This window comes from Pseudogymnoascus destructans (genome assembly GCF_001641265.1).
Source record: "Pseudogymnoascus destructans isolate 20631-21 unplaced genomic scaffold scaffold_1, whole genome shotgun sequence".
NCBI classification, from domain to species: Eukaryota; Fungi; Ascomycota; class Leotiomycetes; order Thelebolales; family Thelebolaceae; genus Pseudogymnoascus; species Pseudogymnoascus destructans.
Window position 1 is genome coordinate 1,062,129 of NW_020167520.1, and position 264,434 is coordinate 1,326,562.

The following is a 264,434-nucleotide window of genomic DNA, read 5'->3' on the forward strand; positions in this document are numbered from 1 at the left end:
CACTTATAGGGTCCATAGCAAGTCCGAAAGGTCGTGTACTCTTCCGAGTCAGGGTGCATCCATATATGATGGAAGGCTTGTCTGATACCTAGCTTCATGAAGATTTTTGCTTTCGACACCCGTCCTAGTAGTTCGTCAATACGCGGGATGGGGTAGGGATCGTTCCGGATGAGAACATTTAACTTCCGGTAATCGATGCAAAATCTTAATTTGCGATCCGCTTTCTTTACGAATAGTATTGGGGATGCGGAGGGGCTATTACTGTTTACAATGAATCCTTTTTCCAAGTTTTCCAGTAGGTATTGCTTGGTAGCCTTAAGCTCTTCAGTGCCTTGTCGATACAGCGGGGAGAAAGTGTTTGGTAAAGGGGCTTCGAGCTGTATCTTGTGGTCGTATATGCGGTGCTAGACAAGTTGAAACTACACCCTAATAAGCTCAGGATCTTCGCACAAGGCTCTTTAGAAGTCATAAATGCGATTAAAATGTGTCTTTAGCTCTAGGCGACATTATATAAACCAATATGCCCATCATGTCCTAACACGTTTTCCCCCCTACGAATTAAGTATATAATTTTCCACATCTTCTACACTAGAAGGCTAAGATGCAAACCCTCTTGCGTCTATATCTAATATATTCCGAACAACCACTTCTTCTTCTTCTAGTTTAGTTAATTATGACAATTGGCTTGGGTTTTAGCACGACGTTTTTCGCTGGCCATTCTATTAGATAGTGCCATGTACGGGACTTTGTAGATTTTAGCAGCAGAGCGACAACTAAGTTTTTTTAATAAACGAATAGCTTTGATAGCTAAAATGATTCAAGCTTCTTAAGTTTTAAATCCATTTGTAGTTGTAGAGAAAACACATGTTAAAGTCAAAAGGTAGTAGGGTGAAGAAAAGTGATTGACTTAGTGTCATGATTGACTTGGTGTACAACCATGTTAATATATTAAGAAGTCATTACTAATATATTAGGTGTAATATTGTAAAACACTTGTATATCCTAATAAATAATCCTTCTATGCATTTTTAAATACAGACTATATTTAGTTAACATTCAATTGTTTAGGTGTGAAGTATTATGAATATCTAGATCCTAGTATTTAGAGTATGAATCATACTTAGTTATTAGAGTCTGATTTCTAAAGATAATTAATCTATAGAAGCTAAGAATTACTGTATCTAGTGGTAACTAAGGGAGAGTCGTGGTTAGGGCAGAAGTGAGTTTAGCATCATGTCATTAAAATTAAGTAACTAGTACGACTGGATTTCTTCAGCTATTTCCTTTAACAACTAATGCCATAGAGAATAACCACTAATCAGGGGGGGAAGCAGTTTGCGCCACCTCGAAGCGAGAGGAAGCGGTTTGTGCCACCTCAAAATTGTGACCACAAGTACCTAGCCATAGTAATTTGTATGTAAAGGTACTTAAAAATTCAATTCTATGAAATTATCACTTCTTCATTCCCACTCTCACTCCCACTCCAACGCCCACTCCCACGCCCACCCTCACTCGCACTCTCATATTCGCTCCCAGAATCAGCTTCTGGGTCAGTAATTGGGTCCTGCAACTCCGGAGGAATTGGGAAGCCCGATTGGGTGAGCTGAGCCACTCTTTTCTTCCGGAGGCGCTCCTGTTTCTGGGCTTCAATTCCTGCCCGGCGGAGCTGCTTCTGGGCTCGCTTTGCAGCCTGGCTCAGCTTCCAGGCTTCGGCTGTAGCGAGCTTCTGGGCTCGGTTTGCGGCCTGGCTTAGCTTCCGGGCTTCGGCCGCAGCGAACTTCTGGGCCTGAAGCTCGGCTTTCTGCTTCTGAAGCTCGTGGGCTTCAGAAGCCCGGAGCTCACCTCCACACTGGAGTCGGCCCCGAGCCCGCTTCGTCTTCGAGCTCTTAACCTGCTGGCGAATAGCCCGTAGGTCGAGCTCCTGGAGCTGGCCGGCAGCTAGAACCTGGGAGGCCCCAGTAACCCAGTTACTGTAGCTCTGCCGCGAGGGGCTACTGAAGGCCTCTGGAAGCCGGTCTTTCCAGTGTTGTAGGCCCTGTTCTACGCCCTGGAACGTAGTGGGTATAGGGGTAATAGGGCGTGGTAGGGTAGGTGTTGTAGGCTCTATAGGTGTAGGCGTAGGCTGCGAGTACGTACGCAGCTTCTCAAGGGCTGTATTACAGCTTATGGGCCAGATTCCAGCTTTCCGGAATGCTGATTGTATGGTGGCCTCCTTAAAAGTCTGCTCCCGCATATGTGGGAGATCCCTCATAAATAGGGGTAGGTTGTAGGTAATATCCACCTCTCGTATGGCACGGAGCACGGATTTCCTATGCCAGTGCTTATAAGGCTGGAATATTCTCACATCTAATGGCTGTAAAACGTGTGTAAGGTGGCTGGGAAACGCCCATACGATGATGTGATATTTAGTAGCCATAATGATAAAATCAGGGCTCGTATGGCTCACATGAGAATCGAGTAGTAGAACCTTCGGATTTCCCGGGTCGTGTGGAGCTGTAAGCTCTACAAAGTGCTGTAGCCACCGTATAGCAAGCTGGCTATTAGAATAGCCAGTCTCCGAGAGTAGTATCAGCTCATTCCCATCAAGGTTTTGAGGGTACCACGCCTCCATATGAATTTTACCCGGTACAACAAGTACAGGTGCAATCTTCTGTCCAACTGCAGATACTGCCTCTATAATCGTAATAGATATACGATTCTCAGGGCTTGGAGTGTAGAGCTGCTTTACAGCTCGGGGGACCATAACTCTCTCACCTCCTGGAATTCCGATCCTAAAACCAGTTTCGTCCATATTCCAGATTGACTCTGGTTTTATACCAGGCTGTAGTACTAATGCTGTGTACTTTTGAAACCACTTAATAACAGTAGGCTTCTGTTGAGCTTTCGTACGCTGTTGTGCAATAGGCTTTGTAGTAACAAAGTGAAACTCTATAAGCTCATTCCGTATATATTTAGTGAGCCAGCTCTGTGACGGTAGAGGCAGTGGGCTCCGTAGGTGGCATACTGCCCCATAAACCATATGCCTATTAGCCCCTAATCCTAGGTGTTACTGCTCTAGAATCCAGGCCTTTAGGGCTTCTGTTTGAGCTGTAGAAAGCACCCTATTCTGACCCCCATTTTGGGTAGTTCTGGTGGTTCTAGTGGTTCTTGTGCGGCTGATTTTTGACCGTATAGTCAACCTTGGGATCTTAAAAATCCGACTTGCAACAGCTACAGATTCAGAGGGATTTGCTGCAAGCCATTCACAGGCATATGATAGAGAAGTCCCTTCCATTAAATGAATTGCATTTAATTACTATATAAATTACTATGGGGGGGAATGCCGAAGGTTTTGGTAAGGAGTAGCGGTGAACGTATGCAAGTTGAGGTGGCGCAAACCGCTTCCTCTCGCTTCGAGGTGCGCAAACTGCTTCCCCCCCCAATTAATTGTTAGGTTCTTAATCCACTTTAGAAGTATCACCTCTTATGCGCCTAACAAACTCTTCTGTTGCTAGCGAGCTTAAGAGCATGTTAAACCTCCGTTAGCATAATGTGTTATAGAACTCTTAGGTAACCCTAGCACTTTCTTAGCATGATATATGCCTTGGACTTCCTAGATTTAACGTCTAATACTGCTTAGGCTATTAAGGTTTCACGTTTAGCAATACCTAGATATTCGCAACAATCTATTGTTAAGTTATTTACAATTATCTGAAGTTGGTAGGGTAAATCCACTGCATTACCTAGTCCCCTGCATTACACTGCCACTTACGTTATTTAGTAGTAAACTATAAAAATGTATATTTAGCTACAAAATTCATTATATTGGGTGTAAAATGGGGTGCGTCACTCGCTTGCGTGCGTTACTCGCATGTGAAATACGTTATTCGTAATGTATTAACAAAGCCATAATAATGAAGTGATTTTGTGACCAAACGTACAGAAAAGGTTGGACTATTTTGAGGCGTGCACCCAGAGCCAAGTAAGCCTTGTAAATAGCCTATAGCAAAAGTTAGGAATCAATTATCAATATATTAGGAATGTATTACAATATCCTTCAACTTTTCGGCCATCTTTGCGTCTTTGCTGGAGGTTATGCAAGGTTGTAGAGCTCAGAGAGAATGGGCAAAGGTGAAGCCGAGTCGGATGAGGTTGTGGTGGTAAATGCCGTTTAAGCGAGCCTTGGCAGTTCATTTTGAGTTTATCCTAGCGTTGACCCTGACCTGTATCCTTCGCCGATGGTGGGGTATTTGCCACTAATGATTTCGCTTCAGTTGGTCGGCATCGCTGGGGGAGGAGGGAGCTTAAGTATTTAAGTTCCTTGGGGTATCTCCAAAGTTCCATTTCACTTATTGCTCCGATCGTGGTATATTTGGACGAGGAAGACGGCAATAGGTAACCTTACGTTTTGAAGCTCGTTGCTCCTACGTATTTGATACCATTCAACTCGACCAGCCACCATGTCGAATTCAACGACAATGCCTAAATTCTCCACCAGCAACATCCAGCCAGCGTGGCAAGCCACTGTGGAAGCCTATTCCCCGCAGTTCCTCGAAATATGCGGCACGCTCATCGTCCAGCTCGCCTTTTTCTGGATCCCCTGCGCCTTCTACCAATCCATCGATATCCTCTTTCCCACCTTCTCGCACCATCATAAAATCCAGCCCGCCCCCAAGGCCACCCCGCCAGAGCTATGGTACTGCTTCTACATAGTCGTGCGCAACCAGGTCATGGCCACAGTCCTCCACGCCGCTCTCCTCTTCGGAATCTCCTACCTCGGAGAAACTTCGTCCTATCGCATCGACACCTCGCTGCCCGGGGCCATTGAAATCATCCGCGATCTAGTCGTCTGCATCGCCATCCGCGAGGTCATGTTCTACTACTCCCACCGTCTGCTGCACCAGCCGCGCTTTTACGTGCCGATTCACAAGTTCCACCACCGCTTCGTTGCGCCAGTCGCAATGGCAGCCGAGTTTGCTCACCCCTTTGAGCACATCGTGTCTAACATGCTGCCCGTGTCGCTGCCACCGCAGCTAATTAACGCGCATATCATCACGGCGTGGCTGTTCATCGCGTATGTGCTCCTCGAGACGGTTACGGTGCACAGCGGTTACGATTTTGGTGGAAATATGGCCTCGATGCATGATCTGCACCATGAGAAGTTTATGGTCAACTTCGGAACGGTGGGGTGGTTGGACCGCTTCCACGGGACTTACAAGTCTGAGGCAACGAAGGTGGATAAGAAGAATTAAACGAGAAAGAAAGATACACTGGAATTGTCGCTGAGGATTAAACGACGAAATGGTCACTGTAGGGTTGTATGTCAGAAGGTGACTACTGTAAAAGATATTTCCAAAGATGGGGAAATATTAGGACTCAGCGCAGGCGGCTCAGATGGAGCTATGATATAATGATATGCAGCGGCGAAGGGGATGGATGGTATTGGAGAACAGACATACACAGGCGGTGTACGTGCACCCAATTTGAATAAATCATCGATATATTATCCCACCCCACAGTCCAGTTCTCCCACCCTTGCTCCAACCAAGTGGAAAATCCACACAACCCGTCCAACCAGTGTTCGGCACGGATACCAATATACCCGTGGTATCCGGGTATATCCTCGAGTATATACCTACCCGGCGATATTTTAGGAGTATCCGGCGTATCCGGATACTCTCGAGTATATATCCGGATACATGCCAAGAATAGCCAAGCGCAGCCAAGACCTCTTTTTTCCAACGTCGTGAGATCTATATTGATGCTGTATAAAGTGATAATTATCCTCAGAATGAGCGACTCGTCGTTATCAGATATACCAACGGAGCCTGAGGGCTATAATAGCTATGATACTCATAATGAGCCAAGTCTGCCAACGCTGCCGCCCCCTATTCATATTCAACAGGATATTAATCCTACACCGCTCCGGCTTCAGCCTCCAGGACGAATGCTGCCACCAACGTCGTCGGTACTATTTACGAAGCTATTATATTCGCGATTGATACTTGATAGTAACCCACCTACAGTCAAAGTAACTTGCTTACAACCAGGCTGCGGATATTCACCTACTCCGCAGCTATTAAGTCAGACTTCAACCGGTAATCTTTGGAAGCACTATACGCAGAAGCATCCAACAGTAGCATATACAATGAAAGGTCATACAATTACGCCGTCAAGCCCATCAAGTAGTGCATCGTCATTTTTTGAGCCACGGCCGCGGAACCCGCAAGTCCAGCCCGCTCAAGCTCAAGCATCAAATAGTAGAGCGAAATACCGAGAGTTATTACTCTCATTCGTTGTATCAAATAACCTCTCCTTACGACTTATTGAGAGCTATTCGTTCCATCAATTAGTACAGTTCTTAAGCCCAAGTACTCTATCGATATCGTCGCGAACACTACACCGAGAGCTACAGCGGCAATTCTCATATCACCGAGGATTGCTACAATTAGAACTCCAGGCTCATATTACCTATGGCGGCCGGATATCTATTACAACAGATGCATGGACTGCACGGAACTATACAGAGTACGCTGCTGTCACAGGCCATTGGATTAATGAGAAGTGGCAGCACCGGTGCGTATTACTTGATGTAATCCACCTTCAAGAGCCAATTCATAGCGGCGAATATCTCGCTCAAGAGTTAGCTGCAGTAACAGATAGCTTCAAAATTACAGGTGCTATATTTACTTGTACGCGGGATAATGCCTCAGCGAATACTGTGATGCTTTCAGAATATGAGAAAATAGCCAGTAAGCAGCAGACGACTATTCAACAGCCATGGACGTTTACTGTAAAGGAAGGGGACGTTCGGTGTATTGCTCATATTATCAATCTTGCAGTTCAAGCTACTCTAAAGAGCTTGAAAGCTAGCCCGGATACAGAAACAGAAGCGTACTGGCGTCAGCAAGGGCTTGCCCGGATTCCGCAGCGTATTGATAACTCTTCTACTGAAGTATCAGCTACGCTTGAGAAGCTCCAAAGGCATATTTATGTCTTTCGAAACCGAAGAGCATGGAAGGATGCTTTACAGAAGCAGATACAAGCTGCAGGCCAGAAGCCACGCCAGCTATCACTTGATATGCCTATACGCTGGAATTCAACGTACTATATGCTTGAAACAGCTATAAAGCTTCGAATACCAATTACTGCAGTATGCTCTACGCAGAAGCTTGATATCAGTATGAAGGATATTGCGTTAACAAGCAACGATTGGGCTATTATCGAAGCTCTTGAACGATTATTCTTAGTATTCTTAAAGCCGTCAAGACGGCTACAAAGCGATTCATATCCAACGCTCAACTTTACAATTCCTCTTTACTTAAAGATGATAAATAAGGTCACATTACTACAAGAAGAGCTTGGTAGAAGCTCTACGATCGGAGTAGCTTGTGGAGCTGCGCTTCAAAAGCTTAATGAGTATTATACTCTTACAACGAATCGGCAATGTAAGCACTCAGCTGTTGCTACAATTTGCGACCCACGAATGAATCATACAGTATTTAAGAAGATATATCCAAATGCTATAGACGATACACGAAGATTACGAGCAAGAGCGCAGTTCGAAGACGTTTGTAGAACGTACCAAAAGCGAGAGTATCACCTTGATACGGAGCGAATTACTCACGAAACAGCTCTTGCAGAAGCAATAGGTGCTACTGCTACAATAGATCAAGAACCTGATTCTGACGAAGATCTATTTGCGTCAGAAGGCTTGGCTTTTCAAGAGCCAGAATGGAGGCGCTGGATGCTTGAACCACGGCCCGGTGAGCATACTGATATTCTCAAATATTGGTGCGCAAAGCAATACCAATATCCAGTTATTGCCCGTATTGCTCGTGATCATCTAGCTATTCCAGCAACATCTGCAGCATCGGAACGAGTATTTAGTAATGGTAGTGATATTATTACAAAGAAGCGGAATAGGTTATCACCGCCAACTATTAGATATTTACTTTGCTTACGGAATTGGGGTAAAATACGGGAGGCTGATAGCGACGGCGATGATGCTGACGATGAAGCACCTGAATAGGGACTCGCAGAAAGGGGGGGTCTCACGGAAAGGGGGCTCGCGGAAAGGGGTTTACTACTATTATCAAAAGCTTCATTCTTTTTTATATACGCTATTCTATTTTTATATACAATATTCAGCCTCATGTATCCGGATATATACCCTACCCTACCCGTCAGATCGTCGCCGGGTATATACCCTACCCGTGAGCTTCACGGATACTACCCGGATATGTATCCGCCGAACACTGCGTCCAACAGCGCCATAATCACGAAAGAAATGCCTTAAAAAAATCCAACACGAACACCAGCCTTGCCACAGGATCCACTCACACCCCTACTCCTCGAACCCATTCGCCAGCGCATCCGGATCCTCCAGCTTCTTGATGACCCTTGCGGGCACCCCAGCCTCAACACAGAAATCGGGGATATTCCCCGACACCACGGCACATGACCCGATCGTGCAGCCCTTCCAATCGTTACACCAGGCAGGATGACAACGTTGGTGCCGATCCAACAGTCGTCGCCAATAGAGACGGGGCGCGCGTAGAGAGCCCCGCACGCCGTGGCGCGACGTCAACGCCGTGGCTTTCTGTAATGATGGTGACGTTGGGGGCGATGTGACAGCGGTCACCGATTGTGACGGGCGCTCAGTCGTGGATGGCGAGGCTGGACTGTGTTAGCTTTGTCCTGTTGGATGTCTCGGCCTTGTTGGTGGTGGTTGCGCGAGAGGCTGCGCCGGGGTTTGTGTTGGGGAGGGGGACGGGAACGAACATACCCATGGTTTGCATAGACGGTTGAGCCGATGAAAGTGTTGCAGCCGAAAATGGCGTACAAGGGCGTCTCGACGACAGAGTTCTCCCCGATTTTCCCAAGTGCTTGCTTGAGTATCTCAGTGCTGCTGCTTCGGAGCTTTGCAAGACTGATGCCGGACTCGTCGAGGCGCGCTGGGTCGTTGAACTTGCACAGGAGCCGCATGATTTTGAATTTGTGCTCCATCATTGCTGGGGCATTGCGGGCGTCGAAACTGGTTCTCGTCAGCTGTGCGTCCGAGGTACAGAGCGAGGGACTCGACATACTCCATGCCTGATATCATATTCTCAAATTCGTCACACCAGGGTGCAGGGCTGTTGCTGGTCTTGACGAGGGCGATGTGAGAGTCATTCTTGGAAGAGGCGGGGCCCGGGCAGCTTGAAGTTCCTTTGATACCTGCGCTCTCCATGATGGCGTTTTGGAATTCTTCGTCGGAATCGAACTTTGGCGAGGAGGCAGCCATTGCGATGAAGAGGGTTAAATATATATCGAGTGCGAGGAAGTGAATAAAGAGGAATCCTCGCTAGGATTGTTATGGCAAGGATTAAAGTGAATAAAAATCTTTGTTGGTGCTTGCTAGCCTTAAAAGTTCATGAAGAGTCAGGATATGATTCTAAATGAGGATTCTCAGCGCTCTGAAAGGATGAGTGAACTCTACGCGACATCGGAGATCTTTACAGTTGTAAAATGCACGGAGAAAAACGAAGGTGATATATGACCGGAGCCTTCACGTCTCGAGCCTTCCTGTCACAATTCGAGGCTGTCGGGATGGTTGGACTGCATACAGGGCCAACGATCATCTGGCGTCTAGAGGTCTACGGGGCGACGGGAACTGCTCCCCGGACCAGGAACAGGGGTCCTTTTGGTGTCGGGGCACAAGAGATCTTCCCCCGCAACATCGCCGTGCAGGGGCTTATGCCAATCATCAAACGCACAGTCCCGTTAGATTTCACGTCATCGACGCTTCCACGGCCGCATTTATCGTATCATTGGTGGTACAACACGGCTTTCACATAAGAAATGATTTTTAAACTACCCGACCTTAAAAATACGATTCCGGGTCTTGCGGTTTTTGTTTAGGCCGGGAATCTTCTCCACTGAGAAATGCCTAACTTGTACGAGTCATTTCCAGTCCGGAGCCCATTCTTATGATGTGTGTATTCCGCATTAGCGTGGTACTTGGACAGAAAATTGTAAGGGTTGTAAACCTAAGGGTCTCATAGGAGTCTAGGGAACCAGGTTAGGAGGCAGGAAGGTGTCATATTCTGGAAGCACAATAGGCCTACGTAGATACAGCGACTATTGACTAGAGTCCTTCTTCCGAGGCCTCTAGTCCCTTTTATCTAGGCGCCCTATGCCCTAGTTTACCAAGCCCTACGGGCCCTGCTAATAGGGGCCTCACATAGTGGCACGTGATGGCCTCCCTTACAATTACCTCCCCCCTAGGGGAATTGCCCTCAATTCCAAGGCTCATTAATAGGGCTTGATTGCCCTTCTGTTTTCGTTCGGACTGTTTGTTAGGCCTAGGTGGTGGGGTATTAAAGATCGCGCTTAGTAGCTGGTCCTGTGACCCCCCTTGTTGTTGGTTGCTGTGGCCACCCCCCTTTGTTATAGGTGCCGCGCCTAACTCCTACTTCCTACTTCCTACTAAGCTTCTCTCTACCTTTACCTTCAACCCCACACCGCTTAACCACACCTTCTAGGCCTCGCCCTTCTAAGCCTGAACCTATGCAGCCTACTAAGCTTAGGAACCTGTTTGGCTAGAAGGTGGCTCCTTGCTGCCCTGTCCCTAAGAGTGTAGGTGATCCTGTTGCTAGTGTTCGCGATTGTTGCACTAAGTGTGCGGATTCCTACCACACCTTCCCCTGTTACGATGGTCACGGAGGTCATGGTGCCAGTCCGGGTAAAGTAAGCTAGATTGAATCTAAAGAGAGAAGAAGAAGAAGAAGAAAGGAAGGTGAGGCTATTCCTTGTAATATACAGTTGTCCGCTTAGCGGTTGTAGCCTTGGTGGCTAAGGCTGCACCCGTAATCCCCTATATACTGTCATACTGACATTCGTTGCACTCAGTTTGCTATCAAGAGCAAACTTAGAAATCTCCTCCTCAAACCTACAAGTCACTATACATATTTTGGCTTATCACACCAACAACAAGAGCAATACTACTCAACGATTGCTACAACCCTCTATAATTCATTACACGTCATCGCTCCTTAGTTACTGGGCCGATATTACCACATAGCATATCTCTACAACCCTCTATGATTCATTACACGTCATCACTCCTTAGTTACTGGGCTAATACTACCACATGACATATCTCTACCAACTAGAGGCCTAGGAACATGAACGATAGCTCCAAAATCTTCTACAGCCCTCTATGATTCATTACACGTCATCGCTCCTTAGTTACCCACAAGATTGGTTAAGTTATGACATAATTTGTCTATAGGGGTACTCTGACCTTGGACCTCCTTTCACTTCCTATAGGCTAGAAACCTAGGAGATGGTTCTATGGGATTCTCTTATGTTACCAAGCCTGGTTAGTCATGGAAAGTCTTAGAAAATGAGAGAACTACACTCCTTTAGCATAAATAGGATTGCCCTTTCCTTAAGAAAGGGCAAGCAGACAATACAGTAAATCGACTATCACATACTTCTACATCTTTTCCAAGCTTCCAAGCATTGATCTTGTTATTCCTTGTTTCTGAAAAGTCAGTGAGGTGCTAACCTCTGACTTATCCCTGAGTTCTCAGACTCAACATTTGTTACAACTTATCTAAACCACTCCACTACATCATACACCTGATTGCTGCATTGTGGAATAGTCTAAGCTACAACCCTTTGGCTCTGTTTCCTAAGACAGTGTGTTGTCTTGGTAAAATCATCCCTTCGCCTGGGTGTCTCACATCTGGTGCACCCACCATTACAAATATGACTAGAATGGCACTATAATTAACATCTATAGGTGATTTCTAGACTTTTTGCATGACTTGGGCTCAAATACCTTCCGCAACCACTCAAATCCATGACTATTTGAAGTCTAGCCACTACTACTAGTTGAAAGTGCCAGTTTGTAGATGTGTCCTTTAGAATCTAACTTGAATTGGTATTCTTCACCTTGAATATAATCATAGGTAGTAAAGCACCACTGTCTGCATCAATGCATTCCAAGCACAGTTATCCACTCCTGCTTCCTAGCTGTCACCTTCTAATTAGATTTCAAGGTTGAATCAACAATTATACGCGTAGATTGAGTCTCTACAAAACCTATCTCATCCATATTGTAGATGTTACATAGCTTGTACTTTCACTCCTTAATTCGTGCCTTAAACGCATTAAACCAAGCTGAAATCTTTATAGGAGTAGCTTCTTTATATCGTGTAGACTCTAGTTGTCTTAAGTAGATGCCTTTAAAGTTTAGTGTAACGCTGACTTCTAAACGATAGAAGACACAGAGGTTTCTTGCGTAAGGTTGACTTGACAGAGGAGGCAGGGGATTAGACACAAAGGCTTTCCAAGTAACACGTTACAGTATTGTAAAGAATACTATATTGAGTTGAGCACGAAGCTCCTATCTAAGGAAATACTATCTACTTATATAGTGGCGTCATGCCAAAGGGATATCCGTGGATAACATGGATAACATAATATCCATGATATCCAATGTTATCCATCACCTGATATTCCATGGATCCCTGTGGATAACATGGATAACATAATATCCAAGATATCCAATGTTATCCATCACATGACATTCTGTGGATTGCTGTGGATAACATGGATAACATAATATCCATGATATCCAATGTTATCCATCACGTGAGGTTGTAGCTGTAAGCGCTAGCCATAGCACTAGCACTTAGCCGTAACATTTAGATATCGTTTTAGGAATCTGTAGATCCATCTGTGGCCTATTAGGTAGGATTGGTCTAAAGGGTCATTTAAGAAGATGTGATTTAGACACGTTATACACGAACTTCTTTAGCGATTTCCTTAATCAACATAGGAGTTGCAGGAAAACCTATGGTAATAAGACGTGTACTCTACTGTGTAAGTGTATTTTCTTTGGCGTTCAAAAGAGCTTGTTTAATTTCGTGAGCTATAGCATGCATTTTCTTCCTAGACTTCCTATTAGCAAGAGTTGACTTAGGAACTTCAAAGTACTCTATAGCAAGTCTCATTGATTTGAATTCCTTTAACTAAAGTGCAACAATGGCTTTTTAGATGTTGCCTTTAATTTGAGCATGGCTGTAAGGTTGTAGATGTTCATAGTAGACAGTGTGAAGATTCTAAGCTGGTAGTAGGGCATTTTTGTCCAACTACACCATATGTCTGACTTCCCTATATGTTATGTTACTAGTTACTTAATTTTAATGACATGATGCTAATCTTTTTTTTCTGCTCTAACCACGATTCTCCCTTAGTTACCACTAGGTATAGTGATTTATAAAACAGCATCCCTATCTATAGGTTGTCATTAGACAACAGATCAAAACTATATGCATGGATGGTGTTACAAAACCAGTGCTTATAGCATGGTTTGACATGTACACTAGGGTCGTTTAATGTTAGGAATTAGGAATTAGGCAAGAAAATACATATAACATAACGTAGTTCACAAGCGACCTGTCATCTTAAGCAACCTGTCATATTTTTCTTAGCATTGTACAAAATTATAAAAATTTCTTAATAATTAACTAATTAAATTATTCTAACTCTTCAGCATTTAAATCATTAGATGTATCTACAGTATTTGGACAAGTACGTACGTTATGACTAGTTTGTTTGCAACATCTATAACAACGTTTTTGCAGCTTAGTTTACTTCATACAACTCCTACTTTCTCACAAATCAGCTTGTAGTTGTATATTAGCCTCTCTTTGAGCCTCTAAGACTTAGACAGCTTTGACAGTAATTGCTCCTCCTTCTTGTAATCAATGTTTTTTAATACGACGACGTCAACTAAGCAAATGATTTGCTTTGCGAATGTAATGGTGGATGCACCAGATGTGAGAATCTAGCCACCCAAGGAAAGGGATGATTTTACTAAGACAACACACTGTCTTAGGAAACAGAGCCAAAGGGTTGTAGCTTAGACTATTCCACAATGCACCAATCAGGTGTATGATGTAGTGGAGTGGTTTAGACAAGTTGTAACAAATGTTGAGTCTGAGAACTCAGGGATAAGTCAGAGGTTAGCACCTCACTGACTTTTCAGAAACAAGGAATAACAAGATCAATGCTTGGAAGCTTGGAAAAGACGTGGAAGTATGTGATAGTCAATTTACTGTATTGTCTGCTTGCCCTTTCTTAAGGAAAGGGCAATCCTATTTATGCTAAAGGAGTGTAGTTCTCTCATTTTCCAAGACTTTCCATGACTAACCAGGCTTGGTAACTGTAGTCGACGTAAGAGAATCCCATAGAACCATCTCCTAGGTTCCTAGCCTATAGGAAGTGAAAGGAGATCCAAGGTCAGAGTACCCCTATAGACAAATTATGTCATAACTTAACCAATCTTGTGGGTAACTAAGGAGCGATGATGTGTAATGAATCATAGAGGGTTGTAGAAGCTTTTAGAGCTATCGTTCATGTTCCTAGGCCTCTAGTTGATAGAGATATGTCATGTGTAGTATTAGCCCAGTAACTAAGGAGTGATGACGTGTAATGAATCATAGAGGGTTGTAGAGATATGCTATGTGGTAGTATTGGTCTTGTTGTTGGTGTGATAAGCCAAAATATGTATAGTGACTTGTAGGTTTGAGGAGGAGATTTCTAAGTTTGCTCTTGAGTTGATAGCAAACTGAGTGCAACGAATATCAGTATGACAGCGAAGTGTAACATTTTCTTCTTGCAATAACGTCAATTTGTGTATTGCACTTACTGCACCCTTTGCAACCTAATTAATGCTTTGTAAAAGCGAAGTTGGCGAACTATTCCGATGTCGTACAATCCGCTCCTTAAGGTATGCTGATTAAGATTGTGTCTCAAGTACATTACGTAGAGTTTTAGGTTCCTAGATCACAGGTAGAGTTGGCATAGGCGTTGGCGTATGAAGTCGAACGACAAGCTTTGAAATCACATAGTTCGGATCATACAGAACAAGCCCTATAGCACGAAATCCTGCTCGAATGTTTGATTCAATCATTGTCATAGGAAACGCTGTATAAAAGGCAGGGAAGAAATCTTTTTTTAAGATGTGTGTAATATGCATGCGCATTAACTTCTCGATCTCAGTTCCATACGAATGCTTACTCACCTTACAAGATGAGTGGTGACAGGACACTCCCTAGTCTAGCCGCCTAACAAAACAAACAGCTGAAGCGACAGAGGGAGTTGTCTGTGAACTGACTGTTATAGAAGGGAGAAAACTTGTGCTGATATTGCAGGAGAACTTAGCTTGCAAGGTATCGACATCTCCTCTATGATGATATAGAGGGTTTTAAGGACTGCTAGCTTCTAGAAAACGAAACTGACGAGGAAGCCTAGTTGACAAAGAAGATAAGGGTGGAGAGATTAAAATGGTACCTCAACCATTAGCACTAGACACTTAAGGATTAGAAAAATGTAATATAGTTAGACAAGACATCTATGGTACTAATCATAGACAGGGAGGTACAGATATAGAGAAAGGCAGATGAGGCATTTTTACAGAGTTGCATAGGGAACGGTAGAAAGGATACTCAGAATTTATGTTTTGGGGATGTTTTACTTACGACAAGAAAGGGCCCTGTCATTGTTAGATCCTAGAGACAGAAAAAGAACGAGACGCTATAGAAGTTGAAATACATGCAATGAATAAAGAGTTAGAACCAATTTTATGAAGAATGGGAATTATCAAATGGGATATGCTGAATATCTTTATGCAATCTTCCTAGTACAAAGCCGCTATAGAGATGGAAAAAAAAAGAATGGGAAGTTAAGACCATCTAGATACTGTTATACAAGAAGGCAACGCTCCATTACACAATCATTATATTTAGTAGCGAGTATTTGAATTACATGGCATTGATCGCCTCTTCTAGTGCGCTAATTTTCATCCATAGCTAACACGGCTCGATGACATTTAAATCTAGAGAGTTAGCACTACAAGGGGCGGCACTAAAAAGTCGACTAGATGCAATACAAGCTTAGGAGACCTGTTAGGAAGATCTTCCTTAGTCGCAAATCCAAGCCTAGGTCGAGAGGATTCCTCGACATATCTAGAAAGTCATCGAGCTAGAAGGCGGAAATGAGTACAAGGAGGGGCGAGAAGAACACTGATTTCATAACTATGCACAGAACTAAATTGTGAGCTCTGGCGTTTCCTAGCGTGGGACAAAACTTTTGAACGCTTCCTCCGTACAAATACATGTCATCCTAATTGGGTCGTTTATTACGCTTGCGGTTTTATTGTTGCCTTTATGCTCCAGTTGACCGACACATGGTCAAGCACGGGATTTGATAGCATCACGTATGAAACGCAAATTTCATTGTCGGTTTCTCTCCTAAACGCCACATACATTCCGAACGCGAATAAATATGATAATATCCCTTATTCTTTTGAACAGTCGGCGTTGTTTAGGCTTTAAGCCAATGAGAAGCTTTCCATGGTCGAATGAATAAACTACCATTGTTGAAACCAACAAGGAGACAACGTGTGAAAGGAACCAATGGACCTCAGACATTTCGCTCCCCTCTGAAACGGATACAATGTGTTTATGTTCTCTTTATTTTAAGGTTGCATATATAGTCCTGAAAAAATCGAGGACTTCTCTCAAAATAACAAGCTACACCTCCAGCACACACCAGCACACAAGGGCCAAATTACCTGACGTAAAAGCAAGCCGGACTTGCAACTAGCACATCAAGTACAGGTACTTTTGTTCCATCCCAAGAATGACGACTCCACTAACCTTCGGCGTAGAGCTGGAGTTTGCTGTCGCCAGCACCCATCTTAACAACAACGACCCCCACCCCGCCCACCCAGGCCGCATCCATTTTGCGCGGCCCGAGCAGCGCCGTCTCACTCCTGACTCGGAACAGCGTGCCAGAGTCCATGAAGCTATTTATGTCGCTTTGCACACTGCCGGTCTTCCGATGGGCCCCCAGCCAATCTTCGATTACATGACCTGGTTCGTAACCGATGACCTGACCATCGATCCTCCGCACAGAAATGCGCCCTGTAACAGCGCAGTCTACCGCTGGCACTCTGCTGAAGTTATCTCGCCGGCATTATACTTCCGCCCCGAGTCACTAACCCAAATCCGCGCCGCCTGCGCAACTATCTCCACCGAGTTCCGTGTGGCAGCCACAAGAACTACAGGATTACATGTCCACGTCGGAGATGGCGCGGACAGCTGCAGACACTATTTCCTCCTCACCGCCACAGCCAAACTTGGTGTATGCCCCTGCGCGTCGACTCGATGTACGCATGGCTTCATCCTAAATGGACCATTAGCACCCTTCTTGAGGACCTATTCAGCTCTAAATTTGGTACCGTTGAAGCTCTCGTGCGCGAATTTCAAGTCTGCGGTGGAGATCGGTGTGCTGTTGAATTTTCTAACCTAGATGACCCTATGGTCGCCATCAAGCAGACGATCGAGTTCAGGGCTCATCCTGGGACGCTGGATGGGGATGATGTGGTTATGTGGGTGAAAACTGTGGTAGGGCTTGTGCAGTGGGCTCGAGAAGCTCATTCGAACCAGCTTATGTCCCTTATGGCGTACGTCGAGGCGGGAAATGATGAGTTTAGTATTACAAGCTTACTGGAGATGTTGGGTTTACCTGAGCAGGCGGAGTTTTACAAGGGAAAATTGCATCCGCTTAAAGTGGCGGAAGAGAATGCTGGCAGAGAATATGAGATCCAAGATCTCGCAAGGCCAAGAACGGACATCTTGGAAGCGTTTGGAATTGGTGCTGATGGGGTAGCGACGAGGGATAATTGGGGGAAGGATCTAATTTTTGACCCATATTACTGAATCCTGGCGCTTCAAGAGAGTATGGACAGAGGTAGGTTAGCAAGTGAGTCAGCATCAGGCAAGTTATTTTATACTGTTTTCCCCCATTTCACATTTTCCGCAGTTTCTAAATAAAATAATTGCGTATTGAGTAAAAACAAACAAAATCGAGGAGATTCCCATACATATTAAAAATGCATTATTCTATTCAATAAGGTCACTAATAGGCGATTTTTTAAGATTACTAGACATAATGTAACGGGGTGCCGCCGTTATAGGACATGTGGTATATAAAGCGTGTTACGCGTATTCCGGGCGAGCCGGAACACTGTAGTCTTTTTGGCTCAGTGGGATGTAGCGCGAGCGTAACCGTACATCATTACACATAAACACCGATCAAATACTTTACTACCGCATCTAGACCAAGCAATTTTTTAAATAGGCGTGTTAAATGTTGTACATGGCCATAACTTGGGCAACTTTGTCGAGGGTTGTCTGGTGGTGTTTTGGGGCAGCAATAGTTACGGCTGCTACGGCAGAGAAGACTGCGAATACTTTTCTCTTCATCTTTAGAGACGAAACTGTTGAGATGTGGTTTTTTGGCAGTCTTATGGGCTTGTATCCTTGCTTATTTTAGAAGTTCAGATAGTAGACCGTGGGGGGAAGGATTGGTAATTATAGTTCTGGGGAACCAAAATACGGGAGAGTCCGATAATGATTTCTGGAAGCCCTCAACGGCTCCACTACAGACTGCAATGATGTGATGGAATTGCAGTAAAATAAGCGCTGGTAGGACGGGGTAGAAGGACAGACATTGCATGCCACAAACAGCCTGCGTCTTCCTGCAATTGGAACATCAATCAATCGTTTTACTAACCGGTTTCAGCTACTGGTAAGAGGGGGTCTTCAGCAGCACTGTCTACGAGACAGGCCCCTATGAAGGGTCTTCTTTTGTCTTCTCTGCTTCTTGCTTATTGTTCACTGTAATACATAATAGTTATCCTTATTGGAAGCTGTGGTTGCTGTTGAGTAAAACAGGAGACGTAAGGCCACCGAGCACAGTGACAGTGTGGTGGACCGTATTGGAGCGGGGAAGAGAGGTTCGTGCTTTCCAGTGCCATATCCGTGGTTCCTACGAATCGAATACGCATACTCAGGATGAAGTCTCAAAATAAAACAGGCCTGTATCCAAACGAGGTTGTGATATGGTGAACGGCTCTCTACATTATGCATGCAGTTCGACTGTGAGATACAACGGCCTCTGTAAGCCTGTCGGAAATATTCGTGTTACAGTGTTTGTGATAGCTGAAGCTGTGGGGAAGGAGGTCTATGCAGACCGCTACTATCGGAAGTCCAAGTTCTCGACGGGCTCTTAATCCTTCAAGATGTACGAGGGTGCAAGTTACCGATATAGTCTTCACCTACTCGGGCGTCGATTTATCTTCTAGCACTGAGTGAGACATAGTCATACTGGGTAATCATTTGGCTCTTTGTGAATTCAGGTATTGTTGCTGCTGTTGTCGTTGTTGTTGTTGTCGTTGTCTGAGACAATTGCATTTTGATTCATTTCAAAGTGGTGGTTAAGGTCAGGGTCTCAAAGCGTTGCCCTTTATCGTGATGCTTTATGACTGGGGAATTTGCAGAGAGGTGGGCTCAGGTTGGTGGGACATAACAGCCTCTGAGCCGTGAGGAATGATCGTGGGGCATGATTGTGGGAAGTGGATTCGCGCGGGGTGCATGTTCCCTATTCCGCAGGCAGATTCTCTACTCTCTGTGTCCTCTCCTTGATTACTGAAGACGAGTTTTGCCCGGTCAGCCACCTTTCGCAACCGGCAGCAGTCTCTTCCCTTCTCGCGCCAACTGCCAGACGGCTCAACCAGAGGTAGCCATGAATCACTTGACCATTGTCTGAGCTCAGCAAGTGGGTTGGTTAGCAGGTGCATCTTCAACCGATCGCACGGGATCCTGTACAACAGCCCGAATGTTACACACATCCGCATCTGAAACCAACCCCAAGGTCGGCAGGGAACCTGGGAATCCTTTCGACGTTGGTATGTCGTGGAGCTTGGGGTTGCCGTACACGCATAGTCAAGGAGCCATAGTGGGGCAAGATCGGCAAGTTCGAAGTGATGGGATAAGGATAAGGTCCAGTGAGGACAGAAGGCGTTTTCCGAATCGATTATGTACCAACAGAATCTAAAAACATCTTCATGATGAGGCTTCGTGCATATTCCGAGAGACTTCTCTATTTGAAGCGGGGGCCGCTGGTGTGTACAGGGAGAAACGAATAAAAGGCATTCGCGCAAAGAGAAACGGTGTAAAACCAAGAAAGTTGCAGACAAAATGGAACCAGTGTATAGTGTATGGGTTTTTCAGCTGGATAAAACTTACCGTAACTCTCAAGTCATATCGCATCACATAATCCACATATTTTCGCATCATAACTGCAATTGTGAAGCCCTTTGCATTCATGAAAGTACACCTAAGTAATCCTTGAATGCAATAATCTGATGCAGATCCACAACCAGACTTGCAAAAACACCATGCCCATACCCTCACATTTATTTCTTAGACGCAGCAGCCTCGTCAGCCTTGTCCTTCGCCCGCTTCTCACGCGCACCGGCGTATCTTTGCTCGCTCCTCGAGTCTCTGAGCTTTCTGTAAGCACCACCCTCAACGGCAGCTGGGACGTCGCTCTTCTTAATCTCGGTAACGGCAACAGCGGCAGCGTGGGGGAATGCGGCCTTGGTGCTCTTGGTGTACTCCTTCTGGGCGGCGGAGACCTCCTCCTTGGAGGCGTCTCCGGACTTGGCCTGGCCAGCCTTTCTTGGGAAAAGGATGAGGCGGGCACGGTAAGCCTTGAGGCGCTCGACGTTCAGGGTGACGGACTCGACGGAAAGGTTCTGGCGGCGGGTGTCGACGGAGATACCGATGGTGCGTGCAAGCTTGCGTGGGATGGCGGCCTCCTAAAAAACAGTCAGATATCCGGTCTTCTTCACCTCGCGCGTCTGCGCTGCAAATTACCTTCAGCTCCTCAAGGGAAAAACCACGTCCGGCTCGGACACGGCGGTTGTACTTGACAGTTGGGCAGCGGACAATTGGTCTCAGCTTGTCCACTGGGCGAGGGGCAACAGCGGCGGCCTTGGAGAGACGTGCATTGCGGCGTCTGAGCTTACGACCTGGCTATTGTGGGTGTTAGAACTTTTCCTGGTTTCGTCTTCCTTCGCCCCGATCTTGTTTCGGGCATCGCAGAGGGTGTGAATGTACCTGGTCGAAGTGAACGCGAACCCGACGCTGCCAATCCTTGCGGAAATCTATCCATCAACAGTCAGTACCTGGGTCATTCGAAGCGCGCAATATTGCTGATGATGTTCTTACGGTTGTGCGGGATCTGCTGGTTGTGCTTGATGGCCATTTTGGTATCAAGTCGTTGCCGTTGTCGTTGGTCGTTGTCTTCGTGGGAGTTCCAAGTCGGAGGAAGAGGGAGCCACAAATTCGTGAAATCTCGACTGTGTGCGCCCTAAGCGAGAAATTGCCCAAGCACAATTGTGATGTGGGTAGCGGGCAAGAATTCACGTGCCGCTTTTAGAGCACGGGCCACCGAACTTTTTTTTCGAATTTATTTTGGCAGATCACGTGCAAATTGAAATGGTAGATGGAACTGTTTGTTGGTTCCTCAGGCTGCAAAACATCTTTCAGGCGCTAGCTAAAGTTTGCAGTGTTTGCACTTGCCACATTTCCCGATTGAGACTCGCTTAGTTCCTACCAGTTCAGTATAAATATCTGGCCTCCCCCCTTCGATAAACCTCTTCTTTTCTTCTTCATACTTACCTTGTGATGGCCAGGATGCTCATGAATATCCTCGGCCCTAATGCGAGAGCTCCATTGCACATCGGGGACTCAAGCATCGGCCAATATCCTTCGGGGTCTTGGATCGCGGAATTTTTGATTGCACTCCCTTTGGGAACCCTTTTCATTGAGATCATGGCCTGATGCCTTGGCTTGAAGAAGAGCACCACAATCTTTTTCCGACGTGCAAAATAAGAGAATTGAAACAAATTGTGCTTTTTATTCTAGTATAATGTATAATCGTGGTGGTAAGCGATATGCGTTCGCGATAAATGTGGATGCGTTCACGACATTTTACATAGTAAATTAACTAAAATCGCAACTTCTTCATTTTCTATAGCTACTATTTTACGTCCTTTTTAGTAATTAACAACTTTATAACTCTACAAAAGTTAAATGCTTCTAGTATAAGTAGCATTATATACATATATATTATCTATTAAATTTAGGAACGCTAAAGAACATTTAAGGTAACGTATTTCATAGGCGAAGCGATCACTGAACTTCCCACCTACAATTGAGAAATTTACAAGATAATAACTCAACAACAACTTCATAATATATATTAAAAATGTATTTCTAGCCTTTCCTATTTAGTTGAATTTGTACCTAATCATTTAGGAATAATCTATTCAGTAGTTCTTAAGATATCACGTTTAGGCACTGAAATTTAGACTAGGTCTTTATATTTCCTAGTCTAATTGCTTTAAAGCTTAAAATAAAAAAATCTACGTGTATGTATAAGGATACACACACATTTTTAGAATATATTATGAAGTTGTTAAGTTCTTATCTTGTAAATTTCTCAATTTTAGGTGGGAAGTTCAGTGATCGCTTCGCCCAGGTGATCGCTTCGCCTGTGAAATACGTAGTTTATATACGTTTTTATTAAAAAAAATTCCACTACATTTCTATCTTTTATTACCTTTAGTCATTTTACATATAATTTACTATATAAAAGTACCTGTAAATTTTGGTAATCGCGAACGCACAGCGCTTACCACCACGATTATATATATAGCTTCGTAATATCAGGCTGGTGCAATTTGGATGATCATAGTAGATCTGTGATGTTGGCACGTACTCTCTGGTGAGGAAAATGCTATCGTATTCATGGTTTCTGCAAAGAACTATAACAGTAGTCGTGTTTGAGAGACCTTCATATGTCATATCCAGGCATGTCAGGGCCTCCCATCTGAATAAATTTGGGTCGTTCCTGGCCCAATCAACAAGGTTCCATCCCATCAATCGCCTGTGTCGTTGGAATACGCGGCGGCAAGGGGCAAGCGACATCTGAAGTATCCTCACTGCTATACCATGACGTTGCCGTGGTACCCCGCAACGCAATTCCTCTCTGGAGCGAGCTCGCACGACCAGATTGTCCATATCCAATTCCATAGCCTTTCAATACCTATTATTATTTTATGTATAGATTTAATATTATACCATCTATCAAGCAATTGGGCTTTCTACATTTTGAGATTAAACCTAGGTACCATAGCTCAGTCTTCGTTTCGTGATCTCTGTTCTGCGAGGCTGAAAAGAGGGGTATTGCATGCACAAACAACAGATCTCGGTGGCATGCTAAAGAAATACCACAGAGAGTTCAGAATAGCATAGATATTGTATATTGGTGTTTAAAATAATGGACGAAGCTCTGTTTAAATAAACTAGGGTTCTCTGTTCTGGAATATAAAATGTATATATGGAAATTTAATATTATTTGTAAAGAAATTAAATCCCTTTTTTTTCCCACATGTAAACCACATTGTAAGATTCACCCAACGGTAGGTACCAAACCACTTGAGTATGAATAGATACGTAATCAGAAGCAAATAAAGCCTACTATTCAGCCTGTAGCCGTGGGATTGAATGGGTACAAGCCCCAAAATGAAGCCCATGCGTTGTCATGATTCCCCACACGTGATGGGATAATATCGTCACCCCGCACACCGCCGCACTTAACACAGTACTCCCATATCCCAACATCAAACACCCTCACACCTAAACAGCTCCTGCACTACCGCAAAAATGCCCGTCGGAATCAAGACCGTGAGATCCGCTGTCCCTGCTACACATCTGGACACTGCCTAACTGTTTCCAGCCGTCGAACCAAATCAAACTCACAAACGTTTCGTTGGTGCGACTCAAGAAAGGCAAGAAGCGCTTCGAAATCGCATGCTACAAGAACAAAGTGCTCGAATGGCGCAACGGCATCGAAAAGAACCTCGATGAGGTCTTACAAATCCCGAACGTCTTCGTGAACGTGTCGAAGGGCGAGACGGCGAAGAAGGAAGACCTGGCGAAGGCGTTCGGGAAGGACGTGAAGCAGGATGACATTATCTTGGAGATATTGAACAAGGGCGAGCTGCAGGTTGGCGAGAAGGAGCGCGCAGCGCAACTGGAGCGTGTCCACAACGAGATTGTTGATATTGTGGCGGGAAAGCTGGTTGACCCGAAGACAAAGAAGGTGTATACTACTGGGATGATCGAAAAGGCGCTGGATATGGTCAGCGCCGCTGGATCGCAGGAGAGGCAAGAGAAGAATGCTGCCGGAGCAGAGGCCCCTGCTGAAGGGGAAGAGAAGAAGCATCTGCCAACGTGGACTGGAGTCAATGCTACGAAGAACGCAAAGAGTCAGGCCCTGGAGGCTATTAAGGCCCTGGTGGCAAGGCAGCCCATACCAGTTGAGAGAGCCAGGATGAGCCTACGGATTACATGCCCGATGAAGGAGCTTAAGAATACGTTGAAGGGCCAGAAGGTCGGTGGAGAGGACGGAGAGAGGAAGATGACGGTTAAGGAAAAGATTCTGGAACTGGTCGAGCAGATCGAGAGACAAGAAGTTACCGGGAGTGAGTGGGAGCTTGTCGGTTTCGTGGAGCCAGGAGCATACAAGCTCCTGAGTGATCTTATTGGAAGCGAGACAAAGGGTGCTGGCAGGATCGAGGTTTTGGATATGGCAGTTAAACATGAAGATTGAAGGGTTGGTGAAGCGAGTGACCAAGAGGAAGGTACGGGATACGGTTCAACCGCCCCATGGCTTCGATTCGATATATTCACGGAGGCTGAGCAACTGTCATATTCTGAAAGTGGCCACTGATGGGAGACCCAGGCAGGAGAGTCTGGGCAAGCCCCAGGAATCCCTCCCGAAACAACTCGTATGGAGGGAGAGGTCTTAATAGTTAAGCGGAAGACAGAATCCGAACAAGATATCCCCCATACTCTATTTCGTTCAGCATGGCTGCAAACATCATTGTACTCGTGCCGGCCAAATGTCTGAAGAGCGACTGGGTGACATCAGTGATTACAACAACTGTAGTTAAAATAAAGGCTTGCAACTACTCGGGCTATGATTGTCATATTCCTTACTCAAGAGATACAGATAAAGAGGGAGATACTATCTGCTTAAATTGCTGGCACCGATCCTCAGCTATGTACATACAGTAACTTACAGGACTCGCTGGGAGATGCCCGAAATATCGACACGTGACATACTTCCTAGGCAAAAACATACAGCTTACGTCATTTCCCGGATAAGGCCTCTGAGATGGTGCAACCTGGCGGATCCGAAGTGAACAGTCCCCAAATATAACTGCAGCAACTGTAATGGAAAAGAAAGGGAATAAAGAAAGACCTTTAATAACTGGCTATAATTGTTGTATAAGATCCTCAAATAATAGAGCACAAAAGGGATATACTATTAGCTCAAATTGCTGGTATTCCTTCTTAGGTACATAGAGACAGTTCAACCGGTTCCCGCCACCAAGGCGTTAGCGTAGCGATAGCAACGACGCTAGCCATCACACAGTCATTCAGGCACCGCCCACCGCCCACTTGCCCCATCGACCATCGTCGCCACTACCAAGTGCGTATACCTTCCACACCATCTCCCCTCACCATTCCCAACAACATCAATCGTCAACCAAATATTGATACAGACGATGAAATTCCTTGCCACTACCGCCCTCATCGGCGCTGCGACCGCTGCTGTTGCTCCTCAGCAGCATGTCTTCAAGAACCCGCTCCACCAAGAGCCGATCGTTGGTGACTCCAAGGCAACGCCTTCCTGGAGCTCATTGCTCGGTCCGCTGGCGGAGAGCATGAATAACATGGGCGCTGAGGCGAAGGCCGTCTGGGACGAGGTGACGATGATGTTCCCCGAGCAGATGAGCAAGGCAAACCTCCTGTCGTCTCCGAAGCCAAGCAAGAAGAGACCGGATAGCACATGGGACTACATCGTGAAGGGTGCCGATGTACAAGGTGTTAAGATTATGAATGCGAATGGCGAGGAGGAGAGGGCTATCGATGGCAACCTTGAATCGTACAACCTGAGAGCTAAGCACGTTGACCCAAAGAAACTGGGCGTTGATACTGTGAAACAGTACAGCGGTTATTTGGATGACGAGGAGAACGATAAGCATCTCTTCTACTGTAAGCACCTGACAACCCATGTCCACGAGTCTTGATTAACAGTATTAGGGTTCTTTGAGTCTCGCAATGATCCGGTCAACGACCCCGTCGTTCTCTGGCTCAACGGCGGCCCAGGCTGCTCATCCCTCACTGGCCTCTTCCTTGAGCTTGGCCCATCATCCATCGATAAGGACCTTAAGCTTCACAATAACCCATACTCTTGGAACGCCAATGCATCTGTCATCTTCCTCGACCAGCCCGTTAACGTCGGTTACTCCTACAGCGGTGGCTCTGTCAGCAACACCGTTGCCGCAGGAAAGGACGTATATGCACTACTCACCCTCTTCTTCCAGCAATTCCCGCAGTATGCGAAGCAGGACTTCCACATCGCTGGAGAGTCATATGCCGGCCACTACATCCCAGTTTTTACCTCCGAGATTCTCTCGCACAAGAAGCGCAACATCAACCTGAAGTCGGTTCTCATCGGCAATGGCTTGACTGATGGTTTGACCCAGTACGAGTACTACAGGCCTATGGCCTGCGGTGATGGTGGCTGGCCAGCTGTTCTCAAGGAGAGCGAGTGCCAGTCTATGGACAACTCCCTTGCACGCTGCCAGTCTTTGATTGAAAGCTGCTACCAAAGCGAGAGCGTCTGGTCTTGCGTCCCTGCCAGCATCTACTGTAACAACGCGATGATGGGTCCTTACCAGCGCACTGGACAGAACGTGTACGACGTGCGCAGCAAGTGTGAGGACAGCTCCAACCTGTGCTACTCTGCCCTTGGGTGGATCTCTGAATTCCTCAACAAGAAGGAGGTACAGGCTGAGCTTGGTGTCGAGGTCTCCTCGTACGACTCGTGCAACTTTGACATCAACCGCAACTTCCTGTTCCAGGGTGACTGGATGAAGCCCTTCCACCGCCTGGTCCCGAGCATCCTCGAGCAGATTCCAGTGCTTATCTATGCTGGTGACACCGACTTCATCTGCAACTGGCTCGGTAACCGCGCCTGGACTGATAAGCTCGAGTGGAACGGACACAAGGACTACAAGTCTGCTGAGACGAAGGATCTAAAGATGGGCGAGGAGAAGACAGGGACTGTTAAGTCGAGCGGGAACCTCACATTCATGAGGATCTTCGCCGCTGGACACATGGTGCCAATGAACCAACCCGAGCCCAGCTTGGATTTCTTCAACAGGTGGATCGGTGGTGAGTGGTTCAACAACTAAATTGTTGTGGACCATATATAGTCGATTGATTTGGGTTTGGAAGGTGTTGGTGATTTAGGATACTTTGGACATAACATGATTTGCATTATTTTTAAATTACATCGTCTGCTGCCATTATTTGAGTATAGTTGAACTGTATTGTGAGTGCTACCTCCGTCAATATTTAGCGCTTGTGGAACGGATAATCACGTGGCTACACAATATACTGTCAAAAATATATTTACAGCATGATTACCATAGTATAACACTGTAGTTAATCCGGATACCGTTTTCAAGTAAACTTTGGTTTCTGACCTCGCCGGAACTGGTCTACTTGTCATCCCCAATGCCATTTCATCGAGTTATTGCCAATAGTCAGCGCTTACCTCTCGGGCATATTTTACGTGGTGCTTGAAAGAATAGAGAATGTAAGAAGAGTTACTACGAGCGATTGAAGGTGCACAAAACGTTACGGAGGAACCGAGCGGTGTTGCACACGGCGGCAGGTCAGCTAATCCCGCGGAGTTTTGGACAATTGATCCGTAGCCCACAATTCCGTCTGGAGAGACAGAACCACAATCACATAGAACATAAGGAACCGATTGTTTTTAATTGTTTTCAGATTGACACAGCGAGGTAGAGGACACCCATATCCCAGCGTCTGCTGAGGAGCGATACACCAGCATAAAAATGCGTGCAAGCCCTTGCTATGCTATACTCCGCCCTCCCAATCCATCCCAAACCCAGAACGATGCGCTTAACCTCCCTTCTTCTTGGAGACACCGACGGTGCGGCCCCTGCGTCCGGTGGTCTTGGAGTGCTGTCCGCGGACACGCAGGCCCCAGTAGTGACGGAGACCACGGTGAGCGCGGATCTTCTTCAGGCGCTCGAGATCGTCACGGAGCTTGGAGTCGACGTTGTTGGCCAGGACCTGGTAGTCCTTGCCGTCCACGATATCGCGTTGTCTGTTGAGGAACCAGGCGGGGATCTTGTATTGCGTGGGGTTCTGGATGATGGTCACGATGCGCTCGAGCTCTTCCGAGGTGAGTTCTCCGGCACTGTTGATTCAATTAGTTTCTGTGTTGTTTGACCCATCTAGTCCATTGCGCTCTTCAGACAGTGGACTGCATTGGGGATGCATACCGCTTGTTGAGGTCAACATCAGCCTTCTTGCAGACCAAGTTGGAGTAACGGCGTCCGACACCCTTGATCTTGGTCAAGGCGTACATGACCTTTTGCTTTCCCTCGACATTGGTGTTTAGAAGTCGCAGGATGAACTGGAAGTTCGACTTCTCGGCCGATACGAGAGACATGATGGCGACTGTTGTGGTGAAGTCGCTGTCGCTATCGAATCTTGCCAGAGGAAATGTCGTAAAAGCTCTGGACGTGAAGAAGTGTGCGGACTAACCCTTAGCGTGGAATTTACAAGCGAGGTCATGTGACGACCACCTGGATATTCAATCATCATTCGAGGCGGCGCCAAGTGGGAGAACATCGACGACCAGCCATCAAGATCACGATTTAAAATAATAAAATATTTCCGGGAGTATCCGGTTCTTGTTTCCTGGTTTGATCCGATTCGTGTACGATGATGCTATTACCAATTTCTGGTCCTGATACATCGTGGACCTGCCTGTTATATCCATATCAATCAACCCTGCCTGCCTTTCATCTGGAGTCTGATATGACAGTTTTGGGTTCTTGCTTCCGGATCCGAATGAATCCGGCATGAGTTACTACCTTACCGGGATTTCACGTAATTGAATAAGGGTAGCACGACGGTAACGGGGACCGTCACCAAAATGGGCTGGTGTTCCCACGGTTTTTGGTGCGTGCTCCGGTGGCACCACCCGTTTCTCATGCCAACGGTGATTCCTCTCAAACGGTCAACGCCAAGCACCAGTAAATAGAAAAGAAGCCGTAGTAGAATAGTAAAATTGACTCACCGTTTTCGATCCTTCTTCGGTGGCCCGGATTGGGCTGTAATTGCTCGTAAAACCGAGATATATTGGCCACGGTGATTATGAATATCCACTGAAGTCGCCTTTGCCTCGGTGATAGCACCATTTTCGAGGCCGTAAACGGTGATGGCGCCATCTTCAAGGTATTACGGATGCCAGAAGTCGGCAGTATACTCGGAATGAACCATCGCCGGCGTGGCCAGCAGTTGAAAAAAGTGAGAATCGCACCCAAAAAGCAAAGCGCGGTGATAAAAGCAGTGCGGTGATAGGAAAACCATACGGCAGCAAGAAAAGCATACGGTAATAAGAAAAAACCTTATTCTAACGTAGCTTCAAAAGGCCGAACAGAAAACAAGTGAGGGAAGCAGAAAGTGAGACCTACCGCGGCAGCCCGTATGCTGCAGTCGACAGGAAGTGTCGGTTCGTTCTAGTTGACAGGGTAAACAGACAAGCGGGCCTCAATATATACCCAAAAACCTGGGAAGAGGCTTTGGGAGTAGGGAAGCCGGGGCAAAAGCCGCCGTGATCATTTTGATTGTGGCGATGGGAGAGGTGGAACATATGGAAGCTAGCGGCACCAAGATGATTACGGCGAAGGAGCATGGGACACAGGGAAGCAAAGGAAAAGAAGGCATCAGGAACAATCTTATATTCTATATAGCTTCAATAATATAGCCATCATCCATGCAAATGCCAGCCGGATTGCCTCAATGTGATCATCTATTCCGCCCAGCCCGACAGCGACACGACAAGCAGCCCATGACATTCCAGCCATTCCATCACTCCGAAACCAGCAAGTCCAGCAATGCCCAAGCCCACACGCCGAAAGCACCAAGTCCAGCTGAGATGTGCACCAAGTCCAGCGGAGATGTGCACCAAGCTAAGCTCATACTCCCAAGCCAAGCCAGTATCCATGCAGCAAAGTGCCGCTGCCTAAAAGACCCCATCCATACTTCGAGTTTCACTCCGGCTCAAGCGGCGTTCATTCGAGACCTCCTAGTAACATAAGGGAAACTGGGAGGATGGCAGCGCTTTTACAAGTTAAAAGTGAAGCTGTAGATATAATAAATGAACTCAATTTCTATATCTATCTACCTATTCATATTTGTTGAAGGAGGAGGTTGCTCAGACTGATTGGTTAGGCGTGTGGCTCGCCAACCGAATCGGGTTGCGGACCACCCACAAATAGTTCCGTAGATAGCTTCACTCAGAACAACAATACAAAACATATATTCAAGTGAACTGTTGTTCAACTCAACGTGATAACTATGCCGCTGCAGATACAGATACACCACTGATCTCAACAATATTGCTCTATGTGATGTCGATTTCGATGCTTTGAATACGGCTTTATGAAAATAGGTGATACGTGCCTTCCGTATTTGGTGGTTTCTTCGCCCACCGTAAATTTCACTCTAAATTTCGAATTCTGTCTCCAAATCGACCTTTACCTATGTAAAGGTAGGATATGCCATCAGAATTGGCACTGTGAAGGTAAGTTCAATCTCATTTGAACGAGTATTCAAACTCTCACTTGTCATGTCAACCGCTCGCTCTCGAGCTTCATTCTGAGCTGTCGCGCTCTATTCTTCTTGGCTCTCCAAGGCCGCCAAAACATTGGCTGACCTCGCCACAACTTGCCCAATGTGGTTGGAGCTCTGTTTGGCATTGTCGAGGCCCTTTGAGCCTCTCTGAACCTTCCTCGATCATTTTCGAAGCTCGCATTCAATGCTGTCCAGAGTACTGTTGTCATACTGACATTCGTTGCACTCAGTTTGCTATCAAACTCAAGAGCAAACTTAGAAATCTCCTCCTCAAACCTACAAGTCACTATACATATTTTGGCTTGTCACACCAACAACAAGAGCAATACTACTCAACGATTGCTACAACCCTCTATGATTCATTACACGTCATTGCTCCTTAGTTACTGGGCCGATATGACCACATAGCATATCTCTACAACCCTCTATGATTCATTACATGACATCACTCCTTAGTTACTGGGCTAATACTACACATGACATATCTCTATCAACTAGAGGTCTAGGAACATGAACAATAGCTCCAAAAGCTTCTACAACCGTCTATGATTCATTACACACCATCGCTCCTTAGTTACCCACAAGATTGGTTAAGTTATGACATAATTTGTCTATAGGGGTACTCTGACCTTGGACCTCCTTTCACTTTCTATATGCTAGGAACCTAGGAGATGGTTCTATGGGATTCTCTTACGTCGACTACAGTTACCAAGCCTGGTTAGTCATGGAAAGTCTTGGAAAATGAGAGAACTACACTCCTTTAGCATAAATAGGATTGCTCTTTCCTTAAGAAAGGGCAAGCAGACAATACAGTAAATCGACTATCACATACTTCCACGTCTTTTCCAAGCTTCCAAGCATTGATCTTGTTACTCCTTGTTTCTGAAAAGTCAGTGAGGTGTTAACCTCTGACTTACCCCTGAGTTCCCAGACTCAACATTTGTTGCAACTTGTTTGAACCACTTCACTACATCACACACCTGATTGCTGCGTTGTGGAATAGTCTAAGCTACAACCCTTTGGCTCTTTTTCTAAGACAGTGTGTTGTCTTAGTAAAATCATCCCTTCCTTGGGTGGCTAGATTCTCACATCTGGTGCACCCACCATTACACCGGGCATGAGCGCTCCCTAGCCATTCCCAGGATGTCTGCAATGCACACCATCTTGCGCACCTCAATTTGAGGTATGTCAAATCGTGCACAGACTCTGGATTTGTATGGGGTTTTCAGAGTCCAAAGGGGGGGCCTTTGGATTTTTGAAAAAACAAAACGTGCATTTCCCCAGCCTGATTTTGGCCCTGTTTTGGGTACTTTGCTATGAGCACTCTGTGGAGTGTCTTCGGGCGACTATCATAGGTGGCACATACTTATGTATCGCATTACCAGTAAGTTTGACTATGTTTCCATTCTACAAGCTAGTGTGTCATGACACTCCTTCGATATTTGTGTCACGACCCTTCGATTCGCTTTAGTCTCTAGTACTTATTTCACTATGTCATTCACTTCACCTGCTTCGCTCACTTCGCTCACTTCGCTCACTTCGCTTCACTTGCTGACCTAGATCAGCCCAAATGTTGACTACTGGCTTAGGCTCTCTTGTTATTGGCTTGCTGCACTAGGGCTCGCTTAGCTAGGGTTCGGTTAATTAGTGCCTTCGCTTATTTGTGTAAGGATGCCTCCGTACCTAGATACTCAAAGAACCTGTCTCAGAACTGTTACAGTCACTACAAGCATGGAATCCGACTCGGTGGGGTTTCGAACCAGTAGAGGAGCATATAGCGAGTTACACTATAGTGGGGGACGGTAAATGTATAGGGTTCAGGGCCGATGCAGACCTGTTGCGGTGGAAGGCTCAGGGCTAGGGTTGGGATAACCGAGTCGGGCCCGTTTCGGGAGTTAAGGAAACAGACTCAACGGGGTTCCCCCTTCATCTTTTTTGTATCCTTCATAGTAGACCTATAGGATAGCATCCGTTTAGCCTCCGACTCGCACTCTCATATGCTATTACTGTGAGCTGGGTGCCCTGTGTCCTTACAATTTGGCACTAGGGATTTTTACTGTTATATAAGCACTTATTGCTCATGTCTCTTATTGATCTTTAGCTAGCAAATTATATACTATTTGGCCTTCTTGCAATTCCTCCTGCTTCGACTTACTTTGCATTCCCTTACTTCGAGTCGAACCACTTGGCCAACCTGTTAGTCTCACCACTTGACCCCTGTGGTATAAAGTATATGCTTTGGAGCCTGAACTACTATACCTTGTCCTACTGCTTCGAGTATCGAAGTCTTCACATTATACTTCAGATACTTCTGCAGACTTGAAGGTCAGCCTTGGTTCGAACTGTCCTTACACAGTGTCCCTGGTCATGGCCACTTGTGGCCGACTACACACATCAGTAGGTTAAAACTTCATGTTTGGAATGCCTCAATTCTTTTCCTTTTTATTTCCTTTTTATTCGTTTAGTGGATTGATATGTTTAGAGGTATGTTGAAGCTGATTTCCTCCAGCTTGGGCATGTGTTTCTACATGTCTATACTCAGTTAAGTCAGGTAAGTGTTTTTATTTTTATTTTCTTTATGTCCTTTCAGTTTTGGGTATATTCTAGCCTGGTAAGTGTCTATATTCTCTATCTCTGTTCGTTTTTGGGTATATTACAGCCAGTAAGTATTTTTATTTCTCTATGTCCTTTCGCTTTACCCCTCTTCTTTCCTTTCCTTTTCTTTCGTTGATACTGTCTGGACAACCGCCGACTGAGCTAGCTCCAGCGAGCCCAGTTTTTAAATCGGCCAAGTCCAGCGCCTTTCTCTTTCTTTTTGCTTTGCTCAGTTCAACCGTTAAAGCAGATCTGCCCGGTCCAACCTGCACCAAACTGTGAGTCTCCCAACCCCCCCTCATCTATTACATGACTACCAGCTATCTAATTTGATATAGATACTCAAGAACCACATGTCGACGTGGCAGAGTGCTACCACAAAGCCCGACATCGACCTACGAACTCGACACTTGGTAGCTGGCTACCCATTTCGACATATAAACGACACTTGGTGGCTGGCCGATGCACGGAAGGAAGGATAGGAAAGGATAAGACCTGGCGATGGTCTGAACGAACTTGAAATAAACAGCCTGGGGTAGGTGCGGGGTCTGGGGGTTGGTGCGCGAGAGCTATGATGCGAGCTTTCGGTGGCCGCTTGATGCCACAGCTCAAATGTGGCATCAGAACTTGGGTAAGGAGTGGCAGAAGGGTGGAGGATACTGGCTAGATATATCTATGTAGTAAATATAATGTTTCTGTGCTTATTAACTGTTTCCTGGCCGGTGAACAGTGATCTTGCTGTCACCGATACCACCCAACTACCATTATGCCACCGCTATGGCCGGTTTTGCCGTACCTGGGCCAAATTAAGGTGGTGATACCGGCGAATCCTCATTCACTGGCCATATATATCTACAGTAAATCACCAGTTTCACCGAATCCATATATTTACTGTAACGTGGTTTATCAGTACGTCGGACATATCAGTACCTCGGACACTTTTCATTGGCATTCTACTTTGAATATCAATAAATCAACCATAACATATTAAATTAACTATAACTAAGCGGAATCAGATGAACTAGACATATCTATAGCTTCTTGACAAGTTCGCGCATTATGACCAGCTTTTCCACAGATCCCACAGCATCGCCTAGACGGTTGCCCCTCCTTGTGACTACCCCCAACAGCACGTACGTCGCGTCGTACCTGCTCATCCACATCCTTCTGTGCGATAATAGCCTGTGCATCCTCTACTATAAGTGCACCTCCTTCACGGACACGAGCCTTTTTAGCCCTGCGGCGTTTGCTAAGGGCTTCGTTGGCTGCTCGAAGGGTACGTACCTCAGCAGACAGAAGGGTGTTCTCATGTGCTAGTCACTCCGTACCCTTTGCCAATGCAATAACTGTCCCGAAGAGTGGAGTTGGCGAGCTTCCTTGGTGATGGGCAATTCGATTTCGAACGAGGGTTGTTTGTGAAAGAGCTTCAGTTGGGTTGGAAGGGGTCTGGGAGACCCAAGGGTTGGTGTTGGCAGTAGAGGGTCTAGAGGGAGTTGGAGTCCGTAACCTCACGTCAAGCTTTGAAAGCACTGCTTGCGGGTCGAAAGGCACTAAGCCAGCTCCGCGGAACCCGGACTGGGCGTTTTGGGCTGTCATGGATTCCAGATATGCTGCTCTAAAGGCGAGAAAGAACTCGACCTTGGTAATGTGGTTGATATGAGCCTTAATGAAGGTCTCAATCTGCCGACCATATGCCCGCTTCAACACACTAAAGCACCCGACATCAAGTGGCTGAGTTAAATGAGACGAGTGGGGAGGTGTCATACTGACATTCGTTGCACTCAGTTTGCTATCAAACTCAAGAGCAAACTTAGAAATCTCCTCCTCAAACCTACAAGTCACCATACATATCTTGGCTTATCACACCAACAACAGAAGCAATACTACTCAACGATTGCTGCAAACTCTTCTACTACATCTGTTTATGCTACATACATCACGGCATATCATTTGGACACTCATTGAACAAGTTATTAAGAAAATCTCCTCCTTAAGGGGGTGGGCCAATACTACCACATGGCATATCTCTACCAACTAGAGGCCTAGGAACATGAACGATAGCTCTAGAAGCTTCTACAACCCTCTATGATTTATTACACGTCATCGCTCCTTAGTTACCCACAAGATTGGTTAAGTTATGACATAATTTGTCTATAGGTACTCTGACCTTGGACCTCCTTTTCACTTCCTATAGGCTAGGAACCCAAGAGATGGTTCTATGGGATTCTCTTACGTTCACTACATGATTAGCAAGCTAGTTGTGGGTCGCACTTGATTTCTAATACATTTACCAAGCCTGGTTAGTCATGGAAAGTCATGGAAAATGAGAGAACTACACTCCTTTGGCATAAATAGGATTGCCCTTTCCTTAAGAAAGGGCAAGCAGACAATACAGTAAATCGACTAGCACATACTTCCACGTCTCTTACAAGCTTCCAAGCATTGATCTTGTTACTCCTTGTTTCTGAAAAGTCAGTGAGGTGTTAACCTCTGACTTACCCCTGAGTTCCCAGACTCAACATTTGTTGCAACTTGTTTGAACCACTTCACTACATCACACACCTGATTGCTGCGTTGTGGAATAGTCTAAGCTACAACCCTTTGGCTCTTTTTCTAAGACAGTGTGTTGTCTTAGTAAAATCATCCCTTCCTTGGGTGGCTAGATTCTCATATCTGGTGCACCCACCATTACAGGAGGTAGTCCAAGAGTTATAATGTTGTGTGCCTTGCAGTACTCTTGGAACTCGGCCGATTCATGACTCTCGTGCCCGTCTAACACCAGCATTCGATATGGACCCCTTGCACGAACAGCAGTATGTTTGTCGAAGTGTTTCAACCATTCTAGACCCGTCTCATTGTTTGTCCATCCATTGCTTGTCAGTTTAACAACCCAGTTGTGTGGAAGGCCGCCGTCTGTATACCAATTTGCAAGATGATTCTTGCCTTTAACTACCAAAAATGGAGGAATACTCCAGCCGTCACTGTTGATACAAGCAATCGCTGTAGCCCATTCCCGATTCCCTGGCTGAACTGCCTTACCTCTGCCAAGTCGATCTGCACAGGTAACAACCATTGCAGGGCAAATCACACCCATCATAAACCCAGTTTCGTCAAAGTTATAGAAGTCGCAGTCCAAAACACCATATTTTGCCCTCATATTTTCCACTAGTCGAAACCATGCGCCAATTAGTTCAGGATCTTCGCACAAGGCCCTTTGGAAGTCGTAAACGCGATTAAAACGCGTCTTTAATTCTGGACGTCGTTGTACAAATCGGTGGGCCCAGAGCTTCCCGACGCGCCTCCCTCCACGCGATTCGAGTATAAAATTTGCCATATCTTCTACACCAGCAAGCCGGGGTGCAAATCCTCTTGAATCCATATCAAGTATATTCCGAATAACCACCTCCTCTTCTAGTATAGTTAATTTCATCATTGCAGGCCGGCGTTCGTAGACAGTAGTTCGGCCGTTCATTCTGTCGCAGAGTGTAGAATGAGGTACTTCATAGAGCTTAGCAGCCTTCCGACGACTTAGATTTTTTGATGTTCGGATAGCCTCGATAGCTAGAATGATTTTTGCTTCTTGGGTAATCACTGACATAATAAAAGGTGGAAAAAACGCGTTGTGAAGTTAGAGGGTAGGAAATTCGGGAAAAGTGTCCGAGGTACTGATATGTCCGACGTACTGATAAACCACGTTATATGACTACGTAACCGCTATTATAACGTATCCGTACAAGGCGCATAAACCGTTCACTTTAAATACGGTTGGCTCTGGGCACCCGTAGCTCACCGATCGCCCACCCCTACTTTCGCCGTAACTGTTAAGTCCAAAAAGCGATGGGAAAACCGTTCTGCTACCCTTATTTAATTACGTGGATCCCCGGTAAGGTATACCATCTCATAACCCAACCCATCGCAACCCCCCCTTGCTTGCGCCTTGCATTATCCCTCCCCACCCTATCTCCCCATACCTCTCCTCGCTTCTCATGTCTCACCTCTCACAAACAACCTCTCACCCCATACCCATACCCTCCCAGCACCCCCGTCGCGGGACGACCACGACCCGGCGCGCCGCCCCGCGGACCATCCATGGAACGTAGGTAGTGGCATGATGGGATGGAGGCTGAAGCTCGTATGGGCGTTCATGTGATGCGACACCTGCGCACCATCGCTGTGGTGGTGTTTGTTACGATGGTCATAGAGGTCATGATGCCAGTCCATCTGGTGTGGGATCGAAGGGGGGACCGTGCGGGGGGGGGTGTTCGAGGAGGGGGGAGGTCATGTGATTGTGGTGGTCTGGGGTTGAGGGGGGCGAGGATCAATAGCGTACAGTACAGTACAGTACAGTACAGTGCAGTACAGTGCAGTATGGTACAGTACAGTGCAGTACAGTACAGTACGGTACAGTACAGTACAGTACAGTGCAGTACAGTACAGTACGGTACAGTACAGTACAGTACGTATTCCCACGTACCTGTGGAAAGGGATGTGCTCCGGGGATGTGACCAATTGGATGGGAAGGTGCGACGGGGGGTGGGGGGGGGGGTGGGGGAGCGGTTGAGTTTTCTGGAATGGAAGGTTTTGGGAGTTCTGGAAGGTGGAGGGGGGGTACGGGGGCTACTTTGGGCCAGTGGGTGGTACTTGGGTTGGGAGACAGGAGGGTGAAGTTGGGATGGGAGGCTGTGAGTGGTTGGACTCGGGGGATGGGTGGGCAACACGTGTGGTGATGGTGGGCGGCCGGTGTTTTAGCATATTAAGGCGGTGGTGGTAATGGTTCAGCAGCCAGCGATTGACTCGCGAGGGAGGCGAAGCGGAGGCGTGGTGAGGGGATATTGGGATATTGGGATATTGGGATATTGGGAGCGTGGTTGTTTGGGTTTTTGTTGGGTGAGGGGGAGATGACGGGGACTGATGAGGGGGAGATGGCCGGGGGAGATGGTCGGGGGAGGTGGCCGGGGGTGATGACGGGGGTGATGACGGGGAATGATGGCACCGGGGGGTGCTGGTAATGTGACGACGCATCATCCAAGGGTACTTCTGTAGACCATACTCTATTATGTACCTTCCATGCAGGCCACATGTACCTTCCAATGCAGAGACACTCCCCTCCGCTTTCTTCCCTATACCATACCACGCCGTATTTGCAATGGTGTCTCGCCTCCTATTGGCTGGAATTGTGGCTTGCATTGGTCGCCGAGGACAAGACAAGAAGAAAACAAAAGGGAAAAAAAAGGGTCATCCTATTGTGGTCTAGTCTGGGCTGTTTCGGTCTTAGCGCCTCTCTTTTCTTCTTAGTCGCTTCTTAGTGGTTGGTTAGTTCGTCCTTCCGTCCTTCTTCCCTCCTAGCACTCTGTCATCTACTATCCACCGCCTCTAACCCTCTACCCTCTACCCTCTATCCTCTATCCTCTACCCTCTACCCTCTACCCTCTACCCTCTACCCTCTATCCTCTATCCTCTACCCTCTACCCTCTACCCTCTACCCTCTATCCTCTACCCTCTACCCTCTACCCTCTACCCTCTACCCTCTACCCTCTACCCTCTACCCTCTACCCTCTACCCTTTACTCTACCCTCTACCCTCTACCCTCTAACCCGCTATCCACCCCGCTATCCACCGCCTCTAACCCTCTAACCCCCCCTGCCTCTAACCACCCCTGCCTCTAACCCTCTAACCCTCTAACCCTCTAACCCCCCCTGCCTCTAACCCTCTAACCCTCTAACCCCCCCTGCCTCTAACCCTCTAACCCTCTAACCCCCCCTGCCTCTAACCCTCTAACCCCCCCTGCCTCTAACCCTCTAACCCTCTAACCCTCTAACCCTCTAACCCTCCTCCCTCATCCCCTTACTTCCCCATTTCTATCACAAGTCCAACAAGCATGATGCTGTTACTTTACCACGAAGGCTGCTACTTGCTACTTGGACTACTTCTCTACTTCCCTCTACTTATCGCTGTCTTAACCTCTTGTACCACCCACTGCAACATTTGTACTGTAATATACCTTCGACGCCTGTTAGACTCTCTCTAGTCCACGTATCCCCCTTGTACCACTCCATTACACCCCGATGTACTCTGACTTACTCTAGACTCGGTACTGTGGCCCGCACACGGTTGCGGGTCCAGTGCTATGTTTCCTTTTGTAACCCAATTCGCAAATTCGCCATCCTACTACAGAGAAACAGAGAAACAGAGATAGAATCGTCCGCCCTCGCCGCCGCCTTCCCGCCTTCCTGCCGGGCGCACTTTCCTACTTTTGTTCCACCTCCCAACCCTCGCACCTGCCGCCTCTCTCTCCCCTAAACTCCGGCATGCTGTTGTCTTGTTGTCTATCTGTCTTGCTGTCACCCATTACGCACTCTACCACCTTCCCTCCACATACACCCTTACTCACTCTACCCGCCATAACTTCTCTTCTCGCGCCCATTGACAGACAAGACGCTGAGAGAGACACACCAAGAGATTGCCACGCACTCCGAACACCATCTACCATCCACTACACCGCGCGCCCGCGCCCAAACCGACAGGCTCATCGCCATCCACCACCAGAGACACACCCACCACCTCCCACGACTCTCCCACAACCCCACAACCCCACGCCCTCCCAACCCCCACAGCCAGCCCATCGCCCACCTCGACCCGCCACGTCGGCCAGCACACACCTCCGAGCCAACCTCGCTGCGCCGCGCGCGCGAGACTGAGGATCGAGGAGCTGAGCCGCCGCGGCGACGGCAGCCATGGCCATGGACGCCGCGTGCAATGTGTTGTATTTGGACCGCTCGGCGCGCCAGGAGCGGATGGTGCGGAGGGGCGAGGCGATAGCGGAGGAGGCGAGGGCAGGGGATGATGCGGAGGCGAATGAGGGCGCCAGGAGGCTGCAGGTTAATGTGCTGACGCTGTTGGAGACGTTTAGTAAAGGTGCGTGGTGGCCCCCCGATTATGTGTGGTGAGAGTTGATGGCTAACTTTTTTTGGTGGGTTGTAGTTTATGTGTGTCCGACTGGATTGAGTTGCCTGGCGCGAATTGCGAGACTGAATAATGTGCCCACGGCGGGATTGGTGCCTACGCTGGTGCTGATTGATATACCCGAGGACGACGACGAGAATGAGCGCAGGAGGTCACTACCATGGCACGATGCCGGTATACTTCCCGAGTCTAGCCCTCCGAGCATATATGGCTCGCAACTACTACGGCAAATAGTTGCGGACGTGAAGGAGATAGGGGTGGCAAGCATGGTGCTTCCAGTTGCTGTGATACGGAGGCGCATAGAAACACCCACCAGCACGCCCAGGCCCAGCACACCTATACGAACTATACAAAATACACAAGCAAGCCACCCGCGGCCGCTTCCGATGGAAGTTTCATCGATGGAGCTACCGCCGGATCAAGCATCCTTCATGAAGTACATCGACCTTGGGGCTGTAGATGTCCTGGAAAACCCGATTCGCCGGGAGTCGCTTCCCAGCCTCGCCATCCACGTCTACCGCGTGCACAAGCAGTTCCTACAGCGTGGGGAGCATTTCACGGCTCCTACCCAAAAGCATCAAAGCTCTTGGCCTGGCGTTGCGACACCAGAGCCATTCGCCTACATGCGCGAGGTGATGGTTTGTGACCTCGCGGGTCAGATTTGTGGCACGATTGTGGATCATCCCCTCGATCCGGTGGTAATGAATGTTAGCAATGCGCGGAAACGAGCTGTGGTCAAAGGTATATCGGAATGGGGTTTCTCAGCCCACGAACTTTCAGAGGATGAATTGCTGTTCGCCACCGTGACGATGCTGGAGCATTCGTTGCAGATAGACGGAATGGATGAGTTGCGGTTACCCAGAGGTATGTTTAGATGCTTCGCCTTGGCTTAAGGCGGGCTCCGGGCCGATGATGCTCCCTCCCGTGCAACCCGCATGCTGACATCCGTTTGTAGATAAGCTGATCAACTTCGTCGCCACCAGCCGTAACGGATACAATGCCTTTGTGCCATATCATAACTTTAAGCATGTTGTCGACGTTCTGCAAGCCGTCTTCCATCTCCTTGTGCGAATCGGTACTTTGCCACCATTCCCTCGGGGCGCGCAAGTAGAGACGGAGCCCACAACGAGGTTGGTGGGCATGCTAAGGCCGTTTGAGGCGCTAACTCTCCTGATTGCTGCAATTGGTCACGATATTGGGCATCTAGGCGTCAACAATATGTTCCTTGTCAAGATCAACTCCCCTCTTGCGCGTTTGTTCAATGACAAATCGGTCCTTGAATCATACCATGCGGCGGTTTACTGCCATATGCTGAAGAGGCTTTGGCCCGCTGTTGTCGAGAATGAGGAAATGAAGGGGCTGCTGATCAGCTGCATCCTGTCAACGGATATGGGGATCCATAGCGTGTATATGGAGAAGTTGACGTTTCTGCAAAAGGCCATGGAAAACCTGAGCGATGCTGAGCCGGTGGGCGAGAAGGAACTCAAAATATACCGCGATATAGCGTGTAATATGCTGATCAAATGTGCTGACATCTCGAATGTGGTGAGTCTTAACCTGCCTACCTTCTCTTTACAGCGACTAACAAGCATAGGCACGCCCCTACGACTGCGCTGCCGTATGGACCGACATCCTGACGACGGAGTTCCAGCGCCAAGCCGACATGGAGGACCAGATCAATCTCCCCTCGACCCTCTTCTCCCCGCCTGCCCGTGAGATGATCGGCCTCGCTAAAAGCCAAACCAGCTTTATGTCATTCTATGCGCTCCCGCTCTTCAGGGGCCTCGAAGAGCTCATGCCCACGTTGGACTTTTGCGCCTTGGGGATAGACCGCAACTTCGCAGAGTGGACGTCGAAGTCGGAGAAGGCGAAGCAGCAGCTTGCCCTAGAGTCTGGTAGGAACAGGGAGGGCAGCAATGATAGCGTCGACAGCAACAACCCACCAGTCTCAGAGAGCAGCGCTGCGGGGGCGGCGAGAGGTTCGCGTCGTTCGGGCGGGTTACGGGGAGGCAGTGGGGCCGCTTTGGGTGATCTGTCGAGGGGCAGTGCGAGTACCCACCCCAGTGATATAGACGGTATCGACGCGCCGCCGCCGCTGTCTCGAGGCCAGCCACCGCAATACAGCAGCAGACCCAACTCGCGTCCCGTGACCTGGGACGAAGCCAGCGCCAGCTCCCGCCCCGCGACGAGCTCGAGCGCACGCCGCGCCCTCGGGATGCCCGACGCTGTTGGCGGCCAGGTGATGACGCACCGCCGCAGCGAGACGACGGACGGGAGCGCCAGCGTGCCGGATAGCGGGGGGTGGGAGGGCAGCGCGCGGACGGCCGATAGCGGGAAGTCGGAGGAGAAGGCGGAGTGTATGAGCACGGCGCGGACGAGCGTTGAGAGCTCCTCCGGGATGCGGGGGTTGAATGGGGTGAACGGCGCTGGCGCGAAGAGGAAGAGCCTCGTGGGTAGCATGTCGACGCCGGATCTGCGCTCGGATTCGAAGGGGAGGATGAGGCGCGTTGATGATGCGGGGAGGAGGGAGCGCGGCCAACGCAGGAAGGGGGAGAAGGGCGGCGACAACAACGGCGTGTTTGCGTCTATGCGAGAGCTGACGAGGCGGCCGAGCCTGGGGAAGTTTAAGTTCTGGAAGAAGAGGGGGGAGGTGGTGGGGGGGTTTGGGGGGAGGGAGATGCAGGTGCAGCCGCAGATGCCGAATGTGATGGGGAGGAGGGGGAGAGAGGGGGGGGTGTCGGTTGGCTGAGTTGGATGTCCCAAAGAAGGTTGTTCCTGCGTGTGTACTGTATGTACGTGGTCGCGGGGTTGTGGGGGGACCGGACCGAATGGTGGGGAGGGGTGTTTATATGGTGTGGTGTGGTGTGGTCCGCAGTGACCGAGAGTGTCTGGATGCGGGCGTTTTCTGGGCGCGCGAACGCACAGACGGCGTTTTATTTTTGAACGTGTGTTGTTGAGCCCACAACCACGACCAACGTCTCCCGACGTCGAGATTATTTTTTATACCTTTTTGTTTTTGGGAGAGAGAGAGATGGATGGGGTACAAAAGGAGAAATGGGGGAAAGGGGGAAAGGGTATATATGATTAACGGACGGGTGTGGATATGGCTTTTATGGCGAAAACCCCGAATTCTACCTACTCGATTGATGACGACGGGGACCTTTTTACACAACAATGAGATGAAGGTTTTTTACAAAGGGAATGGTGTGGATATGGATTATGGACATGACCTGACCGGAAGGAAGGGGGGGACCGACAGTTGGCGGGGATAAGAGGTGGAGGTTGTATATAGGTTTTCTACGCCCCGCTGCTGTGGTTTTCTTCCCCCATCATTTTTTTTATTCGGGTCGGGTGGTTTCAACTTTTTTTGTTCTTGTTTTTCTGTCGATATTCTTTTTTAGAGGGGGGTTAGGGAAGGAGGGGGTATTCATAATTGTGTTAATGGATTTTGGGTTGGGTTTGAAGGATTGGGAGGGGTATGGGTGGGGGGCATGGATTAGGGGTTGGGGGGGGGTATTGATACCAGACTATGAATGAATAGCAATCACATCATCACATCACATTAATTGGTAGGCACGCGTGCATGTATTATGGTGAGGGGGTTTGTGTCGTGTGTTGTGAGGGGAGGATATGAGACTACCTACCTTCGCAGAGTAGCAGGAGTAGTCTCGTCCTAGGATACCTGCGTATCTATTATCTACCAGCCATACTCTCCTCCCTGAAGACGTTAACCGTGTACGCACAGCTTTCGCCGTTAATGCGCGACATATCTCTCTCTCATCCCTGCGATGGGAGGGAGTTGCGCGCGGGGGGATCCATCCATGGGGCTCATCGTTTTTTTGTGAAAAGGGGGGGGGGGGGGGGGGAGATGGGGATGGGGATGGGGATGGGGATGGGGATGGCGGGGGTTATTCGGGGGGGTTGATCTCCTGGCCCTAGGGTTGTTGGGCTACAATACATCACATAACGTCGATTTGGTAGGCGTGTGTGTATGAGTTGTGAAGGGGGTTGTGTGATGGGTTGGGGATGTGAGATTAGGTTGAGGGTGGAGGTTCGGAGGGGAGTGTGTGTTAGGGGGGTGTTTGCGTGGTGTCGTGTGCTGTCTATGGTGATGTGGTGATGTTGATGGGTTTGGGGAGGGTGAGGACGGATCTATCGGCACTGGGGGAAGTCTGCGTGGCTTCCTCATCTATGGTGAAGTCGCTCTTTGGTGTTTCTTTTCTTCTCCAAATTGCAAGGGCGGATCAAACGGCATTAGTTCAGGTTTCTACGTGCCCCTTGCGATTCCTGGGTGTCTGTAACGATTACAGGCGGCTCACATCGAGTATCAGGATCGTCAAGGGGATGGGGTTTCTAGGGCACGGAGCGGGGTATGGTAAGGGATATGATGGTTTTCCATTTGCTCTAGCACGAACTTGTGCTGTCTATGGTGATGTGGTGATGTTGATGGGTTTGGGGAGGGTGAGGACGGATCTATCGGCACTGGGGGAAGTCTGCGTGGCTTCCTCATCTATGGTGAAGTCGCTCTTTGGTGTTTCTTTTCTTCTCCAAATTGCAAGGGCGGATCAAACGGCATTAGTTCTAGTTAGTAGAATATGGAGATAGCCATAACGTAGTTCACAAGCGAGTCGCCTACACAAGCTCACCGCCGATTATTCCTTGGCATCGTACGAAATCATAAAATATCTCAACAATTAATTAATTAAACTATTCTAACTTTTCGGCATTTGAATCATCAGATATATCTACAATATTTGGACAAGTTCGTACGTTGTAACCAATTTGTCCGCAACATCTACAACAACGTTTTTGCGGCTCAGTTTGCTTCATACGACCCCTACTTTCTCGCAAATCAGCTTGTAATTGTATATTAGCCTCTCTTTGAGCCTCTGAGTCTTGGACAGCTTCGACAGTAAGTACTCCTCCTTCTTGCAATCGACGTTTCTTCGTACAACGACGTCGACTAAGTAAGTCATTTGCTTTGCGAAGTGCAGCGTTTTCTTCTCGTAATAACGTCAATTCGTGTATTGCACTCGCTGCACCTTTCGCAACCTGATCAATGCTTCGTAAAAGCAAAGTTGGTGAACTATTCTGATGTCGTATAATCCGGTCTTTAAGGTATGTTGATTGAGATTGTGTCTCAAGTACATTGTGCAGAGTTTTAGGTTCCCAAATCACAGGTAGAGTTGGCGTAGGCGTTGGTGTTGGCGTACGAAGTCGAACATTAAGCTTTGAGATTACATAGTCTGGATCGTACTCTCAGTTCCGTACGAACGCTTTAATGGTCGAAAACAACCAACGTCAAGTGGCTCAAGGTTATGAGACGAATGTGCTGGCATGCAAAGAATAATAATATTCCAGTCCTTGCAATACATCTCAAATTCGATTGAGTGATGACTTTCGTGCCCGTCAAGAATCAAAAGTCAATATCTACCCTTCGTACGACTCTGTGTATGTCGATTAAAATGCTTAATCCAATCAAGCCCTCGCTCATTTGTTGTCCAGCCATTTGACGTAACAGCAACAACCCAATTTGACGGCAAAGAAGCGTTTTCATACCAAGACGAAAGGTGATTTTTCCCTGCAACAATAATAAATGGCGGTAGCGCATATCCATACGATCCAATGCCTTGAATTACTGTAATCCATTCCCTATTACCTTGCTGTGTCGTACGAGGTCTGCTCTTTCATTCAGCATTCGTTACAACCATCTCAGATGATATTTGGCCCATTAAAAATCCTGTCTCGTCAAAGTTGTATATGTCCTCCTCGTGAATCCCATATTTAGTTATCATGTTTCGTACAAGTCGAAACCACGCGTTATACGCGTCAGGATCTTCGCATTAAACTCGCTGATAGTTGATCTTTCGATTAAAACGCGTACAGAGTTGTGGTTGTCGTCGTACGAAGTTTGAAGTCCAGTTCTTTCCGACACGTCCGCTGTCACGTTCAGCAAGCAATCGATTCGCCATATCTTCAACAGCACTGTGTCGAGGAGGAAATGCTCGCGAATCTAGGTCAAGAATATGTCGTACGACAACTTCTTCTTCTAATATTGTCAATTTTCGAGACTTAACTGAAGTTGTATATCGTGCAGGTTTTCCAGAGTGTCGATCTCTCAATGTCGTACGAGGAAGATTGTAGATTCGCGCAACGTGAGTTACACTTAGTTTTGGGTTTGATTTAAGCACTTGAAGTGCAAGAATCATACTTCTTTCTTCGTACGAAGTTGTCATGTTTAAAAAAAAAGTTATGTAAGTTTAAAGTCAAAAGTATGATGCCAAGAAAAAATCGGCGGTGAGCTTGTGTAGGCGACTCGCTTGTGAACTACGTTATGTAGTTAGTAGAATGTCACAAATCAACGACGGCGGTAGCACGATCTTTGTGAGAATACTGTATATTACAGTGCTCTTTCTAAGCCTATCGCGCAGTCCATCGAGGACACCACCAGCCCCGAGCCCTTCACTGCCAGTCCCGACCCCTTTACCGACGAAACCCTTTTCACCCATAGCCCCTCTATGCAGAAGCCTATGCGTTGGCTAACTACCGACGACGAGAATACTGACAGCAGCGATACGCCAGTAGGCCAGAGGCTTGTCCGCCTCACAGACGACGATGTCTTGGTCGTCTTTCGGCTTTGCCTCCAAGAGCAAGCTGCCTTCGGTCACCAGACCGACAAGATGTTATGGCGGCTAATAAGCCGCCGCCTCTTCAAATCCCGAGGCAAAGAGCATAAGACGCTCCAACGGGTGGTAGCCAAGGCGGTCCGTGATAGGCGAGAGTTCCTAGCTCTCCTTCCAAGCGGAGAGCATGACAACCAGTCTTCGATGACAGACGCCTTAGACAGCTGGATCGCTGTCCAAGACGCCCGTCTCGAAGTCCAGAAGGCTCGACTCGATGCCCAAGGGACTGCGAACGCTGAGACTACAGCATCTTCAGCATGGCGGCAGTCTTCTCTCGCACTTTGGACAGACAAGACGCAGCTCTTACGAGTAGCGTCTCGTGCTTTCCAAAGAGAGGAAGATGGCGAGGCTAGCAGCCCCCCCCTAACAACCCCAGACCCCAGAACGTCCGACTCCACAACCCCGCCCCCTACAACCCATCATCCTCACGTCTCACAACGCCGACGAAGGCACGCTACATCCACCGCCCCTAGCATGCCTTTAGACGTAGGGGACCCTATTGCTATAGGGCTTGAACGCCTTATAAGCGTTGTCGAAACTGTCGCTAGTCGGATAGGCGGACCACAAAGGGAGGAAGGGAGGGAGGAGTTACATGCGGTCGTTAAGAGGCGGCTTGAGGACCTAGAGTCTAAGATTAGCGCTATCGACCAAAATGTAGCAACAATGCTTGTGTAAGGCGGCCCTCACGTGAGGGCACGTGAGGTGTCACGCTCTTACAGTGGACCTGGCGGGCTCGGTAAATTAGGGCCTACGGGTTCCTGTATATAAGGGGCTGGAGGCTCGGAGTGAGGCCTCCAGTCAATAGTTGCTGTATATACGTAGACCTATTGTTACGCATTGAATCCTACTTCCTACCTACTGATCTGGTTCCCTGAGCTCCCGTGTGACCCTGGGTCCTATGCCTTTACAATTCTATTGACTCAACCCATACTCAGCCTACCAGATCAGGATGGCGAGCCAGGAAAAGAGGATTACCCGAGCGACCTCCGGAGGAGCGACTCCAGCGGCAGAAACCATCGAGGCCAGCCCACCGACTCTGGGCCCTGAAGCCAGCAGCTCCGCGACGAGCAAAGCGGACAGGATGCCGTCAAAGCTGGCCGCCCTCAAGAATAGGATCGAAGAAGAGAGGGCCTACTACAATACCATGGAAGAAGCCCTCCAAGTATTCCAACGATCGCACGGCGACGACTATAGCGCCTACCCGGAGGAAGTAAGGGTCTTCGCAGAAAGACAGGCCCGAATACAAGAAGAAGGACGCCGGAAAAGGCGACACCAAGACACTGAGGAAGAATGGGAGGGGACCCCAAACGAGGAGGAACAAGAGACTGCCTCCGTAGTATCGCGAGAAGCAACCCCGTCGTATAGGCCTTTCGGCAAGGTCAAGGACCCTAAGGTCTACAAAGGCGAGTCGACACGAGAGCTCAACGAGTTTATGGCCTCAATCCGCGCTTCCTTCCGATACCAGCCAAGAATGTTCCCAACCGAGCAATCCAAGGTGGCCTTCGCCGCCCAATACCTTGAGAGCGACCCCATGAAGGAGTGGGACAACCGCTGCGCCTCGCAAGAGGAAGGGCTCGAGGACCCTTTAGATATCGCAGGGTTTGAAGAGTTCCTTCGCGACCTCCATATCGACCCAGCCAACCGGCAACGCATTGCAGCCCTCAAATACAACGGCGCCCACCAGCGTAAGGGGCAGGGTATCCGCAAATTCGTTGCGTACCTCGAGGAATTGGAGCGGGAAATGGAGCCCTACACCGAGTCCCAGAGGACCACCCACCTCCTGACGAAGTTACACCCAGAACCGACAGGGAGGCTGTTGTCAATATCCTAGCCATGCTGGAAATGAACAACCGGTGGGTAACCGAGAAGAATCCTTCTACGGATAGGCCCAACACAAGGGAGAATAAGGGAACCCTGCAGGGTGGCTTTCCAGCTCGGAAGGGCCACTTCAATAGCCACAAGTCGGGCAATCACCGGGAGCGAACGCCCTTCCAGGATCGCCGTCGATCGGACCAACAACCTGCGCGCAAGCCAGCTGACACCCAAGGCGCAAGGCCTACCCAAGTAGGGAACGCCTGTTACAACTGTGGCAGACCAGGCCACTTTGCAAAGGACTGCCGTAGCCAGCACACTGGGCCGGGAGTCCGGAAGCTGGATACCCAGCTCCTCAAGCGGGAGTGACTCCCTACCGAAGCCCTACGCCCTACGCAGGCGAAGAGGATGGAGATCGACATTGAAATCAAAGTAGGGCCTACCTGGCACAAGGCCAAGGCTCTACTCGATTCGGGGTCGGACGCGTCAACTATCCACCCCCTCTTCGCAAAAGATAAGGGCCTAGAGTGCCGAGACAAGGGCCCACCTCGAGCGAGGGCTGTGGACGGCAAGGAGATTGCCATATACGGAGCGGCGACCATACAGATCAAGGCCCAGGACCACTTTCGAAGGGAGATGACCGTAGACCAGACGTTCCTTTCCATGGATACCCCTGGTGTGGATGTTATCCTTGGAATGGACTGGATCGTACAGGTCAACCCCCAGATCGATTGGCAGACCCAGATATGGCGCTACCCCTTCGATATATCAAAGGCGATGGAGGTGGGTATTGAAGAGCTAGACAAAGGCGATACTGCCTTTGTCCTGGCGTTGACCTCGGAAGGAGCGTTGGAACCCCAATGCCCAAGGGAGTACGCTGAATTCGCCGACGTCTTCTCTAAGGAGCGGGCAGAAGACCTACCCGAGCTGGGTAGGAAGACCCACGGTATCGATACCAGCACGCAAGAGCCGCCTTACGGCCCGGTATACAACCTATCTGAGACGGAGTTGGCCACACTCCGGGAATACCTTCAATCAAGCGAAAGGAAGGGTTGGATCCAGAGGAGCATAAGCCCAGCGGGCGCGCCCATACTGTTCGTACAGAAGAAGGATGGCAGTCTACGCCTCTGCGTGGATTATAGGGGTCTGAATAAGATCACCGTAAAGAATAGGCACCCCTTGCCGCTGATCACAGAGACCTTGGATCGGCTCCAAGGAGCGAAGGTCTTCACAAAGCTGGATATTAGGAACGCCTACCACAGGATCCGGATCCGCCCAGGCGATGAGTGGAAGACCGCCTTCCGCACTCGTTACGGCCACTTTGAGTACAAAGTGATGCCTTTTGGCTTGGCCAACGCGCCAGCCACGTTTCAGGCCTATATGAACGAGACCCTCGAAGGGCTCGTTGATACGATATGCGTTGTATACCTCGACGATATCCTTATTTATTCCTCTAAAGAGGAGGAACATACCCACCACGTACAGGAGGTCCTAGGTCGCCTACGAGAGGCGAACCTATATGTGAAGCTCTCAAAGTGCGAGTTCAATACCAAACAGGTAGGCTTCCTTGGATATACCGTCACAACAGAAGGAGTGGCTATGGAAGGCAACCGGGTTGCTGCGATAGCTGAGTGGCCTACACCCAAGACCTACCGAGAGGTCCAGGTGTTCCTCGGCTTCGCCAACTTTTACCGGCGCTTCATAGAGCAGTACTCCTCTGTTGTGGCACCCTTGACTGGCCTTATGAAGGGGGCCAAGGCCGGTAAACAGACCGGGCCCTTTGTGTGGGGAGCAATGCAGCAGGGCGCGTTCGATCGCCTCAAGGAGGCCTTCACCACAGCTCCCACATTAGTCCATTTCGATCCAAGCCGTAAGATTAGGCTTGAGACAGACTCCTCCGGCTTCGGGTTGGCAGGGAACCTTTCCCAATACGTAGAAGAAACCCCAGAACGAAGGGGCGGGTGGCACCCAGTCGCCTTCTTCAGCAAAAAGCTGGAGCCAGCAGAGCTGAACTATGAGGTCCACGACCAAGAGCTCTTGGCGATCGTGAGATCTTTCGAACAGTGGAGGCATTACCTAGAGGGTAGCCAACACCCAATCGAGGTCCTGACGGATCACAACAACCTGAAATACTTCATGGAAACCACCGCCCTCACAAGAAGGCAGGCGCGGTGGGCGCAGGCGTTGTCAGCCTACGACTTCCAAATATCCTATCGATCTGGCAAGACCAACCCCGCAGATGGGCCGTCTAGGAGACCAGACTATGAGGAAGAGAAGGGTAGCCAGAACGTGATGCTTCCTACCCTTCGAAACAAGCTCCAGAAAGCCATACAGGCAGGAGAAGAAGCCCTGCAGATGAGGCGGGTAGTGGCTGACTTACAAGAAGTAGGCACCACACTGGGCGAAGACCAGAGTAAGGACACCAAGAGTCCAGGTCTCGTTGTCCCTCGAGTTATGGTGGCAGCCATGGCTCAGGGAGAGAGCGCCTACAGTGCCACGGCCGAACCCTTAGCGGATCTGATCAAAACCCTTCAAGCGGCTGACGAGCTCGCTGTTCACAGGGCCAGAGAAGCAGGGTCGGCGTGGGTGAAGGGCTCTTCAGGTTGGAGAGTAGACGATGCAGGCATCATACGCTTCAAGGGAGCGGCCTACGTGCCTCCCAATCAGGCAGTACGTATGGAAATCTTCAAGATTTGCCACGACGACCCTTTGGCTGGGCACTTCGGATATAAGAAGACCCAGGAACTGATCCGACGGAAATACTACTGGCCTGGATTAGACCAGGAAGCCAGGGAGTACGTACGTGGCTGCGATCGGTGCCAGCGGATCAAGCCGGTACGGCACAGACCCTACGGCGAAATGCAAGGCCTTAAAATGCCTACTAAGCCCTTTGAGTCCATAAGTATGGACTTCATCACAGATCTGCCGCCTAGTATAGGAGCAGACCAAGCTAAGGCTTCAGACTCCATTTTGGTAATCGTAGACCGATACACCAAGGTATCCAAATATATACCCTGCTGGAAGACCATTACTGCCACCGAGTTGGGGCGGGTCTTCCTTGAGTATTGGGTTAAGGACTTTGGAATTCCTGCTGAAATAATCACAGACCGCGGCAGCGTATTTACGTGCCACTTCTGGTCGGCCTTCTGTTTCCACCTCAAAGTACGGCGGAACCTATCGACTGCCTTCCACCCTCAATCTGACAGCCAGACGGAAAGGCAGAACCAGAATATTGAGGCCTACCTACGCCTACACTGCAATCAGCACCAGGACAATTGGGTAGAACTTCTTCACTTCGCGGAGCTTACCTACAATAATGCCTTCCACGATTCCATCCAGATGTCGCCAAATCAGGCTCGATACGGTATCAACATCGACCTGCGGCAAGGGATCGAGGACGACCCCATGAGAAGGGAGGTGCCGGTTGCAAGAGACCGAGTCCAGAAGATCCTCGACCTACGAAAGGAGCTTGAAGAGGCCTGGGCGAGATCGAAGGAAGCCCAAGTCCGAGGATATAACAAGATCCACAAGCCAATGCAGTTCATGGTCGGCGAACGGGTGTGGCTTTCTGCCAAGAATATCAGAACCACCCAGCCAAGTAGGAAGCTAGGTCACCGGTGGCTCGGACCGTATGAGATCACCGGGCGGATAGGTAAACAGGCGTATCGATTGAGGCTTCCCCCATGGTATAAGGCGATTCACGACGTGTTCCACGTCTCCCTACTCGAGAGGTATCGGGAAGGCGTTGAGAAGGCCGATCCTCCACCAGATCCAGAGATCGTGGATGGGGAAGAAGAATACAAGGTCGAGGCAGTCCTAGACCACAGGACTGTGCGGAGGGGTAGGGGAATTCGAGAGGAATACCTGATTAGGTGGGCAGGCTACACTGCAGCTGACGATCAGTGGGTTCCAAAGCTTGACGTAGGACTACCGTTAATCAAGGCATATCACAAGGAACAGACGCAGAAGGCAATGTAGTGTATTGTCCTAAACTAAGGGAAAAAACAACGCGTCAAGTTCCGAAGGAGAAGGGCTCACAGACCCAGAAGCAGACCCCGACCCAGACCTAGAAGAAACGCGCGCGTCAGACAAGGGGGCGACAACGGGGGCAGGGCGTGGATTGAAGCGCCACTGGTCTGGACGCACAAACAAACGCTCAAAAAGAGCACGATCGTGATCCGCAGGCGTAGGCAGGAGAATAGGTCCTACTGACAAGGGCGCGGAGGGCAGGACAGGCCTCACCCGAGCTACCCACAGGGTCAGCAAAACGTCCAGGAAGGATGGGAATCACAAACCTACGACAAACTTCACGGCGACGTGGGTGTTGAGGCCAACCTGGTAGGCGTCTAGAGCCGCATCAGTAGCGGCGTGGAATGTAGCAGCAGCAGCCTTGAGAGCCTTGGTCTTGGCCTGATCCAGCTCAGCAAGGGTCTCAGCATGGGAAGAAGGGATTGGTGCGGGTCGTTGAGGTTGCAGACGACGGGGCCCCCAGCCTCAGGGAGAGGCGCAACAGGTTCCTCGTGGAAGGACGTAGCAGCTCTCTTACCCTTATTCTTGACCTTCGGGGTGCGAGGCTCCTTGCCCTGATCAGCGGTAGTGAACTCGCATTGGGCAAAGAGGAGGGAGGCCAGAGCCTCACGGGTGGCGACTGAATCATCTTCCAGCCCAGCGTCCTCGTCGTCAGCGCAACAGTTCAAATAGGCGTCGGCCTTGAGCTGCAGGGCAGTGAGGGCATCCTTCTGATCAGGACCGACCTGCCTGGTTGTCAGCATATCCCACTAAGAAGGAAAAGGAGGCCTACCGGAACGCAGCGGTGGTTTCCTTGGAGACAGTCGCCGCACTTGTCCAAGCCAACAGGGACCCAGCAGATCTGTCCAGGATAGTTGTAATAGGTGACCGAACACTTGACGCAGCAGTCGCGGGAGCCTGCGCGAAGGGGACCAACAGACTCTGGAACTGGGCGGCGCGCAGAAAGCTTCCACCCCAGCGCCGTACGCATCTCCTTGGCGGCCAACTGAGCAGCGACCTCCTCCTCCTCCTCTGGAGCGTCCTCAACCGAAGGTGATCGGTAGGGACGCACGGTGCGAGGGCGAGAGGTGGACACAACGGAAGCAGGACCGAAGGGAGTAGGGGTGGCAGGTGACTCCAACTCGGGAGACCCAGACATCTGGGCGGAAGAGCGCTTGAGAGGGGTGGCGACAGGCGCCACTGTCTTCTTGGGCTGCTTGCGCGGAGCCATGATTGACGGAACTAATCCACAGATCAGTCCCTGAAGACGAAGGACGGAAGGGAGGTAAATACCTTGCGAAGAGGGAGTAAGCCTTGAAGCAAACCTTGGAAGAGGATCAAAAGGAAGAAGCCAAGAACCCAGAAGAGCGGGCACTTGGTGTGAGGTTGTGTGAGGAAAGTAGGAAGTTGGGTAGGAAGTGGGAGTTAAGCGCGATGCCCACAACAACTGGGGGTGGCCTTGGCACAACAACAAGGGGGGTCACGGGACCCCCCTGACAGGCGCGAGTTCGATAACAACAACCCACCCTACGCGCGAGCAAACAAGCCAAACAAGCCCAAACAAGGGCGCAATCAGCCCTGATCTCTATGCCTGGAATTGGGGGCAATTCCCTAGAAGGGGGAGGTAATTGTAAGGCGGCCCTCACGTGAGGGCACGTGAGCTGTCATGCTCTTACAGTGGACCTGGCGGGCTCGGTAAATTAGGGCCTACGGGTTCCTGTATATAAGGGGCTGGAGGCTCGGAGTGAGGCCTCCAGTCAATAGTTGCTGTATATACGTAGACCTATTGTTACGCATTGAATCCTACTTCCTACCTACTGATCTGGTTCCCTGAGCTCCCGTGTGACCCTGGGTCCTACGCCTTTACAGCTTGCTATGCTGGTCGACCAAAGGCATAGCCATTAAAGGGTAGGGGAGGATGAGGCGATGGAGATAAGGGAAGGATGAGGCGATGGAGATAAGGGGAGGAGGGGTGATATACATACCTTATAATTGAAGATATGACTCCACTGTAGGTGGAGTCAAACCAAACTGATTCCTCTGTGTCTGCCCTCGGATGCATGTTTGTATGTTTGTAAGAAGAACAGCCACAAAGTAAGGTGCAACTGGCTGTATCCTAGCGCATAGTCCCTTCCCAAATGCTGTATATGTCTATGTCGTTTGGACACGTCCAAACGACCTCTCAACTTCGATTCGAACGAAGGACAAAGCGGCATTCCATTGCCGCTCGTCCTGCCGAAGCGCAAATCGCCCAAGCGCAGTGTGGCTAATAGTAGGATGAGATCTTGTCTACTAGCGCAAGATATCTTATATATTGCCTGTACAATACAGAAAGGTTAAATCTTTGCACCGTACAATATTAATGTGAAATCTCATAAGAATCTCACAAGACACGTCATTAATCCTATGACTTTCTTGCATAAGGTTGACTTGACAGAGGAGGCGGATGTAACGCTGACTTCTAAACGATAGAAGACACAGAGGTTCTCTTGCGTAAGGGTTTACTTATCAGAGGAGGCAGGGGATCAGACACAAAGGCTTCAAGTAACACGTTACTAGTATATAACAAATACTGTATTGAGTTGAGCACGAAGCTCCTATCTAAGGAAATACTATCTACTTATATAGTGGCGTCGTGCCTAGTGGACTCTTGGGAACTCACTCGAGTCCTCAGAGTCCTGGACTCTTAGGACTCTTCTCATCATCCTGCGAGTCCATCACGTGCCTAGTGGACTCCTGGGAACTCACTCGAGTCCTCGGAGTCCTGGACTCTTAGGACTCTTCTCATCATCCTGCGAGTCCGTCACGTGATACTTTCGGAACTACTATTCCCCGCTGCCTCTCCAGGTACCAGGGCCGGTCTCATGCGACCTCCCTCCTTCCTGTCCTGTAGTTGGCCAGCCTTCTTGTTCCGTCGTAACACTCGCTCCCTTCCCCTGGGCATTCGTCTCGAATCCTATAAGTACGTCCATGTCCCTGGGACTCTGCTGCTCCTCAGCGAGTCCTTCAACATGCAACATGCCTACTGACACTGCCCGCAAACTCCAGGAACGCAACGATCTTGTCCGTCGAATAAAGAACCACGGATACGAACTACCCGAAATGGATTCTTGCTCGAACTGCGTGAGGCGAAACGTTACTTGCGTGTCGTCTCCAAATGATTCACGGCGGTGCGCTGAGTGCGTTCGTCGCAACTTGAAAGAAAAATGTGACTGTATGGGTCCTGAGCATCCCGACTGGGTGAAGCTCGAACGGGAGGAGGATCGCCTGGATCGCGAAGAGGAAGAAACCCTTTCGAAGTTACTTCGTCTGCGGAAGCAGAAACGCCTCATCCGAACCCGTGGTAAAGATATGCTCCGGCGAGGTTTGAAAACCCTCGACGAGCTTGATGCGGCAGAGGAGGCCGAACGTGTGGCTGCTGAGAAGCGTGACGCTGTTGAGGCCAAGGAACAGGCAGTTAGCGCTGCCTCCTCATCTGTGACCGGGACCCCCGCTTCCTCCGATCCACTGGCCTACTCCCCTGCATCTTGGGATCAATGGCTGGCGGATGGCGGCGTCGATATTCCTCCAGCAGTTCTTTGCTGATGTTCCTTGTTGGTTCCCATGAATTATCCGTAGGTTCGTAATTTTCCCATTTTATCAAAAACTCTTCTCGACGTCCTACTAACCTTCTGTCTAGGATCGCTTCGACCTCATATTCGATTATCTCATTCTCGGGTTGGAGTTCGGTGTCGGTCGCAACTGGGGTATTTCCTCTTGCTGGTTCCAGTAGTGAGACATGAAATACCGGGTGTAGTCTAGACTTCCTGGGTAGCTGCAGTCTGTAATTAACTGAGCTGACTTTGTTCAATATTTTGAATGGTCCCAATTTCTTGAAGTCCAACTTTGTGCTTGGTCGTTTCGTTTTGATATGTTTCCGGAGTAGGTATACTTTATCCCCCTCCTTGAAGGCAGGTTCCATACTGCGCTTCTTGTTTGCGTATGCGGCGGATCGTTCATTTAAGAATTGGATGTCCGTCGCAAGTTGTTCGTGGAACGATCTCAGTTGTTCCACCACGATCAGGGCTTGTTCAGCTCGTGATTCATCCGGTCTTGGTTGCCTATATGCTTCTGGCTGGTAGCCATAATTGGCAAAGAACGGTGAGACTTTCGTTGCTTCTGTCATCGCGCTGTTATATGCAAACTGTGCGATGGGTAAGATCTGAACCCAGTTATCCTGTTGATGATTGACATAGCTTCGCAGGTACTGTTCAAGGGTCTGATTTAATCTTTCTGTTTGGCCATCTGTCTGGGGATGAAAAGCTGTTGATAGCTTATGATTTGTTCCCAGTAGCGCCATCAATGATTTCCAGAATTTCGAAGTAAAGAGCTTGTCTCTATCTGAGATGATTTCTTCTGGCATCCCATGATCGGCTAATATGACTCGAATGAAGGTATATGCGAGCGCCTCGGCGTCGCTAGCTTCTAGATATGGTATAAACTTCCCATATTTCGTGAGTCTTTCCGTGATGACGAGGATAGAGTCGTATTCTATTCCTGTTAACGGGTCCTTGGAGGGTGGAAGCTTGACGATGAAGTCCAAAGCTATTGATTTCCACGCTCCTTTTGGTACTGGTGTCGACTTGAGTTGTCCGTATGGCAGATGCCTATTGGATTTTGACTTGCTGCAAATGTCGCACTCTCTTACCACTGTCTCTACCTGCTTCCTCATACCTGGGAAGTAGTAGTGTCGAGTGATTCGTTCGAAGGTTCGTGTTACTCCCTGATGACCGTGTGCTGGTAACGAGTGTTGTTCTTGCACCAGCGGGCGTCTCATTTGACTTGGGACATACACTAACCCTTTGTATCGAATCAATCCTTGTTCGTCGATGGCGAAGTCGCCTTCGACTTTGGACAAGACTCGCTTGGCGCATTCGTCTGTTGCGTAAGCTTTCTTGAGTCTTTCCTCGAGTTCTGTATCTTCGATGACTGAGATCGTCGCTAGTAACTCGTTGTACTGTATTCCTGCATCTGTTTTCTTCAGAATTGCTCTAGGTCTTTCTTCCTTTGGGCCGGCGTAGTCGGTCCGTCTGCTGAGAGCATCTGCTCTTGCATTCTCAGAGCCCTTGCGATAGGTTATCGTGAAGTTGTAGGCTGCGAGGGTTTCTGCCCAGCGGACTTGTCTGTGGTTTAAAACCTTGGTCGTGGTGAAATATATGAGGTTCTTGTGATCCGTCCATACCTGCACAGGGTAGGTGGATCCCTCAAGATATACTCGCCACTGCTCAAAGGCAACGACAATAGCCAGTAGCTCCTTGTCGTGGATGTCGTAATTGAGTTCCGCGGGTGACAGTTTCCTAGAGTAGTACGCGATTGGTTTGAACTTACCGTTCTCGTCTGGTTGATTCAGACATGCTCCAATTGCGAAGTCAGAAGAGTCCGTTTCGAGGATGATCTTCTTTGCAGGGTCAAATGTAGCAAGGATAGGTGCTTCCGTGAACTTCGTCTTAAGTTCCTGGAAAGCAGCCTCTGCCTTGTCCGTCCATTTGAATTCGAGATCCTTTCTGGTAAGCTCCGTGAGTGGTTGAGCTACCTTGGAATATCCCGAGATGAATCTTCGGTAGAAGTTGGCGAAGCCTAGGAAGGCTTGCACTTCCTTGACCGTGGTCGGTGTTGGCCATTCCAACACTGCCGTTACTTTTGCTTGGTCCATCTTGATGCCATGCATTCCAATAATGTAACCCAAGAATTCGACTTGGTTTTTATGGAACTCGCACTTCTCTGGTTTGAGGAGTAAGCTGTACTCCTTTAGTTTCTTCAGGACGAGTTTGACATGCTTGACATGCTCCTCCTTGGTTGCTGAATACACCAGGACATCGTCTAGGTAGACAATGGTAAAGATGTCTAAGTATTCGTGCAAAGCATCATTCATCAGTCGTTGCATGGATGCGGGTGCGTTTGTTAGCCCAAAGGGCATGACTTGATACTCGAATAGGCCATAGCGGGTGCGGAATGCTGTTTTCCACTCTTCCCCAGCCTTGATTCGGATCAGGTTGTATGCTCCTCGCAGATCTAGCTTACTGAAGATCTTTGCTCCTTGAAATCTATCGTGTAGTTCGTTGATTAACGGCAGGGCATACCTGTCCTTGATTGTGATGTTGTTCAACGCTCGATAGTCCACACATAACCGTAGGGAGCCGTCTTTCTTTGGTACGAAAAGCACCGGACTTCCTGCGGGTGATGTGGATGGTTTGATGAATCCTTTTGCTAGGTTATCATCAATGTACTCCTTGAGTACCTTTAGCTCTTTTTCTGATAGCTGATATATTGGTCCGAACGGTGGACTCTTGTCTTTCTCCAAAGGTATCTCGTGATCCCATGGTTGGTGCTTAGGAAGCGCCTCGTTCTTAGGGCCTTCCTGGAATAATCGCTCGTATTCCTTGTACTCCACCGGTATACTCGTCGGTGAGGATGCCTGGGCTAGGTCATCGAGCTCGGAGGTTGCACATAACTCCTTCCGGCCCTGGGAGGGTTTCTCCCGTTGTCGCGTGTCCGTCCGTTGTTCACACGCGCACTGGCTCATCACAACTTTCTCGTTCCACCAGTCGATCTGGGGGTTGTGTTTCTTGAGCCATGGCATACCAAGGATGCACGCATGGTTGTCCATGTGCACGATGTCAAACTGAATCGTTTCCTTGTGCCCGTGTAGCATGACCATTTCCAATGGGACCGTTTCGTGGGTCACCATTCCTTCATTAGTCGAGATGGGCTCTCCATCTACGACCATTAACGGGTATGGTTCGGTTTTCAATTGCGTCTTGAAACCTTGCGTGTCTGCTACTTTCTTTGTCATAAAGTTGCCCGTCGCTCCTGAGTCAATCATTGCTCGGAGGTGTCGCTGTTGTATCTTAGCGACCACATATAGTTGCATGCTGCCCGTCGTGGCGCATAGCTGGTCTGTACTAGGCCTCTTCGTGTCGCTCACCGGTGGCCTACCGTCGAGGACTCCTAGTTTTTTGACTCGTCCGAGGAAGGATAGTATTCATCCGCTTCCAATGGTGGTCCTTGGGGAGATCGTTTCCCTCGCTCTTCTGCTTCGTCTAGCAGATGTGGGTATTTCTCGTATACCTGTTCGCTTTTGATAGGCAAGTCCCCTTCAGACTGGCTTCGCCTGAGGGCGTGAACTTGCTCTGCGTCTCTGAAGTGTATCCTGGGCGAGGATCGGGGAAACAACTGATTCTGGTGTTTCTTTTTCCAGTGGAGCTTGCAGTCATCTTCGCTGCAATACTCCCAGTAGACATACGCGTGCCAGGGATGATCAGTCTCTGTTGCGTCTGTCATTGATAGTTCCCGCTGTCCTCTCACCCATGCACTATCTTCCCTCGGAGGCTCCTTTCGATGCGTGGAGTGGGTCTCGCATTTTCCCGTCGGAGCATATCTCTGGCTTTCTCGTCGTACTTCTTCAGGGCTCTCCTGCGGTCCTGGTAGTAAAGTTCGACGCTTTTCATATACTTCAGTTTAGCCATATGCTCGACATCCTTCTCCAGTTCTTCCGCTTCTTGGGCTTCCAACTTAGCTACGTCTTGGGACGTGCCAAGCAGCCTGCGGGTATTCGTTAGTTGGTCGTAGTATCTCCAGAGGTCATCCTTGCAGTCGTCCACCTTGCACTTTAACGGAAGTTCCTGTAACAGGTTCCCGTAGAGGTCTTTAAGCATGGGGATTCTCCTCTGGCCATTGGGCTTGTCTCGTTCGGCCCTAATCTTCACGTGGGCGTGTTTTGCCATGCGTCTTACTACGCTCTTGCACCGTGGACTCATTGGTTCCGTAGGTGCGAGTTCATCGAAGGTCTCTTGTTCCGAGACGGTGAACGATTCCGCCTCCGACCCTTCATCTGAGCTCTCGTCTTCTGGGGTGCTTTCGCCGTTTATTCCCCAGTCCTGTTTGCTCACAAACGTTGCGTTCAACTGTCCTGTCCAGGTGGCATTGAGTTGTTTGCCGACTTTGCGTCCGCCGTTCCCTTTCTTTGGCTGTCTGCAGTCTCGGGCCATGTGGCCTGGCTTGTCGCAGTTAAAACAGAGTCGTTCCTTGAATTGTCTGTCTTTCTTAGGGTCACGGGGTCGTCCAGGTTTGAACGTGGCATCGAGTTCCATTGGGTCCGACCAACGGTTGTCTCGCGGGTGTTGATCCCGTCGTCTGCCCTCGTTTCCCCGGTAGGGGTAACTTTTCTTGGGCTTGTCATAGGTCCGACGTTCCTTCTGGAATTCGTATAGTCGATTGTCGATTCGGACCGTATGTTCGATTAGCGCTACCATGTCCATTGGTTGTTGTTCCAAACGGGCAAGTTCCATACGTATATGGCTCTTCAGCCCACGTCGGTAGTGGCTGATGAGTGCGCTGGCGTCCCATCCTGTCTGATTGCCGTATCTCTGGAATTCTGTGGAGTACGTGAGGGCGCTGCCAGTCTGCTTAAGTGCAAACAGATGGTCTTCGGCGGTCTTAATCTCATCGATGTCTCCGAACATGCGTCGGATTTCCTTACAGAATCCATTCCAGCTGCCAAACATAGTCTGCGTAGTTGTCATGCTTCCATTGGTACTTTCATATTTGAAATAGTCCTTGAGGAATGGTTCGATCCATCGCAGGGCTTCCCCCCTAAGGTAGGACGCAGTCCACAGGGCATAGCTCTCCTGGGTGGGAAACTTCTCATCATTGAAGTGCTGGTACAGTTCGACCTGTAGCAAAAACACCTCAAGTTCCTTTCGGTTGCCGGAGTAAGTGTCGGGCAACTTGACGCGTAGAGTTTCCTTGAGTTCGTTGACGGTGGGTGCATCGGGCATCTCTTCATTCTCAGGCTTAGACCTCTGAGACGAAGTTGGCGTGGTGGTGGTTTTCCCCTTCGAACTGACGACAGACATGTTGCTTTGTGTGTAAGCCGGTACCTCGTAGAAGTGGTGCTCAAAGTGTAACGCTGACTTCTAAACGATAGAAGACACAGAGGTTCTCTTGCGTAAGGGTTTACTTATCAGAGGAGGCAGGGGATCAGACACAAAGGCTTCAAGTAACACGTTACTAGTATATAACAAATACTGTATTGAGTTGAGCACGAAGCTCCTATCTAAGGAAATACTATCTACTTATATAGTGGCGTCGTGTGTCATACTGACATTCGTTGCACTCAGTTTGCTATCAAACTCAAGAGCAAACTTAGAAATCTCCTCCTCAAACCTACAAGTCACCATACATATCTGGGCTTATCACACCAACAACAGAAGCAATACTACTCAACGATTGCTGAAAACTCTTCTACTACATCTGTTTATGCTACATACATCACGGCATATCATTTGGACACTCATTGAACAAGTTATTAAGAAAATCTCCTCCTTAAGGGGGTGGGCCAATACTACCACATGGCATATCTCTACCAACTAGAGGCCTAGGAACATGAACGATAGCTCTAGAAGCTTCTACAACCCTCTATGATTCATTACACGTCATCGCTCCTTAGTTACCCACAAGATTGGTTAAGTTATGACATAATTTGTCTATAGGTACTCTGACCTTGGACCTCCTTTTCACTTCCTATAGGCTAGGAACCCAAGAGATGGTTCTATGGGATTCTCTTACGTTCACTACATGATTAGCAAGCTAGTTGTGGGTCGCACTTGATTTCTAATACATTTACCAAGCCTGGTTAGTCATGGAAAGTCATGGAAAATAAGAGAACTACACTCCTTTGGCATAAATAGGATTGCCCTTTCCTTAAGAAAGGGCAAGCAGGCAATACAGTAAATCGACTAGCACATACTTCTACGTCTTTTCCAAGCTTCCACGCATTGATCTTGTTATTCTCTGTTTTTGAAAAGTCAGTGAGGTGCTAACCTCTGACTTACCCCTGAGTTCTCAGACTCAACATTTGTTGCAACTTGTCTAAACCACTTCACCACATCATACACCTGATTGCTGCGTTGTGGAATAGTCTAAGCTACAACCCTTTGGCTCTGTTTCCTAAGACAGTGTGTTGTCTTAGTAAATTCATCCCTTCCTTGGGTGGCTAGATTCTCATATCTGGTGCACCCACCATTACATCGTGCCTAGTGGACTCTTGGGAACTCACTCGAGTCCTCAGAGTCCTGGACTCTTAGGACTCTTCTCATCATCCTGCGAGTCCATCACGTGCCTAGTGGACTCCTGGGAACTCACTCGAGTCCTCGGAGTCCTGGACTCTTAGGACTCTTCTCATCATCCTGCGAGTCCGTCACGTGATACTTTCGGAACTACTATTCCCCGCTGCCTCTCCAGGTACCAGGGCCGGTCTCATGCGACCTCCCTCCTTCCTGTCCTGTAGTTGGCCAGCCTTCTTGTTCCGTCGTAACAGCGGAGGATTAGACACAAAGGCTTTCCAAGTAACACGTTACAGTATTGTAAGGATAACATATTGAGTTGAGCACGAAGCTCCTATCTAAGGAAATACTATCTACTTATATAGTGGCGTTGTGCCTCATGGGTAATCTGGATAGTTGGTGGATAGCTAGATATTCAGGATAGTTCGTGGATAGCTCAACTATCCAATATCCACTAGTTTCTGCAACTATCCATTAGCCCAGTCACATGGCAGCCTACCCTGCTTGCCCCCTGTGACTCACACGTCACGTTACTAGGCCCTGGTCCTGTAACCATGATGTCACGTTACCGTAGCCGTAACATCATACTGACATTCGTTGCACTCAGTTTGCTATCAAACTCAAGAGCAAACTTAGAAATCTCCTCCTCAAACCTACAAGTCACTATACATATTTTGGCTTGTCACACCAACAACAAGACCAATACTACTCAACGATTGCTGCAACACTCAATGATTTATTACACATCATTGCTCCTTAGTTACTGGGCCGATATGACCACATAGCATATCTCTACAACCCTCTATGATTCATTACATGACATCACTCCTTAGTTACTGGGCTAATACTACACATGACATATCTCTATCAACTAGAGGCCTAGTAACATGAACGATAACTCCAAAAGCTTCTACAACCCTCTATGATTCATTACACGTCATCGCTCCTTAGTTACCCACAAGATTGGTTAAGTTATGACATAATTTGTCTATGACATAATTTGTCTATAGGGGTACTCTGACCTTGGACCTCCTTTTACTTCCTATAGGCTACGAACCTAAGAGATGGTTCTATGGGATTCTCTTACGTCGACTACAGTTACCAAGCCTGGTAAGTCATGGAAAGTCTTGGAAAATGAGAGAACTACACTCCTTTAGCATAAATAGGATTGCCCTTTCCTTTAAGAAAGGCCAAGCAGACAATACAGTAAATCGACTATCACATACTTCCACGTCTTTTCCAAGCTTCCAAGCATTCATCTTGTTACTCCTTGTTTCTGAAAAGTCAGTGAGGTGTTAACCTCTGACTTACCCCTGAGTTCCCAGACTCAACATTTGTTGCAACTTGTCTGAACCACTTCACTACATCACACACCTGATTGCTGCATTGTGGAATAGTCTAAGCTGCGACCCTTTGGCTCTGTTTTCTAAGACAGTGTGTTGTCTTAGTAAATCATCCCTTCCTTGGGTGGCTAGATTCTCACATCTGGTGCACCCACCATTACGCCAACATTGATCATTTTCCAACACAGACTTTACAAATGAGCTACATTCAGAGTCGACTGGGAGGACTGGCAGTTCGACATGTCAATCCAAGGCTTCGACCAAACTCTACAAACAAATTGCAGACAGCAGAAGAAATTCTCGAACTTTTGGAAAAAGTCTTCAGTGATCCCGATCGAAGGCACACAGCTCAAACTGAGTATCGAAAGCTGTATCAGAGAAACAACACCTTTGCAGTGTTCTGGGCTGAGTTCCAAAGACTCACGACAGAGCTTGATTACTCTGAAGAAACTTTGCTGGATGACTTGCGCTTCAAAGTCAACCAACAGATGCAGAAAGCCTTAGTGGCTGAAGTTGGAGCTACTACACTTCCCGAGTTTGCAAAGAAATGCATGCTCATCGACCAGAACATCCAGCGGATCAAGGAACAAGAAGACAAAAGGAAGCCAAAGTCATTTTCGAACAACATGGGCCAAACTCAAAATCAGGGCCAGGCACTTCGAACTTCAATCCCTCAACCTACAATGGATTCGAACATGCAAAACAAGATGCAGAAGCTGTATCGACCACCGCATCAAGATTCAGCAAAAGAAATGCTCATGAAACTTGGGAAATGTGTAATGGTGGGTGCACCAGATGTGAGAATCTAGCCACCAAGGAAGGGATGATTTTACTAAGACAACACACTGTCTTAGGAAACAGAGCCAAAGGGTTGTAGCTTAGACTATTCCACAATGCAGCAATCAGGTGTATGATGTAGTGGAGTGGTTTAGACAAGTTGTAACAAATGTTGAGTCTGAGAACTCAGGAATAAGTCAGAGGTTAGCACCTCACTGACTTTTCAGAAACAAGGAGTAACAAGATGAATGCTTGGAAGCTTGGAAAAGACGTGGAAGTATGTGATAGTCGATTTACTGTATTGTCTGCTTGGCCTTTCTTAAGGAAAGGGCAATCCTATTTATGCTAAAGGAGTGTAGTTCTCTCATTTTCCAAGACTTTCCATGACTTACCAGGCTTGGTAACTGTAGTCGACGTAAGAGAATCCCATAGAACCATCTCTTAGGTTCGTAGCCTATAGGAAGTAAAAGGAGGTCCAAGGTCAGAGTACCCCTATAGACAAATTATGTCATAGACAAATTATGTCATAACTTAACCAATCTTGTGGGTAACTAAGGAGCGATGACGTGTAATGAATCATAGAGGGTTGTAGAAGCTTTTGGAGTTATCGTTCATGTTACTAGGCCTCTAGTTGATAGAGATATGTCATGTGTAGTATTAGCCCAGTAACTAAGGAGTGATGTCATGTAATGAATCATAGAGGGTTGTAGAGATATGCTATGTGGTCATATCGGCCCAGTAACTAAGGAGCAATGATGTGTAATAAATCATTGAGTGTTGTAGCAATCGTTGAGTAGTATTGGTCTTGTTGTTGGTGTGACAAGCCAAAATATGTATAGTGACTTGTAGGTTTGAGGAGGAGATTTCTAAGTTTGCTCTTGAGTTTGATAGCAAACTGAGTGCAACGAATGTCAGTATGACATAGCTCAGCTTCTTACTTTATCGATGTGAGACTTTAGAATCAATTCTTTGTAGTCTAAAACACGAATCTCCCTAAGCGTCGCTAGGCTCATAACCTATTGTAGGAAGGACCAAAATATTACAACCCTATGTAAATTGTGTGGTGTGTCTAGTGACTGACCTTCGGGCTTTTGCACAACAGGCAGGAAAACTCAACAGTAGACTACAGTATATAGAATGAATTGAATTACTACACTACCTGCAGAGCCTACGTATTATTTATGTCGTTTAGAGGGCCTACTTAAACGCCCTAAGTAACAGAAGAGTTTGGGCCTAAAACCTAATGCGTTAGAGTTCTGAGGCAATCTGCTCATGCTAAGCGCCAATTAGGGAGCCTGACGATTACACAAAGGAAAGCTGCCATTCTCTTTCCCTTAACAGCTACGGCCTAGCACTAGTAGCCTCGTGACTTATGAGTTATGTTACTAGAGCCTAGCCCTGCTAGTGTTAGAACTGTGTTCCTAGTAGTACGCTACACATGCGTAGCCTATATACCAATTGTGGATATATAGGGGCTTTGCCCCCAATAGTTTCTCAATCAAGTTGTTAAACTCTAAATATGTGCTTAACAGCTAGCCCCGTACCATGACATCAAGTTACTGTAGCCGTAACATTGTTCTGCACAATCTAGACTATGTAATCTTAAAGCTTGATGTTCGACTTCGTACACTAACGCCTACACTAACTCTACCTGTGATTTAGGAACCTAAAACTCCACATAATGTACTTAAGACACAATCTTAATCAACGTACGTTAAAGACCGAATTATGCAACATTAGAATAGTACTAACTTCGCTTTTACAAAGCATTAATTAGGTTGCGAAAGGTGTAGCAAATGCAATACACAAATTGACGTTATTACAAGGAGAAAACGCTACACTTCGTAAAGCAAATGACTTTAGTCGATGTCGTCGTACAAAGAAATGTCAATTATAAGAAGGAGGAGTACTACTGTCGAAGAGGCTTAAAGAGAGGCTAATATACAATTACAAGCTATTTGCAAGAAAGTCGAAGCAAACCGAGCTGCAAAAACGTTGTTGTAGATGTTGCGGACAAACTAGTCACAACATACGAACTTATCCAAATAAAGTAGATACATCTGATGATTTAAATGCCGAAGAGTTAGAATTGATGATTTAAATGCCGAGGAGTTAGAATAGTTCAATTAATTAATTGTACGATGCAAAACAATCGGCGGTGAGCTTGTGTAGGCGACTCACTTGTGAACTACATTAGTGATTATAAACTCTTATTTTTCTTATAGCTACTGTGCACTCTCCCTCACTGTAGTTTAGCAACGTCACTCTGTCGAACAGGATTACTAACGGGAGCTAACATAAAGATGAACAGCTCTGAGCGACTAAGGACCAGACCTATGATTTATTTATAGTGATTATAAAAAAGCCTCTATTTTATTTATAGCTACAGTGATATTTAAAACCAATCTCCCATTCTACGCATATTTCTAGCGGGACTTAGAAATATTGTCTTTGAAATCGATTTACAAAGCCCAAGGTCGTTTACTGTGCCATTACGCATTATGACCTACAAATGCAAGCATTTGCGCAACATCGCAGGTTTCTAGCGGGCCTTAGAAATATTGTCTTGAAAATCGATTTGTAGAGCCCAAGTCCATTCACTGTGCCATTGAGCATCACTGTCCCGCGAAAGATATTTTTTGTCTTGTCGCCGAGACTTCCACTACAGACGTCGATTGGGAATGTTCTCCCTGGAAGCTTGCCTGTGATGATCGGGTCTCCCAGTGAGATATAATATATACATAACAGGGTCTTGCCGAACGAGCTGCTGGATGATGCGTCATCACTGTCACTTCAATCACAATCACAAGCACAGAGTGTCACAGAGCAATTCAAAACTTGGAAGTAAACTTCATTCAACTAACAACATAGTCCATTCTCAACCCCCCACACCTCTCTACAAACGGCTCTCCTTCTGCAGCGCCGCATTCTTCTCCGTCACAGTCTTGATAGCATCGCCCAACGCCTTATCCACACGCGAAAACATCTCATAAGTGCGCTGCCTGGTATCCTCCCTCGCCGCAGACAAATGTCCCGAGACATTCCCAATAAAGTTAGCCTGCTGCCCCTCAGTGCGTCCAAGGACGTCCCACAGACCCTTAGCCTGCACGTAATCATCAGCCACAACCTCGTTGAGGTGCATGACAGCCTGCGCGGACCACTTCTGGTGGGGGTCGTTGGTGATGGGCGAGTGTTGCTTGTAGGTCAGTGTGCGGTAAGAAGATGGGTAGTTGGGGTTAGCGCCGTAGTTACCGTTGACCGCCATGGCGCCGTCGCGCTGGAAGGGGTTGAAAGCGCGGAGGGGCGCATTGACGGGGATCTGCTGGTAGTTGACACCGAGGCGGTGGCGGTGGGTGTCCGGGTATGAGAAGAGGCGGGATTGGAGGACGGGGTCGGCGGAGGGCTCGACGCCGGGGACGAGGTGGGAGGGGGAGAAGGCGACCTGCTCGATCTCGGCGAAGTAGTTCTCGGGGTTCTTGTTGAGGGTGAACTTGCCGAAGGGGCGGAGGGGGACGTCCTTCTGCGGCCAGACCTTGGTCAGGTCGAAGACGTTCCAGCGGAATTTCTCGGCCTGCTCGGGCGAGAGGACTTGCACGTAGACGGTCCAGCTGGGGTATTCGCCCTTCTCGATCGACTCGAAGAGGTCCTGGGTGTGCCAGTCTGGGTTCTCGCTGGCGAGCTTGCCGGCCTCCTCCTTGTTGAAGGTCTTGTTGCCTTGGTCGGTCTTGAGGTGGACCTGCACGTAGTTGAAGGTCCCGTCAGCCTTGTGCCACTTATGGGTGTGACCGGAGTAGCCATTCATGTGGCGGTAGGAGTATGGGGTGCCGCGGTCAGAGAAGAGGTGCATGACCTGGTGGATGGCCTCTTGGTGGGTGGAGAGGTAGTCCCAGAACATGGTGGCGTCCTTGAGGTTGGTCTGCGGGTTGCGCTTCTGGGTGTGGATGAAGAGAGGGAACTTTCCTGGGTCGCGCAGGAAGAAGATGGGTGTGTTGTTGTAGACCCAGTCCCAGTTGCCCTCCTCGGTGTAGAACTTGATGGAGAAGCCGCGTGGATCGCGGGCAGAATCTGCAGAGCCCTTCTCACCACCGACGGTCGAGAAACGGGTGACAGCCTTGGTCTTCTTGCCAACAGTCTTCAACATGTTGACGACGGTGATATCGGAAACTGGGAAGTAGGTCAGTTATTTGTCAAACTCATTTAAAGCCTGCATGCAACTTACTGTCATGTGTAACCTCGAACTCGCCATAGGCACCGGCACCCTTGGCGTGGACAACGCGCTCTGGGATACGCTCGCGGTCGAAGTGAGCGAGCTGGTCGATTAAGTGGAAGTCCTGGAGAAGGAGCGGGCCATTTGGACCTCCTGCTCTTTGGTAGGCCTCGGCATGGTGAACTGGAGCACCGTTGGATGTGGTATAGGTAGGCTGTTGGTCGTACTTGAAGGTGGAGGCGGGCGACTCGTCAGAACCCATGGTTGCTGTGGTTGTTGCTGTGAAGCGGATATATGAGAGTAGGTTATAGCTTCTTATACAGGCCTGAGGTCCAGTGAATAATAGACTTATTCAGATATGAGAGAAGAGACGAATAAACGGTGAGAGAGATGATTATTCTAGGTCAAACAGAGATGGGAGAGGGGGAAAAGAGAAAGGAGACGGTGAACGACGCAACTGTCTATATATACTCGTATATGGGAAGGATGGCGGAACTCGAGCGGTACGTAATTGAGTGTACCTACACTCATACTGGTGGTATGGGGGGGGGGGGCGGGGCTAGGTCCCAGGGCGGGGTACCACAGTGGCCCACCAATCAGAGCCGTCGATTTGCAAGCAACCCTCCGTTACCGTCTCGGACTTTGGCCAGGGACTTTAGCCAATGTAGCCAAGAAGGAAGAAGGCCTTAAGGCCACAAGGCCACCACATCTGCCCCCTCCATAAGCCCGTTCGGGACGTTCAGACGTTCAGACACACCTCTTACAAGTTCTAAGAGTACTATGATTGGTTGGTTTCTTTATGTTCCTCGGTCCTTGGCTGTTATAGTATTCAAAGATGCATCCAGTAACCAGAGCTGTATGTTAGTGCGAGTCGTACTCGACAGAATATTAACCCGTACAGTAGTCAGTTGTCCCTATATCCCTTCTGCCAAAGATATACCAGCTACCAGTCAGTACTAAACGTATGGAGTACGTAACTTAGAGTAGTATCCCTATACTGGTATGAGGGTAGAGACACGACCTCAGTCCGTCCTGTTCTAGCCTACAGCTCTTACCAAAGCAAGTTATATTAACTTACCTGTTAAGGAAAGAGACCCCCCGCACGTACGTTATTCCCGCCGGCCGGATGACGCCAGACTCCGCCTTTATCAAGCAATCCAGCAACTGTGCACTAACGGTGTCCCGCCTATCAAGCAATCCAGCAACCGAGAGCTTTATGTAATTAATAGAAGCTGCGCTGAGTAATATGGGCTTATTCTAGAATAGGGGATTTGGCGCAGATTCCGGATTTTATAGCCCGTTTTGCGCAAATATACGCCAGCGTTACTAGTAACGCTGGTTTGGTTCGGCTCAGGTTTCCCTTTTTATAGCCCATCCTGCACAAATTGCTAATGGTAACGAACGGTTCACAGTAACGTTCGACAGTAACGCAAATCCCCGTTTTTATAGCCCATCCTGTGCATATTGCCAACAGTAACGCTTCACAGTAACGCTGGCAGTAACGCTCGCAGCTTCCGTATTTATAGTCCCTCCTACGCATATTGCTAGCGCTACTAGTAACGCTAGCATTGAGCGCAGATTCTCACTTTTATAGGCTACACCATCATATATGGTCTCACAAGATCAGTGGCTGCATCATTGGCTAATAAATGGTTCCATGCGGCATCCAGCAGCGTCCGGACAGTAGTATACATCTCTCCAGCATCCACCCTACTGGTCCACCCACTGCGGCTTCGCCTTCTCCGCAAACGCCTTCATCCCGATCTTCTGATCCTCACTGCCGAACAGGCTGTGAAACACACGCCTCTCGTAGTCAATACCATCCCTCAGCGTCAAATCCTGGCTCTTGTTCACCACCTCCTTAGCCGCCTGCACAGCCACCTTGCTGTACCCAGCAATCGTCTCGGCCGTGTCCAGCGCCGCCGTGATGAGCGCCTCGTAGTCCTTGAAGCTCCTCGCCGCCACGCCCCACTTCTCAGCCTCCACCCCGCTGAAGCTCTTTCCAGTGAGGATCAGCTCCATAGCCCTCGCCTTGCCCACCGCAGCAGTGAGGCGCTGGCTACCGCCGGCTCCAGGAATCGTGCCGAGCTTGATTTCGGGTTGTCCGAAGTTCGCGGTCTCAGTGCAGTAGAGGATATCTCCCATGAGAGCGAGCTCGCAGCCGCCGCCGAGGGCGTGGCCGGAGACGGCGGTGATGAGGGGCTTGGTGAGGAAGGTGGTCAGGTCGGACCAGGACTCGATGAACTTCTCGGTGTAGGCTTTGGAGAAGGTGAGGGGGGCCATCTCTTTGATGTCTGCGCCGGCGGCGAAGGCGCGCTCGGAGCCGGTGAGGACGATGGCGCGGACGGAGGGGGAGGCTTGGAACTCGCGCAGGGCGTGGTTGAGTTCGGTTATGATGGGGGTGGAGAGGGCATTGAGTGCCTTGGGGCGGTTGAGGGTAACTGCGCTGGGGTGTCAGTTATATTTGGTTTTTCAGGTAGCTAATGTCTGCATCATGGAGTCCATCTGATTGAATTGAAAAGCTTACTTTGTGCAACGCCCGGGCGTGGCTCAGATGTGAGGATAAGCTCATACTGCTGTTTCGCTGATGCTGAGAAAGGACGTGTTACTCTTGGCAGCGACGACGGTCTGAATTGGGAGACTCTGGGCCTCATACATTTGACAGTATTCATCATGATAGCAACTTTATATCTGACAACCTGGCAAAATAATGTATAAATGAGCACTCTCGTGGAGAAAGTTGGAGTTTTGGAAGCTGTCTTAGCTTCTTCCCCACCCGAGGATAGACGGGCCCCCCACGTCATGAGTACCCTTGTCAGCCATCTTGAGCCGAAAACACGTGCTAATAACCATAAGCTACTGTGATTCTGGCCCTAAGAATCAGGCAGATGAGGCACCAACATCCTGAAACCCGTCCTGTACATCGATGGTGTATCTCGCCTCATATTTTTATATGTGATCGATACATGAGTTTATGCTGTTGTGCACAAATTCCGGGGTCCCATGCTCGATCCACTCAACAAAACTTTTGAACATTACTCCGTACTGTACCTCCGTATTATAGTAGTTTTGTACGGGTAGCTTACGGGCCACGGCATAAGTAAAGGCCGTAGCCCCATAGAATTCTACAAGTTTGGTTCGTGCTCGGAAATCACACTACGTACACTGTACAGCCTGGCCAAGCCACGTGACTGAGAATGTGCCAAGAATAGCGTAGCAAGTTCGCTACACGCCGCGTTGTCCTGTCCGGATCTGGGCGAGGGCAAGTGAATAATTTTGATCGAGTCTCTTCTTGCGCCAACCACATTCACTTGACGACCACGACGATTGAGCGCCCGCGATACCTGCAGACTTTTAAGACTTTTAATAAACGATTGTTAGCCAGAATACGATACTCGAGATGGATTCGATGGAGCCGCAGCAGACCCCTTTTTGGGCAGTGTCGAAGCAGACGTCACGGCTCCAGCGCGTATGTGATCGCTGAATGAAAGACTGTGGTGTCGGAGCTGACACTTTTTGTTTTAGATATATCAAACATACCTCGACAAATCGACCCCATTTACGGCGTACAGATGGCTTGGGACAGGATCTCTCCTCGTCATCTTCTTCCTCAGGATATTCCTCGAGCAAGGATGGTACATTGGTTCGTCGCATACATACTATGATATCTACTTGGCCACGAGCTAACTCTCTATATAGTTGCGTACTCTCTAGGAATCTACCTCCTCAACCTCTTCCTCGCCTTCCTCCAGCCCAAATTCGACCCAGCGAACGAGGCCATAGACAATGAGATGGAGGACGGAGAGGCAGGTGGCCTACCGACCAAGCAAGGAGACGAGTTCAAGCCATTCATCAGACGGCTGCCCGAGTTCAAGTTCTGGCACTCCGCCACCAGGGCTATCGCCATTGGCTTCTTCTGCACCTGGTTCTCGATCTTCGACGTGCCAGTGTTCTGGCCAGTGTTGGTGATCTACTGGTTCATTCTATTCACATTGACGAGTATGTCTTCACAGAAACCCCATGTTCGAGTGGAATGCTAACGGTGAGCAAATAGTGAGGAGACAGATCCAGCATATGGTCAAGTATCGCTATGTGCCATTCTCGTTCGGCAAGGCCAAGTACAGCAAGAACAGCTCTTAGATCATCATGGAAGCGGTTGGTGGATGGTCTCTGCACGGATCGACAAGAGTTATGAGCTTCGCTGCTCGTGTATCATGTATTGGGGGACTTGGTTGGAGTGGACGGTCGGACAGAGGACGTTTGTGTTGAACGGTATTACCGTTAATGACAGTTTACATTGACTTTATGGGTCAGATAGGGTTGGAGAACTGGCATAGAAGGCATGGGATTGTTCCAGCCGGTAGAGTGTTATTATTAATGGGATTAATGAAAAAGTCAAACTCACGTACTTGTGCCGCCCAAATTCTACAGAGGGACAACCCTCTACGTATGAACGGCTAGCTTATTGATTGCAGCCCGAAGTGATTGAATGCCTTTTCTTAATGATAGTTAGTTGCTATAGTCGCCGTGGTTTTGCATATAGTCCCTCGTTGGACTTTTCGGCGGCGCGAGTGAATGGGCTACACAGTCGAATTAGATGTTGTAGTGTCCGTCGTCGTTCTTTGTGGTCCCTTTCCAGCCTTGCCAACCACAACCAACGCTAACCTAATTGGCACCGATTCGACCAGAGCGCCTCAAATTACTTCCACCTCAGCCTTGACTGAACCAGAGCAAGAACCGACAACACGACAATCGCTCCATCAATATCGCTGTGATGGCTACCTCAAGTTCGCGCGGGACAGATAGGTCAATTCATCAGGATTACATTGCACGCATACGATACTCAAACACCCTTCCACCTCCACCAAATCCCCCCAAGCTTCTCGAGATCCCAAATACGGGTCTATCAAGTGGACAATACACAACTCCCGGTTTCGCGTCGAGGTTGGCTCGGGAGCAGCCCTTGAATGTAGAGGCAGATGCTGAGCTTGGGATGCATATCGACCTGGTGGGAATGCCAGGAGTCTTCGACGGCGACGAGAGTTGTAAGTGCGCCCAATTCGTAGGATCCAGACTTCTTGGCTAACCGCATCGAAACAGCCATCCAAGCAGCCGTCCACGCGCCTGCACCGCACCCACACGATCGCGCGCTTCTTCGGCCCCTGAATTCGATAGGGAAGCCAAAGGTTGTAGACTCGGGCTCGTCCTTCCTCCGCCGCACGGAGTATATCTCCAGCACGAAAGGGCGTATGGACGACCATACGCCACAGAAGTCAGTTGTCAAGCGCGCGAAACCAGCCGGCAGATTTCAACCGCTTCCCAAAGACTTGGACAAGGAGTCGCCAGAGTACATCCTCGCAGCTGTCCAGCGCTCTTTCGAAATTGCGGCAGCCAACGTCGCGAACCCTCTACGTCTTCGTCACCCTTCGAAGCGCAATGTCAAGCTCGTCTCGTCGCATCCTATGGTCCCAGACCTCGATGCTTTCAACGACGCCGGTGGATATATCACCATCAAATTCCAGAACAACCCCGTCCCACCATCCACCACCTACGACACACGTCTCGAATCAGGCATGCTCCGACCCTTCGTCAGCTCCGCGGCCGCAACCGCCGTGCACGAAAAGGCAGTCGCAGCTCACGAGCATGACCCCAGCCGTAACCCGCACCCCGGCCCGAACCAAGACTACGAGTTTTTCCTGCCAGAGACCACTGTGGACGCCGTGAAATTCAAGCGCAAGTCTGATGTGTACGACGCCGACGCCAAGAACGACGACGGCCTGTACACCTACACCAACCAGTCCGGCGACAAGTGCTTCCGCTTCAAGCGCATTCGTGCGTACGAGACCAGCGAGGAGGTGCAGATCCAGGGCGTGGATCGCTGGAACTCAGAGGTGGTTATCGCGGTCAACGATGGCAACGATGGTGTGCACCAGCGCGCGGCATATATGTACCCGCTGGTTCTGCGCACAAAGATCCGCCCGCAGCGGAGCAAGAATATTGATCGCCAACGGTTTGGTGGCGAGGGGGAGGAAGAAGATACGGTGGATTTCTTGGATGTGATGGTTAGGGAGCCGGATGAGGGCGAGGTCGCTTCCAGGAAGAAGTGGGCTGAGTTCCCGAACGGAGATGGGGAGGAGAGCGAGGAAGAGGTTGTGGAGGACGTGAAGGCTGTGAATGGAAATGGGAATGGGGGTGCGTCTCATAATGAGCATGAGGTAGATGAGGATGCGGAGGCGGAAAGCGAATAGTTGGTGGGATAATTTGGTCCTCTATTTCGGACTATTCTTGTGATACTACAGAAGAGTGAGAGCATAGCATTAGGCGTCAGGTCGAAAACAAATAGGAATGCAAATAGGAATGATATAAAGGCGAAAAGGCAAAAAATATACTCTATTTTCAACACGTATCTCTATTTTCAACACGTATCTCTATTTTCAACACGTATCAAAGATACGCGTGCCTCCCAAAAGTGTGAAGTGGTACTCTCGGCGGCACACATGAAATATCCGATCTAAACGTAGATTATTATTATTTCGTCATCTGATTCAAACAGTAGCTGTTGCTACTTGAGCGCAGTGTGGTATATATATGCCCATGCCCCTGTAATAGCCCTCATCTATCCTTTCATCATACATTTCCACCCCCCCACCAACGCCTCGCCCATCCTACCCCATCACGACTCCGCCTGCACAGTCTGAACCAACCAATCCATGCCCTCGCTGACACCGCTCCCATCCACAGCACTGCACGCCACAATACTCCAGTTGCGGTCCCTCAGCTCGCCCAGCTTCAGCGCCTCGCTGATATCCCCCGCGCCCTTCGCACCCGGCTGGTCCTGCTTATTCGCAAACACGAGCAGCGCCGCGTCCTTGAGCTCGTCCTCGTTCAGCATCGCGGCGAGCTCCTCGGCTGCCGTGCCCAGTCGCTCGATGTCCGTGCTGTCGATGACGAAGATGACCGCCGCTGTGTTGGCGTAGTAGCAGCGCCAGTACGGCCGGATCGAGGTCTGTCCGCCCAGATCCCACACGTTGAAATTTAGATTCTTGTAGGTCACTGACTCGACGTTGAAGCCAATTGTGGGGATTGTTGTTACGACTTCGCCGATCTTGAGACGGTAGAGGAGTGTTGTTTTGCCGGCGTTGTCCTGCGCGAGCATGTGTTAGTCGTTGAGGGGTCAGGGGTGGGAGATGCGGAAGCGCGGAGTTGAGGGGGTTTAGGGGTAGCGTACAAGACCAAGGATTAAGATTCTGATTTCTTTCTTTGAGAAGAGGAGGCCGGAAAACCATGACATTGAGTTCCCCATCTTGTTCGTCCCCGTGCCTGGTCCCCTTTTAAGCCGACGTAGCCTGTTTCCTGCGCTGTTTTTCGAGGTGCGATCGCGTCGGCTCTGTTGAAAAGCTGGTGAAGACCTACATTACTAACAAGGTCGTCAGGCACCAAGGCATGCCGCTTGTATGGATCGGGAATGGCCCCAAATACGCCCGACACAGGGCGCTAGGCGCGTATCCCACCAGCGCGCTTAAGTGCCAAAGTGGACGACAATGATGGCGAGAGGACAGGGTCGTCGAATAAAGAACTAGAAGGTGAATTGGACGTGACGAAACATATTCTATATCCTATCATTCATAATTTAGCCGTCGCGTCTCTTTTTTATCGCCAACAGCCTCGTACAGCAGCATCCTGAGATAAAAGCATACTGTAATAAAACGCTTCACCAAAGACACGATACCACGGATTTAGGTCTGAGCCTATTGTCAGGCCAATTCACTTTGGGGCTCATCAGCACAGTCGCACATTATGGTGGGAAAGAAATCAGCCAAGGCCCTTCAGGTCGAAGAAGGTATGCATATGTGCTCACGGACACGGTCACGGGACAGGGCCATACTGACGCGCTGCAGGCCTTGAAAGGACGGACAATGGCATGAAACTAACAAGTTTCCCTGAGGTCTCACAAATAAACCAAAAGAATTATTATACGTAAGTGAAAGACATTCGTCAGCTTCCATATTTACGCTTTATACCATAATTGGCTGGGCTGGCTCGGGGGAACCGTGGACTAAACGTCCACGGTTCCCCCGAGTCAGCCCAGCCAATATAGAGACATCCGTAACCCTTTTACCACGCGGGCTTATCCGATATCAATCCATGTTTTTCTCTTACTGATAAATATTCCAGGGAGTATATGAAGCGAGATGACCAGATTCTCCCCCTGCGCCTTCAAGCTGAGGCGAGTAGGGACAAGATGATCCGTACTGCCAAAGACAAGGATAGGGCTTTGGCGAGGACGGGTGACACAGACGTCCCCAATCCCAATCCTGATGAAACCGAGTTTGGTGAGGAGGATACCAGTACAGGGGCGGACGGATTTGACGCGTCGAAGATCATTGCCATCCATCTCGGAAGCCAGAATATGCGTATCGGTCTTGCCAGCGACGCACTACCGAGGACTGTGCCGATGTGTACCGCGTGGAAGATGCCAAAATGTGAATCGGACATCAAGCCGCCTTTGCCGAAACGACAGAAAATGACAGGCACTCCTGAAGACCAGCTTGGTGACGAGTGGGCGAAGAAGTATACGAAAATGTGCGACGATCTAAAGAAAGATATGCGGACAAATAAGCGCAAGGTCCTTCCCAACTCCAAGGAACTGGTGGTCAACTACAACAGGCGGACCCCTTCAGAGAAAATCCCCGAGCACAATGACCCCGCAAGGATAGAATGGACGGATATTGGCCTATCTAGTACATTTAACGGACTTGAGGCACAAAGGATTCCGGACAATTCAGATCCCTCATATCGTCTTTTTTGGCCAATCCAGCACGGAAGGCTGAATGAAGAAGATTTCCCGAGCAAGGAACAGTTGAAGATGGCTATTGATTCCATTATCACTGGGGCGTTAAAGACGGAACTGAAGATTACGAAGACTGGGCAATGGAAGGACTACAGTTGCGTCCTCGTAATTCCAGATCTGTACGATAAGAAATTTGTCGAGATGATGCTCGAGATGTTCATGAACGATTATTCCTTCGCAAAAGTGGCCTTCATCCAGGAGTCTCTCGCCGCAAGCTTCGGAGCTGGATACACTTCGGCGTGCATCGTTGACATTGGCGCACAAAAAACTTCCATCTGCTGCGTCGAAGATGGTCTCTGTATCGAAGACTCCCGCATCAACTTGAAGTACGGCGGCTACGATGTGACCGAGACATTCGTCAAGATGATGCTCTTCGACCATTTTCCCTATTCGGATATCAACCTTGTACGACGCTACGACTTCCTCCTCGCCGAGGAGCTAAAGATCAAATTCTGCACCATGAACCAAGCCGAAATCTCCGTCCAGTTGTACAACTTCCATCTTCGTGCTCCGTCCGAGTACACCCGCAAGTACAACTTTAAGACGTACGACGAAGTAATCCTCGCGCCAATGGGCTTCTGCGACCCATCAATATTCGATAACTCGGCGAAGCTAAACGGTCGCCGCAAGCTCATCGACCGCTCCTATAACATCTACGACCCTGAAATCCCCGACGATCCCGTCTCGGCCGCACAGATTTCTATCCTCGCAGCCATCAAGCCCTCCGCCGCAGCTGGCCCCAAGGCCCTAGCTAGCGCTGCCACTAACGGAGACGGGACGGCCGCTGTTTCGACCCCAATGAAAGAGAAGCCCAACCCCTTCAGCTTCCTCGGCGTCGACGCACATGGAACGCCCGGGACTTCGCACGCCGGCTCCCCTGCCCCAGAGGGCTCGAATACACCCGCCGCGAACGGTGGCAGCCCGGCTCCTTTCCAGTTTGGCGGTAGTGGTAGTGGCGCTCCTCAAGGCATATTCGTGCTCGACCCAGCGCATTGCTCGCAACGTGCTCTCGCTGCCGAGCGTGACTCTGTTCTCCCGATCGCGCCACTGGACACGGCTATTCTGACATCGATCACAACGGCAGCAAGAGGCGATGAGAAGAAGCTGCGCGACTTGCTTGGCGGTATCATGATGATCGGAGGCGGGGCAAAGACGCCTGGGTTTGGGCCATTCCTCGAGGAGCGGTTGAAGAGGTTGCGGCCGGATCTTGGGGATAGGATACTGGTTGGGACGAGCCCCAGGGAAATGGACGGGCAGGTTGTGACTTGGAAGGGAGCGAGCGTTTTCGCGAAGCTGGTAGGGACGAATGATACGTGGATTGGAGGAACGGAATGGGAAAGGTTGGGAAGCAGAGTTTTGCATCACAAGTTGGCGTTTTATTACTAAAATTTGCAAAAGTGGGTAGCACAATTTAGAAGGAAAGGCGTAATGTATCATAAATGACATCGTGTGTTTTTTTATACGTGCCTGGAGAGAATGACTTCATTTGAAAGAACGCAGAAACGTGAAGTTATGCGCAGGTAGGAAACATGAACCTGGCCTTATGCCTCAGCAAAAAACACAAAACTCCATAACTTCTCAATGCACTGATACTTCTCAAAAAAATGACACAACTGGGTATAATGCCTGAAAAAAGACGCCAACCCATGTAGACCCTTGGCAGACTTCCCCAAACCGCTCACGCAGATGCTCAAATCGTAATTCCTCCCAATGCACTCAGTACTCGTCAATTGGCGACCATGGCTCAGCAGGCTTCAAGGACATATAATACTCGAATTCCCACTCGTCATCGTCCTTCTCTGGAAGATAGGGCTTCCACTCATCGTCCACGTCCACGTATTCGTTGGCGTTTTCTTGCTGGGAAAGTGGCTTTGTCTTGCTGCTGGTCGCACCGAAGGGGATATCGGCACAGCCGTCTTCGCCAGCCAGGCCAGCTTTCTGTCGGTGAGCGAGTGCTTTCTTCTTGTAGTACGCCTGACGAAATGCTCTCTTGGCCCTCTCTTCTTCGTCATCGTTGTCAACTAGCAAGGCGCGTGCTTTCTTGTACTCAATATCAAGGGCTTTCTTGTAGTCCTCCCGGTCCAGAGTTGTAGTAAAATCGTCCTCAGGGGCAGAAGGGGCCAAATGGCGGTCATCTTCGTCCTCGCCGTCATCGGATCCAAGGGCGGTATATGCTTCGTGCGATCTGGCGTCTTTGCCACCTTTGTCGCCGAGGCGGAGGCGATCCAGGAATGAGTCCAGGTCGGTACTCTTGTTGGATTCCCCCCGCTTGGGGAGGTCGGGGTTCTCGTGGTATAACTCGGGATCGCTGGCCTTGCGCAAGTTCACTGGTTTAGTTAGTTATTGTTGCATCCCCGTGCTCCGATATTTGCAAAACATGAGATCGAACGCCAAGATTGAAAATGAACAGTAACAACTGAAGATCGGGGCATTGGAATATAATATGTACATGCAAGATCGTGGCGGCCAAACTTTCAAAGTTAAAACGCGCAGGTTAGAAACTCAAGGTAATAATATGAAGATCAAGGTGTATGGACAAGAATACGAATGTCAGGGCGCCAAAATTTGAACGGGCAGGTCAACAACTGTATATTAAAACATGATAGATATATAAGTAAGAATATGAAGATCAAAGCCTCAAAATGGAAACACGCAAACCAAAACTTGAAGCTCAAAAAATGAAGATTCACAACTCACCGCCCAGAAACGCCTTCTTGGCGTTCATCATCAGCACACCAACCACCCCGTCTCTGTCCCTTGTGCCCACTTCTCCGCCTCCCATAACCTCCAGATGGAGGCCTGCCTTCTTCGCCTCGACACCGTGCTCGTCAGAAGGTGTCATCTTGCTCTCGCGAGCAGAGTGTCCAACCCAGACACCTTCAGCCACAGAGATTCGTGGCGAACTGACGGTTTTGGGTGCCGGGCAAAGAGGCAAACCAAGATCCAGGCTTGAAACCGACGAAGAAGTGAGCACAAAGATCAAAGGCAGGATGGTTGGTGTGGCTGGTCTCGGCTTTGCTTCCGACAGTTCGTCGGAGTCGGCTTTGGTGGGGGGTGGTGTAAGTTTGGATTGCCTGTCGAGAGTGGTGTTGTAAGAAACTCTGTCTCGCAAAAAGCAGTTGTTGAAGACCTACCGCTTGTTTGAGATACCTCGGGGGCCTGAGGATGCTTCTCCAGTGTCCTTGAGGAGAGAGGCGTAACTCTCCGCGTCAGAGGCCTTGCGAGCACCGAAGCGAGACAGAACTGGACAAAGCGGTTAATGGTGTCGATAACCGGAAGACCAAAGACAGCACAAGAGTGGCCAACTCAGGTTTGGGCACGGTAAGTTTTCCAAGATCGGCTTGCAGAATATGAAGCCCTTTCACGAAAAACGTGCGGAGAGTGAACCACTGGGTTCAGCTGCCCCAGAAACGCTGTGGGCAGACAGTGAAAGGATGAGGTCTGTACGACCCTTTCTTTCTTTGAATAACCCATAAAAAGCTTTTAAAGTATAGAAAGTAGGATACTTACAAGAAAGGGGAGCCATGATTGTATAAATGGTTGTTGTATCAGCGAATTCAGTCACGTGCGCAGTCACGTGTGTCAAAATCATCAAGGCGGACAGAAATATGAAGCATACGGGAATTGGTTTTGGAAAAGTTACCATAGCACTAGCTAGGTGTCCACGTGATAAACAATTATTCCTTCATCCTTCCCTCGCGCAGCGTAGGAACTACGCGGCACCCTGGTTACCCCTCCTCCTATTCTCCCTCTGCCTCACCTCCTTCTTCACCTCCTTTTGCCTCTTCTTCCACGCCCGATTTGTCTCGCCCCTATTTTCATAGAACCACTTCTGAAAGTCCTGGTTTGGATCTGTCTCTTCTTGCGCACTTGGATCCACTTCCCCTGATCCTCCAGCTTTCCTCGTAGGGCTGTCTGATGTATTAAAGTCTCCCTCGTCCTCTTCCTCGGCAGGCCAACTGAAGTGCTTCCTCATAGGGTGTGCTGTATCCGGCGTCGGTGCAGCACTGCGCTGTCCTCTCGATGAGAATTCTTGTGTGGTAAATGGTGTCATAGGAGCAACAAAGTCGTCCACTTCGTCATCCTCGTCGACATCGGAGTTATTGCCGTCTCCGAAAAATGTGAATGACGAGCTAGCTGGCGCTTCAGAAGCGTTTGCGCCCTGGTCGCGACGCCCGTAGAGTGCTTCAAGTGGGTGGATGGAAGCGGTTTCCTTGGATTTTAGCCCTGGTGGTGGCGGGATTGATATTGTGAGCCCATGAGATTGCGGTATTGAAGGGGCGGCTGGTTTGGCGGGTTGGTCTGGCGCGTTTGAAGATTGTGCTTCAGCTTCATTTTCGGATTCCGGCTCTGAGGCATCATTTTCCTCATCTTCGGAAGAGGAGCCAGAGCTGGAAGTATCGGAAACTTCTGCCACGGCATCTTGCATGCTGGTGTCTGCGTCCTCCTCGGCACTCCCTTCCTCGGACTCCGACTTTTCCACAGGCTTGGCACGCGGCAACCTGACCTTGTTCTCCTTCGCAATCTTTTTTAACACATCATCGTTATGATTTGACTTCTTTGACTCTCCCTCTACCACTTCTCCATTCTCATCCACCCAACCCTTCCCTTCGACAAACTCCACAGCTACTTTCACATTCCCTCCTGCGCTCTTCTGCCTCAAAAACGTTGCAAACTTTTCCGTCTTGGCAAACTCATGAAGAGTTACGTCTTTCTCAGCATTTCTTTTTCTCCTCTCTTTATCCACCACCACTCCCTCGATTCCCTTTGCAGGCAAGGCCGCTGCAATGGTCGGTGGTAGCGTTGTTCGGAAAAGGCACTCTGCTTCAGTCGTGTATTTGCTCTTTTCCCTCTCTTTCTTCTTATCCTTGCCCTCCTTCATCCTATTCTCTTTCGCCGCCTTCTTAGTGGCCTTCGGATCCGTCCAGCCGCGTTTGATCTGTCGGTCCAGCACCTCGGCGCCCTTCATGGGTTCCTCATGTCGCTTCCTCTTCTTGCTAGATTTCTCCTTCTTTTTCCTTCCTTCTTCCTGCGCGCCCTTCCCTCCATCAATCACCTCCCCCCAGGCCTTCTCACCTCTTGCCTCTTCAATTGCAATCTTCTTCCCACGAAGCAAAGCTCCCATCAACTTCCTCTTTATCTTCCCCGCTTCCTCCGTGGGCAAATCCACAAATCCATACTCCTTTTCCGGGAACGCCTGCAGGGTATGGAAAGAGATGTTCCGTGCCTTCGGTGCCAGTGATGGCGGCACAATTGCCGCCATTAGCGAGGCATTGAACGGCGTAATGTGAAGGCGTGAGTATCCTTCGTCCACGCCCGCCTCTGGGCCGGCCTTCTTATCGCTGATGGGCGCCATGTTTTGGTTGGTTGCAGGAAACGGATAGGTTCCTTCGTCCCTCTTTGTAGGCAATCACAGCGGCACTCCGGAAATCGCAAGCAGGGCAGTGGCGCGTAGAGATTTGGTCGGCGTTTGGAGGAGCTTGGGGCAGCACAGACGAAAAATATCACGATAAGATAAAGTGTCAGTGCACGGGCCAAAGGTACCAGGAACCAATCAGATTTTAGCTTTGCTTTGGACAATATGTTTTGATAAAACAAACTATTTTTGGCTCGAAAGCATCATGTCTGTTTGATGTGGCCTGTTATTTAAGTTCGATATTCAAGTTTATTTCTGTTTCCTTTGTTATTGTTAGTTATAATTTAATTTGCAGTGAAGATTCTGTGACCCCACTTCGAACAAATTATTACGGATACAATTAAAATTACAACCAAAAAATTAACATTTCCAAAGCCGTAACTTAACTTCATTTAATATATATATATAAAGTCCATATAATAAAATCCTCGAGGGGAGATTTGGATATTAATAAACTGCCCGACCTAATATACACGACTACAAGTCCCACCCCCATCATCATTACCCACTGCTCTATCAAGCCAGGAACGGCTGAGCACCCGTACTCCAAATCAATTACAAAATTACAAAAATAGGTGTTTATATCAGTTGCTGTCCGTTGCTTCCTTAGCAGCATCACGAACCTCCTTTCCGCTTGCTCTGTAGTAAATATCTCCACCCCAGCGCATTGCACGTGCTATGGCGAGAGTTGGACTGTCGATCGCTGGTCTGACGTCGAGATAGAACACTGGCTCGCCTGCCTCATCATCCGGCGCCTCGTAGTAGTCAATCACGTATCTGACTTCGCTGGTTTTGTCGCCAATCTTCCGCTCCACATACCAGTCATGGCGATCGAAGGGAGGCGCGGTCCTAATTTTGTTGTCAGCACAGTGATGAGCCAAATCTTCACCTGGGTCAACATACTTGAACCTGGAAGGATATATGCCACCCAGAAACTGGACCATCGCCGCCTTCGGTGTCATCTCCTTTGGCCGCCCTTGGAACCTCATCAACTTCGGATCTGCCTCGTCCATCACGCCGCTCTCCATAATGCCCTGCTCTCCCTTCATGCAATTCCTCCAGCCATCGCCTAGGCCCTTGGCAAACAGGCCCTCCCAGACGCGGATCTCGTTCCATGCGCCCTCATTCAAAAAGTTATGAACAGATACCATGCTTGTCACATGCTCTGGATCCGTATCATGGTATCCCTTTCGCAGGAGCGCATTGTACATTTGTTGTGGTGAGGGGTACTCCCAGTTCCCACCGGTACCCTTCGGGATGGTCGATGGCTCGCGCTCAATGTCTAGCGCCACGGTCTGCTTCTCGGCCCGCTCCTGCGAGAGGTCGGAGAACATGAAGTTGAGAGGATTGTACTTGGAGAGTTTTTCTGTGGTGGTGGGCTTTCGTGGCTCGGAGGGGACGGCTGCGCTACCGCTCGGAGGAGTGTAGGGGCACGCGGATTCTTGGCTGATGGGTGCTGGCGCGGGTTTGAGAGCATCGACTGACTTTTGATGCATGGGACATTCTGGCTGCGATGATATTAGAAAGGAAGAATCGGAGTATGGAGTTCGCGACACTTACCGGAGGGCTGCGGCTTTTATCGATGTAGGAGGCGTTATGGTGTGTTGGGGGCGTCGCAGGCGCTTGGTCTGCCCAAAACCATCCCATGTTTACGATATGACGAGTAGGTAAAGATTCGTCCAAATTCAAGAAGGACGAACTGCGGGATAATGGGAGTATGCGGATGGGTTATGGGCGTGGAATGAAGGCAAAATAGAGGAGGAGATAAAAGTTTGTCGACTCTGGGGATTTAAATTCTGCCATTTTGAACGCCAATTGCGGCATAGATTGGTTAATCAACGCCCCTAACAAGGCTATGCGACGAAAGTGTCGAATGCTGTATACAATACATACATGTAGACGTTGGAAATAATATTGAATTTATATTTAAATATTGTATTGTTAAACACATAGTATTCATTTTTGCGCCATGTTTAAAAGTTATTTTCGCTGATCAAGGGCCTTGCCACTATGGAACATCGGCCTGGTACCTGCCTGACGTCACGGCTTGAAGTCGGTACTCCACTCCCGATGACAGCACTTCCATCGAGAATTCTACCACGGCGCATTCATGGAGAGCGGTTGTTTCTTTGTTTAGGCCAGCCCATGGCCATCATCTTTTCGCGGTGATGAGGCATATTCTTTCGTTCAGCCGACTGTGTCTCCGGAAAGGCCTGTCACAAATTCGACCCTCAATCGCCTGGCAAGCCCGCACCGCGAACCGCTTTGCGGCAGCAAGAGCCCAATTCCGTCGGCCGCCGAACAATGGGGGCAAACTGCTGCTGGCCTCGGTGGCGGCCTTGACGCCCGCGTTTTTTGTTCAACTCTCCGAGCAGCATAACGATGGCACCGACAATACTGGGGAGGAACGGATGTTGGAGGCTTCGCGGGAGGAGATAGAGAAGAAGCTGTCTGACGACGACGAGGGACTTTTCCGGATATTCAAAGGCATAATTATTTTTCTCGACCTGAATATATGGGAGCCGCTGTGCACTGGGTTCAGATTCCTGCACTTGGTTATCATATTCGTCCCCGTGATCGCTGCCGTGCCTTTGATTTGGATTGGACGGAGACAGGCTGGGCAAGACCACGAGAGGTCTGGAACGCTATTATGGTATCGATTCCTCGTCAACTCGATGGAGCGCGCCGGTCCAGCTTTTATTAAGGTACTATCTCTATCCGTCCTTCCTCCAGGCTATGCTAACAATTGGCAGCTAGGCCAATGGGCCGCATCCCGATCCGACATATTCCCAACCCAGATGTGCGAGATGATGTCCCAACTACACTCCAACGCACCCGCACACTCTTTACACGACACAAAGCGCATCATTCGGCGCGCTTTCGACCACCGCCCGTTTGAAGATATCTTTGAGGAGTTCGAGGAACAGCCCCTCGGTGTCGGCGCAATCGCACAAGTCTACAAAGCAAAGCTAAAGCCCGACCTCGCCGTGCCAGGCGACCCAGATCTCGCTGATCACATCGAGTTCCGCAAGACCGTGCGCCATAATGTGGACACCCTGATCAAGAATACCCCGCAGCGCGTGCCGTCCAACTACGTCGCGATCAAGGTGCTACATCCAGGCGTCGAGCGTCTCGTGCGTCGCGACCTGTGGATTATGGGATTCTTCGCCAGCGTACTCAATGCGATCCCTACGATCGAGTGGCTCTCTCTACCCGACGAAGTATCGCAGTTCGCGTCCATGATGCGCCTCCAACTGGATCTGCGCATCGAAGCAACCAATCTCCTCCTATTCCGTCGCCACTTCGCCGACCGCACCACCGCGTGGTTCCCGTACCCTCACACGGCCTTCACAACTCGCCAGGTCCTCGTCGAAGAGTTCGCCCAGGGTATCCCCCTCGCGGACTTTATGGAGAACGGCGGCGGTGTCTTCCAAGAGGCCATCGCGAACGAAGGCCTCGACGCCTTCCTGCGCATGCTCCTCATCGACAACTTCGTGCACGCCGATCTGCACCCCGGCAACATCATGGTGCGCTTCTACCAGTCCTCGAAACCTCACCTCCCCTTCTCAGGCAACCCCCCCGACCCCGCCACCGCCACGGACGTCACAGAGACAGTCCTAGAGCGCCTCCGCCCCTACCGTAAACGCCGTGACAAGGCTGGCTGGGAGGACGAGCTCGCGCGCATCGACGCCGCCGGTTTCCGGCCACAGTTGATCTTCATCGACACAGGCCTAGTGACGGAACTCAACGCCACGAACAGGCGCAACTTCCTCGACCTCTTCAAGGCGGTCGCCGAGTTCGACGGTTACCGCGCTGGGCACCTCATGTGCTCGCGCTCGCGGCAGCCCGAGGCCGTCTTAGACCAGGAAGTCTTCGCGCTGAAGATGCAGCACCTCGTGCTATCTGTGAAATCGCGCACGCTGGCGCTGGGGAGCATGCGTATCGGAGATATCCTGCATGAGGTTCTCCAGATGGTACGCGCGCATCACGTGCGCATGGAGGGGGACTTTATAAATGTCGTCCTCAGCATCCTGCTCTTGGAGGGCAGCGGTAGACAACTCAACCCGGATATCGATTTGTTGTCTAGTGCGTTGCCGATCTTGAGACAGCTTGGGGCGCAGAGTGGTGGTGGGATGCTCAGACAGGGGGATTTCAGTATGTTGAAGGTCTGGGCTGGATTGGAGGCGAGGAAGTTCATGCAAGCCAGTGTTGAGGATGTGAGTTTTCTTCCCTTTTCTGTGTGGGTTTGATAGGGTGAGTGGTTGCTAATATTCGACAGGTTGAGCGTGCGGTGAAATATGACCAGCTCTCACCAAATGTATGAGTGGCTACATTATGGATATTTAATTGGTAGGTAGGAATAACCGCGCGATGCCGACAATACGGCAGGGGCTATGTATATAGGCGTTTTGGTATAGGAATTGGCGAGAGGAAGGATGATAAGAGGAATAGTAATGTGAATACTCCACTATATATAGACGAGATAGACAGGCAAATATACCAATGAGCGACGTACGAACAACAGGCACCCACCCCGTAATCTTCACAACACATAATTACGCAGAAGAGCTGTCTTTACGATGCCATCTATCAATTTACGACAACCCCCTTTCCGAATCTGGTGATATACAGAAAAAACAAAACACGATTCTATCCACATACCCAGCGCCAACGCCACCATAACCCACACCTAATTACCCTACCTCCATCACCCCACCACCACTAAGACAAGAAGACAAACTTTACACCCTCCCCTCCACCTCCCCCACCACCTCTCCAAACACATTCGCGACCTCCACCCCAACACGGCTGCGATTCCACTCCCCCCTCCCCTTCCACAGACACTCCATCATCTCCCGATACGCCATCTCCAGATCCTCGACGCCCCATCCGTCTGTCCTGCTGACAAACATCTCGAGCAGCTGGGCTAGGTACACCTCGTCGATGATAACCTCCTTCTGGCTACTCGCCGCCACGCTGACTACTTGACTTGGTTCCCCAGCCGTGCTAGCTAGATCCTGGTCCGAACCCGCGTGAATGCTCGGGTAAGCGGGTGTAGGCGCGCTAGCACCACCAGGCTGCGATGGCGTGGATGTGGAGTGCGATACCGACGCCGACGAGGCGGTGGGTGGGCGTCCGTGAACTTGGCTGTGCACCCAGTCCTGGCTCTGCGTATCAGGGAGCTGGCTATCCCCCTCACCATGGCCATGGAGATGCGAGCTGTACTGCTGGCTCCCACCATGGCCGTTCGTGAGCTGCGTGCTCTTGTCACCAGAGGACTGTTCCGTTTTGCGGCCCGAAGTGGTGGTGGAGGCGTCGTTGAAGAGGGCGGTAGGCGAGACGTCGTGGGGGAGGGATTGGAATGCTGAGCGTTGGCTGAATTGGCTTCCTTGCGTGTTCAGTGCCGAGGGCATGGAGGTGCGAGAGCGGAAGAGTGAGCCACCGGTTGTAGCGGGTGGTGGGGGCATGTTTTGCGAGTCGATCTGGGATGCCTCGTCTGTGCCGCCCATTGCTACGTCGTCGCCGCCGCTGTGGCGTGTGCTTGGGAGCGATGAGCCATTGCTGAGACGCTGCTCGCTTGATAGGGAAGAGTGCGTAGCCGTCCCGTTCGAGAGGGAGGTCGGCGTGCTGAACAACCCTGGGGCGCGGGACTTCGGCGTTGGCATCCCGAGGACGATGGGCTCCTCTCTAGATCCTTCGGCGGGGATATCCGAGCCGACGAGGATGGCCTCCTCCTCAGCGCGCTTGCGATACTTCTCTGCCTTCTCCTTGACGCGCTGGAGCTGTCGCTGGTACACGTTCTCACAGTCCGCGACGACAGGGTTGGCCTCGATGAGCGCGAGATCAACCTCGACGTTCGCGAGCAGCTCCTTCCCTCTGAGAGCACGCTCCTGGTCGCCGGTGTTCTTCATATCCTTCGCCAGCCTACGGATATCGGCCACAAAGTCCTTGGGGCGCGCGTAGAACCCGTTCGACAATCTCTCCTCAATCGTCGTCGTCTCGAGGTTATAGAAGAACTTCCCTGTCGCGCTGTCCCTCAGGCCAGATACGCCATCCTTATCCGTATCCAGCTCGTACGGGCGGAATTGCACAACGTCCGGACGCACGTAGTTGGGGTCTTGCTCATCGTAGAGGTACTGGATGACGGACTGCGGGACGGCAGGGTTGCGGAACTTGCGGTACTTCTTCTGGATCTGGTCCATGATGGGCTGGATCATCACCTTGAGTGTATTGAGGGTCTGACGGTCGCGCTGCTTGAGGGCCTTCGTCTCCTCCTTTGTAGGGATGCGGGGAGGTGGCGGAGGCGCGATAGCGAGTGTATCAAGCTTGCGGAGCTTGCGGTTCACGGGGTCGGGGAAATCAGTTGGTTGTTTCTTGATATACTCGATGATATTCTTGAAGAAGTCTTCGCGATTGCGCTGTATACTGTTAGCAAACCTGACCCCAAGAAAACCATTCTCCCCAAGAAATAGGACGATAAACTTACCCTCGACGGCCTCGCGATCAAAAAGCGGTTCTTCTTCGTGAACCCAAACAAATCCCGAATCATCTCCGGACTCGCCTGATCAGGCTCCGCATCGCATATCCCAAGCACCAGCACCGGATCCGTGGGCGGGATTCCCCTCAGTAGCCCAAGGAAAGTGGTGATCGCCGAGTCGCTGAGGGTGTGATACCACGTATCCACGCCAGGCAAAAAGATCACACTCGGCTTATGCCTCTTCACCTCCGCAAACAGCTGCACGATGGCCGTCTCCGCCGACCTCGCTGAATCGCTATAGATAGTCGGCAGATCGAAACTCTGGACGTGCAGCCCCTCAAAGTGGTTAAGCAGCGCAGACCCAAGGTACCCCTGCCCCATCCCAGGGCCTCCACCGATCAGCAGCCTTGGACGGAAAACGCGCGCCTTCTCAAAGTCCTGCGCCAGCGTCTCTCGGCCAAAACCCGAGTCCGCGTCCTCGTACTGCTCGTATAGCGCCTCCTGAAGGGCCGTCGTCTTCTTCTTAATCGGAATAAGCCCATCCAACAGCACCTCAATAGACTTCAGCTGGTCGCGCAGGAGCGGCTCTACAGCCTTGGGCAAGGGCGCTGCGCCAGATGACGTCGCACGCTCCGAGGAGGGCACCATCTTCTTGATCGACAGCATGAAGTCCTTGGCCGTGATCTTGATCTTATCCGGGTCAACGATCAACTTATCATTCGACGAGTAGATCTGCGGGTACGTGCGCTGAATCGCATTCAGCGCCGCCTCCGTGCACAGCGCGCGCAGATCAGCACCTCCATACCCCTTCGTGACGTGCGAGAGGCTGTCCTTGAACTTATCATCCACGCCCCAGTCGCGGGTGTGGATGTCGATAATGGAGCGTCTGCCCTCAATATCCGGTAGGGGGAAGTAGAACTCGCGATCGAAACGACCCGGCCTTCGCAGAGCGGGATCGATGTTATCAGGTCTGTTCGTCGCACCAATCACAATAACTTGTCCACGGCCATCCATACCGTCCATAAGCGCGAGCAGGGTGGACACGATGGAAGCGTGGATCTGCTCCTGCTTGCTTGAACGCACAGGCGCCAGACCATCAATCTCATCGAAGAAGATGATACTAGGCTGCGTCTTCCGCGCCTCCTCGAACAGCAACCTAAGCTGGCGTTCCGCCTCTCCGACCCACTTACTCAGCGCATCAGCACCCTTGCGCATGTAAAAGGTGATCTTGCGACCCCCTGACCCAACACTCGCCGCCAATGCTCGAGCAAGAAGCGTCTTTCCCGTACCGGGTGGACCGTGGAACAGTACACCTCGAGGAGGGGTGACGTGGAACTTAAGGAACAACTCCGGGTACAGCAGCGGCATCTGCACCATCTCCTTCAGCTGGTCGATGTGACCCGCCAACCCGCCGACCTTGCTGAAATCCACATTCTGGTCCACACCTAGTGGATCCGCATCAGCAAGCGCCTTCTGGCTCTTGATCTTGCCGAGATTGTTTGGCGTCCCCCCAACAGCCGCCATGGGTTCGGTAGGATTCGCTTGTCCGAGACCAGGGAGCAGACCAGCAGGCATGCCGGTCGTAGGCGTCATACCAACATTACCCGCCACGCCGGTCGGCCGCGCCAAATTCTCATCGTCACTACTATCCGAGTCGGCTCCTCCCGCAGCGCCCGTACCCCACGGTCCAGGGCCCGTAACAGGCGTCGGGCCGCCACCACCACCAAATGGTCCATACGTCGTATGCAGCGTGCGCTCCCACTTCGCCTGACTCCCCGCATTACGCTTAGTCCTCCCCGACGCAACTGGCGCCGCATCCTCGAGGTCCTCGTCTGCAGCATAGATCTGGTCCATAGGTTTGATAGTGTAGTCGACGCGTTTGCGCTCGCGGCGGCCCATAGACTCGTACAGGATCTCCGGGTCACGACGCGGTCTTGGCCGACGCCGACCATTCGCCTTCAACTCCGCCGCCTCCTCAAGAAGCTCATCGGCATCAAGGGCCTCGGAGTCGCCGTCGGAGTCGTCGCGTCTGCGCGAGCGTGAGCTCTTCGATTTACCGTGGGCGCCACGGCCGCGGCGTGGGGTAGAATCAGTGTCATTGTCACTTCCCTTGCGTTTGCGGGGCGAGACGTCGGAGGCAGAAATATCTTCTTCCGATTCTTCGTTGGGCTCGAAGTCGCTGGTTTGTTCGAGGCCGGCCTTTTGGGGTTGTGTGCGCTTCCGAAGACGTCTGCCTCCGGGTGGTGTACTGGGTTCGCCCTCGACGGTCTCCTTAACGGTCTGCCCGATGTTCGTGAGTGTCTGGGATACGCTCGTCCGGTTAACACGCGTACGTGAGACCGGTAATTCATCGTCTTCATCGTCGTCCTCCTCATCGTTAGCCCCATCACCAGCAGCAGCAGCAGTTGTAAGTTCCGCGACGAGATCTCCCGTGCCTTCGTCCTTCTCAGAAAATGCCTGCGTATCATCCTTCGTAGCATGACTATCACCAATCTCAATATCCCCCTTCGTCTCCTCATCAACCTCGATCGCCTCCCCATCTCCACCCCACCCCTCCTCCTCCTCAGGAAGGGTAGACTCATGCGAGGCCTCCAAAATCGTCTCCCCTGCCGGCATCTTGAGTCCCTTCCCGCCCCTCATCGGCCTCAACGCCTTCGAATTCTCCGGCGTAGGCGACGACCCCTGCACCACAGCATGTCTCCCCGAATTCGACAGCGCCACAAGCCCCTCATCCACCTCCTCAGTATGCGCCCTCGTATTCCTCCTCGGCCGATTCGCCGCCGTCGTCGGCTCCGCGCTCGCGCGAACGCTTCCCGCGCGAGTCGTCCGCTTCGAGCTGGGCACGGGAGTCTTGACTTTGAGTGTGATCACCATCTTCTTCGGGCTTCTGGTATTTGGCCGGGATATGTCTTCGTCGTCATCATTGTTATCAGTAGCCGCATCCTCTGCATCGCTCTCGCTCTCCTCATACTTGACGCTCTTCTTCACAGCTCCTCGCAGCGGCCTCCCCGTCTCCGTCCGCTCCGGCTCCTCCGCCTCCTCATCGAAGCTCTGGTCGAGCAGACTGTCATCTGTCAAGTCATCGTCATCGTCATCGACGTCCGAGCCGCGGTATTTCGCGCGCTTCTTCTTCTTCGCGCTCGCGCCGCCCTTGGACTTGGAGCGGCCGACGGACTTGCGGCTTGTGCGGCGCTCGGGGCCGGACTCGTAGTCGTCGTCGTTGGAGTCGGATTTGTTGGGGTCGAAGTGTTCGAGTTTGCGCTTGACGGGCATCGTGGCGGTGGGTGATACTGTGGTGTGGTGTGGCGGAGAATAGAGTGTGTCAGACTTGGTTCGATGGATGGAGTTCAGCTGTGCTGCATCGCAGGAGCGACTCTGATGGGAGCAAGTAGTTAGCACAGTGTATCTCCGTATCAAGATCAATGACGGCAACGAAAGTAAACCCACATGTTTCGTTCGTAGTCTCCAACCTTCGTGGCGCGTACCTCTCTCTCCGTTTGTCCCCTCTCAATCCTCCCCAACCGCGATTCCAAACCCGAAACCGCGTATGCGCCGAATCGCCAATGTCCCCCCTAGCTCACTAGCATCCAACGCGCCTCGAGAATAATATCAACACAAACTGACGCAAAAAAACCTCACAAGAAAATCAAAATCCGGGCTCCTATTCCTTGGACAATTGGACGCTTGGTAATTCGATGGTCGCTCTTCTGGCTATTCCCCCATCCCTCAGTCGCGTTTGTCGCTTGGGCCTTTCTCGCTTAAGGCACCAAGGCAGGAATTTTGAAAGGGGGGTGGCGCTAGTGATTCGCTAGTGGCGATTTGAGGCGGAGAGTTTTTGCGCGAAGGTGTCTGGGACGATTGAAGGACGAGGATGCGATGGAGATGGTTCTCATCCAAATTCCTCCCCATAGCTTCATATAATCTCGGAATTCCTCCAATTTTCGCCGGGAGGCATGCGACGGGTATTAGGCTCTGAATTTTGGGCACTTTCGCCGCGGTGAAGGGGGATATTTACACCATACAGGACTCTCTAGTTCTATTTATTCCTTTGTCCGTCTCTCCCATATGCCATCCCCAGGTTCAATCGACCTAGTGCGGCTCGAAAGCTTAAATCGTCGTGCATGGCGCGTTGGTTCCTGACCGCGTCAACGGCCTCATGTCACGTGGTAATATGCACCCTTTCATACATCAGATTAACCCCCTGATCCCTAATCGTGCCGCCTAAAGGTCTAGAGAGAGGGACCGAGTTAGCTGAGGATTAATACTAACTATTTGTGCTGATAGAGCTTATTTCTCTTGTTCCATCTGTTAGTAGCTGGCTTACTTATTGTAGCCGTGAGTGATTGAATGCCTTTAGTTAAAATATAGTTGCTGTAATCGCTGTTATGTGGAGGTCCTCTTTAGACTTGCTACGCAGTTCATACACACAAATCACGTGATATAACCCCATTTCAGCAATGCTCAAAAAATGTGCAATCCGGATGCTTAAGATTCCTAGCTCCGGCACTTCTCTCTAAAATCTCTCTGTGCCATCCGCCACGATCTGACTGTTGTTTAAATGCTCAAATCAACCCGCATTCATTAGCCACATATTATTCTCCACCCGTCTTCACCTCACAAACCATCCATTCAACCCCCCCCAAAATGACTGCATGTGCCCTTCCACTCCCCGCCTTCCCATCGTCATCCTCGTCCCCCATCTCGCTCCCAAGCTGCCCAATCAAGCAAGCAACGAGAGTCGAGAAAGCTAATCCTGAAAAACAACGAAACAACGGAACCCGCAGGACTGGGGAAAACGGATACTCAGCAAGACAGGTAAAAAACAAAAAATCAACGACGCTCAGAATGTTGGATGATCAGACACGGTTCCCGGCGCACACGGGATGAGTTTGTTGGTGACTAAAAAAACGCGAACTGTGAAAGTAGGTGGTGGTTGTGTGGAGATGCGAGTGAGTTGGTGTTATGCTGGTGTGTCGAACGTAATGCCGCACAAAGAGCTGAGGAGAGATGAGAAAGTCATCATGTCGCTGTATCGAGTTTTCCGCGAGGACGAAAATGAAATCAAGTATAGCCAGTTTCCTCCCAACCAACACGTATTTCTTTCGATCGAAAAAAGCGACCAATTTCAAATCTCCCCCTATTTCATGATCTTTCTCGCTAGCCGGCCACCAAATAGAAAAACAGGCGAACGCAAAACGAACCATAATGAGAAAACAAAGTGTGGAGGAGGTAGGAAAGTCACCCAAATGCACGCAAGAAAAAAAAAAAAAAAAAAAAAAAAAAAAAAATCGCTCAAAAGGTGCTGTTTCTCTCTGTGCGCCCATTACACCCCGCAAATGCCATGGAAATAAAAACAACGTTCGATAACGAAAGATGGACGCCTGACCTGAGAAAAGAAAAAAAGCGCGGGGACGTTAAAACGTTGCCGGCTTTGGTAGAGCAGAGAACACCGCCAATTTTTGTGTAGTCGTGATGATCGTTAGAAAAAGTGCGTATATATTTTAGACGTCTCGTGGACTTCCATTTCCTGGAGTTAAAGTTAGTAAAGCATTCAATGGAAGTGGAGGTGTTGGGTTCTTACCATCTTGAACGTATTGAGCTCCTCCTTGATCTGCTGTGCGAGCATCGGCGTAAGACGATTGCATGTGGCAATCTCTCCACGGCGATCATACTCTGTGCTTGCCCACGTATCATGATAGTTCGCTGCGTTCTTCCATGAGATATTGCGTTTCGCAGCAGGAGTTGCAGGCGAGCTCTTGGACACGGTGCCCGTGAAGCGTAGCGCGGACATGAAGTAGTCCTCGCCGTTGAGTGTAATTGACTCGGTGCGGCGGTGTCCGTGAACATCTGAGTTCGGGGTGCTGGGCGCGGAAGATGGTGGCGAGTCGTCGACGCTGGGGATCTGTGGGAGTCCAAAGCTCGGTGTCTTGTGGTCGACTGGAAGGATGATAGGGGATGAGCTTGTGGAGTCGGTACCGGAGCGCTTGAGGATGCCCTTCTTGACTGCGGCAAGGACCTCCGCACGCTCTTTGTCACATCCTCGGATGCTGCGTCTGTGTGCGGAGTCGGATCCGATGGAGACGTTGTCGGTGCTTCCAGAGGCTCTGCCGAGATTGATTGGGGCCTCGAGAGAGTTGGTGTCTGGTTCTTGGCGACTAGTGACGCCGCTTTGGTCCCAAACAGAGATATTGCCGTTGGATTGTGGACGCTCGGCTTCGACGTTCACCATGGACACCTCTGCCGTGCTTACTTGTGGCACCGCGGAGTCCGCAGCTGGGACACCAATCACCGACTTTGGCCTGAAGAGACCGACAAGCGAGCGTGTGGATTTCTTCATTCCCTTGCCCATCTTTCGAATCATTATCGAAGCGGAAGAAGCGGTGGACGAGATGGACAGATTGTCGGTCGATCCCGAGAAGAAGTTGCCCTGACCAGAGTATATGCCTGACCCGAGGCCACCCTCCTCTTGCTTCCGGGCAATTCTTGCCTGCTCAGCCTCTTGGTCATCTTGGTATGTCTGAAGACGTGCGGCGTCTTCAGTGTGGTTCGGGTTCGTCTCTGCCGAGGCTTTTCCCAGTTCGGCGGCGCTGCCAAACGAGAAAGCTCGTCTTAATCGCGATGGCTTCTTCCCTCCCTTCACATTAAGCGCAGCCAACTGCTTCGTAGCAGGGCTTTGCGGTCGCGATACATTTGTCTTCTCCGGTGTATTGAGAGCAGCAGTGACTGCGGAGGCAAATGTATCCTTGGTGACCGCCGACTCGGTACTCATCGTCGGCTTAGAGAGCGGGGAGGGGTTCGCTGTGCGCTTTGTGGCATCGGATGAGGAACCACGGGCAGGAATATTCACGACCTGAGGTTGGTCATGTTTCAATGACCCAGATCCTGCGACGGTTGACGAGGCGGGGTTTATTCCCACGGTTATCACGCTTGAACCTCGCTTCGGTCCCTGCCAACATATATGTTAGCGTATATACACTAGCAGGGGCAGCCCCATCACGATTGGTGGGGATAAATCTAGTCGCTCATGTATGGAAGAAGAGGCCTGCCATATATGGGTAAACTTACGGGTGCTCTTGGCTCTGAATAACGAGTCGTTGGGATCGCCTCATATTGCTGTGTCCTCCCAGGCGAAGATGACGGCCGAATGGTTGGGTAACTTGGCTTCTGGTATGGATCGTTCCGAAGTTGACCTTGTTGCCCAAAATTTTCCAGTTTTTGCGCCTCGTTGTTGAATCCCTCAACTATGTGGATGCTGCGGCGGCGTGAGCGGTCTTCTTTCGCGTGTCTCCGGAGATACATGTCGTCTATAGCACCACGGGATCCGTTGAGTAGCGTATTTCCGGAACTGAAATTCGGCGCTAATATCTGGGGTGCTTGGCCTTGTTGGTGAACTGGTGCTGCATTTGAGTTGGCTAGCAATGATGCACCTAAGGGTGGTTGAGAAGGCAGAGTGGGCAGTGTATCGGCACCACGATGGGCAGGGCGGCGGTAGCGGTCGGGTGCGGCCTTTGTGGGAGTTGATGGGCCGGTGCTAGTAGGGCTGAACGGAGGCGTGGATGTAATAACTGTAGGCAGAGGACGAGTGAGAGTAGTTTCCCATGCTTGAGTAGCCACTGCTCCACCACTGTTATAAGTTCCATCACTTGCCGAAGAACCCGAGAGGTTGGACGACGACGAGGATGTCGTTGTAGACACAGAGGCGGGCGCCGGGTATCGCGAAGGACGAGCACCTGTAGGGACAGTCGGGGTAGAGGCGGTCCTGTATTGTTGCCTGGGGTTGGTCAAAGCTGGCGTGCTAGTAAAAGCATACGGAGCTATTGGTGCCGTCGAGGTATGTCCACGATATGTATTCGATCCAGCAGTGCCTCCTCCTAAGTTGTGGTAGCTATTGCGGTGGACGTTCGCAGAGCCTTGGCCATATTGGTGGACGTGACTCTGAGCAGTGCTCTGGAGGATGCCAGAAGCCGAAGCCGGGCGAGATTGCAGCATAATGGCAGGAGCTGACTGTTGGGGAAACGATTGAACCATGGCAGCCATATTGAGATCGGTATACTAGGGGTGTGTGCTGGCCAGTGAAGGCTTTCAGCTTGATGTTTGTGGTCTATTGGGGTCGCATTCGTGTACGGGGGATATGCTGGAGTATCGAAAGAGAAGGCAAGAATAGCAAGCCTGGATCGGAGATTGTCAGTAAGGTTGTGCTGTATAGGTCTGTGGCACGATGACGAATAAAACAGCGTTCAATGTGGTACAGTGCACCTCGGGGACAGCTTCTGGAACGAAAACGCGTCAACGGGGAGATAAGGGACATGAGCGAACGAACCTTCTGGTCAAATGATGCCACGCCAAAGATATTATAACGAAGTAGGCTATCAGAAGCACAGTGAATGTATAGTAGTGAGTGTTGGGAAGATTTGCCGGAGAGATTCCTGCTCGTTTCCAGGCAGAACACACTGTTACCGTGAGTCTTCTCTTCGGGGGGGGGAGTGCCTCCTCCGATGCTTGCCGAGCACGATGATCGAGCAACAGGTTCAATGGAATCCAGTCGAGGCCTTCAAGAGAAGGAAATGATTGACCTCGATGCCTTTTCGAGATGAAGGCTGTTACGGAGGGTCGAGATCGATAGAGAATTCGGAAGAGGAACCGGGGTAGAAGAGGGCGAAACGAGGGAGTTGGTGGAATGGTGAGGGACAGAAACGGGTACAATCCGGTAAATAAAACAGGGGTGGGGGAGGAGGGGGATAAAAGAGTGAGAGGTTATAGTAGAGAATAGAATTAGGGCAGCACGAAGGGGATATTTGGGGGGGGGGAAGGGGAAGGGGAAAGAGGGTAGAGAAGGGGATGAGGTCGAGAGGAGGATAGATAGGTTGGAGAGAGAAAGCTGTCGACGACGACGATGAGGGTGAGGATGAAAGAATTGAGGAGAGAGGCACACCAAAGTAGAAAGTCCAAACAAACACGCACAGCGGCGTATTTTACCAACGACGACACCCAGCGGCCAGCGACCACCCAGCGGCCAGCGACCACCCAGCGGCCAGCGACCACCCAGCGGCCAGCGATCACCCAGCGGCCAGCGACCACCCAGCGGCCAGCGACCACCCAGCGGCGACCACCCAGCGGCGACCACCCACCACCATCACCCACCACCCACCACCAACCACCACCCACACAGATATATAAGTACCTTTCGTATGAAGTACAGGCACTAAACTACTCTACTGTACGGAGTACACGAGCAGAAGGAGCAGGAGAGAAAGTAACAGGTTTGGATGTCTGGCCGTACTCTTAGGCAGGGGTTTAGTGCAAGTTACAGAGTGGTACTCGAGTACATGCGGCTACGTACTGTCGCCGCCCCCCTGACTTCCCACCAGCTGTACCGAGTATGTACCGAGTATGTACCAAGTACATACTCCGTACATACAACTCCGTACATACAACTCCGTACATACCAAACTATCGGCCCACACCGTCGCCATCCTGGGCCGTTCATTCGTTGCTTTCGGCATGGGCTCCGTAACAAAAATCCCCACATTCCGAGGCTACGACGGTGGCTTGTCTTCTCCTCCTATGGCCGTATGGCGGGCCCTCATAGGAGTAATAGAGTATACGGCTGGCGGATACGGCGATGCTATATATGGCCATGGACGGAAATTTAGAACGGGGGGATGGGTGGAAGAACTGAGACCAATTGATCATCAGCCACTCCTGCTGCTGATCTCAGGGGTTCGCGACGTTCGCGATGTTCGCGACGGTTCGGCAGCGGCGGCGGTGATGATGCGCAGCGCGGCGGCCGACCGACTGAGACATAAGCTGGGCCCTATTCCCAACCCATCCCTCACGGGCGGCCTACTATAGTAAATTGTCAGCACCAAAGCCTTAGTCCCTCCGCATCATTGCCGAGCGGACCATAGTAGTATTTTCGGGTGTTTCACCATACTACTATGGTCCGCTCGGCAATGATGGCTGGAATCGCTAGGAGAGCTCAGAGTGGATCTATCTCATCTCGATCGTCGGAGAACGAGGCGTTTTTACTCCGTATGGTTTCCTTCACGCCCCTGCTGCTGGTGTTCTGCCTCTATAGAGATGGGAGATGGGACTGGCTTCTGCCTCTATACTGTATAGGAGATGGGAGATGGGAGGGAATAAGAACACACTCGAGTTTTGACCTCCCTCGGCCATGCTATACAGTAGCATCGCCGTCTCTGTCGTGGTGACATCCTAACACAAAAATGTATTGCCCTGAAACAGAGCACCTTAATATCGAGTCTGAGCAAAGCCCTGTAAAAACACGTCTCTCCAGTTGATACCAAGGGCTCACGTGATTCAGCCTTGCCATGACTAGGGATTTAAGCTTTAGCGCCTCTAGCGCTGGTCAGCCTTGCGAGCCTTCATGGGGACGCGAGGTACTCTAGGGGGACGCGAGGTAGAGGCCAGCCGAGGTATTGCGATGAGCATCATTTGCATACATAGCACGGTCACAATGGCGCCTTCTATAATCGACGAAATCGTCGAAGACGAGAACTACGCCTCCTCAGAAGACGACGACTTCGTCCCCGACGAGGCCGCCGCCGCGGTCGCCTCAGCATCCGAGTCTGAGTCCGAAGCCGAAGGCGAGGGCGAGGGCGAAGCACCTGCAGCTACGAAAGGGAAACCTGCAGCGAAACGGAAACGCGGGAAGCCTGCTGCCGGTGAGGATGCGGAGGATATTGGGTTTGAGAATTCGGGGGATGAGGCGATTATTGGGAAGGGGTTGAAGAAGCAGAGGAGGCGGAGGAGGGGGGAGGAGGAGGAGGAGGATGAGGGGGGGGAGGGGGGGTTTGTGAAGACGAGAAGGATGGCGGCTGCTGCGTAGGTGCTTCTCTTGGGGGTAACCGGTGATTGGGGAAATGGATGATGCTAACTAGATATAGAGAGGAAGAGCGTGCGCCGCTTGTGGATACGAAGAATGCGACTGTCGATGTCGACGCGCTGTGGGCATCTATGGTATCCGGACCACCCAAGCAACCCGCCGAACACACCCCCCTACCTCCCTCCGACACCCAAGCCCTCGACGCCGTAGGCCCGGTATCCAAAACCGCCGCGGCGGCAGCGTCGGCCCTAACGACACTCCCAGGCCCGAATGGGGACGACACAGTGACCATCCAGCGCACCTATAACTTCGCCGGCAAAGTGCACACGGAAACCAAAGTCGTCCCCCGCGACTCCGCCGAAGCACGCCTCTACCTCGCCTCCAACCCCTCCCCTTCCACAGCCGCCGCGCCCACCTCGACCTCCCCCCCCCGCCGCCCCACCAAACTTGCGCGGCGCTCTGTGTTCGAACCCGTCATCGATACTGCACCGCCACGGCCGGACTTGAAGCTGGGGGTTGGGATGATAAGGGAGAGACTTGTAGCGCAGCAGGAGGTGGAGAAGGGGAGGAAGCTGAATACGGTTGAGAAGAGTAAGATGGACTGGGCTGGGTTTGTGGATAAGGAGGGGATTAGGGAGGAGTTGGAGGTGGCGGAGAGGGGGAAGGGGAGTTATTTGCAGAGGAAGGAGTTTTTGGAGAGGGTGGAGGGGAAGAGGGAGGAGGTGAGGAGGGGGGCGGTTGGGAGGGGGTAGGGGGGTTCTGGGGGAGAGGGGTGGGTTTGGAGTTGGAGTTGGAGTTTGGGGGGTTGCATTGGGGGGGGGGATTGAATGTGGGATTATGTGTAGAATGTATATTTATAATACAAATAGATGGCTGCATCTTAGAACAGCTGCAAAATTTGAATGGAGGAATTATAATGTGTTCAGAGATGCCGCCCACCAGGGCGCCATTTTCAGCCTCGCCACAAGGCTCATGCACGGACCATATCTCACAAAAATTAATTACTCACCTCAGCGCCTCCAACAAAAATCCTCAAGGTCTCCAAATCCACACCCCTCCACCCGACTCTCTCCCCCGTTCCAACAGTGGCGTCCATTCCAAGAATCCTCAGCGCCTGTGCAAGGCGCACCCTCTCCCCCAGCATCCCACGATCCACCCGAACAATGGCAACTGCACCGCCGGAGGAGTCAATACAAACACCCACCGCTCCCACCACCGCCGCTGCAGACTCCCCAAACCTGACGAAACTCCATGGCCGAGCCTTCTACGAGAGTATTGGCAGTCCCAAATTTGTCCTCGCTCCCATGGTCGACCAATCTGAATTCGTAACCACCTCCCCCCCCCCGGCCCCCTTCGCTCCCCCAGCATTGAGCACCAGCTAACCATCCACCAGGCCTGGCGCATGCTCACCCGCTCCTACATGACCCCCGAAAGCACCAAAGACCTCCTAGCCTACAGCCCCATGCTGCACGCGCGCCTCTTCACCACGACCGAAAAGTTCCGCTTCAACCACTTCCAGCCCACGCGCTCCGGTCTTCCCAACCCCCCCCTGTCCGCCCCGCCAGCTGAGTCGGCAGACATATACCTCGACGGAAACCCGACAATCGACCGGCCTCTATTCGTGCAGTTCTGCGCTAATACGCCGGAGGATTTGCTTGCGGCCGCGCAGTACGTGGCGCCCTTCTGCGACGCTGTGGATTTGAACCTCGGGTGTCCGCAGGGGATTGCTAGGAAGGGGGGGTACGGTGCGTTTCTGCAGGAGGATCAGGAACTCATCTACGCATTGATAAATACCCTCCACACCCGCCTCGCTGTCCCAGTAACGGCTAAGATCCGCGTCCTCAAGACCCGCAAGGCGACGCTGGCATATGCGAAGAAAGTCTTAAGCGCAGGGGCTAGTATCCTGACCGTCCACGGCCGGCTGCGCGAGGCGAAGGGACATAAGACGGGATTAGCGGATTGGGCCGCGATCCGACACCTCCGCGACAACCTACCGAAAGAGACGGTCATCTTTGCAAACGGCAATATCCTCTCCCGCGGCGACATCGAGAGGTGTCTCGAAGCTACAGGCGCGGACGCCGTGATGAGCGCGGACGGGAATTTATACGATCCTGCTATTTTTGCTCCTGCGCCGGAGGTTGGGGGGGGGGGAGTATGTATTGGAGGGGGAGGGATGGGAGGGGGGGGTACAGGATGGATGAGGCGCTGAGGAGGTATTTGGATATTCTGTATAAGTATGTACTGGAGCAGACGCCGCCGGTGAGGAAACTGCTTTATGTCCCTGGACAGGCAGAGGCTGCGAGGGATGCGCCGACGCCGGAGGGTGGGGAGGAGCCGCCGCGGAAGCGCGCGAAGACTGGTGCTGCGCCAGCTGAAGCTGTAGCAGCAGAGGCACCCAGCACGGCAGCAACGACGCAGCCAACCACCGGCACCGCCGAGACGTCTTCAAAGCCCAAAAACGCCAACAAGAAACAGAAGCGCGAAAAAACATCCAGCCCCAACCTCCTCGCCATGCAACCGCACTGCTTCCACCTCCTGCGCGCGCTGGTCTCCAAACACCACTCCGTGCGCGACGCGCTCGCGCGCTCTCGCCCGGGGGACATGGAGGCGTATGAAGGCGTGCTGGCGATGGTGGAGCGGGTTGTGGAGGAGGGGATTAGGGAGTACGAAGCTACTGGTGGAGCGAGCTATCACGATGCGCTGGATGCGGAAGAGGGGGCGGGGAATGTGCTGTCGGCGGTGGGGTATGAGGGGTTGGCGACGGAGGGGGATACGGAGGGAGGGAAGACGGTGGAGTATGAGACGAGTGTTGAAGCTGTGAGGGAGTGTAGGAGGCCGTGGTGGGTGTGTCAGCCGTATGTGAGGCCGCTGCCCATGGAGGCGATGGCGAAGGGGAGTTTAACGATGAGTAAGAAGGAGTTGGCGAAATTGAGGGAGGGGGAGAGGGGGGCGGTGATGGGGATGGGGGCGAGGAGGAATGATGGGAGGCAGAATGGCGGGGTGAAGGGGGGGGGGGGAGGGGGAGAAAAAAGAAGAGTAGTGGAATCTTCATGTGGTTGTTGATGGTGTGTAGATATGTGGGGAAGGGGAGTGTGACCCCATGGGGGATGGGATGGGTGGTGTGGGAGGTGTGGTGGGGGTTGCGGATCGTGTGGAGGGTTGGGTTACGGCGACGCCGAGTGCGAGTGTGACGACAGACGGCAGACAGATAAGACGTGGATTCAATGGCTGACTTCACAGGGGAAAGATAGGAAGGAGCACGGACAGACGGTATATAGACGGACGGGAACTCTGTATCATCTATTTAACCCATACGTAGACATAGACATACATACAAATTTATTGTACGTAAACAACTAGCGCAACACCGGCAGATGCCACTATTGATCGCTGTTTAACGCCGACGATCGATAATTGATCGTCGACGTTGAATGGCCGTGGAGGGATCGTAAAAAAGAAAAGTGGTCACGTGAACATGTTCCTCTGAACCGTTGAAGCTGTTGCTCTAACGTGGGAGATAGAAATCTACCCAATTTTCTCCATACAATACAGGGTACACCACCTCGTCCTTGCAAGTACCCCCAGCTAGCCGTAGTAATGGGGCAAGTTTTTTCCTTAGCAGTGAGAGTTTAGCATCGTCATGGCGGTCGCCCCTTCCGAGTGTCAGACCGAGTGTCGGACCGACATGCTAGAGACAACCAACCAAGTCCGGGCCAGAAGATTATGCTATGGACCTTCCATGTTTTCCCGCGTTTGTGTGTGGTGCTGTGCTGTGGGTGGCCGGTTGGTTTACTATGGGTTTGTTAGGCTGGGGCTGAATATGGGCTCGTGGCTGACTCGGGCGACTATGAGACTGTCTGTGGTCTCTGTATGGTTTTACTTACTATGGGTTTGTTTGGCTTCCTATGGGCTGCTTTCTATGGGTTTGTTTGGCTTCCTATGGGCTGCTTTCTATGGGCTCGTTTGGCTTTCTATGGGCTCGTCTTTCTATGGGCTCGTCTTTCTATGGGCTCGTCTTACTATGGGCTCGTCTTACTATGGGCTCGTCTTACTATGGGCTCTTACTATGGGCTCGTTTGGCTTACTTACTTACTATGGGACTCTGTGTGGCTTCTCTATGGGCTAACTTCAGTACTTGCTCTAGGGGCTAATCTTTACTTGTTCTACGTGCTCTAGTGTCTAGTAAGAACCCCCCTAACAACCCCCCTAAGGACTCCTAAAGACTTCTAAAGTCTCCCAAGAACTCCCTAAAGGCCGCCTATAGATCACCTAGGCATGTTTTACGCCGATCCATGCTCTCCCTATGGACAACCCAGACAATATTTCTGGGCAGGCATGGGCAGTTCCAACGGTTAGGTTTCTTTTAAAACATCCTACCCTCGAATCTCTGCCTTCTCTATGGACAACCCATACTTTTACAATATGCAAACGTGTAAAATGGACATCACCCTGTGCATTATTCTAGATCCTCTCTACTCTCTCTCCCCACGTGAAATGTGGCATATTAGTCCCTATACCATAGCACTATATACGGCATAGTCGCCTTCTCTCGCTGCCTTGTACTTATCTCTTAACCATACAGATAGCCTCGTCATTGCCTGAAATGGTCTGGTCACCTTTTTCCCTGCAACATTACCTTTTAGCCCCCTTTCTCTTTTTCGCCCATTCCACGCCAGCCCGCTATTTTCCCTTCAGAATTTCCTTGGCGTTGCCATCAGATCTTTTGTACCATGTTTCTCTTCTGCCTCATTTTTTTTCCCTTTCCCTTCTTTTAATCTACTGTTTTTTTCAAATATCAAAACCCTCTATCTATGCCAGATCCACATAGATTTCCTAGAAAACTCCAGCACGTGTTGCGCATTCACAACATCCCGCCAAGATGGCCAAGGATACAGCACCTGGTGATGTCATCTCCCCGTCCGCCGATAGCTCAGACGGTCACATCGTTCGCCACCGCACCCGTAGCATCGGGCACCTCTCCACCAACAACGGCCCCGACGGGGCGCGCTCGCTCTCCAGCGACTCCCAGGACGGCGCCGACAGCGACGATGCCCAGCTCCAGGCGGAGTTCGGGTACAAGCCCGTCCTCAAGCGCGAGTTTGGCTACCTCTCCACCTTCTCCTTCGCCGTGAGCATCTCGGGCCTCTTCGCGACTACCATGACTACCTACTCCTACCCGCTGGCGGCTGGCGGCGCCGCGGCGGCGGTGTGGTGCTGGTTGATCGCGGGGTCCGGGTGCATGTGTCTCGCCTTCTCCGTCGCGGAGCTGGTCTCGGCGTACCCTACGTCTGGCGGACTGTACTACACGGTGTCGCGCCTGGCGCCGAAGAAGTATGTGCCGATCATATCGTGGATCACGGGCTGGATCAATCTTCTGGGCCAGATTGCTGGTGTGGCCAGTTCAGAGTACGGCGCCGCGCAGATGCTGCTCGCGGCCGTGGCCATGGGCACGGATTTCAAGTATGAGATTACGCAGAACACGACGGTTGGCGTCATGGCTGCGTTGACCGTGCTCACGGGGCTGGTTAACTCGCTGTCCACATACTGGATTGAGAAGATGACCAAGGGATATGTCATTTTCCACATTGCCGTGCTGGTGTCGTGTTGTATCGCCCTGCTCGTCAAGACGGAGAACAAGAACTCAGCGAGCTTTGTCTTCGCAGAGATCGAATCGAGCTCCGGGTGGCAGCCAAAGGGGTTCTCATTTTTGTTCGGATTCCTCTCCGTCGCTTGGACCATGACCGATTACGACGCCACGGCCCATATCACAGAGGAGATCTCGAACCCAGCCAAGAAAGCGCCCTGGGCCATCTCTGCCGCCATGACATTCACCTACATCGGCGGCTTCCTCTTCAACATCGTGCTCGGCTTCTGCATGGGCCCCTCCTCCGCCGACATCCTCGGCGCCTACCAGCCCGTCGCCATGATCTTCTACAACTCCCTCGGCAAGGCCGGCGGCATCTTCTACACCGTCTGCGGCTTCATCATCATCAAGTTCGTGTGCTTCACCGCCCTGCAAGCCACGGCCCGCACCTTCTTCGCCTACTCCCGCGACCGCCTCATCCCCTTCTCCCACGTCTGGACTGAAGTCAGCACCATCTCCGGCACGCCCCTCACCTCCGTCTGGCTCAGCGTCGTCCTCTGCATCCTGATCAACCTCATCGGACTCGGCTCCTACACCGCCATCTCGGGCGTCTTCAACGTCTGCGCCATCTCCCTCGACATCTCCTACTGCATCCCCATCGCGTGTAAGCTGATCTTCGGACAATTCAAGCCGGGGCCGTGGCACATGGGACGATACTCAAAGTACATCAATACGTGGGCCTGCATCTGGACCGCGTTCGTGAGCGTCATCTTTGTTCTGCCAACCGCGTACCCCGTTGCGGCTGATACGATGAACTACGCCTGCGTCTTCTTGGTCGCTATCTTTGTCTTCGCGTACTTGTACTGGATTGTGAGGGGGAAGCAGTTCTATACGGGACCGGTCGTGGAGGGGTATGAGGCGCCGCAGGTGGGGAGAGAGGGGGAGGAACGGGAGAGTGGGTTAAGTGGGGAGCTAGCGGGGGAGAAGGTGGCGTAGGGGGGTGATGGGGGGTTAGTCCGTGCATATGGGTTTGGCTAGAGGTGGTGGAGGGGTCTCAGAAAGCGAGGCTTGTGTGTATATATTTATTCCCTGTATGATAGATAGGTTTACGAATTGGGTTTCATTGCCAATTAATGGGTGGAATGGAGATGTGCTGCACATGAGTCGGAAATCGGCAAGAAAACCATAGCAATGGATCCATCCACGATACTAAGCGATGACAAGTAAACTTCTCACCTAGAAATCTGAACAGAAGATAGGGGCGAAGGGAAGGATCATGGGGGGTAGTGAGAAGGAATAGGGGCGGAGAGAAAGAGGAATAGGGGCGGAGAGAAAGAGCAAGGGTGGTGAGAAAGACGACGCTGGTGAGAAAGACGACGGTGGTGAGAAAGAGGGTCGACGACGACGCATGCTTCAACAGTGCTGAGCAGATAACGGGTGAGTATTATTTATGTTATTCGGAGGGCCTGCCCAAACCCCCCGAGTAGCAGAAGGGTTTGGTGAAACCTAATGCGCGGGAGTTCTGAGGCAATCGGCTCACGCCAAGCACCAATTGGGGAGCCTGACGATTAATTACACTGGGAAAAGCTGCCATTCCAGGGCCAAAATGCCACGTATCCCACGGTGCACATCCTCTTTCCCCAACAGGCACAGTGCAGGTGTGAAGCACGAGATCAAGCCGTCTTACTTAATCCACTTTCACTTTCCCCAGAACTCGTCGCATTCGGCAAGTTACTGCACAACAAAATAAAGTACGTATATTGTGGTACGGCATCAAGTCACACTAAGGCGTCAACATCAGCCTACTATATTCTGACTTTTGCTTACTTTGGTAGTTGCGAACCTGGCCCCTTGACAACCACATAATTGGACCAGAGAGGTGGGGGCGGGTGGGGGGGAGTGGAGGACCCTTTTGCAGATGGTGTCATTGCAGGCATAAAGTAACGATCATTATGATCTGCCATTCAGTCGGTAGCTTGATATAGATTTCGTATATATACCAGCACATAACCCGAGAGGGTTAACGATGGGCCCCATTTCTTGATTTCTCATTCTTTGCAACACCCACGGCAACATCTAGCTCAAAGAAGCTTCTACCCTCAAATAGGACGTCATGGTGGAGATAGAAGAAGCTCCTTCGCCATCGCCATCGCAGCGTAAGGCAGATTTGTCCCCGCCGGTATACGATGACTCTAAGCTTGAGGCCGGAGTACTCTCGGTGACCGAGGGAGACAACTTTCGTAACGCGGCAGATGATGTGGTTGCGGCACTCCCCAAGGGCACAATTGACCCGGTCTATGAGGCGAAAGCTCGTGTCTTGAACCATGCGGTAATTTAGCCAGAGGCCTTTTCCCAAGAACTCCGCCATTGTCGGCTAGCTCATGGCTCAGATACTTATTGCTCCCAGATCCAAGAAATCGGGATGGGCTGGTATCAGTGGCAGTTGTTCATCGTCGTGGGGTTTGGCTGGGCAAACGACAATCTGTGGCCCATTGTGACCTCTTTGATATGTAAAGATTCCTCGCTCAATTCACCCTTGCCTTTCTTGCAGGAATGTTAACAGCTTGCAGTTACTCCGATCAAAAACGAGTTCAATCCGTCTAAACCACCGCTTCTCAGTCTGGCACAGAACGTAGGCCTCCTTGCAGGCGCTATGTTCTGGGGCTTTGGCTGCGATGTCTTCGGCAGAAAATGGGCTTTCAACCTGACACTTGGTATCACAGCCGTATTCGGTCTTATCTCTGCTGGCTCCCCCAACTTTGCCTCCATCGGAATCTTTGCCGCCCTATGGAGCTTCGGCGTTGGTGGTAACCTACCAGTGGACTCGGCCATCTTCCTCGAATTTCTCCCAGGGTCACACCAGTATCTTTTGACGGTTCTCTCAATTTATTGGGCAATTGCTCAGGTCGTGGCTACTCTGGTTGCCTGGCCGCTTTTAGGGGGCCACACGTGTGAAGAGAAAACAGTGTGCCATAGATCTGATAATATGGGCTGGAGATACTTCGTCATAGTGATGGGCGCGATATCAATGGTTGAGTTCTTTGTCCGCTTTGGCTTCTTCACGGTCTTCGAGTCCCCAAAATACCACATGGGTAAGGGCAATGATGAGGAGGCCGTCCGGATTGTCCATGAAGTCGCCAAAAGAAATGGAAAGGTTTCCAACCGTAAGCATTTGCAACCGATCACACCATTTTCCTGGCTAACACTCCCAGTAACTCTCGCCGACCTCCAAGCCTGCGACCCGACTGGCGCTGGTGCACAAACCGACGCAGCTGCAACTCTAAAGCGCAAGCTCGAAAAGTTTAACCTGACGCATGTGCGCTCCCTCTTCGCAACTCCAAAACTGGCACTATCGACTTCCCTGATCATTGTTATATGGGCCTTTATTGGATTGGGCTACCCTCTCTATAACACCTTCCTGCCATACCTACAAGCAATCCGCGGCGCTGAATTCGGTGACGGGTCAACTTACCTTACCTACCGGAACTCGCTCATTGTGGCCGTCCTCGGTATTCCTGGCGCGTTGATAGGCGGTGCCCTAGTTGAGGTCCGCGGCTTTGGGAGGAAGGGTACACTTTCTGCCTCAACGGTTCTCACGGGGGTGTTCCTTTACGCCTCAACCACGGCAGTGACATCCAATGCACTGCTTGGCTGGAACTGTGCCTTTAACTTCTTTTCGAACATAATGTTTGCTGTGCTTTATTCGTATACACCAGAGGTACCAAAAACAATTCACTTTGGAATTGACAGAAACTGACATCTTGAAGGTGTTCCCAACAAAAGACCGTGGGACAGGCAATGCGCTCACTGCGACGGCAAATCGGATCTTTGGGATCATGGCTGTAAGTGCTGCATTCATTTCACCTGTTGTGGAGTGTCGTTTGAGAACGAGATGCTAACATTAGCTCTCAGCCAACCATTGCTATGTTTGCAAACCTAGAGACGTCAGCTCCGGTGTATACTAGTGCAGCTTTGTTCATTGCGGCGAGCTTACTTGTTATTATCCTGCCTTTTGAATCACGGGGGAAATCGAGTTTATAACTTGTATCTAGCAATGGAAGGATAGCTAGAGTGTTGGCCATTAGGTGTACTGATGCTGAATATCGAGTAGTATATAAAACCTATTATAAGGTTACAAATGCAGAATTATTATTTGCTCTAGCCAAATAAATTTGATAGCAGTAAGTTTGTAAATCTAGTAATGGCCGGCATTCTAATATTAGTTTTGCCTCCTCTTGGCTCGTATCCTTCACGGCAGTTGGGGCGGTGGCTTATAATCCCGATCTCGCCAACTTGTCAATCATCTTCTAAACACCGCACGATCCCACAACCTATCATGTGCCATCAGGTTTAGGCCTATACGACAACGAGGCTGAGGATCAGACGCGCCTAAGTTTCCACCAGGGACACCTCACTCTGATCATCTCCTAAGATGAAAGGACTGGAATTACTCGCAAAGGCTCGTTGGTCAGAAACCGCCTCCACCCCAGACACGTCAGGCCTCGCCACATTCACACCCTTCCCCCGCCTCCCCACCGAGCTCCGCACCGCCATCTGGCGCGCCTCCCTACCATGTGACCTCCATATCGCTGAAGTTCGCATCTGCAACAAGAGCATCGCACCCCATCTCCCCGCCCACACGATCTTCAGCGTCAACCGCGAGTCCCGCGCCGAAGCATTCCGGGTCCTGCTAAACGCCCTGCCACCGTACAGGCTGCCCGCCGACCCGCAACAAGATATCATCTTCCTCGACCCCGGAAATTGGAATGACCTATCCCACATGTCTGTCGGCAAGGCACCTATACGTGCCGCTGTTTGCGATATCGACCGTGCCCACCGCTTCATCGCTACGGCGATGGTGGATACCGACGGAGGCCGGTTCGATAGCCTGCCAGTCGACATGCGGTTCTACTCGCCGTATGGCCACAACAATTTACCTGCGGGCCCGCGAGACTTTCAAGTTAGGCCGTTGAGGATGGATTTTGTTTGTGTTGCGAGAAAGGTGGGGACGGGGAGGAGGGGGTTGGGAGGGGGGTTCTACCTGAACAGTGCGGATGGTGAGGATGGGGTGGTGGGGCTGGGTGGTAGGAAGGATCAGGGGTCGAAGAAGCCTGCTTTGCGAATTGTGTATGTGTTGTAGTGAAATGTTTGGGTGGTATATGAGATTACTTTGGGGACCAGGCGGGGGGGGCGCTGCAATTTAAGTGTGCTCATTCTTTATTTGTTGGCTTTGGCAATCTATTTTGCACGCCTATCCATGGGCAAGGTATCATTTAGTTTGCAAAGCATCTTTTTGGATGGAAGAACGGCGGGAGATGGTAATTAGCAGGTAGCTTTCTAAGACGTAATCGGGACGGGCTTATATTTCATGGGTACACAAGAGATGGTGCATTAGACCAGATAAACGTTGGATTTCGAAAATATAGCTATATATCTCTATAATCCGTTCGAACAATCCGTTTCGTTGCTTCATTATTAGGGGGGAAAGAGTGTTTAGCTCGATGGTATTCTTGGAAATTATATCCAGGTCCTTCTCTTCTTCGCGTTTTTATAGGCAGACGGCGGCGGCGTTGAATGCTGCCATCGCTTTCTATTTTCGCTTGCAAAAGAGAAAAATAGCTCCCTCTTCCGACGTTCGAAGGACTTGGACAGGGCCTGGGTCTGCCTTCGAGCCGCCGCACCTTTATTGTGTCCCGTTTCCCCAATCTTCTCGGAGTGCTACAGACGGATTTATTGGGTATTTCTCCGCGTCTGCAAGAATTAGAGGCTGATATCTGCTTTGCAGCCGCTCTCTCCTCTATTCCTCTCTGCCATTCTTTGACTTTCGTGAGCTCCCCTGCATTTGGGGCCTCTACCAATCGCCATGAGGCGTGGGGTTGCTGACGAACGCTATGGGATTTCCATAGAACTTCATTCCCTCCGCTTTGGATGCTGCACAACACACCCACTGAACAGTTCCAGTCAATAGCATTGTAATCTCACCCATAACAGCTGTCGCAAAGTTTAAGGACCGAGGCCAGAAGCTGCCATAGAGCGCGCGGGACTCCATTGTGGATGCATTCAGCATGCGACGCTCCGGATTCGTCGTGAATAGACATTAGAAGGGCGTAGTACCCAGAAATAAGCACCAAGTCGGAACATCGTATCAGAGGCTGAAATCGACATTGCCCAAGGACGCGACAATTTTGTCTTCGTCGGTTACGTGTGTTGCTGATAGCGTTGTGGACGGAGAAGATTCGATTACTTCACCACTGGTTCTAGTAATGTTGTGTCCAGTGCCATTGCTACTAGCACCAGTGGCATTAGTTCTTTGTCTCAGTTCTTCCCCCGAGGCAATGTCTATCGCAGTAGCGTTCACTGCAGTAGGGTTCGCTTGGCCCTGTCTGATATTCTGAAAGGACCATGTGGGCTCAAAGCTCTGTGATTGCCAGGCGTAGCCGACTCGCTCGTACATTTCATCAATTTGTTCGAGTGTGAGCTTGGAAGTTTCATACACCATGATCCAGACGAAGAAGAAGGCGAATATACAGCAGATTCCCCAGACATAGAATATCTGAGGACCCAAGTCCAAAGCACCTGAGCCGCTTCCTAGAAGGTAGGGGGTCGTGTATGCGATTATAAAGTTCAACAGCCAATTCGACGAGGTGGAAATTGACATTGATTTGGCGCGGACTTTCAGTGGGAAGATCTCTGCGGTAACGACCCAGCATACTGGACCCCATGTAGAGGCGAAGCAGAATAGGTAAACGCATATGAACGCAGCGTACAACTTATTCGAAGTATCCGAACTCAAGCTGTGGACTGAGCCGACTGATGCCACAATCAGCTGGCAAACAGCCATGCTAATAGCGCCGACCATAAGCAGTCGGCGCCTACCGAGCGACTCGACAAAAACGATGCCGGGAAGTGTTCCAATAACATTGACTGAGTTTGCGATCACCTGAAATAAAAACCCTGAGCCGATGACTTGGTCGAAGAACGAGTTTCCAAAGTAGAAGATAAAGTTACAGCCGCTCAATTGTTGTAGCATGAAAAGGCCACAGCCGGTAAGAAGGCGCCGGCCGAGGTGAGGCGTTCCGAAGAAGACGTGTCGGTAGGTAGATGGGCCAAGGGAAACCTCGTAGGCATGGTTCGCTTCAATTTCCGCAATCTCGTCAACTAGAGCCGGGTGCGTGATATCTAATCGTCGAATGCGTGAAAGTGACGCTGCAGCTTCGGCATGGAGGCCACGTTTGATGAAGTATCTCGGTGTTTCTGGCAGGACGATCATGCCCAGTACGAGAATCGCTGCCCAAACGTACTGTAGAGCCACGGGGATTTGGAACGACGCAGCGGTGTCGATTCTGTTGGAGAAATATTCGACTATTGCAGCAATAAGAAGTCCCACTGTGATTGCCAGTTGATATGTGCAAACTAAGACTCCGCGAACCCATTTCGGTGCCATCTCGGATTGATATAGAGGGACGATGACAGAGATCATGCCCACGCCTACCCCAGCGACAAATCTAGTTGCAGTCAGTATTGTCCGATCATATATTCGATTGATGTCACATACCTTCCGGCCACATACAATGGGAGGGCCATTGACGCGACTTGAAGGGTGACTCCAATTGCGAAGACGCCCACGGCAATCATCAGAGCACGTCGGCGACCAAGCTGATCGGCAAGGGGAGCTGCACCGAGCGCGCCGACAAATGTTCCAGCGCTGAGTATAGACACGACCTCGGCGGTTTGGGCGGGAGTCAAGGCTCTCCTAGAGGGGTTCTTGGGGTCGACTTGTGTGGCGAATTGATTGAGCCACCAGGGTGTGGCGATGATACCGCTGATGATCCTGCAAGCCCAAAGTTAGCCATGCGTCCGTTCCAAGCATTCAAGGCAGATCCCAAGGTGGTGTCATACCCAGTATCGTAACCATAGAGGAGACCACCGAACGTGACGAAGAGGCCGATCAAGATAGCCGGTGCAGTCGTGCCGGCGACGTTGTCTGGTTTTTTCCAGAACATAGCGACTGCAAGACCCTGCCTCCAGCGGAGGGCCCAGGTCGTTGTTGTTATCAGCTTCTGGCGGGTTTCGTGGATGACAGGGTGAGGTTTGTTTAGTTGTCGGTGATCTGCAGATGATTAAAGTGCGGAGAAAGAAACATCATTGGATGAGATGAGGTGTAATCGAGCAACAAGTGGGCACTTGGCGGTAGCAATGGTGGAGCCAAAATTTGGGGTTCTTAAGGTTCTGGGGTGGGGTGGAGGGAGGATGCGGAGGTGTGGAGTATAAGTAGATTGTAGATTGGCACTCGTAAGCGCGAACACCAAGGAAAAGGAAGACCGAGGAGAGTAACACGAATAAACGACTGCCAACAGCAACAATAACAATAATGTCTCACAGTAATAAATGATGCTGAGACAGAGAGCATGATAGACGCCTAGTAGATAAGAGGCTATTGTGATATTTATGCGTCAATATTGATGGCTGATCACCTCCGAGTAGAGCCAGCCCCCTTGGCACCTCGGCATTGTACAACAAGACGGTAAGGTGCATAAGAGGCTATTGAATTCCCTATTAAGTTTGTAGAGACTGTGTTGCTGAATGAATGCAGGAAGGTTTGAGAACCGGATTTTGACCGCAGGCCCCTTGCTTCCACAGCATGGTGCAACGAGACGGCAAGGTACATATATGCGCCAACACACTCAACCAACCATACGTTGGCTCTATTTCCTCAGCCTTATAGCTCTCTTCACAACAATCTGATCCCAGTTCACGCCATCCATTATTCGCAGATTCACAGGCAATATCTGCGGCCATATGCTCTGTCTTGCATCTGGCCATTTCGCCGCTTCTTCCGGCAACCCTTCTTTGCCAATATAAACGGAGACACTACAGGTCGAGCGGAACTTGTGCTGCTGGAATTTGCGGCCCATCATGTACGCTTTGGGGCTGTTGCTAGGGTCTGAGATGGAGACTTGGGGACGGAGGGGGTAGAAGAAGATTGTGCCATTCTATAGCAGTGTTAGTTGAGGAGATTGCCGACCGACAAAGGTTGAGTAGGGTAGTAATAACTGCAAGGAGATATAAAATACGGGGTTACAGTATAGTAAGTAGATACATACCTGCATGCAAATACTGCAATTGCATTCCTGGACATATTCCGTATGCTCTGCGAAGGGACCTCCCGGTCCTCTAATTTCCGGCACTATTTGCCCCTTGCTTGGGAGAGGCTTTGCCTTGACCGCTACGCTCACATTGCCACAGTCGTAGCTCCCAGCCAAGGTGGTGGAATTCTCAAAGTTGGCAAAGGGCCGGCGAATTCGTGCGGCTTGTATGCCGGCTCAGTGGCAACACCATCGTATCTGACATTGTTAGCCGGTGGAAGGGCTAACTTGGGTCTGAGAGAGCTTCTCACGGCTTGCCCTCGAGGGCCCATATATCGACATCCATCAATGTCCTGGCCTGCAATCATAATTAGCCAGGTAAAGGAATCACAATGGCCTTGCGTACATTAATCCCCACATCGGCGCTCTGGCTTTTACCATGAGGAAAGCCCAAGGCGTTGGTTCCGCAAGTTGGGCAGAACTATGGTCGTGAGTTTCGATGTTCTATAAGTTAATGATCGATGATACCTTATGAACCGTGGAGCCAGCTCCAAAGTCGTACGTTTTCAAAATTCCATCTCCCCTAACAATATTGAAATGGATCGTATCTGTAAATATCAATTTGTAGTCATTCCCAAAACAAGTATTGCAGTTTCATTCAATGAAGCTTTTCAACTCGGGAATTCTCCTGCTTAATTATAACCCGTCCATATAAACTCCCATCAGAAACCATTCACCCGTCCATGTAATTTTCGCCACCAGCTCCCAACTCATTTGCAACGTGATCGTAATCTTTACTTGTGATTAAAAAGGCGGCCGCCGACGGGGGAGAGGCAGATGGTAGCCTTTTCGAAAATCAGACATTAACAAATAGAAAAGATGAGATTAGAAACTTACAAAGTAGACCCGAATGTATACTTCCAAACAAGACAGCAAAAGCCCGCAGAAACCTCCACAAGATACCAAATCACAGGGCTGTAGGCCCACAGTCTGCGAAAACCTCTGTTGACCTTGTTGACATAGAGCTTGTTCTTAACCTCGGCGATTTGATCTCTCTGCTCAAGCTGTTGTAGGCTCTCACTTCGAGGTCGTGTGGCGTTGCCAGAAATTGGCTCCATCTCGATCTGAACATCTTGTTGAGACATGGTCGAGTGTTTCAAATTCTTTGGGCTTCTATTTCGATGAATGTCTTCCGTATATTCAGGTAATGGCGTGTACTCGCCAGATGAATTTGCGTTCCAGAATGGTAGAATGGTCGCCATGATGCCAGCATCGATGGACTTTAACTTGTGGATTAACTGTTGGAAGGTGCGTTGGTGATGAAATAACAGCGGAAGCTGAAATAACAGGTGACCATAATCCCTCCCCCCACCCACCGCATTCCAACACGGCCAAGGATAGTAAAAGGTGGCACTAATTTTGAACTTTAGTATAACGTTGTTTATCAGGACCCTGCGCATATCAGGACTCTGCGCACTTTTCCCTGCCCTTCCCACTTCAAAATACAATTAAGTAACCACAACATATTAAATTAACTAAAGCTACTCGGAATCTGATAAGCTAGATACATCTACAACTACTTGACAAGTTCGTGCATTATGACCAGTCTTTCTGCAAGTGCCACAGCGCCGTCCAGCCGATTGACCCTCGTTTTGAAAAGCCTCTCCAGAGCGCTTGTCACGTCGAATTTGCTCATCCACCTCCCTTTAAGCCAATACCTCCTTGGCAGACACGAGTCCTTTTGGCCCTACGGCGTTTGCTAAGGGCTTGATTTGCCTGGCGAAGAGTACGGATCATCATCCACCTTTTGCTATTCTTGTAGAAAGCATAACATCTACCCATTTACCTTCCCTTCTTATCTTACTCATATTCTACAACCTCCTTGATGTTGGGATATTTCAGCCATACAAGCATTAGCATAAAGTTGCAGTCCAAACAGCAATACGGAATCTTGATCTACAATATGACCTCTCTTCTTTCCTACGTGATTTACTAAACAATTAGAGCAAATACCTTCAAACCTCAAACAATTATCCATGCATTTCGGAAGGCAGGAATATGGCTAGAGATAGTGCTATATCTCTACAGAAGATTCAGAAATACTCAAAACCAACCAACACTCAAGAAGATGAAGGACAGCAACTTTTACCAACTTTGAAGGGCTCTGAGAATCAACTCTAAGCATGGAAAGACAAGTTTACACCTCTATTAAGTAGCCTATCAAAGAATCAATTTTATACATCAATCAAGGGAATGGAAGAGGTTTTAGTAGATGCACAGAAATGAGAGTTTGACTTCTCTATGCTATAGGGACGGGTTTAACAGAGTCAGAATCGCAAAAGCAAAAGCCACCATACACTACAATTTGGAGGTGCTTTAACTGCTGCTCATGCACATGCTACAATTCAACAGAAGGCACAAAAGGAGTTTGATAAACAAGAGAAGCAAGTTGCTAGAATAGCAAAAGTAGAGGCATCACAAGCAAAGAAAGCTCTTCATCAAGCAGGTGTAGAAGCACGGAAGAGAGAGATAGAGAGGAAGAAGAAGGTTACAAGGCTTACTCGGGCAAAAGAGTTTATACCAATTGAGCTCTTGACCCCTACGCCACGAACGTGTAGTATGTGTAAATCACTTAAGCATACTGCTTGTACTTGCCCTCAAAAGGTTTCAATTGTAATTAGTCTAATTTAACGGGGTTTAGTTTAATAAGTTATATATTTAATTGAGGTCTGGTATTTACAGTAGGGCAGAATTACCGGCTGACTTGTATTACCGACTCACTCGTGGAATACGTTATGAGTATTTGAGTAACTCGTGTAACTCATGAGTATCATGAGTATCTGTGCTAACCCTGTTGATTGACCTACGGTACTATAGAATATCAGTTATCAATAAACAGAAGTTGCATCCTCAAAACTTTTGCCTCCCCTACCCTCCGCCACAAGCAACTAATGCGGCCACACCCAGTTAGTAATTTCATCCGGGTCGGTTCCATGCTCAAACGCCCAGTTCCGCATCCTGATCTGCTCATCCAGCAGCGCCTCCCTCGTCGCTGCCCCCCTATTATGCAGCTGACCCTCCAACCGCTGCAGCGCGTCCATAGCAAGACTATACCGATCCGTCTGGTTCCTAATCGCCAACTCGAGCGGCGTGTCGATATTACCCTTCTCGCGGTATCCACGGACGTGCATGTTCGTGCTGCCAGGGCGCTTGTACGTCAGGCGGTGGATGAGGAAGGGGTAGCTGTGGAAGTTGAAGATGATGGGCTTGTCGGCCGTGAAAATCGCGCTGTAGGCGGAATCGGTGAGACCGTGGGGGTGGTCCGCGGCGGATATGAGTTTGAAGAGGTCGACGACGTTGACGAAGCGGACCTTGAGGTCGGGGAGGTGCTGGCGAAGGAGCGCGACGGCTGCAAGGGCTTCTTGAGTGGAAATATCGCCGCAGGCGGCCATTATGACGTCGGGATCGGCGTCTTTGTCGTTGGAGGCCCATTTCCAGATTCCGATACCTTTGGTGCAGTGGATGACTGCGTCGGGCATGGACAGGAACTGCAGGTGCTCTTGTTTGTCGGCCACGATGACGTTGACGTAGTTCTCAGATTGGAAGCAGTGGTCCATCACCGAGAGCAAGCAGTTGCCGTCGGGAGGGAGGTAGATGCGCACAACTTCAGGAGACTTTTGCGCTACGACGGCCAAAAATCCTGGATCTTGGTGGGTGAAGCCATTGTGATCCTGGCGCCAGACGGTGGCGGTGAGAAGAATGTTCAACGAGGCGATCTTAACACGCCATTCAGTTTCAAGTGCCTTCTCAATCCACTTGCAGTGCTGGTTCACCATGGAATCGATGATGTGGATAAATGGCTCATAGGAGTTTAGAAGGCCGTGTCTCCCTGATAGGATATAGCCCTCCAGCCAGCCCTCGACAGTGTGCTCAGAGAGCATCTCCATCACACGTCCTGCAAATGCGAGGTTTCCTTCGTCGGCATCTTCCTCAAACGTCTCAGCCATCCAAACCTTCTTGCCAGCCGAATAGATTCCACCTAGCTTGTTGGACTGAGTCTCATCCGGTCCAAAGACGCGGAAGTTAGTCATGTTCTTGGCGACGATGTCGCGGAGGAAAAGGGCCATATTTTCCATTGAGGGGCCTAGCGCGTGCCCATTTCTGGCCACTTCGATTGCATAGTCGCGGAAGTCTGGGATATGCAATGGCTTTCGCAATATCCCGCCGTTGGCGACGGGATTGGCGCTCATACGGCTGTTGCCTTTCGGGGGAAGCTCCCTTAGCTCGGAGATGAGCCTACCGTCTTGGAAGAGACGCTCTGGCTCATAGCTTCGCATCCACTTCTCAAAGATTGCAAAGTGCTCCTTGTTCTTAGCAATGTCGGGAATTGGGATTTGATGGGCACGCCAGAAGCCCTCGAGGAAATGGCCGTCGATTTCGCGAGGAGCAGTCCACCCCTTGGGAGTGCGGAGGACGATCATTGGCCAAAAGGGGCGGAAAGCCTTCCCTGAGTCGCGCGCTTTCTTTTGATACCCGCGGATTTCTGTGATACACTTCTCCACCGTGGCCGCCATAGCTTGATGCATGGTCTTATGGTCGCTTCCTTCAACAAAGTATGGCTGCCAGCCATATCCAATAAAGAGGGCTTCAAGCTCACGGTGACTGACGCGAGCCAATATTGTTGGGTTGTTGATTTTATATCCATTCAGATGTAGGATTGGGAGAACTGCACCATCCGTGATTGGGTTGAGAAATTTCGTGCTGTGCCAGCTGGTTGCAAGAGGACCCGTCTCGGACTCTCCGTCCCCAACCATGGTGATAGATATGAGATTTGGATGGTCAAAGACGGCGCCGAAAGAGTGAGAGATGGAATACCCAAGCTCTCCGCCCTCGTGAATGCTGCCTGGGGTCTCTGGGGTTGCATGGCTTCCGATACCGCCTGGGAATGAGAATTGCTTGAAGAACTTCTTCATCCCGTCTTCATCTTCGGACTTATCGGGGTAAACCTCGCTATATGTCCCTTCAAGATAAGCCTGGGAAAGGACTGCAGGTGCGCCATGACCAGGTCCAGAAACGAAAAAGGCGTCCAGGTCGTATTTCTTAATCATTCGGTTGACGTGGATATAGGTAAATATCTGTCCGGCATCTGACCCCCAGTGACCAAGTAGTCTTGCCTTCAGATGCTCGACCTTGAGAGGCTCTTTGAGAAGCGGATTCTGTTTCAAGTGTATCATGCCAAGGCAAAGATATAGGGAGGCTCTCATGTAATCATCTATCTTTTTCAGCTCGTCGGGTGCCAATGGGGCACCCTGAACGGTTGATCTAGCTTTGCCATATGGCGAGATGCTCTTGACCTTGATATCGGTCTCGGCCGGTGTAGCCATGTTTTTTAGTTTGGAAACTAATTGAGGTTGGATCGCTTATAGCTGAAGAACTCGTCTCCCTTTCACGGATTGGGCAGGAAGATTTGAGAAATTCGCAATCACTAAAGGAAGATAATAAACGGCAAAGAAAAAAAAGAGAAGAGAGAGAGTATGTGGGATGGGGAGCTTGTTATCGAAGGAGTTGAAATAGCATGATGACGTCTTCCATTCATGGATCCGGAAGCGTCAGAGGAGTGGGCGGAGAAACGCAAACAGGCATGTCAGATCTAGACTATACGAATAATCTTTGCTCTCAATTTAAGTAGAACATTTTCAAACCCATTGGCTCTTGACTAGCTATAACTAATTTATTTATAAATAGCAGCATCGCAACGTTATTTGCTCTTTGTATCAACAAAATTTATGAATACCTGAAAGCGGTTATTATCCACCCAAGTCACGGGAAAGTGACGTAATTTTAGGGGTCCGGATAAACAGCGAAGCCGGGGTTGACTAAAACTGCTGGCAGGTGCATGGACCGTGCGAAGCCACAAGCGTGAAAGTCACGTTTTTTCGTGGTACCCTGTTACTCGAGTACTATTTGTGGTACCTTGCCTTCTTTAAATTGAGAGCAGCTAAGTCGGCCAAGAGCAAATGGAAATTGCGGTGTAGCCATACAGGAAGGTCGCTCTCAGCTTTTATTGATCGTCTATTGATCTTCTCCTGATCTCCTCATGATCTCCTTTTGATCATCCTCTTGTTGGGGAACTTTCTCCTGAGACCTGCCCTGGGCAGCTTTTATATCGCGCTACGAGAGAACACTATGAAGTGCGCTATACTAACTCCAATCCACTACTCGGTGTTCCACCCACTCGCTTCGCTCGTAGGTGGCGACAGCAAGTTGTGCGTGCGACAGCAAGATGTGCGTACACCGCTATTTTGATATAACGTACATGTATAGCGAAAGCGCCAAACAAGCGAAAGCGCCAAAATTATCTACCCTCACGACAAACATTGCGATAAATCTACCACAACATTAGAAATCAATTGAAACTACTCGGAGTCCTCTTCCTCAGAGGTGTCTATTACAATCTGACACGTGCGCGCATTGTGCCCAGTCTCACCACACTTGCCACAGCGACGGGCACGGGTTTCTTCCCTTGGCTTCCGACCACGGCTTGCCCTTATTTCCTGCTCTACCTGCTGCACAACATCCCTCTCATCCTGTAGCTCTTGCGCCCCTTGTTGACTAAGTGATCCTCCTTGCTGTAGTCGTGTTTTCCTAGCTCTCCGGCGCTTGCTTAGTACTTCATTTGCCTGTCGTAGGTTTTGGTTCTCTCCCTTTAGCAGTGCTAATTGATGCATTATTTGCGATGCACCTTTTGTAAACTGGTCAACAGCTGCATAGATTGAGGTTGGAGAGCTATTTTGATGGCGTGAAATCCGAGTTTTAATAAATGTAGACTGTGACATAGCTTCAATTGGGTTGTTTGGTGTCTGAGAAACCCAAGGTTGAGCAGTACCTGGGCGGGAGCTTGGAGGTGTTGGTGTCCTTAACTTAAGATCAAGTGTAGATATCACTCTCTCAGGGTCAAATGGAAGAAGCCCTGCCCCTCGGAACCCGCCTCAAATGTTACTTTCCGTCATTGTAGTGTTAAATGCAGCGTGGAAGGCAGGAAAGAAGTCATCCTTTGTAATATGAGAAATATGAGCCTGCATCATATCTTCAATTTGCCGACCATAGGCCTGCTTTAACGGGCCGAAACAGCCAACATCAAGTGGCTGGAGTAGATGAGAAGAGTGAGCAGGCATACAAAGCGTAATAATGTTGTGTTCCTTGCAGTACTCCTCAAACTCATCTGAGTGGTGGCTCTCATGACCATCAAGGACTAACAAGCGATAACCACCAACACTCCGGGCCTTTGTATGCTTCTCAAAGTGCTGAATCCAATCCATGCCTCTCTCGTTTGTAGTCCAGCCATTTTCAGTAACAGAAATCACCCAATCGCTTGAAAATCCACTATTCTCATACCAAGATGTAAGGTGGTTTTTGCCTGCAACAATGATAAATGGTGGTACTGCCCAACCTTGAGAACTAACGCCTTGGATTACTGTAACCCATTCCCGATTACCAGGCTGTACCTTCTTTGCTTTTGCCCGCCCGTCTGAGCTTGTTACAACCATAGCAGTTGAGATAACGCCCATCATAAACCCAGTCTCATCAAAGTTGTAGATATCTGCTTCATCGATACCATATTTCGCAATTGTGTTACGCACAAGCTCAAACCAGCCATTAATAACTTCTGGATCTTCGCACTTAGCCCTCTGGTAGTCGTATTTGCGCTGAAAGCGTGTCTGGAGCTCTACACGCCGCTTAACAAAGTTTGAAGCCCAACGCGACCCAACGCGTGACGCGTCGCGTGTTGCAAGTAGTCGACTTGCCATATCTTCAACAACAGACAGCCGAGGAGGAAACCCTTTGGCAGCTAGGTCGAGTATATACTGAACAAGGACGGACTCCTCTAGGTTAGTTAATTTCCGTGAGTTGGCTTGGATATCGCGTCGTGAAGGTACACCTTCTAGACGACGACCTAGCTTGCGGTGGTCCACAGAATAGATCCTAGCAGCAACTCGAAGGCGTAACTTTGGGTCGCTTTGCATAGCCTGGATAGCTAGCACTAATTGGCTTTCATCGTTTTTATGGGGCATGTTTTGTTGTTGAGGAATTTAACATTTAGTTGGGGGGTTTGGTCACCGCATCATTTTGGCGCTTTCGCTTGTTTGGCGCTTTCGCTATACATGTACGTTATAGAAAAAATAATAGTATTCTTCATAACGTAGTATCTACAATGCCTCAAAATAACGATCCTACTATGATTGCTCGCCTTAATGAGGCCCAACAGTTCTTCTTAAAACAACCAAGTACATATACAATTGCTTGGGTTGCAAATAAATTCAATGTCAACCGTGAGACACTCCGACGTCGTATTACGAGTACTACGTCTCCTCAATTACCCCACGGAGGTAGCAATCGAGTCTTATCTCAATCGCAAGAGACCGCGGTCTGTCAATTCATATACGACCAACTTGAGCGCGGGGTCCCTGCCAACCGATCTATGATACTACGGGCAGTTGCAGACTTACGACCTAATCGTACGATACCATCACAACGGTGGCTACAACGCTTTCTAAAAGCACACCCCGAATTTCATACAATTCACACGAAGACGTTAAATACACATCGGAAGCAAGCACAAAAGAAAGAGGTGTTTGAGGAATTCTTTCTCACATATAACGCCCTTATTACAAAACATAACATTAAGCCATATAATTTATGGAATGTTGATGAGACAGGCTATATGATTGGGTGTTATAAGTCTACGGCTGTTATTGTACCAATCGGTGTAAAGCAGTGGACTGTTGATAATCCTGAGAATCGGCTCTCTGTTACTGTAATTGAGGCAGTAAATGCAAGTGGTGCTGCACTTGCAGAAGCTATCATTATCCCTGGCAAACTTCATATGGATTCATGGTACAATGATGACCTTGAGCCAAATGCTCTCATTATTGTAAATGAGAGCGGGTATTCAAACGACGACATTGCAATCCAATACCTTATGCATTTTATCCAACTATCTGCAGAGCATATGGCACCAGATGATACTCGCCTCTTATTACTTGACGGCCATGACTCTCATAAAACAGAGCGCTTTCTTACATTAGCAGAAGAGCATAACATTGTTATTTGCTGCCTTCCTGCTCATACAACACATCTATTACAACCTCTTGATGTAGCGGTTTTTAAGCAGTGCAAACACTTTCATCAAAAGGCACTTGATCAAGCAGTACGTAGCTACGACTATGAGTATAAGCTACGTACGTTCCTTTCAGACCTCCCGCAAATCCGACGGCAATCTCTAACTGTCCGTACAATTCAATCTGGTTGGAGAAATACAGGACTATATCCATATAATCCTCCACTTGTAATTGACAAGATACAAGAGACTCGGAATCAAACACCTGATTATGAGCCATTTGCTTCATATAATATTATCTCAACACCGAAAACAACTATGCAAAGTGTGCAAGCGGTTGAACATTGGCAGAAGAGAGCAGAGGAAGCTTTCTCATCGCCTTCAAGAGAAGGGTTTCAATCATTTGCACGTGGAACTACAGTTGTTCTACACCGGGCAGAGCTCTATAAGACCGAGCTAGATATTATGACTCTACGTGCAGTAGAGCAGAAGGCAGCAAAGGCAAGGGCACGGAAATCACTACAGAAAGGAGGGCAGTTATATGCATCAGATGCACGGAAAATGCGGGAAGAGAAGAAAGCAAAGTTGCAAGCAAAAGCAGACGCAAGAGCAGCAAGGGAATCGGACCAAGTAGTAAAGCAGCTACAAGCGCAAGCACGTAAAATCGAAATTGAAGAGCGTAAGGTTGAGAGGAAGCGGGTAGCAGAGCGGAAGAAGGAAGGGTTGAAATCAAAAGTGATCATTTTACGGTATAGTAAGGATCAAAGTGATAGTAGCAATAGTGGCAGTAGCGATAGTGATAGTAGTTCTATTGATTTTATGTTTTAATTATATAGTTATATAGTTGATATATAAGGCGTCTTTTTCTTCGTTTTATGTGTCGCACATCTTGCTGTCGCACGCACAACTTGCTGTCGCCACCTACGAGCGAAGCGAGTGGGTGGAACACCGAGTACTATCCACTCTATATTGCGCTCCACACCGGCCGTTAGCTGTCAGCTGTCAGCAAGTCTTGTCCAAACGGAGGCCAATAATACGAATTTTCTTACTTACAATCCGAGTCAGCCTCGCATTCCGAGACCGTGGCTATATAATACCAGAGTATGCCCTATAATATGCGCCCTCGGACTCCTCGCCAGGGCTACATTAAGCCACAGAGAAAACTAACAAAGTGTAGTAGCGATCTAAGCATTTTGAAACACCAACGGGAGTCGGGTCATGTTTACCCAAAGTCTTATGAAATATCAGACGAACTCTTCTCGGCTCGCTTTCCAAGCTCCTGAGAGGTTTTCCAAACTCCCCGTCTCCGAAGGGAAACCCTATAATGAACCGTGTGCTAGCTTCCCGGCACTCAGCTTCGAGGAGCTCGGATGCTGCGAATTTCAAATTAATTGGCACCATATTGTGCTGACTAACTTATAGTAAATTCTATCCTATATAGCCGCGTCAGACTCCCTTCAAGTTGAAGGTTCGTTATCTCCGTTTCACTACTCATGCGGTTGGAAGATGCAATATGGATCTAATATAAGCATGCGGCACAAACGCCAGATGCGGCTCCCAACTTATTACATTCATATTGATAGCCAATCTCCGCCCATAGCCAGCCCAGGCCTTCGGCCAACGAAGCACATACGCTAGGTTGCACGGAATGTGAACGACCCCGATTGTGCAAGCATATTCTGCCAAATCTACCCTGCACGGACGCATTACCCCCATGCCGCTGTCACAAAATATCTGGACGCATATAAATAAGTTCGGCCCTTCTTATTGATGTGGGTATCGTTTCTTAATTGCCTTATCCGTGGTTTTGAAGAATCAGTCTCTTCTTTCATTTTCTTCAAAGCAAATACATACCATCTATACTCGCTCGGCACCTTACGAGAAATCAAAGTTTTTGGGTTCTGGGGGGAGTATGGTCGCAAGGCTGAAACTTAAAGAAATTGACGGAAAGGCACCACCAGGAGTGGAGTCTGCGGCTAAATTTGACTCAACACGGGGAAACTCACCAGGTCCAGACACAATAAGGATTAACACCCTAGACGGTGTAACAGCAAACCCCACGCCCGATGGATTCAGCTACAACCCGCGCTGCCTCCGCCGCGACATCTCCGAGAATGCCGCCGTATCCACACGTACCAACGCCACCGTCTCGCTGCTGACCACGCACGATAACATCGCCGACTTCCAGGATTACATGCAAGATATCTTTGCCCAGAGCATCCTCTTCGCAAGCTCCGGCAACCCGGCGTGGTTGCATCATGCTAATGTTGATCGTATCTGGTGGATCTGGCAGAACCAGGATCTGGCGACGAGGCAGAATGCTATTGCGGGGCAGACGCATATGGCGGGTGATGGAGTGCCTACGACGCTTGAGGATGATCAGTTCTTCCAGGTTAATGAGAAGGTGCCTAAGCTGAAGGATCTCCTGACGACTTTGGGTGGTGCGGATGGGGGGTTCTGCTATATCTATCAATACAGTCATAATCCGTTAAGTCGATAGCTCGGGTCCCGTAAATACCATCGAGATAGCGTAAATATCGAGATATCGAACGTATTTTGGTAGTGGACAGGGGGGTTGAGGCCAGCAAAACGTATCGACGCAACGTGAATCGAGTATCGACTTGACGCGTCATGACTGTAGTACCTTTTTGCGTGGAGGGTTAAAAGCGGGAATAAATAACTGATATGCCACTTAATGACAAAGATAAAAAAAATCAGAATACCCCTTCGTTTGTGTGATGTCCAGTAAATTGGAAATTCTGTACCACCCCAACCGAAGCGCCTACAATGCATTGGGAGATATGGTGTTCCCGGGGCCTAAGACAAGGGGGTGGCGAGTTGGCTGGGTGTGTGGTAGTGGGATGACAGGGCGCTGGTAAGAGTCGTTCTAGAGTGGTATGTTACGGGGCCTGTCATGAAGAGGCGGGATAGTATTATGGGCAATGAATGGATTGGTGTGACACTTTATTGTGCATTTCTAGCATTGTTTAAAGCTACGTGCATCTCTTTCCTGGCTGTTCTCATGTAGACTGGCCACGGTCCGGTCCGGTCCGGTCTTTTAATGTTGAGTGAGGACTGTTTTACGGTCCAGTCTTTTTTTTTAGGACTGGACCGTGAGACAAAAAGACCGGACTGATAACATTCTAGTCTTTTTTTTAGAGTGTAGACTGTTTGCTAAAGTTGAGGTCCCTTTAAAAGACCGGACTGATAATAGTCCAGTCTTTTTTTAGAGTGTGGACTGTTTGCGAAAATTGAGGACTGTTTAAAAGACTAGACCGTTCGGTCTTTCCTAAGAACAGTCCGGTCCAGTCCAGTCTTTTACATTATAAGTGGGGGCCACCACATGTCATCACATGATATGTTATTAGGAATAGCTTTAAGTGCAATCGAATATTAATAACGTTACTATTAAGTGTTACTGTACATGCATTTTGAGGTATAAGTTGAAAATAGTATAACTATAATAGTTCCATTTACACACTGTTAAATAATTACACGTGATTATATTTACACGTGATATTATATTTACAAGTGATATCATATTATTCAATCAAAATCGATCATAGAGTAGTCAATTAGTTATGACTTATATTTGATATGAGTTTAATTAAGCATTAATAGCAGCTACTAACGTTACTATTAATTATTACTATAGTTTGATAAATATTATAACGTACATGTATAGCGAAAGCGCCAAACAAGCGAAAGCGCCAAAATGATGCGGTGACCAAACCCCCCAACTAAATGTTAAATTCCTCAACAACAAAACATGCCCCATAAAAATGATGAAAGCCAATTAGTGCTAGCTATCCAGGCTATGCAAAGCGACCCAAAGTTACGCCTTCGAGTTGCTGCTAGGATCTATTCTGTGGACCACCGCAAGCTAGGTCGTCGTCTAGAAGGTGTACCTTCACGACGCGATATCCAAGCCAACTCACGGAAATTAACTAACCTAGAGGAGTCCGTCCTTGTTCAGTATATACTCGACCTAGCTGCCAAAGGGTTTCCTCCTCGGCTGTCTGTTGTTGAAGATATGGCAAGTCGACTACTTGCAACACGCGACGCGTCACGCGTTGGGTCGCGTTGGGCTTCAAACTTTGTTAAGCGGCGTGTAGAGCTCCAGACACGCTTTCAGCGCAAATACGACTACCAGAGGGCTAAGTGCGAAGATCCAGAAGTTATTAATGGCTGGTTTGAGCTTGTGCGTAACACAATTGCGAAATATGGTATCGATGAAGCAGATATCTACAACTTTGATGAGACTGGGTTTATGATGGGCGTTATCTCAACTGCTATGGTTGTAACAAGCTCAGACGGGCGGGCAAAAGCAAAGAAGGTACAGCCTGGTAATCGGGAATGGGTTACAGTAATCCAAGGCGTTAGTTCTCAAGGTTGGGCAGTACCACCATTTATCATTGTTGCAGGCAAAAACCACCTTACATCTTGGTATGAGAATAGTGGATTTTCAAGCGATTGGGTGATTTCTGTTACTGAAAATGGCTGGACTACAAACGAGAGAGGCATGGATTGGATTCAGCACTTTGAGAAGCATACAAAGGCCCGGAGTGTTGGTGGTTATCACTTGTTAGTCCTTGATGGTCATGAGAGCCACCACTCAGATGAGTTTGAGGAGTACTGCAAGGAACACAACATTATTACGCTTTGTATGCCTGCTCACTCTTCTCATCTACTCCAGCCACTTGATGTTGGCTGTTTCGGCCCGTTAAAGCAGGCCTATGGTCGGCAAATTGAAGATATGATGCAGGCTCATATTTCTCATATTACAAAGGATGACTTCTTTCCTGCCTTCCACGCTGCATTTAACACTACAATGACGGAAAGTAACATTCGAGGCGGGTTCCGAGGGGCAGGGCTTCTTCCATTTGACCCTGAGAGAGTGATATCTACACTTGATCTTAAGTTAAGGACACCAACGCCTCCAAGCTCCCGCCCAGGTACTGCTCAACCTTGGGTTTCTCAGACACCAAACAACCCAATTGAAGCTATGTCACAGTCTACATTTATTAAAACTCGGATTTCACGCCATCAAAATAGCTCTCCAACCTCAATCTATGCAGCTGTTGACCAGTTTACAAAGGGTGCATCGCAAATAATGCATCAATTAGCACTGCTAAAGGGAGAGAACCAAAACCTACGACAGGCAAATGAAGTACTAAGCAAGCGCCGGAGAGCTAGGAAAACATGACTACAGCAAGGAGGATCACTTAGTCAACAAGGGGCACAAGAGCTACAGGATGAGAGGGATGTTGTGCAGCAGGTAGAGCAGGAAATAAGGGCAAGCCGTGGTCGGAAGCCAAGGGAAGAAACCCGTGCCCGTCGCTGTGGCAAGTGTGGTGAGACTGGGCACAATGCGCGCACGTGTCAGATTGTAATAGACACCTCTGAGGAAGAGGACTCCGAGTAGTTTCAATTGATTTCTAATGTTGTGGTAGATTTATCGCAATGTTTGTCGTGAGGGTAGATAATTTTGGCGCTTTCGCTTGTTTGGCGCTTTCGCTATATATGTACGTTAATGTTATTATTTTATATTTTTATATTTAAGTTATAGTATAATGAACTTCAGTTTCATCATAAATTATGTAATTAAGCGTTACTGTATACCGTTACTGTCACGACTGAAATACTAAAGACAGGTTGTGAAATCATCAATTGACTATTTATACAAGAACACACTAATTTATCTAATGCTGCGAGAATTGGCGAACCAGGACACAAGCTGCATATCCTTGTTCTGGATGGTGATACGCTTGGCGTGGATGGCGCACATGTTGGCCCCTTCGCACTATTAGTATAGTTTTTGTAGGTGTTCATAGAGACAGCTTACCTTCGAAGTATGACACAAGGTGGGCCTCAGCGGCCTCTTGGAGGGCACAGATGGCAGTAGACTGGAAGCGGAGGTCTGACATGAAGCTTTGCGCGACTTCACGAACAAGACGCTGGAATGGGAGTTTGGGGAGGATGAGGGCGGCCGACTTCTGGTAGTGTCGGATCTCGGCGACGATCCGTTCTTTCATATAAGTTAGTAGTGTGAACAATATTCTATTAGAAAAGAATAGCATACTGTTGACAGAAGCCTTGCTCAAAGGAGGGACAGGGCGAGGGGCTTGTTGTGGGAAGTTGGAGCCAGGGTGATCCCGCTCCCAGTTCTTTTCTGGGCATTGTAGCTCCAGATCTTTTCTTGGCGGGCTCGGCGCGCAGTCTTGTGAATATCGACTGTTTGTTGAGTTAGTAACCTTGTATTGCTTGTAGGGTAGGGTGGAATACTTACCGTGGCGCTCAGGCTTTTGCTTGGTGCGAGCCATGGTACAGATGTGAGCGAGAGCGATATCTAAAACATGTTAATTTGCCATATTGTAGCAATTTGGCGTTACTGCTGGGCGTTACTGTAGTTGTAACGCCCAAAGAACAAAAGGGGTGAACTTACAAAGGTTGGTGACAGAAGGAAAAATTGCTAGAACTTGTATATTAGTAAAATAAACACAATACCGTTACTCTACAGCGTTACTGTAGGGTTAAATCAAATGTAAAGAAGATTGAACTTACCAATGTTGCTAGACGCGTTATCTCAGAATTGTTGTAGAAGTTAGGATCGAATTCGAAGTAAGGGCGCTTAAGTGTTGTTGCAAACAAAAAAAACTCCGTTTCTTGTTCCAAATCCGGACGTGTCAATAACAAAGAATAGTACGAGTAAGTTAGCAAAGAAACCACCCTTACATTTGATTACCTCTGATTATTAACTTCCTTTTAGATTTCCAAATTTATTGACTATACCGACCCCGACCAGTAAGTAGTTGCGCCCCTACTTTCAAAAGACGTCCGCCTTGTTAGCACATTGAAGTACTCTCACAACAGTATAATCAAAGCCAGTGCTAACAGTAACGCCCTATAGTAACGCTCATCAGCTCCAAATCGCCTCTAACGCAACTTTACCATGTTGTCTCCAGCCACTGCGAAGTCATATGAGGAGAGACGCGCGGAAGTCATTGCAGCTACTGCCCACACCATTGAGCTCACTCAGAATGCGGACCGACAGGTATAACAATCCTACCATCCTGATATCAATTGTTCTAGAGCTGATATCAAAGCTAGGCTATGAGCCGTGCACGCCGTACCCGCCAGGGTAAAGATGACTGGGAGGGCCTTACGGCCAATGAACAAGCTGCCGTGTTAGCTACAACGCAGCAGGATATCATGGACAGGCGCACCGCTCGTGGTATTGACGCCAATTCCCGCCTCACAGCCGCTATTAATGATGAGAGTGCGGCTATTGCGGCCATTAATGCAGAGGAGCTGGAGGAGAAGTTGAAGGCCCTACCAAAGGGCGAAGGCAAAGCTGTAAGTAATAGCTAAAACATGACGATACTATCTAACATAATGGTTAGACTGGCAAGACATCGACTAGCGACAGCGGTGAAGAAAATACCTTAAAGGATATCTGGGCCAGCAACATGGTCCCAGTCATTGAGTGCTGGGAGCGCAACATTGCCCTTGCTGGCAACATCCTTATGCCCGAACTCTCAAGGAAGGAGATCGAAGAGTTTGCTGGGGGGGTTAGCAACCCTGATAATATCAAAGAGTTCGTGAAGCAGTGGGAGAATAACAGCAATGCTGATGTTGAAGATGGGCTGGTAGATTTTGATGATGATGGTGAAGAAGTGGAGGTGGTTATATCAGAGGATGAGGAGGACGATGATGAGGACGAGGATAGCCTCAACGGCTTCATTGTCGGGGTTCGTGTAGAGGAGGAGGAGGAGGTGGAGGAGGAGGAGGAGGAAGAAGAGGAGGAGGAGGAGAAGGAGGAGGAGGAGGAGGAGTAAATTCACGTCGTATACTGTACTATAGTATACTAAACCAATGGAGTTTTTGTGGTTACTGAATTCCATTTTGAGATCTTCTGCCGTTACTATCTGCCATTACTATCTAATAAAACTATTTGTCAGTACTCCGAATAGTGACTACTGTACTCATAGTAACGGCCAGCAGTAACGGAAGAGAGCCCAAAAGCAAAAAGTCAGCATGCTTCTACTCCTCGGCTGAGCCAAGGAACACAGTCCGACCAATTAACAGTCAAACGCCTATTTTGCAATTCCAATTCATATTACACTAGCTAGGATATACAGACTCTGCATCCAATAAAAATAAGGGCTACTACTCATCATCTCGGTTACACGTAGGCTACAGTAACGGCCAGCAGTAACGGAAGAGAGCCCAAAAGCAAAAAGCCAGCATGCTTCTACTCCTCGGCTGAGCCAAGGAATACAGCCCGGCCAATTAACAATCAAATGTCAGTTATACAGTTTAACTTTATATTATGCTACATAGGAAATATAATCGATCTGTATCTACTTAGGGTTATACACACTGCTCATTATCTTGTTATATGCTGTAGCAACAGCTAATAGTACTAGATATAGCTTCGGACTTTGAAATAAGATAGGGCTAATGTAGCAAATTGTTAAGCCAATGAAACCAAATTGCTGATTTTGTAATTTAAAACTCGTAAGCGTTACTCTCTAGCGTTATGGTAAACCTAATTAGAGCTAGACAAAATTGTTTAACTCCATAATACTATGTTCAACTAACACAAAATAGGAATAGCAAAGAGTAACGGCAATGAGTAACGGCAATGCGTAATGGCAATGCGTAACGGCAAAGAGTAACGGCAAAGAGTAATGACAAAGAGTTCAAATATTACCCTATTGCAATGTGGCATTCTTGTATTCTGTACTACCATTTGTTCTGTTGCAAAAGACTATGAAGAAATGGCCGTCCTTCCAAAAGGCCTCACTTAACATTCATCATTCGTCTGATTGACCTACACTCCTACTACAGTACATTTTCTCTATCCTCTTAACAACATGTCGAGCCCAAGCCCATTTACAATGATGAATCAGTCACAATTTGAGCATCCGCTTACCTCTGACACTGAGGATATCAACTCGCCTTTCGAGCCAGCACTTATCTTCTCCCAAGATGATGTACTGAGTGGAATTGAAGCTCCTCTTGATGAACTTCTTGAAAAACTACTCAAGTCTCCTAATAACCGATATGTTATATGGAAGGAGGATACCGCTAACGAATGGCATCAATGGTGGACTGCGAAGATTTCAAACAACATCAATCGAGAGATATTCCGACATATGGTTTGGACAAGGTCGAAGAGGTCCTTAATATGGACTCAATTCTACCAAGGAGCTGAGGTCCGAACTGGCAATCCTAAGGTACTATGTCAGTTGTGTTGGAGGGCTTTTGCACACCCTAAGCTTCGACAAGGTGGGAGTAGCACATCTACTTTAACCCGACACACCAAATCTGGCGCTTGTAGTAGAAAGGATGGATCACAAACTCATTTACACTTAGTAAGTTATCTATCCAGTGGTCTAGAGTAACGTTCTAGAGTAACGCTAATGACCTTCTTTAGCTGCCGCGTGCGCATTTGGAAAGGGATACCATACAGCCTTTCACACATACAGCATGGCGAGAGCAGTTGATTATAGCCATAATTTCATCAAGCCTCCCTTTTCGAATAGTGGAGAACAAGGAGGTGCGAAAGGTTCTAAACATGTTGAAACCCGACCTGGAAATTCCACACCGGACAGTTATACGCAAAGAATTAACAATGCAATTTAACAACGTCATGGAGAAGCTACTATTGGATTTACCGCCTATGGCAAAGGTTTCAATTGCCCTTGATGGATGGCAAAGTCCGTTCAAATTAGCGTTCTTAGCAATTACTGTGTATTATATCACTGATGATTGGCAATGGAGAGAGGTGAGCAGATTATAACTTATATAATAATATATTAACTTACTAACATACATCTTATAGTGTCTTATTGGTTTCGAGCCAATGACTGGAGTCCATTCAGGACAAAATATGGCAGCTGTTGTACACAATGTACTGGAACAATTCAATATTACGGGACGACTTTTTTGCGTGACAACTGATAATGCATCAAACAATGGAACAATGCGCAAGGAACTTGAGAGCTACATGAGAAGTACTACACAAGAAGTAGAGTGGAGTAGTGATGCAACAAAAATACCATGCATGGCGCATGTTATACAGCTAGTTGTAAAAGCTATGCTAAAGGCCTTCAATGTCGACATGGCTGAAGAAGTTATAGATGTTACTGGTGTTTCAATTACTGATGATACGACAGTCACATCAGCTATTAGAAAGGTTAGTCCATGATAGTAACGCTTGATAGTAACGCTAACTGACGTCAAATACACAGATACGCACTCTTAGCAATCTTGTGAGCAGGTCTGCAAAGAAAACTGAATTATTGCTCCAGAAGCAATCTGATATAGAAGCAAAGAGACTACTGCAGCTAAAACGGGATATTGATATACGCTGGAATTCTATGTCTTGTCCAAAGTCGAAGGCGACTTCACCATCGACGAACAAGGATTGATTCGATACAAAGGGTTAGTACGGCCTTGGAGCATTGGCTGTAGGTCGCTATTGTCATCCTCTTGTAGTGCGAAAACTCTATGATAGTCCTAGCGATAAGACTACGCATCCCAATTAAAAGTTGGCTTGAGGAACAGATTATTAAGGAGCCTCATCTTGATCAATTCGCATTATCACCAACCGACTGGAAAAAACTAAAATACTTAGTCGCTCTTCTGCGGCCCTTTGCAGAATTTACTCATCTTATTGGAAACACGAAAGACACTACAATCAACCATACATGGAATGTATACAATACATTATTTGACCATCTTGATGATATTAATCAAAAGCTATATAACAAGGATACAGCATCTAATCCTTGGGTAGACGAGTTTACTGCTGCTATTACTGCAGGTGTTGCAAAGTTAAGGCACTATTATACTGAAACTGGTGGTCCTGTTGAACAGACGTATGCTCTTGCTGCAATTCTTGATCCATCTCAGAAACTGGACATTTTTAACGCTCCTGAATGGGACCGTTCCCACTCAAAGAAGTACTGCCAAATATTCTTAGATTACTGGAAGGCTTACTATCAAAAAGATTCGAGGGACCAGCATGAGGCAGTACCGCCTTGCCCCTATACACCAACAAGTCTTAATGCGGTATTTCGGATGAACCGGCAGCTACATAAAGGGTGGCAGAGCCCATCAAGTACCAGCTATAATGAAGCTGAGCGTTATTTAAATGCGCCAGTGGTTAGTGCTGATGCAGATACTCCAGTGCTCCTAGTGTGGAAGACCTTAGAGCTCTCTTACCCTTCAGTTGCGAAGATGGCAAGGGATATCCTTGCAGTACCAGGTAAGCTCCTACAGTAACGGTTAAGAGTAACGCAAATATCTTACAAATCGCTTTAAACAGCTACTGGTACTGGAGTTGAGCGCATATTTAATATTGCCCGCGATATCCATGAATACCACAGGGCACAAATGAGTACGGCTACAGTTCGAGAGTCGATGATTGTTAAACACTATCATAGGTATAAGTGGGAACTTGATAATCATTGGGATAATATAGACCATGTCTTTGGCGCTCCTGACCCAGACTCTATAATTGAGGACTCTGATCGACAAGTTGCTATGACGATGGTAAGTAATATCATCTGACGAGGAGGATGCTGAACAAGACCTACCAGACCCATCAACGCCACATAGAGCTACACAAGGTCGCAATGGAAGATTGGAAACTCAGAGGAAGCGAAATTTTGGGGTTCTAAATAAGGACCTTCAGAATGATGAAGCCTCCATTGATACTCCTCGACATTCGCAACGACTTAGAAGGTAGAGGAGGGTACTATTCAGATGTGGGTTAGAGTAACGGCTCACAGTAACGGAATATATCACTAATTAGCCTTATATAGCATTTGGAACCAGCTTGAACAATATATTATGTTAACTACTGCGATAGATACCAACCTTTGCGCTAGGTGGTAGGAAGGCTGGCCTCCCAAAGTCGACACAAACCTGTGTGCGATGGCGGTGGTGGTGATGGTAGGGAAGCCACTGTAAGCTGATGCATTCTGAGACATACGGCACTTATAACTCTAATGTAATTACCATAATTTATTATCTATATGATAAATTTATCCTAATTTCTATCAATATACCGTTACTATATACCGTTACTCTTGGTCACAGGACTAACATCGTGATCTACAAGCTAAATATACTAAACTTCAGTTCGGGCTTTTTAAAAAAAAGCTCGGATGGTAAAAAAGCCTAGACCGAACCACGGTCTGGTCTTAACCCTAGAGACTGGACCGAAGTTCAGTCCGGGCTTTGAAAAAAAGGAGGACCGAACCACGGTCCGGTCTTAACCCTAGAGACTGGACCGAAGTTCAGTCTGGGCTTTGAAAAAAAGGAGGACCGAACCACAGTCCGGTCTTAACCCTAGAGACTAGACTGAAATTCAGTCCGGGCTTTTTAAAAAAAGGAGGACCGAACCACGGTCCGGTCTTAAATTTAAGGACTGGAACACTCATATAAGCAGTCCGGTCCAGTCCAGTCCGGTCTTTACGGTCCGGGCCGGCCAGTCTAAAGACAACACACTGTCTTAGAAAACAGAGCCAAAGGGTCATAGCTTAGACTATTCCACAATGCAGCAATCAGGTGTGTGATGTAGTGAAGTGGTTCAGACAAGTTGCAACAAATGTTGAGTCTGGGAACTCAGGGGTAAGTCAGAGGTTAACACCTCACTGACTTTTCAGAAACAAGGAGTAACAAGATCAATGCTTGGAAGCTTGGAAAAGACATGGAAGTATGTGATAGTCGATTTACTGTATTGTCTGCTTGCCCTTTCTTAAGGAAAGGGCAATCCTATTTATGCTAAAGGAGTGTAGTTCTCTCATTTTCCAAGACTTTCCATGACTTACCAGGCTTGGTAACTATAGTCGACGTAAGAGAATCCCATTGAACAATCTCTTAGGTTCGTAGCCTATAGGAAGTAAAAGGAGGTCCAAGGTCAGAGTACCCCTATAGACAAATTATGTCATAGACAAATTATGTCATAGACAAATTATGTCATAGACAAATTATGTCATAACTTAACCAATCTTGTGGGTAACTAAAGAGCGATGACATGTAATGAATCATAGAGGTTCGTAGGAGCTTTTAGAGCTATCGTTCATGCTCCTAGGCCTCTAGTTGGTAGAGATATGTCATGTGGTAGTATGAGTGATGTCATGTAATGAATCATAGAGGGTTGTAGAGATATGCTATGTGGTAATATCGGCCCAGTAACTAAGGAGCGATGACGTGTAATGAATCATAGATGGTTGTAGCAATCGTTGAGTAGTATTGCTCTTGTTGTTGGTGTGATAAGCCAAAATATGTATAGTGACTTGTAGGTTTGAGGAGGAGATTTCCAAGTTTGCTCTTGAGTTTGATAGCAAACTGAGTGCAACGAATGTCAGTATGACAAACGACTAACCTACCCAAACCTTAGCCGCATGGCCTTGGATATGTTGTCGATTCCGGCAATGTCAGCAGAGCCAGAGCGTCTCTTTTCAGCCTGTAAAATCACTCTTACTGACCGCAGGAATCAGCTAGGCATCGAGTCTATTCAGGCGATTGAGTGTTGCAAGTCGTGGTTGTGCCGGGGGAGCATACCATATGTGGATGATCTTGAAGTGCCTTCTGACCTGTTGGTCATTGATAGATCAGTTCTACTTCAGCCATACTAGTCTAGCTGTATCCGGCAGATCATGGACTGCAATTTGAACTAGTTTTAAGTTATTTGAGGTGTTGACTATTGAGTTATTGCATGTTGAAGTTATTGGTGTTTACCATATGGAATCACGTGTACAAACTATTAGTTTATCAGTTTATCAGTCCGTTTATCAGTCCGTTCAAGCCAAATGTTATCAGTTCAGTTTGAGATCTCGACAGTTCAGTTCAGTTCAGTTTGACCCTCTAAACTGAACTGAACTGAACTGTTTGGACTATTGGCCACACTGAGTACAGCGAAGTATAAGGGCAAGGGGTGAACAACTAGGATACAGAGGCTCAGAGAATTGACCGGACTTGCAACGTATATTATGGTCGGAAATGGTACAACGTGTTTGGAAAGGTTACCAGCTAGTTTGCGGGTATACTCATGATTTGGACCCGTAAATTGCACCCTACCGTTAACGAGAAGTAATCTTTCCTCTAAAACATCGGGAGTATGAATATGTACTTGCCACTACGATGTGATCAGCTGTAGTGAGATGGGAAATGTCATGTGCCTAAAATTTTAGTGTGTACTCAATGAAAATCTCTCTGAGGATAGCATCGTCGAAATTTTTTGACACCTTTGCAGAAGACCCCAAGAGCAGGGTCTGGATTCCAAGTCAATGCAATAAGTTGTCGCCGCAAGATTGTTATACCCGCTCATGAGTTCCGCGGTGTTACAGGAGAAGGTACTTCCGCAAAAAATAAAAGGTATCGATTAGTATTTATTTTACGAGACTTGTGAAGGCTAATCCCGAGCTTAAGTGTCGGGCCCTGCGTTCCGAAATTAATACCGAGAGTTGTCATCGTTGCTTCCAAAAAACGTACAAATGCGACGGAGTAAAACCGCAATGTGGACAGTGCAGAAAGGCTCGACGTCCTCGCAATTCAGATCGCCGATGAAGCTGATATTATTGCCGACTCAGGCTTGTCAGGCGATGCAAGCCAGATTGTCGTCGCAGAAGATGGTAAATCCCTACCGTAATCTGCACGGGGAAGGTGTGGAGAATCGAGATACATGAAAAGGCATACTAGGATTCACTTGTATTGAGAGGGGGATGACAAGAGCAGCTCTTAGATATCAAGACCAACCTAATATTCCCAATTTAAAACGTCCTTGTGTGTATATGACTTTGTCCAATTGCCCTTCAAATCTTCGTGTAATGTGTAATTTTGGCTCTTAGATGTCCCTAAGATCTTGTACATCACAACGACTTCCTCTCCTCCGCATCAGCAACCTTCGTCCCATTCTCCCCCATTGCAGCAAGTTTCTTCTCGATAGCCTTGAAGCCGAACCAGCTTGGGTACAGGAAGGGGCGGAGGTCGAATCTGTTATCGTCTGGACTGTATTGCTCGGCGTGATCTGCACACTCGATTAGCTTTTCGCACATGGACAGGAACAAATGTGAAATAAACTTACAGGATGGAGTTAAGGTTGTCATCTTGTGGCGGTTAATGCCGTAATTCCAGCTGGAGAGGGGATTAGTCGAATGATATTACTGGAGGGGGAGAGAGAAAGAACGTACAAGAACCAGCGGACTTTGGTGTAGATTTTTTGCGGACCTAGAGAGAGGGGGAGTCAGTAATTGCTTCTTCGAGGGTGTCTCAGGAGTGAAGGAGGAATGATTCTCTATTTTCGGCAAAATAGAGAAAGTTCTGAAGCACATAAGATGAAACTTGATGAGAGAGGGTAGCCAGAATCAAAGAGCCCGTTATCACTTACTCAATTTATTGCTCCATTGATGGAGGAGCTTGCTCCACATGCCATATGGGCCGAGCTTATCCACTTTGCGCATGCGGCCGTAAATTGAGAGTTCGTCGTATGTCATCCCCATATCGGCTTCTTTTTAACGGTTAGCGCTGCTAAAGAACATATGGAGAGGTGGGAGAGAAACAGTGGCTCAACTTCGAGCACCTCCCCAAAAACGGCGCAGGATAAGGGCGGGAAAGGACTTACCGTCTGATTGTACGTAATCGGCGGTGATAGGCTCAAGTTCGGCAGTGGGCGGAGCAGCGATGAAGTCGGGAAGAATAGGGAGATCGAAATTCGTGGCAGCCCAAAGGATAAAGCGTTTCAGATCCTGCTCTGCAAGTTCTCAGAGTCAGTATTGCTTAATCAATAAATATCTAGACATTTCGCGAGTTTCAATACTTATTTTGAATAACCCAGAACTCCGGAGATATTAAAAAAAAAAGGGGGGTATCAAAACTCGCGAAACGTACGAATAAGGAAACGAAAACTCTGGGAATTTGCATACTCGCGATCCCGCCTATAGGATTAATATCTGCAGATGAACAGTCGTATTTTGTTAGGTATCCACGCAAACTCTCGTCTACATTAGCAGAGCCTAGAACAAGCAAGCCGCCCGGATTTTGGTTCTCTGGATTGTTCTTGTTCCGTCCGCGTACTGTTGGCAGGAGTTGCGCAAAGAGATAGCTTAGAACCATTCTTAGACGGGCTTGAATGTTTTGGAGAGCAAGATTTGAGGCAGGCGTGCCACCAAACATCTTGAATTTTGGTGCATAGGATGTGACCGTCGTGAAAAGTGTTGTAACAGCATAGTAGACCGTGTCGATATTGAGATCTAGATGACTAAGCAATACACGTTAGCGTTACAACTGAGGAGTTCCGAGAAACTGTTCCTCTTGTAGGGATACTTACTATGCTCCAATATCCTTTGCCAGCGCTTTTGCTCTTGATCGCGTATCCTTGCTACTATTTTCTGCCATGCCAAGGTATGCAGTGTGGAATAGTCTTGAAGCGACGTCCTGGGGCGAAGATGGGAGCCACTCTGAATCAGAGGGTTCTCCGACGATTTTGAGAAGGTCCTTGATGACTTGCGGATTCTTTCTCTCTAAGACGGCTTGGTATACTAGCCGACACCTATTTATCAATCTGGTTAGTATACTAGTCGAGACAAGAAACATCAGGTAGAATCAAGTAATTTCTGGTGCAGATTTTACTGCCAAGGAAAAAGGGGGACATAAGGGAATGATGAACTAACATTGAATGTACTAACACGGCCGTGGCACAGGAATCCACGCCACCAGAAAGGGGAAGAAAAAATCCTCCGCTCGAAGATCTGCGCAAGTAGTCCCAGAGCCAGCACGCGGGGCCATAAGCAATTTCCTCCTCTGGCAGGTGATATTTGATTGCGATTTCTGGGCTAGGCCTCACTCGAAGATCTACCTCCTCGGAGGCTGAGGACAGACTGAAGTTAACCTCGACACGTTCGTAGACGGGGCTTTTTGTGGCTCTGTTCGTCAAATACTGATTAGCACATATACTTTGAACTGTGAGAATTGTGTAGAATATCATGCTTGAAGTCACGTCAAGTATATACTATTCCGTCGAGACAAAGTGGTACAAAGAAAATTGACGTACTGAAGGGCTCGTGACTTTTGGGATCGATAGCTGCGAACCTCTTCGATATCTACGGTGGCAATTATCGTCTCAACATCGTTAAGACTGAATTGTGAGCCCTGCGCAACCTATAAGATTATCGTTAGCGGTGACGAGAATAGGCATAGTTATTTGTACTTACAATGCGTCCGTTGATAATTATCATTGCGCATCCATCATAATATAGTCTGTCACCATCGCAGCCTTGTTGGTTTGAATATCTGGAAATCCTCAGAGTTAGTATTGCCTATTGAAGAAATATCCATATGCTTCGCGAGTCTTTAATTCCTTTTTTAAATATTGAAAAACGCCCGAGGTATTCAAAGGGGGTATGAAAACTCACGAAGAATACAAACAAGGGAATAAAATGCTCCGGGAATTTGCTCACAGATAGATACCACCAGACTTGAGCGTCTCTTGACGAATTAAGTCGATCCTTGTGTTCAACTTCCTGAGCTCATGATGTGACCCACTAGAATTCAACGTGATTTCAGAACCATCAAGACCGGCTCCAAGTGCAGGTGAAATCGGGGTAAATAGCTCTTCGCAGGTCTCATTTGACATACACGAATCAAGGGTCGAGATGAGCGCGTCTCCAATTCGGCACTTCTTCTGGCCTGTGAGCTTCTGTACGCTTCTCGGCAGGTAAAAATCTTCCACAATTCTTTCTCCTTTCCAAGGTGAGAAGTATCTCATCTCTCGATAGTTTCCGTCATTGGCAAGACTTAATTTCGGTCTGATCAGAAGAATCTCTTGGTTCAAGCTAAGAATCCGGGCATTGTATTTGACGTTCTTATGCATAACTGGCATACCAATGTCCAGAAGGATATCCTTACTGCAAGTTCTCGAGTTAGTATTATTTGATTAAGAAGTATTTAGATGCTTCGCGAGTTCTAATGCCTTTTTTGAATGACCTAGAACTCCCGAGATATTCAAAATAGGCATTGAACCTTGCGAAGTATACAAATAGAGAAATAAATGCCCCGGGAATTTTACATACCATATTGGGTCTTCGAGAATCATTACGAGAGATTCCCATGAGTGCAAGTCTGTGTCAGACTCTAGAAAATGGTCGAGGCACTAAATGATAGTTAGCAATTGCAAAGTTACCGACGCAGTCTTTGAAATGGCAGTTTCATTATCTCAGCGCACCACGACAATAATCGATGGTGATCCACTAGCCTCTTCCTCGTGCCTCGCTCCAGACGTGGGCTCAGATAGAATATCATGGCTTTTCCCATACCAATAAGACCGTGTACCACATTTCCACATTTTTTTTCGCTCCTACACGAAGTTTGAATCGTGTATAGCTCTTTTTGAATGGAAAATAAACCGGACATACTATGCGAACTCTCTGCCAGAGCTAGACGCGAAAAGCTTCTCTGAAACAGCATAAAAAAGACAATTACGTACGCCATATCCAGTAATTTCGAGTTCAGGGCCTATGCGGAGCGAAGCGCCGCCGGCTTTGGCTTCCTTGATGGATTGTAGAATACGTTGGGCATTTCCTTCGAAGTCAAGGGCCCACTGATTCAGGGAGCTATATTACAGTCAGTCCTCAATTATCCAGCGAAGAAGGCAGGGAGGGTGCAAACCAAGTTGCCAGGGTCACGAGATGACCCATATTTTACTTTTGATGGTGGCGATTGAAGGTTAGAAATGCAAATGATTATGCTAGACAATTTGGAATGGAGGCAATATGTGATTCTTGGCGAAAGTTAACTTGGTTGAGATGTACTAGAGAAATAGAATAAGAAAGAAGGTTGCACGCTAGTGGCTGTTGAGTCATACAGTACGGCGCCATAAGTATCCGTACGGGTCTGTGCTCAAATTGCAAAAAACGCGTTGTATTTTTTCCATGGGTTTGAGAACACTACCAAGGAAAAACTAATTAAACCTTCCAAAACGATGGACAATGAAAAAACGGTCATTCCCCTCTGTTGAGTAATATGTGTGTGTATTCCTGTCTATCTATTGCTGCCTGAAATTGCGGGGAAGTGGTGCTGAGATCATGTGACATATTACAACACACCCCCCCATGTATCCCAGTACCGCATACTAAGTAGGAAGGCTCGCAGGCAAATCCGTATGGGTCTGAATTTGGAGTTCTGGGCCAACAACCTTTTTCTACCCCCGCCCCCGCCACTACCAAGCACCAACTTTCCACTCTCGCACAGCTCCGTACGCGACTCACAATGACTGTTATTGGTGAAATCAAGCCTCAAGACATGGCTCTGGTTGAGATCAGGGCTGACCTCCATGATGACTTGCCGGAGTATGAGAGGGTCAAAATACCATCCCTACCCCCAATTGTGGTTGGCGTGGAATTGGCCCGTCCGTACGGTGTTGCTGGTGTGGTGGAGTTTGACCACCCACAACAGACAACGGCTTGGTACATCCAGGCTGTAGGAGACATGGATGCTGGCTGTGACCAGTGTGTACACGATCGGGGCAGTGCTCGGGCTCGTCCCTTCTTCTCTGCCTGCTATCACTATGGCGAGCTGCAGGAAGGAGCCTGTGGTAACTGTGCAATGAAGCACAAGTCAGCTGCTTGTTCCTTGAGTAAGTTTGTACCTTTCTGTTGATTCCTATGCTGCGTACGACACTAACACATACTCGGTGTTCCACCCACTCGCTTCGCTCGTAGGTGGCGACAGCAAGTTGTGCGTGCGACAGCAAGATGTGCGTACACCGCTATTTTGATATATAGAAAAAATAATAGTATTCTTCATAACGTAGTATCTACAATGCCTCAAAATAACGATCCTACTATGATTGCTCGCCTTAATGAGGCCCAACAGTTCTTCTTAAAACAACCAAGTACATATACAATTGCTTGGGTTGCAAATAAATTCAATGTCAACCGTGAGACACTCCGACGTCGTATTACGAGTACTACGTCTCCTCAATTACCCCACGGAGGTAGCAATCGAGTCTTATCTCAATCGCAAGAGACCGCGGTCTGTCAATTCATATACGACCAACTTGAGCGCGGGGTCCCTGCCAACCGATCTATGATACTACGGGCAGTTGCAGACTTACGACCTAATCGTACGATACCATCACAACGGTGGCTACAACGCTTTCTAAAAGCACACCCCGAATTTCATACAATTCACACGAAGACGTTAAATACACATCGGAAGCAAGCACAAAAGAAAGAGGTGTTTGAGGAATTCTTTCTCACATATAACGCCCTTATTACAAAACATAACATTAAGCCATATAATTTATGGAATGTTGATGAGACAGGCTATATGATTGGGTGTTATAAGTCTACGGCTGTTATTGTACCAATCGGTGTAAAGCAGTGGACTGTTGATAATCCTGAGAATCGGCTCTCTGTTACTGTAATTGAGGCAGTAAATGCAAGTGGTGCTGCACTTGCAGAAGCTATCATTATCCCTGGCAAACTTCATATGGATTCATGGTACAATGATGACCTTGAGCCAAATGCTCTCATTATTGTAAATGAGAGCGGGTATTCAAACGACGACATTGCAATCCAATACCTTATGCATTTTATCCAACTATCTGCAGAGCATATGGCACCAGATGATACTCGCCTCTTATTACTTGACGGCCATGACTCTCATAAAACAGAGCGCTTTCTTACATTAGCAGAAGAGCATAACATTGTTATTTGCTGCCTTCCTGGTCATACAACACATCTATTACAACCTCTTGATGTAGCGGTTTTTAAGCAAACACTTTCATCAAAAGGCACTTGATCAAGCAGTACGTAGCTACGACTATGAGTATAAGCTACGTACGTTCCTTTCAGACCTCCCGCAAATCCGACGGCAATCTCTAACTGTCCGTACAATTCAATCTGGTTGGAGAAATACAGGACTATATCCATATAATCCTCCACTTGTAATTGACAAGATACAAGAGACTCGGAATCAAACACCTGATTATGAGCCATTTGCTTCATATAATATTATCTCAACACCGAAAACAACTATGCAAAGTGTGCAAGCGGTTGAACATTGGCAGAAGAGAGCAGAGGAAGCTTTCTCATCGCCTTCAAGAGAAGGGTTTCAATCATTTGCACGTGGAACTACAGTTGTTCTACACCGGGCAGAGCTCTATAAGACCGAGCTAGATATTATGACTCTACGTGCAGTAGAGCAGAAGGCAGCAAAGGCAAGGGCACGGAAATCACTACAGAAAGGAGGGCAGTTATATGCATCAGATGCACGGAAAATGCGGGAAGAGAAGAAAGCAAAGTTGCAAGCAAAAGCAGACGCAAGAGCAGCAAGGGAATCGGACCAAGTAGTAAAGCAGCTACAAGCGCAAGCACGTAAAATCGAAATTGAAGAGCGTAAGGTTGAGAGGAAGCGGGTAGCAGAGCGGAAGAAGGAAGGGTTGAAATCAAAAGTGATCATTTTACGGTATAGTAAGGATCAAAGTGATAGTAGCAATAGTGGCAGTAGCGATAGTGATAGTAGTTCTATTGATTTTATGTTTTAATTATATAGTTATATAGTTGATATATAAGGCGTCTTTTTCTTCGTTTTATGTGTCGCACATCTTGCTGTCGCACGCACAACTTGCTGTCGCCACCTACGAGCGAAGCGAGTGGGTGGAACACCGAGTAGTAGGCCACAAGAAAACTTGGAGACCTGCCACGCCACCACCTCCGCCATCTCCCAAAGCTGGGAAAAGATCTGGCACCCGTGCCTTCGCCCGACAGAAAGCTATTGATGAAGAAGCTGCTGCTCAGCTTCATGAGTAATCTCCGTACGCCTCACTTCTAGTGCTCTCAGTGTTCTGGTGCTCTCGGTGTTCTGGTGCTCTCAGTGTTCTGGTGCTCTCGGGTTCTGGTGCTCTCGGTTGTGAATGAGGCCTAAATAACAGTGGATTTCTCTGCAATTTTAATGTGACAGGTCCGTACGTAGTTGTGAGTGTGGGAAAATGGGTGATTCTCCTGTTTTTGTATAGTAAAAGTCAGGGATTTCTCCTGCTCTTGTCTGCCTTCCCCCCTTTGTTGAAATGGGTTTGGAATTTCTCCTGCTCTTGTCTGCCTTCCCCCCTTTGTTGAAATGGGTTTGGAATTTCGAAAAATGAATGTGAAATCTCCATGCATATATTGCATCTATGTCGTACGGAGTTGTGTAGTCTTCCAAATGAGTGTATGTTTATTATTTCCCAAGGTATTCCATTGGGAAAGTTGAAATAAGAACGCATAGTAAAACTAGGTGTAACTGTAGGCGGCTTTGGTGCTTTTGAGAGTTCTACCTCCGTACGGAACTCATCCATTAGCTATTCTTGTCTTGCCTCACTTTTCAGTTAGTGAAGTAGAAGACTAGACTCTTTGGTCTAGGGGGCTGCTTTCCATAGTACAAAGGTAACCAGTGCTTCGTACGGGGTTGTGTTGTATGTATGCACTCCTATAGGAGATGCTTTATGTCTACAAGGTTCAAATGTTTAATGAACTCCTTGTGCTTCTGATGGGGTAGGGCCTTAGTAAAGCCGTCTGCTGGCATCTCGTACGTAGCTATCCACTTAATATTGAGGTTCCGATGCTCAACCTCCTGTCTTAACCAATGTGAGTGGACGTCAATATGCTTCAGCTTTGTAACTAGATTTGGAGACTCCTTAAGTAAGATCCGTACGGTCTGCAAATTATCACAATTAAGTGAGTATTGCTCGTTTAGATCGAGTTTGATTGTGTTGAAGAAACGCTGCCACCAATAGAGCTGTTTCGCACTGTGGGACAAAGCTAGAAGCTCTGCCTCTGTTGTAGAGGTTGACACAGTCTTCTGCTTTGAGCAGCGCCAGTCTATTGCCCCTCCAAATAAGGTAAACAAATAACCCTCTGTGCTCTTTCTTGTTGATTCGCAGTCTGCGTACGAAGCGTCACTAGAGCATTGAAAGCGAGCCTCTTGAATATTAGGTCCAAACTGAAGAGCTAGGGTCTTAGTATCCTTAAGGTAGAGTAGAAGTCTGTCGACTGCAGCCATGTGGTCTGGGCCTGGATTGATGAGAAATTCAGATAGTTTCTGTGTCGTACGGGCTATATCAGGTCTCGTTACGACTGCTGCGTAGTTTGCTGATCCTACTTTCTGTTGGTAAAGATGGATTTGTTGCTTATCTGCCTGGCTGTCAAATTGGGTTAGGTTGTCTGTAACCATTGGCGTTCGGGTGGATCGAATAGAGGCTACTCCGTACGTAGTTGTGATCTTGTCAATATAGGAGTCCTGGCACAGCCATAGGGTTTTCTGGGTGCGGTCCCTCATAATTCTTATGCCTAAGAACCATTGAAGTTCTCCTATTTCTCGAAACTCATACGCTTCCATCAGTCTCGTACGGAACTGTGTTGCCTCCATTTTGTGGCTAGGATGGCTAAAGATGCAAATATCGTCAACATAGAAGAAGACAATAATCTTTGAAGATACAAAGAGGCACTGTGCTTCTGGGACCTGTACGAGGCCTAGAGCCTTGAGTGTCTCTGAGAAGTCTCGAAACCAGAGTAAGGGGGACCTTCGAAGTCCATAGAGTGCCCTGTTAAGTTTCCAGCATTTTCCTTGCTCCTGGTAGCCGTCTGCACACCGTACGTAGACCTCCTCATCAATACGGCTGTTTGTGAATGCGTTTATAGCATCTAATTGTTGTGTATCCAAATCAAAGTAGGCTGTGATTGCCATTAAGGCTCGGAAGGTTTTCGAAGCAAGCGTAGCTGCGTACGTCTCATCATGGATAGAATAGCGTTGTAGGTCGCCTCTTACAACAAGTCTAGCCTTATATTTAAGAAGGTAGCCATTGTCATTGAATTTGTATGTGAAAACCCACATAAGGGGTATCACAAAGTTCCGTACGGAGCTGTCGTTGACAGATGTGAACGTTCCTTGCTTTCGAAGGTCTCCTATTTCCTTTGCAGCTGCAGCTTGGAATCCTATTCGATGTGGATGAGTTTGGAGTTGATTCCAGAACTTTGGAGCAGCTGGTAGGTCCGTACGGTGTATGCTCTGTCGATTGAACTCCGTTCCTACTAGGAAAGCTTGGTGTAAGCTTAGCTTTGCTTCTGGTATCGCTATTGTAGCTAGGTAGACGTCGTGTCTTCGTACGGTGTCCTCAGGGCGTTCCAGTGTCATTTCAGGCGTTTGAAGTTGTTCCTGTAGCTCTGTAGCTCCGTGGTCCTTCTGAGTAGGCGGCTCTTCTTGAGGAGAGGAGGTGTTTGTTGCCTCTGATTCATACGGAATTGTTGTCCCGTTCTGAGGCTGTTGTTCCCCCTCAAACTCCTCATCTTCTTGATCTTGAATATCTGGTATTTCAATGACCTGAACTGTCTTTTCGAACTCTGTTTGGACAAGCTGAGCCTTGTACGAAGGGTCATAAGCCTTTGTCTCATCAAAGGTAACATCTCTTGTAACTATAACCCTTTTAAGTTGCGGAACCCAAATGCGGAATATGTTTGTAGAGTTATAGCCAACTAGGTAGCCTATTTGGGCGTTCCTCTGTATCCTCTCAAGCTTTGGCTTGTTTAGAATAAGGGCATAGGCTCTACAGCCATAAGAGCGAATATGAGAGAGTAATGGCTTAAGTAACTCTGGCTTTTGGCTCTCTTGTAATGGTGGGTGCACCAGATATGAGAATCTAGCCACCCAAGGAAGGGATGAATTTACTAAGACAACACACTGTCTTAGGAAACAGAGCCAAAGGGTTGTAGCTTAGACTATTCCACAACGCAGCAATCAGGTGTATGATGTGGTGAAGTGGTTTAGACAAGTTGCAACAAATGTTGAGTCTGAGAACTCAGGGGTAAGTCAGAGGTTAGCACCTCACTGACTTTTCAAAAACAGAGAATAACAAGATCAATGCTTGGAAGCTTGGAAAAGACGTAGAAGTATGTGCTAGTCGATTTACTGTATTGCCTGCTTGCCCTTTCTTAAGGAAAGGGCAATCCTATTTATGCCAAAGGAGTGTAGTTCTCTTATTTTCCATGACTTTCCATGACTAACCAGGCTTGGTAAATGTATTAGAAATCAAGTGCGACCCACAACTAGCTTGCTAATCATGTAGTGAACGTAAGAGAATCCCATAGAACCATCTCTTGGGTTCCTAGCCTATAGGAAGTGAAAAGGAGGTCCAAGGTCAGAGTACCTATAGACAAATTATGTCATAACTTAACCAATCTTGTGGGTAACTTGAGCGATGACGTGTAATGAATCATAGAGGGTTGTAGAAGCTTCTAGAGCTATCGTTCATGTTCCTAGGCCTCTAGTTGGTAGAGATATGCCATGTGGTAGTATTGGCCCACCCCCTTAAGGAGGAGATTTTCTTAATAACTTGTTCAATGAGTGTCCAAATGATATGCCGTGATGTATGTAGCATAAACAGATGTAGTAGAAGAGTTTGCAGCAATCGTTGAGTAGTATTGTTTCTGTTGTTGGTGTGATAAGCCAAGATATGTATGGTGACTTGTAGGTTTGAGGAGGAGATTTCTAAGTTTGCTCTTGAGTTTGATAGCAAACTGAGTGCAACGAATGTCAGTATGACATCTCTGTAGGTAAGGACTGGAGTAGAAGTCCGTACGGGGTCTCATCGTTTATGACTGACGATGGTGAGCAGTTTATGAGGTACCCTGCTGTCTTGAAAATCTCAGGCCACATTCCTTCTGGTAAGTTGGCTGATTCTTTAAGTGCACGTGATCGTGTGATTATCGTACGGCCTGACCTCTCTATTCCTCCATTCGGCTCTGCTGTATAGGGTGGAGAGATGTGGATTTCATATCCTTCGTCCTTAATCCAACCCTCCCATTCATTTCCAAGTGAGGCTTCACCATCTAGGTGGAATATGCGGATTTGGAACCCCCATCTTCTCCGTACGTAGCTCACAAAGTCCTTAATCGTCTGTAGGAGCGTTCCTTGTGTTTTATCCTTAATAGTATAGACGTGGTTCATGCGGCAATTATCACATAGGAAGTGTAAGGCTTGTGTGCTGCCATTGTACGCCTCTGGCATTTGGATTAGGTCAAGGTGGACCTTCTCATATGGCACTTTTGAGCGTGGTGTAGATCTTCTAGAAATCTGCCTTGTAGCATGCGTAAGTTGGCATACTTCGCACTGAGTATCGTACGAGTCTAGGTCTGTGACGATAACTCCAGCGGTCTTCTCTTGGAGTTTTCTAATGGCGTTTTGGTTTAGGTGTCCCATGCGGTTATGCCATTCCTTTGCAGTGCCTTTTAGGTCCTTACGAGGTCCGTACGAAGATAGGACAACGTTGTCCTGTTGATCCTGAGTGCTATAAACAGCTCGGGTAGGCTCATTTTTGATGTATTCAAGAACCCATTGTCCATGAAGCATTGGAGTGTTGCAGAACGGTTGATCTCCGTACGTAAGTCCTTGTGCGGCGGTATTCCAATGAACTCCCTTTTGGATGAATCGTCTAAGAGAAGCGACTGAAGTGTGGAAGGATGAAACGAGAGCTGTATCTGTAAGGGGTGATAGTCCGTAGAGACTTCTTATCCTCCCCGTTTTGGACTGTAATATCTACAGACCCAAACGCTTCAATCTTCACCCTTTGGTCTCCAGCTAAGAGGTAGCTATTATCTTGACATTCTTGGATATTGTAGAACCTCGTATGGTCGTTGCAGACGTGAATTGTAGCTCCGGAGTCGAGAATTATGCTTTTAGAGAGCTCATAGGCTGAGGTTTTCGGCTTTAGTCCTTGGGAGACTTGGAAGACTGTAGTGAAAGACATAGGTGGATCTGTATTCGTACGGGATTGTACTCCATTCGGGTTGTTGAAATTGTTCTGTTCTTCTGCCTTTTGGATAACGTACTGGAATCCTGGTTTGTCACTTATATAGGCCTCTACTTTAGCTTCAATCTCTTTATTTGGGCGCCATTGCCTCGTACGCTTTGACTTCATCACATAGAGGCAGTCCCGCCACTTGTGTGTTGTTCCGCAAGGGCAGTCTAGTCGAGCCTGATTTTTCTGTTTTCTGCCTCTCTGACCTTGCTGACCTTGTTGTAGGTTGTTCGTACGGCCTTGGAGCGTTGGCTGTAGGTCGCTATTGTCATCCTCTTGTAGTGCGAAAACTCCATGTTCCCCCCTAGGTTTCTGGGTGAATCTCTCTTGCCTACAGTTGGTTCTATACTGTCGTAGGACCTCCTCAAATTCGTACGACTTTGTCTGCTTCTCTAGCTTGTGTTTCCATGGTCCTCGGAATTCGCAAGGTCCTATTGCATCAAGGAAGGTATAGATAGCGTCGTGAGGGTCGATAACCTCTGTTGCCTGTATCGTACGGCCTTGAGTATATAGATTCTCCCAGTTTGGTGTAATGGTGGGTGCACCAGATGTGAGAATCTAGCCACCCAAGGAAGGGATGAATTTACTAAGACAACACACTGTCTTAGAAAACAGAGCCAAAGGGTCGTAGCTTAGACTATTCCACAACGCAGCAATCAGGTGTGTGATGTAGTGAAGTGGTTCAGACAAGTTGCAACAAATGTTGAGTCTGGGAACTCAGGGGTAAGTCAGAGGTTAACACCTCACTGACTTTTCAGAAACAAGGAGTAACAAGATGAATGCTTGGAAGCGTGGAAAAGACGTGGAAGTATGTGTAGTCGATTTACTGTATTGTCTGCTTGCCCTTTCTTAAGGAAAGGGCAATCCTATTTATGCTAAAGGAGTGTAGTTCTCTCATTTTCCAAGACTTTCCATGATTACCAGGCTTGGTAACTGTAGTCGACGTAAGAGAATCCCATAGAACCATCTCTTAGGTTCGTAGCCTATAGGAAGTAAAAGGAGGTCCAAGGTCAGAGTACCCCTATAGACAAATTATGTCATAGACAAATTATGTCATAGACAAATTATGTCATAACTTAACCAATCTTGTGGGTAACTAAAGAGCGATGACATGTAATGAATCATAGAGGTTCGTAGGAGCTTTTAGAGCTATCGTTCATGCTCCTAGGCCTCTAGTTGGTAGAGATATGTCATGTGGTAGTATGAGTGATGTCATGTAATGAATCATAGAGGGTTGTAGAGATATGCTATGTGGTAATATCGGCCCAGTAACTAAGGAGCGATGACGTGTAATGAATCATAGATGGTTGTAGCAATCGTTGAGTAGTATTGCTCTTGTTGTTGGTGTGATAAGCCAAAATATGTATAGTGACTTGTAGGTTTGAGGAGGAGATTTCCAAGTTTGCTCTTGAGTTTGATAGCAAACTGAGTGCAACGAATGTCAGTATGACATTTAGGAGCCAGTCTTCAAGGTCCTTGCCTCTTTGCATTTTCGCAGCCTTTTGCCATTCTAGTCTCCATTCTCCGATTCTAGCTCTTTGAGTAGGTGCGAATTGGTCTCGTAGCTTTCTAAGCATATCGTACGGAGTATCGCAATTGTAGGTATAGGGTAGGAAGTCGCGTTTGATGGTTTCTTGGATCTTAGAGCGAAGCCCCTGAATTGCTTCCTCCTGCTTTTCCCACACCTTGCGCTCATATTGGAAATCAGCTTGTAGGTTTCGAAGCTGTTCCTTCTGATCTTCTGTAAGAGATGAGTATGATTGGCCTTCTACTGAAGGTTGGATGGTCTGGCTACCTGAAGCTCTTGTTGACACTCCAGGTCTTGTTTGAGCAGTAACACCACCACCAGCTTGCGTGGCACTCCGTACGAACTCAGGAATAGGTCGAACGGGCTGTAGGAGTGTAGGAGGGTCCTCGATTGATGGATCGATATACCCTCATACTCCTGCCTTCATTGAAGCAGTTTTGATAGTCTCTATCTATCCACTCGTCCCAGTCTCTAGGGCTTGTGAGGACCACCCCCGCCTTCTGTAGGGTCGCCATAATGATGGTTTTTTCGACTCCTAGGAGGGGTATTAGGTCCGTACGGGTTTCTATAGGCTTCAAAATGCGTCTTGGAGTTGCTCCGGGCTCATAACTGTTGAGTAATCTGTGTATTGTTCTGTCTAATTGTAGCTGCCTGAAATTACGGTGAAGTTGAGTTGGGTCACGTGACCGTATTACAACACTATCCATCGTGTTATCGAGATTTTACTGTATACATACCTGCCAAGGCACATAGGGAGCTACCGGCTTGTACTGTTAATCCCGATGCTGGCCCCGCACCAAGTCGGATCCACGGCCGACAGACCAAAAGCAAAATTCCTGCATTCCAGGGTGTCTCATGACGTATCGTGCCGCGCAAGAAGAATATATTAATTCTTTGAAAGCCGCCCGCCCCGCCTCTTGTTTCCTTCACCTCTCACTCACCGCAGCGTCATTTAAAGCGACCGACCCAAAGCGACACCTTTCAGAACATCACATCACATCACATCTCGCAGTTCTTCGCGACACACTCGTAACCATGGCTTTAGCTGAGACACTCCTCCTCCCTGTGCGCGCCGTCCAGGCGCTGTTCGCGATTATTGTCCTGGGCCTGTTGGTAGATGGTGAGTAACAGAATCACATGCGACAACCCTCTTACAATGCGCTGACATGTTGCAGTCACAACCAACTGGTATGCCACATCTGAAGTCAACTTTCTCATATTCGCATCCGTCTGGACCCTCCTCGCCGTCGCCTACCTCGTCATCGCCCCCCTCACCTTCGCCACCGCAGCGCACAAGTACGCCGTCCTCGTCGCCGAGTCGCTGACGATGCTCTTTTGGTTCGCTGGTTTCATCGCGCTCGCCGACCTGCTTGGCAAGGTCGGGTGCACTTCGAGACAGGGGAAGTGGTGTGGGGAGTCGATCGCGGGTACTGTCTTCGCTGCCTTTGAGTGGTAAGTTGATCTGACGAACTCGATTATGGATTTGCGCTGACTAGGTGATTTTTGCAGGCTGCTGTTCCTTGGAACCACGGCCTTGGCCGCGTTGCACGTCTGGCGCACACGTGGCGGCAGCTCTGAGCCAGCACATGCTATGAAGGTCCAGCCAACGCCATACCAAGGCGCATAGAGCGTTGTTCAACAATGACTTGGCCTGGTGAAGCGGATGGAAGATTTTCTTTTCGCTCCTGTTTGGCTTCTATCAATAGTGGGCGCAGTGGACGCCGTGGATGTTTTCATGATACCCGCTCGAATGCTTTTCCATATTTATGGGATGGAGTTGTTTGCTTTTCGGAGGGAATTAATAGTAATTATCGAGGGTCGTGGTTATCAGTTTCATACCAATTTTTAGCAAATACAGTTCTACGCCAGCTTGTTGCAGCATCCCTAAGATGAATATTACATAGTTGAGTAGGGAAAGATTTTCAGAATAGCATGCTTTTATAAAGAGAATTAACTGTTTTATATTATTCAGCTTTAGAAGTCGATTTTGTTCTGTTGCATCCGACTGTGAGTGCGACCAAGGTATCTTTACATAGTAACGTATATGTGGGGATACATCCCAGACGACAAGGTGGAACAAGTCGCCAAGATACACAGCCAATTTAGTATGTATTTAGATCATTTTTTTACTATCCTACGGGCCTACGTATTCTACTTATAGGCCTCGGGGGAAGCTCCGAAACCCTGACAAACTGAGGGCTCTTCAGCTTCAGCTGTGATGGAATTCGGTGGCCGCATCAGGCCTACTCGTGTACACCACCCTTCGGTTTCAGGGCCAATAGCCCATCGTATCCCAGCGCCCGAATCCTTCTCCCTCCAACAGGATTGCCACGACTTCATTTCTAGGACATATCCCCTCCGAATATAAACTTTGGGAGGTGGACAATATCTAGGTTTTTGGGACGGACACACAGTGTAGTTTGTGACCTTCTGGAGCCGCCAGAGTCGGGGTCTCGATAACTGTTGTGAATAACCTCCATCTCGTTTTTTTTTATTCGAGCGGCGTAGGTCCACGGAAGCTGCAACTCTACCTTGACATATCCCTAGCCTTGCCACGATGCGACCGCTATGGCTTCTCGCATTACCGTTGATCAGGTCGCTGCTCAGAGCTCCTCTTCGCCAGAGAGTGAGAGCATACTCATCATCAAGCCTCGATTACACAACAGGCCTTTGTTCCACAGCAGGCTCCAGTATCACCGCAGGCTTCAGTAGCACAGCAAGTCCCTGTGCCACAAGCAAACCCAGTGCCACAAGCTCTACTCGGTGGTTTGTCCACCTACGAGCGAAGCGAGTAGGTGGCGAAAGCGAGTTGGGTATGCGAAAGCGAGTTTGGGTATGCATCAATACGATGTATATATATATGAATCAACGAGGTAATAGCGTAGTATTGATAGATAACTACCTGAACAATATAAAATTAACAGAGCTATTTTCACTATCTAAACTTTGTACCGACTCATTTTCATCTTCGTCGTCGCCACTCTTGTATGCCTTATACTGTAAGACCACTACAAGCGACTTCAAACCATTTGCTTTACGGTCTGCAACACGCTTACGCTCTGCTTTGCGGTCTTCAATTGCAGACCGCTTAGCCATATTTAGTAGCTGTTTTGCTACCTGAGCTGACTCTCGTAACTTTTTCGCATCCGCCTTTGCCCTTGCCTTTGCTTCCTTCTCTTCTCTTTTTGCACGTGCTTCATGAGCATATAGTTGACCACCACTCTGTAAGCTTTTCCGTGCCCGAGCCTTTGCCTCCCTTTGTTGAAATGTGCGGAGAGCAACAATATCAAGCTCTGTCTTATACAATTCTGCTCGGTGTAAAACCATTGTAGCCCCACGTGCAAAAGCTTCAAATCCATGCCGAGATGGAGAGCTAAAAACCTGTTCAGCTTTCCTTTGCCAATGCTCAACCCCTTGTACTGTCTGCCTACTCGTTTTAGGTGTCATTGTAGTATTGTATGCAATAGGATCTTCATACTCTGGAGTTTCGTTCCTAGCATCCTTTAGTTTATCAATAACTAATGCTGGATTGTATGGCCAAAGTCCAGCTTCCCTCCACCCTGACTGTATAGTCTTTACAGTCAATGACTGGTTGCAAATATGTGATAGATCAGACAGGAATGTTCGAAGTTTATACTCATAATCAAAACTCCGGACTGCTTTATCAAGAGCCTTTTGATGGAAGTGCTTGCACTGTTGGAAAACTTTAACATCAAGCGGCTGAAGCAGATGTGTTGTATGAGGTGGAAGCGCACATCATCTCTGGTGCCAACCTTGTGAATTCCCAGCTATGGGGGCAGGTTGCGGAGCTTGCAGGTTGTCTTTTCATTGTCAGTTATGCCAAAATAGTCACTGCGTTGGCTACCGATAAATGCTTGCATACCTCGTGGAATTATGTGACTTAACTGATCATTAAGATAGCTTATATTATTTGATTGATCGAGACTAGGCTGGTGCGAAGATGGTCCTGCGCTAAACAATTGAAGTTGAAACGAAGCAGTAACAATTTCTGCTTCCATGTCCGACTGGGTAGTCGTGGCTTCAACGTCTAGATCGACGGTTTCCGCCTCCGTCCTGATGCTGGTTTCTGAGGTGTTCCCTGTAGCCGATTAGCCAATGTGATCAAGTGAATCTACATAAAGATAATCTTGCCATCTGCGGGAGTTGCCGCGGGCTCGGTGTTGCTGCGAATACCATGCCAACGCGGACTCTGCTGGGAGTCTTCCTTGGAAAGTAACCATTGAGTTTCAAGAGATGAGAGTCGGACGCACATCTGTAACTTTTGTAGAGGATACAGAACCGACGAGTCATGTAACCCCAGGATGACACAAATCTTGTCATATCCGAGCTCACTGTGTTCCTATGTCAGCTGTAGCACCTACTGGAGAGAACACATACTTAGCTTTCCATGCATGTAATGCACTACTAATGTATAAAGCTGGATGGAATATATGTGAGCAAAGCGATGATGAAGGCTCTCCGCCATCTATGATATTGTGGGCAACGCCATCTACTATTTTCACCAATGACTTGTTAGGAATCGATCTGATAGAGCTCATTTTATCGTTTCGAACTGGAACAAAGTAGCTGCATCAAATAATAGATTATAGCGCTTACTAGCGCAAGCCTCGTACACCAAGGCAGCTTTCGGGCCCCAGTTTGACCAGAGCTTGTTAACTATCGCGTTTGTCATCGCAGCACTGAAGACCCACCGACGTATGGTATTTACACTCGCCGAAGCGGTTTTTGTCTCCACTGACGCTTGTGGACGCAATGTGACCATCAGTGAATCTGATGCTTCTGAGCGCAGTTTATCTAGCAGTTTATGCACACATGCTGCGACAAATGAGCGCTTCCACGCCATCGCCCGCACCTCCCGTACCATGTTTAGCGGCTCCCAGTGAACGTTCTCGAAGCGTAAAAGTCTTTCCTCAAAGCTGGCATCATCTCCCTCGAGCCAATCAGTACAGTAATCAGGTATAGCTGGATCTCCAGCGCAAGCAGGAAGAATAAGTTCCTTGCTTGTCTTTCCTAGTTCCTTCGCAGGGTGCCTTTTCGCAAGATCACTCAGCCCTTTTCGAATTGTGTTCGTAATATTTTTAATAGCCATTTCTTCAATTTCTTCCACAATACCAGGATTTAATATATACTTACCTGCCGAATACCGAATTGAATGCGGCTCTACCAATGACCCAAGTACCATCTGCGCCACTGCCGTCCTGTCACAAGAAGCTCATTAACGCCGATGCAAACTGAACAAAGTGCTGGTATAAATGGTGTCGCACCTCAGCAGTCAGGTGCTGCTCAGGCCAAGGCAGCTGCGGCGAAAGATGTTGGGTCAATCGACTTATCGACGACGATGGTCCCATGCAGCACGGCCCTGTCAGTCCCTCAAAGGCTCGCCATATCAATACAGCCTCCAGAAGCCACCCGGCCGGGAATAGAACTATTCCCCCCCATCAAGGTACGGTTGTTGCAGCCCGAGGACATGCCAAACGTCTGGGCCACCGTGATGCTGCTCAACAATGGTACAGATGTTACATATCAGCTCGGGGGAGAACTCTATCAGTCTCCCAGTGATGATGGAACCTTTTGTTTCCCTGGGCTGACAATCCTTAACGAAGGAATGTATTGCCTTAGGATATTGCTATATCATATGGATATCGACTCTTTCCCTAAAGGTATTGCTCAGGTCGGGTGCGTGGATAGCAATGATATCATTATAGCACCTCGACCTAACTTCACGACAATCTTTGGATCCATTGGGGATGTTACAACTGCTCAAGTCTCTGTCGCACAACCACTATTGTGGCAAACAGTGGATGCCAACACGTGCATAGACGATCACACTGGTTACTTTCCAAACTTGAAAATCCATGCAAGTTCATCTGTTATAATTAAGGAGCGGATCGAGTATCCGAAGATCGAGTATCCGAAGTATATGGTATTTATACCAGTTTTCAATTTCATGCTGGAAACTGCAAATTTGGAACATGGACTCTACAACTTCGGAGATGGGTTGTTTCGGGATGAGGACGGTGTATGGTTTGATGATGGGAAGGTTGAACGGGCTGAAGGCCTAGATGAGTCAATTTGGCTTGGTGAAGATGGGGAAATGTATCGCAAAAGGACAGATGGTGTGTTTAACGGCTTATTTGTGGGGTTGGAGAGAAGGGTGGCGATGGTAGTGGATGGCGACAATAGTGTCATCTGTATTGCGCATAATGTTTTGATTGAACTGAGAGAGGAGTATAATCCAACGGCATGGGACGAGAAGGATAAATGAGAGAATAAAGGGCGGATGGTACGATTCTTACTGGTAGTTCCTTACTGCCTTAAATCACAATTCATAATTTACCTGCGACCATTTGGCAATGTGGACTGTTGGGTGATATATCACAGTGAGGGGATAAGAATTGTATCCAAGGCAGCGGGTCATTGAACAGGTTTCTTGGCTGCATCCTTTGGTATCGCAGGTAAATATCATCATGCTTGCTCAACTTGGTGAGCGGGGAAAGCAGTATCATTGCTGCTCTTCCCTCTAATCCTCCTTCGACCATTGCGATGGAACGGTCAAAACGTATGTTTGAAACAATTAGATAATGGGCGAGCTGTACCGTAGCACCCATATGAGGGAAAGTAAAATAAACACGTAGTCAAAATTCTGTGACATCTTCGCCCGAGCAGCATAGCGGTGGCAGAGTGGTAGTCGCGATATCTGCTCCACCTTCACAACCCCCTCCCGCAAAGCTCACTCCAACACCTCCACCCTCCACCACGTTTCAATCCTCGTTGGGCCGGCGGCACGCTTGCGGCCACGGCCGGACTTAGCGGCGCGGAGGAGGCGGACGCAGGCGCGGATAACGGACGAGACGGCAGACGGCGCGGACGAGACTGACGCGGGGGCGGAGAAGGCAGGCGCGGGTGCGGATGGGGACGCCGATTGATCTATGGAGCTGTTAGTATCTATATACTCGAACGGAGGGGTGTTACTTACTTGCGGAGGCAAGATTGAAGGGGGCCAACTGGGTGGTCGCGGAGGACCAGGTTTATATCTATTCACGGTGTCGCGTGACTGTCACCTGTCTGTATATTTCGGAGATGCCGGTGCCAGTCTACAATACTCATTGCTTGTAAGCTGTGATGCAAGCTCCACTGGAAGAACGTCTGCCGTAATCAATTAAAATAATTAGAAGAGAAGGATATTAATATACCACAGGCGAGCTGATTAGCGGCTTCGACACTAAAAGCCCCCGCGGCACCAGGGGAGGCGGCCATCGTGAGGTCGTCGTCCACAAGCTCCACAGTTCTTCATATCGACTAACCTCGCATCATGTCTTCCACCCGACCCTTATCTGTGAACGCCACTTCTGCCGCTTGGCAGGCTGTGGCTCTTCGTCGTCCTTAGCATTCCTGTCGTCCCATCGGGTGTGTTATTTCTGCCTTTAATGTCGATATCGCTCTGACGTCTTCCATCCCATGACGCCCTCCCTTCTCAGTTCAACGAAACGGACCCCTGTCTCGTCTCCTCTATCCCGCAGTAATCAATTCCGCTTGATCGGATTCCTAATCAAATTCAGGATAGGGCGGCTCATCGGAAGGATATTCCTTGTGTCCTCGATCAGGTGGTTCCATTCTAGCTGAACTATGCAGTATGAGCCTGAGCCTGACTTCCCCTACAGCCAATGGCCCTCTCTAGCTCAACATTCGTTCAGCTCGTCATTGCGGCTCTTCTCCAGCTAAACGGTACGGTATGAGTCGGAGCCTGACCTCTCCTCCAGCCAATGACCCCGTCCAGCTCAGCAGGGCATTCGTTGCATCCTTGATCAGCTCGTCATTTCCGGCCCTCATCCAGCTGAACTGTGCAGTATGAGTCGGAGCCTGACCTCTCCTCCAGCCAATGACTTCCTCCAGCTCAGCAGGTCATTCGTTGCATCCTTGATCAGCTCGTCATTCCGGCCCTCATCCAGCTGAACTGTGCAGTATGAGTCGGAGCCTGACCTCCTCCAGCCAATGACTTCCCCCAGCTCAGCAGGGCATTCGTTGCATCCTTGATCAGCTCGTCATTCCGGCCCTCATCCAGCAGAACTGTGCAGTACGAGTCGGAGCCTGACCTCTCCTCCAGCCAATGGCCCCGTCCAGCTCAACAGGATAGTCGTTGCATCCTTGACCAGCTTGTCATGCGACCCTTCTCCAGCTGAATCATGCAGCTGGAGCCTGACCTCTTGCAGAAAATCTCTAGCTCGGAAATACTTTTTGTCTTGTCCAGCTGAATATCATGCAGCTATGGGCCTGAGACTGGCCCTTTTATTGATGGGGATTCAGCGCCTCTCCAGGTGCGGGTGTGTTTTCGCCGGCGTTGGTTTCGACGGATTGGAGGGTCATGTTTACTCCTTCGCAGCTTCGTCATTCAGCCTCGACGAGGAGTTCAGCTCCCGCACTCCTCCATCCCGTTTCGGAAGTCACGATGACGGCATCTCACTGACTCCGCTCTAACCAATGCCATATTGCAAATTCCAACAATTTACCGTCGATCTCTGGTAGCTCGAATAGCTTCAGGATGTCAGCGCGTTTTGAAGCAGCTTGCTATCATGAATTTGAATCGTATTGCTTGAGTGACTGTCCATGTGCTGTGGAAAGAAAGCACTTAAAGCACTTAATAGCGTTGAGTATGGTATTTCTTATGTGTAAGTGGAACGGCAAATATTGGTCGTTCAGAGCTGTCATTGTAAGCGATGCAGAACTGGCCCAAAAGGAAATTGTTCCTTACTGTTTCCAATTTTGGCGGGCAGCAAATACAGTCGAGGAGCCTAAACTGGCGGTTCTCCGCGCTAATGCGGACCAGTGGCTCAGCCGAACTCAGGCTTGCTCAGGCTTGCTCAGTCACAGGTCAATCTAGCTCACCCCCAGCTCAGGTTAAAGCAGCAACAGCTCAGGTCCAAAGACGGAAGTGGAAATTGGCCATGTCGAGATTCCGGTAGTAGATATCCTGCTCTAAGATTCCGTATTTTGCAACTGTGTTTCGTACGAGGGAGAACCACCCTTCAATTATCTTCGGATCTTCACATTTTGCTCGTTTATAATCGTACTTCTGACTAAACTTTGCTTTGATTTCCGTACGACGCTTAATGAAGTTGGTAGTCCAGTTCTTCCCAACAGGGCTCTCGCCTCGTTCAGAGAGTAGAAGGTCTGCCATTTCTTGCACAGCTTGCGGCCGGGGTGGGAATCCACGTGAATCTAGGTCGATGATGTACTGAACAAGAGCTGACTCTTCGTATGGAGTCAAATTCTGTGATTTGGAAATATAATTGCGTCAGGAAGTCATTCCTTCAATTCTGATGCAGTGTTGTTCAAGGGATATCGTACGATGCTGCAGCTACTCGAACACTATGAAACTGGCCTTGGTTAATTGCACTAATAGCCAATAGTATTCTATCCTCCTGATTAGAGGATTTGCTTGTGTTGTTGGTTGCGGCATGTTGACTTTTGTCAGGTTGACGCGTTTTGGTGTTTTGGTGGCCCACTCACTTGTGTGGCCCACTCGCTTGTGAAATACGTTATATAGTAACAATTACTCGGTGTTCCACCCACTCGCTTCGCTCGTAGGTGGCGACAGCAAGATGTGCGTACACCGCTATTTTGATATATAGAAAAAATAATAGTATTCTTCATAACGTAGTATCTACAATGCCTCAAAATAACGATCCTACTATGATTGCTCGCCTTAATGAGGCCCAACAGTTCTTCTTAAAACAACCAAGTACATATACAATTGCTTGGGTTGCAAATAAATTCAATGTCAACCGTGAGACACTCCGACGTCGTATTACGAGTACTACGTCTCCTCAATTACCCCACGGAGGTAGCAATCGAGTCTTATCTCAATCGCAAGAGACCGCGGTCTGTCAATTCATATACGACCAACTTGAGCGCGGGGTCCCTGCCAACCGATCTATGATACTACGGGCAGTTGCAGACTTACGACCTAATCGTACGATACCATCACAACGGTGGCTACAACGCTTTCTAAAAGCACACCCCGAATTTCATACAATTCACACGAAGACGTTAAATACACATCGGAAGCAAGCACAAAAGAAAGAGGTGTTTGAGGAATTCTTTCTCACATATAACGCCCTTATTACAAAACATAACATTAAGCCATATAATTTATGGAATGTTGATGAGACAGGCTATATGATTGGGTGTTATAAGTCTACGGCTGTTATTGTACCAATCGGTGTAAAGCAGTGGACTGTTGATAATCCTGAGAATCGGCTCTCTGTTACTGTAATTGAGGCAGTAAATGCAAGTGGTGCTGCACTTGCAGAAGCTATCATTATCCCTGGCAAACTTCATATGGATTCATGGTACAATGATGACCTTGAGCCAAATGCTCTCATTATTGTAAATGAGAGCGGGTATTCAAACGACGACATTGCAATCCAATACCTTATGCATTTTATCCAACTATCTGCAGAGCATATGGCACCAGATGATACTCGCCTCTTATTACTTGACGGCCATGACTCTCATAAAACAGAGCGCTTTCTTACATTAGCAGAAGAGCATAACATTGTTATTTGCTGCCTTCCTGCTCATACAACACATCTATTACAACCTCTTGATGTAGCGGTTTTTAAGCAGTGCAAACACTTTCATCAAAAGGCACTTGATCAAGCAGTACGTAGCTACGACTATGAGTATAAGCTACGTACGTTCCTTTCAGACCTCCCGCAAATCCGACGGCAATCTCTAACTGTCCGTACAATTCAATCTGGTTGGAGAAATACAGGACTATATCCATATAATCCTCCACTTGTAATTGACAAGATACAAGAGACTCGGAATCAAACACCTGATTATGAGCCATTTGCTTCATATAATATTATCTCAACACCGAAAACAACTATGCAAAGTGTGCAAGCGGTTGAACATTGGCAGAAGAGAGCAGAGGAAGCTTTCTCATCGCCTTCAAGAGAAGGGTTTCAATCATTTGCACGTGGAACTACAGTTGTTCTACACCGGGCAGAGCTCTATAAGACCGAGCTAGATATTATGACTCTACGTGCAGTAGAGCAGAAGGCAGCAAAGGCAAGGGCACGGAAATCACTACAGAAAGGAGGGCAGTTATATGCATCAGATGCACGGAAAATGCGGGAAGAGAAGAAAGCAAAGTTGCAAGCAAAAGCAGACGCAAGAGCAGCAAGGGAATCGGACCAAGTAGTAAAGCAGCTACAAGCGCAAGCACGTAAAATCGAAATTGAAGAGCGTAAGGTTGAGAGGAAGCGGGTAGCAGAGCGGAAGAAGGAAGGGTTGAAATCAAAAGTGATCATTTTACGGTATAGTAAGGATCAAAGTGATAGTAGCAATAGTGGCAGTAGCGATAGTGATAGTAGTTCTATTGATTTTATGTTTTAATTATATAGTTATATAGTTGATATATAAGGCGTCTTTTTCTTCGTTTTATGTGTCGCACATCTTGCTGTCGCACGCACAACTTGCTGTCGCCACCTACGAGCGAAGCGAGTGGGTGGAACACCGAGTATAGTAATTGCCAACTACCAACTTATCTGACTAAATTACTTGTAAAATATCCACTTAAAATGTTAAGGCGCAAATACCCCCACACGTGATTTATAGGCATGCCAAACCCCGTGACCGGTCTGCTAAGAAACCGGTAGGGGACGGTAGGGTTGGAAGACCATGGTCCGGTCTGGTCCAGGGGAACCGGTGGTCTAGGTTCCCCATGACGCACCCTAATAATATTGAGTTCATTATTCCCCTTGAGCGTTTGAGTCATGATGGTAACAAGAGTTATACTGCATCAGTATAGTTAGAATGGTCGTTGGTGTAGTGCCCAACTCCTGTGCAAGCGGGCTGAGCGACCTCGATCTTCTCTGGCCAGATCCGAAGAACCCTGCAGCCCTATCGATTTTAACTTTGTCTCGGGGATCGGAACATCGAAATGAAGTCGCAGAAAACTGATCTAACGCGCCGGTGAATAGATATTGCTACTTATGTTGAGAGTGGGTTGGTGCCTTTTGTTTTACCAAGGGCTGTCCTGAACACAAACTTCCGATTTCGTTGAATCGCGTCCAATGTCCAGGTCTTGTTTTCATAATGCCTCACATTAGGTTCAGACGACATATAAAAACTCATTCATCTTCTGACGGCAAAGACGTGCCAGATCGACCGGGGAGTAGTAACGTGGTTACCGGCCATAACCACGCTGAGCCTTGTCGTAGCTTGTTCTATCCGCTCGTATATAATAGCTTCACAAATATTCTCGCCATCATCCCAGTCAAAACGGCCCTGTGTGTAATCATGCAAGAGGGTTTTCCCCTGTGTGCTCCCAAGCTTCCACCGTTCGTGCAATTCCATGCCATGGTGCGCGTTAACGATAATGAATATCACTTCTAAGCCGCGGAACCATTCAAACATCTCTTCGAGCGCGCCGGGCATTCTCTCAAGCAGCGCCTCGGGCACGGCATGAACCAGCAATCCGCCCAAAGAGATCTGGCTCAGCTAACCGATTGTAGGGCTCGACAAAAAAGTCGGCAAAATTGCTAAGCGCCACATATAGTGTGTCTTGCTCGTTGTCAAATAGGCGCCCAAAAACAAGTCGCTGCTCCTCCGTGTAAAAGATTATCCTGACTCCCTGTCTATGGGCCCAGGCTAGGGCGGCGCCAGGAGCTTCACGGTTGACAAAATACACCGGTACCTCAATTGGGATAGGATCTAATAAAGCAGGGTTGAATTCTAACCGTATATTGTCAGTGTTGGCAATATATCCCTCGTCGGATTCCGACAGGTCTATCGGGTGCCAACATCCATCTATGTACGGGAACAAGGCTGGCCTGTCCTTCTCAAGCAAGGCATCATTCCATATCTGATTGCGCAGTTCTGGAGGGAGCTCTGAGAAGCGAGGAAATGTGAAGGGATCAGTTGCTGCTATGGTCGTTGACGACATTGTTCTTATATAAAGTTATGTACCGAACCCAAGAAGGGACGCAGGGAGCTGCGACGGCTTAAGCTGTCCCCTTGTCTTTGATTTTGAGATAACGTTTGACTGGTGCGGAGGCTTCATTTTATGGGACCAAAGTAGAGTACTCTTGTCCCTGTCAAAATAGTGGGGAAGTGGCAGTTCTGGATCAGGTTCAACGCTAGCGTATTCGATGTTGCGATGGGAAATTTATTTCCTCCGCGTTGGTTTGAAATATGTAAAGATTATTTTCATGTTAGAGATTAGATTCATGGCAATGACTTGTTTCTATATTCTTAGTGTCTACCTCTCGGTCAGGTGCGGCAGGAGCGGCAGACGTACCTGCCTTCAGTGCCTTTCGGTCAGGCGGGGCAGGCGCGCGACAGTCGTACCTGCCTTAAAATCTAGAACCCGTCCAATAGAGAGATAATATGGGGTAGCCAAAACACCCAATTGTCCCCAAGGCACGCCATACATACTCCAGCCGGTTTGCTAATGGTTTATTGCACATTATACAGGAAGCCTGGTAATGTCGCGTGTTTTTGAAGATTATATATGACAGCCTATTTCATACATCAGTCCGTTACTACAATCTCCATTCTGCGAGCTCTGTGAGTTCCTTGTCCATAAACTCCAACACCCATGCAATGCATTCTGCCGATCAAATCCGTTATGCAGCCTGTTCCCCTCCTGTGATATACAATGTTGCCCATCCCAGCCGGATTGCCCCGCAACGCGTCCTCCCTCGTCACTCTCTTATTCGGACACCCATCACTCCTGGTTCTGGTTGAGGGCCTGCTCTCTCTTCAACCTCTGCTCCCTGAGATATAACCTCTTCGCCCGTAGTCGATCTAACTCGCTCTTGATCTCATCGCGCTCGAAAGGAATCTTATGGGTCTGTTCGGGTTTGGGCCAGAAGTCGGGGACTTGGAAGCGCTTGTCGAGGTTGTGGCCGTAGTAGAACATGATTCCGATAGGGAACATGATGTACATGCCGAACTGGGGTAATCGTAAGCAAATGATGCTGGCTGTGGCGGATTGGAGGAGCATTGTATGGAGGACGAACTACCAATGCGTTGGAGAGCCAAACTGACCTTGAAAACTTCCAGATTGGGACCAGCCATGGCGGCCACTATGAGGGGGTGACTGGCGTGAAGCCTTGCTATTAATTCCTCGGGGTAATGAGAGGCAAGCTGTCCTCGTTGTATGGTGATTGAACAATGTCGTCTCGATGGAACGGTACTTGCCGATCTATTTCGGAGAAGTAGTTATCAGTCACGTGCTACCGATAACGTGTTATCGATCACGTGATGCATTCATTATAAGATAGCTGTCAGGTACGAATTCATGCCTCGGCTTTCGCCCGGCTGTACCAAACCTACCCCACACGATCTATAGAACTTAGTCTGTAGGTGATCATCCATGGGTTTGAGCGGCTGGAATATAAAAGTCGCTGAATGTAATCATATAAGCGTTTTCTTCTTTCATACATTATTTCTCTCCAACAACCTGTATTTCTGTACCAAACTGTAAACTTTTTGTTGAAGGCTACTCGAATACCATACCATAAACAGTCACCATGGCAGGAGCGAATGACACCGTGAGAGTGGAGTACAAGGGACGCATTGCAATTATCACTATCGATAACAAGAAGAAGCTGGGTGCATTGGATGCCGATGGATATTACCTACTAGCCAAGTATATGCGTGAGGTAGCAACACATGACGAAGTTATCATCACAGTGTTAACAGGAACCGGAGGCTTCTTCTCTGCGTGAGCTCCTCCAACTCAACCAAGCCTCAAGAACAAACTTGCTATGGTCTAGGCGCCTAAGAGCCAAAGTCACTAACATGCTCGCAGCGGCGCGGACGTCACAGTTGGTCGTGAAGTCTCCCCAGGAACCGATCTCTACCGCAGTACCCTGAGCGGTTTCGTCTCCAACAACCTCAACATCACCCACGCCTTCTACTCTCACCCAAAACTCCTTGTCGTCGCCCTCAATGGCCCCGCCATCGGCCTCTCCGCTGCCCTGACCGGATTCGCGGATTTCATCTACGCAACCCCAAACACCTTCCTCCTCACGCCATTCTCATCCATCGGCTTAGTCGCCGAGGGCGGTAGCTCCATTGGGTTTGTGCAGCGACTCGGTATTAGCAAGGCCAATGAGGCCCTTATTCTGAGCAAGAGGATCGGCATCGAGGACTTGGTTTCGACCGGGTATGTCAACAAGGTGTTCGATTTCAAGAAGGGCGACCCCAAGTTCCTGGAGGCTGTTCTGGCCGAGATTGATGACAGCATGGGCGACCACCTGGTCGGATCCAGTTTGACCAAGATCAAGGCGCTCATCCAGAAGCCGATGAGGGATAGGCTGGACGCGCAGGGAGTGGCTGAGGTTTTCGGCGGCTTGGAGAGGTTCATGGCTGGGATTCCCCAGGCGGAGTTCAGGAAGCTCGCAAGTGGAGAGAAGAGACATAAGTTATAGATGCGCATTGCTTTACGCAGTGCCTTTGTATTCCCTAGAAGCTATTTTATGCAATGATTCCCAAAATACAGTGCCATTACCACCAACACCAGTCCCACAATCTACCCATGACTATGAACGCCGCATTATGCATGTAACCGATAAATCCATAAACCAACGAAGGCTTAAGCAGCGCTCTTCCGTTCCTTGTCGTCATTTCCGCTCTTCTCAAGGTTTTCCCGCATCCTTTCCTCCTGCTTCCTCCAATGAGACCCTTCTTCGTAGTTCTTGCTGATTCCCAGGGCGTTCCTGAACCGATCGCTCTCTCTGATCTTTGCTTCCGCCAGCTCGTGTACTTGATGGGACTTGAGTCCTTTCGCATCTCGCCTATCAGTTCCCTTCTTCATTTCTCCCAGTAACTTTTGTCGTAGCGCCTCGGTCTGTTTTTCAATCTCCTCCTCATCGACACTGTAGGCAACGTTAGCATGGCCATGGTTGCGGAAATGGCTGGAGCAAGCAACGCACCCTTCGTCTTCTAACTTGTCCTGAAGTTCAAAAACTTTCACCTCAACGTCGCGCTTCCGGTCATGCTCGAGGATTTCCTTGTCGGGCTGGCGTTGGCGGTGCTTCAGGTCGCCGTCGGTAGGGTATGGCTTGAACTGTTCTCGGGGTTTGAGATGCGCAAGATTGCGCTGGACGTAGCCCGAGGTACCACTGCCTCGAGGGGTCGTGAGGCCAACGTTGGAAGACATCGCAGCTGTACTTAGATGGGGAGTGATGTCTAGTTGAGAGAACAGATGTTCGTGGTAATGATGCTCGGCGGCTTGCCTATCGTCGTTCGTCCGTCGTGAACAAGGCTAAAGGTGGCAGAATTATTTTATGAACTTATCGGGCTGAGTGACTCAATTCCAGTAATCTTAATCATACCAGACCAATTCCCATTATACTCGTATATAATCTTGTTTCTCTTTTTGATCATTTAAGAATTTACCGTCCTCTTTGATTCAGTAAGAAAAGATCCTCCAAGTCTACCACAACACAAACGCCACCAAAATGCCCGGCGTCGACCCCTCCGTGATCGCGCCAGAGGACGAAGGGCCTTTAGAAAGGCTTCCCTTCCCTCCCGTCACAAAGCAGCATATTTTAAACTGTTCTTATTCTTCCTGGTACCCAAAGTTTGTCCATCAAAGCAACTAAATCTTTTCCCATCTAACAGAACCCAGATACCGCACCTCAACCCTCCGAAGTCGCCTCATCCCACTCACAGCCGCCTTCCTCGACTACTTGCGCGAAGACGGACTCTGGCTCCCAGACGACGATGACCAACCCTACGAAGAAACAGAATGGTCAGCCGCAAACGCCGACAAACACGCAGACCCCGAGTTTGAAGCCCAAGCTCAGCCAAACGACGCATCAGCATTCGCAGACGTACACAGTGTGATTAAATCGACTATCGCAGAGCTCGGCGGCTCCGTTGTACCCAAGTTAAACTGGTCGGCGCCCAAGGACGCGCTGCACATGGCGCTGTCGAAGAACTCGATTGCTTGTCAGACGCCCCAGGATATATATCTGTTGCTTAAGAGCTCCATCTTCGTGACTCATGACTTGGAGCATGCGTTTGACGATTGTGCGAATCCCGAGCATCCGCCGTTTATTAGAGACATCGAATACTCTCTCGTCCTTCGACCATACTTCAAGATCAATACCTCATTCGAGTTCCGAGTATTTGTGCGCGACCGAACTATTGTGGGGATTTGTCAGCGTGAGCTGAAGCATGTCGATTACAGCCCGGAACTCCTCGACAAAATACAACCCGAGATCGAAAACTTTTACGAGAGCAAACTGAAGGACTCGTTCCCGGATCCGAGTTTCGCTTTCGATGTATATTTGCCCGAACCTCACGACAAGGTCAGGCTCATTGACATCAATCCCTGGGCTCAGCGTACGGACCCATTGCTGTTCTCCTGGCTTGAATTACTTATCATGTCACTGCCTAAGCCACTTCTGGGACAAGGAGACACCTCGGAGAGCCCGGCGCTGCCGGAAAGGAGTGCCGAAGAGGAAGCGACTGACACGGAAGATGAAGGCGTTGAGGAGCTGCCTTTCAAGGCGGAGTTCAGGGTGGTGAAGAAGGATGATCCAGAAGCTTATAACTTCGGAACCGCGCCATACAGTGCGCATAAGCTTCCGAAGGAAGTCGTGGAGGCGGGTGAAGAGGGAGGGGAGGCTTGGCGAGTTATTATGGAGAGGTGGGAGAAGCTGGGGAGAGGGGAGGCGGATGATGATAGTGATGATAGCGGTGACCAGTGAGTACATCAGCGTAGAAAAAGAGGATGGTACAAAAAGGGATAACCTATAGAGCTCAGAAGACACGCTATAGCTAGAAGAGAACACAAAAGTAAATGGCTCCTGCTACTATATCTTATCGTTCGGGAGCAGTTTGCCGCACGGTCAGCTCAGTCACGTTTGTGAAGCACTGGAGTGATGGCTACTAAATCAAGCCTTATTCAGTTAATATATTATCTATGGCCAAGGTGAAGAAACTAATCCGAGGTTCTATTCTGCCGATGCCATTCTACAACATAAATCCAAAACTATGACCATACAAGTTCCGTCTGAATAAAATGCAAAAACCCCCGGTTTAATTAATATGGCGTCGTCATAATCCAGCTCTCCATCGACGCCGATTCTATTTCTAATTCTGCAACATGCGTGAATGTCTCCTTTCGGCCATCTTTTCAAAATAGTGAGCAATGAACATCTCGCTGCAGGGACCGTTAGTTCATCGTTGTACTCTAATATATCAGACCATAGGGGAGAAATACTTACGTATAGTAGCTGTGATTAGAGCTGTGCTCCTTCACAAGATTATGCGCCAATTCGTGTGCGAGGACAACCCACCACCAACTCTCTGCCTTCGAAATCCCCGCAGGGTTCTTATATTCGTTCCAATGTAGCTGCAAGAAGAACCTCAGGTTGCAAAACAGGCTTCCGGTAAGGTTAAACGCAATTGTGTTGCCTACTTCGTCGTAAAAGATATTGAGAGCATTCCTCGGAATATTGTAGATACCGCCGACGTCGTGGAGCATCTTTGAAAATGCTTGTATTTGCTCAACGTTCTGTGCGAGGAAGACCTCGTTCATGACGGACATGTCTCTGGAGACATAGATCCGCATCCCGTTCGACGCTTCTCCAATATGGGCAATATTATTCTCGGATGTGCTGTCACAATATGTCGATTGTTCCTTGACCTGGTTGACACTGGGTGGCGAGAATACAGAGGACGAGTTGTGTGCTCGAGAGGATTGAACTGCGTTGGCTAGGTTCTGCTGAACAGCAGCAGGCGAGCTCACTTTTTCGATCTCGCCGGGCTTGCGCGGGGCAGGGGTCGCGTCGCCAGAAGACGAATGCCCGCGATTAGATTTCGAATCAGAGTTCGACCGAGAGTGGCTCCCATGGCCACCTAAAAAGCTCTGGAGCTGTTGTTGAGCTTCTCCATCACCAAAACCAAGTTTTCGTGTGAAGCTCGAGAATAGGTTTCGGCTCTTCCTCTGGGAAGCAGGAGACGGTGAGTTATTGCCAAATGCTCCAGGCATATCAACTTCATCCGAGTCACGATATCCAGATTGATCTTCTTCGACCTGGTTTTGCTTTACTGTTCCACCCCTCTCCTTAATTTGTTGCTCTTCAATTCGGAGTTGCTTCTGTCTCTCATCCTCGGCGATGCGAGCTTGGGCCGCTTGAGCTCTGAGGATACGATCGACATTGAACCCCCTTCGCTTCAAACCTTGTAGGTCAGATGTAAGGAGTGATTCAAAGAGTGTTGCAGCCTCGTTATTTGGTCGTTTTAACAGATTCCTGACTAGAGCCTGGCTGATATCGTAATAATCTACTCCGTATGTAATATGTAAGGCCATCTTCTTGGAGCGCGAATCATTTTTCAAAACTGCGGTCTGCTTCGAATTGTAGGACATCTTATATCCCCGTAAGGATATCTTGATAGATATATGGGTGACATAGTCCACCACAAGATTGTTCTCGAGATATCCCTTAGAGTGCTTAAGCTGGTCTGATGGATAAGAATGCAAAAATACCTTAGATCTTTCAAGAATTTTCTTCTGGATCTTCATGCTCGCACTCTGGTCGATGAGCGGATCACCAACGGAAATCTTCTGCTCAACGAGTTGTCCTACAGCCACCGAACCAAGATCAAGGTAGAATTCTTCAAGGACGTCTTCCAATGGCGCGGCAAGGAGGTCTCCTTTAAACAACTGGTATGTTGTGTAATCGTCGACAACCACAATTCTGGCCGCAGGCTGCAAAACCCACTGCTTGATGCCGGCACTGCTATCATCGTCATCGCAAAACAGATCCACGAGATTCTTTGAGTTTCTGTTTTTTGGTTCGTTATTGGCAGATATCTCTTTTGTCGCCAGGAGGAATGGTGATATTCTCATTTGAGACCATAACAACTTGTCCCTTTTCAAATCCGCTCGTGACATGGCAAGCAGTCTCAATAGAGATAAGTATTTTTCTGGACTCTGAACAATGCCAAGTACACGAGCTGGCTCTGAAGCAAGCATTGTTGCAATGTGGCTTCTGGAAGGCTCGTGGCTTGAGCCGCAAGCAAGGAGGAACCTGTTTGCCTCACTGCCAAAGTCAACGAAGTCGAAAATGTCGCCATACGTTTCCAATTGCCCAATGAAGCACATTCGGGGTGCAAGATGTTTGGGCCCTTCCGCTCGTTTCTCTGGAAATGAGCTGTTCCCAATGTACTTTGACTTTGGTGGAACTGGAACAATCTGGGCATCTCCGAGCTTAGCAGCATGGCGGGTGAACTCTGCTTCTCCAATTCTGGTTGAAAAGTATACAAATAGAACCCGCGCCTCGCCCTGGGTTTTTGGTGGATTTTTAATCAGCCGTTGCACTACTTCCTCCAACGGAGGGTTCTCGGCAACTCCAAGTTTCTGCGGAAGCACATTAGCCAGCGCCTGTTACATGGTGGAGAAAAACATACCGAAGCGTGGGGTATTAAATCCTTCCGCAGGACATTGAATCCAAACATAAACGCATTTGCGTTGGTGAATAATGCCGAAGGAACCGCCAAACCCTCCCCCTTCCCTTCTATAGGAAGGAAGGGCCTAGTAGCCTTTGCCAAACTATACGCACTATATTGGTTGGTCTCATAATTTGCGATGAAGTACGCCATTGACTTGGTTCTCAAAGTCGTGTCCGTGGAAGCCATCATTACAACTAACTCGTGTACTGTGGGATAAGACCTCAGTCCAAGGGAGACCAAAAAGTTTGCTTCTGGACTGCCTGGACGGTACCCAAACTTGCCAGTCCACTGGATAATGGGTACCTGCAGGTGCCTCAGATCAGCCTTGGGTTCGAACAGTTCCGATATCTTGTAGCGCTTCGCAGATGCTACGCTAGCTTCTTGTCCTACCAGTCCTGCTTCAGCAGCACATATTGGTGTTTCCCGCAACTTCTTCATGTCCCCGATGGGGATATCATCTTTCACGCCTGCCAGATACACTATTAAGTCGACATGGTTCCACCTTGGAACTGCAATACCCGATCCGCCTTGGGCACCAGATTCAACAGGACTCAAAAGTCGCTGAAATATTGTGTCCAAGTCAACCGTTTTCCTTACACCAAGAGCGCTAAGAAATTTTTCTTTGACGCCAGGGCAACCGACAATAGTTGGTAAATCATCAAATAGCTTGATGCTTGCGAAGTAGGAATCACTCGGCTTACTCATGCCAAGTTTGGTTGGTATTACTGTCAATGGCGCCAAAAGCTTAATTATGATCGCTTTTGATTCCACAGGCATCCCATCCCATTGCTTTGACAAAACAGCCAATACTTGAGAGGATAATTTTGGTGACCAAGTGATATCTTGTTCGCTCGACAAGCCATTACGCCCCTTGGTAGATTCGGCAAGAAACCCAATCCATGTTGAAGCTTCTAGAGGCTGCCAGCCTAAGGCTTGAAGCTCGGCATTTGTGGTGGCATGTGTGATGTTATATGGAAGAGTATTTTGCGGAATGGGGAACTCTGGTGGGACTTTTGATGGCTGTATGAAGTATTTGATACTTGAAAGAGAAATAATCCCTCCCTGGCTCTCACTTTGCCCTACAGTCGCAACAGTAGTTTCAAGAAGGCTTCTCATAGCCGAAACATCAATGTTTGATGCCAGTGCTTTGCGACCAATCCAGCCGATAAATGCGATGAGTTGTGGCGTAGTCAGTGCTTTTGATCCAAGCTCCTTTTTAACGTCGGCAATAGTAATATCGGAAATGAGCCCATAGTCTCGGAGCTTCTTTACCATCTTGGTTTCAACAAGTTGTTTCGGGAGGGTAGGAATGCGTTCCACAAACATGCTAAGGTCTTCAATCGCCAACCTAACAGTTGTAGTTGGTAGAACACCCCTTGTGCTGTAAATATCCACTGAAGCCTTTTGAAATGATGTCCAGAACGATTCCTCAATAATTTGCGAGATTTGCGCGCTGGGGGTAGAGTCCTCAAATGTAAATGATGCCAGGATATGTAAAGCTGCGGGCATAAACTTTTCCACGTCCTCTTTAAGTATCTTCCCAGGGCGCCCTCGTGATTGAGTCCAACGCTGGAGCCTGTTTCCCAAGTCGGACATCTCATTGCCATACGCAACACGGCTGATTATGCCAGCAACTCGCAACATTTCCATATTCCAAGTGCGAACCCATCGTGCATTCAAGTCGACGGCTTCGCGTTCGACGGTTGGAATTAACGATGGAGCAGAGAGATGGACACCTGCACCAGTAGTTTGGTTCGTGGGAAACCCAATAAATATTCTTCCTCCGTTTTTCTTTCCAGGCAAGACAGACGCAAAAATGTCGACGCCGTTGGCTATTTTGTTGCCATTAATACCCTCTTTTGAGGCCGTAGCCTCGTCATATAAAGATGACAAAAGGGCAAGCCTGGTGGATTTTGGAGGGGGTTTCTTCGTTGCACGCTCGAGTTCTGTGGCAAACGTTGATGTCACAGAGGTACGGATGGCAGCTGTTGTTACCGAAAGGAATACATTTGCCGTTGTCTCTTTCGTTACATCTTCAAGTATTATTTCTTGGAATGCTTGCGCTTCCTGTGCCACCTTCGATTTTAAAGCATTCTGGCTGCTGGAAGAAGTGAGGCGAGAAAAGAACGAGCGAATGGACGGAGCCTCCAATGCATGGCGACCATACGTCGTTTCGCCAAAGGCACTCGACTTGGGAACAGAGGCTGAAGCTGATGGACGCCATCCAACCACATTCATGAACGTAGCTGTCATTTGGACGCTTTCTCTGCTCAGACTTTCCACCTTCATAAGCCGTTCCTTTGTGGTGGTTTCGATATCTTTTGGAATCGCCACGCCACTGCTTGGCGAGGCCTTTTTCTGGATGGAAGCAATCTTCCAGTCATCTAGCCACAGTTCGACGTTCTTTAAGGCGACAAATGTCATGCTAGTGGCCAAAAATTGGCAGATAGAAATAAGACTGGGTACCGGAGTTGTGTTGTTGCGATAATCAAGTACGAAGCTGGTGTCCCGTGTCCCCTCTGGTACTTGGATCTGCCTTGTGAAGAGGCTGTCTTTTTTCCAATAGAATGCCATGGCCTTTTTCCCAGAACTGACAAATGGTTCCTCGCAATCTGCAAAGACGGAATAGAATCCGACTCCAAATGCACCAATCTTGTCTTCGTTCGGATTTCCCTCCGCAATACGCTTCAGCCTTGCCCAGTCATTATCTCCAAATGGCAGACCATCGTTTGAGACGAGTAATCGACGGAGCGTGGCATGTAGTAGCGTATGTTTGAGAAGGTCGAATGGTGTTGCATTGCTGGGAAGTGGTACTGTCGTCGAAGGCGTGGTTTCGAATTTAACCTTCACAGTATCGGCCTGAGCATCGGCGGCATTCTGAATTAACTCTCGAAGTGTCGTCCATTCTCCAGAATACCTCGCCAAGACCTTGTCGATTAAGGCCCGGGTATTGACTGTGACAGCTTCCTCATCCTCTCCGAAGCTCAGCGCTTGAGCTCGAAGTTTCGTGAAATCCATGTTAAACTTTTCCTGCCCTAACAATATAGCAGTTGCGTCGGCCTGTCAAACACACAACATCGTTGTGTGCCGAAATAGAAGGTATTTATGTGTTACAAAGAGAGGCCAGCAAGGCTTTGGAAGTGGCGAGGCTTCTTTAGCTCCGACTGACCAGCAGAATGACTGATAAAGAGAGATCGTTCGAGGGTCGTAAGGCTGGTGAATCTGCCCAATCTATTTGGCCAGGCTGATTTCAGGGCACCTGAATCGTCTGTGACCCGAGTGGCTCAACTAAAACCTGCGGGCTGACTGGAACGGTTAGTGGGGTCATTATTCTTCCGACACCGAAACCTTAATTAGATTTCCCCAGATGGTCCGTCGATCGCCTGCATTGTTGCATGTACCAAAGATCCACCAAGGCTGTCTATCTCTGAATTGCGCCAACCATCATACAGCACAGCGTGAAAAGCGTGGGTGCATTCAAGAAGGCATTATGGCGACACGGGCTTTGGATCCGCCTTTGGACGAAATACAATGGCGCTCTCCGGCATGGGCGCAGCAAATGATGGGCATACACTCGAATTCAGGTAATTTACACCTAGCCCTGTGTCCTTCTCGACCGAACTATCTCATACTGACAGTGTACCTCAGTGCTTCCATATTTTGCGAAATCGCCATTTTTCGATCCGACTTCGAATAATGCGGTCCTTGAGAACCAAGCAATGTACAACCAAAACATGGTGAACATTGTCGCAACTCGTGAAGCGTTCGAAGGCCGCCTGAAGACGATGTCTGGGTTGGAATACGTTGTGGCACAAGAACCCGCCGAGACGGCGCCTGGGACTGGCACTGGAGTTTGGGTTATCAGGAAGCAGACACGGAGGAAGAGGCAAGGCCAGGAAGATGACATCACGATCCACTCCACGTATTTCGTGATGGGCGAAAATATCTACATGGCCCCAGCCTTCCTCGATGTGGTCCGCAGCCGCATGGTAAGGCTCTCCAGATTCCCACACTCTATGCCACCACCAGTCTAACCTGAATAGCTGTCCATTTTTACCTCTCTCGATAAGTTCGTTTCAGCCGCAAACGCCCTCCCCAATTTCACGCCTTTGTCAGGGCATACGTATCTGCCCCCGGTAGCAGCACGCCCTAAGGCAACCGATTCGCAGCTAGCTACCCAAACAAGCCGGCAAAGTAGCCCACTGTCTGATTCTGCAGGGGGTTCCAGGAAGCAGGTTGCTGGCACAACTAGCACATACATGGATGCGCGCCTGCTCGACGAGTCTTTTCAGCTTTCCATGCGCTATGGCGACGAATACATGGACGAAAATCCTATTACTGGTCATCCAGGTGCATTCAATCTCACGAGTACTGGACGCAAAACCAAAGACACTTTAGGAGCTGCAGCACAGAAGGCTGGCCTTCAAGATCCATCTAAAATTGGAGCTTCACCTGTGGACGAGAAAGCATCCGACATTCCGCCAACAAGAAAGAGCAGTAAGGCGGCCGATAAGGCCCCGAGGACTCCGGGAATACCAAAGCCGAAACGAAAGAAGAGTAAAGTGCTTTCTGCCAGTGGTATTGCACCGGTTTAATTCGGGCCTTCACAGTTCTTTCGTTTTGTTGCAACCATTGGGTTAGTGTGAAGGCGTTCTTGGCGGGATGATACCCTATCAATATTAGACCAAATAGTTTGTGGTGAATGAATTGATATGCATTTTAACTATTTGATAGAGGCCATGATTATGTGTTCGGTGTGAACTTGGCTGTATTAAGTAGTTGCAACACTAGTGATCTAACTGGGATCACTTTCTCCGTAACTAAGGTTAAATTAATATATCCAACAATCTTGATTCATTCGTAGATATCCCTATTTGGTTTTATTCGAAAGAAAATGGGGACGTGGACATTACGTCCCGGAACATTAGACGCGCAAGCCTCGCTGCAAGACCTGTCATTGTGGGGGGCGGCAGCTGACGATGCCCCGCCACCAACCCACCCCTGCCATGGTTTATCCTCGTGGTTGTCACGACCAACATCACGCAGCACCCTCTAAATTTAAACTCAAACAGGGTCCATAGAAGCTCTCATACGAACATGAGCAGACTAAAAGTGTATAACTTCATTTAAACATTCGAAGCCGCCAACCCCATCTGAATACAACAGAGCTCTATAGCTCTTAAGCCAAGGCACAATGACGTCGCGCAGCGAACCCTTCCCACCATCCCCGTCAGCCTCGTTCTACGCCCTCAGCGACGATGAGGAAGGGGACTATAATACGATAACACATACAAGCTCTGGGCGGGGTGTAAAGCTTCTTTACTCAAAAAGCAAGGTTCGTGCCCTATATTTCAGCTCTTGTGCAATCCGTGCCTCTCCGCCAGATTGGCCCTCAGACCATACTGACACCCGCGACAGGTTTACATTCACCCGACCCCATCAGCAAAAGATAATATTCCTGGGTACATCGCTCTATTACAACAGAAGACGCCCCAGCTAGAGCGTCCAACGTCGTCATCCTCATCGGCCTCCAAAAAGAGCACCGTTGCTCCATCCCTCTTACTCGCATGGCTTCCCGAAAGCTCCCTCGGCGATTCGCGAGACATATACGTCAAGGTTGACCTCTCAGAGGGGGACTCTCCACCCAAGCAGTCATACCTAGTCCCTCCTCCGCCGACTGCGACTTCCCACGGGCCTACTGTCGGGCCCTATGCGTTTGCCATACCCGTCAGCGAGATTTATTCTCTGCTTGTCCGCCCCCCAAGTCTAGGATGGTGGTTTGGAAGTGTTATAATCAACAGCCGAGCAGGCGACAGTTTTCCCGCTCTATTCTTCCACGACAGCGAGTGTCAGTCCACTATACTGCAGAAGAAGCGGAGAACACGGGAAAGTTTTGATCCATTCGGCGCGCATGGTGAGATGTTCTGGGGCGGCGACGAAGTCCTCCGGTGGATCAAGAGATATGTGACGGTTGAACGGAGCGGTGCCGAACCTAATATATACCTTATTGAGCCTAGTAAGGAGGACAAAGAGGCGTTTGGTGAGAATCCTGTGACAGACAGCATAGTACGGAGGGCGTCCAACTCTGCCGGCTCTGGTATGCGCATCGGCGGCGCGCGGGGTGCTGGCTTTGGCAGCCGTGAAAGATCTTCGTCGTCGAGAGATGACGGCGGTATGGATCCGGTCACCAAATTGTTAAAAGAGACAGGGTGGAACATCATGAATCAGTTCAGCAAGGTTACGACGTTTGCCAGAAGAACTGCCGAGACTGTGGTTGAAGATAATAGAATCCCTCCACAGATGAGGAGACTTTTACGGAACCCCGAGGTTCAGACGATTCAAGAGGAATTTGATGGTGCCAGGGTATATCTTGCTCGTTGGGCAATGGGGATACAAGAACAGAGCGAAAGAGACCGGAATCAGCGAATATGGACCGCGAGAGATGTTCTTGAAATGGAGGAGACAGGTGTGGGAGAATTTGAACTGCTCGATACGGAGATGACAGGCCTGAGTATGAAACAGAAGAGGAAGCCTGTCACACTTACAGAGTGGAAAGGATTTTTCGACAAAGCTACTGGAAAACTAAGTGTTACCGTTGATGAGGTTAAAGAACGTATCTTCCACGGCGGCCTCGACACAGAAGACGGAGTCCGGAAGGAAGCATGGTTGTTTCTCTTGGGTGTCCATCGCTGGGACAGCTCTGCAGATGACCGCAAGGCAGAAATAGCAAGCTTACGTGACGAATATGTCAGGCTCAAGGGTGCTTGGTGGGAGAAGCTTGAGAACCTCGGTGGATCCGGTGAAGTTGGGGAGTGGTGGAGGGAGCAACGGAACCGCATCGAGAAAGATGTTCATCGCACCGACCGAAATGTGCCAATCTTTGCCGGCGAAGACACTCCCCATCCAGACCCGAATTCTCCATTCTCTGAAGCCGGCACGAATGTCCATCTTGAACAGTTGAAAGACATGTTGCTCACCTACAATGAGTATAATCAGGACCTTGGATATGTCCAAGGAATGTCCGATCTTCTGGCTCCAATCTACGCTGTTATGCAAGATGACGCTGTTGCGTTTTGGGCGTTCACGAAGTTCATGGATCGGATGGAACGAAACTTCCTTCGCGACCAGTCGGGAATGCGTGCACAGCTCCTTGCTCTCGACCATCTTGTTCAGCTCATGGACCCAAAACTCTATCTTCACCTTCAATCCGCCGACAGCACCAACTTTTTCTTCTTCTTCCGGATGCTCCTTGTCTGGTATAAGCGCGAATTTCCTTGGCTTGATATTCTTCATTTATGGGAAGTGTTGTGGACGGATTATCTTTCGAGCAATTTCCATCTCTTCGTTGCTCTGGCGATCCTTGACAAGCACCGGAGCGTTATTATTGATCACCTCAAGCAGTTCGATGAGGTATTGAAATATGGTATGATATTTTCCTCGTCGAATTATGCAAGATCGGTTACTAACTCTCCCTCAGTCAACGAACTCTCCAACACGCTCGATCTGGAAGCTATTCTCATCCGTGCTGAAGCACTCTTCCGCCGCTTCGAGCGCACACTTGAGTCCATAGACAAGAAATCAAACTTTCCAACTCCTCGATTACGCCAAAGACCAACCCTTAATCCACGATCAAGCTCGTCTCCATCCAATCCACCAACCGGAAGAACGAGCGGGACCGACACCAGCACGGCGGCGGCAGAGGCTAATGCCCCGAATCCCAAGGGCAAGGATAAAACTGCGGGCCCGGAATCAAGCGCTATTCAGCAGCGAAAAATCGTTAGTCCTGAACTGAGGTTCCTGTTGTCCAGGAAGGTAGAGGTACTGCCGAGAAAGATCGTGAGAAAGAAGGGAGAAGGACTGAAGGGGAAGGACACGGTCGAGGGTTCAACATAGATGACACGAGTAAGGGCATGGCGTGGATGGAAAGGTGTTACTTGAATTTACGCGTTTTAATGAGCACTGGGTTGTACTTAGCTTTATAGGAGGCAGTTAAATCTATACAGGCAATAATAGGCTGTTATCATGTTCAATATAGCCCCACCTCTCTCTGTACTTAAAATAAATGCTTTGAAATCCTTCGTAAGCCCCCCGGTGGATACCCCACTTGTGTACCTCGACCGGTAAATAATTCGACCGCGCTCCGAGTACTGTCGTCATAAAACTATCAATCCAATACCGAAGGATTCGAAGCCCTAAATCAGCAGAATAAGCCATTCTCGTCGTGGAATTGAGGCTCAACTCATTACTGAGCAATACTTAACAAACCCACACACCCTTCGGACCCAGATCGACCATGGATCTCGTCTCGTCCATCCGCAAAGAAGGCTCCCGCGGCGGCGTCGACTTCAAATGGTCCGACGTCGAGTCCTCGACTCGGCGCGAAAACTACCTGGGCCACTCGCTCATGGCTCCTGTAGGTCGGTGGCAGAAGAACCGCGACTTAAACTGGTACGCCAAGGCCGACGACGCTATGGCGGAAGACGGAGAGACGGAGGAGGAGAAGAAGCAGAGGCTGAGGAAGGAGGAGATCAAGGCGATTAAGGAGGCTGAGGAGGATGCCCTTGCTCGCGCCCTGGGATTGCCGGTGAAGGAGAGAGTTAGCGATGCGAATGCCACGCCTGTTGGACAGCGGGAAATAAGCAAGGCGGTGCAGGATGTTGAGCCTGGAGACCAGGAGACGGAGGGGCAGGGGAGGTTTGGAGGATTTGTTGGTGCCGTTGGTGATAATGACCAGAAACTCGTGTTGGATGAAGGATTGGAAGGGGAGGCACCTAGCGGCTTGGCCGTGGCGGACGAACGCAAATCCAGGCGTGGTGATGATAGGGGTCACAGAAGGCCCAGGCCCAGGCATCGCCATCACCACAGTCAGAGAGATAGGCCCCGTTCAAGTTCAAGAGGCTATCGTCACGAGCGGAGTGACAGGTATCGGCATCGGGATAAAACAGAAAGGAGCAGGAGTCCGGATAGACGGGGCGATGGAGATAGAGAATCACAGAGAGTCCGGAAATCGAGTCAGGAAAGGAGGAGCAGCAGGGATAGGGGCCACAGCAGAGAACGGAGACGACGAGAGAGGAGTCCAGATAATAGGCAGAGGGATCGCAGTCGGAACAGGAGTCACAGCAGAGAAAGGAGGAGGAGAGAGCGAAGCCCGGACACCAGGCCGAGAGAAAGGAGGGGCAGGGATGGGGAGTGAGGGGGCAGCTAAATTGAATGGATTTGGAATTAGACTGTGGTTGAGGATGGTCAGAGAAATCACGCGGTGATGCAGCACATAGGAGAGTTGTTCTGTCAATATAATGAAACACAATGTTAATGCCGATGCAGTAGAGTGACGTGACTCTTAATTATCCTTTCTGGTTCACCTAAACACTATGGACAATCCAAGTAATGAACCTCCCGACTCGAAAAACACAACAGTCGCAAATCCAGATCACAATCCCCTCATGTCGAAAACCAAGCATAAAATAACAGCAGTCGAAAATTCAGATAACAACCCGCCAACTCGAGAACCAAGCACGAAATAACAGCCGTAGAAAATCCAGAAAACAAACCGCCAACTCGAAAACCAAGCACAAGAAAAACACAGCTCTCTAAAATCAAAAACAAACTCGCCAACTCGAATACTAAGCACAAAAAAAACAGCTCGAAAATCCAGATGACACACTCCCCAGCTCGAATACAAAACGAACTCCCGCCTAACCTTCTTCCCCCCGCCTGACCTCCGTAACTCCAACCAAAGCAGAACGGTAAACGTTATCCGAGAGATTACTCCCAAGGATTTTCCGGAATGGTCTGGCTCAACAATTCCTCGCCGGTAATATACCTAAATAGTCGGTATTTTTCGCGTAGCTCAACGGGCATTTCCTCCTCCGTCGGAAAGTCGTCCGTGAAGCCAAGTCTCTCAAAAATATCAATTCTGACTTCGCCGTGTCCTAACTCAGGATCTTCTATCGCGCGGATGCCAGGCTCAGGGCTAACATGAGGGGTGCTAGGGGCTGGTTTATAAGGTAGGTAGGGGAGAATTTCATCTTCTACCACGCGGAGGTCAGCCTCGGGGCTGTGAGCTGCACCGAATACATCCATCTGATCTTGGGGGTGGCCGTCATTAAATTCGGGTCTCTCGACTCTCATATCGTCTTTAGCTGCGGCATCCTGTTGTTCAGCATCCTGTTGTTCAGCATCCTGTTGTTCGACATTCTGCCTTAGCAACCCTTGTGGCCCGTTGACTCTGCTGAATGTCCCGTCGCCATTATCGTGGAGAGTATCCTGCAAATGGCCGTTCTTCTATTTATTATTAGTACTTCCTTACGAATATTCAAGTGCAACTTACCCTCTTCATGTGATTATAGAGGCCGGCCTTCCTGGTAAACACCTGGACACAGCCGTCCACGGGACACTGGAAGTGCCCGTTCTGGGGATTACTGTCCTCTGCTTTATACTTTACTGGGAGCAAGTTCACCCTTTCATTCTTAAGAGAGCGGTACTCTTTCCGAGTCCTTACTTCCCCCGTCGGATTCGGGTGGTGGATGGATATGGTCCTTCCATCCGCAGCAATCTTAGTTTTCCCTGTGGCTACTGTCTTTGGTTGTGGCCTGTCCGACATTCTCGAGGGTGAGATTATGTAGGTTATATATAATGTATAACTATAGACCTTTGATAGAAAGTAATAAGAGGTAGGATGTGTTTGTTGTTGTTGTAAGTAATTTGGTAGTGGTTGTGGTATTGACCGAAAGGAGGTGAAGTTGAAATGTTACTAAAAGCTTCACAGGTAGGCAAGCAGCGCACTAGCAGTTCACTTCTGGGAGTAAATACTATCCCCTCAATCTAGCTGCATCTCTGCTATGTGTCTGCTATTCAAAGTTGTTTCCACGGAGACGCTGCGTCCATCTTCTACATATCTTCCTGAATCCCCCTAGCAAATCACCGAGCAACAACAGACTTGGGAGAGAGAAAGTATACTATTATAACTACGTTCTAAGAGTACAGACTATTACGATCAAGCTGTATGAAGAAATTATGTTCGCGTTTGTTGGTTGTGGGTGGACGGACTTTGCAACGGCCTGGCTTTATTCAGGCCCCTTTTGACGAAAAGGAGACTTCCACTGTTGATAGCATCACAATCGCTCCACGCCCCACGACCCACAGCAATACTCCAAATCTTTTGAACTTCATAGCGATAATCTCCTTGTTGGTATTACCCCAGCAACGAAATTGCGACGCTGCTTTCTGATAGTCTCTACAATATCAACAATCTTATCACATACCGCACCATGCCCACCATTATGAGAACTTCGGACAAATTCACACAGCTCGAACACAACCATTTATGGAAACTGATTTGATCTGTCTCAGTTGGGCGCTAGGGTACAAATCACCGGAGCGGTCAAGCAACTGATATATCAATGGATGGCTTCAATAGAGTATATTGTCTGGAGAGCAACGTCCTGAGCCAACGCCAGGATGTTGCACTCGGTGAGTAAACTAAGCCTATATAGTTCTATATGTGAGACATCTACATGAGAATATCGAACACGTGACATGAACAGCTTCAGTCCCAACTGAGAATCTGATATAACTATTTGGTCTTCTCACTAGTTGTCAGGCGTTCAATTAACAAGGTCCTCTTGAACTACTCTACTGCTGTCCAAGCCTTGGCAAGCGCCTCTCTCAGCGATCCTTGAGAATCCCTCATCGGAGTCATCGGAGCCGCCTTGAGTTGGCCTCGAAGGATCTCTGGCAAGGCAAATCAGTATGCCTTGCCATTGACATCAAACAGAGGCATCCTTCATCCTTCTCGGTGGACGACATTACCAAAGAAATACAACACTGTCCCGGTACAGGGGCAGAAAACAGTGGCAGCCACCCCAAGGCAACACTTCCAAATCAAGAATGAAACAATCTGCAGTCGAGCGAATGCACATAGGACTCGAATCTTGGTGCTTGTTTCGTGGTTGCTAGAAAATCAAAATGTTTCTACCTTAATGATAACTGCAGGAAATACGGGACATTTGACACAGCTGAAGCCTTAACGGCCCGAGTTGAAACACCTATGACTACCGCGACACGGTCAAATCTTCGTATTTGAAACCGCACCAGCCACCGGTCATCAGGTTAGTCATCCTTCTGGCATAAATCGCTGCAGTGATACTGTAAAAGCACTGCCATCACCTTGCTGACAGCATTTGAGGCTGGGGACCAAAAATAGAAATGGGCCCCTTGCAAGCTAGCCGAAATTATTAAGCGCAATGCTCTTGTGTATAGCGCTTGTTCCTTCTCTAGGGGTCTGCCGCCGATGACCTGCCATTGCGGGCGTCCCGTCGGCTCGAGAGAAGGGCCGCACCAATCACCTCAGCCATCTTATGGACCCCATCCAACGCGTATGTCGACCAATCCCATCCGGAATCTCGACTTCCCTGTCATCGCTAAAATAGAGCGCAGCACGCAGCAACATGCTAAATCGTGTTACTTTGCGTTCTGGTGGCTTACGGAATCATGGAAAAAGACTCGTGTTATTCCCCTTTCACCCATACACTGCCACATTAGAGCTGCTACAGCGCAGATCCACAACTCCGAATTTGGGTCTAAGTTATCGTACCTGCAGCCCCCGGCCGCCTAAGTTGGTACTCGTACATATCACAGAGTGAGATTACGAGTACGACCATGTGGCCCATACGACCACAATACCGGTGCCGAAATAGACTCCCTGAGATCCCACCCCGCCAGCCACGTTTCTAATGCCTGCTTGTGCTGCGCTGACTAGATCCCGCGCAATACCGAGTCCTGGAAAGGACGCCGCTTCGCTCTGTAATTGGAGGGCGAGTGCCTGCAGGGTTGCCATGTCTACGTCGGCGTGGGCATAGGGCTGAGTGTGTGACGAAATGCCGCGAGTTCCTCACCAGATTTGGGGTTCCGCAGGGGAACTGTTGCCTGGGCCTCATCCACATGAGTAGTATATATGGCTCGTAGACTTCCTCCATGATTCCTCTCTTTTTCTCCATCAGCATCAGCATCTTCATTACACTTCTCACATTCACACCATCATCAACCCTTCTTACCTCAAACACACTCATCACTTACATATCTCCAACTTCTTCCAACCATATCAGACTTATACACACCCCTGAAATCACTCAACTATCCCATCACAATGTCTTTCACCTCATCAACCATCTCTTCGGCCACCTTTGGCTGTGCCCTCCTGGACAGATCATCCGCTTCATCTACCACCGAGCAGATGACGAACCAAGGCCGCGGCGGCTACAACCGCGGACCCGACGATGATGAGCCCGAGGACGGACGCGGAGGCTACAACTAAGAATCTCTTACTTTGTTGTCACGCGGCTTTCAATCATCGAGCTTGGGTCAAACTTGGCGTTACAAAAATAAGATCTCATATCTCTCCTCGCGGCATTCTCGCTGGCGTCCTGAACACTACTTCATTCGAAATTATGTTTTCATCCTTACGCTATATTATTACTACGCGCATTGTCGGAGTTATGGATAGAGCTGAAGCATCGAGTCACTCAGCAATCATCATCGTCATTGTTCGCATTTTCATCGCATTTTCAGCATGGCGTACTAGCGCCGTAATTCTCGCATCGCATCGCAATTATTAGACTGCTTCTTTTCTTCCGTTTTTGAGAGGTTGGAGCATTGGCTGGCATTATCCTGGGGCATCAGCATCAGCATCAGCATTGGTATTGGTATTGGTATTGGCATTGGCATTGGCATTGGCATTGGCATTGGCATTGGCATTGGCATCAGCATCGGCATCGGCATCGGCATCGGCATCGGTATCGGCATCGGCATCGGCATCGGCATCGGCATACACATCAATAGACGCATATGGACGGACATTTGGGACGGAGTTACGCATTTGATTTCACTGGCATTGGATATTTTCATGGCATCGCGGATAGTTTTTGTTTTAGAATATGTATTTGCATAGATTGCATCAATAGATAATCTCACTTCTCACACACAAGTCCATTGTCTATTTCCCCACACAAAATCTGTTGATTGTTAGCATTGTATCATTTGACCGGACGACAGCAAGATTTACTTCTCAAATACTACTCCCAATACCTCCTCCACGTCCCCACCCTCACCTCGGCCTGTAAGTTTACTAAGATTATTCGCCGCGGTTCTCAGATGCTCGGCAGCCACCACAATATCGAAATCCAGCGACATATCAGCTTCTTGAGTCTCGCTCTCATACAGGGACAGGTATTCATCGCATCTTGAGAGAAGTTGACGCTGGCGCTCTGTAACTCCGTACAGGTCTTCATCGCCAAGGGTGGTAAGGGATTGGAAGGAGGATGTGAGGTTAGAAATTAGGAATGAGATGTTACCCGCATCTTTAGCTGAGGGTGTCGATATAAGATCCGATTTGCATGAAATGGGAATGATCTTGTTCTCTGGGACTGAAGGCAGTGAGGACTTGAACCTGTGGAGGATCCGAGCGAAGGTAGTGTCGGGGATAATGTCGGTTTTGTTGACGACTACCACGTATTGCTCCGCTTTGGTGGCAATGTCGAGAGCCTCCGTATCGTAGCGTATTTCCCACTCTTCCTGCCCATTTGAAGCCTCCACCGAAGCCATCACAATAATTAGATCAGACTCCGCAGCCTTCGCTTTAGCTCTTCTGATCCCCTCTTCTTCGACTTCTCCAATGCGGTCTCTTATCGTGGCGGGTTCACCGTCAATTCCAGACGAGGGTGACCGCAGCCCCGCCGTATCAGCGAAAGTGCACAGATACCCTTCGATATCAAGGCCAACTTCGACAATATCTCTCGTCGTCCCCGCCTCGGTACTGACAATCGAAGCCTCTCTGCCGACAATTCGATTCAGTAGCGAGCTCTTCCCAGCATTGGGAGGTCCAAGCATCGATATTCTGATACCCTTCCGCAGCATTCCACCACGCCGACTCCCTTCGTCATGCGCCTTGATAGAAGCCCGTATATTTTCAACAGCAGCTCCCACATTCTTCAACAAATCCGGATCTGAGTCCGCAAAGTCATGATCCTCGGAGAAGTCGATCAGCGCCTCTAACTCTCCCCGCGCCTCAAGAAGCTGCTGTCGCCAGCCTTCATAAGTCCTCCCCAGAGTGCCAGAGTTTCCCCTCACAGCCGCTCTACGCTGCTGCTCTGTCTCCGCGGATAAGGTGTCACTCAGCGCCTCCACCTGTGCCAGATCAAGTCTGTTGTTCTGGAATGCTCGTCTTGTGAACTCTCCAGGCTCTGCATAGCGGATCGTAGAAGTAGATTTGCAGTGTGAGATTGCTGATAAAACGGCTTTCACTGTTGCAGAGCCGCCATGGATGTGCAGCTCCAGCATTTCTTCGCCAGTGACGGTTTTCGGCGAGGGGAAGTGGAGGACGAGGGCGTCTGAGTCGAGAACGCTCGGCTTGGAGCTGTTGGTGGTGTTTGGTTCGTAAAGAGTCCGTAGAGTGGCGTATCGGGGTTTAGGGGTTGCTCTCGAGGGGCATAATGCACGATATACCTACGGCAGTTAGAATGGCAACTCAGAGTGCGCTCCTTTGAGCAGAGTCGCTCACATCTGAAGATCCAGTCCCAGAAACTCGAATAATGGCAATCCCCGCCCTGCCCGGAGCCGTTGAAACTGCATAAATGGTATCATTAAAGAACGAAACAATGCCACGACCAACGCTTTCCCGATTTTGTTGTCCCTGTATTGTACTGTGAAAGCATCGGCGCCTGGGAGGGATATTATGTGATGGATTCAAGAAATCCAGCCCAACCCTTGAGCTGGCCCGCGATGCATTACGCAGGTAACTGAGTAGAGTCGCTTGCGCACCGCGCCGTGCTATAAGAGTAACATTTCGCTTCATTGGCGCAACATATCATACAAATGCGATGTAAATATCGATGTTTGAAGTTGGATTGGCAAGGCTGAGACTTTGCGATGCGCCAGGGATTGATTTGGCTGGTAGTTGGTACGTACTCGTACCTACATCTAGATAAGGCTGGCGGCCTGGCGGGGATTTGTTGTTGCCTGGAATTGTGTATTGATCCGAAAAAAGTTCCCCAGACAGAAATATTTCTTATCAGCGAGGAAATCTACAACCTTTTTCACGGCCTCAAATCATCACAACGAAATAGTAGGAGGCTACTGTGCAAACTTCTAAAATCGGTTTTCAGAACCTTCGAATAGGTTCACCGTTTCAAAAATGTCTTCAGACGAAATCGTCTGGCAGGTTATCAACCAGCAGTTTTGCTCGTTCAAACTCAAGTATAGCGAACCTCCAGTCTCGTGATAAATCAAAACTAATGTTTTCCAGAACTACGAAAGAGAAGAACTTCTGTCGCAACGAATACAATGTCACTGGTCTCTGCAACAGACAATCATGCCCTCTGGCCAACTCGCGATATGCCACTGTCCGCTCGAATCCCGATACGGGCACCCTCTACCTCTACATGAAGACAATCGAACGTGCTCACATGCCGTCAAAGCTGTGGGAGAGGATAAAGCTGTCGCAAAACTACGTCAAAGCGCTCGAGCAGGTCGATGAGAGATTAATATACTGGCCAAAATTCCTGGCACACAAGTGCAAGCAAAGACTCACGAGGTTGACACAAGTCGGCATTCGCATGAGGAGACTGGCAAAGGAGGACGAGAGGTTAGGCGAGAGGGTTGTTCCAAAGCTTGCTCCTAAGGTCAGGAGAAGAGAAGAGACGAGAGAGAGGAAGGCGCTTGCTGCTGCGAAGGTTGAGAGGGCCATTGAGAGGGAGCTGATTGAGCGATTGAGGAGCGGCGCATACGGTGACCAGCCATTGAACGTCAGCGAGTCTATCTGGAAGAAGGTACTCAAGGGCCTTGAGCGACAGGGTGAGGGTACCAGAGACGAGGATATGGACGAGGGAATCGAAGAGGAGGAGGACGAAGAAATGGAGGAGGAGGAGGAAGGTGTTGGCATGGTCGAGTATGTCAGCGACTTGGGCGAAGATGAAGAAGATCTGGGAGATCTCGAGGACTGGCTAGGAAGCGATGCTGAGGAGGGCACTGACGAAGATGAGGATGATGATGAGGACAGTGAGAGCAACAGCGATGAGGAGGATATCGCAAAGAAGCTTGGTCCCAAGAGGAAGCGCCCAGCGGCGCCAAAGGGCAGGCCAAGGAAGACCGCCAAGATGGAAGTCGAGTATGAGGTTGAGGGTGAGGCACGCGCAACTACTACATGAGAACTGTCGCCAAGGAGTGTCATGGGATTGTAAATAGTTTGATAGGAGCATACGTTGATACCAGAAAACAATTCCATGCAATCGCGAGAGTGCAAAGATAATTCAAGACAATCATTGAGTAATAAACTCCTTCAGCTTTTGTTGTTCTCCATGAATCTTTAGTATATGCATCCCGCGCCAGGCCTTAAATCTGGGTGGAGCACTTGGATGCGAAACCTTAATCGACCAGTAACAGCCGCTACGTAACCCCACCTTCCAACTTTGTACGAGTCTACCCACCTCGGTGAAGCACTTGAGACAACAATCCCGTCCTCATTCACAACCGCCTCCTTCAACACGGCGATCAGAAGGTCAGAGCACCTTCGTTGCCTTCAAAGCTTTACTTCTTAACAGAAGTCACCTCTCAACTACTGAACGCAACAACGACCACTTGCATGGGCACAGCAACTTTGGCAACACGCAATCATGTCATCCTACCTTTCCAACCTCCTCACCACGACATCCACCCGCTATGCTTCTCTTCGCAACCTCCTCCCGGCTGGAGAAGCTGACGGCGATACCCCAGACGATACACACATCTGCAGGGTCCTACGCGCCTACTACATCGAGAAGGGCGGAGCCTTTCCACCTTGGCTGCCACCCGACCCAAAAGCCGCTCCACCCCCGCAGGTTCAACAACAAAACTACGGCGCACCTGTCGGAGCTGGATATGGCAATCTTGCGAATGCGGGTAGCAGCGGCAACAAGCTAACGAGCTTATGGGACAACAAGGCTTCCTCGGGTTCCCCCGCACCGCTTCCAGTTAATCAAAGCTTGAGGCAAGGGAGACCAGGTGGATCTCCAGCGCTACGAGCCGGTGGTGGAATGCAAAGAGGGCAGCAACAACAGGAATACGTGGCTGCGCGGCCGTTGCCGAGTCAGAGGGATGGGTCATACCAGAATTCGCCCGCCTTACAGCCCACGACCAGCGCAGGTTCGGCACAGGATCGACTGAAGCAGAGATTATGGGGCGGCGCAAAGAGCAACAGCTCGTCACAAAGTTCACTGGATCAAGTACAAGGACAACCGCAAGGGAGGAGCCCTGGGATGAGCCCGGGAGGGAGCCCACAGCCACCACAACCACAGAGGGGTGGCTACGAAAGGCAGGAGAGTTATAACAGTGGCAGATCAAATGAGAGTCCAGGCATGTCCGCGAACTCGCCTTGGTCACAAGATGGTAACGGAGCTGGACAGTATGGAAGACAGGGACAGTATCCAAGGCGGCAAGGCTTGTCCAGCAATCCGAGGGGGTACAGATGAGTAGATGTCACATGCGGGGTGAGATAACGTTTTTTATGAATACTTTGAGCAAGGCGTTAGTGGCACCTGGGAGCAACATGTTTAAATCTAGCCGTGGGGCAGAATAGACAGCCATGCGGCGGAATAAACAGCCATTTTAGATGCTCATGCAAACTAAACTGCTCGTCTCTTCTCCAAGAGGTTCTAGTTAAATTCTACCTCAATATAACTACATGACTTAAATTTCCCAACACTATTTATGAAAGCATACTGGGTAGAAGGGCAGTTTTGTGGATATAATAAGAGCTTCGGCGTCTCAACTTAAAGACACCAATGTACTGAATCAGCCATCAATTATTAACATCAAGCGGAATATACTGTTTTCAATGCGTCGCGGACGTAGAAGCGAAATTGCTAAACATTTAAATAACTCGTTATAATCGTAATTCAAAAATTTATCTCATGGTATTGCCAAAGTTGTTATTCAACAGCAAACGTCGGTTTATTGGTCGTCTTGCCCCACCACTCTCTGATCAGGTATCAAACGAGACCTTCCTGTTTTCCCTAAATTAGAGGTTCCAAATTTGTATTTTACTACCTTCACATCTGAGATATGTAATAGTTATTATTTATTTATTTTTATTGCTAAAAGTCTTAAATTTGTTGGGTGTCATATTATGTATTGAGGCTAAATAATAAAATCCGGTAATTGTCAAAAATCGGAATATATTTCGAAAATCTCATCTTTCCACCAACAGGTCACCCAAGAACCATACTACCACGAAAATGGCCCCATCAGCAATTGCGCAGAGGAGAACACATAATTTATTACTATTTCAAAAGCTACTGAACCTTCGTGATGGGGCGAGTCCATTTACGTTGCTGTTGGACACGTTAGAACAGTCATCACAGCCGGTCGTTCGCGAGTTCATAACAAGGGCAAAGGTGAGTCAAATAGCAGAACCTGCTTTAATCCTCCTGTAAAGTTTGGACGTGTAACTGTCCAAACTTTACAGGAGGATTTTTTTTTGCGATGTACTGCCAGTACGAGTACTGTGCCGTTGCAGGCGTCTGGGGAGCTCGTTGTTTGCCTGGTTTCTTGTGGCATGTTTACTGATCATCATACAGATTGCCAAATCCAAAGTCATATATGTATCATTTCAGACTTTGAAGTCGCCTTCACAGGTCGACGTAGTCATCAGAGCACATGGCAAGCCATTGGCAGCTCTCAAACAGGAGATTCTGACGCACCTGCCTCCGCCGCCCAGTGCTGCTGCACCAACACCGAGTGCCAGTGAGTCCTGAGCTGCCCAGCCACCAAGCGGAAAACTAACGGTATTACAGAAGCTATTGTCATTATTGATACGCTCTATTCTTTGGCCGCTTCGGCCTCATCCTCTCTACCGGGCTTCTTGTCGTCATTCTTGTTCCCGGGCATCTCTATCGTCGCCACATACCACCTTGACATCCCTCTTACCACCCAGAAATCACCAAATCCATATGCCCCAAGTCCACTAACTACTCTTTCCTACTTGGCAACGTCTATCCTCCGCGTCTCCTCGCTCGATCACGCCGTGCAAGAAAAGCGCGCACGTGATCGCAGTTTACCAGAACCAACCTTTGGTTTGCATGAGGGAAGGGATGGCGTTATTATCGGGCGGAAAAGCCTCGGCGAGCAAGTACAGGGTGTGGTCGTTGAGATGGAGATTCGACGCAAGAGTGGACGGGGAGTGAGGGAAGTTCTAGTTTTGGCTCTATCATCGGCATCACTGCCATCTTCGCTGGAGGCAGGTGGAAAGATGAGAGTTGGTCCTGGTGCTGCGGGAAGCAAGATCTGTTTGTTGGATGATCATCCTCTTTATGCAGCACCGGAAGTTGGTGATGGCCAGGGAGCCATGGACGATGAAGACGAGGAGCCGGAATCGACTTTTAGCCTTGGCCTGACAGAAAAGCAGAAGAAGGACAGGGAGGGGGTTGTGCTACCGTATTTTGATGCACAAAGTGGTGGAGGGGATGGGGGGAGAATTTTGTATGAGATGGGGAGGGAGGATGACTGGGATCCTGAGGAGGACGAGATTTAGAATTAAGAGGCAAATCACCAGTATTAGAGGAAACAAATCCCGCAAAATAAAAAAGCTACTTTTACTTCTAATTTTTTTGATATCGTCAGTTATATTTCATGGTGATTCCAAAGTGCAATAAAGTGAATCAAGATCACGTGCAACCGTAAATATTTGTGCCAAGCGACTGGGCGACAGCCTCGCAGCCTCACTCCTAACCTCCCCAAACAACATACCACCTCCATTGACTCTCTGAACCGAACTGAATATGGCAGAGCCACCATATAAACGCCCAAGGCGAGACTTTGACTCCGATCGCGCACCCGTTGACTCTCGAAATCCTCGCGACAAGCGCGGTGGAAGACAAGGGCCAGACCGTGGCAACGACCGAAATAGATCGTACAGATCAAGAACTCCCGAGCGCCCACGAGACCGTGAACATGGCCGCGACAACCAGCACTACGACCGCGGTGGTGGACGACGAGATGATCGCAGAGATCGGGACGGCGGACGGAGAGACGACCCGCGCAGAGATGACAGAGGCAGGCATGGTCCGCGGGATATGGACAGGGATGGAGACCGGAGGCAATATAGAGATGATCGAGGTGCTCGAGACAATGACCGAAGTCAGCGTGACAGAAGGAGAGACGGAGAAGGCGACTCGAAACGCCGTAGCAGAAGCCCGCGTGGAGAACGTTCCCGCGAAAGAGAACCAGCTGGAGATGCTGTGCACCCAAATATGGCCCGTGTAGTTGAGCAGGAGATTCCACTACGACAGGGAAGCCGACAAGGAAGCCGAAACGCCACGCCCCCAGTAGCATTCAAAGTTGGCCGACCAGACAGCCGAGCGGGTTCAAGAGATCCTGGCGGACAGAGCCCAGCACAACCGGATTCAGCTGCTACCAGCGAGAGCACAAGCCATAAGAATAAGCCCAAAGCAGCCGATTTTATTGCCGCCGACGAGATGGGCGTTGAAGAAGGCGAGGAGGACGATATTGAGGTTGAGGATGATGCAATGGCAGCCATGCAGGCAATGATGGGCTTTGGAGGATTCGGAACTACAAAACAGAAGAAAGTATTGGGGAATGATATTGGTGGGATCAGGAAAGAGAAGAAGACGGAGTACAGGCAGTATATGAACAGAGTTGGAGGGTTCAATAGGCCGCTCAGTCCTAGCAGGGAGACATAGTGGACGATTTGGTGCTTCGAATGCATAGCGTGCAGCGTATTTTTTCAAGATAACCAAAGACTTTACAATGAAATTATTTGACACCCCAAGTTTCATAAATTACAAAATTGAATGTTAAATTTCGAGCATGTCTTGAAGATTGGTGCTCACGTTAATTGTTGGAAGCTCCCCTGGTGACGTGTAAAGGACTTCTTGGCGAGTAGGGCAGTGGGAAGTCACGGGAAGGAATATACGTAGAATCCTGGTCTATTGATACGAAGACTGAACGCTGACCCTCCTCCGAAGGTCCGCGTTCCTACTACGTATATAGTTCTACGTGTCTTGTCCGGACCGACATGCCTCCGTCTTGGCACTGAAGGGCACGTGAGTATTGCCCGCACGTGATTCGGTTCGTGACATGACGTTTTGGCGAGGCTGAAGGCAAGGCTGAGTGGGGTTCGTCAAACGTGTCAACACGACCGAGACCGTCCAAAGACAACTTTCGGGGAACGTCAATTCTTTATAATTGTGTTTCAAGATGGTGTGCATAACATTAGCGGCTGCAGCTATACTCAGCCTTTCCTTAACACCGCACGTGACCGCCCAAGATGACCCGTCAATCCTTCTTGGGGAGATAGGACGAGCCTCAAACGAGAGCTTGCTATGGGGCCCATACAAACCCAATCTATATTTTGGAGTGAGGCCGAAGATACCAAAGAGTCTCTCGGCGGGGCTTATGTGGGCGAAGGTGGATAACTTTCAAGATGTACAGCACAGTATGTTCTGGAGCAGAGTCAGCATGCTTCAATGCTTCTGGCTTAGAATATGGACCCTGGATGATTGCTGACTGTGATATGTGTAGATTTCAGACATACATGCGAACAAAATGAAGGGATGGTGGGATATGGCTGGGACGAGTATGACGTTCGCAATGGCGGCCAGCAGACTGTCCATGACGCGGGAAACAATATTGATATCACAACCTCATTCGTCAAGATCCCAGGTGGAAAGCATGGCGGCAGTTGGGGAGTGCGGGTAAAGGGGACGCCTCGAGAAGATGCACCAGATATGTTGATGACGGCCATGGTGTTTTATGCTACATTAGAAGGGCTTGGAAGCTTGGAAGTCGAGAACAAGCCCGACAAATTGGGATACGAAGGCGATGTGACGCTGAAGGGAAGCTCTGCTGGACTTGGAGAATACAAGTTACTCGTTACGAAAGGAGAGGGCCGCCATCCAACGGAAACTCACGATTCATACAAGGACAAGCCGCTGGACCGAACAATGGTGCGTTCGATGACCGCTGCAGAGGAAAACCTATGGCAGATCAAGCCACTCTTTTACCAAGAGTTGAAGGGCCAGATCGAAGGATATGTGGAGAAATACACAGTTGAGGCCATGCCGCCCCCATGGCAGGTATACACACTACCCAACGATGCGGGAAGTGGAAATATACAGATGGTCCAGAAAGTATTCGAGGGACCATTCGAGTTCGATATCATGTTTTCCAGTGGCTCAGCTACGAAGGAGGTTACCAGCGAAGATCTTACGGAGGGAATAGAATCGGCGAGCAACTCTTTCGTAGAGAAATTCGGCGATGTATTTGACTTGAAGGCACCATACAACGGACCTAAATACGTCCAGTTTGCCAAGAGCATGTTCTCCAACCTCTTTGGAGGCATTGGATACTTCCAGGGCGACGAAGTAGTCGACCGCTCTTACGCCCCAGAATACGACGAGGAGAATGAGGGTTTCTGGGAAGAGGCCGCCGAGGCACGGGCGAAGAGAAGAGAGCAGCTCGAGGGCCCGTTTGAGCTTTACACAAGCGTCCCCTCGCGACCATTCTTCCCGCGTGGATTTCTTTGGGACGAAGGTTTCCACCTTCTGCCTATAGCCGACTGGGATATGGATGTCGCCCTCGAAATTGTTAAGAGCTGGTTCAATCTGATGGACAGCGAAGGCTGGATTGGCCGCGAGCAAATCCTCGGCAACGAGGCTCGCAGCAAGGTCCCTCCGGAGTTCCAAGTCCAGTACCCGCACTATGCCAACCCCCCAACACTCTTTTTCATTCTCGACGCCTTCGTTGAGCGTCTCTCGAAGCCAAATGAGTCCGCAATCACAGTGGAAGAATCTCCCAAGCTGGGCCAAGCGGGCCTCAACAGCGCCCACACCGACAACCCTGAAGTCGCGAACCAGTATCTCCAGGCAATTTATCCGCTCTTGAAGAAACAGTACCATTGGTTCCGCCGCACCCAATCTGGCGATCTCGCGACGTACGACAGAGAGGCGTTCCCCTCAAAGGAAGCGTACCGCTGGCGCGGCCGCACCGTGCAACACGTCCTCACCTCTGGTCTTGATGACTATCCTCGTCCACAGCCACCCCACCCTGGAGAGCTCCACGTCGACCTCATCTCGTGGATGGGTGTGATGGCCAAGTCTCTTAAGAACATCGCTACCTACCTTGGCGAAACCCAAGATGTGGCCGAATTCACGCGTAACGCGAACGGCATCTTGCGCAACATCGATGATCTGCACTGGAGCGAGAAGGAGAAGACGTTCTGCGATGCGACTATTGATGAGTTCGAGGAGGACGTCCTGGTGTGCCATAAGGGATACATTTCTATCTTCCCGTTCTTGACTGGACTGATAGAGCCCGATAGCCCACGTCTAGGCGCTATTCTTGATCTCATCGAGGACCCAGAGGAGCTGTGGACTGATTTTGGAATCCGCAGTTTGAGCAAGTCAAACAAGTTCTACGGCACAGATGAGAATTATTGGAGAGGTCCGATTTGGATGAATATGAACTACCTCGCTGTGCGAGAACTACTCGTAAGTTCCATTTGCCTCCCCCCCCCTTCTCCCCCGTTTTATCTCCTGCCTCCACCTTTGTCACCCTGTGCCACTCTAACTCTTGCACAGAAAATAGCGCAGTCATCCACTTCCCCTCATGCCAAGCAAGCCGGCAGCATCTACAGCCGTCTCCGCCACAATCTCGTCTCGAACGTGTATAAGTCTTGGAAAGAGACCGGATTCGCATGGGAGCAGTACAACCCCGAAGATGGACACGGGCAGCGAACCCAGCACTTCACCGGATGGACCAGTCTTGTGGTAAAGATTATGGCGATGCCGGAGCTGGAAGCCGGGAAAGCCAGTGGCGAGGAGGGCCACGACGAATTGTGAGAAGCGAGAAGTTATGCAATCGAGTGGGCCTAGGTCCTCCGGTTTGTATGGTAGCTACTGTGAAAATTTCGGTGTAGCCTCTGAAAATAGCTTCAAGAATTCATAGACTCACGCATTCGTGACGACCAGTAACTAGAGCACAATATAACTCGTAAGACCAGGAGTTTGCATATGATAGTTGTACTCGCGTATCCTCCCGTATGGACTCTGATATTTCTCAGTCATCATCTCCTTGAAGTGAAAAGTGAAGAGCCTGGCGAATATCCCAAAGAGTGCCGAGGTCTTGGTTGTTGCGCAAGACGCGAATGGTCTTCCAGGAGTTGCCATTTGGTAGCTTTCCCTCCACACGGCCATCGGCCTCTACGGCAGCTTTGCACATGCGCTCAGGCCCATTGATTTCGGTGATTATATCCTCGTCGCCTTTTGAAAACTTTGAGGCGCCTGGTGGTAAAGAGCATTGTAGGACCCTTTTGTGTCCCGAACCTTGGACTTCGATAAACTTGATTTCTTTCTCGATAAAAACTTTGCCAATGGTTCTCTGGAATAAGAATATGTCACCAGGTCTGATAAGCTCACGGGTGACCAGGTCATCGAACTTTATGGAGCTAGAAAGCCCTGTAAGAACGTTGCTTTGGAGCTTCTGCTTTACTCCCCAGAACATTTCGTACTCGTTATCTTTCCTATCATCAAACTCTCCATCTGCACGCTGTTCAGATGCTGCCGCGGCTTCCTCAAGCCATCTGGGCTCGTTGCGGCCTTCGGCAATGTCTTCTTGAGCACGACCCAGGTAATGGGCCCAGTTTTGATCAAACTTCAAGAAATTTTCACTAATGCGGAGTTCGCCCTCAATTTCATCAATAACATGCGAGTTTTCTGGTAGCATGCTAATAAGCTTAGCTTTGGTTTCCTTGTCAAGGATATTCCAAGCTTCCGGGTTTGAAAAGAGCCCCTATTGCCCTTGATCAGCACATATCTCCAGCGGTGACATGAGCCATACGGACCTTTAAGTTTGCATTGGCCAACGGAGACTTGGGGTTCTGGAGAACATTTTCCACACTCCAAATGCCCGTTCTGGCCTTCTTGGCCTTCTTAGCAGTCTGCGAGCTTGCCTGGTTCCTCTGTGGACGCTTTGCAGGGCTGACAGCAGAAATCGCGGCGGATAGCGGCCCAGTATCTGATGCCTCCTCAGTGGCGCTGGTACACTGTGAGCGACGTGAACCAGGCATCTCATGCTTCTGATCAGTTGTCAAATTGTTAGCATCGTGATCAGTGCTGTCTTCAGCAACGAATTCTTCCATGCTGTCCATTAAGTCTGCGAGAGCTTCATCCCCGTGACTGGAATGTGGCATCTCCGAGCCATCATTGGACGCATACATTTCGCCTGTAGCAGACTTTGCATCGGACTCAATGTTGGATTTGGTTGATTCTCCTTCTATTTTCGACCGCTATTATGGCGTAGCCATAATCTCTAGACGCATGAAAGTAGGAAATGTTAATGGAGCAGCTAGACTCCTAGTAGAATATCTCCACTCTGGGAGTATAAACGGCGCTTCGGCACAAATCGCTAGACGTTTTTGAGGGACAATATGTACGAAATGAAAGTCACAAGAGCAAACACATGGATCGTGACGAACTCACCTTGACATCCCCCAACATCCTGGTCATATTCGGATAATGCACGGGCCTCGGCGCGTTTGTCGCGAAGGAGCTTCTCATAAGCGCGCGTGTAGAATATCAAGTCGTCGCCGGACTCAAAGAGAAACGCTGAGGGCATCAGTCATGAGAGTATCTGGAGACGATATTGTTAGTTTTGCAGTATTGAGAGTCTTTTTGTACTCCAGTGGATCTGGTCGCTGGTGAAGCTTGTTTCTACTCCTACGCTTAGTTGAATGAGCTGTTTCATGAAGTTAAGTGAGGAGTATATATATGTGTCACGTGCCAACAACCACCCAGGTCCAGGCTCGCCAGCCCGCAGGACTTGGCCCATGCGGCTTATCTCCAAACTATCTGTCCTGAAGCCTGGGGAGGCCAATCAGTAAATCAAAGCCACTGCATTTCCTGAGTTGAAATTGCACATCTTGAAAGAGCTCTTTATTATAGTTGTGCTACGTTTGCCTTTATTCAGTCGTCACCCTTTAATATTCTGCAAGATACGAGCAACGACGGAAAAGATGATCAAGTCAACGCAGATCGCGAGGTTAGATGGTACGCACCGCCAATTCTCAATTCTAAGGCCCAATGAAACCTATGCTAACGTGTTTCTTTAGGGCTCATGCTATGCGCATCGATCGATGACGAGGCTGTTCGTACACCACCCCCTTGAACTATGCGAAACGGTACTGACCAGACCTAACAGACTGAGAATGCCCTCACGGAAATCAAATCAAACGTTAAGATGGTTCTGAGGCGGTTAAACCGCAACTCAGAACCACAAGCCAGTATTGAAAGCGGGGCCTACACATTACAGTGAGCAGAAACCTGCCTCGGCACTGCCATTACAGAGGACAACAAAGCTGATACACGATCCCCAGTTACCTCATCGTCAACAGCATAGTTTACATCGCCATATGCGAGCGCTCATACCCCCGCAAGCTCGCTTTCACCTACCTATCCGACCTCTCCTCCGAGTTCAGCTCAACATACACAAACGCGCAACTCACCGCACCCTCTCTGCGACCATATGCCTTCATGGAGTTTGACACCTTCATCCAGCGTACGAAAGCGACGTACTCCGACACGCGCGCGACACAGAACCTGGACAAGCTGAACTCGGAGCTGCAGGACGTGACGAAGGTGATGACGAAGAATATCGAGGATCTGCTGTACCGAGGAGACAGCCTGGAGCGCATGGGGGAGATGAGCTCCAGGCTCAGGGATGATAGTAAGAAGTATAAGAGGGCGGCGGTAAGGATTAATTGGGAGCTGCTTATGAAGCAGTACGGGCCGATAGGTGGATTGATTCTGTTCATCGTTGTATTTTTGTGGTGGAGGTTTTTCTAGAGGAGCTGTGGCAAGGCAGTGCAATCGTGGCGGGGAGAATAGACTACCGATGAATGTCAGAGAAGTGCCAACGCGGGTGGGACAGTGGTAATCTGGACGCGTGGAACGCGGCAAGGGAGAAGGAAATAGGAGGAAATGTAATATGAGAGACAGAAACGCGAGTTTCGCGTTATGCTTGCATATCACGCGTCAGATAGAGCTAAGCAAATATGAAGAAGGTTCTTCCCGTCATATCAGGCCAATAACTTCACGTCGAATGTGTCTAGGTTTTGGGCTTGCAGATTGCCGGTGACTGACCCGGGTCATTGGCCTCTTGAGGCTTGGTGCCATGCCTCATTTTCGTGAGATCGGTATGCGTTTCGGCCAACGAAAACACGAAAAGGATAATCACAACAGTTCATAAAGATCGACTCCTAACTGTAGTCGGTCTGCGGTGCATCCGCTGGTGATTTAAGGGCGCTGCGATGGCGGGGTAAAGGATCGCAGATCTGCATGCTTTAGAAATTCGATTTTACGACACGTCGCGCGAATCTGGAAATTACTGCGTCGCGATGTGAGACCGCAAAACTCTGCATCTGCACTGTGATGGTGAATGTTTCTCATATTACATACCACTGCGAGGTACAGCTCTCCAAACAGCAATGAAATTACATGGTAACCACACTTGTTCCAACAATGGCCAAACATCAACTCTTCTATTAGACATTATTATGGGGTTAGATATCGTACTCGTAGTTTGGTGCAGCCGTTTCCCGCGTCACGTATGACGATGTATCAATAAATGCTTGATACTAGATACCCCTTTTCACGGAAGGCCGGTAATGAAGATGGCCAACGTCGCATTGTTGTATTGTAGTGGAATTATCGTCAGACAGGAGGTTTCACGTTGTTGCCTCTCAACTGCAGCAGGCCGTCGGTTATCAGGGGTCATTGGACAACCCCCTTTTTGAACTGTGGGTGTTTGCTGAGACCTGTTGAGAGGCCAAGAGGGCCAGCTATATTAGAATCTCTGGCTGCCCGATCTGGTGCTTAACGAACGATATAAACTCAACACACCCTCTACCCTCTATCTCTCGAAACCAAAACCAATTTCTTTTTTCGCTGGAAAGCCTTCACAAACATACCTCGCCACCAACGCAAGTGCTCGCCCTCCCCGTTTCCAGCCATCTAGTCTTAACTATTTTATAGAACATGAAATTCCACGTCACAGTCATCTTCCTCCTCGCGCCTCTCGCACTTGCTGCGCTGGATGGTAAAAATAACGGCAACCCACCACATACTACAATCCATGTCAGCGAGGCATTAAATTCAGCTATTGCCAAACTTGGTGGCCTATTGGGGGGGGTTGGAGCCCCTGGAGCTGTCCCCGGAGCTGCCCCTGGCGCCGCTCCCGTTTAAATAGAAGCCCTTTGTGTACTCAGGGTTGAAGCATGGAGACGTCCAAGCATGCCTATCAAAGAGTACATCATTTGTCGTTTGGTTGCAACCAAGGAATAAGGAGCAGTTTGCCTATTGTTGGATTAGTTACCAGTATTTTAAAACCACATACTGTTCATTACGTTGTATTCTCAGCTTGTAAATGCATCTGGCCTTGATGAGAGAGATGAGAAACTTATTCAAACTGATGGGCGTATTTTCACAACGTAAAGCTTCACCAGCTTGATCAGTAGAAAAAAAGTTATATACATAATTCCAAGGAAATTAACTACGACTGCTCACCGACCACGTAGTTTTTGTTAGCTCCTAATGATTGCGACTTGGATCACAAGAGGCCATCTGCCGTAAAGTGATGGTCACATACGTTAGAATCCCTGCATGACGACTAATGCGGCATGGTACCTGCAGGTCAGTAATACGCTTAAACTTGATTCGTGAAGTGTTACTATACTGTCATCCGCGAATCATTCCCAGCTGAGAAACTTGCTCTGGGGTGGGCCAAGCATCGTACGACGTGATAGCGACACGGCTTTCCCATTCGCCTCATCTCAAATGCCTCAAAAGTCTCACATTTCAACTTTTCGTCAGGCATACTGATGCAACTGCTGTGTTCAATCCTTTCGGCACATGTCAATGTAGTTACTGTATGCCTAAGGTGTGTAATACCTCAAGGTATAATTTAAATACAGAGCGACGATAACTACCCTCCTTACTGTCATATGCCACTTTCGACATCCCAGTTTTTATATCAAAAACGCGTAAATACCTCGTCCACAGATGCAAAGTCTCTCCACCCCCAGTTTACTCCTTACCACGCTCTCATCTTTTGTACCTGTTTTCAGGATCTAAATCCCCCCAAGGGCGGCGACCTTACGGGGCTTTGAAATACAATCCCTCGTGTACTGGACCTGGGACTACAAACTGGAGAATAATACATTAAGGCCGCAAATAATTATTTTTAACATGTTATTTTTACTTGGAGTTATGTACAGTATTTCACCTCCAATTACATTCTACACCAGTAAATAAAATGTATCCCGCCCCTTTGGGGATTCAAGGGGTCGCATGCACCCCAGTTGCGCGGAACAATGAAGCCGTCTCACACAAACGTCTCACATGCCTTATCATCAACTGCAGCAATCCATCCTCAGTCACCCGACTCGTAAAAATGTCTGACGCGAGGAAATTGCCTGCGTTACTCAACTTCGGTGCAGGTTCGGGAGACATTTGGCGAAAGGGGATTCCAAATAAACCATATAAGACTACGGATTCTCATCTCATCGACCTCCCTACGACAATCGACAGGATACAATCCACAACCACGAGTCTACCACCGACACCCCTCGACCACCAGCGTAAGCATCCTACTCCCTGTCGCGTCAGATAACATTCTAACACGCGTCTAGAAAATGCATTTCCACCTCGCCACGGTCCTCATCCTCATCCCTCTCCTCACCGCTGCTCCAACCCCAAACATTGAGCAACGCCAGCCCGCCGATGTTACGGATACATTAAAAGGCGCACTTGGTCAGCTCACCGGGGGCCTCGGAAAACTCCCAACCGGCAATGGAAAGCGCGCCGATATCACGAAGACAGTAACCAACACCCTGGGGCAACTCACGGGAGCTCTCGGCGGCGGCCTCACGAAGCTCCCAGGTGGCAAGCGCCAGGTTCCTGATATCGCGGGGAAGTTGACCGAGGCACTGAAACAGATCACAGGCGGTGACATCACTAAACTCCCAACCGGTGGAAAGCGCGAGGCGCCCGCCGACATCACCGAAACATTGACCAGCACACTGGGGGGGCTCACTGGTAGTCTCACAAAACTCCCAGGCGGTGGAAAGCGCGAGGCGCCCGCCGACATCACCGAAACATTGACCAGCACACTGGGGGGGCTCACCGGTGGTCTCGCAAAACTCCCAGGCGGTAAGCGCCAGGCCCCTGATGTCTCGAGAACACTGATGAGTGTCGTGGACCTTGCCCTCGGCCAGGGCAACGAAGTAAACCCCAAAGGTCTACTTAACTCGCGCGAGTCCGTCGATGTCGGGACGGCACTGCTCGAAGCACTGAAGCTCGCCAAGCCCATCACAAACTTTCCAAATGGCAAGCGTGACAGCATTGATATCGCGAAGGCAGTATCGGAAATACTGGACCCGGTCAACGGAGCCTTCAGCAAGGACTACAGCAAGGATTTTAAATTCCCAGATGGCGCAAAGAAGCCAAATGGCAAGCGCAACGACGGCATTGATGTCACGAAGACAGTAGGCCAGATACTTAGCCCTTTCAGCGATGCTCTCGGGAAGGACTACTCAAAGGACTATAAGATCCATGATGACAAAAAGACACCATCCGGCAAGCGCGGCGGCATTGATGGCACAGGGGCAGTAGCCGCCGTACTGGGACAGATCACCGGAGCCATTGAGAACAGCAAGGGCTACAAGCCAGACGGTCTTGAAACCCCATCTCAATCTCACAAGCGCCAAGGTCTTCTAGCTGGCCTACTGGGGAAGCTTACCGGGGGCCTCGGCGGGTTGAAACCTCCAGGTTCAGGACGCAAGCGCCAAGACGCCGCAGATGCCACAAACGCGGTGCCATTAGCGGGCGCACTACTGCAGCTCGCCGAAGCCCTCGGCGGTGGAGCTCTCAAGGACGGGAAGGTACCCGAGGGTTATAAACTGCCGGATGGGTTTGAGACCCCATCCCAAACCAAACAGGAGAAGCGCATCGATGTCGCGTCCGCTGCAAAGGGTGTGATATACGAGGTCATCGACGGCGTCACCAAGCCCACAAAGAACTTATAAGGGCCTTCTCTTGGACTGGATGTACGGGCGAGCTCGTTGATGTTTTTATTCGGGCGGCGAGAGAGGGTCGTGGACCTTTGGGGTGTTGGCGTGGAGGGTATGAAGTGGTTGTGTCTGGCTGTTGTATTCTTCGTTTCTTGTCTTAAAATATCAGGGGTTAAAAAGGTTAGCCTGTGAGGTGCACCATGGCAAGATCTTCGCCGGAAAAGCCTCAAGAGGGTTGCAGGTTTGGCGTGTATTGATTTATGTATTTTCTGTCTACCGGAGCTAGCATTTCTCACATTGCGCAGCTATAACGGCATTATAATATACCATATTAAACATACCTTCCAATATAATACTGACATTATGTATGCACTCGTTCTGCATCTCGGAATTTTTACACTCTGCCACTCGATCCCACTCACTAGAAGCATTTCACTACTTCCTCTTCACTGCTCCACTCTTCTTCGAGCTCCCCGATGCCTTCACCTCGCCGGCATTCCCCGCATTCCCCATCTTGACACTCGCATCCCCACCAGCCGGAGTAGTCAACGGCTTGTTGGCAATCTTCTCCTCGATCTCCTCGTCATCGCCACCCTGTCCGAACTCATTCACGCGCTTGTAATCAACCTTGTACTTATAGCTCTGGTACAAGTACACGAAGAAGATAACATCATCACGCAGCGTCGCCAAGCGGTGCAGCATCGGCATCTTAATGGTGAACGCGAAAAGATCGTCGATGAACGTGTTGAGGAACTTGTATGTCATAGCTCTTGCCGGCATGTGTGCGACGGACTTGAGGCGGTAGTTGATGTACAGCGATGGCACCATCATCAAGAATCCGTAGGCGTAGACGGAGCCGACGAGAGTCGCGATGATGAAGGAGTACCACGACTTGTGCGTCTCGTAAATGAGAGAGTAGGCAGCGTAGGCGATGAGAAGCGGGACCGCGACGGCATAGAGATACTTGAATGCTACGGCATCGTATTCCTTCGTCTTCTCTTCCGTCTCGGACAGCTTGTGCTTGTCTTCGAAAGCGATGCGGTATGGCATGATAGAATTTGGGTTCGGGCGGATGCGTACGTTAACCATCTTAGTTACCTTCCAGAATTCAAGCAGAATGCCCATGCCTTGACTAGCTAGAATCATCCAACTAGTGTTCTCGTTGTTATCGAGGAGATACAAGAAGATGACAGCTTGCATAAACACGTTTCCAAGGATGGCGCGGACGGAAATACCGACGTTATCCTTCTTGTTGCGGAAATGTGACTTGAGAAATTAGCAACAATTTAGAATAGTTCACGACGGGTAAACTTACAATATCGCTCTTGAATGCGAGCATTTCAAAGAGCATGTGGAAGATGCTGACTATCACGGTCGTGCTGAGCAGGTAAATGTTGGTATCAAGAAGGACCTCCTTAATCATCTCGAACTCGGAGCCATCACCGCCTCCAGGGGGCAATGGCCCTCCCATGGCAGCAGCCCTAGCAGTCGCCTTCTGGCTTTCATCAATGCTTGCAATAATGCTATAAAGCCAGTTTGCCTGGTTGTTCAGGTCAATATGGATTGGGAGACGAGTGACGGTCGAGTTTAGCTCTTCCATGTGGGCGCGGAGTTGCCAGAATGTGTTGACGAAGAAGACCGGGTAATACCAGCTGTTCTGTCCAGTCGCATCGCGGGCTCCAGTTGACTCGATGTGGGTGAACTGGCGAGCTGCAGGGTGCATGTTTGGGTACGACATAACTCCAGTGTTTGGGACGAACGACATCGTGAAGTTTGGATGATAGAAAGATTTGATAATTGGGCCTTGGATAGTGTCTTCCTCATCAATATCTTCCGTTTCATCCGCCGCAGACAAGAGGTTCTTGGTCTTCTTGGTCTTCTTCTTGGCAATATATTGTGTGAGAGGACGGATGAAGTGGTAGGCGTTTCCTGGATCATAACCCGCGACCGAGGGGTCGAGCGTGCTTCCGGTCTTTCCAATGTAATAATGACCCCAGAGGGTTCCGTTGTTTTGAACCTCCTTTGGTACATCAAACTCGGCGTCAATGACCCTCTTATCATTGGAGTCGCCAATTTTAAACGCGGTCTCATCTGCAACCACCCGCTCCTTCGGTACTCTGGAAAGTGGCTCATGCACAAATGTCGGGGACACCACAATAATGAGGTCCACTGCGACATTATCTTCCCATATTGGCGCGATTTGCTGCGGAATCGGGTTGTATGAAGCTCCTGGTGCAAGCTTGTCTGGTCGCGCAGTGTACGGAGGTATAACGCCGGTGTTGGCCGGTATCACGTTTCCTGCAGCATCTGTAGCCGTTGCAGGCTTTTGTCCCGTTAACTTGCCTAGGACAAATTGGATGGCGACAAAAATAGCGATTCCCTGAACCGCAGACTGGATGAATGGCTTGCAAGGTGTCAGCATCGAAACCCTACGCAATTGTGGCTGGTTAAGGTACTTACGCTCACGCGGCTCGTACTACCGGCTGCGGCAGCAGCTGGAGCTGCTGGAGGAGCCATCTTCAAAGGTGGTTGAAGGATGAAGCTTCGTATGTACAGTGCTGTCGTTGATGAGGCTCTTGAAGGACGAGAGAGATCGTCGCTTGGCACTGTAAGGTTAGTCGTTAATAGTGAGTGGATGCATCACAACATCATCCTCGCTAGCCTGCGATTGGGATTGGGAACAGTGGTAGTAAACAATTTTCTCAAATATAATTTTATTTACTGTTTATATTAGATCTACCGCAGCTATTTAATATCTAAACATTATAATTTATTATCGGTACTCTCTCGGCGTGGCGAAGACCGAGCACCAAGAGCTTATCAATACGTCACGTGGCGATAAACATGGGAGATGGCCTCTCCCAGGGTTCACACCTACATTCCATTTCCTCGACTTCTATTGGTCAGACACCGTTATGCCGCCGTTGCCGGTGGCCTGTCCTACGTCAGATTGGGTCCCTCTGGTCTGGGTCACTCGGTCTGGATTGGACGGCCGCCCGCCGCTTCCCTGCCACTATAAGAGTCACCGAGTCGCCCCCAACGATACTCTACTCATCTTCTCTCATAAGACAAACGAATTATCAAAGGGATATATACAGATTTATACGGTCCTTACTGCTATTCTACTACGACTTTATCATCCTCGGGTTTCTACACATACATACACGCTTGGAGCTCTTCGGTTTTCCTTTTCTGGCGAGTTGCACACTAGATCAGAATACACCCAGTGACACCTTTGTACCTCGCGCCACGAAGGACACAAAATCGACCAGTCAACACTATTGAACTCGCATCGTTTTACACATCTATAAGACCAAGGCATTATTCCGATCACAGGTGAGATAGATTTTCCCGACCCCGCTTACTTCCAAGACCTCACTGACTAAACCCGACCTCAGCTATGTCGCCGCCATCTAACATGGGTCCCGTGGAGACCCTCGACATGTTCGACAACAAGGGTCCATTCGATGCCCAGCTACAAACAGACCTCGCATTCAACGAGAAGATCGCTGCCGGAATCGTGGCGCCACAGACCGAGGAGATCGCTCTCGACCTGAAGAGCGCCCCCACCGACGACGCACCACCAAGAACTATTTGTGTTTTCTGCGGAGCTTCTTCGGGCAATTCACCAGTATTCATGGAAGCGGCTCGTGACCTCGCGCGGGAATTCCACAAGCAGAACATCAAGCTGGTGTACGGTGGCGGAACCGTAGGATTGATGGGCGAAATCGCTCGTACTCTCGTCAGTCTGTCCGGACCAAACTCTGTGCACGGCATTATTCCAGAGCCGCTCGTCGTCTTCGAGCAGGGTCCAGATAGCAAGGCCCCTTCGAAGAACGGAGGGAAGCACGGCGTTCCTGACGAAGCTACCTACGGAACAACAACCATCGTCGAGGACATGCACACAAGAAAGCAGATGATGGCACAGGCCGTCATGAAGGGAGGCCCGGGCTCGGGCTTCATTGCCCTCCCCGGAGGATATGGTACGCTGGAGGAGCTGATGGAGGTCGTCACGTGGAACCAGCTTGGCATCCACGGCCGCGGCACAATAGTCCTGAACATCGAAGGATATTGGGATGGTCTCCTCAGCTGGGTTGACAATTCGATCGGCGCTGGTTTCGTCCGCGAATCAAACCGCAGCATCATCGTCCCAGCCAAGACAGCCCAAGAAGCTGTTGAGTTCCTTTCGGACTACAAGCCGGCCGATGGGCGCTTCAAGCTTGCCTGGAAGACGCTATAAGCTGCGACATCATCCAGCGATTTCAGCACTTTTATCATGATTTGACGTCGCTATGCATATCACGGAGTTTGGGGATCACTATGTAGCTGGGGTTTTTGCATATAGCGGGTTTTTGGGGGTCTTAGGAGTCGGACTTACGATTTTTACTAGACCAGCAGTGTGCCCATTTGCCACGCATTAGATGCACCCACTGGCGTATATGCTTGCTTTTGGATGGAAAGAAAGAGAAATAAATATCGTAGAAACATACATCTTGACCATTGTAGTAACCGTAAGAATGAATCATACTATTCTTGTGACAACAAGCGGGGTGAATAAGCTTTGAGAGTGAATCCATGCATGCTCACTGTCTTCATCACGACCAACAGTCTGCCCTAGGAACTCTCAAGCCCCATATATGGCAAGAACAATTTCTAAGCAAACCCGGTCGCAATATATATGGCAGGAACGATTATCAAGCAGGCTCCTTGGAGAGCTTCAGCAGTATATAAGGAAGGAACGATTACCAAGCAGGCTCCATCGCAGCTTCCTTGAAATCTTCAGCCTTATATATGGAAAGAACGATTTCTAAGCAAGCTCAGTCGCAACTTCCTCAGGCTCCTCAGCCCTATATGGAAAGAACGATTACCAAACAGACTCAGTCGCAGCTTCCGTGAGATCTCCAGCTTTATATAGGGAAAGTACGATTACCAAGCAAGCTCGATCGCAGCTTCCTCGAAGCTCTAAAGCCCAATATATTGTAAGAACGATTACCCTTGTAGAGTAGTTTTCAATTCATTAAATTCGCAAATTGATCGCTTTAGGTGACATGATGCTAATGATACACGGTACCAAGTCCATCGTGCCTCTGATATCCACATCCCTCCGTCCCATCCATAATCGAAATCCTTCCTGTGCGTCTACCTCCACGAAGCCGCGCCTACGACTTAGAACTCCTGCTCCTCTTGGAAGAACATCCCGAAGGTAACGATGGTTCCGTAGATGAGGAGGCCGCCGATGATGGACATTATCATGGCTGGGATGGTGATAATTGCAGAGTGTGCAAGTACTGCCGGCAGTGCTGTAGATAACCAGTTAGCAAATATTCCTCTATTCCCACTCTGTAAACGCATTCGCCACCCCTCCACACGGCCACTTTCTCCCGGCCCAGGAGCCCATCCTCTCATCCCCAACCAACACAACATTCTGCCCTCAATCCATATGAGAGAGATGCAAACTCACCAATACCCATAACAACCAGCCCACCCGTAACGAACTTCCCAAAGTCTAAAATCGCATTGCCGCCGCCCTCCGCGCCGAAGTCGTCAGGATTCGCGCACCGCAAGCATATCCAGTTCGGGAGAGGTGCGATAACGTAGGTGGCGACGACGAGAAGCGGGTAGTAGGCGTGCCAGAGGGCGCATGAGAGGATGACCAGGAGGAAGCCTACGGCGAGGACCTGTTGGAATTAGTTAGTGGGGAACTCGGTGCAGGGAGTAGATCTAGCAGGTGACGGCCGTGGAGCTCGGGGCGGACGTACGAAGGAGAGGGCTATGATGGTCTTGAGACCAGCTGTCATTGTGAAGGTAGGCACCTTGGCGGTTGTGACGTGTGGACCTGCTATGCGTCTCTTTCGTCGTTTCCTCGTGGCGATAGAATTGGACGTATCTCTCAGTGCTCTATCGTTTTAATCGTATTGGAGCGCGGCGGCTACAGAGTATGCTGGATCGTGACTGACGTCTGTTGTATGTCGATTGCGAGCCTCTCGGCGGCTCGCAAGAGCTGACGTGCACACCCGATGCGGTTAGCTCAAACAACCTCAACCCACACTGATTGCAGCCTTGTGTATAAGGCTCTACAACTACCCACGCATGGTGAGCGCGCTTAACCGCGTTTGGAGCTTGAGGTGCTGCGTTGCCCTGTGCTGCCTGGGACGAGAGCTGTCAAGCCAGCAACAAGACAATAACCAACCAGCTTCAATCCCACCTCGAAGTCACATCATTCTTCCTACGCACGCTACGCCTCTAAGACCACGAGATAAATCAAAGCTAGAGGAGTAGGAATACACAGGAATTAATAGTCGATACCCAAGCGGCCGAAGCTGCGAACCATCCAAGATGTTCAGAAACAACTATGACAACGATTCGGTCACTTTGTAAGCTGACAACTTCACCACATATTCAAGTTGCTTCAGTGTAGCTAACAGGCTCAAAGCTCTCCACAGGGACGCATCTTCCAGGTCGAATATGCCAGTGAGGCCGTGAAGCAAGGTTCCGTCGTAGTCGGTCTCGTCAGCAAAACACACGCCGTCCTCGTAGCTCTCAAGGTACGTCTCACCCTCGCCTCCCCCCCCCAGATCCCTCGAATAACCTCACTGACCATTCCCAGCGCAACGCAGAAGAGCTCTCCTCTTACCAAAAGAAAGTCATCGCGATCGACTCGCACTTCGGGCTCGGTCTTGCCGGCCTCGCCTCCGACGCCCGCGTCCTCTCCAACTTCCTCAAGTCGCAATCGCTCTCCTCGCGCCTGACATACGGCCGCGCCCTCCCCATCGAGCGCGCCGTCTCCGCCATCGGCGAGCGCGCCCAGACCAACACCCAGCACTACGGCAAGCGCCCATACGGTGTTGGACTTATCGTCGTGGGCGTTGACGAGACTGGGCCGCACCTGTTTGAGTTTCAGCCCAGTGGACTGACGCAGGAGATGGTGGCGTGTGCGATTGGTGCGAGGAGTCAGATGGCGAGGACGTACTTGGAGAGGAAGGCGGAGGCGTTTGCTGATGCGAGCAGGGAGGAGTTGGTCTCGCATGGGCTGAGGGCGTTGAAGGAGAGTTTGGCGCAGGATAAGGATTTGACGGTGGAGAATACTAGTATTGGTATTGTTGGCGTTGCACTTAAGGGGAGTCAAGATATTGAGCCCTTCAAGCTGTATGATGGGCAGGAGGTTAAGGAGTGGATTGAGGCTGTTGCGGAGGGGAAGGATGATGAGGCTGAGGCCGAGGCCCCGACGGAGACGATGGATGTTGACGACGCATAAGGTGTGGGTTGAATTGGGTTGGCTATGATGCTCATACCACTAGCCGTTACGCCGCTGGGCAAAGATGGAAGGGCACAAAGGGCTCGTGAATCCGTAGGGAAGCATAGACGATCTTGGCGCTTAACATGAAATTGGCGTCTATGTATAGTACCATTATGAAAGATAATTTGCAGGGCGTCTCAATGCTATGCTCTTACGCCCAGTTTATGATCTTGGATTGCCTGAACCCAATGGCATGGTTGATGAAGTTGGCAAAAGCCACATTTTGTGACCATTGTGCTCTCTACCCGCATGCCAATCTAGGAAAGGTTTGCTCGTGAAACTGCACATATACCAGCAGAGTAAGAATGTATGTAGTACAAAAGTAATTATATTTATTGTGAAGGTAGTCAGTTCTTAACCAAGTTGGGATTTCCGCCCTGTATAAATATAATAATTTACAGTACAACTAACTCCATAGCTTACGCACAGTAACTCTATTCCACGTTGAGTGGTGTATACGCCCGCCAATATCCAGATGTTTCCAATGCTCCAAAAATACAATCCCATAATACGTTGAGTCATGCCACACCTCGCCGATAATTCTGTGTGACGCCGCGCAATATACGCCAGATGTAAACAAAAATACAAGCCAGCCCTCCTATAGTAATACACCCAGGAGATTTCAGGTTGGTTTTGGCGGCCTGCCCAAGTTAAGGCCAAGGCCGAAGCCATTCAGCGTATTGAACAGCTTGGTTTCCATCTCCTCCCTCTCGGCCCGATCCTCGCTGAGTGCTGTAACAGCTCCGCCAGCCCCGACGTACCAGGTGTCCTGGCCCTCGTCGTTCTGACACTCATCATCCCACTTGAACGCGCAGCGAATATTAACGCTAAAGTCGCCGCGACCGCCGACATCCATGTATCCCACAACTCCGCTGTAAAGGCTCCTTCGTCCATGTTCGATCTCGTTCAACAGCTCGCAGCTTCTCTTCTTCGGCGCACCAGTCATTGATCCCGGCGGTAGTGATGCAGCAAGGACATCGATGCCAGAGTACCGCGGCCCTTCTTCTGAGCCATTAGTGGAGATCTCCTGGGGAACCCCTTTCATGTTGAGATTTGCTCCGCTTCCTGAATTTCCATCGCCTCCTGGTATATTGCCAACGACTACAGTCACCATCTGCCACACACTTTCGTACTCCTCAACTCCCATGAGTCTCGTTACAGCCACGTTACCGGCGCCACAGACACCGTATAGGTCATGTCTGACGAGGTCGACAATCATAAGATTCTCCGCGCGCTCTTTCTCGACGTCTAGCAATGCCTCTGCTTCTGCACGAGTCGGCGCCAGGCTCTTCTTCACCGTGCCCTTCATTGGCCTCAGCTCGCAGCGCCCAGAGGAGGTCCATGACAGGAAACGCTCAGGGGAGCAGGAGATGAAAGTAGCAGGACCGAGGCGGATGAAAGAGGAGAAAGGAGAAGGCTGTGCAGCTCGGAGAGAGCGGTAGAGAGACCATGCCGGGCTCGATAGGGCAGGAGCATTCTTAGACGAGAGAGGCGTCGAAGATGAGATCGGAACGATAGGAGCGCTCAAGGTTGAGAGGGAGGTAAGGCACAGCTCGTAAGATTCTCCAGCGGAGATATACGACTGGCAAGTCCGAACAGAGGCCTCGTATGCGCTGGAATCTGGCGTGCATGCCTTTGCCCCGACTTTTGACGGACTTGCGAATTCCGTAGAAACAGAAGCGGTCTTTGGAAGAGCAGACGATGCACTACGAAGGAAATCGACGAGTTCCTGACCCCGCCCGTCAAGCCACCAAAGTAGCTCGGCATCCTGGTTTATGGATGATTGCGTAAGCTGCTGTAGATGCACCTTATTTTCTTGGTGGTCGATGACAATGCTGTCAGTAACCCACGCGAAGTTGAGATCCGGTCGATCGGTTCCATCAGCTGGAATTGGGGAATGTGGCGAAACGTCGATGCCCTCCAAGCCAAGCTCATACGTCGTATAACCCATAAACCCACCCCAAAACGGCACGTCCAAATTCCCGTGGTTGATTTTCCTCTTATCGAGATAGCCTGCAAGGAATGGCCATATTCCACCAAATCCTCCCATGAATACCTTCTGGGGGTTGCTTCGCGAAGTGGATGTCTTCGACGCGGGCAACACACTTGCAAACGCGTTGCCGACCGAATACTCTACTCGCAAGGCATTATCCACGTGGAGAGCAATGGTGGTGTAGCGTCCCCTGACCATTTCGGAGCCAATTCCCCTAATATTGTTGTTTGTGCTCTCCAAGACAATTAGGTCCCGGCCAGCAGCTTCCATGCGCGCAATAACGTCTGGCACGTCCACGTTGCCGCCCAAATCGACGACCCTAGACGCGTATCCATAATCCAAGTCTTCATGTTCGAAGTCATACTCTGCTCGAGATCCATTCATTTTGAACTTCTTGGCTTCCGTTTGTGCCAACAGGCTGGATCGCACTGGCATTCCTGCCTTTGCCCTCCCTCCCCGTACAATCTTCCTTCCAGTCTGCGCGTTGTGATTTTTTACCTCACCCATCCAATTCAAGATGACCTTTTTGCTTTCCTCATTCGTGCATATGCTCTCGGGGTGGTACTGTAAACCCCACCATGGCCTCTCAGAGTGCTTCGATGCCACCAAGATTCTCTTATCTCTTCCTTCAACTTGCTGCTCCACCCAGGCCAGAGGTTCGATTGTGCCTTGCCTATCGACCCCAGTGTATTTCCACTTAGCAGTCCACTTTTCGGCCTCCCATATCTCAGCTGATACTTCATTTTGCCCAAGATCGACACAAAGGCTCTGGTAAAGCGTCGTATCAACCTCTCCGACTCCTTGGTATATTCCCCGGCCGCAATGAGTTACGCGCCTGACAACACCATGCATGCCGCCCCCGGTCAGTCTCCGAATGGCTCCACCGCCTTGCAATCCCAAGCTTTGGAATCCTAGACATATTCCGAGTATGGGGATATCAACCCTGGTGTCGCTTCCACCCCCATTGGCATAGGCCGATGCTACCCATATTCTCCGCATCAACCCGACGTCTGATTCATTCTCCGGGTGCCCGGGTCCAGGTCCCAAAACAACTGCATCGTACTGTTTCAGCTCCTCGGCGAGAGAGGCATCGGTAGGGAAGAGCAGTGTATCGATGCGAACCACTCTCACAGAGCAGTTCAAAGTTGTCGTGAGGAGCGATATGATATTATTCGTAAAAGAGTCATAGGCGTCCACGAAGAGGATTGATGGCCTCTGGCATTCGGTTTTGGCTGGCATTGGAGGATTCCTAGGGCCCAAAACCACAGTTTAGCCAATTCAAAGGGGAGAAGCTGGTGTGCAAGACAGCCCTATTGGGCAGCTGGAGTTCAGAGACTTTATGTATTTCTCGTTCTGCCCCGGGCGGTGACGCTAGAAGTGGAATGGTGGCATCCCAAGAATTTGGGCGATCAGTCAAGTCAGCCTTGTCGCAAGGCTAGGGAAGACGGGCAACCAATTCTCGAGTCGATGATAACAATGAAAAAGAGCCAAGACGAAATGCGAAACGTTGTTTTGATCGAATTGATCTGCTACGGTTTAAAATCAATTTAATATACACTATTTAGCTTCGATTTACAACAATGTAGCTTGAACCCTCTGGGTTTTCTCCGTATTTGGAGTGAAGGGGAAAGACAGAAGCAAGACAAGTGCAGGGATGTAAACAGAAACAACATATGCATGTTAAGCAGGGACCGAAGGCATTAATCGAGTGTATTGCAGTTTCACGTAGAACGAGATTCTCTGGTATCGCATTAATCGTACTACTATAACTATAATAGCTGCTGTGGGACATGCGCCTAATCCCCCCTTTTATAACCCACAAGAAAATACAGAAACCGTGTATGCGACAGACCAACAGCCTCTGTCGCACAAACAAGCAGTCTATGCTAGAGAACAAGTATATAATACAATAAAACCAACAAATCGGCGTAGGTCGGTGCCTGCATCTCGCCATCTTCGTCTTAACATCCCTCCCCTCACCACCGTCATAAGCCAAACATCTCTCCACCCGCGTGTCCCGGAGGCTTTGAATTCCAAGAACGGACCGGCATAAAACCCTTGAGGCTCCTTTAGCAAACGCCTTCTTTAAGAATAGTCTGATCGATTGCTGCGGTCTCAGAATTTAGATGCGTTGGCATCACGCGCACTCTGGCTGCTGGCGCTCATTGGAATGTTGGTCGTTGGCAGGCTCATCTTTGATGCAGCAGTCTGTCTGACCTTTGCCCATGCGTAGACCATTCCACTTACGAAACCCAAAAGAATAGCTGACACGCTACCAAAGGTGATAGGGGCATCGAAGAAGACAAGACCGCTGACGGCAATTGGCAGCTTGTTGAGGGCTCCAACCATGGAATACGTCGTCGATGAGGTAACACGGATGCACCATGCTGAGGCGTAGGAGATGAAAATGGTGGCCAAGCCAGAGTAAATCATTGCCAGAATTTGGCTATTGCGAGACTCGACGGGGAAGTTTGCGTTGAAGTTTACGGATGACCAATCTTCGATGAGGATGGAGAGGACGATCAACACCGGGATGGTAAGGAGATTGTTGTAGAACATGGCTGTGAATCGGTCAGTACGTTGGTCAATATCTTATTCGGGAAAACAACTCACTGTCCCAGTCCTTGAAGTTCATCTTCTTGATAGTCTTACGCATGCCCAGGACGTAGGAGGCGGTGAAGAAAACATTAAGTCCCATCCAAGCATAGCCAGCGTTCAAGGTAGAAAGCTGGGCTGCTGCTTCGATGTTCTGGCCCGAAAGTGTCGAGGTGCCAGCACTGGCTGCTAAAGCGTGCTGAACATCTGCCCATGCAGCAATGACGGAGCTGAGAACCATGAGTCCGAATGCGAAAAGGGACGAAGGAGAGACGCTTCCTCCGAACCAAAGGACTTCTCCATATGCAATAACGATGATAGTCAAGTTCTTGAAAATGGTATACACTGGTACGGAGAGGAATTGGAGAGCCTTGGTGCTCGTGTAGATCATACCAACGAGGAGAATGGAGATTGGGAACCCTGGTTACACCATGGTCAGCAAGCGTCAGGTAGTGGGATATTCGCGCTAAGCATACATCTCTTTGCCTTCTCATTGTCAAACTTCGCTAGGTCTTTGATGAGGCCCATGGATTTGCAAGCTTGAATCGCAATAATGCAAACGATCGACTGTAGTTTGTTAGACAAATTCTCTACCGCCAGAGGATGTTGACATACCTGGAATCCCAGAAAAAAGAAGCTCATGTTCCATTTATCTCCTGAAACACAGAACTTGTTGATGACCGTCATACTGATGGAGGCCAAACAGTATGCAAGCACGGAAAGCCCTGGGTTGTTCACGATGCTCGAAGGCGCCGAAGGCATCCCCATGCTGGGCGACGGTCTGTTGAGTGCTGGCGAAGAACGGGACGCCTTCGTAGGGATCTCAATCGAATAATCATCGTCTCTTTTCTTGCCGTCCATGGTTGCGGTTGGGAAGACTCGCTGTCTCCTGAGCTGAAAGCCGATGCGCTTGGGTTATGCAGCAAAAGGGGAATACAAAGCCCGTTGAGCAGGTCAAACGGGGAGGTCTGAAAGCTGCAGCGTTGTCGCCGTCCGTACTATATCAGCATCAGGTAACGAATGACTATTGTTTCGGAATTGGACAGGAGCGAGTTTTCCTTTGGTTTTCGAGAACTGGACTTGCCCACCTTTCTGGTCTTCCCAAATTAGACCACAACCAGGAGGCAAGATTACGCTTACATAAGCATATTTGGGACCACAAAAAGTATGCACGGGCCCCATCATGGTCCCAGGTCGCCTATCGCAATTATCTAGCGATTCAGAATTGACTGGTGGGGTTACTTGTGAGAGCATCCTACCAGCAATAATGGCTAAAATCGATGCCCAAGTGGCAGCTCTGGTGGATAAGACCGACTATAACTCGGATGATGAAGATGCGCTCATTGAGTCTTTAGAAGACTCCCCAGCTCTCGACGCGTTCAGAGAGCAGCGTATACAACAGCTTCACGCCGAGTTTACACGGGCAAAGACCCAGAAGAACCAGGGATTTGGCGACTACACCGAAATTCAAGATGAGAAGGCATTGATGGACTTGACTACATCTTCGAAGCATGCCGTGGTACATTTTTCAAAGGAGGACTTTCAACGTTGCAGGGTTATGGATAGCCACCTTGAGGTTTGCTTGCCGGTTGAACTGTATTTTGGAGTGCTATTCTAACTGTAGCGTTCAACAGGCACTGGCTAAAAAGCATTTCGATACCAGATTCCTCAAGATGAACGTTGATAACGCCCCGTTCCTTGTTACGAAGCTAAGGGTCCAGGTCCTGCCTTGCGTTATCTGTTTCGTTGGTGGTATTAGCGTCGATAGGATCGTAGGCTTCGAGGGGTTGTCATACACTGCAGATAACTTCACTACTGCCGACCTTGAAGCGCGGCTACTTGGATCTGGCGTCGTCCAAAGAGCGAAGACGCAGGGCGATGGTGGCGTTAGATTTGGCGTCAAGAAAGCTCTGAAGGAAGACAGCGATAATGATGACTGGGATTGAGAGGCTTTATCTAGGCTTTGGTCAAAGTTTCAGGAACTTTGCCGCGGTGAGTTTGCCCGATGGCTACCACAGCACACCAGCATACATCTACCAGGCCAGTAGAAGACCTGAGTATGCTACTCCCGTAACTCTCTTGGCGTAGCCAAGTATCAGGAAGAGGCTTACTCTGCCATGTCCCTTTGAGACATTGTGACAGGGGAAAAAGAAGTGGCGGTGAAAAGATTGAGCCAAATATCAATTTTACCAATCGCTATAACTCTCCAGGTCCCTTGGTCCCACCTCAGGGGATGAAGTTTGAGATGAGACTATCGCACGTGGAATTATACCACGAATCAAGCCCGAGAAAGGTTTACATTCATAGACCTTGCTAGAGTTCTTCAAGAAAATATGACGAGATGATCAATACGGGTTATGTTGATCAGTATGAATGTGGTTGTAAATGTGCATATACGGCTAAAATCATGTGAAATGGTGCAACCCCGCTGGTCAGCACTGGTGGGGTCACCAATCGTCCGTCATCAATACGAGGGGTAAACCATCACAAATCAAGCTTCTCTCCAACGAAATACTATAAATCAACCCGTACCCCTTTGATCCTTCGTCTTTCTAGAATATATTATACCCTACATACGCCAACATGATAGCCTACTGGTACGACAACTTGCCCGTGAGTTATCCCGTCTTCTCCATGTCGCATTTCCACTGACGGCTTCCCAGGGCGACCAGCGCGAACCCCACGACTCCGGGCGCGAGGTCTCCCTCTACCAGCTCTCGCGCGTGGGAGTCCTCTACTATAACTACTCCGAGCTCGAACAAGTTGATGCTCTGGCGTCGGAGCGCTCATACAAGAACCGCGATGTGATCACCGTATCGCCGAGCGCGATTGGCGAAGTCTACGAGACGAAGGTCCAGTCGTTCTTCGCAGAGCACATGCACGAGGATGAGGAGATCAGATATATCCGCGACGGAAAGGGATACTTTGATGTGAGGAACGAGGGGGATGAGTGGGTGAGGATTTTGTTGGAGAAGGACGACTTGATTATTCTCCCGGCGGGCATTTATCACAGGTTTACGACCGACACGAGCAATGTGAGCATACCCACGCATATCCAATTGAGCTTGAAGCCAGAAGCTAACGCGACACAGTTCATTGTTGCAATGAGATTGTTCAAGGAGGAGCCAAAGTGGACGCCGCTGAACCGTGGGCCAGACGTCGATATCAACCCCTACAGGCAGGAGTATGTCGACAAGACATTGAAGGTTTAAGCCAGGGAAGCAAGTACATAGTAGATATGAGCCAGTATTAGCAATACTGAGATTGATGAATACCCATTTTTAAACTATACAATGTCCCTAGAATTTTTTTTTTACTAAGTTAAGTTATACGTTGCAGAAAGTACGTGGCACTTTTATACCATAGCTCCGTCCACTATCAACCCAAATTCAACCCCCGTACTGTTCCCCACCAAAACCATCTCTGCATGGCGTAGCTTTATGGCCCGCTTCCTTTAATAACTCACCACGTCCCAGCCAATCAGCCGGTGCCTTTTAGCATTTGAGCGCTCATGGGATTTGGCTTTATCTTGTGAGGCGTCTCGAGAGGATGGATGCCTTCAAAGCCGAAGACTTGTGCTACCATGGAGTCGCCGGGGACATGGCCAACGGGAGTGGTGGCGACGCAAAGCAACCCAAACACACGTCTCCTGATAGAGCGAGGCATGACTTTAAAGTCGAGCTCCCATCTAGTTGTGATCCTCCAGGTCCGAATAACCCACCGAAGCAGCTTGTATGGATAGTAAGTCAACAATTTCGCTTCTTCAAAGTTGTCAAGGCGGTGGACGGTGTCTGTTTCATGGCACATGACTAGAGAGCCCCTTCTAGCAACAGAGGCTGCGCAAGGAATTGAATATCTCAAGTGCCAATTTATGCATATCTAACACATCTCAGATCTTCGGCGCAACAGGCCACATCGGCCGCTCCCTCACCAGCTGCGCCCTGCGGCACAACGACCTCGTCGTCGCCGTCGGCCAAACCCACGTCAACCCCCCCGCCTCAATGCAAAACTGGCACCCCAACTGTCTCGGCACCCTCTGTGACGTGCGATTGCGTGCCACCGTCAAAGCCGTGATGACCAAAGCCATGGCTCACTTCGGACGCATCGACCTGATTGCGAACTGCAGCGGGACGGCGATCATCGGCGCGTGCGAGGACCAGGATGAGCACGAGATCCGCAATCAGATCGAGACGAATTTAATGGGCACGCTGAATATACTGCAGCTCAGCCTGCCGATTTTCCGCGAGCAGGCGCATGGGCGCTACTTGATTTTTAGCTCGACGACGGGCGCGCTAGGTGTGCCGGGCTTGGGGCCGTATTGCGCGAGTAAGTATGCGGTGGAGGGGCTCATAGAAGCTCTACTTTATGAGGTCGATGCGTTTAATATTAAAGCTACTCTTGTGGAGCCGGGGTTGGTCCGAAGGGATGACCCAGATCAACCCGAGAGAGAGAAGATTGTGGGCACAGGTCTCCCATTATATGGGCACTTCCTAATCAAGCCGGCGAGTAAACCGTATAGCAGTCCCACCAGCCCTGCGCAGCATTATAAGCGCATGGTGCAGTGGTTGGGAGACAGGCAGCCAACGAGTGTGGTGAAGAGCGCAGAGCTGGTGTGGCAACTGGGACATTGTAGTTTTCCACCGCTGAGGCTACTTTTGGGGAGCTTTGCGGTTGAGAGTATTAGAGACAGGCTCAGATGTGTGATTGAAGAGGGAGAAGACTGGAGGGAGTTGAATTGGCCAAGCGAGGAAAGCACTGGTGCAGGCGATGAGAAGGATGAGAAGGAAGAGCCGGAAAGGGATGAGGAGGCCGATGAGGATGTTAAAGTAGGGCTGCATAACTGAAGCCCTGGCGATGATTGCCCACAAGGCCGAGCAGAGGTTTTAGAGATACAGTATATGCACAGGTCGTATATACAGCTAATATTCTACCAGGGTTAGAAAATCAATTATAATCATGATTATTTAGTCGTAATCATAATCATGATTAACGTGGTTTATCAGTACGTCGGACATATCAGTACCTCGGACACTTTTCATTGGCATTCTACTTTGAATATCAATAAATCAACCATAACATATTAAATTAACTATAACTAAGCGGAATCAGATGAACTAGACATATCTATAGCTTCTTGACAAGTTCGCGCATTATGACCAGCTTTTCCACAGATCCCACAGCATCGCCTAGACGGTTGCCCCTCCTTGCGACTACCCCCAACCGCACGTACGTCGCATCGTACCTGCTCATCCACATCCTTCTGTGCGATAATAGCCTGTGCATCCTCTACTATAAGTGCACCTCCTTCACGGACACGAGCCTTTTTAGCCCTGCGGCGTTTGCTAAGGGCTTCGTTGGCTGCTCGAAGGGTACGTACCTCAGCAGACAGAAGGGTGTTCTCATGTGCTAGTCGCTCCGTACCCTTTGCCAACGCAATAACTGTCCCGAAGAGTGTGTAATGGTGGGTGCACCAGATGTGAGAATCTAGCCACCCAAGGAAGGGATGATTTTACTAAGACAACACACTGTCTTAGGAAACAGAGCCAAAGGGTTGTAGCTTAGACTATTCCACAACACAGCAATCAGGTGTGTGATGTAGTGAAGTGGTTCAGACAAGTTGCAACAAATGTTGAGTCTGGGAACTCAGGGGTAAGTCAGAGGTTAACACCTCACTGACTTTTCAGAAACAAGGAGTAACAAGATGAATGCTTGGAAGCTTGTAAAAGACGTGGAAGTATGTGATAGTCGATTTACTGTATTGTCTGCTTGCCCTTTCTTAAGGAAAGGGCAATCCTATTTATGCCAAAGGAGTGTAGTTCTCTCATTTTCCATGACTTTCCATGACTAACCAGGCTTGGTAAATGTATTAGAAATCAAGTGCAACCCACAACTAGCTTGCTAATCATGTAACGAATGTAAGAGAATCCCATAGAACCATCTCTTGGGTTCCTAGCCTATAGGAAGTGAAAAGGAGGTCCAAGGTCAGAGTACCTATAGATAAATTATGTCATAACTTAACCAATCTTGTGGGTAACTAAGGAGCGATGACGTGTAATGAATTATAGAGGGTTGTAGAAGCTTCTAGAGCTATCGTCATGTTCCTAGGCCTCTAGTTGGTAGAGATATGCCATGTGGTAGTATTGGCCCACCCCCTTAAGGAGGAGATTTTCTTAATAACTTGTTCAATAAGTGTCCAAATGATATGCCGTGATGTATGTAGCATAAACAGATGTAGTAGAAGAGTTTGCAGCAATCGTTGAGTAGTATTGCTTCTGTTGTTGGTGTGATAAGCCAAGATATGTATGGTGACTTGTAGGTTTGAGGAGGAGATTTCTAAGTTTGCTCTTGAGTTTGATAGCAAACTGAGTGCAACGAATGTCAGTATAACAGAGTGGAGTTGGCGAGCTTCCTTGGTGATGGGCAATTCGATTTCGAACGAGGGTTGTTTGTGAAAGAGCTTCAGTTGGGTTGGAAGGGGTCTGGGAGACCCAAGGGTTGGTGTTGGCAGTAGAGGGTCTAGAGGGAGTTGGAGTCCGTAACCTCACGTCAAGCTTTGAAAGCACTGCTTGCGGGTCGAAAGGCACTAAGCCAGCTCCGCGGAACCCGGACTGGGCGTTTTGGGCTGTCATGGATTCCAGATATGCTGCTCTAAAGGCGAGAAAGAACTCGACCTTGGTAATGTGGTTGATATGAGCCTTAATGAAGGTCTCAATCTGCCGACCATATGCCCGCTTCAACACACTAAAGCACCCGACATCAAGTGGCTGAGTTAAATGAGACGAGTGGGGAGGTAGTCCAAGAGTTATAATGTTGTGTGCCTTGCAGTACTCTTGGAACTCGGCCGATTCATGACTCTCGTGCCCGTCTAACACCAGCATTCGATATGGACCCCTTGCACGAACAGCAGTATGTTTGTCGAAGTGTTTCAACCATTCTAGACCCGTCTCATTGTTTGTCCATCCATTGCTTGTCGGTTTAACAACCCAGTTGTGTGGAAGGCCGCCGTCTGTATACCAATTTGCAAGATGATTCTTGCCTTTAACTACCAAAAATGGAGGAATACTCCAGCCGTCACTGTTGATACAAGCAATCGCTGTAGCCCACAAGTCGATCTGCACGGGTAACAACCATTGCAGGGCAAATCACACCCATCATAAACCCAGTTTCGTCAAAGTTATAGAAGTCGCAGTCCAAAACACCATATTTTGCCCTTGTAAGGATGCCTCCGTACCTAGATACTCGAAGAACCTGTCTCAGAACTGTTACGGTCACTACAAACATGGAATCCGACTCAGTGGGGTTTCGAACCAGTAGAGGATCATATAGCGAGTTACACTATAGTGGGGGACGGTAAGTGTATAGGGTTCAGGGCCGATGTAGACCTGTTGCGGTGGAAGGTTCAGGGCTAGGGTTGGGATAACCGAGTTGGGCCCGTTTCGGGAGTTAAGGAAACAGACTCAACGGGGTTCCCCCTTCATCTTTTTTGTATCCTTCGTAGTAGACCTATAGGATAGCATCCGTTTAGCCTCTGACTCGCACTCTCATATGCTATTACTGTGAGCTGGGTGCCCTGTGTCCTTACAGCCCTCATATTTTCCACTAGTCGAAACCACGCGCCAATTAGTTCAGGATCTTTGCACAAGGCCCTTTGGAAGTCGTAAACGCGATTAAAACGCGTCTTTAATTCTGGACATCGTTGTACAAATCGGTGGGCCCAGAGCTTCCCGACGCGCCTCCCTCCATGCGATTCGAGTATAAAATTTGCCATATCTTCTACACCAGCAAGCCGGGGTGCAAATCCTCTTGAATCCATATCAAGTATATTCCGAATAACCACCTCCTCTTCTAGTATAGTTAATTTCATCATTGCAGGCCGGCATTCGTAGACAGTAGTTCGGCCGTTCATTCTGTCGCAGAGTGTAGAATGAGGTACTTCATAGAGCTTAGCAGCCTTCCGACGACTTAGATTTTTTGATGTTAGGATAGCCTCGATAGCTAGAATGATTTTTGCTTCTTGGGTAATCACTGACATAATAAAAGGTGGAAAAAACGCGTTGTGAAGTTAGAGGGTAGGAAATTCGGGAAAAGTGTCCGAGGTACTGATATGTCTGACGTACTGATAAACCAAGTTATTTATAAAGTGTATAATCATGACTATAGTCTATACCTTATTGGGTTTAGTTATCATCTAATTAGGTATAGTTTAGATAAGCGATAAGATAAGATAAGATAAGAAAACTGAAATGTTTCTAGAGAATTCTACAAACTTCTACAAACTTCTAGAGAGTTCGAGATGCTTATAAATGCTTTTAAATATATCTATAACATTTATCAGTAACGTACATGTATAGCGAAAGCGCCAAACAAGCGAAAGCGCCAAAATTATCTACCCTCACGACAAACATTGCGATAAATCTACCACAACATTAGAAATCAATTGAAACTACTCGGAGTCCTCTTCCTCAGAGGTGTCTATTACAATCTGACACGTGCGCGCATTGTGCCCAGTCTCACCACACTTGCCACAGCGACGGGCACGGGTTTCTTCCCTTGGCTTCCGACCATGGCTTGCCCTTATTTCCTGCTCTACCTGCTGCACAACATCCCTCTCATCCTGTAGCTCTTGCGCCCCTTGTTGACTAAGTGATCCTCCTTGCTGTAGTCGTGTTTTCCTAGCTCTCCGGCGCTTGCTTAGTACTTCATTTGCCTGTCGTAGGTTTTGGTTCTCTCCCTTTAGCAGTGCTAATTGATGCATTATTTGCGATGCACCCTTTGTAAACTGGTCAACAGCTGCATAGATTGAGGTTGGAGAGCTATTTTGATGGCGTGAAATCCGAGTTTTAATAAATGTAGACTGTGACATAGCTTCAATTGGGTTGTTTGGTGTCTGAGAAACCCAAGGTTGAGCAGTACCTGGGCGGGAGCTTGGAGGCGTTGGTGTCCTTAACTTAAGATCAAGTGTAGATATCACTCTCTCAGGGTCAAATGGAAGAAGCCCTGCCCCTCGGAACCCGCCTCGAATGTTACTTTCCGTCATTGTAGTGTTAAATGCAGCGTGGAAGGCAGGAAAGAAGTCATCCTTTGTAATATGAGAAATATGAGCCTGCATCATATCTTCAATTTGCCGACCATAGGCCTGCTTTAACGGGCCGAAACAGCCAACATCAAGTGGCTGGAGTAGATGAGAAGAGTGAGCAGGCATACAAAGCGTAATAATGTTGTGTTCCTTGCAGTACTCCTCAAACTCATCTGAGTGGTGGCTCTCATGACCATCAAGGACTAACAAGCGATAACCACCAACACTCCGGGCCTTTGTATGCTTCTCAAAGTGCTGAATCCAATCCATGCCTCTCTCGTTTGTAGTCCAGCCATTTTCAGTAACAGAAATCACCCAATCGCTTGAAAATCCACTATTCTCATACCAAGATGTAAGGTGGTTTTTGCCTGCAACAATGATAAATGGTGGTACTGCCCAACCTTGAGAACTAATGCCTTGGATTACTGTAACCCATTCCCGATTACCAGGCTGTACCTTCTTTGCTTTTGCCCGCCCGTCTGAGCTTGTTACAACCATAGCAGTTGAGATAACGCCCATCATAAACCCAGTCTCATCAAAGTTGTAGATATCTGCTTCATCGATACCATATTTCGCAATTGTGTTACGCACAAGCTCAAACCAGCCATTAATAACTTCTGGATCTTCGCACTTAGCCCTCTGGTAGTCGTATTTGCGCTGAAAGCGTGTCTGGAGCTCTACACGCCGCTTAACAAAGTTTGAAGCCCAACGCGACCCAACGCGTGACGCGTCGCGTGTTGCAAGTAGTCGACTTGCCATATCTTCAACAACAGACAGCCGAGGAGGAAACCCTTTGGCAGCTAGGTCGAGTATATACTGAACAAGGACGGACTCCTCTAGGTTAGTTAATTTCCGTGAGTTGGCTTGGATATCGCGTCGTGAAGGTACACCTTCTAGACGACGACCTAGCTTGCGGTGGTCCACAGAATAGATCCTAGCAGCAACTCGAAGGCGTAACTTTGGGTCGCTTTGCATAGCCTGGATAGCTAGCACTAATTGGCTTTCATCGTTTTTATGGGGCATGTTTTGTTGTTGAGGAATTTAACATTTAGTTGGGGGGTTTGGTCACCGCATCATTTTGGCGCTTTCGCTTGTTTGGCGCTTTCGCTATACATGTACGTTACCCGGTTCATATCAGTACCCGGTTAACTTTTTCCGTTACCTTCGTACGAAGAATTAATATTAAACAACACAATGAATTAAATTTAACTAAACTAATTGTGGATCTACTAAAGGTTGTACAGTAATAGTATCTTGTACAATAATAGTATCTTGACATGTTCTTGAATTATGACCAGTCTCTCCACAAGTGCCACAGCGTCGTACGGTCGGATTCCCTTTGCCTTGAACACCCCCTCCTGAACGCCTATCACGTCGAATCTGCTCGTCTGCCTCAGTTTGACTTAGAATATTGTGCGCATCCTCGACAGTAAGTACACCCCCTTGACGAATACGTGTCTTTTTAGCTCTACGGCGTTTACTAAGTGCCTCATTTGCCGTACGAAGTGAATATATCTCAGCTTGTAACAAAGTGACCTCGTGAGCTAAAAGCTCTGTCCCCTTTGCTAATGAAGCAACTGTCTTAAAAATAGGCGTCAGCGAGCTTCCTTGGTGACGTGCAATACGACCTTTAACTAAGGTTGTTTGTGAAAGAGCTTCGGTCAGGTTGTGAGGCGTCTGAGAGACCCAAGGGTCCTCGTCTACTGAGGGGAGCTGAGGAGGTGTAACCGCTTGTAAGTTAACATCAAGCTTAGATATAACTACTTGAGGATCGTACGGTATTAAACCAGCTCCCCAGAAATCCAGCTTGGCCATTTTGGACTGAAAGTGACTGCTCGTACGCCACCTTGAACGCAATGAAGAACTCAACCTTGCTGATATGATTAATATGAGCCTTAATAAAGTGCTCAATTTGAAGACCGTATGACCGTTTTAATGCACTAAAGCACCCGACATCAAGTGGCTGGGTTAAGTGAGAGGAATGAGCAGGCAAACAAAGGGGTATAATGTTGTTGGACTTGCAATATGCTTAATGCAGCTGAATCATGACTCTCGTGTCCATCAAGAACCAACATTCGATAAAGGGCCCTTTGCCGTACGAGCAGTATGCTTGTCGAAGTGCTTTAACCTCTCAAGACCTGTCTCATTGTCAGTCCATCCATTGCTTGTTGGTTTGATAGCCCAGTCGTGTGGTAAGCCACTTTCAGTATACCAATTTGCAAGGTGATTAACCCCTTGTACGACCAGAAATGGAGGCACACTTCTGCCCTCACCATTGATGCACACGATTGCTGTAGCCCATTCACGATTGCCAGGCTGAACTGCCTTGCCTCGGCCACGTCGATCGGAGCATGTAACTACCATTCCAGGACAGATCACGTCCATCATAAACCCTGTCTTGTCGAAGTTGTAGAAATCACAATCCAACACCCCATATTTAGCTCTCATGTTTCATATGAGCTCAAGCCACCCTCCAATAAGCACAGGATCTTCATAAGGCCCTTTGGAAGTCATAAACACGATTAAAACGTGTCTTTAGTTCTGGGCATCGTCGTACAAATCGATGCGCCCAGAGCCTCCCAACTGTCATACTGACATTCGTTGCACTCAGTTTGCTATCAAACTCAAGAGCAAACTTAGAAATCTCCTCCTCAAACCTACAAGTCACCATACATATCTTGGCTTATCACACCAACAACAAGAGCAATACTACTCAACGATTGCTACAACCATCTATGATTCATTACACGTCATCGCTCCTTAGTTACCCACAAGATTGGTTAAGTTATGACATAATTTATCTATAGGTACTCTGACCTTGGACCTCCTTTTCACTTCCTATAGGCTAGGAACCCAAGAGATGGTTCTATGGGATTCTCTTACATTCGTTACATGATTAGCAAGCTAGTTGTGGGTTGCACTTGATTTCTAATACATTTACCAAGCCTGGTTAGTCATGGAAAGTCATGGAAAATGAGAGAACTACACTCCTTTAGCATAAATAGGATTTCCCTTTCCTTAAGAAATGGCAAGCAGACAATACAGTAAATCGACTATCACATACTTCCACGTCTTTTACAAGCTTCCAAGCATTCATCTTGTTACTCCTTGTTTCTGAAAAGTCAGTGAGGTGTTAACCTCTGACTTACCCCTGAGTTCCCAGACTCAACATTTGTTGCAACTTGTCTGAACCACTTCACTACATCACACACCTGATTGCTGTGTTGTGGAATAGTCTAAGCTACAACCCTTTGGCTCTGTTTCCTAAGACAGTGTGTTGTCTTAGTAAAATCATCCCTTCCTTGGGTGGCTAGATTCTCACATCTGGTGCACCCACCATTACACCAACGCGCTTTCCCTGACACGTTTCGAGGAGATAGTTGGCCATATCTTCAACACCAGCCAACCGGGGTGCAAATCCTCTTGAATCTAAATCAATTATATGTTGACTAATTACTTCCTCTTCAAGTTCAGTCAATTTTTGGACAGCTGGTCGTCGCTCACGAATATCCATTGGACCGTTCATTCTACCGGTAAGTGTGGAATAAGGTACGTTATAGATCTTTGCTGCATGAAGACGAGTAAGCTTTTTAGTCGTACAAATAGCCTCGATAGCTAAGATGATTCTAGCTTCTTGGGTATAAACAGACATACTTTATTATTGAAATAACACGTATTGAAGCTAGGGTGTGGATAAAATGTGAAAAGCTAACCAGGTACTGATATTAACCGGGTACTGATAAACCACGTTATAGCATATTCTAGAATCTATATAACGTATTTCACAAGCGAGTGGGCCACACAAGTGAGTGGGTCACCAAAACACACCAAAACATGTCAACCTGACAAAAGTCAACATGCCGCAACCAACAACACAAGCTAAATCCTCTAATCAGGAGGATAGAATACTATTGGCTATTAGTGCAATTAACCAAGGCCAGTTTCATAGTGTCCGAGTAGATGCAGCATCGTACGATATCCCTCGAACAACACTACATTGACGAATTGAAGAAATGACTTCCTGACGCAATTCTATTCCCAAATCACAGAATTTGACTCCATACGAAGAGTCAGCTCTTGTTCAGTACATCATCGACCTAGATTCACGTGGATTCCCACCCCGGCCGCAAGCTGTGCAAGAAATGGCAGACCTTCTACTCTCTGAATGAGGCGAGAGCCCTGTTTGGAAGAACTGGGACTATTTCCCCATCGATTTGTGAAGGGAGAGTAACAACGCAAATTAGACGCAGACATCTCAACATCACTCCTTTCTTTACGATTAAGCGTCGTACAGAAATCAAAGCAAAGTTTAGTCAGAAGTACGATTATAAACGAGCAAAATGTGAACGAGCAAAATGTGAAGATCCGAAGATAATTGAAGGGTGGTTCTCCCACGTATGAAACACGGTTGCAAAATACGGAATCTTAGAGCAGGATATCTTCAACTTTGATGAAGCAGGTGTTACGATTACAGCTCACAGCTTGTCACAGCTTGTTACGGTTGTTACGGTTGTTACGGTTATTATGGTTATTACAGTTGTTATGGGGATTACGGGTGTAGCCTTAGCCACAAGGTTACAACTGCTAAGCAGACAACTGTATGTTATGAGGAATAGCCTAACCTTCCTTCCTTCTTCTTCTTCTTCTTTTTTAGATTCAATCTAGATTACTTTTCCTGGACTGGCATCATGACCTCTATGACCATCATAACAGCAGGTTTTGCAATGGGAGTTATTGCTCCTGCAAAGGTAGTCACAAGCTCAGAAGCAAGGAGCCCATCCGAAGACTATACAGCCAGGGAATAGAGAGTGGGTGTCAATTATCCAAGGTGTCAATTTGTACGGATGGGCACTGCTGGCGTTTATCATTTTCAAGGCGCAGAATCACCTCTCTGCTTGGTACGAGGACTCAGGATTGCCAGACGATTGGGTACGCTAAGTGAGAATGGATGGACTTCAAATTCAATTGGGTACGAGTGGATTCAACACTTCGATCGACATACAAACAGTCGTTCGATTGGAACCTATCGCCTTCTCATTCTTGATGGACATGAGAGCCACCTCTCGGCTCAATTTCAACACTACTGTACAGAACGAAAGATAATCACCCTCTGTATGCCACCACACTCCTCACACATTCTTCAGCCACTTGACGTTAGCTGCTTTGCTCCACTAAAGCTTTCGTACGGACGTCAGATTGAAACCTTCGTACGGAACAGGCTAAACCATATCATGAAGCTTGAGTTTCTCTCTGCATTCAAAGAAGCATTCAAAGCTACATTTACAGAGCAGAACATCAAGAGCGGATTCCGAGCTACAGGGCTAGTTCCGTACGAGCCACAGAATGTCCTCTCTCACTTGAATCTACACTTGAGGACTCTGACTCCTCCTATAGTTGCTCAAACTATAAGGGAGCTTGATATTCAAACAGAGCTTATTAAGAACTGTGTCGTACGACATCAGAATAGCTCTCCAGTTGCAAAGAATGTGTTTTGTGGATGGTCTAACTATCGTATTTCAGGAGAAGAGCTACTGTTATATGCATGATTGTATTGTTCCAGGCTCTTCCAGAAATCTCCAAGCAGACAAAGACCAAAGACCTGTCACAGCTCACCACTGAACAAAGCCAGCGAAAGTGAGAGAAGCGTGAGAGAAGCTTCTCAAAAACAACACTCCCTCTATTCTCGAGCGTCGCTGTCGCTGGAAGTAAGTCCCATCCCTTTCTTCAATGCCATCAGTCTGTCCTTAGCAAGATTCTTCGTGAAGGGGTCCGCGAGGTTGTTTTCCGTCTCAATAGATTTCATTTCAACATTCCCGTTGACTTGCTCATCTCGTACGAAGTGATATCAAATATCTATATGCTTCGCTCGTTGATGATTCTGTGGGTTTTTCGCAAGGGCAATTGCCGCCAGATTATCACATCGAATTCGTGGAGGATCACAGCTTTCATCTTTGAAGAACACTGTGAGATTGTTTAGGATCTTCTTGATCCAGAAGGCTTCTTTCACACTGAGGGCAAGTGCCATGAACTCAGCTTCCATTGTCGAGAGCGCCACTGATTTTTGGAGCTTGCTCTCCCATGAAACGGCTCCCCCATTCATCATGGCGATGACCCCTGTTGTTGATTTCCATGTCTCAATGTCCCCACCAAGGTCTGCATCGACAAAGACCTCAAGCTGAAGGTCTGTATCCTTTCCTCTGCCTAGGGTAAGCTTTTCTTCTTTTGTCTTCTTGATATAACGAAGCAAGTGCTTCACAGCCTTCCACGCAGCTTCACCAGGTGCATGTGAGTGACGAGAGATGACCCCAATCGCATGGGAAAGATCTGGTCTTGTAAAGAGTGATGCAAACAGAATTTGTCCAACAACAGCTTGATATTCCGAGTGGTCAATAAGTCCCACAAACTGTCTATCGTTGTCTTTCTCAAGGCTCTTAATCACAAGACCTTGTGGTCATGGAGTCTCAACTCCGTTGCATTCGCACATTCCTTGGCCTTCGAGAATATCATGAAGATACTTCTCTTGTGAGAGAGAGATGGTTCTGTTGCCTCTGTCCCGTGTGATCTCGCATCCTAGGAACATGCCCATTTCTCCAAGATCTTTCATTTTGAATTCCTGCGAGAGTCTCTTCTTGATTTCATTGATCTTGTCCAGTTGACCAATGATAGCAAGGTCATCGATATAAACGAGAACCAGGATATTGCCCTCTTTATGGACATACAATGAATCATCGGCTTTGCTTCTCTCAAAATCCAAAGACAAGAGGAAAGCATCAGTTTCGGATACCATAGCCGCGAAGCTTGTTTCAAGCCATAAAGACTTTTCAATAAGTTCCAAATTAATCCTTTTGAACAATTGAAGCCTTCAGCTGGTTCCATATAGACCTCATAGTCCATATCTCCATTTAGGAAAGCAGTGACCACATCCATCTGGTGTATAACGAGATCCAGAAGCGCCGCGAGAGTGAGAACGATTCTCAAAGTGGTAAACTTTGCAACAGGGGCATACGTCTCCATGAAATCGACCCCAGGTCGTTGAGTGAAACCCTTTGCCACAAGTCTTGCTTTATAATAAGGTGGGCCTGGCTTTCGAGTGAAGACCCAGCGTGTAAGGACACAGGGCACCCAGCTCACAGTAATAGCATATGAGAGTGTGAGTCGGAGGCTAAACGGATGCTATCCTATAGGTCTACTACGAAGGATACAAAAAAGATGAAGGGGGAACCCTGTTGATTCTGTTTCCTTAAGTACCCGAAACGGGCCCGACTCGGTTATCCCAACCCTAGCCCTGAACCTTCCACCGCAACAGGTCTGCATCATCCCTGAACCCTATACACTTACCGTCCCCCACTATAGTGTAACTCGCTATATGCTCCTCTACTGGTTTGAAACCCCACCGAGTCGGATTCCATGCTTGTAGTGACCGTAACAGTGAGACAGGTTCTTCGAGTATCTAGGTACGGAGGCATCCTTACACTACCCCCCGTCGTAAGAGAGTGCTTTGTCCGCAAAGCACGCCGCCCGCCTATAGTCCGGAACCCATCCGGGTAGCATCAGTGACTTAGGCATTCTTTGTCGTAGGGTTTGCGCGCGTGGCCGCATTAGTGACAACCGCATTGGTCTGATGTGCCGGGAGATGGAAAAAAAATAATCCTGGAGCAGTAATACCGTATCAGCTCCATCTGGTATGCGACTACTTTTTGTTTTCTTTGTTCAATCTCTAGCTTAGTGGTCCGGGAGGTATCCGCTACAGGTACACGTCAAAAGTTCCCCATCGCACAAGGAGGGTGGCTGCACTAACCCGATTCAGGTGTCATTGTTGTAAGCCAAATCTGAGTTCAGAGCTTCGCCCACTTTCTCGTTTTTTATTCTTTGCTTCACAACAACAACACCCACAAACCGACCTCCGAGACCAGTAAGTGGCCACTCCCCGTCCGTTTCTTGATCGTCTACTAACTGATTGTATAGGATATCCACAATCTGAACGAACGAGTAGGTGATGGGAGCGCGTTGGCGTGCTGGTGATAACTTGGGCTTGGCTAACGGAATTGCAGATTCAATTCAAAAAGAAAGAATCGAAGATGCTGGTTCCGACCCCCTCCGGGGCCCTTACGGTTGCCTTCTGTGTGCTCTGTTTGCGCTGCCTTCGGGCCAAAGCCCGTGGGATCCAGTCCCATGACTGCGTCTGGTCCTCGACCAGTTCGAAGTGTGGGTACTGCACCACGCTGCACTCGCCTTGCGTCCCAGTAGGTTTTTTTCTGGGGTTTGGTGTTTGGTTTGGTTGGCCGTTGCTGACTTTGGTGGAAACTGCCCTGGTTCCTCGGGGAAGAGTTTCCAGCCCTCCTGGCCGCCGAAGAGGCCACCACCCTCATCCCCGCCGACGTCGTCGCCGCCGCCACCGAGGCCAATCGGGTGGCCCTCCTGGCCGCCCAGAGTGTTCCAAAGTACCGCTCCAAGGCGGAGCGTGACCTCTACGAGGAGGCACGCGCCACTCGGGCTGCCCTCGACTTGGCGCTGGCCGTGAGTAGACCCCCTTCCCCTTGTGACTCGGTATGGTTTCGATGCTGACTCTGGGCAGCAAATTCGGTCGTCGCTGCGCCGTCTCCAGATGGAACAGGAGAGCGTTCCTGCTCTCTTGGGGGAGTTGGTGGCTGCTGTGGGCAAACTGCCCACCGCTGCCACTCCCGCGGTCACTCCGACTCGGGGTGATGGAAGGAGGGAGGGGGAGGATGGGGAAGTTGGGGCAGCCTACGGGGCCTAGGTGGGGGAAGACCTTGTGTCGGAGGGGACTCGGACCTGGCCCTTCGCGTGGGGTCACTTCGACCCTTCGTCTCTCATGGTGGTAGCCGCTTGTTGCGACGCCGGTGAGACGTTTGGGAAGGGTGGCTCCCACAAGGGTTACGGTGGTGAGTGCGCCCTGGCTCGGAGGGTATATTTAGTTTAGAGTCGCAGACAGCAACGACTCTGTTTCTTCCGCTTTGTCTTTCCCTCCATGATCGTAGTTTTGTTCCTTTCCCATCTCCCCTGCCGTAACACCTCTGAGTAGTTCTTAAGGTGGACCTGGTAAATTTGGGTATTCCGTATGAAACTCTCTGAGTTTCTGGGGAGAGTTCATGAAGTTTGACGCTGGGTACCACTCCGGGTCCGGATCGTATCCGACCCAACTAACCCGGTATTGTAGTTGCTTCCAGTGGACCCTTACGGTGAGGATCTTTTCCACTTCCCATTCCTCTACGCCATCTATCACTTCGCTGCTAGGCTCAGGCGGATCCTGACCAGGTAGGGGATTGTTCGGATCCTTCATAAGTACGTCTGGTGAGAACACATCGTGTATTTGAGAACTGCTAGGTAGTTCCAATCGAAATGCGTGCCCAATCCGTTCCACCACCGTATATGGTCTGACCCATTGTTGGCCCAGCTTGCGGCTAGGACGAGAGTTTTTCAAATTTTTGGTCGATAGGTACACTCTATCTCCTACGTCCCAGTCGATGGCCCTTCGGCGTCGATTGGCGTGCTTAGACATTTCCTCTTGTGCCTTTGCCATGTTTTCCTTTGCGTGGACCCATGCGGTATGCATTCGGTCTGCCACCGCCTTGGCTTCCTCTCAGTTTAGGGTCTCCCGGGGGTCGGTGCTTTTCGGAGTGTTCCAATCCCAACTCATACGCGGATCGGTTCCGTACTTGAGTCAGTAGGGGGTCATGCCAATGGATGCGTGGGGGAGTGTCATTTGCACGCGGTCCATTATGGGGATGAGTTTGCTCCAGTTATCCTGATAATGGGATACAAAGGGCCTCAGTCTCTGATCGATGTATCGGTTCATGATTTCCGTCTGCCCGTCGGTCTGCTTATGATAGGCAGTTGACAGCTTAACCTTAACGCCGATAATTCGACAGAACTCTTGCCAAAAGGATGATACGAATTGGGGTTCGCGGTCGCTTACAATCGACTCCGGAGTGTGTCCGAATCGGTATATCCATTCGATGAACAATTGCGCCATCTGGCAGGCAGTTGTGGTTTTGTAGCAAGGTATTGTCACTGAACTCTTTCTGAGTCGGTCCATAAACACTAAGATGCTATCGTATCCATGCTTGTCCCTTGGGAACTCCTTGAAGTCCATGGTGAGGTGTTGCATAGGGTATTCGGGTACGGGTAGTGGGTGTAGAAATCCTTGTTGCTTAGTGACATTGGTGTGAGAAAGCCGGCATGTCACGCAGTTTCGTACATACCGCAAACAGTCCGCTTCCATCCCGACCCAATGATACTTTGGGGCGAGCAATTGGTAGGTTTTCCTGCCACTTGGGTGTGCTGACGACACTTGATCGTGCGCTTCCCGGATCAGTTTCGTACATAGGTCAGTGTGGCGATTCACACATAGGCGGCCTTTGTATAGGAGGAGCTGGTCGTTCATCGCGAATCCGTCCGGTAGGGGTTGTTTCGCGCGAGTCTCAGTGAATGACTTCCGATTGTCCGCACATAGCGCCTCTATTAAATTGAAGGGCACCTGGGGCTTGGGGGTGCCCATCGAATTAATGGATACTATGTAGCTCTCGGAGAGTTTGGTGCTGATTCGGGGGTGTAGGCGGCTTGGACCTAACAATACCCTCGCCCTACTATCAAGTTTGACTTTCTGCTGCGTTACCAAGTCCTGGTCTCTTCGGCTCAGAATATCAGCCTTCTGGTTATTTTTGCCCGCGATGTACGTAATGCAGAAGTTGAAGTCGGAGAGTAGCTCCATCCATCGAACCTGCTTCGCGGTGAGAACCTTGGTAGACATGAAATATTCCAGCGAACGGTGGTCAGTGTACACGTCGACTCGGTGGCGCACCGAAGCCAACTCGGGCCTCCATTTTCCGAAGGCCTTTACTATTGCGAATAGTTCCTTGTCGTGGATCTCCCAATTGATCTCATGTCCAGATATGACATGATTGTAAAAGCTTACGGGGTACCATCGCTTGTCAGGGTGTTCTTGAGACAGGACACCAGCTACCACTCCATCAGAGGAGTCAGTCTCCAGCTTCGTAGATGAAACGGGTCTGACTCGGCTAACCTGCCTTCACCCTCACCATGTGACCGTGACTTGTCCGACTCAGATACCTTCCGTCACTGAGGGAGAGGAACCCCCGTTGGGTCAATCTCCTCAAGTACCCGAAACGGGTCTGACTCGGCTAACCTGCCTTTACTCTTATCATGTGACCGTAACCTGCCCGACTCAGATCCTTTCCGTCACTGAGGGCCAGGCATCCTTACAGGTTTCTGAACTCATTGCTCCCCAAAACATAACTTGAAATAAAGATTTCTTCTGTTGAATTGCCATGCTCTCTGCTGTTTGACCCTGTTGAACTGTTATCCGTCGTTTCTTATGTGGATTCCCTCCGAAATTGATATATGATTTGTCTGAGAAAATAAAAATTGATCCAGCTTCAAGTTCGGATAGTGCCCATTTGCAGAATTTCCATCGTGAGGAATGATATTATCCAAGTAGGGCTTGAGGCAGATGTTTTTCCATACAATAGGTTGTGGAATTTCAACACTTGAGTGATTCTTTGCAACTCGTTCAACAATTGATCGTGTGTAGGGTAGATTTTCCTTATTAATAACTTGTTGAAAAGTGTCAAATGGATTTGCAAGTAGCAAAGATCATATGCGTAGTGAGTCTTCAGATTTTTTTTGAATTGTCTGTGGTCTTCCGCTTCATGGCTTTGATTCGAGGTGTTAGAGAAGGTTGTGAATTCCAGTATTCCCTACCTTTTTAACAGTTTGGTGCCATATATATGCAATAGAGTCAGCTGAGATTCCAATAAATCTCTCCATATGATGCGTTCATGTATACACGCAAGGTAATAATTGCAGCACGTAGTGGTATTGAGATTTCAGCCATTGTTGAGCATTACTTTATTGCTTCATTCACTCTCATATTCTACGCGTGTACATTTTCTACGCGTGTACTCGGGTACAAGTACATGGTGCTTGCTACAATCTAATTGACTGTTGTGCACAGACCCTGTGGAAACTTTTGGGCTGCACGAGTATGAACGAGTAGAAGAAACTAAGAACTACACGAGCGGTTAAATTTTATATTCAACTCTGATGAGAGACACGAAAGTTTGTTTTCACCCAAGCTCTCATTCACCAGCCTAATTTGAAAATTGCACTTTGCAACTCTCAAGAATATACTGCCAACATGGGAATACTAAATGCAATGACAGCGAAGAACCTGTTATGCGGGTTTTATCCTTTTTAACTTCTCTGCGTGTCCATACTCGCCAAGTCAAAAAGTATGCATCATTGACAGCAGTACCATATATCGCAAATTGTGGAGATGGCGATCTGTTGCAAAGTTGGCTAGGTATTCTTGCCAGCTTCAAAAGCTTAATATTCCACAGATTGTGCTAAATAAACACTCTCAGTTTCATGACTTCAGTCGACGGTATGAAAAAAGGGATTCCAACAGTGATATTTATATGTTGCAGAACCATGGTGATTACCACTCGTGCTTGAGCGCCACCACCAACAAACCTATAATATTACAAAGAGTATGAGAAACACCATTACCCTCGAGCCGACCAGCTCATGTAAAGATCTTGAGACATCGGCGACTCCTTAGCCATCCATCAATGTGCCCAAGTCTAACGAGCCTAGGTAAAAAGATGCAGTTCTGACACAGTGGTCCGAAAAACCTTTGGCGCATAGGACAAAAATCTTCTAACCAGCTGCCAGTGCAAATTAAGGGACCGCAAAGCAATACAATATGCAGAAGCCCAGCCTGTTCTGCGGTTATTCCATCCCCTGACCAATAATATAGAAACACTCATGAAACTATTATCTGTCACAACATCGTCAGGCAGGCTTCTAGAAGCAGCACCAGAGCCAAATCAGGTGGCGGAAACAAGTTCCGTGATACTAAGTAGAGCAGCTAGTGGAAACTAGGAAAAGAAGGTTCCGTTCAGTGTTGCCCGAGTACTACTCAGAGTACTACTTAATATTCGAGTAGAGTACTGTTTTTTGGGCTCGAGTAGAGTAGTACTCGAGTATAAAAATGAAAACATGATTGATAGCTATATAGACTATGGAAATACAGTAACTATGCATCCTCATCTTCCTCTGAATCCTCACCTGCTAATACCACGCCCCAATTCCTAAGACATATAAGATATCGTAGTGTGGATGGTGCTAATCTGTTCTGTTTCTTTGTAATAATATCGCCACTAACACTGAACACTCGCTTAGATTCTGCTGATATAGCAGGAAATTGCTAAATAACCTTTGGCAATTGCGGCAAGTATTGGATATTAGTATGGCTTACTTTCCTAAAACTTCAGTATATCAATTTTAGGCCTAAGAGTTGGCTCGTTCATCTAGCGCTTCTATTCTGGATCTAAATCTAGCTGCCGTTATAAGACATATAGCTCATCCTTAGAATCAGACTCTGTCTTCTTAGAATTCTCATCTTCTAATTCCTCATCTTCTAATTCCTCATCTTCTAATTCCTCATCTTCTAATTCCTCATCTTCTAATTCCTCATCTTCTAATTCCTCATCTTCTAATTCCTCATCTTAGATACTTTCCATAACCTTTGCTACTTAGATGTCTAATGCCTTGCCTAAATATTTATAATAACAGTCTTGCCATTATGCTTTTGCCCGCCTTTTTCGCATGTCTTGAATGCTTTTTGGCTAGATAATATCAAATACATTAAAGTTATAATGTAGGTCGCATATTATAGCTATAGTTGAATGACTCCGCTGTTGATTTGTTACAAGTGTATAATACTCATTAAGCTTTTTTAATGCTGGTAAACAAGCATCATATATTATGCTATTCTCTGTATATCTATCTTTAAAGACTTCAAGCTGTTGTGTCATTCTCATATACTATATAACAGCATAATTTAAAGTAGGATAAGAAGAGCCTTGTAGCTACTCTATTAGGCATATAAAGATATAGAAAAAATCTAATAACGCCTTCATCGTTTGCTAATCTTTTGCTGTTAAAGCTATATCTTTCATACTTAAATCAAGCTGTTAAGATGCACAGAGAGCTGTTATTAGACCTTGTAATCTTAATGCTAAATGAAGCATATAATTTGTTGAGCTCCACCATACTGGCATATTGAGGCTAAGTGTAACACTGACTTCTAAACGATAGAAGACGCAGAGGTTTCTTGCATAAGGTTGACTTGACAGAGGAGGCAGGGGATTAAACACAAAGGCTTTCCAAGTAACACGCTACAGTATTGAAAAAAATACTATATTGAGTTGAGCATGAAGCTCCTATCTAAGGGAATACTATCTACTTGTATAGTGGTGTCATGCCTTATGGGTAATCCAGATAGTTGATGGATAGCTCAACTATCCAATATCCACTAGTTTCTGCAACTATCCACTAGCCTGGTCAGGCTGTAGCCTAGCCCCGCTAGCCCCGTGACTTCTTTGTTAGTCACACTACCTTACCGGGGTCCCAGCCAAATTTTTTTGAGTGGTGGCACCGTTCTGTGACTGTGAAATTGGGTAAACGGCGGCCTGAAAATAAAGGTTGAAGCACCGGTGGCACACGGCCACCCAAAGCTCATGGTTTGGAGTTCCAATTGTTTAGGAAGGTTGAACGGGTAGATTGAATAGATGGTAATAAGGCTTCATATCGTAGATAAAATGAAGCTGTCGATGCAGTGATCCCTCGTAATTGGGTATGTTCAGTAAATGGTTAAGAAATAACGCAGAAGATAAGAAGAGAGGTAAACCTAAGGGACATTGAGAGTAGAGTCACTTACTGTATCCAAGCACCTACCTTTGTCATTCCTCTAAGCATATAAATCACTGAAAAAGGAAAAGAGAGAAGAAGGAAGAGGTTTCAATTCTAAATGCAAAGCTTCAACCTACTGTTGTGTATAGTCGCCCACAGATGGTCGCAACTAGGGACACCCAAAGTTCACAGAACATAAATACCAAAGGAAAAAGTCATAACTTACATGTGATGTGATACGTAGGTATGCGCCACCTATGACTATCACCTAAAAACAGCTCCATGGAGCTGGCATAGCAAAGGGCCAAAAACAGGGCCAAAATGGGGGTCGAGAAATGCTTTTGCCATTTTTTCAAAAATCCAAAGGGGGGGGGGGCCTGTGTGTAATGGTGGGTGCACCAGATGTGAGAATCTAGCCACCCAAGGAAGGGATGAATTTACTAAGACAACACACTGTCTTAGGAAACAGAGCCAAAGGGTCGTAGCTTAGACTATTTCACAACGCAGCAATCAGGTGTGTGATGTAGTGAAGTGGTTCAGACAAGTTGCAACAAATGTTGAGTCTGGGAACTCAGGGGTAAGTCAGAGGTTAACACCTCAACTGACTTTTCAGAAACAAGGAGTAACAAGATGAATGCTTGGAAGCTTGGAAAAGACGTGGAAGTATGTGATAGTCAATTTACTGTATTGTCTGCTTGCCCTTTCTTAAGGAAAGGGCAATCCTATTTATGCCAAAGGAGTGTAGTTCTCTCATTTTCCAAGACTTTCCATGACTTACCAGGCTTGGTAACTGTAGTCGACGTAAGAGAATCCCATAGAACCATCTCTTAGGTTCGTAGCCTATAGGAAGTAAAAGGAGGTCCAAGGTCAGAGTACCCCTATAGACAAATTATGTCATAGACAAATTATGTCATAGACAAATTATGTCATAGACAAATTATGTCATAACTTAACCAATCTTGTGGGTAACTAAAGAGCGATGACATGTAATGAATCATAGAGGTTCGTAGGAGCTTTTAGAGCTATCGTTCATGCTCCTAGGCCTCTAGTTGGCAGAGATATGTCATGTGGTAGTATGAGTGATGTCATGTAATGAATCATAGAGGGTTGTAGAGATATGCTATGTGGTAATATCGGCCCAGTAACTAAGGAGCGATGACGTGTAATGAATCATAGATGGTTGTAGCAATCGTTGAGTAGTATTGCTCTTGTTGTTGGTGTGATAAGCCAAAATATGTATAGTGACTTGTAGGTTTGAGGAGGAGATTTCCAAGTTTGCTCTTGAGTTTGATAGCAAACTGAGTGCAACAAATGTCAGTATGACACTTTGGGCGTCAGAAACCCCATACAAATTTTGAAATTGCGCAAATCTTGACATTCAGACCAGCAAGGTGCACAAGATGCTTCTTTTGAGGCATCCTGGGAGAGGCCGGGGAGAGTGGCAGCATAATCCAGGGTGTCCGGGGAGGCTCATAGTTGGTGTCCAAAGGCCACCAAGGGTGTGTGTCTTGAGTCTGTAGAATCAAGGAATTTTGGTGGGAAGACAGATGACTTACCTGAGGGAGGCAATGCCAGAGAGGACACGAGATATGCAGCTCGGCAAGCTTGCCGGTCGGGATGTTTGGTGATGCCGGCGATGGCCTGGAGACGTTTGGTGATGAGTAGCTTGGCGAGCTTGCCGGTCGGGATGTTTGGTGATGCCGGCGCTAGCCTTGAGATGTTTGGTGATGGGTAGCTCAGTGAGCTTGCTAGCTGGGAGGTTTTGGTGATGCTGGTGATGGCCTGGAGATGTTTGGTGATGGGTAGCTCAGCGAGCTTGCCAGACGGGAGGTTTTCATGATAGGTAGCTCGGCAAGCTTGCTGGACAGGGGAGGTTTTCGTGATAGGTAGCTCAGCGAGCTTGGCAGACAGGGGAGGTTTCTTTATGGCTGCCGATGGATTGGAGATATTGGTTGAGGGCCTGAGAAATTGGTTGAGGGCCTGAGATATTCATTGGGAGGCAGCTCGGCAAGCTTTCTAATTGGATATATTTGCCTCTTGGGGGTATAATTGATGGATTTCAATCTGCACCAAGGTTAGCCAGCTGTTGGTTCTAGGAAAGGTGGAGAGATCATCCTGGGGTATGCTTTGGGCCAGGTTGATGCAAGCTTCAGAGATGCTCGGAAAAGGTCCAGAGATGTTCTAGGATGCTAGAAATGCATTGATTTGATGGTTGGGTGAGGTCAAATGATGCTTTGACGAACTCGAAGAGCTCGGAATAAGGCTTGAGAGCAAGCATCCAACTGGCTTTTTCAAATCCAAACATTTCGTTCAAGTGAAATTAACTTATCTGACCTTACTGAATCAATACCAACTCTGATGGTAGATCAAACCTTCAGCGAAGGTTGATTCGAAGACTGGCTGTGAGTTGGAGGTGAGGCAGCTCTTACTTTGAGTATTGGCGTGGGATCGCCAAACACGAAAGGCGGGGATGGGCAGTTTTGACATCACCATCCTCAGACCATCAGGACAAGCATCATAGGTAGAAATAGGAATAGATAAGTATACGGGTAATTGGATACATTTATTAAAGCTACAGCTACAGCTACAGCTACAACCTCACCTCTGGTCTGTAAAAGCGCTCCTGTTCCTTCATATCCCTATGTCCCCTATATCCCCATGCCTACTCTCTCACATCAGCCCTACATCCCACCAACAATGAATGAACTTTGCTGAATAACTTAAAGCAGCCGAAGATAACTGCTCAGCGTGGTATTCCGTAGTGTTCAATCTCAAGCCGCCCTTCCCAAATGGCGCCGGTTCATTCCTTCTTGTGGGATCTGTGTCAACGATATAAACCGGCTTGGTGCCAATACCTGGGAGACCAACAATCATCTGTGTTGAGTTTTTGATTCTTACCAACGGCAACATGACCAGCTCATCCTCCTCTCCGCAATCTGCAAGCTCGGTGACAAGGACAAACAGCCGCTTCTCACCTAGTACCCACTCATGAACAAGGCCCATGTCAAAACGACACATGGTGCTACCACGAACAAAGAATGTGATCCTAGTCTCAAAAGTAATGCGGCGCTGGGAGATTCTGTTTGGCTTTTTATCAGCTACTATCAAGTTAATAATATTAGGAAATGGAAAACTCACGGATCTGTAAATCCAAGCTGGGAGAACCATTCAATTGGTTGTGTTCCCAGATTTGTTATATGCGGCATCTGATAGTCTTTTGTATATGCCTGCCGGAGCTGACGAATGAATGGATGCTGTGCTGGGATCCCCTTCATAGATAATGGGAGATCGAGGTCATTTTGTATGTAGGCCTGTGAAGCACATCTCACTGCCCTTGGCCAGATATGTGCTGCATCTTCCAATATGCCTGGGGTTATCTCTTCGACATTATCAGGTTGCTCTGGAGATGGCATAATCTGGCCCATAAGACTTGGGTATTTCTCGTAGAGAGATTTCAACTGACTTGAAATCTCTGGCTCAGAATACTTGAATGCTCCTTGGAGCAGGAGCCGAATGGTCGTGTTGATTGACTCGCGCATCATCAAAAAACACTCAACTGAGCGTCCATTTAGTGCCTCCGCCCACTTCTTAAAATGCCTATCTCAATAATCAGAATAGAATCAAATAAATAAGGGGAGGACAACCTACTTATGCTTGTCCTCACAATGGAGAACATTGCAGTTGAAACTATGTCCATACCTCCCAATTGTATCGTTGATATGGGCTCCTTGGTGGACGTTCGGCCGGCTGCGCCATTTTATATAATCATTGAGGGATCCTGATGCTGTTTTTAAATCCATCATACTGGTAACCAGTTCGAATTCTTGTTGCACCAACTGCTCGATTGAATCTATAACACTGCAGAAATCCTCGGTAGCTGTGTCAACACTTGGTGGACTAACTGATGGCGTTAGAGATGCGTTCTCCTTTCCCTTTTCCCTTGCCTTGGTTCCGAACTTTCATCTGTGAAGCCAGAGATGCAGCATTGCAGAGCCCCCGATACATGCTACGGCCCTCAAATATTGCCTTCTCGGCATCCTGGTGCTGTCCAGGCTTCATCCTCCATGCGCAAGTGGTTGCATTCGACTTGGCTATCGATGCAAAAGCAAGCACAACAAGCTGTTCTGGCGTCAGCTTTAATAGTCTCAGTTTCGTTCAGAATTCAGATTGCATGGCCTTTATAAAACCTCCACTCAATATCTTCCTTCTCGAGTGGCATGCATCGCAATATCAGGGGCATTTGCATCGAGGCCATCCCAGCCTCATGTAATGGTGGGTGCACCAGATGTGAGAATCTAGCCACCCAAGGAAGGGATGATTTTACTAAGACAACACACTGTCTTAGGAAACAGAGCCAAAGGGTTGTAGCTTAGACTATTCCACAACGCAGCAATCAGGTGTGTGATGTAGTGAAGTGGTTCAGACAAGTTGCAACAAATGTTGAGTCTGGGAACTCAGGGGTAAGTCAGAGGTTAACACCTCACTGACTTTTCAGAAACAAGGAGTAACAAGATGAATGCTTGGAAGCTTGGAAAAGACGTGGAAGTATGTGATAGTCGATTTACTGTATTGTCTGCTTGCCCTTTCTTAAGGAAAGGGCAATCCTATTTATGCTAAAGGAGTGTAGTTCTCTCATTTTCCAAGACTTTCCATGACTTACCAGGCTTGGTAACTGTAGTCGACGTAAGAGAATCCCATAGAACCATCTCTTAGGTTCGTAGCCTATAGGAAGTAAAAGGAGGTCCAAGGTCAGAGTACCCCTATAGACAAATTATGTCATAGACAAATTATGTCATAGACAAATTATGTCATAACTTAAACCAATCTTGTGGGTAACTAAAGAGCGATGACATGTAATGAATCATAGAGGTTCGTAGGAGCTTTTAGAGCTATCGTTCATGCTCCTAGGCCTCTAGTTGGCAGAGATATGTCATGTGGTAGTATGAGTGATGTCATGTAATGAATCATAGAGGGTTGTAGAGATATGCTATGTGGTAATATCGGCCCAGTAACTAAGGAGCGATGACGTGTAATGAATCATAGATGGTTGTAGCAATCGTTGAGTAGTATTGCTCTTGTTGTTGGTGTGATAAGCCAAAATATGTATAGTGACTTGTAGGTTTGAGGAGGAGATTTCCAAGTTTGCTCTTGAGTTTGATAGCAAACTGAGTGCAACGAATGTCAGTATGACACCTCAGAGAGGCTCCAGGATTTAAGATGATAAAGGGGCGACTGTCGTCGTCCCCATCTTGCTGACGATGGGAACCTTGTGAACTCTCTAAAGTATTTTTGAAGTCCCGATTTTGACAGTATTGCCGTTGTGAGGAGAAGCTGGGATTGCTTCCCTTGCCTGCCATATTCTGAATGACACACATCCGGAGGCCGACTCAGCACAATATCAAGCGCTGGTGATATTTTGAACAACGCAGGCTCTGTTTCACGCATCCCCCATTACTGGTACCACGCCTTCTTTTTTGCAGGAGGAAGTGTGCTTCCATGCTCTCGGAGCTGGACTTGGTGATGGTGGTATTGGCCAAGCCTCATGTAGTCAAAGTGGATGTCTCCACACTCCTATTTCGAGGCCAAGCAGCTTCTGCAGCCCTTGGCTGCATTCTGGCGTAGTATCCCGGCATTATCGTGTTCTGCTGGGGCATGTCCCCAATATATCCTAGCGTAAAAGCCATAACCAGCTTTTCCTCGCCATTGATATTAAGGGACATGCCCCTATCCAGCTTTGGGAGGTCCAAAATGGACAGCAGAACATCATCCAGGTTTGACCCATGCGGTCCAAGAGTGATCACAAAGACATTTGCACGATGCATCCGCGTCTTAAGGGGCTGGGCAGCAAGTGTAACATACACACCAGTTATTGATCAGTACATATTGCGATACAAACCAAAACCATCAATGAACATGAGCCATGGGACTGAGATAAAGCCTTGTTTGAGGGCTTTAACTATCTATTCTCGCCCGTAGGCCTTCAGTTCAAGCTCCGCCACATGTGGGTGGGATTGTGCAGCCGGCCGTATCTCTTCGTGCATGGTGTTCAACACCCTTCTGATTTGTGACTGTGGTTTGAAGCCATGATTCTGTTGACCTAGAATCCCGTTCCCAAACGTGTAGTCTACCGTTATATCAAGCTGCTGGACTAAATCTTGTGATAAATCCACCACAACAATAGAAATCAATTAAAACTACTCAGAGTCCTCTTCCTCAGACGTGTCTATTACAATCTGAAAGGTGCATGCATTATGCTTAGTCCCACCACACTTGCCACAGAGCCGCGCACACATTTCTTCCCTTGGCTTCCGACCACTACTCGCCCTTATTTCTTCTTCCACTTGCTGTACAACATCCCTCTCGTCCTGTAGCTCCTGTGCTACCTGTTGACTAAGTGATCCTCCTTGCTGTAATCGTGTTTTTTTAGCTCTCCGGCGCTTGCTTAGCACTTCATTTGCCTGTCACAGGTTTTGGTTCTCCGCCTTCAACAATGCTAATTGATGCATTATTTGCGATGTACCCTTTGTAAACTGGTCAACAGCTGTATAGATTGAGGTTGGAGAGCTATTTTGATGATGCGCAATTCGGTTTTTAATGAAGGTAGACTGTGATGAGGCTTCAATTGGGTTGTTTGGTGTTTGGGAAACCCAAGGTTGAGCAGTACCCGGGCGGGAGGTTGGAGGCGTTGGTGTCTTTAACTTAAGATCAAGTGTAGAGATCACACTCTCAGGGTCGAATGGGAGAAGTCCAGCACCCCGGAACCTCCTTGAATGTTGCTTTCTGTCATTGCAATGTTAAATGCAGCATAGAAGGCAGGAAAGAAGTCATCCTTAGTAATATGAGAAATATGAGCCCGCATCATATCTTCAATTTGCCGACCATAAGCCCTTTTTAATGGGCTAAAACAGCCAACATCAAGTGGCTGGAGTAGATGAGAGGAATGAGCGGGCATACAGAGAGTTATAATGTTGTGTTCTTTGCAGTACTCCTCAAACTTATCCGAGTGGTGGATCTCATGACCATCAAGGACTAATAAGTGATAACCACCAACACTCCGCAGCTTTGTGTGCTTCTCAAAATGCTGAATCCAATCCATGCCTCTCTCGTTTGTAGTCCAGCCATTTTCAGTAACAGCAATTACCCAATCGCTTGGAAATCCACTATTCTCATACCAAGATGCAAGGTGGTTTTTGCCTGCAACAATGACGAATGGCGGCACTGCCCAACCCTGAGAACTAACGCCTTGGATTACTGTAACCCATTCCCGATTGCCAGGCTGTACCTTCTTTGCTTTTGCCCGCCCGTCTGAGCTTGTTACAACAGTAGCAGTTGAGATGACACCCATCATAAACCCAGTCTCATTAAAGTTGTAGATATCTGCTTTATGGATACCATATTTCGCAATTGTGTTATGCACAAACTCAAACCAGCCACGTATAAGTTCTGGATCTTCACACTTAGCCCTCTGGTAGTCGTATTTGCGCTGGAAGCGTGTCCGGAGCTCTACATGCCGCTTAACAAAGTTTGAAGCCCAATGCGACCCAACGCGTGGTGCGTCACGTGTTTCAAGTAGTCGATTTGCCATATCTGCAACAATAGACAACTGAGGAGGAAACCCTTTGGTAGCTAGGTCGAGTATATATTGAACAAGGACTGATTCCTCTAAGTTAGTTAATTTCCGTAAGTTGGCTTGAATATCGCATCGTGAAGGTATGCCTAATAAACGACGGCCTAGCTTGCGGTTGTCACGGGTAGGTTAAGAGGAGGTCAGTAGGAAGGGGGAGCTGGTTGCGGTCCCGCGTCGGAGACGTCCCGCTACGGTGCCTCTAGCGGCCTAAGGCTGCTAGGGGGGCCTTAGGGCCTTAGGCTGCTATTAGGCTGTTGTCGTGGCTCCGACTCGCAACCGAGACGGCGGGGGCCCGACTCTGGGGGAGTAGATAAAGTAGCTGAGCCCCCTACTAGGAAGGGCTCAGAGATTAGTTTGTTGAATACGATACTGGCTACTCGAACCTACGGTCTTAGCACGCTGTCTACCTAAACCCTTACAACGGTGGTCAACAGAATAGATCTTAGCAGCAACTCGAGGACGTAACTTTGGGTCGCTTTGTATAGCTTGGATAGCTAGCATCAACTGGCTTTCATCATTTTTCTGGGGCATGTTTTGTTGTTGAGTAATTTAGCATTCAGTGGGGGGGTATTGTGGTCGCGATATTTTGTCCTGTTCGCTTGTTTGGCCGGTTCGTTATACATGTACGTTACCTTTGATATACTTCTTCTATAGCTTCTATAGCTTTATATTCATCTTGTTATGTATAATGTAGCTTACTTAGCCCTATTTTCTTTAAATGAGGGTCTATTAGTAAAGCTATAAATAAAGGTTTATAAGGTGTTGTTATTGTTGCTTTTGTTTTAATAAAAAAAGTTAGTTAAGAAGGGAGTTAAAGGCTCTATATATACCTAGATTGTAGATTCTAGAATATGCTAACATATTTTACAAGCGAGTGGGCCACACAAGTGAGTGGGCCACCAAAACACCAAAATCTAACTATTACAACTACTACTACACCACCACCCTACATAATGACCCTTATTCAATTGTAATTGATTCCTGGCAACTCTCGCACATACGGGCATTATGCCCTATAGTGCCACATACTCCACAGCGCTGCTGTTGGCCTGTAGAACCCACCTGCTGACTACTCTCACTTGCCACCTCCGTACGGATTTGAACATTAACCTCAGCACTCTGAAGGATATCCTCTCCCTCTCGTATAGATAGACTACCCGCATTATATGCCTCTTGCGCTTCCTTTCCCTCCACTTTTTCTGTTCATATGAGCCTGGGTTCGCGCCTGGAGTACCCCTGATACTTGACACAGCAGTTGAGTGACTCCTGAAACATACGGAATTTGGCCTATCAAAATGAGAGTTCTCCTTCAGGGAGCGGGTCTCTGGCTATACGTTGTGGCTAAGACAGATAGTGTCACCAAGGATGGTACTGCTGAGCAACAGAAGGCAGGGACGATCATTGCGACAGCTCTTGGTGATGAAGTCATCAGTAGACTGGCATTTGAGGACTTCGAGGACGGGAGAGTCCTTTGGAAGACTCTTGCTAATACTTTCCGGAAGACGGGAAGAAGAGAGTTCATTGCCCTTCATCGACAGAAATCGAAGATGCGATTCAATCCGGACGAAGAAGACCTGGAAATGTTTCTTTCACGATACAAGAAGATCAAGTCGGATATCAGAGCAACTGGAGTCAAGGAAACGGAAGATCTGACGGATATCATATTCCAAATGGCAACGATGCCTGAACAATTTGCCACAACAGTGCAGATCTGGGACACAATGAAAGACAACGAGCTTACCTTCAACCTTGCAACATGGATGCTTCGAAATGAGAACCTGAGACAGAAACAGGAAGCAGAATTCCGTGGAGAGACCGGAAAGAAGGACAATGTCGCATTAACTGCGAATGGTGACAAGAAGGCCTGGAAGAATCGGAAAAAGAACGATAATACGGATGAGAAGTTTGAGGGGGAGTGCAATCACTGTGGGACCAAGGGTCACAAGGAGAAGGATTGCTGGAAGAAACACCCTGAGAAGATTCCTGAAAATATCAAGAAGAAGATGGAAGCGAAGAAAGTCAAGCACAGTGTGAAGGAGAAGGAAGACAGATACTCCAATGTTGCTTTCGCTGTTGGACAGAAGACTATCGATGAAGACTGGTCAATAGATTCAGCATGCTCGCAACATTTGACACCAGAACAATCCCTTCTCTTCGAATACGAACTGTACGACTCGCCTCAATTGATTTCAGGTATCACTGGCTGCCTCAACATCATTGGAGAAGGCAAAGTTAAACTTCTCTGTCTAAATGAGAATGGATTGACGCAGGTGACGCTTTCAAAGGTTCAATACGCTCCGACAGCAACGATGAATCTACTGTCTGTGAATCAACTAGAATCTGTTGAATGGACTTTTGCGAAAGGAACTGTCACAGGAAAATTGAATGGGAGATCAGTCATGGAAGGAAAATACTCCCGTGGGCAATACCTTCTCACTCAGAAGCTTGAGAACAAAGCAAACGCTGTGGGAAAGGAGAATCTTGAACTCATACACGCTCGTTTAGGACACTTGAACCTCTCGAGCATCCGACAGTTAATGGACTTGTCGACTGGACTCCGTATTAACAAAGGAGAAACACTTGGGTTCTGTCGGCCTTGTGTGGTGGCAAAAGCACACCGACATCCTTCTCGGAAAATCCAAGAGTTGAAAAAACACCCACTGGAGCTTGTTCACTCTGATTTGTGTGGTCCTATTACCCCTGCTTCGACTTCTGGTGTGAAGTATCTTGTAACATATAAGGACGATGCTACGCAGTTCACCTGGGATGACTTTCTCGCTAGAAAGGAGGACTTCTTCCAATCTTTTCTTCGATGGAAGGCGAGAGTTGAGAAGGAAACCGGTAGGAAGCTGAAGGTCTTCCGTTCTGATGGTGGAGGTGAATACGTGTCAAAAGAAATGGAAAACTATCTCAAGGATGAGGGAACTACCCACGAGACCACTCCACGTTCAACCTCTGAAATGAATGGAGTGGCAGAACGAATGAACCAGACTGCAATTGAGGGAGGGAGAGCTCTCCTCAACGATGCCGACGATGACAATCCACTCCCGCGATCCTTGTGGGCTGAAGCCGTTCACTGTACGAACTATCTGAAAAACAGATCTCCCACTCGGCGACTTGCTGTGATGCCCTTTGAAGCCTTATGGGGAAAGAAGCCAGACTTGAGCCACTTACGCAAATTTGGATGCGAGGCGTGGGTTCACCCCCTGAAATACACAAGGAGAAAGCTGGATAATAAAGCTGAAAAGGGGAGATTTGTAGGATATGGCAATACCTCCAGTTTGTACAGGATCTTACGTGGAAACAAGGTCACTAATCATCGCGATGTGATTTTCAATGAAGTGATAAAGCCACCACTGGCCCCACTTGAGATTGTCGATGACGAAGACGTTGAGTTTCGAAGCAGCAACGCAGAGGACAGCAACGCAGAGGAAGAGCAAAGAGACTCAGATAATGAGAAAAATGAAGCCATTACATTTGAGAGTGAGGAGAAAGATGAGCTTCCTGCTGCTGTTTCCATACGAAAGAAAATGAAGCCATTACATTTGAGAGTGAGGAGGAAGATGAGCTTCCTGCTGCTGTTTCCGTACGAAAAAAAAAACAGCAGCAGGAAGCTCATCTTCCTCCTCACTCTCTATCAAGAGGCAAAGCAACATGAGGAAAGACAAGGATGGATTAAGGCGATTCAGAAAGAAATACAGTCTATATCAGAGAATAGGACTTTTGAGGAAGTTCAAGATGTTGGACAACCTCGACTTCGCTCTTGCTGTGTAAGGATGCCTCCGTACCTAGATACTCGAAGAACCTGTCTCAGAACTGTTACAGTCACTACAAGCATGGAATCCGACTCGGTGGGGTTTCGAACCAGTAGAGGAGCATATAGCGAGTTACACTATAGTGGGGGACGGTAAGTGTATAGGGTTCAGGGACGATGCAGACCTGTTGCGGTGGAAGGTTCAGGGCTAGGGTTGGGATAACCGAGTTGGGCCCGTTTCGGGTACTTAAGGAAACAGACTCAACGGGGTTCCCCCTTCATCTTTTTTGTATCCTTCGTAGTAGACCTATAGGATAGCATCCGTTTAGCCTCCGACTCACACTCTCATATGCTATTACTGTGAGCTGGGTGCCCTGTGTCCTTACATTATACAAAAAAGATCACGCCTGCCAGGGACGGCCGTACTTAAATAATATCCCACACCGGAACGACTCAGGAGAACTACCGTTACACCATCGACTGCGACTCGGTGATGTTTCGGAGGAGAGACCTGACGACTTCAAATAGCCGTGATTCCAGAGATCTCACGGACAGCCAGTGGATCAGGGTTTGATTCTTCAGAACAAGCTGGTAAAGTCGCCGACGCGTTGGCGCCAAATAGGATAGGAGATCCTTAAGAACCCCCTCATAGGACAGAGGAAATTGTGGACAAGAGCGTTGATAGCTACGAGCTACCGGAAGTCAAGCTCTTTCGTATCGGTACCGATACACACCCGAGGCAATATGTCGAAAAAGCCGACATCAAACATACCCCAAGACAACGACGGTCAACTGCCCAGAATGACTACCAGACAAACCACTGCTGCAGCTACGACCGCTGGGCCATCCGAAGACATCCCGAGTCGAATGGACCACCTCAAAGCACAGATACAGGAGGTCAAGGATCTACTAGTTATCCTGTCGGCATCCCAGACCAGAATCCCGTCCACACCGCCGGTGGATGCCCCCATACCCACAGTCGAAGTTACGGAGCAACGAACGCCTCGTACACCAAACACCCCCGAGACAGTTCAATTGCTGCCTCTTCGGAACACTCGTTCTCCCTCGATTCCAGGGTCATCACGAATGCACACCGAGGACCCTCCGAATCGCTATAAGAAATCAACCATCTCTGAGAAAATCCTTCCTCTCAGCGATGGGGTAGAACATACCTTCTTACAATGGAGCGCTTCGATTCGGGATCGACTCGTAGTCAATGAGGACCACTACCTTACCGACGTCTCAAGAAGAGCATTGATATGGGGAACTACGACCGGCCTGGCGAAGACCTACCTAGAGCCCCAATACCTGTCCGCTATGCATGGGTTCCGCAGTGCTGAGGAGATGATGGATCTACTAGGTTCATACTACCTCACAGGCAACGAGACGGAACAGGCCAGGAACCTCTTCGACGACCTGCAAATGGGAGAGAAAGGGCATGCTAGCGAAACCTTCCCAGAGTTCAAGGCTCGTTTCCAAAGTGCAGCTATCACAGGACAAGTCTCCGAGTCGGAATGGTTTCAGTACATGTGGAACAAGTTCACTCCTCAATTCCGCAGCCGCGTCGCGATCATCAAAAACCAATGGAAGGGAGAATACCAGACCATGGTATGAGAACTTACCGCCTTCGACCAGGAACGGCGCAGGAACAACAAATTGAATCCGCTACCCGCTCTCGCAAGGACGTCCACACGTACCACGGATACGGCAAAGGCGTCATCAGCGTCGAAGCCGACTCGAGCCACATCAGCTCTGTTCACCCGAACCACGTTCCTCCCCAAGCCAGCCATACCGGAACGTCTGAGAACCGCAGTCCCTGCGCCCTCAGGAAACTGTTTCAAGTGTGGCAAGCCCGGCCATTACCAGGACAAATGCCCCCTTAACGCTACTATCAAGGAAATGGACCGTAACGACCCCGAGGCAGAAGAACAATGGGAAGAAGCTGTGGAACTTCAATCAGATGCGTTCCTCGAGGAAAACGACGAGGCCTAGGAGAAGGCTCCTTCCTAGGTCTACGCAAATGTGACCTGCAAGGACTAGACTTACGAGAACTCCTGGGAGGCACCCAGTTCTTAGTCGACACGACCCTGAGTATGAATGGACTCGGGGTGCAAACGAAGTCCCTAGCTTGTCATTAACAAGCCTTTCGCAATACGACTGTCGAAAGCGCTTCAGAGCCCTATACGGAAACTACCCTACTCTGTACCCATACGTGGATTTCAGCACAAAATCGAAGGCCACGTATCGGAGTATATTCGGTTACACTTAACAGTCGAAGGACGCTGAATATATAACTGCCCCTTTGTACTCCTGGACCTCGGAGCACAAGATGTGATAATTGGGAAGAAGCTTTTCAGCCGCTTCCGAATACTACTCGACTCTGCAAACAGCCGGTTAGTATGAAAGGAGTACCCACCGACTCCTAGCTGGAGCAAGGAGATCACCTTGCCCTACCACTCACGCCAAACGTCCATTAAACATCCTGCATACCAGTCGATGCGAATCGCCGGGATTTCGCAATCCACCGCGAAGACAGACGCCGCGCAGGCGGACGTTCGATGGAAATGAAAGTGATAACTTCTGACTACGAAGAGATCACCGATACGCCATCGAACCCACTACGAAACCAGGAGGTTTCTCCCCCACCCAAATGGAAACCTCCACCGCAGAAAACCCTAGTACATAGGTTTACGCCCATGCATATATGCGAAATCAGTGCAAATGCTTTCCACCACGAGATGATGCGAAACGACTCCAAGTTTTTTCAGACTAGCATCTACGAAATCGATCAGATCATTCATGAAAAGGAGTTGGTAGAGGACGAAGAAACGCTCCGCCTCATCCAGCAGAAGCTTCCGAATATGCACCGGAGGTACACCGATGTCTTTTCGAAGTTGGAATCGGATCGAATCCCCCCCCACCGCATATATGACCACAAGATACAGCTCGAAGCCCCTTTACCAAACGCTTTCTCCCCGTTATATTGACAGGGCACCGAAGAGCTTAAGGCTACCAAGCAATACATGCTGGAAAACCTGGAAAAGGGATTCATCGTCAACAGCAACAGCCCCTTCGCGTCCCCTATCCTATTCGTAAAGAAAGCGGATGGCAAATTAAGATTTTGCATCGATTACCGGAAGTTAAATGGTCTCACCCGGAACGATCCCTACCCCCATGCCGCGTATCGACGAACTACTAGGACGGGTGTCAAAAGCAAAAACCTTCACGAAGCTAGATATCAGACAAGCCTTCCATCGTATACGGATGCACCCCGACTCGGAAGAGTACACAACCTTTCGGACTCGCTATGGATCCTATAAGTGCAAAGTGCTGCCATTTGGACTGACGAATGGTCCCGCAACCTATCAGCGGTATATGAATGACGTCCTGATGCAATACTTAGACGACTTCTGTACCGCATACTTAGACGACATCCTAATCTATTCAGAGGACCCTACAGAACACATAGAGCATGTGCATAAGGTCCTACAGCGTCTCCGAGAAGCTGGATTCCAAGCCGATTTGAACAAATGCGAGTTCGACGTCACCAGGACAAAATACTTGGGTTATGTTCTCACTACCTCCGGTGTCGAAGTGGACCCTGACAAAATCGAACCCCTTCGTAACTGGATCCGACCGACCACTGTTACGGGTGCTAAGTCCTACCTGGGATTCTGTGGCTTCTATAGACAATTCATTCCGTAATTTTGGCAAAATAGCAAAGCCCCTCACCACCATCACTAGTCCCTCGGAGCCGTTCCGGTGGACAGACGAATGTGAGGATGCGTTCGAGGAATTGCGACGACAACTTTTAACAGTACAGGCACTTCACCACTTCAAGGAGATTGACCCAACGGGGGTTCCTCTCTTCATCTTTTTTGTATCCTTCGTAGTAGACCTATAGGATAGCATCCGTTTAGCCTCCGACTCGCACTCTCATATGCTATTACTGTGAGCTGGGTGCCCTGTGTCCTTACAAAACCTCTATCTTACGCCCTTCTCGTTCATGGAGTCCTGAAAGTATAGAAGAGAAGCAGATACATGTGCAGAAACTACGAGAGATAAATGCATATTGGAAATCAAAAGCAGAGAATGAACTTGTTAGAGCAACAACAGCTGGAACTCTTGAGTACGGATATATGGAAACTCTAAATGCAGATATTCGGAATGGCAAAAGCAAATGGAAAAAGGCATGAGTTGCTTCACAAGAGTTTGGAGATATAGAGACATGGAGTAGAGGACGGCAATCAGAAGGGCAAGAAGTTTCAAAGGGCGGGGTTGATTGGTTTCGATATCGAGAGATGGTTCTTATTCCTCTTCTCTTCCCCTACTTTCGAAAAGTAAAGGCTTTACATCCTACAAAACGAGTATGGTTTGTGGATGATAATGTAAGTCTTCATTTGAAAGCTCACCGATCATTGGAAGATTATATGAAGAAGGAGGGAATCTATAGAGTGAAATTTTGGCTTCCAAACTCTCCTGATTTGCACCCTATTGAAAATGCCTTTGATTATCTCAAGGATCAGGTTGACGGCTATACACCATTAAACGGAGGAAAGTTTGAGAGAGCTCATGCACGGGTATTTCTTGAGGAAGAATGGGGGAAAAAAGTGGATGGGAAATTTACACAATTATGTGCTTCGTTGAAGGACAAGTTGGAGCGGTGTATTGCAGTCACTGGGGGGAACAACTTTCGTGGGTAGATCAATACACGCCCCACTTATTACGCACAGACCCTGTGGAAACTTTTGGGCCGCAACGCGGTGCTTCCAGTGATCTTCGTGCACGCAACAACACAGTACAGTACACATCCTACCAACAGCAAGCGCTCAATTGAAAACAAACAAACACTGATTTCTTCAAACACGGCACTTCTTCCAAACCTTGTGCAAATTGACAAACAGTACCTCATTCCTGTCAATATGGAGAAGGGTCCTCAGACATCCACCCCAGCACCCAAGATCTGCTTCAACTGCAAGAAGCTCCAAACCGAGTTCCCAGACCCCTCAAGCGCTGTGCAAAGTGCCAAACAGCTCTCTATTGCTCCCTCGAATGCGAGAAGGCCGACTGGAAGAGCCACAAACCCACCTGCCACCTTCCAGGGTCTGCCCCTCCTCCCAACCCGCCGCAGGGGCCCAAGGGCCGCCACAACACTGGCTTTTATGTCATGAATGACAATAACGTTGGCTTGCTACTATGCTTCTTTATAATATATATTGTATGTGCAATTATCGTACACTCATGGTCCGCATCTATCTATAATACATAACCGTAAATGGCGAAAGGCATAACGCCAGCTCTCCCCAAAATTGTTCCGGCCTCCTATATTACACCTTAACAGCCTGTTCTTTTCCCTCCTTCAAGCTCTTTAGCTCTTCAACCTCTTCCTGGATATCCTTTCTCACATTTTCCTCTCTCTTCTCTAGGCTTTCGAAATCCCAAAACTCCTGCTTATCATACACCTTAACTCCATGCTCCTCGTCCAGCCTGTCCATTTCCTTCCTATACTCCTTTCCCCTGCTCACATTATCCTGTATGTTCCCATATCTTTCGCTCATGTACGACGAAACATCGGATTTACCCAGCGACTCCTTCCTACGCCTCACGCTCGCTGCGTACAATGTCTCTATTTTGCCAGCCATCTCTTCAAGGCTATACTTCACCTCCCAGTTGTGGGTAGCGTTCAGATTGTCGGGACGAACCACCTCGTGACCGTTGACAAAGTTACGGATGTTCAATTTGAATACCGCCAAACGGCCCACGAAACTCTCAACGTCGTTTTCGATTGGGGCATTCCAGTCCGGCGCCTCATCCGCTGCTGCTGTATCCGCATTTTCACCTGAAGATTCAGCAACAGCCTCGTTGGCATCACTGGCCATGGCCTCTGCATCCTCCCTTTCAGCACGGGCAGCCATGAGATCCAGCATCTTGTTCACAGCCATCTCAACCGGTGTGCCCTTTTCGACTTTGCCGAAGGCATTGCGGATAGTCTCTACGGACGCTGACTCGTCGAGATGGTTGAAGGCGGCCTCGAGTATTTCATTTTGGTCGTCGGCATTTACAGCCTCTGCGGCGTCTTTAATTGCGGCGCGGAGGACCGCTTCTTGCCCATCTGCATCAAGGCCAATCACTCGCCTCTCATATTCTTGGATTTGCTTGATATTGGCCTCCTGGATACCTTGAATGTCCTCTTCAGCGACGGGGCGGGCGAAAATATACATGAAACAGTCGCCGTTGGTAGCATTCTTCGGCCTTGTCTCGAATTGTACTTCCAAAGGCTCCCCTGGAAATTTCTCGGTTGCGCGGTCCAGCACTTTGTTCAAGAGCTCCAGGCTGACTTTAAATTCAAAGTCTCCCAGTGTAGTATTGGTAGATCCATGAAGAGACTGGTCTATCTCCGGCAGGGGGAGATACTGGAAGCCAAATATCCTCTCCGTGTTATGGAAGGCAACGAAGATGCCGTCCATGCGACCCATGCGGACTTGAAGAGAGTATTTCAAGAAGGCAGAGCGGGACATGTCATAGAACTCACGCTCATACGAGTCATATTCACCGTACCGATTTGTGATCTCGTAGCCCAACCCTTCCTCATAATCCGTAGCGTCTCTGCGAATAGAGATGACAGCTCGGGTCTTAAGATCGTACATGCCTGTCCCGGGTAAACGGGGATCGTGGGCATCGAGCTGCGAGCGCATAAGGAAGTCGCCAAAGGTTGTATAGTGATATGACTCGGGGCTGTTTTTGTCATTATCCGTAAGAGCATGCGAATTTTCCTTTCGGTACTTTATATATTCTTCCTTATCCGAAGTTAAGAACTTCTCCATTGATTTCCCAAGCCATTGGAGTACGTTGGATGTGTCAAACCCTTTGTTCGCATCAATAGCGTAGACACCATCTCGACGGCGCAGGAATATAGAAGCAGGCGCTCGTTGAATGGCAGTGAACGAGTTTAAGGGGCTTGGGAAGCCTCGTGATAGTTGATCATGATTGACAGGCCGCCATTTTGATAGCAGGTAGTGGAAGTGTGCCAAAGCTGAGGTCATGCTAGATGTTGACCCAGTGTATTTGCTGCCCTCGGCAACTGCTGTATCAATCAATGTTTTGTCGCGGGAAGAAGTGATGTATTCTTTCAGCGCGTTGTAGTCGAATTCTTTCACCGGTGTTATGGATTCCAAATACGGGTCAAAATTGTAGATGCGGGTATGGGGGTCCCGAAGTCGATATACTCCCTGGTTGAAGAGGACTCTTTCAAGGCCGCAAACAAGGCCAGGCACAGGTGGCTGAGGTTTCTCAACTGGAACCAACTTTAGCGCCTGTGCATGGACGCTTCCAGAACTGTAGCCTTCCCCTTCCTTTAGTGGTTTAAACACAGCATCTGTTGCTTCTGGCCTTGAGTTTTCCAGGGCCGATTCTAGGTTTTCGTACGTGCTAAGCAAAGTCGTAGCTAGAGTCTTATCTGCCTTTTCAAGCTCCTCGCGAGCAGCATCTTTAAATATATCCCCATCCCCCTGTGCTATCTTGAGGCCGCGCTTGGTCAGCAATTTCTTTTCCTCCAAGACTTTCATAAGCACCCTCTTCGCAACCCGATTGGCGGAGGAGCTAGTAATGGAATAAAGATAGGTTAAAAGTTGTCCTCTTCGCTTGGTCTGTCGCCCAGGAACCCTCGTAACATGCGGGGTGCGAGCGGGACGTATTGGCACCGAGCTTAGAACCCGCCGTGTGACAGGGTGTGATGATTGGGTCCAAGAGATTCTGACTGTTGGTGATTGCCTAGTCCGAAAGACCTTCCTCGTTGTTGACGGAACAAGTCGTGCTAATGATATGCCCCCCTTTGCTCCTGAAGACCCAATATCCGAAGACGAAGGCGGAGATATATCATTTAAGGCCTGCCTGCGTTTCTTTCGTCTCCGCTTCTTGCTGGCACTTGGCGGGGGTTTCCCATCTGTGCCAGGGAGACCCTTGTTGGAGCTCGATGTCTGTAAGGGTTCCGCTGTTTGGTCTTCAGGGTCTACTCGGCCTCCTTTAGACCGCTTCTTCGTTATGGTCTGCGCTCCTTTGCCAGAGCTAGATGGCCCCAATGTAACCGCTGTTTCGTGGGCCTTGTCTGCTAGAGCTGATTTGGATCGCCCTTTCGTTATCGGCTTCAGGGGTGTCGCTATTTTGTCGGCCTGGTCTGCTTGGGCTGATCCGGGGCTTTTCTTCGCAGCCTTCTGTAGCCAAGAATCCAAGGAACGTGGGCCTGTCGACTCGGCTTTTGGAGATTCATTTTCGGCATTGTGGGTGGCTGCTGCTACAGTGCTGCTCTGTCGCAACAAACGAGGTGAAGCATTTTCACCCCTCCGGATTGTAGCATTCAGACATGACGCACACACATACTGGCACCGTGATCCCACTCGTGGTGCAATTGTGTACATGGCCTTATATCCCTAGAGGGTGGGCGTGGATTTGAACTCGAGCAACATCGGCGAATGTTCCTGAAGGTTGTATTGGGAATTATTTTTCTTGACGCCTGCAGGCGCGCGCCACGCGCCGTTAGGCGCGTTAACCAGAAATTAATTTAACCCGCAAGGTAGAAAATACCAGCGAATAGGAACACTCCAATCATGAGTCCCTTTTAAGGAAAATAATTATTACCACGACCACCATCAAGCCATCTACCCCAACCGCCATATGGTGCGCCAGGATACTTTTTAACACGATGAGCTGCAAGCTGCTGCGGCGGCCCTACCGAGCATTGTCCTTGCACCAGGGCCTGAGAGTTCCGACATTAAATGGAATGGTCATTTGTACGAGGGGATTTGCCTCTCTGTCGCCAGATCCCAAGTCAGTAAATAAACGCCCACAACCGATTGCGACATTAACTTTAATCCAGTTCGAATCCATACGATGTAATTGTCATCGGCGGAGGCCATGCAGGATCTGAAGCATGCGCAGCCGCTGCGAGGTCTGGTGCGCGCACTGCCTTGATCACACCAAAGCTGGACAACATCGGCGTATGTTCATGTAATCCGAGCTTCGGTGGCATTGGGAAGGGTACTATGATAAGAGAAATTGATGCTCTGGATGGCGTGGCAGGGAGAATTATTGATAAGGCTGCTGTGCAATTCAGGGTGTTGAATCGGAAAAAGGGCCCAGCTGTTTGGGTAAGTGAACCTCTGTCGCGTTTCAAGAAGGTGTTCTAAAAATAGTTTTATTAGGGCCCGCGAGCACAGATCGACCGAGACTTATACAAAAAACACATGCTGGATGAGTTACAAGGATACCCGAACCTTTATATAGTCCCCGGGAGCGTCGCGGATATTATCGTCTCGAAGGAAACTCTAGACGGCCAACCATCCTCGAAAATAACTGGAGTAAGACTTGAATCTGGCGAGGTTATTCCTACCAACCAGGTCATCATAACAACAGGAACGTTTTTAGGTGGTGAAATTCACATTGGCCTAGAGTGTTTTCCATCTGGGCGCATGGGCGAAGCGGCGACATTTGGACTCAGCAAGTCACTGAAAGATGCTGGGTTTAAACTTGGGAGACTGAAGACCGGAACCCCTCCGAGACTGTCAAGGAGGACCATCGATTTCAGCACATTAGAACAGCAGCCGGGGGATGACCCACCGATGCCGTTTAGCTACCTCAACGACGAGGTTACTGTCAAGGAGCAGATGTTCTGTTATTCCACATACACTAATGAAAAGGCCCACGACATTATCAGAGACAACCTTGATAAGTCTATCCATATTCGGGAGTCTGTCAAAGGCCCTCGATATTGCCCATCGCTAGAGTCAAAAATCATAAAGTTTTCGGACAGAACGAGCCATATAATCTGGCTCGAGCCGGAAGGATTTGACAGCGATGTCATCTATCCCAATGGGATTTCTATGACCGTGCCAGCCGAGGCACAGGAGCAAATGCTTAAGACTATACGCGGGTTGGAAAATGCTACAATGTTGCAGCCTGGTTACGGAGTTGAATATGATTATGTTGACCCAAGGAACTTGAAATCAAGTCTAGAAACGAAGTCTATAGGCGGGTTGTTCCTGGCTGGCCAGATCAACGGAACTACAGGGTATGAAGAAGCTGCTGCGCAAGGAATCGTCGCTGGGATCAACGCCGGTTTAGTTTCCCAAGGCCGAGAGCCGATGATTTTGTCAAGAAGTGACGGCTACATAGGCATTATGATTGATGACTTGATAACGAAGGGCGTATCTGAACCATACCGGATGTTCACATCACGAAGTGAATATAGGATGAGCGCTCGCGCGGACAATGCGGATTTGAGGCTCACTCCTAAAGGGCGTGCGTCTGGAGTCGTGAGTGATGCGAGGTGGTCCAGTTTCCTGAATATATCCAGCCAAATGAGTGAGCTGGAACAGATTCTTCGAGCTGATATGCGCTCTGGCCCAGCCTGGATCGACGACGGATTCGAAGTTACGAAGGATACAACTAAAAGAAGCGCGTTTGACATTTTGCGCCGTGCCGGGATGAGCATAGACAGGCTGTCGAACAAAATACCAGATGTGCTGAAGTACAGCAAAGCGATACAGGATCGGGTTGGAATCGAAGCGGTGTATGCACCGTACATCGCCCAACAAGCAGCCTCAATGAAGGTCTTTCAAATAGATGAACAACTGCAACTTCCGGTTGATTTGGACTACGGCAAGGTCCATGGCATATCCATGCATGAGAGGTTTCTTTTAGAGGCCACGAGGCCTGAGTCTGTCGGCCAAGCTCGGAGGATTGAGGGCATGACTCCGACGGGTTGCTTGAGGCTCCTGGCTCACGTACAGAACACTCGCAAACGTGCAGCCAGGGCTATTTTATATGAAGAGAATACGGCCAATAAAAGGAGGGTCGCCGGCTTGTAAGATATATGAATGTATGATGAGATTGTATATTAGACAGCTCCAGACACCAGCAGCTGTGGGGGCGTTATTATAGTTGGATAGTTACCACTAAGGTGAGTCAACCGTGTTCAAACAGATCCCATGCGGAGGCTATGTTGGCTTGCCCGTCGTACTTTCCGAATCATACTGGCCAAATGCCTTGCACGTTGCAGGAAGAGCTCGCGGCAGGGTTTGGTTGATGCAGTCAAGAGCAGTCCTTACATGTCTGTCGGGGCAACGACGAGTGAAGGCGGATCGTCGCGCAGTGGCAGAGGAATATCTGTGTGCCTGTGTAGAATAAATACGTTACTGGAACATGACTATCTTCAGCGTACGCTAGCAATAATGGGTTACAATAAAAGTATGCAGGAAGTTGTCGCTCGGTCATTTCATACATCTGTTAAAAGTTAAACTGGGTAGCTGGATTGCCTCCATTCGAAGAACAACAATCCCAAAGTGGTGAGAATTCCTTGCGGTGACAATAATTCTGCGGTGAGAGCCCGAAGCGGCGAGAATCTTCCCCGATGGCGGTGACAGTGGCGATTACCATGCGATGGAAAGAGGGTCCCCTATAAACGGACGCTCAATCCGGAACTCAACAAGAAGTTCCTTACTCTCAATGTCCTTGCGGATTCGCGTGACCTTGTCTGCTGTAGGTTGAACCTGCCACATTGCCATAAATTGCGTCAGAAACTGCTCTTATATACTATGAGGGGTCAGAACGACTGCTTAGTCGCCATATGCATCTCTTGCCTCCTTGTGGAAACACTCGTAGACCAATCGCAAGTATCTTCATATGAGAGCGCCTGCCAGGGCATTCCACGCTCCAGTACCATTTGTAGATCCCACGGCCTTTACAGATTCTTGCCGGCCGTGGGTGACACTTCTTCCGTGCACAAGGAAAA

The 264,434-nt window shown here is 48.7% G+C and overlaps 69 protein-coding genes across 69 annotated transcripts; 38 read left to right on the plus strand and 31 right to left on the minus strand.

Moving 5' to 3' along the window:
* Window positions 1–4,439: 4,439 nt before the first annotated feature.
* On the plus strand, window positions 4,440–5,231 carry VC83_00274 (uncharacterized protein; the record flags this gene model as incomplete). The annotated part of the gene is made up of 1 exon (XM_024463969.1): window positions 4,440–5,231. One exon carries the CDS (start codon window positions 4,440–4,442, stop codon window positions 5,229–5,231), a length of 792 nt encoding a protein of 263 aa, XP_024328544.1.
* Window positions 5,232–8,639: 3,408 nt separating this feature from the next.
* On the minus strand, window positions 8,640–9,265 carry VC83_00275 (uncharacterized protein; the record flags this gene model as incomplete). Its single annotated transcript, XM_024463970.1, has 3 exons — window positions 8,640–8,658; window positions 8,768–9,016; window positions 9,069–9,265. 3 exons carry the CDS (start codon window positions 9,263–9,265, stop codon window positions 8,640–8,642), a joined length of 465 nt encoding a protein of 154 aa, XP_024328545.1.
* Window positions 9,266–16,800: 7,535 nt separating this feature from the next.
* VC83_00276 (uncharacterized protein) lies at window positions 16,801–17,820 on the plus strand. The gene has a single exon (XM_024463971.1). The coding sequence runs from the start codon at window positions 17,187–17,189 to the stop codon at window positions 17,760–17,762; it is 576 nt and encodes a 191-aa protein (XP_024328542.1). The 5' UTR covers window positions 16,801–17,186; the 3' UTR covers window positions 17,763–17,820.
* Window positions 17,821–20,077: 2,257 nt separating this feature from the next.
* RPL13 (ribosomal 60S subunit protein L13A) lies at window positions 20,078–21,205 on the minus strand. The gene is made up of 4 exons (XM_024463972.1): window positions 21,120–21,205; window positions 21,009–21,055; window positions 20,766–20,924; window positions 20,078–20,707 (listed from the first exon to the last, which is right to left on the minus strand). Exons 1-4 carry the CDS (start codon window positions 21,154–21,156, stop codon window positions 20,303–20,305), a joined length of 648 nt encoding a protein of 215 aa, XP_024328543.1. The 5' UTR covers window positions 21,157–21,205; the 3' UTR covers window positions 20,078–20,302.
* A 2,334-nt stretch (window positions 21,206–23,539) lies between these two features.
* VC83_00278 (uncharacterized protein) lies at window positions 23,540–25,384 on the plus strand. Its single transcript, XM_024463973.1, has 2 exons — window positions 23,540–23,642; window positions 23,695–25,384. Exons 1-2 carry the CDS (start codon window positions 23,622–23,624, stop codon window positions 24,568–24,570), a joined length of 897 nt encoding a protein of 298 aa, XP_024328550.1. The 5' UTR covers window positions 23,540–23,621; the 3' UTR covers window positions 24,571–25,384.
* On the plus strand, window positions 25,385–27,796 carry VC83_00279 (uncharacterized protein). The gene is made up of 2 exons (XM_024463974.1): window positions 25,385–26,021; window positions 26,070–27,796. Exons 1-2 carry the CDS (start codon window positions 25,532–25,534, stop codon window positions 27,224–27,226), a joined length of 1,647 nt encoding a protein of 548 aa, XP_024328551.1. The 5' UTR covers window positions 25,385–25,531; the 3' UTR covers window positions 27,227–27,796.
* A 6-nt stretch (window positions 27,797–27,802) lies between these two features.
* RPS18 (ribosomal 40S subunit protein S18B) lies at window positions 27,803–28,577 on the minus strand. The gene is made up of 2 exons (XM_024463975.1): window positions 28,349–28,577; window positions 27,803–28,263 (listed from the first exon to the last, which is right to left on the minus strand). Exons 1-2 carry the CDS (start codon window positions 28,516–28,518, stop codon window positions 27,963–27,965), a joined length of 471 nt encoding a protein of 156 aa, XP_024328306.1. The 5' UTR covers window positions 28,519–28,577; the 3' UTR covers window positions 27,803–27,962.
* Window positions 28,578–38,058: 9,481 nt separating this feature from the next.
* VC83_00281 (uncharacterized protein) lies at window positions 38,059–38,492 on the minus strand (the record flags this gene model as incomplete). The annotated part of the gene is made up of 2 exons (XM_024463976.1): window positions 38,059–38,342; window positions 38,390–38,492. 2 exons carry the CDS (start codon window positions 38,490–38,492, stop codon window positions 38,059–38,061), a joined length of 387 nt encoding a protein of 128 aa, XP_024328305.1.
* Window positions 38,493–39,473: 981 nt separating this feature from the next.
* Window positions 39,474–43,017, plus strand: PDE2 (3',5'-cyclic-nucleotide phosphodiesterase; the record flags this gene model as incomplete). Its single annotated transcript, XM_024463977.1, has 4 exons — window positions 39,474–40,220; window positions 40,287–41,132; window positions 41,224–41,813; window positions 41,863–43,017. Exons 1-4 carry the CDS (start codon window positions 40,040–40,042, stop codon window positions 43,015–43,017), a joined length of 2,772 nt encoding a protein of 923 aa, XP_024328304.1. The 5' UTR covers window positions 39,474–40,039.
* Window positions 43,018–46,548: 3,531 nt separating this feature from the next.
* Window positions 46,549–47,642, plus strand: VC83_00283 (uncharacterized protein). The gene has a single exon (XM_024463978.1). It carries the CDS (start codon window positions 46,787–46,789, stop codon window positions 47,624–47,626), a length of 840 nt encoding a protein of 279 aa, XP_024328303.1. The 5' UTR covers window positions 46,549–46,786; the 3' UTR covers window positions 47,627–47,642.
* A 20,181-nt stretch (window positions 47,643–67,823) lies between these two features.
* Window positions 67,824–69,694, minus strand: CTA1 (peroxisomal catalase A). Its single transcript, XM_024463979.1, has 2 exons — window positions 69,214–69,694; window positions 67,824–69,158 (listed from the first exon to the last, which is right to left on the minus strand). The coding sequence occupies exons 1-2, from the start codon at window positions 69,461–69,463 to the stop codon at window positions 67,891–67,893; spliced, it is 1,518 nt and encodes a 505-aa protein (XP_024328310.1). The 5' UTR covers window positions 69,464–69,694; the 3' UTR covers window positions 67,824–67,890.
* Window positions 69,695–70,298: 604 nt separating this feature from the next.
* VC83_00285 (uncharacterized protein) lies at window positions 70,299–71,993 on the minus strand. Its single transcript, XM_024463980.1, has 2 exons — window positions 71,729–71,993; window positions 70,299–71,642 (listed from the first exon to the last, which is right to left on the minus strand). Exons 1-2 carry the CDS (start codon window positions 71,874–71,876, stop codon window positions 70,912–70,914), a joined length of 879 nt encoding a protein of 292 aa, XP_024328309.1. The 5' UTR covers window positions 71,877–71,993; the 3' UTR covers window positions 70,299–70,911.
* Window positions 71,994–72,342: 349 nt separating this feature from the next.
* On the plus strand, window positions 72,343–73,584 carry RER1 (retention in endoplasmic reticulum protein 1). The gene is made up of 4 exons (XM_024463981.1): window positions 72,343–72,670; window positions 72,727–72,844; window positions 72,901–73,200; window positions 73,256–73,584. The coding sequence occupies exons 1-4, from the start codon at window positions 72,602–72,604 to the stop codon at window positions 73,339–73,341; spliced, it is 573 nt and encodes a 190-aa protein (XP_024328308.1). The 5' UTR covers window positions 72,343–72,601; the 3' UTR covers window positions 73,342–73,584.
* Window positions 73,585–73,805: 221 nt separating this feature from the next.
* On the plus strand, window positions 73,806–75,591 carry VC83_00287 (uncharacterized protein). The gene is made up of 2 exons (XM_024463982.1): window positions 73,806–74,246; window positions 74,302–75,591. The coding sequence occupies exons 1-2, from the start codon at window positions 73,976–73,978 to the stop codon at window positions 75,447–75,449; spliced, it is 1,419 nt and encodes a 472-aa protein (XP_024328307.1). The 5' UTR covers window positions 73,806–73,975; the 3' UTR covers window positions 75,450–75,591.
* ARL1 (Arf GTPase arl1) lies at window positions 75,590–76,574 on the minus strand. The gene is made up of 2 exons (XM_024463983.1): window positions 76,430–76,574; window positions 75,590–76,345 (listed from the first exon to the last, which is right to left on the minus strand). The coding sequence occupies exons 1-2, from the start codon at window positions 76,502–76,504 to the stop codon at window positions 75,875–75,877; spliced, it is 546 nt and encodes a 181-aa protein (XP_024328302.1). The 5' UTR covers window positions 76,505–76,574; the 3' UTR covers window positions 75,590–75,874.
* A 3,194-nt stretch (window positions 76,575–79,768) lies between these two features.
* On the minus strand, window positions 79,769–81,578 carry VC83_00289 (uncharacterized protein; the record flags this gene model as incomplete). The annotated part of the gene is made up of 4 exons (XM_024463984.1): window positions 79,769–80,379; window positions 80,750–81,126; window positions 81,187–81,295; window positions 81,563–81,578. 4 exons carry the CDS (start codon window positions 81,576–81,578, stop codon window positions 79,769–79,771), a joined length of 1,113 nt encoding a protein of 370 aa, XP_024328301.1.
* A 186-nt stretch (window positions 81,579–81,764) lies between these two features.
* Window positions 81,765–83,408, minus strand: VC83_00290 (uncharacterized protein; the record flags this gene model as incomplete). The annotated part of the gene is made up of 1 exon (XM_024463985.1): window positions 81,765–83,408. The coding sequence occupies one exon, from the start codon at window positions 83,406–83,408 to the stop codon at window positions 81,765–81,767; it is 1,644 nt and encodes a 547-aa protein (XP_024328601.1).
* Window positions 83,409–83,842: 434 nt separating this feature from the next.
* CYC3 (holocytochrome c synthase) lies at window positions 83,843–85,409 on the minus strand. The gene is made up of 3 exons (XM_024463986.1): window positions 85,029–85,409; window positions 84,372–84,976; window positions 83,843–84,317 (listed from the first exon to the last, which is right to left on the minus strand). The coding sequence occupies exons 1-3, from the start codon at window positions 85,113–85,115 to the stop codon at window positions 84,053–84,055; spliced, it is 957 nt and encodes a 318-aa protein (XP_024328602.1). The 5' UTR covers window positions 85,116–85,409; the 3' UTR covers window positions 83,843–84,052.
* Window positions 85,410–85,434: 25 nt separating this feature from the next.
* VC83_00292 (uncharacterized protein) lies at window positions 85,435–87,982 on the plus strand. Its single transcript, XM_024463987.1, has 3 exons — window positions 85,435–86,173; window positions 86,222–87,685; window positions 87,748–87,982. Exons 1-3 carry the CDS (start codon window positions 85,637–85,639, stop codon window positions 87,790–87,792), a joined length of 2,046 nt encoding a protein of 681 aa, XP_024328603.1. The 5' UTR covers window positions 85,435–85,636; the 3' UTR covers window positions 87,793–87,982.
* Window positions 87,983–93,666, minus strand: VC83_00293 (uncharacterized protein). Its single transcript, XM_024463988.1, has 3 exons — window positions 93,394–93,666; window positions 89,956–93,321; window positions 87,983–89,887 (listed from the first exon to the last, which is right to left on the minus strand). The coding sequence occupies exons 2-3, from the start codon at window positions 93,217–93,219 to the stop codon at window positions 88,211–88,213; spliced, it is 4,941 nt and encodes a 1,646-aa protein (XP_024328604.1). The 5' UTR covers window positions 93,220–93,321; window positions 93,394–93,666; the 3' UTR covers window positions 87,983–88,210.
* A 1,567-nt stretch (window positions 93,667–95,233) lies between these two features.
* Window positions 95,234–98,990, minus strand: BNI4 (bud neck involved protein). The gene is made up of 4 exons (XM_024463989.1): window positions 98,267–98,990; window positions 97,012–98,115; window positions 95,528–96,892; window positions 95,234–95,473 (listed from the first exon to the last, which is right to left on the minus strand). Exons 2-4 carry the CDS (start codon window positions 97,981–97,983, stop codon window positions 95,426–95,428), a joined length of 2,385 nt encoding a protein of 794 aa, XP_024328597.1. The 5' UTR covers window positions 97,984–98,115; window positions 98,267–98,990; the 3' UTR covers window positions 95,234–95,425.
* An 865-nt stretch (window positions 98,991–99,855) lies between these two features.
* Window positions 99,856–101,544, plus strand: SWC5 (swr complex subunit; the record flags this gene model as incomplete). The annotated part of the gene is made up of 2 exons (XM_024463990.1): window positions 99,856–100,791; window positions 100,854–101,544. Exons 1-2 carry the CDS (start codon window positions 100,334–100,336, stop codon window positions 101,542–101,544), a joined length of 1,149 nt encoding a protein of 382 aa, XP_024328598.1. The 5' UTR covers window positions 99,856–100,333.
* A 155-nt stretch (window positions 101,545–101,699) lies between these two features.
* VC83_00296 (uncharacterized protein) lies at window positions 101,700–103,513 on the plus strand. The gene is made up of 2 exons (XM_024463991.1): window positions 101,700–102,117; window positions 102,186–103,513. Exons 1-2 carry the CDS (start codon window positions 101,956–101,958, stop codon window positions 102,999–103,001), a joined length of 978 nt encoding a protein of 325 aa, XP_024328599.1. The 5' UTR covers window positions 101,700–101,955; the 3' UTR covers window positions 103,002–103,513.
* A 1,333-nt stretch (window positions 103,514–104,846) lies between these two features.
* On the plus strand, window positions 104,847–107,372 carry VC83_00297 (uncharacterized protein; the record flags this gene model as incomplete). The annotated part of the gene is made up of 1 exon (XM_024463992.1): window positions 104,847–107,372. The coding sequence occupies exon 1, from the start codon at window positions 105,672–105,674 to the stop codon at window positions 107,370–107,372; it is 1,701 nt and encodes a 566-aa protein (XP_024328600.1). The 5' UTR covers window positions 104,847–105,671.
* A 971-nt stretch (window positions 107,373–108,343) lies between these two features.
* Window positions 108,344–110,549, plus strand: VC83_00298 (uncharacterized protein). The gene is made up of 5 exons (XM_024463993.1): window positions 108,344–108,886; window positions 108,947–109,540; window positions 109,589–110,094; window positions 110,144–110,218; window positions 110,289–110,549. The coding sequence occupies exons 1-5, from the start codon at window positions 108,799–108,801 to the stop codon at window positions 110,415–110,417; spliced, it is 1,392 nt and encodes a 463-aa protein (XP_024328605.1). The 5' UTR covers window positions 108,344–108,798; the 3' UTR covers window positions 110,418–110,549.
* On the plus strand, window positions 110,550–111,816 carry VC83_00299 (uncharacterized protein). The gene has a single exon (XM_024463994.1). The coding sequence runs from the start codon at window positions 110,809–110,811 to the stop codon at window positions 111,514–111,516; it is 708 nt and encodes a 235-aa protein (XP_024328606.1). The 5' UTR covers window positions 110,550–110,808; the 3' UTR covers window positions 111,517–111,816.
* Window positions 111,817–114,601, minus strand: VC83_00300 (uncharacterized protein). The gene is made up of 3 exons (XM_024463995.1): window positions 114,276–114,601; window positions 113,932–114,207; window positions 111,817–113,881 (listed from the first exon to the last, which is right to left on the minus strand). The coding sequence occupies exons 1-3, from the start codon at window positions 114,377–114,379 to the stop codon at window positions 112,522–112,524; spliced, it is 1,740 nt and encodes a 579-aa protein (XP_024328677.1). The 5' UTR covers window positions 114,380–114,601; the 3' UTR covers window positions 111,817–112,521.
* Window positions 114,602–115,081: 480 nt separating this feature from the next.
* Window positions 115,082–116,724, minus strand: VC83_00301 (uncharacterized protein; the record flags this gene model as incomplete). The annotated part of the gene is made up of 7 exons (XM_024463996.1): window positions 115,082–115,369; window positions 115,481–115,550; window positions 115,613–115,720; window positions 115,774–115,820; window positions 115,869–115,943; window positions 115,991–116,070; window positions 116,463–116,724. The coding sequence occupies 7 exons, from the start codon at window positions 116,722–116,724 to the stop codon at window positions 115,082–115,084; spliced, it is 930 nt and encodes a 309-aa protein (XP_024328678.1).
* Window positions 116,725–118,410: 1,686 nt separating this feature from the next.
* VC83_00302 (uncharacterized protein) lies at window positions 118,411–120,846 on the minus strand (the record flags this gene model as incomplete). The annotated part of the gene is made up of 1 exon (XM_024463997.1): window positions 118,411–120,846. One exon carries the CDS (start codon window positions 120,844–120,846, stop codon window positions 118,411–118,413), a length of 2,436 nt encoding a protein of 811 aa, XP_024328675.1.
* Window positions 120,847–126,492: 5,646 nt separating this feature from the next.
* Window positions 126,493–127,080, plus strand: VC83_00303 (uncharacterized protein; the record flags this gene model as incomplete). The annotated part of the gene is made up of 1 exon (XM_024463998.1): window positions 126,493–127,080. The coding sequence occupies one exon, from the start codon at window positions 126,493–126,495 to the stop codon at window positions 127,078–127,080; it is 588 nt and encodes a 195-aa protein (XP_024328676.1).
* Window positions 127,081–134,478: 7,398 nt separating this feature from the next.
* Window positions 134,479–136,341, plus strand: VC83_00304 (uncharacterized protein; the record flags this gene model as incomplete). The annotated part of the gene is made up of 5 exons (XM_024463999.1): window positions 134,479–134,784; window positions 134,840–134,975; window positions 135,388–135,858; window positions 135,919–136,145; window positions 136,171–136,341. 5 exons carry the CDS (start codon window positions 134,479–134,481, stop codon window positions 136,339–136,341), a joined length of 1,311 nt encoding a protein of 436 aa, XP_024328680.1.
* A 2,960-nt stretch (window positions 136,342–139,301) lies between these two features.
* Window positions 139,302–143,598, minus strand: QNS1_1 (glutamine-dependent NAD(+) synthetase). The gene is made up of 14 exons (XM_024464000.1): window positions 143,265–143,598; window positions 143,083–143,209; window positions 142,670–142,749; window positions 142,058–142,504; window positions 141,812–141,890; window positions 141,652–141,758; window positions 141,272–141,523; window positions 140,929–141,150; window positions 140,525–140,859; window positions 140,224–140,352; window positions 139,990–140,109; window positions 139,793–139,829; window positions 139,687–139,736; window positions 139,302–139,629 (listed from the first exon to the last, which is right to left on the minus strand). Exons 1-14 carry the CDS (start codon window positions 143,291–143,293, stop codon window positions 139,472–139,474), a joined length of 2,172 nt encoding a protein of 723 aa, XP_024328681.1. The 5' UTR covers window positions 143,294–143,598; the 3' UTR covers window positions 139,302–139,471.
* Window positions 143,599–153,689: 10,091 nt separating this feature from the next.
* Window positions 153,690–154,905, plus strand: VC83_00307 (uncharacterized protein). The gene is made up of 3 exons (XM_024464001.1): window positions 153,690–154,076; window positions 154,132–154,408; window positions 154,466–154,905. The coding sequence occupies exons 1-3, from the start codon at window positions 153,812–153,814 to the stop codon at window positions 154,581–154,583; spliced, it is 660 nt and encodes a 219-aa protein (XP_024328679.1). The 5' UTR covers window positions 153,690–153,811; the 3' UTR covers window positions 154,584–154,905.
* A 619-nt stretch (window positions 154,906–155,524) lies between these two features.
* Window positions 155,525–155,751, plus strand: VC83_00308 (uncharacterized protein; the record flags this gene model as incomplete). The annotated part of the gene is made up of 2 exons (XM_024464002.1): window positions 155,525–155,582; window positions 155,606–155,751. 2 exons carry the CDS (start codon window positions 155,525–155,527, stop codon window positions 155,749–155,751), a joined length of 204 nt encoding a protein of 67 aa, XP_024328673.1.
* Window positions 155,752–155,881: 130 nt separating this feature from the next.
* VC83_00309 (uncharacterized protein) lies at window positions 155,882–157,640 on the minus strand. The gene is made up of 4 exons (XM_024464003.1): window positions 157,355–157,640; window positions 157,109–157,308; window positions 156,840–157,055; window positions 155,882–156,777 (listed from the first exon to the last, which is right to left on the minus strand). The coding sequence occupies exons 1-4, from the start codon at window positions 157,513–157,515 to the stop codon at window positions 156,713–156,715; spliced, it is 642 nt and encodes a 213-aa protein (XP_024328674.1). The 5' UTR covers window positions 157,516–157,640; the 3' UTR covers window positions 155,882–156,712.
* Window positions 157,641–157,711: 71 nt separating this feature from the next.
* VC83_00310 (uncharacterized protein) lies at window positions 157,712–159,260 on the plus strand. The gene has a single exon (XM_024464004.1). The coding sequence runs from the start codon at window positions 158,202–158,204 to the stop codon at window positions 159,240–159,242; it is 1,041 nt and encodes a 346-aa protein (XP_024328376.1). The 5' UTR covers window positions 157,712–158,201; the 3' UTR covers window positions 159,243–159,260.
* Window positions 159,261–159,707: 447 nt separating this feature from the next.
* On the minus strand, window positions 159,708–160,234 carry VC83_00311 (uncharacterized protein; the record flags this gene model as incomplete). The annotated part of the gene is made up of 2 exons (XM_024464005.1): window positions 159,708–159,904; window positions 160,171–160,234. 2 exons carry the CDS (start codon window positions 160,232–160,234, stop codon window positions 159,708–159,710), a joined length of 261 nt encoding a protein of 86 aa, XP_024328375.1.
* Window positions 160,235–165,425: 5,191 nt separating this feature from the next.
* Window positions 165,426–165,929, minus strand: VC83_00312 (uncharacterized protein; the record flags this gene model as incomplete). Its single annotated transcript, XM_024464006.1, has 1 exon — window positions 165,426–165,929. The coding sequence occupies one exon, from the start codon at window positions 165,927–165,929 to the stop codon at window positions 165,426–165,428; it is 504 nt and encodes a 167-aa protein (XP_024328378.1).
* A 354-nt stretch (window positions 165,930–166,283) lies between these two features.
* VC83_00313 (uncharacterized protein) lies at window positions 166,284–167,248 on the minus strand. Its single transcript, XM_024464007.1, has 2 exons — window positions 167,036–167,248; window positions 166,284–166,940 (listed from the first exon to the last, which is right to left on the minus strand). Exons 1-2 carry the CDS (start codon window positions 167,063–167,065, stop codon window positions 166,713–166,715), a joined length of 258 nt encoding a protein of 85 aa, XP_024328377.1. The 5' UTR covers window positions 167,066–167,248; the 3' UTR covers window positions 166,284–166,712.
* A 114-nt stretch (window positions 167,249–167,362) lies between these two features.
* On the plus strand, window positions 167,363–168,429 carry VC83_00314 (uncharacterized protein). Its single transcript, XM_024464008.1, has 2 exons — window positions 167,363–167,714; window positions 167,802–168,429. Exons 1-2 carry the CDS (start codon window positions 167,521–167,523, stop codon window positions 168,421–168,423), a joined length of 816 nt encoding a protein of 271 aa, XP_024328380.1. The 5' UTR covers window positions 167,363–167,520; the 3' UTR covers window positions 168,424–168,429.
* Window positions 168,430–169,395, minus strand: CWC21 (RNA-splicing factor). Its single transcript, XM_024464009.1, has 2 exons — window positions 168,928–169,395; window positions 168,430–168,870 (listed from the first exon to the last, which is right to left on the minus strand). Exons 1-2 carry the CDS (start codon window positions 169,152–169,154, stop codon window positions 168,588–168,590), a joined length of 510 nt encoding a protein of 169 aa, XP_024328379.1. The 5' UTR covers window positions 169,155–169,395; the 3' UTR covers window positions 168,430–168,587.
* On the plus strand, window positions 169,396–170,884 carry VC83_00316 (uncharacterized protein). Its single transcript, XM_024464010.1, has 3 exons — window positions 169,396–169,577; window positions 169,626–170,708; window positions 170,769–170,884. The coding sequence occupies exons 1-3, from the start codon at window positions 169,456–169,458 to the stop codon at window positions 170,872–170,874; spliced, it is 1,311 nt and encodes a 436-aa protein (XP_024328382.1). The 5' UTR covers window positions 169,396–169,455; the 3' UTR covers window positions 170,875–170,884.
* An 8-nt stretch (window positions 170,885–170,892) lies between these two features.
* VC83_00317 (uncharacterized protein) lies at window positions 170,893–176,732 on the minus strand. The gene is made up of 3 exons (XM_024464011.1): window positions 173,420–176,732; window positions 171,232–173,369; window positions 170,893–171,167 (listed from the first exon to the last, which is right to left on the minus strand). The coding sequence occupies exons 1-3, from the start codon at window positions 176,477–176,479 to the stop codon at window positions 171,098–171,100; spliced, it is 5,268 nt and encodes a 1,755-aa protein (XP_024328381.1). The 5' UTR covers window positions 176,480–176,732; the 3' UTR covers window positions 170,893–171,097.
* On the plus strand, window positions 176,733–178,183 carry MED6 (mediator complex subunit med6). The gene is made up of 3 exons (XM_024464012.1): window positions 176,733–177,045; window positions 177,110–177,450; window positions 177,505–178,183. Exons 1-3 carry the CDS (start codon window positions 176,829–176,831, stop codon window positions 178,054–178,056), a joined length of 1,110 nt encoding a protein of 369 aa, XP_024328374.1. The 5' UTR covers window positions 176,733–176,828; the 3' UTR covers window positions 178,057–178,183.
* Window positions 178,184–178,498: 315 nt separating this feature from the next.
* On the plus strand, window positions 178,499–181,476 carry GYP7 (GTPase activating protein). The gene is made up of 3 exons (XM_024464013.1): window positions 178,499–178,796; window positions 178,880–180,884; window positions 180,939–181,476. The coding sequence occupies exons 1-3, from the start codon at window positions 178,656–178,658 to the stop codon at window positions 181,352–181,354; spliced, it is 2,562 nt and encodes an 853-aa protein (XP_024328373.1). The 5' UTR covers window positions 178,499–178,655; the 3' UTR covers window positions 181,355–181,476.
* A 107-nt stretch (window positions 181,477–181,583) lies between these two features.
* On the plus strand, window positions 181,584–182,763 carry VC83_00320 (uncharacterized protein). Its single transcript, XM_024464014.1, has one exon. The coding sequence runs from the start codon at window positions 181,755–181,757 to the stop codon at window positions 182,652–182,654; it is 900 nt and encodes a 299-aa protein (XP_024328706.1). The 5' UTR covers window positions 181,584–181,754; the 3' UTR covers window positions 182,655–182,763.
* Window positions 182,764–183,226: 463 nt separating this feature from the next.
* Window positions 183,227–184,064, minus strand: VC83_00321 (uncharacterized protein; the record flags this gene model as incomplete). The annotated part of the gene is made up of 2 exons (XM_024464015.1): window positions 183,227–183,745; window positions 183,792–184,064. The coding sequence occupies 2 exons, from the start codon at window positions 184,062–184,064 to the stop codon at window positions 183,227–183,229; spliced, it is 792 nt and encodes a 263-aa protein (XP_024328707.1).
* A 2,967-nt stretch (window positions 184,065–187,031) lies between these two features.
* On the plus strand, window positions 187,032–187,409 carry VC83_00322 (uncharacterized protein; the record flags this gene model as incomplete). Its single annotated transcript, XM_024464016.1, has 2 exons — window positions 187,032–187,036; window positions 187,106–187,409. The coding sequence occupies 2 exons, from the start codon at window positions 187,032–187,034 to the stop codon at window positions 187,407–187,409; spliced, it is 309 nt and encodes a 102-aa protein (XP_024328708.1).
* Window positions 187,410–187,427: 18 nt separating this feature from the next.
* Window positions 187,428–189,377, minus strand: MSS1 (mitochondrial splicing system related protein). Its single transcript, XM_024464017.1, has 3 exons — window positions 189,018–189,377; window positions 187,524–188,962; window positions 187,428–187,473 (listed from the first exon to the last, which is right to left on the minus strand). Exons 1-3 carry the CDS (start codon window positions 189,309–189,311, stop codon window positions 187,455–187,457), a joined length of 1,752 nt encoding a protein of 583 aa, XP_024328709.1. The 5' UTR covers window positions 189,312–189,377; the 3' UTR covers window positions 187,428–187,454.
* A 159-nt stretch (window positions 189,378–189,536) lies between these two features.
* Window positions 189,537–190,811, plus strand: VC83_00324 (uncharacterized protein). The gene is made up of 2 exons (XM_024464018.1): window positions 189,537–189,712; window positions 189,762–190,811. Exons 1-2 carry the CDS (start codon window positions 189,651–189,653, stop codon window positions 190,660–190,662), a joined length of 963 nt encoding a protein of 320 aa, XP_024328702.1. The 5' UTR covers window positions 189,537–189,650; the 3' UTR covers window positions 190,663–190,811.
* A 71-nt stretch (window positions 190,812–190,882) lies between these two features.
* VC83_00325 (uncharacterized protein) lies at window positions 190,883–192,357 on the plus strand. Its single transcript, XM_024464019.1, has one exon. The coding sequence runs from the start codon at window positions 191,128–191,130 to the stop codon at window positions 191,959–191,961; it is 834 nt and encodes a 277-aa protein (XP_024328703.1). The 5' UTR covers window positions 190,883–191,127; the 3' UTR covers window positions 191,962–192,357.
* A 187-nt stretch (window positions 192,358–192,544) lies between these two features.
* Window positions 192,545–194,080, plus strand: VC83_00326 (uncharacterized protein). Its single transcript, XM_024464020.1, has 3 exons — window positions 192,545–192,885; window positions 193,069–193,234; window positions 193,285–194,080. The coding sequence occupies exons 1-3, from the start codon at window positions 192,727–192,729 to the stop codon at window positions 194,019–194,021; spliced, it is 1,062 nt and encodes a 353-aa protein (XP_024328704.1). The 5' UTR covers window positions 192,545–192,726; the 3' UTR covers window positions 194,022–194,080.
* VC83_00327 (uncharacterized protein) lies at window positions 194,075–195,426 on the plus strand. Its single transcript, XM_024464021.1, has one exon. The coding sequence runs from the start codon at window positions 194,269–194,271 to the stop codon at window positions 195,187–195,189; it is 921 nt and encodes a 306-aa protein (XP_024328705.1). The 5' UTR covers window positions 194,075–194,268; the 3' UTR covers window positions 195,190–195,426.
* Window positions 195,427–195,657: 231 nt separating this feature from the next.
* On the plus strand, window positions 195,658–199,964 carry CWH41 (Processing alpha glucosidase I). The gene is made up of 3 exons (XM_024464022.1): window positions 195,658–195,944; window positions 196,031–197,997; window positions 198,088–199,964. Exons 1-3 carry the CDS (start codon window positions 195,707–195,709, stop codon window positions 198,346–198,348), a joined length of 2,466 nt encoding a protein of 821 aa, XP_024328700.1. The 5' UTR covers window positions 195,658–195,706; the 3' UTR covers window positions 198,349–199,964.
* On the minus strand, window positions 198,566–200,013 carry VC83_00329 (uncharacterized protein; the record flags this gene model as incomplete). Its single annotated transcript, XM_024464023.1, has 3 exons — window positions 198,566–199,297; window positions 199,350–199,583; window positions 199,987–200,013. The coding sequence occupies 3 exons, from the start codon at window positions 200,011–200,013 to the stop codon at window positions 198,566–198,568; spliced, it is 993 nt and encodes a 330-aa protein (XP_024328701.1).
* A 361-nt stretch (window positions 200,014–200,374) lies between these two features.
* On the plus strand, window positions 200,375–201,566 carry SEC22 (SNAP receptor). The gene is made up of 4 exons (XM_024464024.1): window positions 200,375–200,553; window positions 200,616–200,650; window positions 200,705–200,814; window positions 200,880–201,566. The coding sequence occupies exons 1-4, from the start codon at window positions 200,520–200,522 to the stop codon at window positions 201,346–201,348; spliced, it is 648 nt and encodes a 215-aa protein (XP_024328411.1). The 5' UTR covers window positions 200,375–200,519; the 3' UTR covers window positions 201,349–201,566.
* A 2,219-nt stretch (window positions 201,567–203,785) lies between these two features.
* On the minus strand, window positions 203,786–208,291 carry VC83_00332 (uncharacterized protein). Its single transcript, XM_024464026.1, has 3 exons — window positions 208,032–208,291; window positions 206,887–207,975; window positions 203,786–206,837 (listed from the first exon to the last, which is right to left on the minus strand). The coding sequence occupies exons 1-3, from the start codon at window positions 208,086–208,088 to the stop codon at window positions 206,007–206,009; spliced, it is 1,977 nt and encodes a 658-aa protein (XP_024328409.1). The 5' UTR covers window positions 208,089–208,291; the 3' UTR covers window positions 203,786–206,006.
* On the plus strand, window positions 204,195–205,586 carry VC83_00331 (uncharacterized protein; the record flags this gene model as incomplete). The annotated part of the gene is made up of 1 exon (XM_024464025.1): window positions 204,195–205,586. The coding sequence occupies one exon, from the start codon at window positions 204,195–204,197 to the stop codon at window positions 205,584–205,586; it is 1,392 nt and encodes a 463-aa protein (XP_024328410.1).
* A 342-nt stretch (window positions 208,292–208,633) lies between the features above and the next one.
* On the plus strand, window positions 208,634–210,086 carry VC83_00333 (uncharacterized protein). Its single transcript, XM_024464027.1, has 2 exons — window positions 208,634–208,907; window positions 208,970–210,086. The coding sequence occupies exon 2, from the start codon at window positions 208,972–208,974 to the stop codon at window positions 209,809–209,811; it is 840 nt and encodes a 279-aa protein (XP_024328408.1). The 5' UTR covers window positions 208,634–208,907; window positions 208,970–208,971; the 3' UTR covers window positions 209,812–210,086.
* A 452-nt stretch (window positions 210,087–210,538) lies between these two features.
* On the minus strand, window positions 210,539–211,682 carry VPS55 (vacuolar sorting protein). The gene is made up of 3 exons (XM_024464028.1): window positions 211,331–211,682; window positions 211,033–211,249; window positions 210,539–210,871 (listed from the first exon to the last, which is right to left on the minus strand). The coding sequence occupies exons 1-3, from the start codon at window positions 211,367–211,369 to the stop codon at window positions 210,738–210,740; spliced, it is 390 nt and encodes a 129-aa protein (XP_024328415.1). The 5' UTR covers window positions 211,370–211,682; the 3' UTR covers window positions 210,539–210,737.
* Window positions 211,659–213,212, plus strand: VC83_00335 (uncharacterized protein). The gene is made up of 3 exons (XM_024464029.1): window positions 211,659–211,945; window positions 212,005–212,116; window positions 212,179–213,212. Exons 1-3 carry the CDS (start codon window positions 211,908–211,910, stop codon window positions 212,824–212,826), a joined length of 798 nt encoding a protein of 265 aa, XP_024328414.1. The 5' UTR covers window positions 211,659–211,907; the 3' UTR covers window positions 212,827–213,212.
* A 278-nt stretch (window positions 213,213–213,490) lies between these two features.
* On the minus strand, window positions 213,491–216,100 carry VC83_00336 (uncharacterized protein; the record flags this gene model as incomplete). Its single annotated transcript, XM_024464030.1, has 1 exon — window positions 213,491–216,100. The coding sequence occupies one exon, from the start codon at window positions 216,098–216,100 to the stop codon at window positions 213,491–213,493; it is 2,610 nt and encodes an 869-aa protein (XP_024328413.1).
* Window positions 216,101–216,587: 487 nt separating this feature from the next.
* VRG4 (GDP-mannose transporter into the lumen of the Golgi) lies at window positions 216,588–218,526 on the minus strand. The gene is made up of 4 exons (XM_024464031.1): window positions 218,072–218,526; window positions 217,933–218,023; window positions 217,475–217,876; window positions 216,588–217,422 (listed from the first exon to the last, which is right to left on the minus strand). Exons 1-4 carry the CDS (start codon window positions 218,315–218,317, stop codon window positions 216,977–216,979), a joined length of 1,185 nt encoding a protein of 394 aa, XP_024328412.1. The 5' UTR covers window positions 218,318–218,526; the 3' UTR covers window positions 216,588–216,976.
* A 113-nt stretch (window positions 218,527–218,639) lies between these two features.
* VC83_00338 (uncharacterized protein) lies at window positions 218,640–219,959 on the plus strand (the record flags this gene model as incomplete). The annotated part of the gene is made up of 2 exons (XM_024464032.1): window positions 218,640–219,032; window positions 219,091–219,959. The coding sequence occupies 2 exons, from the start codon at window positions 218,640–218,642 to the stop codon at window positions 219,400–219,402; spliced, it is 705 nt and encodes a 234-aa protein (XP_024328417.1). The 3' UTR covers window positions 219,403–219,959.
* Window positions 219,960–220,039: 80 nt separating this feature from the next.
* On the plus strand, window positions 220,040–220,668 carry ADI1 (1,2-dihydroxy-3-keto-5-methylthiopentene dioxygenase; the record flags this gene model as incomplete). Its single annotated transcript, XM_024464033.1, has 3 exons — window positions 220,040–220,069; window positions 220,120–220,491; window positions 220,549–220,668. The coding sequence occupies 3 exons, from the start codon at window positions 220,040–220,042 to the stop codon at window positions 220,666–220,668; spliced, it is 522 nt and encodes a 173-aa protein (XP_024328416.1).
* Window positions 220,669–221,005: 337 nt separating this feature from the next.
* Window positions 221,006–222,300, plus strand: VC83_00340 (uncharacterized protein; the record flags this gene model as incomplete). The annotated part of the gene is made up of 2 exons (XM_024464034.1): window positions 221,006–221,197; window positions 221,350–222,300. The coding sequence occupies 2 exons, from the start codon at window positions 221,006–221,008 to the stop codon at window positions 222,298–222,300; spliced, it is 1,143 nt and encodes a 380-aa protein (XP_024328736.1).
* A 21,638-nt stretch (window positions 222,301–243,938) lies between these two features.
* On the minus strand, window positions 243,939–247,090 carry VC83_00341 (uncharacterized protein; the record flags this gene model as incomplete). Its single annotated transcript, XM_024464035.1, has 5 exons — window positions 243,939–244,347; window positions 244,407–244,865; window positions 244,917–245,118; window positions 245,171–245,387; window positions 246,836–247,090. The coding sequence occupies 5 exons, from the start codon at window positions 247,088–247,090 to the stop codon at window positions 243,939–243,941; spliced, it is 1,542 nt and encodes a 513-aa protein (XP_024328737.1).
* Window positions 247,091–257,976: 10,886 nt separating this feature from the next.
* Window positions 257,977–261,063, minus strand: VC83_00342 (uncharacterized protein; the record flags this gene model as incomplete). Its single annotated transcript, XM_024464036.1, has 1 exon — window positions 257,977–261,063. One exon carries the CDS (start codon window positions 261,061–261,063, stop codon window positions 257,977–257,979), a length of 3,087 nt encoding a protein of 1,028 aa, XP_024328734.1.
* A 166-nt stretch (window positions 261,064–261,229) lies between these two features.
* On the plus strand, window positions 261,230–264,082 carry MTO1 (Mitochondrial Translation Optimization). The gene is made up of 3 exons (XM_024464037.1): window positions 261,230–261,472; window positions 261,522–261,792; window positions 261,847–264,082. The coding sequence occupies exons 1-3, from the start codon at window positions 261,348–261,350 to the stop codon at window positions 263,509–263,511; spliced, it is 2,061 nt and encodes a 686-aa protein (XP_024328735.1). The 5' UTR covers window positions 261,230–261,347; the 3' UTR covers window positions 263,512–264,082.
* The last annotated feature ends 352 nt before the right edge of the window (window positions 264,083–264,434 follow it).

What these genes read in the sequence shown, in the direction of transcription:
- VC83_00276 (XM_024463971.1), top strand. Translation starts at nt 17,187, where the DNA reads ATGCCCCTGCGCGTCGACTCGATGTACGCATGGCTTCATCCTAAATGG.
- RPL13 (XM_024463972.1), bottom strand. Translation starts at nt 21,156, where the DNA reads ATGGCCATCAAGCACAACCAGCAGATCCCGCACAACC. An exon ending in CCAGCAGATCCCGCACAACC is followed by an intron (nt 21,056 to 21,119) that starts GTAAGAACATCA and finishes GTTGATGGATAG; the next exon opens with ATTTCCGCAAGGATTGGCAG. An exon ending in TTTCCCTTGAGGAGCTGAAG is followed by an intron (nt 20,708 to 20,765) that starts GTAATTTGCAGC and finishes ACTGTTTTTTAG; the next exon opens with GAGGCCGCCATCCCACGCAA.
- VC83_00278 (XM_024463973.1), top strand. Translation starts at nt 23,622, where the DNA reads ATGCCCGTCGGAATCAAGACC. An exon ending in TGCCCGTCGGAATCAAGACC is followed by an intron (nt 23,643 to 23,694) that starts GTGAGATCCGCT and finishes AACTGTTTCCAG; the next exon opens with CCGTCGAACCAAATCAAACT.
- VC83_00279 (XM_024463974.1), top strand. Translation starts at nt 25,532, where the DNA reads ATGAAATTCCTTGCCACTACCGCCCTCATCGGCGCTGCGACCGCTGCT. An exon ending in CGATAAGCATCTCTTCTACT is followed by an intron (nt 26,022 to 26,069) that starts GTAAGCACCTGA and finishes TAACAGTATTAG; the next exon opens with GGTTCTTTGAGTCTCGCAAT.
- RPS18 (XM_024463975.1), bottom strand. Translation starts at nt 28,518, where the DNA reads ATGTCTCTCGTATCGGCCGAGAAGTCGAACTTCCAGTTCATCCTGCGA. An exon ending in GATGTTGACCTCAACAAGCG is followed by an intron (nt 28,264 to 28,348) that starts GTATGCATCCCC and finishes TTGAATCAACAG; the next exon opens with TGCCGGAGAACTCACCTCGG.
- VC83_00283 (XM_024463978.1), top strand. Translation starts at nt 46,787, where the DNA reads ATGCAGAAGCCTATGCGTTGGCTAACTACCGACGACGAGAATACTGAC.
- CTA1 (XM_024463979.1), bottom strand. Translation starts at nt 69,463, where the DNA reads ATGGGTTCTGACGAGTCGCCCGCCTCCACCTTCAAGTACGACCAACAG. An exon ending in GTTCGAGGTTACACATGACA is followed by an intron (nt 69,159 to 69,213) that starts GTAAGTTGCATG and finishes CCTACTTCCCAG; the next exon opens with TTTCCGATATCACCGTCGTC.
- VC83_00285 (XM_024463980.1), bottom strand. Translation starts at nt 71,876, where the DNA reads ATGATGAATACTGTCAAATGTATGAGGCCCAGAGTCTCCCAATTCAGA. An exon ending in ACGCCCGGGCGTTGCACAAA is followed by an intron (nt 71,643 to 71,728) that starts GTAAGCTTTTCA and finishes ACCCCAGCGCAG; the next exon opens with TTACCCTCAACCGCCCCAAG.
- RER1 (XM_024463981.1), top strand. Translation starts at nt 72,602, where the DNA reads ATGGATTCGATGGAGCCGCAGCAGACCCCTTTTTGGGCAGTGTCGAAG. An exon ending in AGACGTCACGGCTCCAGCGC is followed by an intron (nt 72,671 to 72,726) that starts GTATGTGATCGC and finishes TTTTTGTTTTAG; the next exon opens with ATATATCAAACATACCTCGA. An exon ending in CGAGCAAGGATGGTACATTG is followed by an intron (nt 72,845 to 72,900) that starts GTTCGTCGCATA and finishes CTCTCTATATAG; the next exon opens with TTGCGTACTCTCTAGGAATC.
- VC83_00287 (XM_024463982.1), top strand. Translation starts at nt 73,976, where the DNA reads ATGGCTACCTCAAGTTCGCGCGGGACAGATAGGTCAATTCATCAGGAT. An exon ending in CTTCGACGGCGACGAGAGTT is followed by an intron (nt 74,247 to 74,301) that starts GTAAGTGCGCCC and finishes GCATCGAAACAG; the next exon opens with CCATCCAAGCAGCCGTCCAC.
- ARL1 (XM_024463983.1), bottom strand. Translation starts at nt 76,504, where the DNA reads ATGGGGAACTCAATGTCATGGTTTTCCGGCCTCCTCTTCTCAAAGAAA. An exon ending in GAATCTTAATCCTTGGTCTT is followed by an intron (nt 76,346 to 76,429) that starts GTACGCTACCCC and finishes ATGCTCGCGCAG; the next exon opens with GACAACGCCGGCAAAACAAC.
- CYC3 (XM_024463986.1), bottom strand. Translation starts at nt 85,115, where the DNA reads ATGGGATGGTTTTGGGCAGACCAAGCGCCTGCGACGCCCCCAACACAC. An exon ending in ATAAAAGCCGCAGCCCTCCG is followed by an intron (nt 84,977 to 85,028) that starts GTAAGTGTCGCG and finishes ATATCATCGCAG; the next exon opens with CCAGAATGTCCCATGCATCA. An exon ending in ATATATCCTTCCAGGTTCAA is followed by an intron (nt 84,318 to 84,371) that starts GTATGTTGACCC and finishes CAACAAAATTAG; the next exon opens with GACCGCGCCTCCCTTCGATC.
- VC83_00292 (XM_024463987.1), top strand. Translation starts at nt 85,637, where the DNA reads ATGAGGCATATTCTTTCGTTCAGCCGACTGTGTCTCCGGAAAGGCCTG. An exon ending in CCGGTCCAGCTTTTATTAAG is followed by an intron (nt 86,174 to 86,221) that starts GTACTATCTCTA and finishes AACAATTGGCAG; the next exon opens with CTAGGCCAATGGGCCGCATC. An exon ending in TGCAAGCCAGTGTTGAGGAT is followed by an intron (nt 87,686 to 87,747) that starts GTGAGTTTTCTT and finishes AATATTCGACAG; the next exon opens with GTTGAGCGTGCGGTGAAATA.
- VC83_00293 (XM_024463988.1), bottom strand. Translation starts at nt 93,219, where the DNA reads ATGCCCGTCAAGCGCAAACTCGAACACTTCGACCCCAACAAATCCGAC. An exon ending in TGATCGCGAGGCCGTCGAGG is followed by an intron (nt 89,888 to 89,955) that starts GTAAGTTTATCG and finishes AACAGTATACAG; the next exon opens with CGCAATCGCGAAGACTTCTT.
- BNI4 (XM_024463989.1), bottom strand. Translation starts at nt 97,983, where the DNA reads ATGGCTGCCATGGTTCAATCGTTTCCCCAACAGTCAGCTCCTGCCATT. An exon ending in ATTCAGAGCCAAGAGCACCC is followed by an intron (nt 96,893 to 97,011) that starts GTAAGTTTACCC and finishes ATATGTTGGCAG; the next exon opens with GGACCGAAGCGAGGTTCAAG. An exon ending in AGCTCAATACGTTCAAGATG is followed by an intron (nt 95,474 to 95,527) that starts GTAAGAACCCAA and finishes CTTTAACTCCAG; the next exon opens with GAAATGGAAGTCCACGAGAC.
- VC83_00296 (XM_024463991.1), top strand. Translation starts at nt 101,956, where the DNA reads ATGGCAACTGCACCGCCGGAGGAGTCAATACAAACACCCACCGCTCCC. An exon ending in TGGTCGACCAATCTGAATTC is followed by an intron (nt 102,118 to 102,185) that starts GTAACCACCTCC and finishes ACCATCCACCAG; the next exon opens with GCCTGGCGCATGCTCACCCG.
- VC83_00298 (XM_024463993.1), top strand. Translation starts at nt 108,799, where the DNA reads ATGGGCTGGTATCAGTGGCAGTTGTTCATCGTCGTGGGGTTTGGCTGG. An exon ending in CATTGTGACCTCTTTGATAT is followed by an intron (nt 108,887 to 108,946) that starts GTAAAGATTCCT and finishes AACAGCTTGCAG; the next exon opens with TTACTCCGATCAAAAACGAG. An exon ending in TTTATTCGTATACACCAGAG is followed by an intron (nt 110,095 to 110,143) that starts GTACCAAAAACA and finishes GACATCTTGAAG; the next exon opens with GTGTTCCCAACAAAAGACCG.
- VC83_00299 (XM_024463994.1), top strand. Translation starts at nt 110,809, where the DNA reads ATGAAAGGACTGGAATTACTCGCAAAGGCTCGTTGGTCAGAAACCGCC.
- VC83_00300 (XM_024463995.1), bottom strand. Translation starts at nt 114,379, where the DNA reads ATGTTCTGGAAAAAACCAGACAACGTCGCCGGCACGACTGCACCGGCT. An exon ending in CTCTATGGTTACGATACTGG is followed by an intron (nt 114,208 to 114,275) that starts GTATGACACCAC and finishes TTGGGCTTGCAG; the next exon opens with GATCATCAGCGGTATCATCG. An exon ending in CCATTGTATGTGGCCGGAAG is followed by an intron (nt 113,882 to 113,931) that starts GTATGTGACATC and finishes GACTGCAACTAG; the next exon opens with ATTTGTCGCTGGGGTAGGCG.
- QNS1_1 (XM_024464000.1), bottom strand. Translation starts at nt 143,293, where the DNA reads ATGGGTCATCTCGTGACCCTGGCAACTTG. An exon ending in TCGAAATTACTGGATATGGC is followed by an intron (nt 142,750 to 143,082) that starts GTACGTAATTGT and finishes ACTATCATTTAG; the next exon opens with TGCCTCGACCATTTTCTAGA. An exon ending in TAATTATCAACGGACGCATT is followed by an intron (nt 141,759 to 141,811) that starts GTAAGTACAAAT and finishes ATAATCTTATAG; the next exon opens with GTTGCGCAGGGCTCACAATT.
- VC83_00307 (XM_024464001.1), top strand. Translation starts at nt 153,812, where the DNA reads ATGACGTATCGTGCCGCGCAAGAAGAATATATTAATTCTTTGAAAGCC. An exon ending in CCTGGGCCTGTTGGTAGATG is followed by an intron (nt 154,077 to 154,131) that starts GTGAGTAACAGA and finishes GACATGTTGCAG; the next exon opens with TCACAACCAACTGGTATGCC. An exon ending in GTCTTCGCTGCCTTTGAGTG is followed by an intron (nt 154,409 to 154,465) that starts GTAAGTTGATCT and finishes TGATTTTTGCAG; the next exon opens with GCTGCTGTTCCTTGGAACCA.
- VC83_00309 (XM_024464003.1), bottom strand. Translation starts at nt 157,515, where the DNA reads ATGAGCTCTATCAGATCGATTCCTAACAAGTCATTGGTGAAAATAGTA. An exon ending in TTACATGCATGGAAAGCTAA is followed by an intron (nt 157,309 to 157,354) that starts GTATGTGTTCTC and finishes ATAGGAACACAG; the next exon opens with TGAGCTCGGATATGACAAGA. An exon ending in AAGTCACATAATTCCACGAG is followed by an intron (nt 156,778 to 156,839) that starts GTATGCAAGCAT and finishes GACAATGAAAAG; the next exon opens with ACAACCTGCAAGCTCCGCAA.
- VC83_00310 (XM_024464004.1), top strand. Translation starts at nt 158,202, where the DNA reads ATGCAAACTGAACAAAGTGCTGGTATAAATGGTGTCGCACCTCAGCAG.
- VC83_00313 (XM_024464007.1), bottom strand. Translation starts at nt 167,065, where the DNA reads ATGGCTGGTCCCAATCTGGAAGTTTTCAAG. An exon ending in CCAATCTGGAAGTTTTCAAG is followed by an intron (nt 166,941 to 167,035) that starts GTCAGTTTGGCT and finishes CGATTACCCCAG; the next exon opens with TTCGGCATGTACATCATGTT.
- VC83_00314 (XM_024464008.1), top strand. Translation starts at nt 167,521, where the DNA reads ATGGCAGGAGCGAATGACACCGTGAGAGTGGAGTACAAGGGACGCATT. An exon ending in ACCGGAGGCTTCTTCTCTGC is followed by an intron (nt 167,715 to 167,801) that starts GTGAGCTCCTCC and finishes ACATGCTCGCAG; the next exon opens with CGGCGCGGACGTCACAGTTG.
- CWC21 (XM_024464009.1), bottom strand. Translation starts at nt 169,154, where the DNA reads ATGTCTTCCAACGTTGGCCTCACGACCCCTCGAGGCAGTGGTACCTCG. An exon ending in GACAAGTTAGAAGACGAAGG is followed by an intron (nt 168,871 to 168,927) that starts GTGCGTTGCTTG and finishes CGTTGCCTACAG; the next exon opens with TGTCGATGAGGAGGAGATTG.
- VC83_00316 (XM_024464010.1), top strand. Translation starts at nt 169,456, where the DNA reads ATGCCCGGCGTCGACCCCTCCGTGATCGCGCCAGAGGACGAAGGGCCT. An exon ending in TATTCTTCCTGGTACCCAAA is followed by an intron (nt 169,578 to 169,625) that starts GTTTGTCCATCA and finishes AACAGAACCCAG; the next exon opens with ATACCGCACCTCAACCCTCC. An exon ending in AGTGATGATAGCGGTGACCA is followed by an intron (nt 170,709 to 170,768) that starts GTGAGTACATCA and finishes TATAGAGCTCAG; the next exon opens with AAGACACGCTATAGCTAGAA.
- VC83_00317 (XM_024464011.1), bottom strand. Translation starts at nt 176,479, where the DNA reads ATGGATTTCACGAAACTTCGAGCTCAAGCGCTGAGCTTCGGAGAGGAT. An exon ending in ATTTAATACCCCACGCTTCG is followed by an intron (nt 173,370 to 173,419) that starts GTATGTTTTTCT and finishes GTGCTTCCGCAG; the next exon opens with AAACTTGGAGTTGCCGAGAA. An exon ending in TCTAATCACAGCTACTATAC is followed by an intron (nt 171,168 to 171,231) that starts GTAAGTATTTCT and finishes CGGTCCCTGCAG; the next exon opens with CGAGATGTTCATTGCTCACT.
- MED6 (XM_024464012.1), top strand. Translation starts at nt 176,829, where the DNA reads ATGGTCCGTCGATCGCCTGCATTGTTGCATGTACCAAAGATCCACCAA. An exon ending in GGGCATACACTCGAATTCAG is followed by an intron (nt 177,046 to 177,109) that starts GTAATTTACACC and finishes AGTGTACCTCAG; the next exon opens with TGCTTCCATATTTTGCGAAA. An exon ending in ATGTGGTCCGCAGCCGCATG is followed by an intron (nt 177,451 to 177,504) that starts GTAAGGCTCTCC and finishes TAACCTGAATAG; the next exon opens with CTGTCCATTTTTACCTCTCT.
- GYP7 (XM_024464013.1), top strand. Translation starts at nt 178,656, where the DNA reads ATGACGTCGCGCAGCGAACCCTTCCCACCATCCCCGTCAGCCTCGTTC. An exon ending in TTCTTTACTCAAAAAGCAAG is followed by an intron (nt 178,797 to 178,879) that starts GTTCGTGCCCTA and finishes CACCCGCGACAG; the next exon opens with GTTTACATTCACCCGACCCC. An exon ending in CGATGAGGTATTGAAATATG is followed by an intron (nt 180,885 to 180,938) that starts GTATGATATTTT and finishes ACTCTCCCTCAG; the next exon opens with TCAACGAACTCTCCAACACG.
- VC83_00320 (XM_024464014.1), top strand. Translation starts at nt 181,755, where the DNA reads ATGGATCTCGTCTCGTCCATCCGCAAAGAAGGCTCCCGCGGCGGCGTC.
- MSS1 (XM_024464017.1), bottom strand. Translation starts at nt 189,311, where the DNA reads ATGAAGCGAAATGTTACTCTTATAGCACGGCGCGGTGCGCAAGCGACT. An exon ending in CTGGGACTGGATCTTCAGAT is followed by an intron (nt 188,963 to 189,017) that starts GTGAGCGACTCT and finishes TAACTGCCGTAG; the next exon opens with GTATATCGTGCATTATGCCC.
- VC83_00324 (XM_024464018.1), top strand. Translation starts at nt 189,651, where the DNA reads ATGTCTTCAGACGAAATCGTCTGGCAGGTTATCAACCAGCAGTTTTGC. An exon ending in TTTTGCTCGTTCAAACTCAA is followed by an intron (nt 189,713 to 189,761) that starts GTATAGCGAACC and finishes AATGTTTTCCAG; the next exon opens with AACTACGAAAGAGAAGAACT.
- VC83_00325 (XM_024464019.1), top strand. Translation starts at nt 191,128, where the DNA reads ATGTCATCCTACCTTTCCAACCTCCTCACCACGACATCCACCCGCTAT.
- VC83_00326 (XM_024464020.1), top strand. Translation starts at nt 192,727, where the DNA reads ATGGCCCCATCAGCAATTGCGCAGAGGAGAACACATAATTTATTACTA. An exon ending in AGTTCATAACAAGGGCAAAG is followed by an intron (nt 192,886 to 193,068) that starts GTGAGTCAAATA and finishes ATCATCATACAG; the next exon opens with ATTGCCAAATCCAAAGTCAT. An exon ending in TGCACCAACACCGAGTGCCA is followed by an intron (nt 193,235 to 193,284) that starts GTGAGTCCTGAG and finishes ACGGTATTACAG; the next exon opens with AAGCTATTGTCATTATTGAT.
- VC83_00327 (XM_024464021.1), top strand. Translation starts at nt 194,269, where the DNA reads ATGGCAGAGCCACCATATAAACGCCCAAGGCGAGACTTTGACTCCGAT.
- CWH41 (XM_024464022.1), top strand. Translation starts at nt 195,707, where the DNA reads ATGGTGTGCATAACATTAGCGGCTGCAGCTATACTCAGCCTTTCCTTA. An exon ending in CTTTCAAGATGTACAGCACA is followed by an intron (nt 195,945 to 196,030) that starts GTATGTTCTGGA and finishes TGATATGTGTAG; the next exon opens with ATTTCAGACATACATGCGAA. An exon ending in TCGCTGTGCGAGAACTACTC is followed by an intron (nt 197,998 to 198,087) that starts GTAAGTTCCATT and finishes ACTCTTGCACAG; the next exon opens with AAAATAGCGCAGTCATCCAC.
- SEC22 (XM_024464024.1), top strand. Translation starts at nt 200,520, where the DNA reads ATGATCAAGTCAACGCAGATCGCGAGGTTAGATG. An exon ending in GCAGATCGCGAGGTTAGATG is followed by an intron (nt 200,554 to 200,615) that starts GTACGCACCGCC and finishes GTGTTTCTTTAG; the next exon opens with GGCTCATGCTATGCGCATCG. An exon ending in CATCGATCGATGACGAGGCT is followed by an intron (nt 200,651 to 200,704) that starts GTTCGTACACCA and finishes CAGACCTAACAG; the next exon opens with ACTGAGAATGCCCTCACGGA.
- VC83_00332 (XM_024464026.1), bottom strand. Translation starts at nt 208,088, where the DNA reads ATGGCTCCTCCAGCAGCTCCAGCTGCTGCCGCAGCCGGTAGTACGAGC. An exon ending in GTAGTACGAGCCGCGTGAGC is followed by an intron (nt 207,976 to 208,031) that starts GTAAGTACCTTA and finishes ACACCTTGCAAG; the next exon opens with CCATTCATCCAGTCTGCGGT. An exon ending in TCGCATTCAAGAGCGATATT is followed by an intron (nt 206,838 to 206,886) that starts GTAAGTTTACCC and finishes TAATTTCTCAAG; the next exon opens with TCACATTTCCGCAACAAGAA.
- VC83_00333 (XM_024464027.1), top strand. Translation starts at nt 208,972, where the DNA reads ATGTCGCCGCCATCTAACATGGGTCCCGTGGAGACCCTCGACATGTTC.
- VPS55 (XM_024464028.1), bottom strand. Translation starts at nt 211,369, where the DNA reads ATGACAGCTGGTCTCAAGACCATCATAGCCCTCTCCTTC. An exon ending in CCATCATAGCCCTCTCCTTC is followed by an intron (nt 211,250 to 211,330) that starts GTACGTCCGCCC and finishes TAATTCCAACAG; the next exon opens with GTCCTCGCCGTAGGCTTCCT. An exon ending in GCTGGTTGTTATGGGTATTG is followed by an intron (nt 210,872 to 211,032) that starts GTGAGTTTGCAT and finishes GGTTATCTACAG; the next exon opens with CACTGCCGGCAGTACTTGCA.
- VC83_00335 (XM_024464029.1), top strand. Translation starts at nt 211,908, where the DNA reads ATGTTCAGAAACAACTATGACAACGATTCGGTCACTTT. An exon ending in GACAACGATTCGGTCACTTT is followed by an intron (nt 211,946 to 212,004) that starts GTAAGCTGACAA and finishes ACAGGCTCAAAG; the next exon opens with CTCTCCACAGGGACGCATCT. An exon ending in CCGTCCTCGTAGCTCTCAAG is followed by an intron (nt 212,117 to 212,178) that starts GTACGTCTCACC and finishes GACCATTCCCAG; the next exon opens with CGCAACGCAGAAGAGCTCTC.
- VRG4 (XM_024464031.1), bottom strand. Translation starts at nt 218,317, where the DNA reads ATGGACGGCAAGAAAAGAGACGATGATTATTCGATTGAGATCCCTACG. An exon ending in TCTTTTTTCTGGGATTCCAG is followed by an intron (nt 218,024 to 218,071) that starts GTATGTCAACAT and finishes AACAAACTACAG; the next exon opens with TCGATCGTTTGCATTATTGC. An exon ending in CAATGAGAAGGCAAAGAGAT is followed by an intron (nt 217,877 to 217,932) that starts GTATGCTTAGCG and finishes TGGTGTAACCAG; the next exon opens with GGTTCCCAATCTCCATTCTC.
- MTO1 (XM_024464037.1), top strand. Translation starts at nt 261,348, where the DNA reads ATGAGCTGCAAGCTGCTGCGGCGGCCCTACCGAGCATTGTCCTTGCAC. An exon ending in TCTCTGTCGCCAGATCCCAA is followed by an intron (nt 261,473 to 261,521) that starts GTCAGTAAATAA and finishes ACTTTAATCCAG; the next exon opens with TTCGAATCCATACGATGTAA. An exon ending in AAAAGGGCCCAGCTGTTTGG is followed by an intron (nt 261,793 to 261,846) that starts GTAAGTGAACCT and finishes TAGTTTTATTAG; the next exon opens with GGCCCGCGAGCACAGATCGA.